Source organism: Gymnogyps californianus, chromosome 3, assembly GCF_018139145.2.
Source record: "Gymnogyps californianus isolate 813 chromosome 3, ASM1813914v2, whole genome shotgun sequence".
Taxonomy (NCBI): domain Eukaryota; kingdom Metazoa; phylum Chordata; class Aves; order Accipitriformes; family Cathartidae; genus Gymnogyps; species Gymnogyps californianus.
In genome coordinates, this window is record NC_059473.1 from 40941648 (window position 1) to 41230005 (window position 288358).

At 39.6% G+C, this 288358-nt stretch overlaps 2 protein-coding genes and 1 long non-coding RNA gene across 3 annotated transcripts; 2 read left to right on the top strand and 1 right to left on the bottom strand.

The window, feature by feature from the left end:
* Positions 1-10059: 10059 nt before the first annotated feature.
* Positions 10060-199642, top strand: PLD5 (phospholipase D family member 5). The gene is given in 12 exon segments (XM_050893661.1): positions 10060-10245; positions 50120-50173; positions 50175-50204; positions 86952-87088; positions 129181-129349; positions 137576-137690; positions 163688-163815; positions 184252-184449; positions 188452-188591; positions 190713-190878; positions 197098-197212; positions 199298-199642. Coding segments are annotated over 12 exon segments (1674 nt in total). The 3' UTR covers positions 199534-199642.
* Positions 199643-205977: 6335 nt separating this feature from the next.
* Positions 205978-222122, bottom strand: LOC127014344 (uncharacterized). The gene is made up of 9 exons (XR_007766175.1): positions 222055-222122; positions 221440-221501; positions 220892-221043; positions 216342-216489; positions 215107-215269; positions 213707-213888; positions 211038-211183; positions 206965-207135; positions 205978-206379 (listed from the first exon to the last, which is right to left on the bottom strand). It is a non-coding gene; the product is annotated as an uncharacterized LOC127014344 (long non-coding RNA).
* Positions 222123-270072: 47950 nt separating this feature from the next.
* Positions 270073-272084, top strand: MAP1LC3C (microtubule associated protein 1 light chain 3 gamma). The gene is made up of 4 exons (XM_050894309.1): positions 270073-270149; positions 270238-270293; positions 270437-270543; positions 271552-272084. Exons 1-4 carry the CDS (start codon positions 270092-270094, stop codon positions 271760-271762), a joined length of 432 nt encoding a protein of 143 aa, XP_050750266.1. The 5' UTR covers positions 270073-270091; the 3' UTR covers positions 271763-272084.
* Positions 272085-288358: the final 16274 nt, after the last annotated feature.

Sequence of the window (288358 nt, forward strand, 5' to 3'; positions counted from 1 at the left end):
CGGGTGGTGAGCAATTGCGTTGTGCATCACTGATTTTTTTTTTTTTTTTTCCTTTCCCCCCCCTTTTTTTGTTGCATTCCTTTTCATTACTATTATTATTATATTTCATTATTACTATTGTTAGTATTATATTTTACTTTAGTTATTAAACTGTTCTTATCTCAACCCACGAGTTTTACTTTTTTTTTCCTTTGCTTTCCTCCTCCTCACCCCACTGGGAGGGGAGGGGGAAGCGGCTGCGTGGTGCTGAGTTGCTGACTGGGGTTAAACCACGACAAAGGCAACGTGTCATTGAACTACTTGCTGCACATCTCAGGGATTAATCTAATCCTTCTTGTGCATTATAAAAAGGGATCATACGCACCACAACCAATTTTCAGGAAAGGGTAATGCAGCATATGTTGAACTTTCATAGTAATTTCTAGGCCTTGCAGATGATCAGTATTCCACTTTGAAAAAAGTTTTAAAAATTTTTTATTTTTCAGTCCTCCAAAGGAAGTTGGAATTTTTCCTTTCTACAGTAGAGTATGCAAAGTGTGTGATGACTGTAGTTCCTCCCTCGCTTGTTTACAGCAGTTCTGGTGATTTAATTGAAGAAATGAAGTTTTCCAATTTCACAGGGGTTTTAATTTTTCATTTCAAGAAGACTTAGTTTAAGCCATTGAGAGCATTCATAAAGAAAAATAACTCTTCCCTTAGAATACATTTCCTGTGGATTTTGTTAGAATGAAACACATTTTGTACAAGAATTCAGCAAAGTTCAACAGGAGCATGTCTCAGATGTGGCTGTGACAGGGTAGAGCTATGGCAATGCTGCCTGACACTGCATACAAGGGCCTAACCATACGATACAATGGAAGAAGCACAGCTTGCAGGGATATATATCCATGCTCCCTCATTTAGCCTTTGTCTACCACTATATCCTCCAAGTGAGGATACAGCTAAGTGGGGATGAGCTAAGATTATTTCTTTAAAGCTGTGGCTCCAAAGGCAAAAATGTATTGTCTTTAATTATGTTAATCTTATCCCAGAAGTTCAAAAAAAGTAAGACCATCCTATGTCCTGAGGAGCTCACAGGCAGATTCAGTCCTTCCAGATGATAGAGATCAATGATTCACCAAAGTATTGGTCACATAACTTTAACACAATTGCACATGAGTAAGCATATGCAAATGCGTAAAATTAAGTCTGAACCAACTGCTTTTCTGGCCAGCTCCAGCATGTCCCCTTTTGAATATATTAAATGCAACAGCAATATATGTCTTGAAAAAAAAATATTTACTTTTAGGACAGGGAAAAAGACTACATCATTCATTCTTCCCCATTCTTCTGAAATGTGAGACACTATATACATATATGTTTTAATCTTCAAAGCAGCTACTGCCGCTCTGGGTGGAAAACAGTCTGTCAGAGACAGAATGTTGGCGGCTTTGACTCTTGGCCCCTAACATAGCAAGCAACACAGTTGAGCCAGCTGAGGTGATCTACACCAATGAAAAACCTAACACTGAGTTTTGATATTTGCATTTTTTCCCTTCTTTGATCTAGTTTATCTTGGTAGAAAACTACCCTAGCCCTCTAACAGTAAATCTTTTCTGCTAGGAATGTGCTTCAGTTTTGTTGTTTTCAGATTGTTGTCAAGGTAGATGCACCTTCCTGGTATCTGAACACCATTTTTATTTTTGCCTTGTATTGTTAAAGCTCACAAACTGGTCCATGTTGCCTGCTTTTTATCACCATCTTATTATAAGGTGTTTTTTCCTGTTAGCATTTGGCACCAATAGTTATTCCTTCCCACCTCTTCCCCTCCTTACAAATAACACTTGACACATTCTGGATTCTTGTTTTTCTGTACCTTACTGCTCCTTCACTCTGTATGATTTTGTTTTCAGACTTCTTTGTGAAATAGCATCAGGGCTGTAAAGTAATCAAGAGTCTGAGGAAGTCTGCATTGCAGCTGTCAAAATCATGTAACGAACATCGCCAAGTCCAGTTAAGGACATACTAGTTTGACAGCATGTCTATAGTATTTTCAGCACCCTTACTGGTATGGTAGGAAAGCCCTAGTACAGAAACATAGTGAAATCCTTTACTACACAACCAGTGGGTCAAAATTTCACCTGTAGTGTTTAATGATCAACACAAAAGCATGGTACATCTTCTGGCTAAATAGTGGAATGAATTCCAGGAGATCTTATCTCAATCTTTAGGTCTGTTATAGGCTACTTAATAGCTTTTGGCATGTCACATTCTTTGTATCTCAAATTATATCCGCTAAATTGGAATAACATTGGTTCCTTTCTTTTTCCAACCTCTGTCTTGCTTATTTAGACAGAGAAATTGAGAGGCAGAGAGTATCACTTAGAATACATCTGTGAAAAACCTTGCACAAAGAGTCCCAAGATCTCTGTCACAGCAAAACTGAATGTGACAGTGTCTGTAATTTATTTATGTTGTACCTGTGCTATAATGTATGCTAGTCACTGATGAATACTAACCTTCAGAAAGCTTATCCTGAAATGTTAATCACGTATGTAATCCTTATAGGTCAGTCAAGCTTTACATAAGGTACACATATTTGTAAGGACATGGTTTCCCGTAAGTCAAACCACTCTAAATCCAGGCTGCTGCAGCCTGTCCTTCTTCCCTCCTGCACCATGTGTGAACATTGTTCTCCCATTCTGCTCTTCTATGCGTAGCTGGTCTGACTGAAAGACAATCACCCTAAATGCTGTTAGATCGGTTGGATCAGAGTACAAAGATAAGCATGAAGTTAAAGAACTCATGTCATATTGTCTCATGGGTCTTATTTAATCTTCTTTTAGGTGCTGTCACATCAATAAACATCTTTCTGGTCACACAAGTAAGTCTGATGTCTGATGTAACATGACGTATCTCTTTTAGGGGAAAAAAGCTATGACTTTTGTGACATAACTTTCTGCTTGCTCTCAGTGCGAAATATTTCAGTAAATAATGACCCTTTCACCTGTATTTCACTGGAAGCCAGCATCCAAATGCTTATAAACAATTCAGTGCAAAATGTTTTAAATCGACTGTATCTGTAGTACACAGGATGGCACAAATACAGATGAATCACTTTTAATTCTAAGTTTTATTGCAATTAGAAAACAGTTTGTGCTAAAGCTTCTGATACTGTAGCTTGCAGCTTGACATTATTGAGTAGGAAGTTTTGAGCTAATTTCCAAAGGGCAGTTATAATTTAGGGCATTTTTCTCTGGTTCAGAGAAATAGCTTCAAAAACATTTCTTTGCTATGAAATTAGGTAGAATATCTTCAAGAATAATTTGGAGGCACACGAATTTCTGCATTAAAAGATTTTGGATTATTTTAAAGTATACTCTTTTGTATGGTAGAAACAAGACTTTATAGGGAAAAAAAAAAGTCTTACATGTAAGAGAGCTCTTTGGACACTTCCTGATCTAATACTTTTTTTACTGAAAGTTTTCCTGAGTCAGTACAAATGTACACTACAGAGGTACTCTGTTATTTTAAAAAGAAAAAAAAAAGTCTCCATGATGTTTTATCCTTTTTGGAATGTATTTCTTCCTTTGTGCTATATTAATGCATCGAGAGAATATACTTGGGGGTAGTTTCAGAGTGCTAATCTTAGCGCCTGTTCTTTGGCTATATGGCCCTACCAATCTAGCCACAAAAAAGCATTCTCAAATGTTTTCTTCTCTTTGTTTTACTTTCCCCACCCTCTAACTGGATTTTCTTTTCTTTACATTCTTTGTTGTTTATGTAGTAACATTCACGAAAGGTCATTCAATTTTTCTCTCTCCTCCCTCCCTACACTTCATATTGTGCAGATACAGAGAACATATCCCTTGTTATCAACCATAATTTATGTATGTGTTGAAAATAAAAGTGAAAAAGCATTCCTCTGTCCCTGGAGATCCCTCCTTCTGCTGGTACAGATCCCTCACCTGCTGTGCTTTCAGTTCCAGTTCATTGGAAAAAAAATTGTCCCTTACAGTATTTTTCCTCTGCTGACTACCACTCCTCTGGAACAATTTTAACTACTCACTTGAGAGCAAGAGTACTCAAGAGATTAGATTTTGTGAGCAATCTGCCTCTTGCACTTAGCTGCACCAACCAGATAAATTCAGTGTGAAGAATCCACTCTGAGATAGATGTGAACCTACCCCATAAACAAAAAAAAAGCTGCGCCCTTCACACAAACACAAACGTAAAGGGTCTTGTTCTCAGGGGAGGTGGACAGGCATTACTTGCTGCAGATTTATTTTAAAGAAATGTAGGCCAAATTTTGCCCCCTGGTTATACCTTCATTATACAATTATTTTTGTCTCGTGACTCCAGTGGGGACTTAGAGGTGTAATGGAGGACAGAATTTGGTCCCATTAGTATGTGCCACTAATGAATGTTATTTTAAGGTGCAGGATGAAATCTTGTCTGGACAAGACTATTGAGGCCCAGAACTGAAAATGTTCTTCGGCAATGTGTGGATGGGTGTGGAGGGAGGGATGCAAGAGAGGAGAAAGAGAGAAGGCAGAGTTGGATTTGAGATGAAAGATATCGCATATTCTGTCACAACCCCTGGTGAAAGTGAGAGCATCCCAGTCCACACTGGTATGCATTCAGCACATGACGGACCCAAGGGGCCAGTTTAGCACCCTCTTAGATTATATGGAGGTGGAAAGGAGAAAAATTCTAGCCCTGGAGTTCTAGGTTAATTGGAAATTTTGATGATATTTACAGGATAATCTTTTATTTCAAATGGGAGATGGACTAGTTGATCTCTCAGATATTTTTATTTGGTTTCTAAAGGAAAGAAAGCTTATATAATTACACTATTTGTCTGTCAGTCCCAGACTGATATGTTCTGAAACACATGGCTGATTCCAACCAAATCTGACAGAGGGGAGATGTCTCAAGAGTAATAATGTTCCTAACAGGTGGTTGTTTTGTTTAAATCAGCAATTATGCAAAGAAGAAAGAGTTCAGGGTTAAAATTTGAGGCAAGAGACACAGAAGAGTTTGATTAATAGCTGAATCCAGAAAGACATGGGGACGCTGAAGCAGGGAACATTATCGGTATTAGACAATGTTTCCATGTTATTTCTGAGGTAGGTGTCTGATATGTTCATAACCTGAAATCTGAAGCACCTCCAACTCCAAACCTTCACTGTAACCTTAGCTTCGACCCTACCATTACATACCTGTGACTTCAATTCCTGTCCATAAACTGAAGATACAGATATTCTGTACAAAGGTTGCATGTTATGCTGCATAGGATTTGGGAAAGCAATGATGCAGAAATTATTTACAACTCTCCATGTAGCACTCTAGCTTTTTTCTTACTGTTACCCTACTTCGCATCTAGTGAGTTTTATTATTCTGCCCCTGTGCATGGTACTGTAGGAGATCACACTATAGGGAAAATGCTTCCCCCCCCCCCCCCCCCTTCTCCTCTCTGGTCCTTCCCTATGGCAAACCCATATTTCAGTGATTGGCAGCTGCTTCCAGAAAGCAGGAGCAGATAGGCTTGGAGACATGCATGGCAATCCTGCCAGCACAGAGGAAATAGACCGCTGCAATGCTTTTTTTCCTTTGTAGGCTGCTAGAATTTGGGTGGCTAGACAGGAGCTGGTGGTTTGGTAATTCTAAAATTGTTTGAAAGACTAGTAATTTAATCTGGGACATCACAAATATCTCCCTACCTGAGTCTTGCTGGCATTTCCTAGATAAGAAAGCAAGCTCAGCTGAGCTGGGTAGGAAGGTGGCTGTTACCTTCCTGCCTGGCTGCCAGGCACAGTACTGCTATTGAAGCTGGTGTCAGTCACAGCCCTCTGACCGGACACCAGCTGAAGCCTGTAGGCAATTGCTGCCTGCTGTTTTGGTCAGGTGTAGTAAATTCTAAAAAGTGGGCCAGGGCTTGTGTGCAGTCCAGCTCTGCAGCATAAATTAGTACTTTGTAAGGAGGCCTTGAATCTACTACAGGTGCATGCATGCATGCATGCATATTAGCTATCCAGCTGTAATAAAGTTTTGCTATAGGAGTTTTTATATTTCTAGGTATATGCCATTTGTTGATAAAAGGTCTAATGCTCTTGTATATGTGCTGTATTGCTAGAACCCCTTAATAAAAAAAAAATGTTTAGAAAGCTGGAGCATATGGAGCAACTCCTTTAAAACTTGTCTGGACAAGATTTTTGGAAGAAAAAGAAGCTATCTTTAAAAAAAATAAATATACTGTAGCCCTACCTACATGTTTCTACTTAGATCCTGATTATTTTCTTCGCGTTGGCCTGAGTTAACTCTGCCCTCTGCAGCATTCATCCTGTTGGTATAGAAAATGGAAAGTTCTGTAGATTGCCTAGAAGGATTTTCTCTAAGTCTTGATGTTAACATGGGCAGTGAATTAGAGAAAATTGTAGCATGAACCATGGTAAAGTAAAATCATGTTATGATATGCCTGACTTGCATCTATTGCTAATGATATAAGTATGATGTTTGTAGTTTCAGTCATCCTTGCTGCTGTAGTCATCTGGCTATGGAAGCAAAGGGCCTTGACAGGAGCAGGTGTTTGGGTAATTCTGAAAATTGCATGGAAGAGAAAGACAGCATTTTAATCCAGCTCGTACAGCCAATTGGAATTGCTGACCTACTACAGAACTGATCGAATTTTAATGAGTTGAATTATCTCTGAATTAAGCTGGTTGATATGCTTGTGGTTGTGGTTTGAACAAACTTGTTTTTTTGCATAGGTCCAAACTGGAAATAAACTGGAAGAGAAAATCTGAGAAACAGCTCTTTAACTCTTTTCAAATTAGATTAATAGCCATGTGTTCACTGGGGACTGACATCGTATTCTTAGCTTGTTACTTTGCCTGAGTAAAATTTTTATGAAAACACAAAAATCTATAGTCATTAGACTATGTTTTCCCACTCAAAATCTTTTTTCCTGCTAGGGGTTAGGAAGCAACAAAGGCTTTGTAAGCATAGCTTGCTCATGTGATTTTAATAGACTTGTTCCAAGCTTCTTTTTTTGCTTTTCTCTCTCATTCCTTATGAGAATAGGACTGGGGTAATACTAATGTTGGCGGCAGTAGTAGTAGAACGGCACGTGCAGCACACCTAGGTGCCAAACAAGAAAGTGTTTGGAAAGATAAGCAAGCCCACTTTATAACCTAGAGGTTAAAAGCAACTTCAGCACTCCATTTTGTGACTGTTCTGGATAGGCAGAAAGAAGTTCATCTGGCAGTTGAGAAGGCTGCTGGTAGTGCAGCTAGGGAAGGTAAGAAAAACTAACTCTGCAAAAAGCCTAAGTCTACATTTAAAAAAAATCCAAACACAACATATATGGAGGAATGGGACAATGTATTGTACTGAAGTACAGTGGCATAGTGATTCTGGTCTGTCATAGTATTAAGGGATGGGGAGGAAAGCAGGTGGCAACAGCAGAGTGGCAACTAAATACTTTTTTTTTAAATATTTGCAAGCAGCATAAACAAGAAAGCCAGGAGGAAGAAGGAAAAGGTTGAAGTGCTTTATATACTGCTACAGAAACAATGTGAAACTTCTTATGCAAAACCAGCATAAAGCAGGCTGTCCTTATTTACAGCACATGCAAACTGTTTCTAAGAACATCAGCCTGATGGTATATTTGAAGAAACTCAGAGGCTTTTTCTTTTTTTTTTTGGACTGAATGTTTGCATGTATTCCAGTCCTTTGGTAGTAGGTGCATCAATGAGCATATACAATTCACAAATGAGCATCTGTGGCTAAAGTTCAGTTCAGCAGGCTTTTAATCAAGTTATCCTGTGTAACCTTAAAACTACTGCAGGTGTGATATGCCATACATTAAATCTCAGTGCCTTCAGGTGTGTCCTGCATGCAGTAGAGTCACATGGGCCTAATTTTTGCTCCAGGTGTTATAAGAGTGTATTGATGATCTTAGAAATGCCCAGATTTACTCTACTAACTGAAGAAGTTACTAGAAAGCAAGCTACAAGTCCTTTATACAGGTGAGTAAAACTTATTTGCATATAACATTGATGGCTCTGGTTGTTGCTATTTTGTTACACTTTTTTTTGGTAGTATTTAGGTAAGTATTATGAAATTGCCTTTTTAGTTTTGGAGGAAAATGCTGTACTTCATGTTCCTACCAAACCCCTGCTACTGTTCAGTTTATTTTTCCAGTATTTCATGAAGAAACTAGTACTACCTATTAATAATAATCCTCAATTATGAGGTGTGATGTGAGTTTTGCCCTTATCCTTAGAATTTTGAAAGGAAAAACTTCATTATCTGTCTGGTTTCTGAATGATATTTTGCAGTAATACACCTTGAGCCCAACCATAAGGATATTTTAAATCTCCCTTTTGATCAGACAGAAGTAGAGTTCACTCCAGATCAAGTGGTTAGCAGAGAGCTCTTCTACCACGGTCTCAGCAACTAGTCTGAATGAACTGTTTGAATAGCCATTCAAAGGCTATTTTCAGTTAACTGGATTCAAGTGTAGATTTTTAGTTCAATATCCCTTTATCTGAATAGCTACATCAGTTTAGTTCTCTGGCAAACTACACATTGTCTGCCAGCAAATATTCACCAGAAACTGAAATGCTGTTCTGAGCTCCAATAATTATTTCTTGGTGTTATGTGAGAAAGTTTTCTTGTCTGTGCCCAATATAGCTTTGCAGAGTGTGTGGGCAATTAGCGAGGTGGCTTTCCATAGTGTGAAAAAGGAAAGTCCTTTTTTCTGCTGAAACAAGTTTGAGCTGAATAGCAACACATACCAACTTCTACTAAAAGAGATGGCAGTGGACTATAAAAACCACCCCAAAACGTCTTTTATTTTATAGGACAAATACTAGGGTGTCAGGTACGTACGGGTGTGGGCACTCCAGCAATATTGTCCAGCCGGGACCATAGAAACGATTTGATTTCTGAGGTCCGGCGCTGGCTGAGCTGTTGCCGAGGGTGAGGGCTTCCAGGCAGGACCTGGACCCGGAGCTCCTGCCCGGCTCCGGCGCGCTGGGCCGTGGCTTTCACCTCCTGGCCAGGCGAGGTACGCTCCTGGCTGCCCCGGGGAAAGGACCGGCAGCTCGGTCAGGTTACGCTTCAGAGCACCGGGAGCCCCTGCCCAGGGAGGGAGGTGACACGGGGATGGACAGGTGCTGCGGGGAGAGGCTGGCGCGGTGGCCCCAACGTCCGCAGCCCCGCACCTCCCGCTCACCGCGGCGGGGCCCGGGCGGCGGCGAGGGGGGCATCCCGCCCTGGGCAGGGCAGGGCAGGGAGGCGGCGCCCCAGGAGCTCCCGGGGTGGGGAGGTCGGACAAAGGCTTCCAGGAGAGGGAGTGGCAACCGGTCGCCGAACCCCGCGGTGGGGTCCGGGGGAAGCGGGTCGGTGTCCGCCGGGACAGGGGGAGAGGGGACGAATGAACTTCCCCACGGGCGCGGGGAGCCTCCTGCCCCCCCGGAGGCGGGGAGGGAGCAGGAGGCGGCAGCCGCTTTCCTAGAGGCGAAAGCGGGGCTCTTCCGTGCTGCTTTCTGCTTCCCCGAAGGTGGCTGCCGGGGAGGGGGAGGCGGGGGAGGAGCCGGCTTCATCCCCGGGCGGGCGGCGGCCCCTCCACTGCGCCAACCTGCAGGCGGGCTGGAGGCAGCAGCCCCGCCCGGCCTCCGTCTGCGCGGGGCCGCGCCTCCGCTCGCCTCCGTCCCGGGCAGAGCCGCAAGCAGCCGCTTCCCGCTGCGTCGGTCCTGGACTGCAGCTTGCTGGCGGCGAGGGCAACAAGCAGCGGCGTCGTGGAGCGTCTTCTTTCCCGAGTGCCCTTTCATCTCTCTCAGTCCGCTCCTCTCTCGTACCTGCAGCCTCTCCTTCTCCCTCCACTCCTCCTACCTTGTTATTTCTCCTTTTTTCCCCCTTCTCTTCCCGTTTTCTGTTTTTTGGGGTGTTTTTGCTTTCCTTCTCTTTCTTCTTCCCCCATCCTGTTCTTTTTTGGACCCTCTTTGTCTAGTGCCTCTTAATTTCTTGATTTCTTCTGATTTTTTTCCTTGGACTTTGCCTTGTCATGTCAAGATGGAAGTCAGGCATGACTGGCTCTCCTCATCCCCCCATGAGGGCTTCGAGCAGATGAGGCTGAAGAGCAGACCCAGGGAGCCTTCCCCAAGCCTCACCAGAGTAGGTGCGAACTTCTACAGCACTGTCAAGCAGCAGGACTACAGTGCCAGTGTCTGGCTGAGGAGGAAAGACAAACTGGAGCACGTAAGCCAGCTTCTATTTCCCCCCCCCCTTTTTTTTTCTTTCTAGACCTCTGTCTAGGTACTCTGTTAGGCTACCTCTCTACCAGCTTGGACTCTAGAAGAAAAGTGTTGCTCCACTAATTGGGCATGGCATTTCCCAAATGGTAGAGAAAGGAGCTACTTAGAGGTCCCAGCCTGGTCAAATCTGAGGTAAATAGGATGTCAGTACTGTTCCCAAACCACATGCAAGTCTCTTCCTAACTGGAAATATTTTTTAATGTTCTTGGCTTATTCATTCTTCTATTCCCGCAAATTCAGCACTGATGTGGGAGGAGAAAGATTGGGATGGTGCAGATGGAGGTTAGAGCTTTTATCTCACGGTGATTATAATGTAGTTCTAGAATTGCTAAAAGAAAATAGCTTTTTTTAATTTTAGCTGTGATTTCCCTCCCCCCCCTCCTCTTTTTCTTCTTCATGCACGGGACTTCGAAAATATTCAATCTATGTGGGGTAGAGGAGATTTCCTTCAAGACATCTATTCCTGCAGCAGTAGTACATGACTTAACTAAGTATGTTTGGGACCACAATAGAACTAATACTGTGGATAGCTCTAGTGCATATTTTATGAGAATTTAAGGTGCTTCTAAGTATTCCTGTCTCAGATGATGTTTGAAAGCATTTTTCATGTTACTTCTAACAGCAATGAAATGGGTTGAGATGACCTGCATACTGTGTAAGAGTTTTCTGAATAGCTTATTAGGTGAAACCCATTGTTACAGTGTACAGTACAATCAAAACAGGAAAGTAGCTGCATTTACAGGGATGGAAAAGAATGTGGATGGGTTTCCATAATGCAACAGTCTGCCATTCTTTACATTAGTGAGTAATTTGCAATCACAGTCACATTGACTTCACGATGCACAGAAAAATATTTCTTGTGGTACAGCCACCTGAAGTCTCTTTGGATAGAAATGGTCTCATTACAAGGATAAATTGCCTTTATTACATGAAAATCCTAGATGGCACAGTAGAGTTCTTTAAAGATGAAACCTGAAAAAAGCTGCTCTATCAACTAGTTCATGGAGTATTACCCTCCCTTCCCACTAACCTGCAGAGTATTTTATCCCTGTTAGTGAAATCTTAAACTTGAGTTTTTTACACTTCTGGGGAAATGACATGAACTGATGAACTACTGGAAATATCACATTTCAAATGTTGAGAAAGGTGTTGAATCCTATCTGCCTTCTTACACATGTTTTTGTGATTCTTCACAGTAACAACAAGGCATCACAGTAGTAAGCTTGTAAGCAGAGTATTCTCCCATTGAGAATCAAGAAGAAAGGTCAATGCCTTATCTCAGTACAGCTAAAACATAGAAAGCACAGAAGCTTTCTGAGCTCTGGCTTTTGTAACAGGTTTTTGCTGCATGTGCTTGCATGTTGATATGTGTCATCAAATGAATGATTATTAATTGGGGGAATAATCTGTCAGTAGTTTGATAGCTAACTACTGTTCTGGTAGCTGAATATCGGCATGTTCAGATATCTGTATTTTAAATCATACCACAATATTAGCATGGGCAAGGAAAATAGGCATTAACTTGTTTGAAGATCACAAGTGCAAAACCTTTATTTTGTGTGTGGTTTGGTTGGTTTTGGGTTTCTTTTTTTTTGGATGAAGTCAGTATTTTGTCACAATAGTAATCTTCAATAACCCTGCAGCATTGGTGTGAAAAGCTTTTTCTGTAATCAGTTTGGTATGAATGCATGTTCTTCCAGGGGTTTCCCTCTCATTTGATCCAGTTATTTTTATTCCCAGAGCCTATTTGAACAATGTAAAGAAAAAAATTGGAACATTGATATTTCTTGCTTGTCGTGAAGTATTTATTTCATTGACATATATTGTGAATACCCTGCAGTACATTAGATATGCCAACAGTATATATGTGAAAATACTTTGTTTTTATGATTTAAGGTAACTGCATTACTCACGAGTGTTGTAACAGACAGGCTATTGCATAGCTCCCCTTAATGAATGTAAATAAAATATGTGTTAATTTCTAGATTGTATTTTGCTTATACAGTTTTGGAGCAAGGTTGTTATTTTCTATTTTCAGATAAATCTTTGAGGGTTTGAGTGTTTTCTTGCCAAATAAGTTATTTCCTACACTCTGTTCTTCCACTCTAAAAAACAAACCAATTAATTTGAGATGCATCATTTTGGATGGTATAGTCATTGACATATGATAGCTTATGGCCAGTATTGGATAATGAAGATACGCAAACTTCTTGAGGTGGATGGAGGACATGAATAACATTTTGTTGCAGCTCCCTCTGAGGTAATCCTGTTACTTGATATCTACAAAGAAAATCAAAATACAAGGAGTGAGCATTCATGGAGGCACTGATTTTGAAAGTATGTCGTCATAAATTTGATGCTACATAATGACAGATATAGGCAGAAGAAGGGTATATAGTGAGTGTAAGTCAAGATATGCATGAACAAGTTTTGAAGTTTCGTATGTACTCTTTAGGCCTTGTGGAGCGGGTTGGTTTTTGCTTCATTGAAATTATTTCTTAAACTGATTTCAGTGTGGTTGTAATAGGGATAAAACTGGGCCAGTATATTTTGTATGCTACTTCCAGTAAATCCTTGTAGACCACAGCAGGTATATTATGTTGACTTTCGTTACAGTGAGTAGCATGACTTATTCTTGTGCAACACTTCTTATTAATCCAAATATAGTTTGAGGGACTAAAAAATATCTTCTGAAGCCAATTTTTATCAAATTGTTTCTATTAAAAAAAATCTCAAATACACAAAGAGTTTGTTTCTAGATTTCAAAACTAACAAAGTTGTGGGGTTTGGTGTTGTGTTTTTTGGTTTGTTTTTTTGTTTGTTTGTTTTTTTAAACAGATCTCAATTTGAAGAGTGTGGTAAAGAGGTTCAAAATTCAACTGTTACCATATCTCTTCTAAAAGCACAGAACAAGTTCAGATGCACAAATAGGATACAGTTTCTTTAAAATTGTTCAATACTCAATTATTGACTGACCATAGAGGAAGTCAAAATCTGGAATGTATTGCTGGCGTCTTGCTAATTGATTGTTCTTCAAATGGATCTTAATATAGCGTGTCTCCTCATTGGCTAATTGTTTATGTGGGTTATCTTTTCCAAGTGGCAGTAACACAATTTGTACCATATACGATCTGAACACAACTCATCCTTGTTTTCTTTTGTGAACTCAGATGCTGTATTTAAGATTAAATGGATCTGCTGTAGCATGTATGAAGATAGGCCAATGAGGAGTTTTTGCTGAAGTGAGGCCTCTGACACATTGGCTACAGCACACATGTACACTAAGAGCCATACTTTTAATGGAGGAAATTACTAGAGGTGTGAGGAACTCTGACATTGCAGATATGACCCCAGTGATGTTGCAAACCTCTGGCTGAAACTCCTGCAGAGATTGTTCAGATTCTATGTATCTGCTTCAGCTGGTTCCTCTTGCCTTTTTGTGAAGTTGTTTGCCTGGTACTGGAAGTGTTGGAGTGAAAACTGTTGTGTGAAATATTCTTAAAGTCTCCTTTGCATAGTGTTTGTTTGTTTGTCTTTGTCTGTTGTTGCATTTTTTAATGAAATGTGAATTGGTTAAGAGAAAAAGGAGGAGGAGGTGTAGGGATGGGAAGAAAGAGTAGCTAACTCGATAGGGTTTAGCTGGTGGGAGTTGCCTATGTCTGGTTTAATTTACAGCAGCTCTACATTATGTCTGCGTATCCTTCAGTAATGACAAGTACTGTATAGCTGCTTTCCTAGTACCTCAGCAAAGAGTTCTAGAGAACTTAATTTTAAGTAATCAAAACTTAAAACAAAAGCAGAACAGATTTCTTTTTAAGCTACAACAGATATGCTTCAAGGATATGTTCTTCTTTATGACAAATACAGATATTTCTTCTCAAAGATGTAGCGGTAGTCTTTCTCTAATAACTTTTAAATTTAATTATTTACTTAATTATGTTAAAACATTTTAAAAATTGTCTTTTAAGAAACTGCTTCAATACTATAACTTTTTGGGAGACCTGGTATCGGAACAGTTTTATTTCGTGGCAATCCTCAGTCTGTTACCTTTAGTATTATCACAATTAGGAGAAGTTATTGATAATTCCTGCATCATCTCTTGTTTTCACTTAGGTTCTGATCAGTAGCAAAGGCAACGTTGGGATTTTCAGATTCTAAGTACTCTTGCTGTTATGAGAATTGACTTGACCAGTTGATGTTATGCAGTTGATCAGCATACCGCTATCCCTTTGGCAGCATTGCTACCCAGAGAGAAAAGAGGCTATGAGGCAGAGGGAGGGCAGTGTCCTGTGGCAACAGAGGCAGATATCGAACATGCAAATGTTCAGTCTAAGACAATTTGCAATGCTGCCTGACAAGCATGGCTATGGTATTTCTCAGAGCCTCATGACCAAATCAGAAATAAAATGTAACTTTAATTCACTTGTCATAACATCTTTATAAAAGTTGAAATCCCACATCCAATTCTGCCAGTTCATTTTTATTATTCAAAAACTAGTAGTTCTCTTAGGCAGCTTTTTTTCCCCTTTTTTCTTTTCTTACGATACAGGAAATTCTTAACAAAAACATTGTTGGACAGTTTAAAATTGCATTTTTGCTCTTGCATGTAAATTAGGACAAGTGTTAAAAGTCAGAGGATAGATTTATAGGCTTCAGAATTTGACATCCTAAGGATGGCAGAAGACACTATGTGCATAGCTATAACCCGTAACACGTAAACAAAGAAGGTGGACATAGCTTGATGTAAAGCAAGTAACAGGAGTAGAACTCAGTCAAGCCAAATCAGTTGCTGGACAGAGCCAACAAATTTAACTTAAGGGAGAATAATAAAAGGATCTAAATCAGAATTCAAAAAGTCATTACACATATTCCCAAAGCAGCCCCTGTCTTGCAGTAAATGCAAACACATGGCTTTTTGAGTTAAATGAATTGACAGAGTCTTTTGCATTAAGCAGGTATAAATAATTTGTCATCTGGAATAATGTCGGATACCAAGAAGAGTGGAGTGCACCATGCCTGAAGGTACATAAGTGGGGACAATTTAGAGGGTTCTAAAGAGTTGGTTTCCAGCATTTGGAGCTTTTTGATGGCATGGTTGCAGATTATAATTCCAAATGTCTCTCTGGTCCTGGAGATAGATATCTATATTTAGATTTCATCATTAAAATCAAGGGAACAAACTCAATTAAGTAGAGGGACTTTGGCTTTTTCTCAACAGAAGACTGACATTTGGAATTGCCTGCCTGTAACAGTGGTACTAGCATGCGTTGAGGTTCTTGCTGAAGTAATAGCGTGCAGTTCGCTTCACTGCTGATAGAGTGTGTGTGGAGGAGCTCTTCTGTTGAAATGCTGCTTTCCTTGAAGGTGTCTTTCTCTAGTAATGTTTTGTAGACAAACACAATTAGAGAAAATAAATGTTCAGAGAAGTGGAAAAAGGGGACCAAAATCATTGAACAGTGTTGGGAAAATACTGAATAGCATTTTAGGGCAGAAAATGTAGAATGGTTTCTTTTGAAAATAGTGTGGGGAATTTGAAATCTTGACATTTGGAGGGGAAAGAATAACTTATTTCAGTGGTTACCACGCATAAAAGTAATTTTGTATTGCAAAGCAGTGAAAATATGATGCCTAATAGTTCGTTTTTCTCTTTCTAGTTGTGGTGGGTTAACCTTGGTTGTCTGCCAGCTGCCCACCAAGGCACTCTCTCCCTCTCCCTCCTCAACAGGACAGGGGGCGAAAATGAGATAAACATCTTGTAGCTTGAGATAAAGACAGAGAGATCGCACACCAATTACTATCACAGGCAAAACAGACTCAACTTGGGGAAAATTAATTTCATCTATTGCCAATTAAAAATAGGGTAGGATAGTGAGAAACAAGGACAAGACTAAAAACACCTTCCCCCCTCCTCCCTTCTTTCCAGGCTCAACTTCAGTCCTTCATTCCTGACTCTTCTACCTCCTTCCCCGCAATCCCCCAAGTGGCACAGGGTATTGCGGAACAGTTGCAGTCAGTCGTAACACTTTGTCTCTGCCACTCCTTCCTCCTCGCACTGTTGCCCTGCTGTGGTCTGGGGTCCCTCCCATGGGATACAGTCCCTGTCAAACTGTTCCAATGTGGGTCCTCCCCACAGGCTGCAGCTCTTCAAAAACTGCTCCAGCATGGGCCCTTTCCATGGGGTACAGTCCTTCAGGAATGGACTGCTCCAGCATGGGTCCCCCATAGGCTGCAGTTCCTGCCAGAAAACCTGCTCCTGCGTGGGCTCTCCACGGGGTGCAGCTTCTGTCAGGGCAGATCCACATGCTCCAGTGTGGGGTCCTCCATGGGCTGCAGTGTGGATATCTGCTGTGGTGTGGTCCTCTGTGGGCTGCAGGGGGACAACCTACTTCATCACGGTCTTCGTGGGCGGCAGGGGAATCTCTGCTCCAGCTCCTGGAACGCCTCCTTCCCCTTCTCCTTCACTGACCTTGGTGTCTGCAGGGCTGTTTATCTCACATTTTTCTTGCTCCTCTCACATAGCTGCTGCGCAGCGTTTTTTACCCTTTCTTACATATGTTATCAACAGAGGCACCACCAGCATTGTTGATGGGCCTAGCATTGGCAAGCGGCAGGTCTGTTGTGGAGCCAGCTGGAACTGGCTGTGTCCAGCATGGGGGCAGCCCCTGGTCTCACAGAGGCCATTTCTGCAATGCCCCCCCCCCCCCCGCCCCGCCAGCTACGTAAACCCAATACACTAGTCTTAGAAGCTACTCTTCTTTCTCTGACATATGAGAAAAACTTTCAACATTGCATTAATCTAATGCATCAGTTCTGATGATTTCCACATCAGTCACTTTGAAAATCCACATCTCTAAAGCTAAAATTAAAACATTTGAGAGGCATAGTTGCTGTAACAGGCTTAATTTATAGTGTCTGCCTTCATGTTGTTGCACAAGAGAACAAAACAACTTGAAGTTTCAAAGTTGCACTTAAAATTTATATATATATGCATGTATAAATTTAATTCAACCCATTCAAGACATTTTAGAAATGAAGTTTTCTAGTTTCTGAACAAAAGACCTAGATCTTAGGCTACGTTTGTTCCAGTTGCTAACTTCAGTGAAGATTTGAGAAAAGTGGTTTTCACTGCTATGCCTTTCCTAATGCTACCAGCATTAAGGAAAATGCAAATTAGTTTTTTGCTACTGTCATCCCTTCTTTTTATCAGTGTTGACCATCCTTGTTCAAGGATTTTGAAATACCAGCTTCAGAAACTTGCATCTTAATATCCTTGTTTGTTACACAAACAAATACTCTGCAGTCTTCAGTGGTTTGGTCTTGTAGCACACCATTGACAGTAACACTTTTAAAGATAGCAGGAGCACTTAAGACACTACGAAAATTATCCACTTAAGACACTACGAAAATTATCCTTAATGAATATCTCCTCACAAATGCAATCACTTCACTGTCTGTAGAGGATGCCCAAAGAAGCTAGTCTCTGTGGCTGAATGTACGTTTAGCTTAGGCCTTCTTCCATTCCAGAACAAGGAATGCTAAAATACTGCAGTGAAAATCTCTTTACCAGACTATCCAAAGATGAAAACAACCGACCAACTCATGCCAATGATTAATAAACCCCACTTCATTGTCATTCAAGATGGGAAGCCATATACTCTTAATCATTCCTAAAAAAGAAAGTCCTGTGCTGGCAATAGACTCCCTAGATCTGTCTCTGCTGATGGAGCCCTTTCCTGAGGGACATGCTTATGACTACCCACCTCTTGCCTTGCTCTTTTTGTAACATTATTTAAGGACTGATTCCCAGGCCTTTTATGTAGTTTCATTACTGAGAGGAAAAAAAACAGGTGCCCTGCTAATGTACTGGAAGGTCCATATATCCTCTTAAACTGAATATTCCCTCTGTCGTATTTCAGAATCTGAAAGGAGGTTTCTTAAAATGAGATTTGGATGCTTTTTTTGAATTTTTGCATTACTAGATGACAGCTGTTAGAGTGAAAAAGTATAACATTAATTTTCCAGTGCAGTGACAGTCCTCTAGTGTCTGTAACATTGTGTAGTCTGAGTAGACAATTGAGTTGCTTGCAATCTGTCCTTCGCAGTTCTTGGAAACTAGAGTAGCTTATTTGAGGATATATCTAGATTAGGCAATAGGTATGTGCTGGGATCCATATCCTCTAATCAGCCAAATCGGGGACCTGTGCTGCTGCTTGCTCATGACCTGTACGCCCACGTTTCTAGGATGGGGGAACAATGAAGTGAATGTGTACCTAGGTGTGTTATCTTATCTGGTGGGGATGCAGTGGAGCCATTTATTGAGAATTGAGGCACCCCCAGATTCACCAGTCTTTAGCGTTTTAAAGGAAGCCAGTTAGCCTACTGTTTCCCCAAAGTGACTTAAATACTGGGCTTCTTGTGATTGTGTGACTATCTGCTGTGCCTTAGTGGGCAGAAGGGCCACTCAGCTAAAAGTGAACAAATACGTGCAGGGAGTTAGGAGAACCTCAGAAGTTCAGGAGGAGGAAGAGAGGGAACGAATGACACATTGGTGTCAATGAAGTGAATTAATTTAATCAGAAATTAATTTTTATTAGATCACAAACTTATTCGTAGTTTTTTTTTTATGTTTATCCATCAAAACGTAGCCTGATTTTTTTAAAATTTTTTTTAAAGTTTTGCTCCTCAGAATTCTTTCACTTTTATAAAGGCTTTCCAAATATAACATAGGATTTGAGTATTTTTATAGGGATTTGGCTTCTTTTGAATAATGCATTGTGTAATTTGACTGTGTAGATAATATCTAGCCCTGGACAGAGAAATATCAGAGTGGTATTTTTAGCAATACTTCATTGGCTTGCTCTCTGAAGACAAGAGACAAATTTACCTATTTTTTCCACTTTTGCACAACCTGTAAACCCTCTTCTCTACGTGCAGTATTTGTAGGTGAATACAGTTGTGCGGTTTATTAATTTTTCTTATTAAAATCAAGAATTTAAAAAACGTAGTAAGTTCAATTTCTGACTGCATGATGTCAACATAATCAGCAGCTTGTTTTATAAATTATATAGTTGTTGCAACTCATAAATACTAATCATTCTATTCTATTTTTTGTTGCTATTTGTATTTCACTATTTACAGTTGTAATGAATGTTTAATGGAATAAAAAAGCTAATGTATTTGAGAATTGCTACTAATAAAACAAATAGTGATTCAGATAATTCCTACCATTCTGATACATTAAATAGGCTGGATTTCCCCAAGGCATTTTGAACTATTTGGAGCAGAACCAAATGTGGAGCAGTGCTGAGATAGCAATTGTGACCAGTTTAACTTTCATGATCCTGTTGTCACTGCAATAAAGGCATATTTACTTGGTGTTATACTCTAACTTGGTTCTCTAAAAGCTAGTGTATGCTGTAAAAAGCCTATCATAATGAGCAGATGTGTATTTGTTTTGAAACACGTGAATGAGTAAAAGTTAGTAATGTCTTCAGCACTTCCAGCCACAGTAAACATGGCATATCTCACTAGTGCTTTTCATGTTACAGAAATTGTGCTGCTGCCCATTAAGTTCCATGACTGATCCTTTCTAGGCAGGAGTTTTTTGATAAGGGAATATGCATTATGTGTGCTGAACAAACTTCAGGCATTACCTCAACTGAGGCTACCTACTTACTTATGGGAATGGTGTTAAAGGCGACAGTGATTTGAACCCTACTTCCTCAATGAAGTTTGTGCGCTTTTGTTTGATCTTGTTCCAAAGCCATGGTAAAGTCTCCATTGACTTCACTACTATGCATTTAAGTTGTATATGATGTCCTTGAGAGAAGACTGTGGATCAGCTCAGCTGTCATGGGTTTGGGGGGAAAAAAAGCAAGCTCAATATAACATGCTAAGCAGCTGGAGGAAAAATCTGTCTCAGACTCCTCACCTTTTCTTGAGCTTTAAGTCTCTGGATCATCAGGCTAGTTGCTGGATACATTATTTGAGAACACTTTGCAGTTAGCACAGGGGAAAATCCTTGACAGGCTATGAAAAGGATAGAAGGCATCATAATATAACGGATGCGATGTAAGAAACTATAAGGTCTATGTGAGCATGCAAAAAATTATATAGATCCAGTTGCCCACTGTTTAAGTCCACCTTAAGGTGTTTCAGAATGGAGAATACAGATGGAAGGAAGTCAGACAGGTGCATTTGAAACTTCAATTATTGCCAAGACTAATGAATGGATACCTAAAGAAAACTCAGAAAAACAAAGCTACCTGTGAAATTATTTCTTTGCTCCCAATTAGAATACTTCTGTTCCTCATTAGAAAGTGTAGGTGAAGAAAATGCCCATCATGCTAAAAAACAAATCAAACCTAAACTGGAATATGATCTCAGTTTAATGATAGCAGGTATCATCTGTTTTCATGTTTTGTGCTCATTTAAGTGGAAATGTGCACCTGCTTTAATGATAATAATTGAAAAAAAAAACAACCAAAACCTGTTGCCTCTTCTGGAAAATGAATTAGGTCAGCAAATAGAAGAATGTGCATGGATGTGACTGGTGGCCGCAATAAAGATGGAGACTCCTGTCAAGTTCTGTTATTTCCCCATAGTTGTTTATTGAGGAGGACCCATGAACATCTAGAAAGGCTCGTGTTCCTGGAACACTAAGACAAAACCCACGTGATTAGAGAACGTATAGAAAATCTGAAACAGCATCTTTCCTGTGGCTTTCTGGCAGCTGCTGACAGAAGTTGGCCTGTGTAGCCTCTTCATGGTCAGTCATAAAATAGCCAGCATAAATTAGGTTGGGAAGAGGAGTGGAATGGAATAAGTTAGGGCTAAAGCTCTGTCAGTTTGCTCTAGGACCTGAGCAGCTCTAAGAGTCTATGCAGTATGATGGGTGGGGATTTTCTGTCTTTATAGAAGTTGATGTGCATTTGTAACCCTGTGCTGCCCATTCACTGTTACCTTATGGAATAAAGTGGTTCAAAGGTTTTAAGCCAATGGATTGGCTAAGGTAGCGATCACACTTTTTCCTTTCTTCCCCTAAAGCAGTACATTCAATAAGTTCTTCCTGTTTATTAAAGAATTGTCTTATGGCCTGCAGCAGTGTGTTTAGTCCTGTAAACTCTAATAGTGAAGGTATGCTATCTACTGACCTTTGTGGTCTTTGATGGCTTATGGAAAAGTAGTTTCCATAAGTTTTCAACAGGATTCATAATGCTAAGTTCTGGTAGGATAGTGAGCCTATCCTTCACGTCATTTAGACATGGCTTCAGTCACAGTTTGAAGTGTTTGCTAAACCGTGCTATTTCTCCATGTATCTTTTCATGGAAAACCAGTATGTTTCGTGAAGAGTCAACTTTTGCTATTTGCTAGATAAAAAGTTATTTGGAGTCATGCATACAGTCCTGTGCATAAGTGCTGCTTAAAACAATATGGGATGAAGGATATTCAATGCTGCCTCTATTGGATCTGTGATTTTTAGGTCCCTGAGAAGGTGCATCTTTTGAGTAAGTCCTGGTTGGTGCAGCTGATGGGATGGTTCTAGGAAACACAGCTTGAAAATGAATGGCTTAAAACAAGCAAAAAAAAAAAAAAAAAGGAACACTGATGAATGAAAACCAAACAATTTTGAAATTATTTGCAATTTGAAACTATTTTTGGAGTGATTTGTTTGTAGAACGTGACTTACACCAAATCTGTGATGCTGAAGACTGATTGGTGCTTATTTGGGATGCTGTGAGCATCAAAAGATATCAGTACGCCAAATGCTGTTTCAGGCCGTTACAGTGAGCACGATTTATTGTTTGGATAACAACAACAATTCCTTTGGGTCTAGCATGAAACAAAGTCACTTAAGCGTTTTGGAAGATGTTACTCTTTTGAACAAAGCAATTTCCTTTGTCAATGTGAGCTGCTGTCCCTGCAGACTTTTCTTTCAATTCCCTATTGGGCATGTGGCAGGCAGATAGCACCTAACCATTTCTGTGTTACTTTATCCCATTTTATGCAGTATTGTTCTCTCTGAGCTTTGTTGTCATGGCTTAGTTGCATCAAATTCCTGCTGCAGAAAGCTGGAATGTGCCAGCCTGTATTCTCTGGTTGTGTGGTATATGGTCTTAATGCATATCAGCCTAAATCAATTTGTTTCTGGAACCATATGCCAGCTGAAACCTTAGAGTGCTGGAAATTTCAATTTTTAAAAAATATTTTTTCTTCAGTTTGTGCACTTTGTTCCCCTAGTCTGTCTGTGCTGGGGCTGTTCCAAGTATTCTGTTTGTCTTTAAATAACTGTTGCTTCATATGCAATTTTAAAAAGCTACTGTATTGCACAACTGTTTCCCTTTTTACTTCTCCAAGGTTGGATTTACCTACCCAGACCAAGGCCTTTGGTTTTTCCTTTTTTCTATAATTTCATCTCGTCAATTCTTTCATGACGCTTAATTTTTAAATTATTTTTCTTTATTCCCTTGTCCCCACCCTGCTGCCCTGTCCCCCTGAACTTCTCTGACAAATCCACAGCCCTATTTTGGTATTGCATGCCGCCCTCTGCGATGCATCTTGTATAGAACACTCAGGGAAAATATGGTGAGTGAAATACATGTAGGATTTGCAAAAATACAGTTCTCTTACAAGGTTTATACATAATTTTTGTACTTGCAAGGTAACACTTTCCGAAGTTCTTAAGTGATTTAAACTCATAAGTGCTGAGTATGCACTTTTGAAAACCCTGAAGTTAGAATGAAAATGGAAGGTTTCTGAGTTGCGTGACAGTTTGAGTTGGGCAACAGCCTTGCAAGTGCAGTCTAGAGATCTAGTAATATAAAAGGCAATGATTACACTAAGAACAACAAAAGTTTTTGCCACCAGTGTGACTTTGTTTTGTCAGCCAACAGTGTGTTCTTTCAGAATCTTCTCTCCTTGTAATTAAATGAGAGCTCAGTTGTTTTCGGTGCAGAGAAATGCAAGGAACTGTAGCAGTGTGCCTTGAAAGGGATGCGAAAACTGTTTCTCAGTTTTATGGAATCTGTTTTCCAAGAGATTGCACACTTATTTTTATTTTTCAGAAACAGACAACTGAGAGAGTGTATCTTTTGAAGTTAGTTTGTGCAGGTAGTAAGTAGGATTTTCTCTGATCTAGGGAGAAATTTGCAGCAGATGTAGAAATGCTTGTTTATTATAGGAGCACCACTGTATAGTAATGCTTTCTGATTTACAGGCCACAGTACATAAGACACACATGAAGTATTTGAAATTTATGTATGTTTTAGCTCTCAGGTTACTACTGTATGTTGTGTTCATGTTGTTTTGGGTTTTTAATTCATTGCTTAAATAAGAGGGGTGGTATTTTTGAAAGACTGTGAGATCCCTTCCTGTTTGGACTAATCTGGTGACTGTATTTGAGCTGTTGCTTTTTATGATTTCTTTTTTGATAAAAGTCTCTCCCCAACAGCTATTTGTGATATTTTTTTAAATTATTTTTTTTTTAATGCTTGTTTCTCCAGTATTTAGAAGATTAACTTTTTTTTATAAGAACCTTTGCAAATACTTGTTGCTTTGTTTATTTACTTTATGATTCTGTTTGGCATCAGATGTTCTCAGTTTATTTTTGGACATCATTAATTTTTGATAGCATATCTGGCTAATTTCTTCAGGCTCTGAGCATGGAAGTTTTGACTTGAGTAGACTAGCTTGATGAGAAACCAGCTACTGATGGGTGTTTGATTATTACCACCATGACAGAAACACCTTCCCAAAATACCATTCTAGATAATAATTGCCTAATTAGAGACATCATGATGATGTAATCTGAAAACAACATAACTGCTGGTAGTGGTCTCTCTTCTGTGAGTTATATTGGATTTATAGTAGCTTGTTTTAGCTCTACTTATATAGACAGGTAATTAAAGTTAATTATGTGTATGCTTTTAACTGTTGAGATTGATACCGTAACTGATAGGTTTGTTTAGTTGTATTTATTGCATGTTTACAACGCATTGTGCTGTTTTTTTCCCTTTTTGGTTAAAAAAAAAAAAAAAAAAAGGCTTCGCAGCAGAAAGGAAGGTTGTCTTATTATATTGTCCTGGCTGCTGTGCTTTGCAGGAAGGGGGAGATGAGTGATTTTTGAGAGCAACTGAGCCATGAGGCCTGGAGAAGCTTTTAGGGTGGAGCTGGGACAAGCAGAGAAGGAGAGGAACTGGGAAGCTTGAAGGAAACTGTAGGCTGGAAGATTCCTTGAAAGGAGCAGAGAACTTGCTTGTAGTAGGATGATGACAGAAAGATAGAAGCTCTTCTAGGGCTCTGGAGGTGAAAACATGAGGATTGTTCAACTCAGCCTTTGAAAGCTTTTGGATCGGGTAGCCAAATCAGGGGAAAAGACCTGCCCTGCGAAATGATAGGGCCAAAATTTATTTTTCAGATTTTTCCATGCAGCAAGTTTGAGTTCTGGGTTCTGTATTAGCTTAGTATTTTTGTGCTAGTAATTAGAAATAGAGAGGTGGGGGTTTTTATTTGGGTTTTTTTGTTGCTGTTTGGTTTTGTCTGTTCTTTTGGTATACTCACTTTGGTATACTCTGATTTCACCTGAAGGCTCCGGCTGAAATGAAGCTCCATCATGAATGTCTGCATACAAACTGGCCAAATGTTGTAGCAAGACGAAAACAGGAAAAACAACTTTTGTGGTTGACTCCTTGGAATAGTGGACTCTAAAAACATACATGAATGTTGATGCAGAGTTTTTTGGGTGGTTTTTTTTTTTGGTAGTGTAATAAATGAATGTATATTTGAACCACAGACTCCAGTGTCTGCCTGGGATATGTGGAGTCATTGGCTCATTTAACTAGCTTCTGTTACATAGCTTTAAGTGAGGAATGTGGAAGCTACACAGACCACCAAAAAGGGGACTATGAAGTATTTGGACTGAATAGGGGCCACTCTCGCTTTCCAAAAGCTGGAGGTATTCTAATTGTGAGTTAATTTTATTGAAGTCCCAATGCAGCTGACAAGTGCTTTGGTAGTTTTTATTGGTTTAAATTTTTTATTTACAATTCACTGTGTATGACTGGACACAAATAATGCTATGTTCAGCTTGCTTTTTCTTTTTTTTTAATGTTTGCTATCTGCAGAGAAGGCACATAAGTAATTTCTGGATGGCTATGCTAACACTTTTGACATAAGCCTTTGCAAATGTACGCTTGCACAAATATTTCTGAGGTGAGCTTTTTTCAACCCAAAAAAAGCCCACTCCAAAGGTATGGATGGATGTCACCTGGAAACAGAAGTAAAATAAAAATGGGGCTTTTTTTTTTTTTTTTTTTGGATGTTGATTTTCATACGTGATGGTCTCACCTGATTTGTTTAAATATACTTATTCTGAGATGCAGGGTTTTTAGTTTCTTTCTGCAGTCTTTATGTCAGGTAAATTGCCATTGATTTATGTAAAGATTCAAGCAGCTTTCATACCACTTTGCAAAGAAAAACTGCATTAAAAGTGGAATACCTTCCTGAGGATTCTAAACCAAGACTACAGAAATGAAATAATGTTTTTTTTCTTAGTTATTGGCTACCATATAATCTCTAAGGTTGTTATACTACTTGAAGCATGTAGGGAGGACAACGCAGTCACTTCAATCATATTTTTTTCCATGTGAATAACCCATTGCATGCTATGACTAGTCTCCATTTGTCATTTGAGAGACAGCATTGTCTTCCAGACAGTTGAAATTCTTTCCTTTCCATGGTGTTTCATGAACACTTTCACTTGATATGGGAAACACGAGTTGATGTAGATATTTCAGATAATCAGGAAGCTTTTATTTTTCTTCTTTTCTCTCCTTTATGTTGTGGGACAGGAAGACATAAAGAGTATGGATCATCAAGTCCAATGAGGACAAGTGTTTTATGATCTGGAGTTGCCTCCAAGTACAGTATTAATACCAGGTATAGCAATAGCAACAGTTTCAATTCTTAAATTACTTTCCCTAGGTTTTCCTTGTTGATAAATCTAATTTCCAGTTGCAGATAAAAAACATTGGACTGGTGGGCACTTGAAATAATACCGGTTCTTTCAATTTCTCAATCCTGAATTCATGACCCTGTATACATCCTAATGGAAAACCCAATATGGACTAATTTCAAGGGGAGGAGAAGGTGTTACTTAAAGCTCAAACTGCCTGCAGAAGGTTCTCGAACACTCTTAAGCAGCTGCTTTTTCCCTATGTATTCAGTTTTGAGGGGGTGGAGGTGTTGATTTTACACTTGCCTTTTCATTTTGTCTTATCTTTTGGGATCTCAAACATAGGACTAGTTTGTTTTCTTTCCTTTTCTAGAGGCAATGACAGATACCTTGTTCTCATAGACCTCAAGAGAAGTTATATACCACTTGGAAAACCTGTTTATGAGCTGTCTTTTTTTTTTTTAGTTAGTTGATTTGATTTGATGTGGTTTTAAGTATCTTTGTTTTTAACTTTTTTCACCACCTGTCGTGGTTTAGGCCCAGCAAGCAACAAAGCACCATGCAGCCGCTTGCTCACTCCTCCCCCCCTGAAGGGATGGGGAGGAGAAAATACAGCAAAAGGGCTTGTGAGTAGAGACAAGGACAGGGAAGGATCGCTCACCAATTACGGTCACAGGCAAAACAGACTCAACTTGGGGAAAAATAGATGAATTTAATTTGTTACGAATCAAATCAGAGTAGGATGATGAGAAATAGAACCATATCTTAAAAACACACCTTCCCCCCACCCTTCCCTTCTTCCCAGACTCAGCTTTGCTCCCCGTTCCTCTACCTCCTCCCCCACAGCGGCTCAGGGGGATGGGAATGGGGGTTGCGGTCAGTTCATCCCAGGCTGTTTCTGCCGTTCCTTCCTCCTCGGGGGGAGGACTCCTCACACTCTTCACCTGCTCCAGCATGGGTTCCTCTCATGGGGGTCAGCCTTCCATGAGTTTCTCCAACTCAAGTCCTTTCCACGCACTGCAGTCCTCCACGAACTGCTCCAGCGTGGGCTCTCCCACAGAGTCACGGCCTTCTCTGGGCCCAGCCACCTGCTCTGGTGTGGGGTCCTCCATGGGCTGCAGGGGAATCTCTGCTTCGCCGTTAACCTCCATGGGCTGCAGGGGGACAGCCTGCTGTCTCGCTACAGGCTGCAGGGGAATCTCTGCTCCGGTGCACCTCCTCCCTCGCCTTCTTCACGGACCTCGGTGTCTGCATGGCTGTTTCTCTCACATCCCAATCCTCTCTCCACTGCCCATTTTTCAGCAGTCTTTTCCCCGTTCTTAAATATGCTATCACAGAGGCACTACCACCATTGCTGATGGGCTCGGCCTTGGCTAGAGGTGGGTCTGAGTTGGAGCCGGGGAAGCTTCTAGCAGCTTCTCTGAGGAGCCACCCTGTAGCCCCTCCCCTGCTACACAAACCCGACACACCACCACACCCTTTTTTACTCTTAGAGGAAAAATGAAATCCCTATATTCTTTAGCTAAGTGTTTAGCTGAAAAGTTGTGAGATTTTTGTTGCTCTGGATTTCTAGACAAGATAACATCATCTTTTGCATGACTGTCTGTGTAACCCTTTATCAATACCAGCTAATTAATCCATTTGCTTTTGCTGTGGACTAATTTTGATTACTTATTCAAAAGGAAGCTCATTCTTCAGTAGTTATATTGGTCCCCTCCCCAGTGTGGAACTTTACATTTGCCTTTGACCTTCACAGGACTCCTGTGAGCCCATTTCTTTGGACTGTTGAAATCTGTCTGAATAGTAGCCTTGTGTTGTCCATGAATGTGCTGCAAGTCACTCTGTCCAATTGTCCAGGTCATTAATGAGACATTAAACAGTACTAACCCTGGTAGTGATCCCTGAGATACTCATGTAAGATCTGGCCACCAGCTGGATTCTGTATGCTGACGACAACCCTTTTAGCCCAATGGGTCACCCAGTTTCCAACCCGTTTTATGTGATTATCCAGTGCACATCTTGCCAATTTCTCTGTAAGGATTATATGGAAGCCTTGCTAATGTCAAGATATGCAATATGTTCTGCTTTCCTCTAGTCCACAGAGTCCACAGTCATCTCACACAGAAGGCATTCAGGTTAGTCGAGTACAATTTGCTCTTGGTAAATCGAAGTTATGTCCACTTCATCTTCCTCGCTTGTTGCCTTCCCTCTTGAAGTATGAAAAGTTTGACCATTTGGCCTCTCAGTGCCTGATTCCTGAGCTTGGTCTCATTTTGACTGTGGGAAATGTTTGCCATTTCCAACTCTAAGAAAGAAGTGGATGTAAATTCCTCCTCTGTACTTGCTCTTTAGTGCACCTGACTATTACCTTCACAGGATGACTCCCCCGACAAGCTGTCTGCAGTTAGACTGACTGTTACTCTGATTAAGAGATTTGAGACCATGTTTGTCACTAATTTTTTTTGTATTAGAGAAGGGAGTATCTAACAGTAGCAGTGCTACTTTGAGACTCAAAATGTTGACTGAGTTTCCTCATCTGCCAGAAGTTTCTTCTGTTGCAAAGTTAGCTTAGCTTAACTTCCTTGTAGTTTGCCTGCCTGCAGGAGGACGGCTACTCTTTGAAAGAGCAATGGAGCTGAGCTCAGCAGAGGAAATGTTGAATTTTCCCTTCATTATGAGTTTATATTCAGTTTCTAGATTGAGTCTCCTAAAGTTGGCCTAACCTAAGGAAATGTTTGGGGCATAGACAGGGAATAAGAACTTATGACAGTGTTTGACTTACTCTATCTTTAAAAGGAGTACTAAAAACAGGCTTTGTGTTTTCCATGTGACCTTGGGCAAGATACCATGCTCCCACTGCTACTCATTTCTCTGCATGTATACTGGGCTAATAGCATTACTCAGCTTTTTGTAAGGGTTGTGAGGATATATCCAGTGAAGACAATAAAATATACGTATGGGCAAGTTGTGAACCATAGGAATACTTTAAATAAATAATATAACATTTTTCATTTCCGCACTCCAGAATAGATGGTACGCTGGCAATTTTTTGTGCAATTCTATGCATGTCTCATCTGGTTCAGTGGCAGATTGATATTGAGAAATGATGCCCAGCTTCCTGAGTTGCAGGATCTGCCATCTTCCTGGTGTCGCTGCTAGTCTTCATGTGGCCAGAGGCTAAGCTTATCAGCTTGCTGATTTTTACAGAAAATTTTCTTACCTTTCTTCCCAAATGAAATTGCTAACTTTCTTTCAGATAGGTGAGCTGATCTAGCAATCATGTTGCTGCAGGGTAAGCCAAATTTGATGTAGAGGAAGGAGCAGAAATGTGAGAAGAGGAGGGGAGCTGATCAGAAGCCTCCCTTTTGATGGTTGATATAGTCAGGTTGGTTGAAATGCAAAGCAAAATAGCATCTTTAGGGATGTGTTTGACTTCAACGTGGCCTCCTACAAAGTATTCTTTGTAGGTCTCTGTCCCTTTCAGAGTAGGAACCTAGATGGCTGCAGCCCAAGGTTGCAGGCTATTGCAATATACAGTGATATTTGAGGACAGATTACTTCGATTACCTGTTTGTTCCATGTCAATATCAACATTAACCATTCTACAGGTAGCTTTCAGAAATTAAAATTCTGCTTGCCCAAATCCAAAGCATTAGAGAGAAAATACTTCCCATAATGACAAGACTAGGCTATTTCTGTAGACCTGCCTTCTTGCTTCCGAGGTAGGGCTTTGACTTGCTTGGAAGTTCTTAGATTTAGAAGATGTGTCCTCACTACCTTGCAGAACATGAGGCCAAGAGCAAACTGAAGCATATCATCGCCTTTTTGACAGGTGGAAGCTTAAATGCTATCATATTACATGTTAGCATTTTGCTAGGGCTACTTCTTAGACTTGTTTGTCTGAACAGGGCTTTTGTTTAGCTGCAAGGTGAATTTGAGCTCAAGGACAGTCTGGGTCCTGATTTTGAAAGGCAATATTAATATGAACAATTAAAATCTGCTTCAGAGAACCTTACTATGACGTTATGCAACTTCAGATTTTTTGTCTTCAGTCTTCTAGCATAATGATTTAGCTATGGTTTCCTCTCAGGAAGGGTGAAACTTTGAGGCATGTGTTACTGGACTTTTTTGATTAAACTTGTATTGCTAGTACAAATTCCTAATGTTACTTGCCAGTCACTTCATTTCCCACATAAAGTGCTTTTTATCTGGCTCCTTTAAGGAGTGCATTTATTAAAACATAGGCATACATGACATACACATTGCAATAACTCTTTTATAGCATTTATTACTATTTGCATACTCTGTGTGGCCATAGCTTCTCACAGCAAATTAGGAGGCTTATCCTCAAATATTTGGATAAACAGTGCAAGAAACACTGGAATAAAATTATGTCGAGAAATGTGGATCTGCAGACACAGTGGGTGTTCTAAAAATTGCTTCCATGGTGTATGGTCTTCACAATATTACATGGAAAAGATGATGTAAAAATGAAAAACTGTAAATTGAGCCAGCCTGATCTGCTTGCTCTAACTATTAAGAATAACTTCATGCAACTCCTGTTTTTAAAAGAAGTAGAATCCTCCACAGAGAAATCTAGAAGCATTGTAATTCTTGTTCTTTCTTATGCTTGAGGGGAAAAAACCCCAAACCTCTGAGCTGTTCTCTATTTTAATACCAGATCAGGAAAATACTGAACATAGTCAAGCTCTGTATGTGGGTTCTGCTCTCCGAATATACAGTGTAAAATATACTAGTTTTTGCTAGATATCTTTCACAGAAATACCTGAAGAAAAGCATAAGGAAAACCTAGAAAACTCGGATCAGGGAGGAAAGAAGCTCAAGGCAGGTTTGGGAAGAAAGCTCCTGCAGGTAAACTCACTGCTGTGCCTTCACAGAAGCACAGAATGGTTGAGGTTGGAGGGGACCTCTGGAGGTCATCTTGTCCAACCCTCATGCTCAGGCAGGACTGCCTAGAGGAGGCTGTTCAGGACCATGTCCAGATGGCTTTTGAATATCTCCAAGGATGGAGACTCCACAACCTCTCTGGGCACCCTGTGCCAGTGCTCAGTCACCCTCACAGTAAAAAAGTGTTTCCTGATGTTCAGATGGAACCTTCTGTGTTTCAGTTTGTGCCTGTTGCCTCTGGTCCTGTCACTGGACACCACTGAGAAGAGTCTGGCTTCATCTTCTTTACACCCTCCTTTCAGATATTTGTACACATTGATGAGCTCACTCCCCCCAAACCTTCTCTTCTCCAGGCTGAACAGTTCTAAGTCTCTCAGCCTTTCCTCATAGGAGAGGTGCTCCAGTCCCTTAACCATCTTCGTGGCCCTTTGCTTGACTCTCTCCAGTAGCTCCGTATTTCTCTTGTACTGGGGAGCCCAGAACTGGGCACAGTACTCCAGCTGTGGCCTCACCAGTGCGGAGTAGAGGGGAAAGATCACCTCCCTTGATCTGCTGGCAATGCTCCTTCTAATGTAGCCCGGGATACTGTTGGCCTTGTTTGCCACAAGGGCACATTGCTGGCTCATGTTCAACTTGGTGTCCATCAGGATCCCTAGGGCCTCTTCTGCAAAGCTGCTTTCCGGCTGGATGCCCCCAGCATGTACTGGTACATGTACTGGTGGGGTTGTTCCTCTCCAGTTGCAGGACTTTGCACTTCCCTTTGTTGAACTTCATGAGGTTCCTGTTAGCCCATTTCTCCAGGCTGTTGAGGTCCCTCTGGGCACAAAGACCTATTAACTAATAGCTGTTGCACTGGTGAAAGATCACTTAACAAAAATACATGTAATAGGTGTATTTTATACAATTTTTTCTCAGAATGTAGAGGTTGCTTTGCTGGGAAATATGAAAAATAAAAATGGTGTAGTAAGATAGCGTATATACTTGCTATCAACTCTTACAACAGTATGTGTTTCATAATTGGATCACTGGAAGCATGCCTATGAAATATGTCCTTCTCTTAAGTAAATCACAAAAAAGGCTGAAAGGAAGATTAAGAGTCACATAGTCCATGTTTATGCCTGCATGGACTGCATTAACTATAACTAAGTGTAATACTTAATTGTGGATGAAGTTATATTTTAAGCATCAGGATAAAGAACGAAAATAGTGGCTTCTGGTAAGAAAATATTTAGAACTTACTATTCTTGCATTTTTGCTGTCCACAATTATGACTGATGTATCCAGTCTTTTTCATTGCAGTTCATACAAAAATTGTGAAATAATGTTCTTTGCTTACAAATTTACCAAGTCCCTGTGGGTTATTAATACATTTATTATTCTTTTTAATGCTTGGTTTTACTGTTTTATCTTGAAATAAGCTTAAGAAGTTCAGTTCAAAGAAAGTGCTGCCTCTCGTACGCAAATGTAGCCTACAGTATAATTTTATTAGGATTTTGAAATAAAGCAGGTGTGCAAATTGTTTCTCAGAACATAAAATAAGCTCACCCTTACTGTTAATGTGTTTTTCTGCTAACTTGCCTTATCTTCCTGTCTGCTTGTGCCTGTTTATTTCTCTAGGACATAATCCAAAGCCATTGAAAACTCTCTGTTAATTGCAATGAACTTGTGATCAAGGCCTTAAAATTCTCAATTTTAAGCTCTGCAGGAAGAAATGTTGATGGCTTATGTAGTGCTGATTACTGTGAAGCCCTTGTTTTGAGGGCTTTAGGCTGTGCTTCATTTTTAAGAGTATATTCAGCACAGATACAGACTTGTTTTAAAGTCCTTTAGTCTGGCATAGTTTTAAATAGAGACCCTTTCTTTGTAAGTGTATTGTATTACAGCTGCTTCAGGGGTTGGGGTTTTGGGTGTTGTCGTGGTTTAACCCCAGCCAGCCACTAAGCACCATGCAGCTGCTTGCTTCCCCCTCCCCCCTCCCAGTGGGGTGGGGAGGAGGAAAAAAAAAAAGTAAAACTCGTGGGTTGAGATAAGAATGGTTTAATAACTAAAGTAAAATAAAATACACTATTAATTAAGAATAATAATAATAATTGTAATGAAAAGGAATATAGCAAAAAAAAAGAAATAACACCCAAGAAAAGACAAGTGATGCACAATGCAGTTGCTCACCACCTGCTGACCAATGCCAGAGCAGCGATCCGCCCCTCCCGGCCAACTCCCCCTGTTTATATACTGGGCATGACGTTCCATGGTATGGAATACCCCTTTGGCTAGTTCAGGTCAGCTGCCCCGGCTCTGCTCCCTCCCAGCTTCTTGTGCACCTGGTTGCTGGCAGAGCATGGGAAACTGAAACATCCTTGACAGGATAAGCGCTACTTAGCAACAACTAAAACATCAGCATGTTGTCAACATTATTCTCACACTAAATCCAAAACACAGCACTGTACCAGCTACTAAGAAGAAAATTAACTCTATCCCAGCCGAAACCAGGACAGGTGTGGAGTGGTTTGTTTTTTTCTTTCTAAACATGAATGGGTAACCCTATACTTATACCTTTTTTCCCCTTTAGTAAAAGGAAAAACTCTATAATAACAGAAAGCGATGTTTTACATAGGGCTGTAAACCAGAAACCTCACGAAACTACATGATGTTTTTGTAGAAAATGAACATTATCTTTTTTTCCATCAAAAATATAAATTATGATGCAAGTAGGGCATATAGTTTTAAGTACTTTTACACTTCTGTGAGTCTGCTGAAGCAAGCAAGTACTAGTTCATGATTTTAAAAATAAAATAACGAAAGTCACAAAGATTAACTGTCCTGCCTTCCTATAACCTCTTCCTAACACCTACCTTGAGCTAGTTGGGTGATTTAGAACCTGTTTAGGTTCTGCACTGCTTGCCATCTGGGGTCCCGATGTTTTCAGTGCCTATAGACTTGGAGTGCTGCAGAATAGGCAGTCGTTGCGCAGTAAGTGCAGGACAGTATAAATCAGACTATATTCAAAGAACCAATGTGATAGCTACACTCCTATTCTTCAGCCAGATAATTCTGTTGTTTATATTTTTCAGAAAATCAGTCATTGGGTCAACATTCTTCATAAGATAGATGCTGAAAATGCAACTTTGTTGGTAAAAATTTATTGTTATCCATCAGCAATTGTAGTTTTTGTCTAAGTAAGATGGAGACTAGGTAAAAATGTATGAATTCAGTAATTCATAGACTGACTGTCTTGGGTGATAAACTACAACAAGTATGCTTTGCTTACAAAATATATCAGACAACACCTATTTTATGTTCCTGCTCATCAAACTTCTATTATAGAAAGGTTTGTTTTTAACTTTGTTGCTGTTCCATTTTTGTTTTGATTTTTTTCCTTGAAGAATAACAATTTGATTTCCACCCGTGTGCAGGCACATATGCAAGTTAAAACAAAAACAACCATTCTTTTTTTGTTTAGTAATGCCTTCAGACTACTTAAGGTTACAGTCTTCCTCTCTGTTCCCCTTGTTTTAAGGATGCAATTATACCTTTTTTTTAAATGCATGTAAAATATATGTGTGTATAATATAGAGTTTAACAGTCTTTTACATAGTTACAGATTTGGCTATGCTATGACAGTTGTCCAAAGGATAATTTTACAAATATATGTAGAAAAGTATGAAAACCATGTCTTTACTTTGGATAGAAGGAGAATCCGAATGAACGGTTTCCAATGATTCACTTTATCGCCAACCTAAGAAAATCCCCTTGGCTCAGGAGACTGTAATAGCCACTTTATGTAATATTTAATATGTATTCAGTGGTTGGAAAATGTGAAGTATAACATTGGAGCATCTGCTTGTTCTGGTGAAGTTGTTTTGTTTTGTTTTTATCCAACTGAAAAAGTTGTTTTGGTTCAAAATGAGTAGTCAGCATGTGGTGAACTCACTCCACCTTTGAAGACATGTAGGCATCTATCATCAATTTTGCAGTTCTGGTAGCAGTGAAGATGCAGAGACTTGGCTGTGGGGTTACCTCGTGAATGAGTATTCGGAGACTTGGACTGACTTCACAGATTATAGGGACAAAGCTGGTCAGGTCCCAGGCTCGCTGTGTGACACAGTCGTACTTTATGAATGCAATATGGATGTATCCTAATCCCACAGAAATTAAATTATTTGTCTGAGAGCATATAGAGGAAGTTGGTGGTCACCTTTATATTTTTAACAGCATACTGTATGATAATAGGGATTAGTGTTCTCTACCGAGATTACGGCCTTTTGTGCAGTGCAGTGTAGTGTATAAATGCAGTGAGAGACAGGTCTTGTCATGAAGGCCAAGGAGATGAAATAAAGGCACAGAATGGCAATTTGTCTTGCTCAGTTTGTTGATTTTGGATTTAAATTAGTTCTCTGGCTCCTAGATTGGTGTCCTAGCCACTATATTTCATTTTCTGGCTTGTCTTTTTTAATTGAAAGGGTCTGTAAGATGAGACACCTTGGCCTCAGTTTTCATCTGTTCCTGGCACTTGCATAGACTATGTCTATAATAGCAAACAGTACAGAGCAATATAAGCAGATCTTTAAAGCAAAATATTTGTTGTTAAGGCTGAGTGTCCATGCTGTACACATTTGGGAGGTTTAAATAGGACTAGCTCTAGTCTAGTTCCATTGACTGAACACCTATTAGCAGTTTTTGAGTAGTAGTCGCACTCCTGAAATGCATCTGTGGGTTTAATCCGGGTAAATCCAGCTGCATATTCCTAGATCACTCTGTTAAACAAATTTAAGTGGGGATTATGGTGGCTGGGCCAGAAGATTATTGTAGAAGGAGTTAGTAATCTATATGGTAGCAAATCCAGGTGTATGCCTCCCTATCATGAATACAGTGTGACTCCTAGCTACTTAAGAGATGTGCATTTAATCAATATACAAATATTATATGTACCTGTTCCCAGGAACTGTTGGTTTATTAATGAGATAAGAATATTAGGGTCTACCACCAAGGTGCTCTTCAAAGCTAAGTCCATATTCCAGACTTGATTGCTATCAGTGATAAGTGAATCTGTGTTGTAAGCAAGACCCTATAAGAATGCAAGTGAACGTACAATTGGTCAGCCTCACCATGGAGAAGATCAGTGTGTTGTGCCATGCCCTGACCAGAGGTCCATCCAATGCTGTATCATCTCAGGGTTCCTAGCTTCAGAAGAGACATGAGTTTTTTTGTTGTTTTTTTTTTTTTTAAACTTACTGTCACTTTTTTCTGGAATATTAATAAATAGTTACCTGTCTTGAAAGGTTGTTGCCTGCTTGTTGGGATCCAGTACAAGACAGGGATAGTCAGGAGACTTGTACATTTACAAAAGTACACTCATGAAGCAAGCTAAAATGCTAATTTAGATATACCCATCAAATAGCCAAAAAATAAGCTTTTCAGGAAAACAAAGTATGGCTTACATTTGCATAGTAGATCTTACAATTTCACCTCATGGGGTTGAAGCTTTGGTCCTTGGGTTGGGGAGGGTCTGCTGTTTTTTTTCTACACAAATATATTCAATTTTCTTCCCAAATCAGGACTGAATTAGCTGGAGGTTCTCAAGTGTTCAGAGGGCTCAGTAAAGCTTTGAAAATTGCCTACTGAATAGTGGTCAGAAGAGATTTTCAAGGGGAGTATATCCAAGTACAACTTCCTTTTCTGAGAGACTGTTTTTCATGAAGGAATGAATTTCTTTGTTTTGAGACAAAGAGCAAACCCAGTCTGTAGGGGTTTTTTTTAACTACAGAGAAGGGAAATTTAGAGGTCCTTTTGGACAATATTGCATATACTGTGGAATGTGGCCCTGCGAAGAGAGACGAAAAGATGTGCTTCTCATAGTTGCAATCTGTTATCTGGAAAAGCATTAAGTTCCTGAAAGCCAGGATGATGTAGCCCTAAAGAAAGATAGAGACAGAATGTAAAAGAGGTGTCAACAACTACCTCCAAATATTAAGAGATCAGAATATAATCCAAATTTAATTTATTTAATTGTAATTACTAAATGAATAAATAAATAAAAATCAGAGATTTAGATCTGTGGAAAGAAATTTGCAACTCAGTCTAGGCTGATTCATGGTTTTTAATAGTTCCTGTAAACTGTGTCAACTATGTGGACATGCTGTGGCTTTGTCTCCAGTTAGTGGTCAAATTATTTATAGCAGATTCAAAGACTGCTGTTGTCTTAAGGAAATTTATATATTCAGGAAGCTTTGTTCTGTTGGCTACAGAAATGTTATGTGAATACAAAGGATTTTAATTGCTTTAACAACTAAATCAGAGCATTGGATCATTCAGATTCTTCATTCAAGAAGAGATGTGTGTCTGAGGACACAGTGATGCTTTTTGGGACAAGCTTCTCTGTGCTGTAAAGCAATGAGTGTGCAGCAACCAGCTGCAATGTGGAGGTGGCTCCAACTATGTTCTCACTGTTCAGATGTCTGACTTTTCGATTCTTGAACTGCTTGTGTGAGTTATTGGGGTCTGTTCCTACTGCAGCTTATCCAGATGAGGCTGGAAAGAAGATCACAGCACTCAACAAATGTAACATGGAGAGCACTGCTGGATACTACTCTCGCTGTTTGGTACACTCCTATGTTTAGTAGTCATAGTTTTTGCATGTTGTCAGGGCAGAATTTTCCAATGCTTTGCCTGGTTTTTGTTCCTGATGAATTTTCTGGTTTAGGGGTACTTTGACTCCTATTTTATATACAGGTGAAAATTGTTTACTTTTCCTAGCTCCAGTCAAGACTTTTAATCTGGCAAACATAAGCATTCAACATGGCTGATATATATTTTGTATGTAATATTTTGCAAGTCATTCTTCTTTGTGTTCAGATGTGGTTTTCCTTTCCCTGCATTTTGAAAACAATTCTTAACAGTAGAATTAAACTGCCTCTTCAGTACTAGATTTGTGAGTCAATAGTGGGAAGCAGTAACGCTGTGACTTACTTGTAAAATTTCAGAGAGAGGAGTTGGCCATTGCTCTGCACAGTTTTGTGCATCACCTGGGAAAGCATGTTCTTAGTGTGTTATGCAGGTAAGCAAACAGCATCAGGACTGCTTTAATTGGGGATATTGGTTTTGTCATCCAAAGAGCCGTTGCCCAAAGGAAGAAGGGGAGAGGCTTAGGACTTCATTCTACAATGTGTGGGTTTCTCTATATATATTCCTCAGCCCTTAGTTTTTCAAAAGTGGTTTTTTTTTTCCTGACAGGTCAAGCTGAGGTCACTCTTCAATCTCCTCAAGGCCATATTTTTCAGTTGTATGAACAAGTGGAACACAGCAACAAGTGAAACACAGCTGAAACTACTGAGGCCATATGTGTGCTACAGCAGCAAAGAATTTGGCCAGGAAGGGTACCCAGGCCTTAATTACCTCTTGGAACTAACTTGATGCCTTAAAATCGTTAGGTGATTAAATCATTAATGAACTTAAGCTATGCCTTCAGTTCAGCTTGACCGGTAATAAGTTCATTAAGTTACCCAACATTAAATTCTGAACAGTAGCTTTCAGCTACACTGCAAAAATGTGGGTATTAATCTAAATTACTATAAATGCATATTATTCCTTTCTTCCTCTGCCAGTGCAGTATAATGACTCTATGCACCAGGCACACAGTATATTCTTGTTCTGTCTCATGCTTCAGCATACAGTGTTTTTAAATTTGCTACTCAACCACTGTTCTACTGCTCAGTCACTTCCTGCTGGCCTGAAAAACACAGCCTTACAAGCAGATGACCATCTTTGATCTGGAAGATGTGTTCAGAGAAGTCAAGCTGCTTTGGGTTTGAGTTTTTTGCTACTTTATTGATCAGCTTTTTCTCACTCTTGTTTCCTAATTGTAGCTATTGATGTCATCTTACCAGCTGACTCCAGGCAACCATTAGAAACATTTCATTTCAAAAGCAAGCAATGTATTGGCTACAAAGAGCAAAGCTGAGAATATACATGTGTTAAGTTATATTGGATTTTAATAATTTACTTCTCCATAGTGTCTCTTGAGTTAACATCAACTCTATCTATGGTGACTTCAGGCAGGTAGCAACATTCTCTCTCATGTTGAGACCTTGCAAGTACATGAAGCTGTCCATGTTATCCAGGTTGCTGCCTTTTCCCTGTCTCCTGAAATGACAGTCAATTTTGTTGCAAAATAGTTGTACTGTGTCCAGCTGGGATGTAGTTAATTTTCTTCATGGCACTGCATGGTACTGTATTTTGGATGCATGGCTAAAACAGTGGTGATAATGCACTGGTGTGTTGGCTATTGCTGAACAGTGCTTGCACAGCACAAAGGCCGCCTCTGTTTCTTGCTTGCCCCTCACAATGAGTAGGCTGGGGTGGGAAAGAGGTTGGGAAGGTGTCGTGGTTTAACCCCAGCCAGCAACTAAGCACCACGCAGCTGCTTCCCCATCCCCCCCTCCCAGTGGGGTGGGGAGGAGGGAAAAAAGTAAAACTCGTGGGCTGAGATAAGAACAGTTTAATAACTAAAGTAAAATAAAATACACTACTAACTAAGAATAATAATAATATAATAATAATAATTGTAATGAAGAGGAATATAACAACAACAAAAAAGTAATAATACCCAAGAAAAGACAAATGAAGCACAATGCAATTGCTCACCACCTGCTGACCAATGCCAGAGCAGCGATCTGTGCCTGCCGGCCAACTCCCCCTTGTTTATATACTGGGCATGACGTTCCATGGTATGGAATACCCCTTTGGCTAGTTCAGGTCAGCTGCCCCGGCTCTGCTCCCTCCCAGCTTCTTGTACAGCTGCTTGATGGCAGAGCATGGGAAACTGAAAAATACTTAACTTAGGATAAGCGCTACTTAGCAACAACTAAAACATCAGCGTGTTGTCAACATTATTCTCACACTAAATCCAAAACACAGCACTGTACCAGCTACTAAGAAGAAAATTAACTCTATCCCAGCCAAAACCAGGACAAAAGGGATACAGCTGGGACGGCTTGGTCAAATTGACCAGAGGGGTATTTCACACCATATGACATTACACTTGCCAATAAAAAAACTGGAGGTAGAGGAAGAAGGGGGGTGCGTGTGTGTGAGTGACTTCCATGGTGGCCATTGCTCGAAGACTGACTGGGCATTGGTCTGCTGGTGGGGAGGTAGTGAGTGATTTCCTTTGAGTTACTTGCTGGTTTGGGGGTGAGTTGTCCCCTCTTTCCTTCACCTGTTAAGCTGTCTTTATTTGATCTACAAGTTTCCTTGCTTTGTTCTCCCTATTCTCTCCCATGTCCCACTGAGGGGAGGGAAGTGAGTGAGCGGGCTGTATGGGTGTTTGTCTTCTGACCAGGGTCATCCCACCACAATAGTGTATCTAAGTAGAAATCATTTGCAGACCTGTGGTGAGAAGCAATGTTACTGTCCAGACACCTGTTTTGTGTGCCTGTTAGGTCAAAATTAGCTGTATAACAGCAGATTGTCAATCTGATTTGCATGTGTATTTGCTTTGAAGCTTTTGGCCATTGGACTGGCAGTTCTGTCCATCAGTCTCCAGAGTGAGATAACCTATTTCTGAGCAACTTTTTTTTTTATTTTAAAACCATTGATTTGCAGAGTTATTGTGAGACTCTTGACTTCACTTTTTCATAGGTAGGAGCCTCATGCCACTCAGGACAAGGAACAGTCTATCTTGTGATCCTTTGTTAAAAGGACTTTTTTTTAAGGTTGGTAAAATGAGTGAAAGATTTTTTTCTATTGATCTCACTTTATTTGCCCACAATAAATTTAGGGCAAAGCCTCAGCTGCACTGTCCCTATGTCTTTTAAGGAAACAGCCTGTCCCTTAAATCAGTTTTCTCCTTTTTCCAACATGGATAGGATTTTGGTTAAAGAATTTAGTTCAGAAGCTTGTGCAGTTTTTTGAGAAGCCTTTCAAAGACCCTGTCACTAAAATCAACTCTTCCGTATTCTTCTTTCTTGTATGCTTAGCTGTAAGTGGGCCAGATTATCATCTGCTGCTATCATCAGTTTTTCAGATGTTCTGTCATTTCCAGAGATGGTTTCCGTTCACTTGCTGTGAGACACTTGCTGTGTCTCTTCACAAGATGCTATCAGGTCTTGCAGTCCATTGTTTTGGTAAAAGTTCTGATAATCCTCCAACCACTTTTTCAGAAAGTCATTTTCTCAGAGCATCAAGAAAGCCTTTGGAGTATGGGAGTGTTTGTCCCTGCAATCTTTACTATTTTGAGTGTCTTTGTTAATCTCTGCTCCAATACTGGTAAAATTTGGGGATTTTCTTTAGTTTGGGGGGGTGGTTTGGGGTTGGGTTTGGTTTTTTTTTGAGGCAGTTCTTTCTGTGTCTTACCCACTTTCTTGACTTTTTGCAGTGTCTATAGTATACCTGCATGATAGTATATGGCTACTTGATAGTATCTGTTTGCTGTTGCTCTTTTATTTTCACTTGGATGGATGGAGACTGGATGTGGTAGCTAGGGCTTCTTTGATAATTCCCTAGTGTACCTCAGATGACTGCCCTTTAAGATTCATTCCTGGGCCAAATCCCACAGCATTTTATTTCCATATTCTTCTAAGCCTATCACTGTCTCCACATTGTATCTTCAGAGTTCATCTTTCTCACAGAGCTTACAGGGGGCAGAACGGTAGCTCATGGATTGGGAGTCCAAGTATGTGTTGACATTAAGGTATTCCTTGCTGCTGCTGTTCATGGTAAAGGGAATCCTGATTTTGCATATATCTTTCAGTATGGTGCAGGTCCATTTCTTGCTTAGCGTGTGCTGGAGACGCATATTGTGTACACCTGCACTTCTCAAGTTTTCACAAATCTGTAGCAGTCATTTGCCTGCTTAATTCCTTGTTCATGGCTCTTTTCATTTGGAGGTGGGTTTCATCAGTGCTGCCTACTTCATTTGGCATTGCAGTGTCTTGTACCTGAACAAATGCTGGTGCTGTTCAGCTACTTTTCAGTTCTTTCTTAGGATCAGTCCCTTCCCCAAGAACCAGTTGGTGAGGCTCACGTGTTGGTTTTTAAAGTAGGTTGTATTTGTCACTGAGCTAGTTACACTGGAATAGTTTGGCACTCTCCTGGCCCTGTTGCTTGGGATTGTGCCATCTGTCCGTCAGGTACTGTGTCACCCAGGAATGCGAGCCTTGGCCATCCAATGCCTTTCCGAGCATTTTCTTGTCCATATGACCTTGCAATAGTAATCTGCTGTGCCTCTGTATTTTGTCTGGAGTTTTCCAGAGCCATCCCTCTCTAGCATGTATCTCTGTATCGGGCACTGGCTTTCTGAGGACAGCTTTGGAGGGCCATCATGATCAAGGAAGTCCAACAGATGTAGGCCACCCTTATCTATTGTAGTCCTGAGGTCACACCAAGCCCTGAAGATCTCCTTGGGTGCTGCTCCATTTCTCCACTTCTGTCTCAAACTATTCTCAATTTAGGGGCAGCAGCTTTGATCTTTCCGCCATTTCTTTCCTCTTCTAGCCAAGTTTGAGACTGGTGTTAGGCAGACTACTGTGGCAGAATTAAATGTCTTTTATAATCTAGGAAAATTATATTAAGTGTAATTTCACATGGAAACAAAACTGAATTACATCAACACAGCTAATGTTGTTATGTAGGAGGCCAAATACTAATGTATGTATAATGATGAGCTGTTTTTAAAATTGGCTGTTTTTCAGGGTATACATTACGTAGGCTTTTTGTATAAAAATCTGTTTTATTAAGTACTCAATAGCATATATTGTGATCATTCTTGCTTAGCTTAATTACGTTAATTCAAGTGGTTGTTATAAGATAATGATACACTTCTGCGTTTTATATTTCTTCCGTTCCTGGAGAATGGGGCCCGAGCAATGCTGTACCTCCCCCTCGTGGTGAAATGGAGAGGAAGGGAGAGCGCCTGGCAGGCGTCGCCTTGAAAGCAACGCGAAAACGAGAGATGCGCCGATTTATATCGACTCTTAAGGGTTTGCTTCCCATTTTGCATATGGGCAATATTTCTTTAGGAATGGAAGTTACTGGGGGAAATACTGTTCTCTTAACCATATTTTTCAGTGACAGAAACTGTTTGTTTGCTGATGAGGTATTATACTGATAGCAATTTCACTATTTAAAGGCTGTGTCCCATCTTCACTAACATATATAAAAAGAGGCAATCTTTTTTTTTTTTCTTTTTTTCTTTTGGCTAAAAAATTAGGATCATACTCTTCGTATTTGGCTTTTTTAGAGACATCTCTTGAGTTACTTTGTCATGGAAGGATGCTTGGCGTGGGTATTCTGTAAACTTGCAAAATAGTGATCTGTGATTAGTACTCAAAATACAGTAGACGAAACCTTAAACTTCTTTAAATGGGACTCCTTAAATATCTGCTTCTTACTTTAGAATATGATTACAGTTGTGTGCTGATTTCAGTGGTTAGATCAAGAAATGCTGTGCTGGTCTGAGTCGTTTGGCTGCAGCATGCGTAGAAACAGTGCCATTGTCTCTGTTGATCTTGATGACAGGAGGTGGAAGTTGCCCACTGTCTCAGTACAGCTCTGCACTGCACTCCGGTGCCTCTCCTTCCCCAGCCATCTCCACGGGGCACTGAAGAGGCTCTTAAAGCCCACCTGGCTGCTCCAAGTGGAGGAGTGGTGGGAGACATAGGCTCTGTGCAGCAGTCTTGGGGCCTGTGGGGACAGAGGGTCTATTAACTGTGTTTTCCTTTATAAGGTTGTGCAGGCAGGCATTCATGTGCATATGAGAGAGAGAGATGGATTCAGCTCCATTTTGAAGCTGTTACCTGGCTGTGCTGTTTGGGCAACATAGAGGCCTGGGTCTGTGCATAGCTTGAGCTGGGGTGGTCCAGTGTGACCCCCTCGGTACAATGGTTGGCAGAAACAGAGAATCTAGTTATTGCTTCACAGCCCTAGGAGATTCCTTCCTTGGATGCTGAATCAGTGTACCACAGCAAAATAGAAAGAATTGTTTCCAGGCAGCTGGACTCTGGGAGGCAGCACTCATATGTTTTTTCAGCTGTGTCTGATAGATAAGAAAGCTTTCTCTCTCTCTCTCTCTCTCTCTCTTTTTTTTTTTGAGAAAATGTTTTTAATGTGATGGCATTTCTTTTGCTACTGTTCTTACCTTTAACTCATGGTTTCAGCTCTTCACAAAATAATGGGAAAATATTTCTTTGAAAGTTGTAAGCAATGTTTGGTCTTGATGGCAGTGAAAACCCATCATCCTCTGTGTATTGATACTGCCCATTTAAATAGCAGGTACCTGCTGTGGGACAGGGTCATGCTCCAGTTATGATTTGTGAGCTGGCACATCAGTTTAGGGCTGGGTAATGCATGCAGTCTTTATGAGAGAGCTGAACATTCAGGGCCATGTTTCAACCTTTGGCTACTGCTGAGTAGAGTCTTAATTGGTCAGTAGCCTCTCCTATTCTATAGATGCTGTACCAGTTTCGTAACATCTCAATGTATTTCCACTGATTTGAAATTACATTCCTTCTGGTGTGAGGTCCTAATCTCTACAAGAAGAGTTTTCCATAAAAGTTTTATTTCCTGCAAGGCTAGTAGCCCTTCTTAATCCTCTATTTTTGCTTCAGAATGTCATTTGAACTATTTGAGGCTGTGCTTTTGTATTAGTCCTCTTAGAGAACAGGATTTTACCACTGGAAAGTCTCATTGACGTTAATGTATGAATTGTATGAGTGAGGGGGTTTCAGGATGTAGCTTATATGTGAAATTTTGGTAAAGCTTCTTGGAAGATGAAATACTGCTGTCTGTGTGGAAGAGTAACAGACTACATGGTGATGTCTTTGATTTTGGTGGTGTTGGTGGTTGCTTTTTGTGCTAGCTATTGATTTGTAGATCCAGCGAGCCTTGAAGAGAGACCGGATTGAGATACCTTGCTGCTCTGCCTCCCTCCCTCTCTCCCTCTCTTCCTCTCTTCTTTCTCCTCCTCCCCATCTCTTCTCCTCCTTCCCCTCTTTCTTCCTCTCTCTCTTTCGAACAACTTTTTTTTTTCCTGCAAATTCTATTGCTTTCCCATGTCACCAATGAAACTGATGAGCAGTGAAAAACTAATACTGACATTTATAGTGGTGTCATTTGGCTTTGGACTTCCTGTGCTAGTTAGATTTTTGAAGGAATGGAGAATTTTTGTGTTTCTCAGCGTGTGTTCAGTTGACTTTTTTAGCATGTAGAAGTACAGCACTTTACCAGTTTGCACTCAGAGTGCACTTTGGATATATTTCTTCATAGCTATGCTGGATAGGGACTTACTTTTTTGGGAAAAAACAACTTGATTCTGAAAAAAAAGTTGGGATAATGACAGCCAAAATATACAACAAGCTGACAGGATGTTAGAGAGAGGTTATCTTGAAATAATGGGCTTGATGAAAAGACCTAAGCAAACAGAGGAGGTGCTGTCTGAGGTGCAGTCTTGACATTTGTTGTATGAAAATAATGCCACAGTAAAATAAAACAGGAATACAGTTCTTGCTCCCACAGAGTAGTAGCTCTTGTGGCTCTGGTCATCTGCCAGATTTCTATACAAAAAGGTAGAAAGCACAGAGAGATCTGCTGCCATATCCATTCTCCTGTCTTGCATAGCCATCTGCCTATTATCACTGTACTTTTTAAGAGCATTTCTGTTTGCTCTAAGCCTTTAACAGTAAAATTCAGAATTCTGTTGTTCAAGTTCAGCTGGCCAAGACAGGCTAAACTCCATATTGAAAGTATTTGGGCTTGGATTTTAAGCTACTTGGGTGTCTTAAGATCTTGAAAAGTCTTATTGTGTTCTGCCCTGGTTTACTGCTTTCCCATTCCTGATGAAATGGAATATCCTTTGTGAAATTGCATGTTATTATTCTGTATAGATCCCAAATATCATGATGGATTTAGACCTTTTCTAAGAGTGAAGATTTTGGAGAAGGAATGGGAAAAAAATGTGTATTTTGTGAAATATCAAATTATTCAAAAATTCAAAGTCTTTTGTTGATAAATTTCCTATTTTGTGTAGGTATCTGAGGTTTTGTATCTGTTTTGGTTTGCTGACTTTTAGAATTCCTGCAGACGTATATAACCTAGTTTATCTTCATTCTGCGAATTCAAATAATATTGCATGCTTTTGTCTTATTACTCATTAGAGCTGTGATTTATTTTTAACTATTTATAGCAGGCTGTTCATAGATCTTTTCATTATTTATTACAACCTATGGGACAGATGGTGCTTCATAATGCTAGGGACAATTTGGACAGACTTATAGAGTGCGCCAAGAAAGCCATAACTGCATGTCCCTTAGGCTTTGTGGCATCTCAAGCAAATCCAGAATGACTCAACAGTTCTGCATTTAAATTTATTAGGACTTTTCATTTAATAAAAAATTGAAATACTTTGTTTTTCCATCCTGTCTTCAGACAGCAATCAAATGCCAAAATAAAAGAAATTCTACCAGGGCAAAAATTCAGTTCTTTTATCAGTTGCTTTATGTTTGGTTCCTCTTAATACAACTGTTCAGTTGTCACAGATTGAGGGCTCTAGTGTGAAGGTTTACATGCTGCAAAGAACATGCATGTGTGAAATAGAGTAGATCTGGCAACGCAAGTTATTTTCATCACAAAAATAGATTACTTTTAATACAACTTCAGTTTTTCAGCCTCATTGTGCATTCCTTGATCATTTAGAGCATTCAAGGACTTCCTTATGTCATTGCTTGAAACAGTTTAAGTGTTTAAACTATGTGGCCTGCTAGCTACGTTTCTGCAGGTACCTAAAGAATGTGATCAGATGCCTTTGAGAGCTGTCTTTTTATTTTTTAAATAGCCTCTGAGCATGGGGCTCCTGATGACAGTTAGTCTGCTGAGAGCGGTAAAGTCTGGCAATATATACCTGCCCCTGCATGAGAGGGTTGTAAGCAGTCAGCAAGGATTAAATTAAGGGTTTTAACTCAAACTTGGGAGGAAGATGGTTTCCTCTTATAAAGAGGAGAAGTTCTAGACCTGTCCAGAAAATTTAAGCTCCCTTTGCTTGTGGATCCTTTGAGAATTGAAGGCAAAGAAAAAAAAAAAAAGGATTTAATCTTTAAGGATTAGGTAGATGTAAAAGTTGAAGTTTACATTTAAACTATTGCAGTTATACAAGTACATAATTCTTTCCCTTGGTGGACACTTATTTTTCTCTCTGTGTGAGTGTGTGTTGGAAGGAGTTTAAAGTAAATGAAAAAGGTGGCCTTCTTTTGAAGCAAGAGTGCTAATGCTAAGTCAGTCAGTTAACTTGAATAATTTTTTTTTTCTGCCTGTATAGTTGTATTGATAGTGCTTGTTCTGTGTAGAAATGTCTCTTAGTTGAATTTAGGAGATGATATGTGCACTTGAATTTGGGAGGTGTGTGTTTTAAATATGAGAAGACTGTGCCAGAATTCACTCTGAAATTTGTATGCATTCAATTAATTCTTAACTGTTCAGTAAAAAATGGAAGCATCCTGGCTTCGTTGACTGAAAGACAGAGCTGAAAATTGTTTGCATGTATGCATAGGGCCATATCACCCTGTTCCATACACACTTTGTGTAGAGACATACAGGGGCAAGACTTGGCTGCATGCCTTCATATTCAGCATCTGATCACTATTCCAATAGATACCTTTTGTGAATATAAGGATTTCAGAAATTTCAAGGATTGCAGGAAAGGTTTACACAGACTAGCAAGACGGCTGAAAACATTCTAATGGAAAAGTTTTTATTTCTAAAGAGAGCAAGCCCTCCATAGCCTGATTCATTGCAATTGAATTGTCTTTTGGGTCTCGGTGATATTACAAGTGGAGCCTCTCTGATGGGAATCTGATTAGCAGTCTGACTAACACGGCTGTATGAGTTGTTTACTGTCACTGCCAAAGTTCTGGTGTGGCACTGAGCGCTTCCCAGTGCATCTCCTGCTCCCTCCATGCTGCTGAAACTGCTCAAGGCAAAGTCTCTGTAGACAGCTTTCTGGTCAAACAGTGAAACCAGTGCTCTATACTGATCTTTTTTATCCTGTAAGCTACCTTGTATGCTGTTGTCCATTTTCTTCCTGAAATTTTGTCTCTCTTGGTTTCATAGAACCTGTTTTGCTTAATTTTTCCCTCCTACCTTCTTAATCACTCTTTCAATGCCTCTTTCCACTCCATCTTGCTAAGTTTCTTAGGGGTTGAACCATGGTCTCTTTCTTTTATTTACATCAGATAATCTCATCTGTAAATACAAATCGAATTAATCTTTGTCATGACGGCTTGCAAATGAATTTCTTTATTCCAGATGTTTCTTCTTCAGCCAGAACTAAAGAGAGCTTCTTGTTCAGCAAGAAGCTAACAAGTAGTTATATAATAGTATAGTATATAATAATATATAGTAGATATATAATAGTATCTATTCAGCAAGATACACCTCAACATGGCTAAAACAGACCTCCTGTAGACTCCCTTACTGCTGCTTCCTTGTCACTCTAGAAAACAACCTAACCTTGCCATGATGTCCATAACATGTATGTCACTTATTACTTTTTTCTTTGCCTAAGTTCAGAAACAACATAGTCAGTGTTATTGATGACTAAATCTTATTTCTCTGTGTAGTTTCTTAAAATAGGTTTACTGCTGTTTCAACAAACAATCAAAACTTCTATCCAGCTCTTCACCTTTTAAACAAGCTTGCCAATTAGTCCAGCATCCTTTCCCTTGCTTTTTTCAGGTCAGTCCTGCACACTCATACCCATTCAAACAGATTCAGTGAAAACCATTATTGTATCCTGTTGCAAAGAGAAGCTAAGAAAGCTATGAGCATCTCTTCTTAATTTCTTTTCCTTCCTTGCACAGAGCAAAGGTCTTAGCTTTTCTAGACCTTTATAAACTCTCAGTCATTGCAAAAGCATCACTCTATCCTCTTTCATCCATTCATTAAAATTTCAGGCTCAGTCTTGTGGTCTTAGTACAATAATATGCTTTCTCCTTGAGAGCATGTCCAAGGTAGTCTCCATAGCCTCTTGATGACCCTTTCTTTAAAAGTCCTTTATTGTGATGCCCAAAAAGCTTGGAAATGGTCAGGTTGCTGGGATATTACTCTAAGTACCTATCAAACTAGCCAGTATTGTCTGATTTGGTTCCTTCTGCCTCCTTCTTTGTCATCTCTTACTGTGTTCTTTGATGGCAAGGTCCATGGAGTCAGGACTGTCTTTGTTCTTTTTTTTGTATCACACCCAGCACAGCAGCATCCTGGGTTTTCACTGAGAACATTAAGACAGTTATAATATTAACTAAGTAATTAATCATAGTTACAGCATTGCAGAGAGATTTTCGGTGGTGTCTATTCTTGAGAAGGGTGGGGATAGAAGCATGTAGTAGAAGTGCCAGTTGATCATTTCATCCCTTTGGAACTTACCACCTTGTCTTCACTAGGAAAGAACAAAGAGCAACCACATTGCAAATAAAAGATGCTCTTAGCTAATCTGAAGGGGCATTTGGCTGCCTCACAAAAACACTGTGTATTTTGGCAAAGTTAGGATCTTTGGCTTAGGAGGATCCATGTTTGGAATAACAGGGTGTGTTGCAAGTCAAAATTCAGGTATCTTGGCAGAGATGTATGTGTAATCTGGCATGATGCCTTTCTGCGCTGTGCCTAGCTGTAGCAAATGCTAAAGTCCCTTGTGAACAATATATATATGAATCTCATTTTGGGAAAAAAAAAAAAAAAGAGGAGGAGGGAAGAGGGAGCCAGGATTTATTTTAACATTTAGTGGATACAAAAAACAAGTATCAAGAAGCAAAACATTTCTGTGAAGCATTTACTGTGAAAATTCTGCAACTTCTTGTTGCAAACCTCTTTATCGCTTGGATTGGCTGATTTCCAGAGCATCAAGACTAGGAATTGAGGGACTGAAATATAATCAGTGGTGATACATTTTAACCACATAAAACATTCTCTGCTTCTAAAGCCTCCGGTGTCTCTAGTAAGCAGTGCAACAGCAACAGCTCCTTGCTGCTGGACTCCAGAGACGGGGAAAATATTGGATCAGAATGGTAAGAAGCTTTTTACTTTTCACCAGATCTAGATTATTACTTAGAAAAGAATGTTTAAAAGATGATGATGAAATTAGTAGGGATCAGTATTTAAACCAAGAAAACAGTGTATAAGATACAGTGTCATTATCAATGTTTTGCTGGAAGAGATCAGCAAAGCAAGTTGGTGACAAATATCTTTGGCACTGAACATGTTGTGCTTATATAAAATCTTTTAAAACTGGGAAACTGCTGACTAGAATTTGATGTAAAATATCTGTGTACTTGTTTCATTGCAGAAGGACAGCTACATGGGCTTTTAAAATAATTTTGCATTAATAACCACTGACAGACTTTATATATACAAATATAAATAAACCTATGCTGATCGCTTATGCAGGCTGTATATTTATATGTTTTCTTATGTTGGGTTTTGGGGGTTTTGTTTTTTACAAAGAAGCAGAGATGCTCGGTACATACCTTTGACTTTTAGGGAGCTATGAAGTTTTTTATTTTGCTGGGTTTTCAATCCATGAAGACCTGTTAGTCACATCGTGTTTCTCTAGTGTAATTGTTTGGTAGGAAAAATAACCAGGGAAAACTTTTTAGGATAGTGATTTTATTCTTTGTAACAATTTAAATATTATGATCTAAATATTAAAACAATAGAAGTAGAATATAAAACACATAAATATAAAATCTGAAATTATTGTAAATTTATACTAATGCTATTAGTAGTTTAAACAATGCCTGAACATACAATAAAAATATTCTTATTAGCAGTTTTCTAGGTATTAAAGAATTGGAGGGGGGGATGCAAATCTTGGGAGTGTTTACTCCCAAGTCTCATTGTCAAGACTTCCGTGCCCCCCCCCCCCCCCCCCCCCCCCCCCCCCCCCACCTTGAAATATACATCAAGCCCAATCTCCTGTGTGGGAACTCAGCCATTCATTTTAAGTGTATACTAAGTCCAGGAATACATTGATTATGAAATTACAGTACATCAGGGTGAAAGGAAAACAAATTACTAAATAAGTCTGAAGAGTACTGAAATATGCTTACTTGACAGCCCAGCTGATGTGTGGGAAATTATTCTCTTTGTGATTCAAATGGAAGAAGAGATTTTTGAAAGAGCAACTATGGGAGTTTGAAAAGTGTACAGCAGATGTGAAACTATGTCTGACTTGGTATTTTTTATCTTTCTTGTGTATTTGTTGTTGCTCAGCAGTATGAAAATTAGAATGCAAGAACTAAAACTATCACTGAATGCTTTCTGATATTTTCCTTTTCTAAGTGGTTTCACTGAGTGGGAAGAAATAAAATATTGAAGTACAGTAGATAGTAAATCATGTTATCTTGGCCTATATATTCCAGGTTATGACTGTAAACACACTTTGATGTGTTAAAGATTTATGTTTTCCTTCTCAACATGCAGCATAGATTACAAAATCAATAATTGAATGGCAACCAGGCTGTAAGGTTCTTGGAAAGATGTTTAGTATGAATCTAAGCATGGTTGGTGTTGTTGTTGTTATTATTATTATTACTATTTTCTTGACAAAAATGCCCAGTGTTGAGTGTCCATTAAACACTACTCTGGTACTGAAGAGACTTCAATGTTTCTTGTCAGAAAAGAATGTGCTCATAGTTAGTAGTATCCTGTATCTAAATTTTGGTACAGGAAAACATTGGAGCTAGGAGATCTGGCTGCTTTTCCCTATTGTAAACACAGATATGCTTAACTAATAACATGGAGGTTATATCTATTTCCAGGTGTGTGATTCCTTTAGTTCCTGTATAAGTCACAAATATGCTTCACTAACAGCAAATTAAGGAAAACATTTCCTTCTAGAAACATAACATTCATGTACTGCCACATACTTGCTCTTGATAAAGTTTAAGCCAAAGTAAACTTGCATTGTGTCCTGCTTGACATGGATTAGTTAGGTAACTAGTGCAGGCAGTTCACAAGGGATCTATTTCTTTCCATTTGGATTGCCTGGGCAAGGGTCTTGCATGTTGGAGGAAAAAAAAGGGGGGGGGGGGGGGGGGGAGAAAAAAAGAAACCCCACCCCAAAGATGAACCCTTAGTAGTAATCAGCTATGTGATAAATGGCACAGCTAGTCCAAAGGGAACAGTCTCTTACTCACAATTTTAAAATGATACGATTTCTTTCAGAATGTAAATACTAAATGGTCTTAAAGAGGTCAGAATTGCAAGCTGTCAAATGCTTTAGATATCCAGGTTTAATTATTCAAAGTGTTTTTTCTAATAAGTCTAAGGAACAAAAGTAAAATTATGAAAAATGTACCAGCCTTACCTGAAAAATTAAAAAGTTGTAAACATGACTATTGCAGTGCTAAATTCTAATAAAGTAACATCTAGGATTAGTGCAAGAGATGGTGGGTACGGCAAAGTTTGGTTTAAGTGTCTTTCTGGTGCAAAATTTAACAAAGCTTACTCAACAATTGGATGCATGATTTATCCAAATGAATTTAGGTTAAATACTTTTTTTTTAATCCCAGTGACTAAATAGAAGTCTGATAATGTGCCTGAAAATGTAATCTTGTATTTAAAGAGGTATACTATAAATATGTAAGCGATGTAGTTTATATGTAATATAAAGTATGTTTAGGGAAAGGAAAAATAGCTTTGTATCTGCTATGAAGTTGATTCAAGACTTAGTAATATTCTCAGGTTTTACTGTTTTAGTTTTTGCTTTGTTCTCCTGCCAATCTTTTGGCAAAAAATAGTTTGTTCATTCAGAAGTAGTCATGCTGGCTCTCATAATACTACTGCTGAAAAAGTATTGAAGGATTTAGTCAGAAGAAATCTGATGCAGTACAGCTTTGGTGAAATCACAGGTTTTGTGTGTGTGTTTAGTACTAACTTATATGCCTCAACTAACTTTTGGAACAGTTTGGTTCAGGTGATGTATCATAGCTGTGTGACAGGCTGTTTACCACACCAGTAAGCCTGTGCACCATTCTAGAGTGAAGTACACTCTTGCATGCTCCATAAATATTGTTTGTGAAGGACAAAGATAACCACTTTGACCTTTAATTGAAATGTAATGCTGAAATATCTCCATATATATATGAGAGTTTATTCATAATGAAATAAGCTTGTGTTTTGAAATCTCAGCATCCATGTTTATGGAGCCTGAATACATTCAGTGAACAAAATGTGACAGCAAGCAAGGATTATACAAGGATTCCTAAACTGCAATAGTTTTTTGGTGGTGGTGGATTATTTTTTTTAAGCCATTTTCCTTTTGATTCATTATCAAAATACTCTGTAGATCAGGTTTTGCTCAGTGAAATCCATTGTTTAAACTATGCCATTACACTGGCAGTACAACTTAAAATGAGTTGCTTTCAGGAAGTTATAAATTATTTGCTGTGGTTTACATAATCTGTTAGCATGTCTGCCACATCTGTGTTCAAGACAGGGTTTTATTCCTTCATCCATGTGATATACAAAGAAACTATTAAAAAGAGATGCTTTTAGCATTAGTCTGTCCTTCTGGCTTTTATCCTGTCATGACATCAAAAATGAAGGTTGGGGAAAATGAAGGCAGGGAAAATGAAGGCAGGGAAAAAGGTCAGTCTGGTTTCTAGGTGAAATAATCAATGGGAGCAGCTTCCTGAGAAATAGAGCTAAAGTGAGAAGGTGGCTGGATAATATATATTTTTCTGCATCTGGTTAATGTTTGTATTGCAGCATTTGCAATGTTTTGAAATATCGGGACAAAATTCTGTTGCCCATGTATCTTATGACTCTCATAGCAATGTCATGTTTTGCTGCACGTAATTGTTCTTATACTTCATGACCATATTGAGAATACTGAAAACAATTAAAGTTGAGACTTACCGTGGACCTTTTACATAAAAATATTTGGAGAAGACAAAAGGGTACTGACAACTTTATATCTGCTTGATAGTGTGCAGATGTAAGAAGAACCAGTTATGGAGTTGTGCCCTGAAGGATGTTTCCAGTGCTTATATAAAGAGTGTGCTCCAGTCAGAACTGAGGCTGCATAATAAGTGGTGGTGGGAGATATGATACACAGTTTGGCTGGATTTCCAGGCTTGCTCCACTACATAGAGTGGTGATTGGAAGCTACCATACCTAAAGAAATTCTCTAGATCTTGCACTTGAGTTTTCAGTCTATTGTAAATCTGTTGTTAAGAACATTTAATTAAAATACGTTTTCCAATGTTGCTGTGTTGCCTGGGGATACAGCTGCATAGTCAGCCCTATTGTATCGTCCAATAATGAAGTGGACAACTCAGAGGTGAGTGCTGTCTGGAACTGTGCCAGAGGCTCCACTTCCCCTCTGCTTACCAAGATACACCTCAGGTATATGACTAAAGCTTTTGGATCCATGAAGATTTTGGAATGAGATTCACAGCAGAAGGTTGGCAACCTCTGGTGTAGATCCTTATTCAGTTGAAGAGGTGAAACCAGGTGTTGCAGCCTTTTCTCCCCTTATGTGATGGGATGTGGCTTTCATCACTTGACTTATGTGATAATTCTCCCTGTCACAGGATAGGAGGTGGTGTATGTATGTCAGGCTACCAGGCTAGAGGCTGCTGACATGTTCTTTCCTATGACTGGACATACACATATCCAGTAACAGGGAGAACTCTGTTTTGGCCATGTAATGGGTATTTATTTGGCCAGGTGATGATTGAGACTGGACATTCATTTGGGAAAAATGCCAAGAAGGAGGATGCTGTAGTACTACGCCTCTGATTTAACTTTTTCCCTGTCAATACTTTTAATAGTTTTTGTTGTGGTCCTTCCTGTTCAGAAAGGAAACATCTGTATAATGTAGTATAGTTTTTATCAGCATTAGTTCTGGAGAGAAAGTTTTGGAAAAATATATACTTGATTTGGCCCAAACACGCTGTCTGAGCCATTGGGTCTTGAGTAACCAAAGAGCTACTACTCTGCAGACCTCTGACTCATTCAGGTAAGAATGAAGGATCTTCCCTTGGCTCAAACTGGCCTGCAAAATTTATGTCAGAAAAAGAAATGTTTCTCATCTTTTTTTTTTTTTTTTTCCCCTTTTCATTGGAGAAATAGAAGGGACTAATTTTAGAGAGTGCTGAAAAATTCCACGGTGAAAAGGTCCTGTAAGTCAATTAAACTTTGTTAGGTTCTTTTCTGACTCTACTAAACTTGTTGTATGTACTACTGTTAATTTTCTTATTTTTCTCTTTGTAGGATTGTCAAAAGTGATAGGCATGTTAAAAAGAAACCTTTTTTTTGTCCTACTCTTCATTCCACTATTACAGAGAATCAATCACAAAAGCAGCACTTGCATTTAATAATTCTTCCACTACAGCACAGGTAGAGAGAAAATTGGTTTCCTTGCACATTCAAAGCATGAGAAAATGAGTTCTATGTGAGGGATGAATACAACGCACTAGGAATGCTGTAGGCAGAATATATTAAGGTCTCTACTAGCATCTGTTTGCTGCAGAGGTTGTCATGAAATGATGCTTGTAGTTAGCTGCTTCCTCTTTGTGCACTTGGGCTGGTCATGGACTGTATTTCCTCTGTCCCTCAGTGCTGGTGTGGTCCTGTAGCCGGCGAGTGATGAGGAGTTCCCTCATCTTTGACTGCGCCTCATGTATACCTTCTGTTTCAAGGTCATTCATGTGTTCATCATCCAAAGCTAATTGCTCAATTTGGGCTCCTAGGAAGTTGCAGAAGAGCTTGAAAGATTGAGTCCTGAAAGAATCTTCTGTCTTAGTGGTCCTGGTGGCTTTGATGGTTTTGGAGTTGACAGGTAATTGCTGTATTGCTAGGTTCTGAGAAAGGAGGCAATCATAATTTTGGGTTAAAAGTTTGTTGGAAGGAAAAAAAAAATACTAGGAAACTGTTATTGTGGATGTAGTTTTGGATGGATTGAGAACATGTGCTCTAAGGTGACAGCAGTTCATTCCTCTGATGCTGGCAATAACAGCCTTTGTAGTGTGTGCCATTGCACAAACCCATTGTTTGTGCTTTCCTTTGAAGAAAAAAAAAACAAAACACCTCCACAGGGTTAATATTTATAACTTTTACCAAATGTGTATTTAGGTATTTTACTTCATATAGGGAGAAGTACTGCAATCTAATAGGACACATGCATGTATAGTTAAGTGCTTGGAAAAAATAAATGAATCTAAGAGTATACCAGGATAAACATGAATCTTTCTACTGTATCAATTTCAGAACTCCTTGAAGCCATGGTAAATGCAAACAATCTAACTGAAGAAATTAGTTTTGATGCTGTGCATCATGAGAGAGAGCATGCAATTTTTTAACTGTGTTATAGAAAGAAGTTTATTATACAATACTTTAGAATTTATATGACTTTGTGTTACATTAATGTCTGTAGTCGGTTTTGGTTTGTTAGCATATCACAAGTCCTCAAAATGCTATACCTCTTTCATAAATTTACTAATGAAGTTGGCTTCCCTGTTGATTAGAGTCCCTTTTTCATAAAAGGAAATGTGAAAATATTTGTAGAAGAATCTGAAGGGTGAATAATGGCTAAAAGACTGCTAATTCATGTTGATGTAGAATGACCTTAATAGTCTTACCAGTTGTAGCAGCCTTATGGATTCTCTAGTGCAAGCTTATGGAAGTAGTGCGTTTGCTGTGGATCTTTTTAATGGTCCAAAACCAGTGAAATACTCACTCTGATCTGTGTCAGTGGTGGTGGGGAAGCACATATAATATATGCTTCCAGTCAATGATGGAGAGGGAGTAGGAGGATTTTTCATGAACAATATAATTAAATGCATGTATGTAAAAGATACCTGCAAGATGCTGCTTGAGAAAGTACTTCATAGAAATAGATAATTATAGGGAAAAAATGACTTCTCTGGAATGATAGCTCGTGTTTTTAATTTACCAGTGGTGTAGAGGTTTTCTGAGTAGATTGTTTCCTATTTGTAACACAGTATTTTTTCTAATGATTTTTGTGTCTTCAGAAAGGAATTTTAGATCAAAATTTTTATTGGGCATATTACACTGGAATTTTAATATGGAACTAATACAGGCCACTGCTGTAAAGGTTTGTTTCATAGTTTAAAAATTATTTGCTCTTGCAGAAGTATGGGAACTATGAAAACTTTCTAATGATATAGGTTCTCTTGTCTATTTACTACAATTTAAATTGTGTGCATGGTTTCCACTGTTGTGGATCATACCCATGTTTCTTTAAAGGTGTCCAGGAGAGGTGACGATATTAATTCACCTGCTGCTAAATACTGTCCTACTTAGAAAGTAATTCAGAAGTGACTCAGACATCAGAAATGAAAACAGAGTGAGTTGCTTAGGGCTAAATCTTGCAAGCGCTTACTACTGGGTATGGTGTGTTGTGACTTTCCTGGGATTAATCACATCCTAAACAGATGAAAAAATATTCCAGTTCCCCCACCTCCTCCCCACTACTCCTCCATTTTCTGCAGAAAGAAAAAGGCTTCAGTGGATTTTGTTTTAACTGTCTCCAAAGCTGTAGGCAGTGTGTGTGATAACATTTGTTTGCAAGAATGGACAGCTTAGATGCATCTGGAAGCTCTTGGTCAAAAATACACGTTGTGGGCTATGCTCTTAGTGTTGCCCAAAGAAGCCTTCAGCAGGAGGAGCTCAAGTCTCCTGAGGATGCTCGGTGCATTGGCCCTCAGCTAGGAGCTCTGACGGGAGGGCCAGGGCCAAGGTTGGTGCTCACTGCCCTGCTCCTGCCTGTGCCCACTGCTGGTGAATATTTTGCTTCGCTAAGAGGCTGCTGTGTAACGTTTTGCTTCCAGGCCTGATTGAAGAAGTGCAGTGGAAAGTATATGGTGAAAATGAATTGGCACAGCAGTTTACCTTTGGGGAGGATTCACCGAAGCTATCAAATAACTTTCCTCAACTATTATTTAAAAAACAAAACTCAGTGCAATCCATGTCATTGTAACTGAAAAATGGGAGTTAACCGATTGTTCTCTGTTTTAAAGACAGGCTCTTTCCAGTTTGCTTTCCTGCAAACTTTGCTACTGAGTAAGAATTATGTCAGGGTATTGCAACTGTCTGCGCTATACTGAAATGTCATAGTAACTGGAGTTGAGTGTTCTTGCCAGTTCTGCTTTACCTTTTGGTATTAAGTGTTGCACAAAAAACAAAGCAGAGATTTTGACCTAGACTGCATCTTAGCAATAGGGGGAAGGATGGTGCATTCAGTCAGCGTTAATTTCAAAGAGAAATCCTGACCAAAACCATGAAGCTGAATTTCTGTCAGGTATACGAGGTTTCATAACCTAAACCTATATAACTGTCTGACTTTAAAAAAAGTAGGTGCTGTTGGTTTTAATGGTCAAAGTGAGACCCACAGCTGAATATGGTGAACTTGCAGAATCTAGATATGGAGATCCTATCCTGAGCTTACATAGGTCTCTTGTATTTTCAGTAGTGGCATGTGTATTTTCTGCTGAATCTCTGATCTCAGACTATGTTGTGTAAATGTGTATGTATTTTTTTTTTTTTTAAATCAAAAGCATAATTTCTGAATGGACAGTGTAGTCTAGCGAAATGGATGCAGAACATAGAAGAATGAGCTTAGTTTAAGATTTTTACTACCTTTAGGGCCTGACACTCACTAGGCTGCAGTGAGAAGCATATTATTTATTGTGTCATAAACACTCTTCTGTCTTAAATTCTAAAATAGTTGTTTCCTGGAGGAGGCTTGGAATATAAACCGGTGTACCTGACAGTTAATTAAAATTCAGTGTTGTTTGTTCTTGCTTAAATTAGTGAAGAAAAGCTTCTAGGAAACACCATAGAGAATAACATTCTGAAGATTTCAAATTATTTTGAAAGATGAGAATTCCCATGACTCAATTCCTTAAAGAGTTGAAACATAATTCAGATGCTTCTTTACCACCTGTCATGTTTTTTTTTTCATTTTTAGAGCGAGTATTTTCTCTCTCTCATAAATAAATAAAAGGAGTGTACTGCAGAGAGAACCTCTTATTTCCTTTTTTACCCAGCAGGTTGTTTTCTGAATCCTAGTTAGTGAACTACATGCACATACTACTTCTATTGTAACGTTGTAACCCACCTGGACAAATGCATACCTAGTGGGAGTCCAATCGTTTCATTAAGTTACACCAGGAATTGGCTGGTATTGTTGTATAAACCAGAGAAAAGCATGTGTAATTGGTTTTGTTTGTAATCTGAAATCACTGATTAGCCAGTTAATACCATTTTCTTTCCCACGCACACAGCCTCCCACACAGAAATATGCAAAAAAAATAGTATAAAAATAAGTTTCAAGCTATGACAATTAGGTCTCCAGATGTCTGATTCCTTGGTTTAGAAAAACGCACAAGAGCTTATCTATTCCTGAAATAAAAATGATTTAGATAGTCCAAAACCTCTTTCATGATTGCCCATCTGCCAGGGTGTGCATTTCATTTTTCATGTGGTAAATAAAATTTCTAAGTAATTCTTTGAATCATCGCTGCACAGCTCATTACAGAGATCTCATGCTTGCTGATACTGACAAACAGAAGGCAAAAGGACTGGCAAAGCATGCGGAGCACCCAGACGAGGCTTGCAAGACAGGAAGTCCATCGTGGAAAGGGGAATTTATGGATTTATGCAGGGTATTAACCACTTCACCTATGTTATTTCCCTGTTGCCCCTTTCAAGAAATGCAGATACAGACTGAGGGGGATGGGAAAGGCAATTTTCCAAGCTTTCTTGTTGGGTTTGTGCCATAATTTCCCTCTAAGTCAGGCACTTGGATTTTAAGCTGTCCTTTCATGGTATGTACTCTAGTACAGCAGACTGAATTCATACCTGGGTTTAGGTAGGCAGACATCTCTAGTCTTAATGCTTAAATTTAGAGTCTTACCTTGTTCAGATTTTTGAAAGGTCGCTTCTGTTTGAGTCTGACAGGTTGTGGGTGCTGACACATTGGCAAATCAAGCCCTTTCTATACTTTATACTGAAGTCACAACTGAAAAAGAGGAATCTTACTGACTTATGTTCCCAAAACTGTGGACTGACTCTTGCATCCTTTGCTAGAGGTACGGTTAATCAAAACAGCTGCAGCTCAGAACACCTGGAAGCTGTGCATCTCTTAAATGTCTAAACGTAAATTTAAGAATCTAATTTTAAGCAGGCAGATTTGATCATTTTGCCCTTGGTTACCCAGGAAACCAGTTAATTACTATGCATTTGCTTCAGCACTCTGCATGCAGCTTTTAAAACATTTTATTATAATTTTTCTTTTATTTTGTCTTAAGCTAGTGTTTGTAGAAAGGGCTGGCTTGACAGCTCTGGCAAATGAAATAGTCTGCCTGCCCACGGAATATGTGCTCCCTAGACAGTGGCAGTCCAAACTTCCTCATGCTGTTTTGTCAGTGTGCTACAACTTTTCTTGGGGGGTGTGGAGAGGGGAAGAGTTGGAGGAGGAGGTAGGTTCCTTGTACCATCAAGTCTTTGCTACCAAAACATGTAAGCATTGTCAGGAAAAATGACCTGTATTTTCCTTCCAGCATAGAAAACAGCGCAGCTAAAAGTTGGATGAACTCAAGCTCTGGAAACCTATATCCAGTCTGCAAACCATCGCCGAGATCACAACCTTGATCCTGCTGCTATGTTGCAGTTGGCACTGGTGACAGATGATCTCATGAACTAAGTAGAGTTTTCCTTGCTCAGTGCTGAGGCAAAGGCAAAAGGATTTTCAAAAAGTTCTGGTGCTGAAGTCTTCGGCAAAAAGTCCTGGGATGATATTTGCAAATTAGAGGTGGAAGTGGGAAATCTGGGAATTTACTCTAAAATTATAAAATTGCAGCCTGTTTTGCTTCACTTTCCACATGCTCATCAGAGTATGCACAGTTTATTACCTCAGTTTGTCTTGGTGATGGCTTTTGTTGAGATAGATGTATAATACGAATCCTGATAGCTACAAATCACCTAGCACTCGTAGAAAAATCATCCAGGAAGCAGTCAGTCTTTTCAACAAAGGATTGTGTATTTGCTTTCCAGGGGGTTTACAGGCCTTCTGGTTCAGTTAGTAGGCTAAAAATCATGGAAGATCACTGACAGAATCATACTGCTGTTCTTTAATGATCACTGTGAATTAACAAATATTTCAACAAAAATAACAAGGCAATAAGAATGGAGCATATCCATGACATCTTTTAATTTCACAAATCTTTGCTCTATTATGACTAAAATTGAGATATAGAAGGAACGTTCACATCCCCCAACTTCAAGCATCTGGCTTAAATAGCTACAATGCTTCATAATTACTGTTGTTCTGTGCAGCTTCTGCAGTTATGAGAGAGGTTATCCAGGAAGTTGTCAAGACCATCTCTATGCAAGCTGTGCTTCTAAGGCAGCTTAAATGATCCAGTCCAGGCTGCATATTGCTGCCCTGCCTCAGGCCATGCAGCCCCATCCTTTTCCTCCAGTCAGTGCCATCACTTGTAATGAATCGGTTCCAGGAGCTGCTTGCTTGAAAACTAACCAAGAGTTTTGGACCTTTGGGGTGGAAGACATTGTCTACCGCAGGGGAGAGTTTTGCAGACTTTGATTTGGCAAGGAATCTGTGATTTGGCTCGTAAAGGCAAGAGTATTGCTAAGCGTAAGCGAAAATGACAGTATGTTAAGACTGTGAGAGCACAAAAGAAAATACTGGAATTTACTCTCTGGTCATGAAAGTCACTCGAGGGACTCTTGTTCTTTGAATGCTGTTTTGAATTACCGAATCATTTTTCATAGCTTTTTCTATCAGGTTATACTTTCAAGCTCATCACTTAAGGTCTGAGAAAGAGATGTAAATTCTACTGGTTTTCCTCCTGCAGACTGTGTAATACAAAGATGCTTACATTACTGGTGCTCTAAACTTATGAACCTTTTCAGCATCTAAATTCAAGATTCATTGCTGCTTTTAATGTTACTCTAAGAAATTCATGGTGCATTAATGTAACTCTGATCGTGCTGTCAGCATTGGTCTCGTACATGTTGCATCTTCTTTAAATGAAGAGAAGCAGGGAGAGTGCATAGGAGAAAATGGAAAACATCTCACTCATCATCTGAATTAGAATATATTCTTCCTACCTGAAGAATCAATATTTTAGAAGGCAAGGAGCACTATGTTTTGCTGTCTTGATGCCTATTAGGGGTCCTTAAGTTTTAGAAGCCAGTAATCCAGAAGAGAATTCCGTAGTGGATTTGCATTTGTAGGTGTAAGGAACGTGGGTCTGTTACAGAGATGTTAGAATGTATTTATAAATTAGGATTGAGATCCTGCTTCATAACACTGTAAAAAATTTTCATTTTTGAAACCTAGTGAACCTTATTTTACTGGTGTCAACTGATTTTTAATTTTAAAAGATTTTTTTTTTTTTCTGTTTGAATAACTTAATTTTTTATGTAGCTGGTTCTGTGGTCCTAGGATCATGGCCTGGTAAACTCTGAATTATTCACAGAATTGATGTAGATCGTGTATTTTTACTGTTGGGTGGTTTGCCCACTGCAAATACCCCTCAAACCTGAATAAGGAAGAAAGAGACGAGATTTAGAGAATGTGAGTGCTGTCAAATTGCAGAAGAGACTAGATTCTTGTTTACTCTGTTGAGATTGGCCAAAGAAATAGCCAGAAATTGCCCAGCTGCAATGGATTGCCTGTATTTGTTTCTCCTCTGTGTTGGGCAACCACAGACAGACACATAAGATGGTGATGACAGTTATCTTCCTTATGTGTTTTGTTTGTTGCTAATTCTATTTAGTAGAAAACTTTATCAGTTACAGCCTTGTCAAGTTTCCAGTGGGACTAGCAGAACTTTTTTCATTCACTTTAATGATACCAACATAGTGAATTTTGTGCCAGTTCCATTAAATTCAGTGGATCTTGCTTCACTCACTGACACTGTGTATGATTTGTCCTATTTACTGAGAGTCATACAAATCTTTTGTAATTATACCAACTCAGCGAGCTTGAAACCTATTCTTTTTACTTTTTTTTTTCAGTGGTGATGAGTAGCTCTACCTTTTGTTATAATCAGAGTCTATTCAAAACAAGCAAAAACCAACTTAGTAAAATGTGTGTTAAAGTCAAAATAGAGATAATTCTAAGGACTAGACTTCTCAGGTGGCTGTGAGGTACTACCAGAATTAATTTATCTTCCATTATTATTTGGCAAAGAGGAGCAGGCTATATAGCCAAAGTGCACAGTACCTTTGTGTATGCAGTTATGGAGACTCATTTGCATTGCTGCTTGTGTTTATATGAAATATATACATATGAAATCACATAAATCCGTAGATATAAGAGCTGTTCTTATGCTAGACAAGCACTACTTTTTCTCGATAAGCTTGATTCTTAAGATAAAAAGCAAGTAGAAAAGCAAACTACGGTCTTCATGAATCTAATGTACTTGCTGTCTGGAAGCTGTGCTTTGACACAGAACATGTGGCAGTGTGTGGGACTGGGGAGCTGCGAGGTCTCGTATGATAATAAAGTGTATGCCTCTGAAGGCTAGGACTAATACATTACTAGATGGGTTTAGATTGATAGCATTACTTTTTTTTGATAGATTGAATCAGATGTTGTTTGCACCACAACAGACAGTGTTAATACTAGCTTTATTTTTTAACATTGGAGCCAGTTTTCTGAATTGATGTTAGTGCTGTTTATATGTAGCTATTGCTGTTGTTCTTACTGAGGTCATTAATTTTAATAAACCCAAGCAACACAAGTAGGTTATTACTGTCATAAATCCAAGTACAAATGGCCTTAAATTTTTAAAGATTTATGTAAAGGAGTGTCTCAGTCTTCCTCCTCTTCCTGTGCCATGAATAAAATTTACTAAACAGCCCAAAGGTTTAAATTTTTTCAAGTAATACATCTCCTTTGTAATGGTGACTAGATAAACCTGACACATGAATGTTAATCTTCACTCTACAGTGATGTGCAAGAAGAAAGAAACCTTGAAAAAGTCCTTCAGAATAGATACTCCAATGCAAGTCTCCTGGACGGTGACAGTTCAGGCTCTTAAAAAGCCTAACAGGTTACTACACATACACACTCTGAAATTATGGTAGATGTAAGGTAGATCAACAAAACATGCAATTTATTGCGATCTAAGGGCATACAAATAGCGTGACTTCATTGATGTGTTTTAAGTTAAATAGCTACAGAATCAAAGTATGGTCATTCTTTGCTTAAAATATTAGGACAGCTTATATGCAATCACTCAGAAGTGACAACTCTGGGTCCCTAAGCGGGAGCAGCTGAGACCCCTCTGTCACCGGTGACAGCCCGTGTGCAACGCAGTAACCGCCTTGTGTCTGCAAGGCATGCCCCTAAAAATTGCGATCAGTGAGGTTGTCCTTTGGTGCAGATTTTGAGGGATCAACAACTGCAATAAAATTCTTTTCCTCCTCCTTCTCCAGAAATGTATTTGCCTGGCTGTGGGAGGTGCAGGCTGCTTTGTGCAGTGGGCACCATTGGCCAGGCTGCCGTGTGGACCAGGGGCTCTCCTGGGGAACAGGGTCCAGTAGGAGTGGGGGCTCCCCCTGGGGACTGCCAGGGCAGGGCCTGGTGGCCAGGGCCTGTCCCACCACCCCAGCCAGGAAGGAGAGCAGCTGGGGGGCAGCCTTGGTGCTAGACATTGAGCCACAGGTGGCCCACGCTCAGCAGGCCCAGGGCAGGGCAGGGCTGTGGGGAGCTGGAGACCGGCCCTGCTGTGGCACCACTGGGGCAGGGACTGACGTCCCCAGGAGCTGACATGGTATCCTGAGCCATGGGCAGGCGCGGGGAGCCGCGGGGGCCCGACCAGGACCTGTAAGGCCTGTGGGTGCCCACAGGGCCCTGCTACCACCTGTGCTATATGGGTGTTTCCGTAGTGCTGTGTGTACTGTCATCTGTTATGTCCATTGAAGCTGTTGAACTCAAAAGAAAATACAAGTGATGGACATTCAATATTGGTATTTTGTCTTATAAGTGAATATGTTACTACTGTTGAGCAGGCAGTGTGTCTTACAACAATAATGCCCTGAAATACAGTCCTGGAGTGTTTAGCCAGAGTTGTTCTCCAAGAAAGGCGTACCAAGAACATGAGAGAAGCTGTACTGTTCAGGCTGAACATCCAGCCAGCCTGGTGTCCTGTCTCTGACAGGAGCCTGTCAAAGAGGGAAGAAAATAGACCCAATCATTGTCATCTCCAGTTACTGGAGTTGGTATCTTTGTCTTTACTAGCTCCCAGGGCTTTTCTCCATTCATGAAGAAAACCCAAAGAAGTCCATTTTCAAATCTAGGTAAACTTCTAGCATCTATGGTGCCCCATGGCAAGGGGTTCTACAGCTTAACAATGCCTTGTGTGGAAGAGTACCCTTCTCTGTTCATTTTGAACTTGCCAACATAATTAATTTAATGCCCTCTAATGTTTTTATTGGAAGAGACAGTGAATAACTGTTTCTTAGTCATCTTTTCCATGCCGCTAACAAATTTATAGTTCTGTCACATTCCTCCCTTAGTCATATCTTTTTCCAAGCTGAAGACTACCAGTTTATTTAATCTTTCTTTATACAGAAACATTCTAGACTTTGATTGTCCTTTTTCCCTTTTTCCATACCTCTTCCAGTTGTTCTGTGATTTTTGAAATGAGTGGACCAGAACTGCATGTGACTTTCAGGTTGTGGGTACACAAATGTATAAAAATTCACAATGTGAAGAAATTTTCTTTGGCGTTCTGTTCCCTTTCTAGAAACTCAGCTTGCCTCTTTGACCTCCAGACACTAAGTTGATGTTTCCATAAGGTTGCGTACTATAACTATGGTCTTGTTCATAGATGGTAATACTCAGTTTAAAAATAATTTTGAGGCAAATAAAGTCAGAAATGTCATATGCACTTTTGTGCACGATGTTATATGCAGCTATATAATTTTCTGGTACCATCCAGTCACTCAGCATCAGTAGGTCCTACTGCCATTTCTTGCCTTTGGCTGCCTTCTTTACTAATCTGTGACTAACTTTGTGTCATCAGCTAACTGTCTGCCCACTAGGATAAATTTTGTCACGTAACTAAGAAAATGAACAATGAAGGCAGTAATGAATGTTTATTGAAAGTGCACTTGCTAAGGTTGGGGGAGGAAATCTTAACTTTAGTAAATTGCTACTGTATTAGATTCTTCAATGATGCACTGATGTGATTTTACAGATTATTTCTGATATTTTTTTAAAAGATAAGAGGGATATAGAAATGGTTTTAGCTGAGTACCACTTTTTTAATGTTTAGCTTAACAGTGCTTTTGTTAGCTTACAATCTTCAGAACTCCCTGAATTAAAAAAAATTTTCTTCTTCTCTTAACAAACTCCCCAAATCTGTGTGCATTTTTTGACTGAGATTAAGAATAGAAATTATAACGTTTGGAGGGGTTGGGGCCAGGAGGCTAAAATGAAAGAGGGAATTCCTCCATGGTCCTGGTATGCTAAGTCTCTATGCTATCTACGTATATCTGCAATGCATTTATTAACTAAGTCTACCTGAAATACTAATTAATAAAATTCAAATGTGAGTGGTGGTTTAAGACAACTCTTACAGCAGAGGGAGGACTCAGTGTAGCATTCAAAGAGGAGGTAAAACTCTTTGTACCTTCATAAACAAAGCCAGGGAAAAATACTTCAAGTAGAAGAAGGGAGGGAGGTCTTCCTGGCAGTCAGCAAGTAGTGTTTTAATATTGGACTGGTATTTTGCAATGAAGTGTCACAGTTGCATAGATTTTTATATGGTATTATAGGTGGAATAAGTCATAATAAAAGCCATAGTAAGCTATTTGCTATGGTCATGGGCTGGGACAAGCTGAAACTATTGAAAGTTTCCAAGCGCGTATTGAAAATGAAGACAATTTAAAATGGTAGATGGAAATTGCTTCTGGTGCTCCTTCTGTTTTTGGCACCCTCCCATATTCTCAGGGGACTTTGATGTTGTTTTCTGACACTTCTGACAGCAGTCAAAAGATTATTTTTTTTTTTTTTTTTTAGAACATACTGAAGCCTCCCTGGCTTTTTGAGTGAAGGTGTTGGGGCATGCTACAAAGTCTAAATGCATCTTTGTTCTCCAGTGCAAAGACATCTTTTCAAAGATGAGACAGGGAACTTGCTGAAATTGAGGGAAAATCAGTGAGTGGTAGCAAAAAGATAATATTACTGCAGAAGAAAAAGCAAAATATACTGCTGTTGCTATATGAAAAGATTGTTTTTTATTCCTTGGGTATACCAGACACTTAGATGATAAAGGGGGGGAAAAAGATAAAAGGAATTTGAGCATGGCTTCATTATGGAAGGGGTTTCTGAATATCAGATGCACCATGACAGGATTTTTTTCTTCATTATGCTCTCTGTTCCAACATTAAGGCCACGGAGGGTGAGTGCAAGTACTGTAGTTACTGTGATAATGCTGGAGCACTCACCCTGGGTGGTGTTATGGATGCAAACCTGACTCTTCAGGTCTTTTGCTAGATTTGCCTGTGAGTCAGTGTATCATTTTCAGGATAATTCAGCATCAAATACCAGTAATATTTTTGTGGTATTTGTCTCTTCACATTTCTAAAACTAGTTCTTTAAATTCCTCTGTCTTATCACTCTATTTGGAGAGCTCTCTATTTGGAGAGCTCCAACTTTAGTCTTACTTTTCTGTCCTCCTTCATCTGATAGACCGGCCTCATTCTAGTCCATAGAGCTTTCTTCTGTCAGAGAGGCTGAAACGGGCAGTTTGGATCCTGTAATATTACATTAACAGAACCACATTCCTGATTTTTCTGGCTGTGCATGTACCTTGGAGAAATAATAAAGATTTTTAAAAAATTTTCTTAGCAGCACTGGCTGTTACAGACAGCCCACTGTCTGCCAACTCAGTTTTAATCACCTTGTACAATATGCCAAGATTGCTGTTGAGAAAAGTGGCCTTAAACAACTTCTGCAATCTCATTACCCTCAGCTGCATTTGGAATGCCATCTAGTGAGCATTAATTCATTTTGATGGCATTGGTGTTGCCCTGTAGCCATTCCAGCTCTTAGAATAACGATGGGGCAGGGCCATTCCCTTTCCCTGTCTTGCCACAGCAGAGCGGCCTCGTTTGCCTACACATTAGGTACCCTCCTTGAAGTAGCTCTGCTAGCTTTATGGCAGCCCAGCTGAAGGATGACAGCAAGGCTGGAGAGAAGAGGAGATAGGGCTTGCTTTTCAAAAAGGATACCATCCAAACCATTAGTTTACAACATTTTAAACAACTGTTAGATCACATGTTGTGTTCTGCCCTGTGCTTATCTAAGGTAAAATAAGTAGAAGATGACAGCAAAATTTTTCAAACTGTTTTTTGGGTTTGCCTTTTTTTTTTTTTTTTTTTAACCTTCAGATAATTAATTCTTTCTCTCAAACTTGTTGTAGATCTTCATTTCAGTCAAGAAGTTTGCCTGGGTACTTTCTTTCAGCTTTCTACAGCAAGAGTTGTGATTGTCTAGCAGAGAACAGAGCATTGGAAAATTCTTGCATTGAGCCAAAAAACTTGAGATGCTTTTTGTCAAATTTACAGCCTCTGAGCCCATTCTTATACAGTAAAGAGATAAATTGCTGAATTTGCCATCTACAAAGTAATCTGCACAGCTACAAAACATCAGAAAGGGAACATATTAATTTCTGCAGATACAGCAAATAGATTCAATGTCCTTGGAGGGGTCTCTGGATAAGCACAAGCATATTTATTGAATTTATAAATTGCTAGGTAATTTCCTTCAGTTTGAACTGTCATGGCATAGATGGAAACTAATAATTCTTTTCCTCTCATGTTTAAAACCATAGTTTTTATGCTTATCAGGCAAAACTGTTGAGATATTATAATAATTTTTTGCAAAGTATCTCAGTTTATTACAAAATTATTAGTATGTAGTTGAGATAGCAAGCTTAATTAGTTTCCAGTATACCCATTGTTTTTTTTACTATAAGAACTAAGCTGAAAGACATGCAAGAAACAGATATATCAGAATGACATGTATTTAAACATTTTCATCTTTACTAAATAATTTTGTAGAAATTGTTAGCCATGGGGGAGCTAAGAAGAACATGGGCCAAATTCTGTTTGTGTTTCTATTAGCGCAAATTTTGAAGAAAGTCAGTGAACTTAGGTTATTTTAGCAGTATGTATATGATAATAGAATACAGTTGCAAACAGAAAAAGAAGTTACTGTCATGCTTTATTGTTCAGGTTTTTCACTTTTTCTCAGTAAAAAGCTCAGCAGCTGAGCACAAAGCTAATTTTTAGAAACAAATCCAGCCTTGCGGTCCTAGCAGACAAAGTGAGATGTCTTGCCATTTGGTGTGTCTCCTAAAGGAGCATAATTTTCATAAGAGGGACAAAATCTAGTACTGTTGCATGTTGTGGAAGGGCCTTTAGAGAATGGCACAGAAGAAAGGGACAAAGAAAATTATAAATCTGTCAAAAAGCCTTAGCAACAAAGGAAAATCAAAATGCCATCTTTTCTTGGTAATATGTAATAGGGTAATATGTGAATATTTAATAAGGTGCCAGATGCTTTGAATAATCTATTAAATTTTGATCAAGACTTTTGTATTCAAAGTATAAATCAAGCTGGTAACTTTATACCATATCTGATAGTGTTTCTTTATATATTTAGCATAATCTCAAAATGAGATCAAGAGGTTTGTCTAGCAGAGAACATGTTAAACAGGAGAGTGCTTGAGCTATGAGGTTGCTACCTGGCTGTACCTCCTGAACATGGCAAAATGAATGTGGTAGGTTATAGCCACAGTTTTATGTGCTTGGCAAAATCTGAATTTGAGCTCAGTGAAGTGGATGAGTTTTGGTTTAAGCACGTATCTAATTATGCCTTTAGGTCCATAGGGAACTGGATTTTTCATAGCCAGACAGAATGAACTGAAGAAAAGGCAAAGGTTTTAAACAATGAAGTGCATATTGTCCCTGAAAAAGGTTGTTTTGAATGAGTGACTTTTATGTGATTATAGTCTGCATTTTAACACCCATTGAAAGAGAAAGTTTTATGATTTGAAAGAAATTTATCACATTTTTATTCAAAGTGGATTTTTGGCTTTTGCAATATAAAAACAATTATATATGCTTTTTGAACACTGAGTTAAGCCTTGTTCCTTTTAAAGACAGTGGCAAAATTGCTATTATACACAGCAGCTTGTTTGAAGCCAATAGCAAATTCAATACAAAAGAAAGGTGAGGAGTAGAGAAAGGCAGGAGCAGATGGGAAATTTGCCATCAGTATAAAAATGGGGAACATGAGAAATGGCATAGAAGATCATGGCTCGTACCATGACTTAAATCTGCTTTGGGAGTGTGCTAGCAAGCTTGGTGGCTCTTTAGTGGATAAGGATAGCATTTCAGAGCAACCCTCTCTCCAGTGACTCCTTACTAAACAGTAACAAGTGTGGCTCATTTGGTAAGCTTACTGCAAAGCATTTGTCATTTTTAGTGATATAACATCTTGGTGTGTTCATGGACATTTATGTCTATAATGCATGCATATGCACATCTTTAGCTCAAAGCTGCTACAAAATTTTGTCCTTTGCAATATATTGAGAATACATATTCCAAACATCTCTGCTGTACATTTGCAGACAGGTTTGAGTGGGGTCTGTGCATCTTCCCCATATCTCTCCACTATAGGAAAAGGTAACTTTGACCCCAGATCGTTAAGCTCTCTCTGTCTGTGAAATTTTGTAGGGTGTAGCCTGGACAGCACTGATGACCTACAAAAATTATGGTAGATGATCTGTAGCTGACCCACTGAACTGTATTAAATATTACTGTTTACTTCACTTTTATTGCAATTGTGATTTGTTGATAAATAGTTGTGGTTTTCTGTTACAGCTCTTGAGGTCTGGCAGTGTTTCTGTGACCCAGAAAGTTTGGGAACTGCTATTCTATATTTTTGATATACAATGGCATTTGCCCAGAAATAAGCTTTGTAGGACATATGTGTGTATGTGTGCATATTTCTTACAAATGCCAGCAAAGATATCCATTAATTTGTTTGGCTACTGTTAATTCATTCAGTGCATATCAATCAACAAAATTAAACTTTTTTTAGTTTGTGGAGCAATGCTTTCTGTAACTATTTTTGTAGAAATCTCTTAATAGATTAATATGGGAATAAATACCTGCAATTTAGAAATAAAATCTACGTAGACATGAACATGGAATATTAATCAGCTGATAGTATGAGAACATACACAGCCTTTCATATAGCCTCTGCAGTATGTCTATCTTGTCTTGTTCTGATATTGTATATTAACTCAGAAAGAATCAAAATAGTTTGTTTTGAATGTGCTCTGGAAGCAGCACATACATAGTGTATCTATACTACTGGACATTTTATTAATTTTCTTTATAAATGGCTAGGAAACTAAGAAAAGCAAGCCTGTTGCCATGAGGCTTACATTTCCTATACAGAGGGAATCTGTAAGTTTTGTGAGAACCACTGTTGTCTCAACAAGTATGTACAGGGACACATGTTGACGCAGTGTGATCTGGAAATGTTATCGACCTGTATCATCTGAGTTTGTTATTTGCGAGTAGTAGAGTATCCATGTGCATTGCCTAGAATTATACTTGTCAAAATGTTATACATTCAGAAAGCAAATGTGTACCTAATTTTACTTGAATTTCATTTATTATTTTACCAGAATACACAATAAACACTGTATTGGTTTTTATTCATGTCAAATACATTTCAGCCTTAAGCAGTGAATACAGAAATTATTTAGACTCTAAGCTTGTTTTCATAAGTGCAGTGTGCATGTGTTTTACAGCTGTTGCTTTCAGGAGAAAACTTAAAATGCAAATCAATATAATATGACAGTGTAAGATCTACATATCTCAAATTACTTCCCAAATGCTAGCAATTATTTATCATTTTGCTACTTTCTGAGAAATGAGCAAACTTCAGTACATTGAGACTCCTGGAACCTTATTATATGAAAATTCTGACAATGTGGCAGATGAAATGCGGATGTCTGTGTGAATTTTATAGAATTTAACAAAATGGCTACTTTTTTGAGAGAGCGCTTCTAATAAATTATTGTTATTTTTAGGTTGGGCGTGCTACTGTCATCCTGAGAGTCAGATTTCCCAGATAAATCTTTCTACCTTTCTCTAGATGCTTTTGCTGTGTTAGGGCCTTGGTATTTAACTGAAAACTTAAGCTGCCCTTTATTTTGCAGTTTAGAAAGGGCTTGTAAGATATTGTGAGCATAAACCTGTGCCTAAAACAGTTTTCCTCAGCTGATAGCCTGCCATAAGAGGCTTTTATTCCAAATAATTTAGTTTCTTTTCCTCCTAAGAGAGTATTCCCAATGAATTTTGTTGTCAAAAAAGAAAAGGGGGAAAAAAAAAAGCTCCAGAAAAATATTGGACTTCACAGTAGGATGAAAGGTGATAATGTTTAGTGACACTCCTTGGCATGCAGTTACTCTTTCCTGGAACTTTCTCTGATACATCATCACTTCTGTTGGTGAGGTGCAATACACCTCCTCTCCTTTCAGGAACATTGAAACATCAGTGAGGGATGTGTGCCTCCACCATGTCGAATTGCTCTGTGGCTATTTTGTATTCAAGGTTCATCTTCATCTCTCAGCTTTTTTACTTTATTGGGATTCTCTGCTACAGAACTGAGAATAAGAAGCCAGAACTTCACAGTAGCTTCATTCCATGTTTTATTTTACAGAATGATTAAAATTCCAAATTGGCAATGATTAAAAAAATCTGTAGTGATTCCTAATTTAAAACAATAATACAGCTAGACACAAACTCGGGTAGGCCAGAACATTTGACAGTTTTCATGGGAACAGCCATGTACCTGTATGGATATTTTTGGGTTTTTTAACCATAACAGTCATATATATTGGATATCATATTTAATCTTTAGGACTGTTTTCCTATTAAACTGAGACTTTTGCGGTCAAGGCTGTGTGTGTAAATATGTATATTCATATGCATGCATCTTTTTCCTTCTCAATAATTTTTAAATCCATTGGTTGACTTAAACGATACGTAACAGAAAGGTGGAGGTCTTCAAGAGATTGTCAAGTCAGGTGTCATGAAAATTGATGATAGGATGAGGGAAAGAGCAGATTCTCTGCCACCTAGTAAAGTGAAATATTTTACATAAGTAGGCTCTGTTTTATCTGGATTTTCAATGACTTAGATGCAAAAAACAATCAAAGACATAGTAGAAAATATAGGAAGCCAAGCTAACATTTTTTTTTAATGTATGTTCAGTCAGTTATGATGTTGATAGATTATCCTTATGTATAAAGTTGTGGAAATTATTATTTTAAAAAACTAATTTATTTCTCACATAAACAGAGTAAGAAAACCAAAATAAATATTTTGACTAGATCATAGACCAATAGGCAATGAGCCCAATTCAGTAGAATAATACTATAATATATTATTAGACTAAGAAAAGAGTAGGACAAAGCCTTTTCCACAAAGGTAATCAATGAGAAAAACAAGGCAGAGAAACAAAACCTGACAAAAGGCTGTAAATCAGGACACCTTCATATCCCAACATACCAGAAGGATTCTGACCTTATGAATATGGAGATAAGGCAGCACAGGAAGGGCTAACGGGGGGAGCATTGCTGCTGGTGGAAGAGGTATCCGGTAATTCCAGCGAGAGGTGAAAAGTTAATCAGAGTAGAGTAGTTCCGTACTCCGCTGGTGTAGGAACACGGTTGCAGCACTCTCTAGAAAATGAATTTCTTTGACCCTACCAAAACTAGATCCCACTGGTGCTGATTTTTTTGTCCTCCTCTCAAGATATCTGTTATCTTCTGCTGGTTTTGATACCTGGTGTCCTTTTTGTGAACTTGTCTCTGCACTGTATGAAGAGAGAAACATGTAAGATCGCAGAATACAGGCGGGGCTTGTTAGTGGGAGCGAGACTATGATAATGATGAATTATTTTGCTGTTTGGTGGAGCAGGGAAGGAGGAAAGGGTGAATATAGTTGGAACAGTGAAAGAAGAGGACATCCAGGAACAATTTACTTTGGCCAGTTTACTTGATTCTCTTGTCTTTATCTTCTCCACACATAATGGTGTGTGTCAACTCCACTAGGGGTAGGACAAAGACTCCTGCAACAAAGAGGTATACTTAAGAATACTCTTACAGATCTCATACAGAAAGAGATTACGGTAGAGGGAAGTAGAAGATTGGAGTTCCTAAAGACCTGTTGCTGTTTGTTTCTTGACTTTTTTTTCTCTTGGTGCTCTTTTTTTTTTGTTTGCTTGTTATATATTCATGTGTGCTTATAAATGTATTCTCATTGTAAATATTCAAATCTTTGTTCTTTTGCTGTGATTCAGGGAAAGCCTTTCTGACCAAATATTTTTGAATCAATAAGACTTATTATTAACAATTATTATAAATAGCTAGCACCAGACATTCCTGTAATTGAAAACTTTGAGGAATTGATTTTTTCCCTACCTAAATCATTCCTGCTGTGCTAGGAAGTGCTTTCATTTAAAAAACAAACCCACACAGACAAAACAAAAACCAGAAGTATTGGAATGTCCCTCTCAGAGAAAAGTGAGCAAAGCAGAGCCCCTGGGGGCCCCCTCCAAGGAGAGTCAGCTGCCTTTGTGGGATGCACGTGAAAGTAGATACTCCCAGCCTGGCTTTCTTCACGTTGGAGCTTTGCGTGCCAAGTAGGGGATGGTGCTGCTCTTGGTGACATCCCACTCTTCAGTCCTGTGTTCACTGTAAAAAGTGTCATTTGGAATCATAGACAAGTGTCAGATGCCAAGGAAGGAGATTTTTGTCTCCTGCTCCTTTTCTGCAGAAATTCAGGGATCTTGACACAGATAATTTCTTCAAAGCATTGGGCAGGCAAGGAATGATCTGGGCCAAATATCTTTGTTTCATATTTCCAAAAATGATAGTAGGGATCAGTTTTGTGTATATAATTTTGAGTTCCTAGAAGCCAAAGTCAATACAGCAATCCCATCTACTCATAATGTTACATATTTTCCAGCCAGTAAAGGAATTATCGATCAAGTAGAATTACTTAAGATATGAAAGTTAAGAATACTGTCATTTAATTCAAATACAGAATTTTATAGCATAAAAAAACATGGTAACTAAATTACCTCTCAAGTCTGTCATAAGAAAGCAAGCATAGATCAAATACACTTAATCACTGTAATTAACTAGTTTACCTTTATATCTCTGATTAGCTATGGATCATAAGCCTCTATTTTCCTTTATCTCCCTTTAAAGTAGAATATAATTCCTATTGTGAATGTCACATTGGTTGTGTTCTCTGTGACAATGGAATTAACTTGCTTAGCTGAATGGCAAATCTATTATTTCAACATGTACTCACAGTGTAGTTAGAAATTCAGAATGAGCTAAAAATAAGTGCTTCCCATATGAGATAATTTCATTTCATGAACTTGTGTCAATTCATAATAGTGTTAATAAAACTTTTTCCTTAAGTGTGTCTCATCAGAATGAGTAAAAGCATATTCTTTAAAAAAAAAAAAAAATCATTTGAAATCTTCTTAATTTCTTTTTTACACTTTATGAAAGGGAAACTGGCAATTTATGATTCATCTAACAAACTTAGTTAGTACCTCCGGGTTCAGTTGTACCACCTGCTTTTGATTGTAGAACGATTACTGTATCGGGACTTAATGTGATGTTGCTGTAATTGATGGCACATGCACTCTTAGCCTGTCCCAATCGTAGGATGAAATGCTTGAACCTCAGTGGAAAATGTTTAAGGTAATGTATTTTACCTTGTTAATTTGGATAAGAAAAAACATGCTCCAGGTAGAGTGGTGAGTTTGTTATGCTGCAGAACTGCACTTAAGTTCAAATTTGTGTCTAACAGCCTCCCTGATAGCGTTTATGTGCCAGTAGCCACAATTTCCTATTTTTAGTCTTTTTTTTGTTGTGTTGTCTCTTTTTGAAAGAATCTTAGAAAAACAATGAAAGGCTGTGTGCAAGAAGCTTGAGCTGACTGTACATACGATCATTTAATGTGCCAAAAATGACACATGCAAACACTGGGAAAAAAATTTCTTCACGACTTTTAAATTTCATTTAGTTTATCTTAAAGCCTTATTAGTAGCATTATTAGATAAAACACTTCCTTGAAAGAAATGTGATTTTTGTAGTTGATGCTGTGCTGTCACCAAGCTTCAGGTTACTTAACTGAGTATGTCACTAGTATTTTTTTTCCACAGTTACTAAAGTACTAGAATAAATTATAGTTACTTTTAAACATAACAGAGGCATTACCATTTGTAAATTAAGAGATCACAAGTGTGAAATCAGTGTATTCATCTGTGTATAGTCTGGTCTGCCTTCGGAAATAAACATATATAACTGAGTCTAACATACTACTAATTTTTCCTTGTGATTTAGAAACAGATTTGTGTTGGCTGTTAACAGTCATTATTATATATATGGGGTGTCTGTGTGTATAAATGTACATATTTAAGAATATATACACACACACAAAAATTATACATTTAATAACTGTCCTGGAACCAGAATCTACATTCCAAACGCTCGCTGATTTCAGGGAACATGGCACAGATTTGGGTAAGACCCACAAAGACATTTAGGTGCTTTTTGGATGCCAAAGTGATATGGAATGATCTGTCATGGACATACTTGTACTGACATTGTTAGGCTTACTGTATTTTCTCTTGAAAGGTCCTTTGCACATAGAAGTTTGTTTATTGTGTGCACACAAAATAGCTGCCCAACATTTTACTGATCCCCTCTGCCAGGTAGCCTCAAATTCTTTGATGTTGCAATGCTAAATACCATAGTTAGCTAGAGCACACCCCGTCCTGTCCTCTGTCCCCAAATGCTTCTTGTCCTGGATTCAGAGTGTTAAAGTGTTCTGAATTGCTGGATGTTACCATCTCAACAGATGGTCCTTAGGCTGGAACATGCCTTAATAGCACGACAGGGTTGATGTTAAAATTTAGAACCTTTAGAGCTGTTATATTTTGCTCCTTTAGGAGCCTCACCTGAAGAGCAAAAGCTGTCCTATAGTTACTGCAGTCCTGCCTAGTTTGGGGCAGAATTGTGCTGCCAGAGCAATGTGTATGAGGCTGATCCAGTGGAGTGGGATGGAATCACTCTGGACTCATTGTAGCCAAATTGACGCTTCAGTGCTCCAGCTCGTTTTGGTGTTCAAAGGTGACCAAATGGAAATAAAACCTGAAATATGTGTTAGGCCTGTTAAATGCATGACTTCAAGTACTTCAAATGTGGGATGTCCTTCCTTTTTTGGTGAGATGTTTAAAATGAGTCTGAAATGTCTAAGGGGAAAGGTTTTGAGCATGTTTCACCAGCAAATAAGAAGAAAAGTGTAATTTTCCCCTTCTTCATAATTTAAAATGTTCCATTTCACTTTAGTAGAAACATGATTAATCTTTAGATTAAAAGTTGAAAGTGTACGATGAACAGTTCATTCCAGAAGAGATTTAAGAAATTCATGGGTCAGGGTTAGTAGAAAAATGGGATTATGATGAATGCAAACAAAGTGTGGAAAAGATAGTAGTAATGTAAACTATTATTTTTTTTTCTGCTGATAATGAAAACAAGAGAATTGCTGGCTAGAGGCAGATGCAATATGGCAGGTTACTGCAGTTTCTTGTTCAGTGTCCACAGAAGATTCTGATTTGTAGAGATTCAGTCTAGTTTTCCATTAGGAGCTAAGACTATCAACATCAAATTTAAACTAAGTGTGGAGAGAAGTAGGGCTACTACCTGGAGCTTTCTAACTGCTTGGCCTGCTATGCTGTAGACTCCAGAGTTATATATAAAGGGTGTAAAATTGCAAAGAGCATTTTCTGCTAGCAATCAGACAACCACTGTGCCTGCTGATATCTGGACTTGTAGACTATACGCCAGTCTTTGTATCATCTGCTAGATCTCCCCAGCCAGCTGTCCTCCGATGATTATAACTGATTTTAAATGGACTGTTCTGCAATATAATAAATATCTTACATCTTGATGTATTTATTTATTTGATTCTTTCTCAAAATGCTGCCTTAGAGGATCCAGTTTTTGATGGGAAATAATAGACCTTTAAATGTTTGTTTGCTCAGTGATAATTTGCTGTGTTTCACCTGATTTCTGAAGAGGGCTGAGTTCAGTTTTTAATTATGTTTGTGAACTAAAGTTGTATATAGAAGGTCTCTTATCTGTACATAAAAGATCTAATATATAAAGTTAGGCACTGTATGTGTATACATGTTAGTAACGCTATTTTTAGCTTTAGTGTTCTAGTTTGTAGCCTCTCAAGTGCTAATCTGAATTTTTTTACCTTTTTTCTTATATCTTTTTGTATCTTTTTAATTTTATATTTATTTCCAGTTCTCTCAGTTTTTCTTTCTACCTCTTGCTTCTGTCTTTTTTATAATTTTTTTTTCCTTCATTCTTTCTTACCTTTCTGCTTCCTTCCTTTTTTTTTCCCAACTCTTCCTTTGTGAACCATGGACTTCTGTTGTTGGGGTTTTTTCCCCATATTGGACATAGTTTTTTTTTTTTCCCCTCTTCTTATTTATTTTCTTCTCTTCACCCTTCCTTTCAGTGTACTTTAAGACCTTTCTTTCTTGGGTCACCCCAAAATGTTAATATACTGTTGCCATCAGTTCTGGCATTTGGTTTTGGGTTTTTTTGTTTGGTTTGGTTTTTCTAAAGGTACTTTTTATTATATGGTGAAGTGCTGATCCAAAAAGAACTTGATTATAGCTTTCTCTAGCCCAGCAATTTTCACTTGTGAAATTCCTGGTGGAGTAATGGGTCTAATGCTAGCTGTGGTAAGAGTACTTACTTAGAGGGTCCAGGTTTAAAGATGTGTAAAGAGATATCGGGATATAGAAATCCTATTTACAGTGGTTTTTACTAATGAGGTATTAATAGTATTCTGAATTGGTTGTTCAGGCCAGGTTCAGATTGTTCACTACTTTATTTATTTATTTATTTTCTTTGCAGGATACACTGGATTTGAGTAGTGTTATTTTTAGGGTAGACAACAGCCTTTTTTTGGCATTGCCAAACTATAATACTGTCTTACATTATGCTGAAGACTGAGTCGATATATCACGTTGAGAAGTCAGGGCCTAATTTCGGGAAAATGGCACGTGAACACTTAAATGTATTCAGGCTTTTCACTCCTTCTTTTATGCCAATTCTGGTCAACAAAATGCATTAGAGGTTAGTTGGTCATGTGCTGGAAACCCTTTTTTCTTATAGAGCTCATATTCTGAATGTTAATAGCTTTCTGTAATATAGCACTTTGTGTGGAGGAGGTTCAGATAAGTAACACCTAAAGCCTTGGATTTCTTCCAAAGTAGTTTATTGGGTTTCTATTTATAGTAACGTGTCTGTCCATGTGTTATATGCCTGACCTGTTGGATCAAATGTTTGTTCAGTGAGCAGTGAAACCAACAGAGCTGCTTCGCTGCGGGTGCACGCTCAGGGCACGCACCCCTCTGTATACCACCATGGCAGTGATTCCTCCCATCTCTGTCTCCATGCTGCTGAGCTGTGTGTGTGCTGGAAGGCAAAACTTTGGACCATCTTTCCCTCAGTAGAGGCACTAATTTGGGTCTTTCTCAGCCAAGTCTACCTACATACTGGATTTTGTAAAATGTCTGAGATAATTACATTTCTATACATCTTTCTTTCAAGTACAGATTCAAAAGAAACTGGGCAGACAGGGACTGCTGGGCGGACAGTGTGACTTCATATGCCTTGTTTGCTTGGAAAACATTGAAATTAAAGAATGTTGTTTGGAGAATTAACTCTTGATTCTCTTCTTTCTGTGGGTAACTATAGGACTAAATACTTATTGTTGATTTTTCTCTAAACTGTCTCCATGCAGTCTTGAAAGGTGAACAAAATATGCCAACTTGAAGTAGAGGGTAAGGATTATTTTTGCCTTGTATGCAGTACAAACATTATACCAGGATGTAGAGATGTAAGTCAACACAACAGTGTGACATGATTCGTTCCTGTTCAGGTTGTACTCTCCTATAACTCGTGGGTCCTTCTGTGGAAAAAGGAAACTAGTTAAGAGTGTAGAAAATACATTCTACAGCTCAGACCCATGGCATATCTAGTCCTGTACTGTGTGTCTAACAGTGGCAACAGCATGTGCCCCATCATCTCTATTAGAGGGCACATCCATGCTTGTTTTCTCTAGCATCTGCTCTGGACATGTTTTCGAAGGCTTTGTCTAATCTCTTTTTAAACCTGCTGCTGCTGTTTGCTTTCACAGCCTCCCATGGCAACAAATTCCAGACGCTCAATATCCACTTCATTAAAAAGTACTTTATCTTGTTGAAACTTAACTCCTACAAGTTTCAATAAACATCCCCTATTTCTGGTATTGTGGTACTTGGTGAATAATAATTTTGCCTTCGCTATACCTGGTGCTCTTGTGATGATTTTGTACCCCTTGGTAATATTTCTTCTCTTCTCCAAACTATGGACTCCTACCCTTTTTTGGTCTGTCTTCCTAAAGCATCTGTTCCAGCCTCTTAATCATTTTGATTATCCTTTTTCCTAATGGTTTCTCAGTTCCTGTATCTGTGCAACTGATTGCTCCTACCTGCTGGTAGCTTCTTCTCTTCCTTAATTGAATTTTAACTTATTTTTCTCAACATACCCCCTAAATTGTAAAGAACATTTTGAAATTTTAATCTAGTCTTCCAGCATGTTTTCAGTTTGTGCTGCTTTGGTTTTGATTGAAAATTTAATAAGCACATTTGATTTCTAGTCCATAGTTTAGATTGTTAATGAAGACATGAACAAAAACAGATACACAGCAGAATCTTCTGAATCTTTTCTAAAACGTCCTCCCATTTTTAAAATGAGCGTGATATTCCAACCAGCTTTACACCTCTCCTATAATAATCTCGACACAGTTTCTGTGGTTTGTAAGAAAGTTTTTATTAAAGATCAAAGTATATGTTATTTTCAGCTTCTCCAGCAGGATAACAGGGCTCCTGACTAGGAAAGATGGAAATCAATTGATTGATGTGACTTTTTCTTGACAAAATTTCTTATCTTCTAGGTGTTTATGTATAATAGCTTCATTACTTGTTCAAGTATTTTCTAGAGATTGAAGTTAAAATAACTAGTTTATTACTTCCCAACTTCTATTGCCTGCCCACCTTTTTTTCTTAAATACGGGTAACATTTTTTGCTTTTTCCAGTCTTCTGATACTTCACTTATGCTCATGAGTTTTCAGAGGTAAGTGCTAGAAGTTCTCTGTTAGCCTCAGCCAGTACCTTAAATATCCAAGGACGAAGCTCACTCGGCCCAGCCAATTTGAAAATATTTAACTTATCTTAGCACTCTTGGATCAGTTCCTTCCTATTTTTGCTTAATAGGAACTTAAGTGTTGATTGGTATTAATCATACCAGCTGGGAGATTTAAGGCTGCAGTGAAGATGATTACTGTCTATGGATTCCAGATTAATGGAAAACAGTCTTTATAGTAATGTTTTTCTCTAATAAACACACATAAAGATTTTAAGAACCAAGGTTAATCCAAGAATGATTGCTAATTCTTGAAGTCCAGTTCTTTGCTATCTTTGGCAAATGTACTGTAGCATGCCATAAAACCCCACCCGTAAGCAGAATTTTAAGAGCTGTTGAACAGGTTACTAGTGTTGAAGATGAGTGCTTTTGTCCTCACACTGGTGTTCAGACATGTTGCAGGAAAGAGCAGACTACTGATATGACAGAAGATGTGAAAACCTACCCCTTAGAGCCTCTGTGGTTCTGACAAGCAGATATGAACTCCATATCAGTATGCTGTATAAATATTACCTCCTTTATTCTTTAAATAGGTATAAAAATGAAGCACTAGTTCAAAGCCATGACATGTTTTGTTGTTATGTGCTCAGTTTTCTCAGTAGATGCAGCATTGCAATTTCATGGCTCCTGTTTGGGGAGAGAAGGACATTTTTGTACTGTTTTGAGGGGAAAGTAAATTCCTGATTAAATTTAGCGTGTTACAGAGATGCCTATTGTTTGTGAAGACACTGAAAGCTTTATGGGCCATTGAAGTGTTCTTAACAGCTTTTGAGCAACGGGAGTGCAGTAAAGATGGAGGCCTTTTTCTTTCTTGCTCTCATTTTCAATTCTGCTTAGGTATCACAGGCTCTGATGCAACCTTAACTGACACAGACTATCCTTTTTCTTAATAATAAAAAAAGAGAGAGGGTCCTTCTCAGATTAAAATCTAGTCTGAATAGTACTGTACTGCACTGCATACCCATTGTATGACTTTTGGTCTTTTTCTCACTGTCTGCCTAGGGGTATAACAGCATGAAAAATACCATGCTTTGTTTTAGTAAATGCAGTGTTTTGGTGGATTTGTTTTAACGTAGGTATTGTTTAAGCTAGATGAGGCAGGTGAAAGAAACACATTTTGCTCATGAAATGGAAAATAGTAGCATTTTTTATAGTCCTTATTTCCTGCAGGAGTTTCTTTCCCATTCTTCCATAAGCTCTGAAGAAATCTTTCTCTCATACAACAGAATTTCTGGGCTTACAGTAGAGACATCTCCACACTGTTAAGAGTGAAATCTCAGCCATGGTTGTCCTCTGACAGGTCCAGTCAAGCTAGTAGATGCTCCGGGCCCAGGCCTCTTGGCATCTCTAGCAGTCTTCAAATATGGAAGAGACTGCAGCAGGAAAGAATGAAATACTCTGTTCTCCGTTTTCAGCAAGTATGGGAAGGAAAAAAAAATACATGGTAGTATAAGAGACTTAAGGTAGACATCAATAAGGTACTGACACGTGGGATGGGTTGCCTGAAGAGACTGTAGGATCTCTTTCAACTGGAGATTTTTAGGGACAGGTTAGTCAACTATCTGTTAGAAGTAATATTTGTATAAATTAACCATGTATATGGACAGATGGACTACATAAGCTTTAGAGATCCCTCCCGACCCTGTATTCCGTAATTAAGTGTTGAAGACTGAAAGCTTAAACACAGAGGGTTTTTAGGTATTTACTGAATGAAGCAGAAGGATAGGTTTGATAAGCTCTGAGGGATCCCGGTTGCCAAGGGGATACGCAACAACACAGCATCAAGCAGTCTGCCCAAGACCACTGACGCAAGAGTCTGAAGAGCAAATCTAACAGATTCCTTGTAGCCTGTCTATGGCGTGAGCTCTTCTGTTTTGAATTCTTTCAAGAAGCCTGCTATTACTCACACATGCACACACACATACACACAGGCATGCATGGATGGTACAATAGAACATTGACATGGTCTGTTCTAATCTATTTTAATTAGAAAAAGCCTATTAGAAATTGCCCGCAGTACGGCGTTAATGCATGAAAATTAAGATTTATTACCATTGTCAAAAGAAAGGCGCGGAAGACTTGTTTGGTGCCAGTAGCTATTTTTTATTCTTTGTTTTCTAATATAAACATCAATTTGAATCTAAGCAATATTCAAATATTCATTCCTAATGTAATATATAGATTTAAAAGCCATCAAAATATCACCACTCAGCACATGAATTTCAAGGTGAACTGTAAAACCATTCAAAATCCTCCTTACTAACTGTATAAATTTTTTTAAATGGTGTTTGCATGATCCTTCAGACCCGTGACTAAAAATGTAGGGTTAGGAGAATCGCAAACTTGGAATTTTTGCTTTGTTTTATTTAATATTTTGTGCTATCCTTAGTTCAAAGAAAAAATACTGTTGTCACAGTTTGATAAGGTTCTTTTTTTGTGTGTGGATTTAAATGGTCCCCTACACTATGTGTAACCGTACTGTTAAGCTGGTACTTAAGAAAAAGTAAAATAACTAATCCGTTATAATTGTCAAAGACAAATGCATAATGTAAAGGATCTGTGTAAATAAGAGCAGTTCTGTCTTTATTTTAGTGCTGGTAGAATAGCAGTGGCCTTACTAGTGATACTAACTTTGTGCTGCTCGTAGTGAGAAGCAGTCAGTCAAACTGCAGAGCTTGACAAGCTGTACACATGCAGAACTGAAAGAACAAGGATTTAAACTTTATACAAATTTCAACTACAACACAAAAGTCAAGAAGCCTTGAATATGTTCCCCAAATTTATGTGGAATGTGAATTAAAACTAGATTAGGAGGATCCATTCAGAATTATTTTGGCCTCCCCTTTCTGTATTCCTTGAACATAATCACCTAGAAATTGCTACCATAAAATTTCCTGATATTGAAGGAACTTAAGGCATCTGTTGCACCTGCTTTTCTCCCCGCCCCCCCCCCCTCCTTTTTGTGATACCATATCATTTTTGATGCACTGTAGATTTTATATAGCTTTTGGCCTTTAAGTTTTAAGCTGGTTAAAAGGTTTTTAGGGCTGTTTTATGACTTCTGACATGTGTGATAGAGGTACCGTGGACTCCTTTTAATGAAACATCTCTTGCTGCCTCCATGTGTGCTGGCCCAGCCTTGAAGGCTACTGTGGTCCCTGCTGGTCCAGCGACCCTGCAACTCTCTGTAGTTGTTCTGCTGCTTGCATGGCGACACAGCAAGAAGATGGGAGTTATTCACGCCATTCACACCTATTGTGTGGTAGCTGGGATGCTTGTTGCTACAAATTTGCCCAAAATACGGACTCGGGACTGTTCCCACTGAGTAGAATGGCTGCAGTTATCGTGGTTTGGGAGGAAAAAGAAAGCTAGTGTTGCGAGCTGTGCTGGGTCACATCCCCTGCTCTTAGGGGCTAGAGAACGAGCCCTGGCTCTGTTTGGCTCGCTGGTATGGGAGTAGCTTTGCTATCTTGCTGCCATGGTGATATGCTCAGCACTTGGAAGAACCTGCATCAAACAGTTTCTGCAAATACACTTGCAGAACTGTAAAACACTGCATGAGACAATGGTCATCTTAGCAAGAGTGTGAGCCATCCTGATGAAGAAGTGGCATAAAACAGTGTCCTGGATCTGAATACCTCTTTATCTTTAGCACTTCTTAGTTTTTCTTACCAGTAGTATGAGGCAATGTTTTAACATTTTTCTCTTAAGTCCTACTGTGCGTCTGACTGCAGCCTTAGTTCTGGACACCCAAATGCAGTCATTTCTAATTCTTTTCATATGTTGCTATGATTATACCTAGCAGCAGAAAAAAAAGGTCTGAATTTTATTTATTTCAGAAGTAGGTTTTGTAAAGGGCTGAAGAAGATTTTCTTATGCTGCATTCTTGTAAGATTTTAGCTAATATATTAGAAAACACAGATTTAAACATATATTTGAAATGTATAAAAGTGTCTAATATGCATTATATTTAAAATATGCGTATAACCTAAGCAGCATATTCAGTGTTACTGTTAGGTAAAAGGATACATTTCTCACTAAGTTTCAGAACAGTTGTTCCTGTTCGTCTGAAGAAATTGTTTGCTGTGTTTTAGATTTTCACAGACTGAAATAAAATGCTTATATCCGATTTGTTCTGAAACGCAGGAGCTTGTTTCTTCTGGGATGTGCAGTAGTTTGGAAGTTTTGGAAGCTTATTTAAAAAAAAAAAAAGTCGGGCCTTTTCTTTATGCGTACAGGAAAACGTTCTTATTACTCTGAAACTTACTACCTCTTAAACAAAATGTCAGGAACAATGGAAATAGTATGAAGTTGGTTTTCAGCTGCAAGGATGACGTTGCTTCCTTTCCCTTACACTTTTCCTGCTTTCCCATATACTTTCCCATTTTCCCATTCCTATATAAAGCTTTTTTTCTTTATGTGACATTTTAATTACAGGGCAATAATGAAAATTAAGAAAATAACTATGGCAACGGAAGTTAGATTTTTGTATTTTTATATATATGTGTACTTTTGTGCAAATTTTCTTCATTAGAAAAATACACATTATATTTGTTTGAACATTTGGTTTCTGAATAAAATATACTTTACATTCATGCAGTTATGTAAATTGCATGTCAGGAGATTGTCTTTAGGAGGTTTCACATTTATCTAGGGCTATACATGGTTGTATCTGATTTAGTACTGCAGGATTTCATATTCTAGAGTAAGGTAGTGCTATGCCATGTTTTAATATTTAATCTAAGATGCGGAGGGCATTGCCCATCATACTGAGCAACAGTCTCCCATTGTTTCCTTGAATCCCATCTATCATCTGTGAATTTGTTTTCCTTATAAGTACTGTGGGGCATGGACTTGCCAAAGTGTCTGAATTGCTGTGACAATCATAGTAACAATGTCAGTTATTTTGTGTAGCAATAAAAAAATACTTTGCTCTTCAGTCTTCTTGCAATGACATGTTTTATTTCAGCCAAACACAACAAAACTCTCAAGACTTTTGAGTGCCATCCTAAGTGTGTACTTTACCTGTGAGGCGCAATCAGAAAATACGTAGTTAATGTAAGAATCATTATTTTAATGCATAATGCTTTCCTTGTGGTAGAAACAGAAAATAGTTTAAATTATGAATATTATTTGTGACATGAATTATTTAACAATGTCTGAAAGATTTAAAATACATCTCAAGGTGATACCTGAAGGACAGTTTTGAGAGTGTTTTCATCCTGAGGTGTGTTTCATGTTGACAGCTATGGCAGTAAGATCTTCAAAGAATTTTAGATCTTATGTAAAAGTTGTAGAGTCTCAGGTCATTGACTGGAATGTGCTCACGCCATTAAAACTTTTTTAATCTTAATCTCTTTCAGTCCCAGCAAAGATGCATTGTGATCTTTGCACTGGTATGCTGCTTTGCAATTCTGGTTGCACTGATATTTTCGGCAGTGGATATTATGGGAGAAGATGAGGATGGACTCTCAGAAAAGAACTGTCAAAATAACTGTCGGTAAGAGGTAACAAACAAAACTTCTCTTTTGGGGTGGACAAGAACCTATATGTGTTATATAATGGCATGGAGTAATTACCATAGTCCTGTGGTGTAGTTGGGAAGAGTAGGTAACAGAGGAAGAAATCGTTTCTTGTTTTGAATTTCTGGTTGTGGAGGTTGGTTTGACTAAATAAAGCACACTTTTTGAAGTTATTTTTGGTGGTATGTTTTGAGCAAGACCCTTGTGCTAGTTCAGTTATTTTGTAAGCCTGGGTCAAAGCCCATTAAATTTCAGTAAGTAAGTACTGAGGTGGCTCACATAGTTTCCAATTCTGTCATGTCTGTCTTTCATCAAGAGCTTTTTTTGTTTCTCCAGGAAGGTCACTGATCACTTTTGACCTAAGACTGCTGTCCCTTTTATATAGCGAGACCTTATATATATTCCTGTTTGTTGCACTCCCCTAATAGACACAGTGGCTTGCCTAGGAACTGTGAAGAAAATTAGTGATACAGCCAGAAAGACTGGACTAGTGACTATGTTGGATTAAGGTTTACCTCAGACACCTGCCACGGTTGTGTATATCTTTTAACTTTAGATTTAAGTAGGTGATTAGAGTTTTTGGGCCTTTCATTTCCAGAGTATGAATTTCATTTTGCTGCTCCTCACTGTCAGGTTCCTCCACGAATCTGTTCATCAGTGACGACCAATGCTTTTCCTGCATGGTATTGTCCAAGGTTCTCTTCTGTCCACCAGTAGAGCTGATTTAACAAACATTTGTAAACTTCATTCACAATTGTATTCTGTTTTTTTTCAAGGCTTTAACTTGTATATAGAGCACCCACTCTGATTCATTTTGTGGAAAAACAGTCATCCTTAAATAACTTCTCAGAAATCCATTCTAATCTGATCAGGGAATTGCTGGAGTGGGAAGGGGCCTCTGGGCATCCTCCAGTCCATTCCCCTGCTCAGAGCAGGGTCAGCTACAGCAGGTTGCTCAGGGACGTGCAGAGTTGGGCTTTGCATAGCTCCAAGGATGGACTCCACAGCCTTCCTGGGCAACCGGTTCCACTGTTTGCACAGAATCTACCCAGCTACCAATGGCTGGGTATACAGTGAGTTGGAGATAATTGATATTTATTTTTTAGAATAATCTAATAAAAAATTAATGTTTCTTTGAGCCTTTTCTCCTTATTTCTGCTATTCTTTGTTGATTTTGTGTGAAAACTCTTTGGGGACAGTGCCTTTCTATGCTGCACCTGTCACAGTGCAGTCAGCAGCAATTCACAATCCAGCAAATTGGATTATGTTTTTGCAATTATACTGGATTTTTACAATATTTTTTACATGCTGCTTTAAAAAAAAGAAAAGGGGGGGTGGGGGGAAGGATATTCTTTAAATTTGTAGCTCCTTTCAAATAGGACATACCTGCAGCATCAGGTAGCTTTGTCCTGAAACCAACCATCCTTCTGGCACTTTATTTGCAACATTGTTTTGTTTTTGTAAAAAGGCTTGGCCCTAATCTGTTTGCTTTCTTGTACGCCTGCAGTTCTGGGCAGCCTTCTAATATCTTGTCTGAATTTTCTAGAGTTCAGGGAGCTTTCCTTTCCCCATCAGGGTATTAGGTATCCTTCACTGTGAGTTGTTGCCTTCCAAATTTTTAAAGATACTGCATGTGTCACCTCTACACCCACTATCTCCATGTGTGAATCTTTGACAGAACTAGGTCAGATGAGGGGAAGGTCTTTCTGCTTATTGGTGTCAATGTGCTGCACACAACTTCAACACATGCAACAACTACTGCACCATGTTTTCCTCTTAGTTGTATCAACTAATGGCTCCCATTCTGTTCTGGGTAACTGCATAGGCCTAGCCAAGGAAGAACTTAATCTTCTTCACTTTGTATTCTTCAAACGGAAAAAAATTCAGAGTGGGAGTGACGTACAGTGCAATGGAAAACCGGGATATTATTTTTTCCATGTGTAAAAGACTAATTGCTTTTGTCTCTTTGTATGGGTTACACCAATCTGCCTTTCCAAAGAATACTCACCTTTGCTCAGTTTTCTGTTGGTTGGCTTGTGTCACTCTTGTGTCTCCTTGACTGTGTTAGAAGAGCCTGGGAGTAAATCCAGCACATTGACTTTAAACATAAGAGTCAATGAAACTGCTCTGCATTTACAGTGATAAAAGTGATCTCAGACCCCAGCTCTACTTTAAAGTGCCTTTCACAGAGTGATTCAAGTGCGTGATCTACCTACTAATGCCTGAACTAGAAGGCACATCCATGCTGTGTGTATAAACTTCCTAAACCATTTCTAATAACAGTGTCCAAGTGCTGGCAGCTGCTACCTGCTAACATTGAATCCTTCTCTACATGATGAAACTGGGCTCCTTTATGTGTTAAATATATTGCGGACTTAACTGAAGCGCTGTAAGATCAATTGCTGCCTGTGGCATATAGTTAGTACTTGGGGTAAGCACTTTAATAAGTAAGACAAGAATTATTGAATTCTTATATTTCTGCTGTGTGAGTGCTTTCACTGAAATTCAGGAACAGGCACTTAGTTTGCAGGATGTGCTGAGACAGAATGGTAATAGATCGTCTTTTTTTTTTTTTTTAGGTGACGATTGTCAAATACATTTGTTTATACAAATACAAAGTTTACATATATGATTCTAGAATTCTTTTTTGTTTTTAATTGATCAAATTTCTGAAGAAGCTTGATGGGAAAGGATGCTATTGATTTGAGAAGAACTTCACTGATGCTTTGTTAAAGGCTTTTGTCTTCTGAAAATCAATTTCATTTCTGTCTTTATTTTAAAGGAAAATATGTCTGAAATAGAGCTGTGGTCTAGAATAGTTCTTTGGCTAGAAATTTTTGGCGCTTGTGCCAAAAAATAGCAAGTGAGAATTTTTTAAAAAGAGCGAGAGAAAGTAAAAGGAAGACATTTTTAGAAGTCTAGAGCTTTTTGTAGCCTGAGAGAGGAATCATTGAGGTATGTTGTAAGCAGTATTTTCCAGTAAAGCCTACATGGTTTTTTGTTGTTGTGACTGTATTGTTGTTCACAAATACAAATGCAGCCTTTCTGATCTGCTTGTTGTAATTCAACATGAGGTTCCTCTTCTGTTAACCGTTGCTTAAACTCTTATTACGTAAGGAATACTTACTGCATATGTTGCCAAAAAGACCTTCCTCTTTACTGATGTGTTTATTTCTCGTGGGGGCTTTGTAACAAAAACAAGTCAGGGAAGTGGAAAAGCAGGCTTTTTTTGCATGTCTTCACTGATTGCTGAAGGGATTGTTGCTACCCATCTAAAAGAGTATATAGGAAATAGCACTTTTTGAAGAAATGAAAATAGGTTTGAAACTAAAATTATGAATTATGATTTGTAATCTTTGAGCTTCTTGCTGAAAAACTCAGCCTATGGTTGAGAACTGAAATGCATCTTGCCTTGCAGGTCATTTGTGACTGCCACAGTGTAAAGTCAGATTGCTGTTGGCTGCAAACCATTTCCCATTTTGTTTGTTACACAGACAGAGGGACTTGATATTCAATAATATTGAGTGGAATATTCAAGAGGAACTTGAATATTTGAAATTTAACTATGAAATGACTGAAATTAATTTTTTTGTCTTTTGACGTTGCTTTTGACTGGGTGGGGAGAGTGAGCGAGCGGCTGCGTGGTGCTTAGTTGCTGGCTGAGGTTAAACCATGACAGTCTTGTAGATACAGAAATTTAGATTTTGTTTTGGCCTGTTTTGCATGTTGTAATCCAAAAATGCAAATAGATAATTTAAAAGAGTTTACAATTGACGACAAATACTAGGGCAAATAAATGTACTTATCAGATTAATTACCAAGCACCACTGTAAAAATTACTGTGTCTTCTACTGATACACACATTGCAATTCAAATAAAGAGCTGGGGGGAGAAGGTCTGTAAAATTTATCAGGCAGACAAATTCTGGCTTCAGAATTGAAATTAGAATCTGAACTCTACTGAGTGGAAAACTGTATTGGTTTAGATGAAATAATGCTGTTTGTACTTATTTACACTGTCCCATATAAATTTCATACTGTCAATTATATGTGGGGAGACTGGCTGACTGAAAGTAGACTTTTTATTTTTTCATAACTGGACCAGGTCTGCTAAGAGGCAGCTTTTCACTTCAGAGGGTGCTGTACACTCTTGGCTTTGTTCCACAGAATTTGATTTCAGAATGCTGGACTTAAAAAATACAAATGGCTTTTGACCCTTCCTATTAAAAGGAATGTCAACTGATTGACATTTAAGGAATAAAAAAAGTAGTAATGACTGTGAAAAGTTGAGTGTTTGCAGTTTGTGCTTGGTATGGGATACAAATAATTCTCCTGAGACATCCACATTAATGTTGTTAGGCAGCCCTGATGGATGAGACTGGTTAAGAGGATATGCTTAGCAGTCTGGGAATTTTGCCTGTGTTGCTGTGCGTCCATTAGACACTGTGTCTATAAAAGCAGATTATTGTAATTTGAAAATAGTACTTTTTAATGGCTGATCTATTGTGAATAAATCTTGGCTAGCCTCTGACGTAACGTCAGTCAAGACTTACTCGGCTTTGTTGAAACTGGCTGATAAACTCTAAAAATGGCAATCTGGGAAACAGAAGAAATTACAGCTATTAAGAGATGGTCTCTGTTATCCAAAGTGCTTGAACCAAGGTCATTTTGATTTATTACCACTAACTTCAGCTGTTCAATATGCATCTTCTCCTGCTTGTTGCTGCTGATAGACATGCTAGGGTTCCTGCAGAGCTTGCACATGCCCTTAATTATTCTCATCTCACCGGCTTTTCCAGTATGCATTGAAGCGGTAGTAGCAGCTGGCATAGCTCCTGCCTCTGGCTGTGGGTTTGGCCCTGTCTCTTGAGAAGGGGCTAAGCAACATCAAGGTGGAAAAGGAACCGATGGTAGCTACTTTCCATGGTTCCTGAGTTTAGGGTGTACTAAAACTGTTGTCATGATTTTTTTTTTTTTTTTGCAATTTTTGCCTTTCTCTGATGATAATTGGAAGATTTTCTTGGTTTGTGTGTGTTCAAGGTGGATTCTGTCTTGCATTCTGTTCCAGTGACACAATTTTGCTATTTTGATCATTTCTCTTGTCCTCAGAGTAATATATAATGAAGGCACTTGTTCTTTTGTGTTTGGATTTGTGTTGGAGGAATTTACTTTTCTGTATGACATGAGCGGCAAAGCTATTTAGTTCACTTGGTGATTGCAGGGAGGCTTTGACCAATTCTGCCCTATAGCAAGTAGGTGATGATACTTAGGCAGTGTTTATGTTTGCTTTGGAAATTGTTTGGATTGTTTTGGGTAAGGGTTTGTATCCTCTATAGTTTTGGTATCCTGGAGCGGAGCTGAATCTTCCTGTTGAAATGCTAAGCTTTAGATCTCAACAGTACCCTGCAGCACTGAGTTCCAGAGATTAAATCTAGTTGTATACAATAATTATTTATTTTGATCAGTTATTATGTGTTGCATGCGTTACTTTCAATTTCATTAGATGTTTCTTTATTCTTGCATTGCGAGAGAGGGCCCACAATTGGAGCCCACAATTGATTTTTTCTGTTGCTTTATAAATCTTCCCTTCAACTCATCTCTGCTATTTCACCAAGTAGGGTTTTGCAGCACTATTAAGTAAGCATACAGCAGCACATGCTTACGTTGGTTTACCTTGGAAGTGCTTTGCCCCAGCTGATTGTGGGGGAGATTTTCTCTGCGCTGCGTGGGTTCTGAACATAGCAAGGTTTATATTGACTGATTTCTATTTAATAAACAAACTATGACAGGCATAATAATGAAATGTCTAAACAGAACAAGATGCTCAGATTTTGAAAACAAGCCTGTTAAAGAGCAACTGAAGATTTCTATTTACAAAACACTTATGCCACTTGGCATAAAAATGCCTTCTGTCAACATGGTGGACGAGGGGATCGAGTGCACCCTCAGTAAGTTTGCAGACGACACCAAGTTGGGCGGGAGTGTTGATCTGCTTGAAGATAGAAAGGCTCTACAGAGGAATCTGGACAGGCTGGATCGATGGGCTGAGGCCAATTGTATGAGGTTCAACAAGGCTAAGTGCCGGGTCCTGCACTTGGGTCACAACAACCCCATGCAACGCTACAGGCTTGGGGAAGAGTGGCTGGAAAGCTGCCTGGCGGAAAAGGACCTGGGGGCGTTGGTCGAGAACCGGCTGAATATGAGCCAGCAGTGTACCTAGGTGGCCAAGAAGGCCAATAGCATCCTGGCTTGTATCAGAAATAGTGTGGCCAGCAGGACTAGGGAAGTGATTGTTCCCCTGTACTTGGCACTGGGGAGGCCGCACCTCGAATACTGTGTTCAGTTTTGGCCCCCTCACTGCAAGAAAGACACCGAGGTGCTGGAGGCTGTCCGAAGAAAAACAATGAAGCTGGTGAAGGGTCTAGAGCACAAGTCTTATGAGGAGTGGCTGAGGGAAGTGGGGTTGTTTAGTCTGGAGAAAAGGAGGCTGAGGGGAGACCTTATGGCTCTCTACAACTACCTGAAAGGAGGTTGTAGCAAGGTGGGTGTTGGTCTTTTCTCCCAAGTAACAAGCAATAGGACAAGAGGAAATGGCTGCAAGTTGTGCCGGGGGGGGCTTAGATTGGATGTTAGGAAAAATTTCTTCACCAAAAGGGTGGTCAAGCATTGGAACAGGCTGCCCAGGGAAGTGGTTGAGTCACCATCCCTGGAGGTATTTAAGAGACGTGTAGACGTGGTGCTTAGGGACATGGTTTAGTGGTGGACTTGGCAATGCTAGGTTAGCAGTTGGATTGATGATCTTAAAGGTCTTTTCTAACCTAAACAATTCTATGATTCTGTGATGACTGTTGTCCTCTTGTTTTGGAGTGATGGAGAAAATGAGCTATAAAACCACTTAATTTTTAAGATGATCCCTATTTGCAGTCATTTTTATTTTTGCATCAAAAGAAGGAATACCCTTACAATTGAAGTTTCCATGGCTGGACACTGCAAAGAGCTGGTGGACCTCCTGCAAAGGCATTCAACATCCTGAGCCAGGAAGGGAAATCAATAATTCAACAAACTTGCACAAGAGGAAGCTCTACCTTTTCCTACCTTTTATTTTTCATTTTTAAAAAAGTATTTCAATGGGAAAGATATCGTATTAACAGTTCCTCAGTATCTGTACAGAGTAAGATTTTTTTTCCTCTGTTCCTGCACTGATACAAAAAAAGGGTCAATTTGTTTGTTTTGCATTTACTTTCAGCTACAAAGAACATCTTCACAAATTAAAAAAGGAGTGCCAAAACTCATGATCTGTTTAGATCTTATTCTGTTTGCATTACCGCCAGTAAACAGTTCATCATTAATTACATCATATTGAATAGGTCTGGGCTTCAACTCATTTTGTCCAAATGCACAAACCATTCTTTTTGTCCTACTCTTTGTTCAGTTAAATCCAATGGTTTCCTCTGGAGTTTAGGGCAGAGTGCTTTAGAGTCTCCTTAAGGCAGCTTTTCCTGTCATGCTAAGCATTGTTTAGGATGTAATACAGAGATTGACATATTTTGTGTTCTTGGAAGCTATATATACAAGTATGTGTTTGTTTTTTCCTTTCATGACTTAGAATTTGTGAACTCACATCAGAGAAAATGTTCCAACCTTAATAGAAATCAAATTCCAATTACTTTAAGGTTCCCGAGTACTGTAGGTGGGATAAAGGAACAATTCATGCACTAGAGTAGCCTTTCTCCTGTGTAGTTTGCTGAGGTTTCTCTATGATCAAGTTATCTTTTTTTTTCTTTTCTTTTCTTTTCAACTTAATGTATTCCGAAAACTGAAATTACTTCATCCCAGCAGGACTCATAAGATTCCCAAGGTCATTTTCTTTACCAGATTGTAAGCCTGCTCTAAACAGAGTTATTAAATCTAAAATTACTGGTCATTCTTGTGATCTTCAAGACTGATTTGCGACATTTCAGAGAGGTTTTTATTCTGCCTGGTAAGAATAGCGATCCAACTTAATAAAGCTCCCTGATAAATCATTCTTCCTTTCCTCTGTGGGAAAGGCATTAAAAGTGGCTAAAATTTGTAGTAGAATGTGTCTGAATTCATGCTCCATTTCAGGGTGACTTGCTCGTTCAGCCAGGGCTGACTTTGCATCAGATCCTAGCAAGCACCTGTTCCAGTGACACCATTTATTTTTAATTGCTTCTCCATCCTCAGAGCAGTATATAAAAAAGGTACTTATTATCCTGTCAGCTTATGGTAGATGTGTTGAGTTCTGTGTCTAATCCTGCGATGGTACTGTGAGCATCCTCTCAGCTAGCGTGATTTGATACTCCTCAAGAATACAAGTGTAACATGCTCGACGCTGCCTTTGGTGACCTGCTGAGTACGTGGCTGGGTCTGCCTCCCAGAGCACCAGGGCAGTGCCACAGTTAAGAAAAAACAGTTGTGGTGCCCACTGAAGCCTAAGCATTGTGCCAGAGCTGTTGGTACTGTTTGGCTGGGTGAGCTGGAGCTGACTCTCTTTTTCAGCCACATGCAGCACACTTCTGCCAGTTGTAGCACTGAGGTCGTAGTCAAACAACAGCGGTTCTTGGTGTTAATGCCCCGCTGGGAGGCATGGAGGAGAACTGATGGTTGAGGTTTGTTAGGACTGTTTTTTTCAGATGCTCTGTACACGTTTCAGGAAGATATACTTGGGTGAAATGTTGGGGATTTTCTTTGTTATTCTGAAGATTTTCTTCCTGATTTGTTTTCCTCATATTAATACATGGGTTCTGATACAGGTGGAGCCAGAGGCTCCTCTGTATGGTCTCTCGTACGGTCTCCCTATGTCCATGCCTCTCTAGTTAGAGCATCACTGTCTGTAAGTAACGCTTTGGATACAAAGTACTGTTGTGTGGTGGGCAGCTGAACCTCTCTTTTTATGACCTTTGTTAATCAGGGAAGTATGAGTTTGCTTCCTTTATTCAACTTACCCACATCCAGTTGTCTTGACCAAGAGGAAAAAATGCATTGGAGGACTTGATAAATTTTATTACCATTACTATTTTTTCATGTTACGTTTTAGGTTTTTTCCGTAATGAATTTTCTTCCTGTCAACCTAACTGGAAACAGAAAAATAATGCACAAATACCAGCCTTGGCATCTGCCAGATGCAATTCCTTATCTGTTATTTATTCTCTATTTAATGACCAGTCCTTTCCAAATAAGACTATTGCAAAATTATCATACAGCTCAAAGGAAGTTTTCATGACTGACAGCATCATAATTTGGTACATTTATATCTGGTTTCTTCACATACTAAGTGTTGAAAAGAGCCATCAGTGATTTGCATGCCTTCTGAGGGGGAGCATTCATCTTGCCTCAGACTAAATTTCTGATGGATATTTAATGACATATTAAAAGTGTTGGCTTTGACTTTTTACTGGTTTTCTAGATCTCCTTGGAACTCTCAGCATAAGTATGTTGTACTCATACGCGTGACCATAGATGATAATGTGATATCTTTTGTCATTTTGGCAGGTATATAGCTAACTGATCTTCACTGATCTCCCAAAATATTTCTTTAAAAAACCTGTTGGGAAAACGAGTTTTTAGTTTTCTTTATTGTCATTTATGAAATACCTCCTCAAGTCAGCTGGACTTGAATCAGTCTCTAAAATAATAAATTTTAGAGCTCAGCTTCTACTGGCTGAGTATTGGAGAAAAATGCAGTTTTACCAATAGCTAGCAAAATATGAATATGCATAAGCTTCATAACTAATGACAGAACTTTAAAGACAGAATGAATGTGCCACCAGCATGAGGAGGGCAGCCACCATTTGATTTTTGTTCAAATGCTGTCAAAACTACTAGTCCTTTTTTCACCCATTTTTGGGTCACTTGTATCAGCTTGGCAGTGCATGTTTTGCAGTTCATTACAGGTGCTGGTGGAGAGTAGACAGACTTATGGTTCAGTAAAGGCACTAGAGGATGCTAGGGGTGACGTTTCTGGGCAATGGAGGCTGAAGTGCTGGACTAGTAGAAATGTCTTCTCAAGGATGCAGCCAGTGCTACTGGGATTGTGACAGTCTCCAAGAGCTGCCCCATCTGATGTGTTTTATAGATGTATGTGAGCCACCTTAAAGATATCCTAAACACCTTCCAGTTTTGGGCAAAGACAGGCTGCCACAACCTGGAGCCAGTCCATCACTGTAGCAGCTTTGGGGAATAGTATGGGAAAACAGTAGAGAAGTAACCTCTGCACAACATCAGAGAAACTATTCTTTTTCCTAGTCACTCGTCTATTTGCATGTGAAAAGAGTTGTTCAGGACTGACTAGAAAGGAGAAAACAGTGAGGTGGTCAAAGTTGCTCTTGAGAAGAGTCGCACAAATATCTGGGATGAGCAGCCAAGTGATTCTGTGTCAGAGGTACTGCTCTGGGCGTGTGCACGTGGCAGTGTTCCAGCTAGAAGCGTACTTCTAATACTTGAGGACATTTTGATGTTAACTCAGTTAATGACCTAGTTTAGTTTTTTCTACTAAAATCTGAAAGGGTGGGGGTTTTTTTGTTTTATTTTGTTCTTTTCCACCCCCCACCCCCCCCCATAAGTGCATCAGACTGAAACATTCTTTTAGTAGAAATATAAGTACTACTTTATCAAGCTGCGTAGCTTGTGTCTGTTTTGGAAAGAGGTCCCATCACTTTCTTCATCTTGGCCTGAAATTTATCCATCAGTTTTCCTTTTTTTTTTTTTTTTTTTCTCTTTTCTCCCAGGTTTTAACTTGGAGACAACAAATTTTAACAGATGCAATTTTAACCAGATGCAATTCTACATGGACTAAACTTAATTACCTTTTTAAAAAAACAAAACAAACCAACAAAACCCCAGAAATATGAATAGATACCTAAAAGCAACAGACAATAGTCAAACCTGTCTTAGTGCTCCTAAGGTGTCCTGGAACATGTCCATAGAATCTTGCCTCTAATTTCAGTTCTGGCAATGTCCTTTGGGAATGGATACTTTGAGTACTTTATTCTTTTCATCTGTGGATTTTAATTACCGTTTGTACCTTGACTATATCTGCTGAATTTGCATTGCTGATTTCAAATAGTTGCTGACTAAATGTTTTACCTTGAATTTTCCTTCATTGTTTTGCAAAGTAGTTTTGTTTGTTCTTGTTGGGCAGGAAGGGCATTAATTAAGCTTAAGGGATTGTTGGACTGTGTAAATGTCAACATCATAGAATATCCTTTTGTTCCTATTCTGGGGAAGAGCGCTCTTACTTAGAAGATTCTCATTAAATTATTAACACCATAAAATCATGTTTATTTATGAGGAAAAATAATATTTTGATTCTTGACTGGTTTCTACAACTGTGAGTGAACACATTTATCCATCCCAAGTTATACCAAGATAATCAAGACCTTTTAGAAAGACGCACAGGCCAAGCGAAAAGAAGGTAGCAATCATATTCTCCCTTATTGTGTATTGATATATGATTATCCAGTTCAAATTAATGTTGCTATTTACAGTTACAAAGTGTTCATGTAAGAAGACTGGGAGTTGTGTGAAAGGAAATAAAAAGACAACGTATATTTTGTCATTAAAAAAAAAGGTCTAAATGTCCCTGTAATATTTATTTGCGGTATTCGGGCCTTATAAAAAGGTTTTGTATGAACTTACATGGTCACAAGCCAAATGTAGAAATAAAATAAAAACATCTCACCGACTAATACATATGACAGTGGCTATTTATACAATATTTGTTGACCTTTTGAGAGGCTCAGTAAAATTGATATGTTAGGATATTTTGCTGTGTTTTACAGATGGGCGAACAATGAATGGGTTGCTGCTCAAAAGAGCTGAATAGTCATAACCCAGCTGATGAGGGGCTTGTGTGGCTGCTATGCAGCTTTGTACAGGACTCTGACTAAGTACTTCAGCTGTTAAATTTTAGATAATTTGAAAATCAAGGTAATGGTATTTACCCAAGACTTAAATATGGTGCAAACAAAGGAAAGAGGCTGAGATTCTTTTCAGTTGCTAAACAGGTACTGAGTCAGCACTTAATACTATGTTATGTTGGGAAGTCTCAGCTCCTGATTCCTGACTGATGGATATTCGGGGCCTTCCCTGCAGTATGCATAGCATAAAATATAAGAGGAAAAATTGCAGATTTAAATTTAAAAATACAGTGTTAACACCAAGAACAGCAGCTGGATTTCCTTATGCATGACAGGGGCAAGAATGGCTTCACCTAAGAAGGGCAGCATTGTCTGAGTCGTGTGCGCCTTACGGTCCTCATCTCTGTTAGAAAGGAAACTGCCTGCCACGGACTGGGGTGCAGAGCTTCTCCAGCTGCCATTTAGGTATATTGCCTGGAGTGACTGTCAGGAAACAGGCACTTGATATCAGGCACACTGTTGTGTGTTACTGTATTTGGAAGACTTTTTCTAACAACATTTATAGATAGTGAATCTTGAAAACATTAGCTCAGAATTAAGAATGTGTAAACAAATAAGCTGTTAAGAAAACAAACTCAGTAGGAAATTTTTTGTGCATAAATTGTGAGTATAGTAGTACTGTGGCATCAAACTGCAATGGAGATGTTTAGAAGAAGAGAAATAAAAACAAGCCCAACCTTTGCATCTTCCTGGTGAGGGGCAGAAATCTAATGGGCAAAAAGTGATTAAATAAAACCAAAATTGGCTGGTCCTTTCTCAAAACTAAGGAGAAAGTGGGAGGGGAAAAATAGTACTTTTGGTAACTAAAATTGGGTTTTAAAAGAAGTTTCTCTTCTGATGGCGTCCTTGTCCTTTCATGTCTAGAGATTGAGCATGAGCTTTTGAAATACGTAGACAAGGCAATTTGTGTGGGTTTTTCGATAAGCATATCCTGTAGATCTTCAATTACAGTATGATAGTGAACAGAGAAAACTAAATGATGTAGTGTCTCTTGGTTAATAGTATATATGGTATTCTAGATAATAAACAGCAATGCCAGATAAATTTCTTATTCTAAATTCAACAGAATTGGGTCACACTGTTTCTTTTTTCAGTAGGAGCCTCATATGTACTTCATCTTTCTTCATTTCAATTCACCTCAGATCCTCAGGATCCTCATTTTTTCATACTTTACCCTTCAACGTAGCGTCTAGCTGTCTACAGTATGATAATGTGAGCTACAGATCTGCTCTTTACAAGGGTGAGGTTTTAATTTTTTAAGGCACTGAGTGATGTAACACCTTGATGGCAGGAAAAGGACAGAGGCACTGTGGCTGTGTCGCATGGGCAGGACACTGGCAGGCACTAATGGGGGGAATACCATTCCTCTCATTAACTCCAAATCTGAGAAGCAAGACAGATTTCAAGAAGTTTCAGTGTGAGTGTGAATGCTTTGAATAATGAATGGTGGTGTGTTAAATTGTTAATACTTTATCTACAAACTTTGACATGAAGTAGTTGGTGTTACTGCTCATGTGGACTTAGTTTTCTCTTGGCTTACACTCTGATAAGATTTTGTCATGCAGTAAAGATGTTTCCTCATTGCTTTCTTATTTTTACAGCTTTTTTTATTTCCTTTCCTTCCCCTTGACAGACATCTGTAACTTTGTTTTCCTTCTCTCTTTCCTTACCTTGTCATTTAAGTTTGGCTTTGTGAGGTTCTGACAGTGTGCTTGCACTTCCCTTGGGCTTTTCCTTACAGGGCTTTTTGTGGTCTTCCCCTGTCCTCCAGTGGTTTAGGAAGTGGCATAAACTCCATTCCTTGGAACGTTTTCAGACTCCTTCCTACACACGTGTGTGTTCCCTGCCTAGAGGAACTATCTTGAGTCTGTATTCAGAGACAGAGTGTGTCTCGAGGATAAATCTGTGTTGGCCACAGTGCTGCAAAATATCAAACAAATCCACAGTTTTATGTATTAGTATAACTAAGAGAAGAATTTGGCTAATCAGTTAAGAAATGTTTTGGTGTAGTTATTAGAAGACTGTGTCATAAGATAGTTAATCCAGTGAATATGCTTATGTGATCTCAGTTTTATTAGACTTAAAATCAAAATACTTAAGCTGCTCTACTCCTGTGAAGGATCATTTTTTTCTGACTGCAATTAGTAGACTTTAATAAGGTGTACTGAAACAGCAAGGCAGGCTCTTCTTGGATTGGCCAAGGGATGTCTTTTCAGGGGGAAATATGTAGAGTTAGTGTTTAACCAAGAGACACTATGGAGAGGGAGTGCTATTCTGCTTTTAGCAGACAGGAAAGTGCATTTAACCCCTTACTTGGACTTGGATTCCTGGACTTAATTCACCCTTTGAAACTGGGTGTCCAAATGCTGGATGGCTCCCCTGAGGAACGGCAGCTCATGATATTGCAATCCTCTTATGCCAGCCACCTCAGCCTGAAGCTCTTACAGAGATTGCATGCGCTGGCTAGCTCCTGGCGTTACTGCTACCTCTCACCCCGCCCCTTACTTGTCCATTTAGGTAACGTCCTTTGAAGAAGCACCTTTAAGTCAGACATACTGCTGTCCCCACCTCCAAGTAGAAACCAGGGATGCCGTGGTTCTCTGATTTTGCTCTTGCTTGCTTTCTCAAGTGCATGCAGTAGTTACAGCGTAAAGATCTGTGACTTAACACCCAGATACTAGGTATAGCTTATGGGATTTGAAGTTGCAATTAGCTACACTTTTGCTCTTTAATGAGTTCTTACAGAAAGCTACTTCTTTTGTTAAGATCAACCAAAAAAATAAGGATTTTAATGTTCCTTGCTACACAGAGCCCATGGCTCACGAAGGGCCTTTGTTTTGGCATGCTCATTGGAGGTGAAATCTGCTGTTTGAATTTTCTGTGGCATGTAAAGACTGGTCAGGTCAGCTGGTTTCTCCTGCCTCAGCACCCTCAGGCACTTGGCTCCCAGCAGTCTGCCGTAAGAATCCATTGACCGTCTCTCAGTTCTCCCCACACAGCTGCAAAACCCATTAGAATGTTTTAGTGCTGACAGGCAGAAATGCTGTAAAAATGCAAATTTTCTTCTGCTGAAGGACAAGACACCAAGAAATGCTTTTTAAAACCTTTTACTGCTGAATAAGGGTTTAGGGTAGTTGATACAGCTGGAATGCAGAGTTTTAAGCAATGGGAGAGAAGCTTATACCGTCAATAAGATCACTAGTATTTTGGTTCTTTAGTCACTTCAGGACTTTGGCACAGAGTGTTTGCTTTCTGTACTTCTCTTTTTTAAACAGAAAATAATGGGCTAAGAGGTGATGTTCTGCTCTGTTGGTGCACAAAGGAAGGACTGCTTTGTAGGCTCCAAAATGACACTGTCGGTCTTCACCTGCCTAAATACTATACTTAGAAGCTCTATAGAAAAGCCCAGGATAGAAGGGTCAGCTTTCATTCAGCAGATATTTTAACCTCTTGTGCACACTGATGCTCTGTAGAGCTGTGGCCAAGTGAAATGCAGAGTTGCGCCCTTGACTCTGTCAGTGGAATACTGAGCTGGAGAGATTGTTTTGTTTTTTCTTTAAAAGCAAGAAGATTTAATGAAAATAATGGTGTTTTCTGTTGCAAAAGAAATAGATGATGAGTGCTTTGTCCAGATTTTGGAACAGTCTGTGACCTTTGATCAGAAAATGTAAAAATTATTTTTCTTTCGTCTCTCAGCTGAAATATAGTGGCTACATAACAGTTGGTATTCAAGACTGTTTCAAAGGATGTTATTTTCTTCCCTTAATCAGGGGCTGAAAAAAAGGGAGGAGTTGATTATATTTCTACTTTTTCCTGCTGTAATAATGTACTTCCTATATCAACAATGCAATAATTTCATCTTCTGTTAGTCCTCCTTTGCCCCATATGGGCTGTTCAGGCGTAATGTGCATGATACATTCTCTGAAGTGTGGTCACCTATATTGAACTACTGTATTTGTGTTGCTGTATTTCATCTTAGCTTTCAGTTTTACATCAGATGATACATAACAAGGACAGGTAGGATTAGCCCTTTGCAATTCAGCAAGTTGCTTTCTCTGAGGATTGTCACTACCATCTTCAGAATGCTTTACACAAGTATAAATAATAAGCCAAAATAATGTCTTTTCCAGGTACTTTCTCATAACACTACTGAAGTGTATACTGAGTATTTCATGAGCATTGCTTGATTCAGCAGTATCAAGAAACAGTAGCTCTTTACTATAAAGTTTCTGTAGTGATCTCAACAGTACACAAATGTGGAATTAATACATGTACTTCAATATTGCCTAATTTTAGTCTGAGCCAGGAAAAGGGCATACAAATGTATTTGAAGATTCTCACAACTTATTCTGAGAAAAATCTGGGTCACACAGAGCTGCCTACAGTGTTCAATGCAATGTGTGAAAGCCCCATTAATAGGAGCAAAATATAAAGAAGGCAGCAGACATTGTACCCTGCCACAGGGGAATGAAGCCTTAAAATTTCAGTGGGACATTTAACACTGTTCGAGAGGCTCAGCGGCATTGGCACAAATGTACCCTGAAGGTGTGTGCAAATTACGAAAGAGTAGGTTCGCATTTTGAGATCTCAGCAACCACAGACTCTGCTTTTTTGTAATCCTGTGGTAATCAAAGGCCTATCAGCTGGATAATCTGTCGCTGTACCAAACTTGTTCATCCTCAAGCTATATCTGAGAAACGATACTGCAAGATAAAGGGGTTATCAGTGGAGATGATTGAAGATTAGTTAGCTGTATTACAATATTAAAGTTGTATGTATTATCTTAATCATTGCCCTGATATATTTGTGGCATATTTGTGTGTTATAATCAGAAATACATGTCTCTAAGTTTTCCACTTGCCCTAATTATATTAACCTAGTATGCTATTAGATAACTAACCCATGTGTAGCAATTCTAAGAAAGAGTTAGTTGCAGATTCTTTACTGAAAACTTAGATTTTAGTTGCTTCTATTGTATCTTTCATCTGGAAATAAACTGGAGCTGTCATGTCTAGAGCCTTAACTCTCAAATTCTGACTTTGTTGTTTCTAGTTATAACCAAGATGAGTTTATTTGCAAAATCCACTAAAGATAATAAAAGCTTTGAATCAAGCTCATAAATTTATCCACAAACAATAAAAGGTTTGCTTTTAATTTCTTTGGGAGGTACATAGATGCGGTGTTTAATCAGTAACAAAGATCAAAGAGTAAACACCCATTTTCTAAATGCTACCTTTTATATAAAGGTATTTTTATAAAGGTATTTATATAAAGGTATATTTATATAAAAACTCGCTTATTTCATATTGGAAGTAGGTGGTCTTCATAACAATCAGTTCTCTGTTATATCTTTTCTCTCCCTCTCCTTTGCTCTCCAGCTGCAGCAATCCATCATGATGATGGTATGTAACTTTTTTCCCCTCTTCCAAGTTTCAGGTAATACGAATTCATTGAACTCATACTGTTACTAATAATGTGGCAATTAAGAGGGACATTTGTTTGACACATTGTTTCAAGCTTAATGGGCTCCCTATGCCTCTTGCCATCTAGCAAGGCAAGAATGCTGATTGGCCTTTTATTGGTAATGACTATAGTGTGGGACACTTCCTAGACATTAGTGACAGGTTAGGAGTAAAAGATAGCTGGAGGTATAGTGGAAAAACATCTAACCTTTGGTTATTGTTCCTCAGTCCCTAGGAAATATTCTGTGTTTGTCTTTGTTCAAGGTCAAAAGTAGTAGCAAAACTTTGAGCTCCCCTATCCATGACTTTTTTTTTTTCTTATGAGTGCTTGTTGTATATATTGTCCTATTGTTCAGTGCCAATGTTTTAGAAAGCTAATGCGTGCTAGAAGGTCATCACATTGCATGCACAGTGGCCAGCCTTGAAATTGTTTGTGCAGAATACCTGATTGCATGAGATGTAGCATAAATGAAAATTGCCCATCTCTACATCAGAAAGAGGAAAAGATAAAGAAAGGATCTTTGCTTATTTTCTGAGGAGCATATTTCCAGCAGGGTTTTTTTTATTATTATTTTTTAAAAATCAATGAAGGCTCTTTTCTGTTGGTTAAGTAGCTGCAAGTTAACAGTTTTAAAGGCAAAGCACTGCTCACCCCACTCTGGCTTGGTGTGATGTTGGCCCCATATTGGTATTGGATGTAAGTGGAAAGAATAGGAATCAACAAGAGCAGAGCATGGAGATAGAGTAACTGAATTTTCTATCACATTACTAAGTGAAACAATCGTCATTGTTTATTTAATTTTACTGTCAGGCATTTTGCTTATTTGTAAAACTGTTGTCATCTCTTTCTTAAAGTGCTTCTCAAAGCTCCCCTCTGTAGCGTGCCATATGCAGGAGGGGAGCGCAGCTGTAGCCGGGCAAATGAGCTGTGATCGCTGTTTGGACTAGCAAAGAGTTGGGGCACCCTGTCTCCATCTGCACCCTCTGGGTGCTTATTTCTTGTCTCTAAGTCTCTCTGTTGGAGTATTGCTACCTCTCTGAAGCAGGAATTACCATGTTTGAATGAGATTTAGTGCAGTAACTACTGAGTTCAAAGTTGAAAATACCGCTGCAAGACTATACTGGAACACAGTTTTTGCTTGGTCACCTGGTGACTGCTTGGTCTCTCTCATTTGGAGAGAGAGTCTACCTCACAAATTACTTCCAAATTAGTGTAAGACCCCTGCGTAACCAAGTGTTTTGATTGTTTGAGGAGTTAACATGTTAAATTTACTACTTTTTTTTTCCAAATTTACCTCATTTTAAATACTTAGCTGCTTTTTTCTTTTATAATATGACAGTGAAAAGAAGATTTTTAATAAAAACATTTATCTCATTAAGAACAAAGTTCAGTTTAATCTAAAATGTATTTCGTATGCAAAGCGTTTGTAACAAATTAAAGACTACTTGGAAGTTTGTATTTTGGCATGGTGCTAAAGGAGTGCGACAGTAACACAAATGATCCCATTTCATTAACCATTCACTGTGTTTTTAAAAAACATGTCCCATTTCCAGTGAAAAAGAACCAATTTGAGGCAATAGAAAGCATTTTCAAGCTGGTGAAATCTTACTATGAATTTGAAGACAACATTGGAAAAAATTATTTTCATTACAAATGCCATTATTTTGTGTATGGCTGCTAACTAGAAGCAAAATATTTCTGCTAATGCTTAGCAATATTTTGCTGAAAACTTACAGTAATTTTCTTTTCTTTGGGTTCATTCATGTTCTTCTTGCTCCTTGTAGCACAATAGAAAGCCGAAATTTCAAGTAGTGAGTAACTCAACTAGTCAGTTCTTGGGGTTTGTACAAGAAGGTGCTTTGTGTATGTGGTTTCTGGGTTTGGGGCCTTGATGGTTTTTGACAGAATAGTTGAAGTCTTCTACCTACAACAATTTGTTTATTTTTTAAAAAAATTATTTTCTTCTGGAATGCTTGGAAGGGAAGGCACTGAAAAAACCTAGGTCAGTCAGTCAACCATGCGCAGCCCAATACAGTCTTGACATCTCACCAACTACAGAATTAAACTGTGTGAAAACTGAAAAAAATCCCTATTCCTTAACTTGCACAGAGCTTGTTGTCTCGGGGAGGGGGGGGCGGCAGGTAGGGGAGTGTTCAGTATACAGTGATTATTATGTCACCAAAGCTTCTTAGTGTTTTTTAAAAATTATTTAAAAATTGAATATGTTATGATTTTTTTTTTACAGCAAGTGACTTTATTGTTCTAATCTTCATTTTAGCTGTTTGTTGTCTTTTAGTTATTTGACTTATAACAGAAAGCTTTCAATCACAGAAAGAGCTTGATTTTCATAAACTGTCCCACGCTTGTCAGGCAGTCTGTTTATGTGCTGAGGAGAAGACAGCAGTGCATTTTTTCAGCTTTCGTGTGCTTTAAAGCAGAAGTAATTTCTTTTTCATGAGATCATATTGTTATGGCTCACTGATGTATTTTATAACTATGCTATAATTATAAGTTACGTGGCTATTGCTTCTTGTTTTCAGTAACCGAAATGACAGAATATAATAATGGGTAAATTTTTCATGTTCCCGTATCTTAACAGAGATGGATTTACACTAGCAATGTGATTCTCTTGTATTCCAGTATTCCAGTTCACAGACTCTAGGGCTGGAAACTCGGCTAGAACTTACCTCTAAATTATAAGACGTGAAAGATACATTGTTATTTTAAATAAAAAATGTATGACTTCTTCCACCAAAGCTCTCAAAATTATAATTGCAATGTAATTATTAAATACTGAATTAAAATTCAGCAATAGTGAAGGAGATAAGGAAGAAGGACTCTCTAGAAGAATACATAAAGTGCATAAATGTAAAATAGTATTATGAACTTGCAGCTGATACTGAAAACGACTATTTTATATTGGGAACGGGGAAGAATTCATTAAAATGTAAAAACAAAATAAATGAAAAAAACCAATCCAAAACACTTTTTTTTTTTTTCCCTTCATTTTAATTGGCCACCAATGCTGCACCTCACTTCTGTTACTTAATTTCTTCTTGGTTGAGTGTCATGTATTTAAAAAAAAAAAAAAATCAAATAATACCCTAAACAATATTTGGAATTAATTTGATTAAATGATAAAAAATCCTGCTTTAGCTTTGTGCATGAGGCCTACAGAAAATCTTGCTAAGTGTACTACATTTTCTTTGCATCAAAGGGTAAAATTATTAGTATTTCTTTTAATATTGGCAAACTAGTAATGAATTATGTACATAGCAAAATTCATTTTAAATTCTCTAAACTGTTTTATTCTATTTATTCTGGGGTTGTGTAGTATTATGTTATGCTCTTAAGTTTTATGTTTGCTACAACAGAGATGTGCTGTTCCATTTTGGGGTGTCACTACGGGTTTACTTATTGAGAATTTGAGCAAGTTTAGGGATGTTCAGTGTCTGTGTGCCAGGCTGTTATGGTCCTGTCCTGTGATTGTCAGGCAGTTGTGTCTAGAAGACGCAAGATGACTTTCATGTTACTTAAGACCATCTCTATTTTTTTTTTTCCTGGAGTCTATTGGCCATTGAAAGACTGCTATTTATTTTTAAAAGCAGTTTTCAGACAAAATGTGCCCCACTGTATCAAGCTGTTCACAGTACATCTTGAGTCTGCATCTCATATTTCTCTGCTTTCAGCTTGTTTACATTGACGCTGCAGAGAACAGAATAGCAAGAATAAGCCAAATCCATACCCAAGTATGAGTACCTAAAAGGTCCATCCTAAACTTAAAAGCTTGAATGTACTATGGCAATTGGGAATGCACCTCTGGCTTCTTATGCTTTGCTTACATACCTTCTGCCTGTTTGGGTTGTGGGGTTTTTTGGGGGGGATGGAAGAGTGGTGATGTTGTTGGTCTTAGGTCTATCCTGCTTGCCCTGCTTTTTATTTTGGTAACCTCCATCAGAATTTATCATTCTGTAGTTTTGTTTTCATTGATGCTCTTGAATAGACATACTACTTGGTGAACCCTTTTGAATTTCATATTTACTTTCAGTTTGTTCTTCCAGGGATGAAACTAGTTTCCCAAAGATTTAGTTATTTTCCAGACATACAATTTGTAGATTGATATTTATTTTATTGTGTATGTTTGTAGGGTATAAAAAACCCCTTGCTGTTATAAATAGGCTTGTTTTAAAAATTGCATTTTTCTGATTGTATTTGAGCTAGTGGCAAATAAAATAGTGATTTTATTCATCTAGTTAGTATTTGAAAATGGACAGTAGGAAAAGAATATAGAGAGTATAAAATAAGAATGATTTAAATTGTTTACTTCTGTGTGCTCTAAATCACAGTAACGGCTGTGTTGTTATCCAAGTAAAGTGCATTTTTTGTCCAGGATAGATTTCCACAATGAACTTCCCAAAACCTGGATAATCAAATACAGCAGTGAGGATGTGCAAGCATAAACTCCTGAAGTTGGATCAGTGGCTTAATGTATATTTGGAGGACTGTCAGCCAAGACCTGAAGGATTAAGGCAAACTAGGAAAGGAAGTTATGTTGCAACATATTTGGGGAGGAAAGGCAAATCCATTAATTGGCAAAGAGATGCTAACTTCATATTGGAAGACTTCTTTTAGGAATGCATTGTAAGGTAAATAAGGTATTGACAAGTACTCATCAAAAAATTGTGATGAATTGGGTCAGAAAACAGCTTAATAAGGAGAGGGCTAATAGAATGGAAACTATCCAGTCAAGAGAGTATTGTAAATGATTTATTTCTCATCTGTGCAGTACTCAGAAGAACAGGGAAAACCCTACGTACCAAAGACTTGATCTTGATCCTTTAAAAGAAGTTAGTGGACTATTGTTATAAATTTCCTCAGACACAAGAGTAAGCCCTGTCCTAAACAACTATTTTAGCTAAACTAGAAGAAATTCTTTCAGTCTTGGTTTTGCACTTGGTTACTCCTGTGGCCAAGAAGTTCTTCACCATGTAATTATGCTAGAATTAGAACAGACCAGACAATATGCCTATGTTGTCATATTAGCATCATGTTGTTTTTAAAATTATTTTGAGAACTCTAAATTGCTTGTGATAGTTCTGTCCTCTCGCTTTGTCTTATTGTAACTTTTACTGGAAATGGCCTCCTTTGAAAAAATCATGTAGATAACCCAAACCACACCTTGTGTTCTGAAATGCAAATTAGGCAGAAATTGGGAGCTGAAGTGCAGAAAATAATCCATTAAAATGATTTTTTTTAAAAAAATATTAAAAATGAAAATTAAAAAAATCACCCAAATAAAAAAATCCACCCCAACCAGGCAAGGTTTCTGCTACTCTGCATTTCTAACACTGCTACCTATTTATCAGAGTTCCCCATCACATCCTTCAGCAAACGGGATTCACAATTAAAATGTTCCTTTGGGTAATTACAGATCTGGGAGATATGCTCAGACCGAACCAAGCAGAGCTCACACCACTGAGCTCATAACCATGACAGGTGAGGATGCTGGTGCCTGCCTTTATAGAGTGAGCAGTAGATGGAAAGCAGAAGAGCTGAGCTGTAAGCTTTTCTTTGCATTTTTCCTTTCAGAAGAGTATCTTAATCACCATATCAGGGACATGGCCAGGTACGTGTTTTGTGGTGTGTTTTGTGCTGTCTGTGAAAACTATGGGTAGGAAATAATACAAAGTTCATAGGGCCCATAGAACAAGCAACTGTGTAAAGAGAAAGCATGTGATTTTTTAAATTGTATGTGTGTGTGCGCCCACTGATGAGGGTACTCCCAGTGCATCCTGGCCCTTACAGCAGATATTAAACAGCCTTGAATGGCTTTTTTCTGCAATACTTTTGATCATGAATAACCATTTAAACTTGACTGTTAAAAACGTTCACTTGCAATTTTCATTTCTTGCAAATTAAAACATTTGTGATACTTCTACATACTAATTATTTATTCTTTTTTAATATGCATAAACTCATGAGGCACAAAAAATTGCTGGGCCAGAATTAACTAAAGTTGAGTATTAATGAGGTCAAACAGACTGTTAATGGGTTTGAGAAGTGAACTACTGTAGAATCCCTTATGTATAGGCTTTCTTTGGAGGTTATTTAAAATGATTAAATTAGAGCTAAGTTCTGTTCCAACTGAACTGTTAGGAATTTTGCTATTCACTTTAGGGAGGCCAGTTTTTAATTTGTTTTGCTTCACCACAATCCACCATCTGCCTCCTCAGGTGAGGGACACATGGGGATCCGTGGAAGTGTACAGTTTCCATAAACAGTTGGCTTGCACCTGGGAGGGCAAGAGGAAACCCATCAATTTTGTGAGAAGCCTTTGCTTGCCAGTGGACAAATAGGAGAGACAGAGAGTTGATATTTTGTTACTGCCTTTCCCTCTCCCATCACCATTAATATAAATCTTTTTAGTCTCTTGTTTTCTGTAGCTTTGTCCCCATTTCTGTCTTTGGAGCATCAGTAATGAGGGCTTTGTTTTGAAGATGCTGTGCAGCTCATCAGTTACTTGTGTTATTTATTGGGAATCACTGGGGCCAAGGGACAGAGACATACTTGAAGACTTTTGTTCTGCCATAGCATCTCCATTGATATGCATAGTTTGATTAAAGAGAAATAGGTCATAGGAATTCTTCTTTCAGGAGAGATTTTTTGAAAAAATTTATAATCAGTTATAACTAAAGTACTAGTTCACAGAAACAAACTCCACTCCTTCCCATCCCTGAGGTTTCTCTGGTGTTGGGAACAGAGGAGATGTGAAATCTTCAGATCAATATCCTCTTTTCAAAACATCTTCCTCCTCCTGTAATAGTAGACCAGAGGAGGGGTTTTGAAAGGTTGTGTGATAAGGTGGGAGGAATCTACTCTGAATTGTAGGTTATTTGTTGAGGGTCCAGGTGTTTCTGCTAGTAAGGGTTAGGAACAATAAATTAATCCAGTTGTAGCCTGTTGGTTTTATCTGTCCTTGCGTCTATCTTTACATAGTCCTGATATGGTCTGTAATATATTATTGTTCAGGATAAGTTAGATGTTGCACAAAACCATGAGATGACACAATCTGTACCCTAAAGAACTTAGTCTTGAACTTGTAAGAAAGTTAGATGTAATAACTTTTCATTATATCTCTAAAATAGCCACCAGAGGAATTATGCTAGAGTGGGTGGAACTCCTGAGAAGATTGGCATGGAGCAAAGCAATTCCTATCTCAAAATATTGCTGAGTTTTCATCAGATGTTTCTGTCCTGCAGTGGCAAAATAAAATTTCAGCAATGTAGACCTGTCAATCCTTATTCTTTTAGTAAGCCTGGGTAAATTATTTACCATAAGATGCTATAGGACATAGTTTATGATAAGTGTTAGAAACAGAATAAGAAAAGAATGAGTGGTAGTTTAGCCTATATGGGTACTGCAGGCAACGCCAATGAACTTGCCTTTAGTTATGTTAACTGAGAAAGTATAGGTCCAGAAAATACTGGAGATGGCAAAATGAAATATTTTTTAGGTTTTTCATAGGGAAAAGGAATAGCCTGAGTAATGAGTAACCAATAAACTATTTTTTTCCTTTTTTGGATGAAGATAAGATGGCTTCATATCCAATCACTTTGTATAAATCAAGATAATAGAACATTTTGTGTTTCTCTGTCCTTGAACCTATTTTTATGTAGAGATTTCTAGCCGCAGATGTTCAAACCCTTTTATAAGCACAGCTGCTGAACTGGAGCACATTAGGGAATATTTTTGCTTTACTAGTTAGTGTTCCTATTGAAGTTTCCTTGAAATAAGCTTTACTTTTGCTTTTATGTATCTACCTTTCTTGTCTTACAGTTGTTTTTGTTCTATAATAATTTAATTAATCATTTCCATATATCTCATTCACTATAGCAAGTCATTTTTCCACATCCCATCTGTATTGCTTTTTTTTTTTAATTTACTCATTATAATGTATGATTAAGTCAAGTAAAATTCTTTTCATCTGTTGTGATGAAAGCTTGGTCTCTTTGGGATAGGTTACTTGAAGTTTTATGCTTTCCCAGGTCGTGTTTGTAAGTTAACAGATCCTCTAAAAAAAAAAAAAATTATCCCAGCCTGTAAATTTGACTTCAGTGTTATACAGTGTTTTAGCACAGAGATGTTGGAAAGAGGGATAAAAATTTCCCTTGATTTTGTAAAAGATAGGTTGTATCAGACTAATATATTTCTGGTGATAGGTCATATTAGACTAATACGTTTCCAGTGATAAGGTAACTGACTACTTTAACAAGGTAAGGCAGTGGATCTGCTCTGTATCAGTCTGAGCAAACCATTTGGTGGATGAGAAATTGCCACAAGGGAAGGCAACAGTGGGTACTGTAAAATCATGAACAGGGAGGGTACAGCAGTGTTTTTCAAGAATCAGTGATCCTCAAGATCAATACCATTTAACATTTTAACTAGTGTATTTTGTGCTCAAAAACTAGTTTGAGAAATATTGTCAATGTTAGGAAGAACCTGGTAATTCTGCAAAAGAATTGGGTAATATCATAGAAGACAAGAGGTAAGCTTATGGTCTGGAGTTACAGAAAAGTTACTTAATACTGCAAAGCACAAAAATAATTCATTTGCAGATGAAAAGCAAGAATGAGTGCTACAAATGAAGAACTGGAGGAGACTGGGTACTAGGGTACACTTTATTATTAACATATGCTATTTGACTTTTAGTAGACTAGGATTAAATGAAAAGCTTTATCAGATTTCTCAGGTTGCTGTTCATTTGAAGTCGCTGTAAAATATCACTAACCTTTATTATAGAATCTTTATTCCTAAATTTATTTTTTTTTCCTTTACAACAGTGTTCTCGTTGCCTTTAAAGAACTTTCATGTTGTGTAGTAGTGACTTAAGGAAATGGCACTGTGCTTTTGTCACCTATTCAGAGTGTGCAACCAGCAAATCTCTTCAAGGATTGTACTTTGCAAATCCTACTGTTGTAAATGGCAAAATAATCTTGAAAAGTTGTTGGGATGGACCATGTTTGATGTTAAGTAGCAACAAGTAATCAGACAATGCTGATGTCCGTTATATAAAGACATGAAACCTTTTGCATTTGTAACTTACTGAGAAGTTGTTTCTTTGGTTTGCTTCAGCTCATGCTTTTGTTAGTGTCGTCGTTATTTCGTCAGGGAAGAGAATGAACTGGGTGGAATACCAGCTGTTCTGTTGGGCTGAGAGTTGTGATCATCAATACCAATTCAATGTGGGCAAATGTGAAGTCTCGCACCTGGGTTGGAATAACCCTGCGCAAGTGGTTAGAAGGGAGCTTTGCAGAAAAGGATCTGGGGTTCATGGCAGACAATGAACTTGAATATGACCAGAGGAGGGCAACTGCATGCTGGCTTTATCAGCAAGAGTGTAGCCAGCACGGCGAGAGAATTTATTCTTCCCATCTGTTCAGCACCTATGAGACTACATTTGGAGTAGTGTCTCCAGTTTTGGGTCCTCCAATACCAGAAAGATACTGACACACTAGAGCAGATCTAGTGAACGGTCACTAGAATGGTTAGGGGACTCGAGTGCACAAAGTACAGGCAGAGGCTGAGAGAACTGTTTAGCCTGGAGAAAAGAAGGAGAGATCTTAGTGCTGTCTACAACTACCTTATGGGTGGTTATAGAGACAACAGAACCTGGGTCTTCTTGAGGGTGCACAGTGATAGGAGAAGAGGCAACAGATACAAATTGCAGCACAGGAAATTCCAATAAAGTACATGGGTCAAGGGGTTTTTTTCTCCATTGTGAGAGTGGCCAAATATCAAAACAGGCACCCAGAGAGGATTGTGTAATCTCCATCCTTGGAGATATTCAGCACTTTACCAGACAAAGTGCTGAGCAACCTGATCTAAGTGGACCTGTTTGGAGCAGGAGTTTAGAATAGATGACCTCCAGGTGTATTTTCCAACCTGATGTTGTGTTTTAACCCCAGCCAGCAACTAAGCATCACATGGCCGCTCGCTCACTCCTCCCCTGCCCAGCCCTGTGGGATGGGGAGGAGAATGAAAAACAAGTAAAACTCATGGGTTGAGATAAGAACACTTTAATAATTGAAATGAAAAGTAAAAAATAATAATAATAGTAATAATAATAATAGTAATGAAAAGGAAGATAACAAAAAGAGAGTGAAATATAACCCAAGACAAGTGATGCACAAGGAAGAGAAAATAATAATGATGATAAAAGAATATACAAAACCAGTGATGCACAATGCAATTGCTCACCACCCGCTGACTGACGCTCAGCCAGTCCCCGAGCAGCGATCCACGCCTCCCGGCCAACTCCCCCCAGTTTATATAGTGGCCATGATGTCATATGGTATGGAATAGCTCTTTGGCCAGTTTTGGTCAGCTGTCCTGGCTGTGTCCCCTCCCAGCTTCTTGTGCCCCTCCAGCCTTCTTGCTGGCTGGGCATGAGAAGCTGAAAAGTCCTTGACTTAGTATAAACGCTACTTAGCAACAACTAAAAACATCAGTGTGTTATCAACATTATTCTCATACTAAATCCTAAACACAGCACTATACCAGCTACTAGGAAGAAAATTAACTCTATCCCAGCTGAAACCAGGACACCTGAATTATTTGATGATACTGTCTGCTGTTTTGTTTGCTGGAATGCTAATTGGAGCTCCTTATTCCCTTCTGCAGTAGTATTCTTCCTTACAGTTATGTGAGCTTTTTATGTCCATTTCTCAGAGGGGTGTCTGCCTTCCCTAGGATTCAGTATGACATATTAGAGATTGCCAGAATCACCTATCTTTGCTAAGAGTTAATTCTGTGTTTTTCAGTAGAATTTCTTCAAGTTTTTTTGCTGCAGATCCCAATCATTATACAATTTCTTATCAGGGACTGGGTTAACACTTCAAAATTGCTCTTTGCAGACTTTCTGTATTTTCGCCTTTTTTTTTTGTCCTCTCTGCTTCACAACATTTCTCGTGTTTCATATTTCATGGATTTTATCAATTCTCGGGTTCTGTGGTTAGTCTATTCTTGGATTAGTTGAAAATAATAATAAAACATCCTCAGAAGCAGCTCTGAGAGAAATAAAGCTACCTCAACTGTTGGCTGTTTTGTTGGAACCTGTCGCTTACAGTTTCAGAAAAGGGTTGTAAAAAGATTTTTTCTTATGTCTGTTACACAGTTCAGCAGTCATCTGGCTTTTAATTGGTCTGTTTCTTTAGTCTTGGTATCTTTTTACTTTGTGAAGTTCAAAGAGTAAAACAAATTACAACAGTCATGCAGAAGCAGGGAATGACAGAGGTCTGGTTTAGTAAGTTTTCTGACTTAAATATATGACTAAAGTAACAGCTGACTGTAGAGCCTCCTAAAGATACATTTCCCCACAGACATCATTACAATTAATTTTGAACAAGAAAATACATGATCTGAAGGCAGAAAATAAATGTAAGTGATCCAAAAATGCCCTTTCCTCAGACTGAGAATGGGAAAACCCTTTTTCAAATTTGTGAGGTTATAATAGATCTTAAATATGTCTTTTGGTTTCTCATGGGGATATATGTACCATTTTAGTTAACAGTTTGATTTTAGTCACTCCTAGGCAGTAGTCCAACTGTAATTTAACTAGATTTTCCATCTTTATACTGTTTGAGGGAAGCAATTCCTTAGGGAAACTGTAATAAAAGACAGAATTACTTAGAGATAAATGCAATACTATTTACATCAGGCAAGATGTGACCAGAAGTGCAAAGAAAGTATTAATGACATTTTGAAAGGCATTGATAAGTTTTAATCTGGAGTACTATGTGTAACTGACCATCAATAATCAAGAAGGTTGAATTCATGCTGAGTAGGAGGAGGTTCTAGGAATGAAGAGTCTATTTAATAAAAAAGACACTAAAGGCACTTAGCTGTGCATGGTGAAAGCTAAGAAGGGAGATGATTGTCATCCATAAAAATATCACAGGAGAGAGAAATTCCAGGGTGGGATCTAGGTTACTGAGGATAAAGGATAGAGCAGGTAAAAGGATATCAAGTGAAGCAGGTTTCTGCCTACAAAAGCAGCAAGATAAAAAATATTCCAGTATGACAAGTGGTGGTGAAAACCCTTCCTTGTTTTATTATCTTTTCCTCATCTGGATAATTTAAGAATGAAAGCATATGAAACATTGCCTGAAGTAGCAAGGACAGGGACTTGGTCACCCAGGAACCTTTTCCATTTGAGTTTGGAACTTCTACGTAAGTTCCTACACACTGTCCGTGTTTTACTGTGTTACCATGTAAGCTGCTTGTAGGTAGGGTAACCACGTATTTAAATCAATATATCTGTTTTTCTATTTACTGCAGCTAAAGGTAAGCTGCAGCAGACTTTCAAAGGATTATCATTGGAAATAGTGATTAGAAGTCTTAGTTGTTACTGCTGTGCTTCTTGTTATTGGGAAGCTGCCACAAAACCCATAAGCCCCCTTAAAACCAAAACAAAAAACCACACCAAAAAAAACCCAAAACAAAAAACTCCACCCAAAACAGTAAGCCAAATTAGACTTGCTTCGTGCCTCTGATGTAAAGAGTTTGAATGATGACAATTTAGGCAGTAGTACTTAAAAGTCTGTCCCTGAATATTGTATACTGTCAGTGGAGATTTTCAGAGGCCCATGCTGCTACTTCCTAATGCAGTAATTCCTAGGAATTTACTGAATATGGATCCCACTGTGTTTGTCACTACTGTTAGAGTAACAAGGAGTCCCACTAATGAAGAGCTTTCAGTCTACCTAGATAAACCAGATATGGTGGAGGAACAGGACAGAACACACAGAACTGTGTCTTGCAGATTTAATAACAATACTATGTCCTCTGCCAATGAAGTCATTTGGAAGAGATTTAATGAGTAGAAGGCTAACTAGAAGGAGCAAAACAAAAGCAAAAGAGGTCATCTAGGATGTAATACACAGAAGAGGGAGGCAAGGGGAGGAGGAGCCAGGGGAATGGAAGAGTTCAAATTAGAGAATAACTAGAGCAAATGATGGTGGAAAAAAAAAAAAAAAGATGGCACATGGTTGGAGCAAGCTGTTCTGCTGCAGAGAATGCCCAGGAAAAAATACAGGAGTCAGCCTATTGTCTTTAGAAAGCCTAATGATCCCCACAAAAGGACTGTGCTGACTCCACTGCCTGGCTTCTTCGTAGCATTTCTTTTCTCAAGAGCAAGGAGAAAGAAAATCTCCCAAGAATGAACAGTTCATTCAAAATGATGCATTTTGAGCACTTACCAGCAAAGTTTAAGTTTCATTGTATAAAACATCATCAAAATGAAGGGTAACTGTGAGAGAAATTATCTATCTTCCCTGTCACAAAGTGCTCAACAAGGAGCTGGAATGAATGTCTGAGCATCTGGGAAAAAAATGAGGGAGGGAAATGATGAGAAATAAGGGAAATAAAGGATGAAGTTGTGGTATTCATAGAGAAGCTTTGATGGGAGAAACTTGTTATGCTACCTGAAGTTTGGCAGAGCAGATGTGAGCTCTTGAAGTGCTGTTGTGACCCCAAATAAATTTCAGCCGTATGCAAACGTTGATATGGCATCCTTCTTCGTTGGTGTATTTTTTTTAAAAAAGATCACAATGCAATCTGTTTTGCCTCCGTTGTCTTTAAACACTATTGTGAAATCACAGTCTAAAAGGAAGTTATTCTGGCACGTGATAAGGTGCTGAAAAGTTCTGTAGTATGTTTTAGACATGACGAGGACAGAGGCATGTTACAGCCAAATTTTAGAGCTTCTTGTCATGGCTCGTCATACCCTAACAATAGCCTAATGGAAGTGTCTTAAAGAAAGCCCAAATATATACAAGGAACAGATGGCAATTTCCATTCTTAGTCTGTGTCCGTTAAATAGATTTCACACATATCCCCAAGGCTTATATCTGTTGTGCATAAAGAGAGACATGAGCAGAACACTGCAACGTTTGACCTCTGTATTCTTGTGCCGCCTTCTATGTGAAATTCAGATACAGTGTACTCTGAAGTGAATGATGATTAGTGTCTAGAGATACTGTTGCCTTCTTTGACATAAAAGTGCCTCAGTGTTTCATTTGAGAACAATTTTTGAGTATTGCAAACAAGTGATTGTTCAGTGAAATAAGATTTACTTGAACCTCAAGAAATTTGTTTCTGATCAAAATATAGGAATTATCCCATTAAAAAAGGGTGCAAATCAAAGTTCTGACAGCAAGCAAAGAATTGCAAGAATCTAGAAATGTGGAGTATGATGCTTTTTCTATTGATTATGAATTTTGAAATGTCAGCTCCCATCAGAACATGGGGAGAGTCAGATGACTGCTGTGCCGATTTGGTTCAAATAATGTCTTTTTGACATCTCTAGTGGCCTTATTAAACAATCCAGGCACATTTTTTAATTACGTTGAATAGTAAATGTATTTATCTGAGTGCTGAACTTTTAGGTTAGTATGAAAGTTGTGGTATGTTTCAGTTCTGATTACTATTTAGACAACATAGGGGGACTTCAAGAGCTGCTGACACAGGCTGGATTTAGATATTGATGATCCGGTGCTCATAAATTCTTGCAAGATTTCACCTGAAGTGAAATGATTAAATAAGACACTTGAATGTTTCCTAAAAAGAAACTTTGTTCTGTCTGTTGGAAACTCAGATGTAGATGTCACCATTGCAGCCCTTCCCTCTAGCAAATAATTCTTTCCTCATGGAATAAGGCAGTAGTTGTCATGGATGAAGATGGGAAAGCTGGGACCATAAAGCATAGGATTTTCATTGGGATAGCGTATTGGTTTTCTGGTCAAACCAGCCTTAATTAAGTCTGTAGTTAATCTACTGTTAATTTCTGGTATTAAGTTGGGTTCTTTTCTCTTCATGGGCCAAATTCATATACAAAATTGAAATTAGGAGTAGCACAAGGCCTCTATCATATAGATTTTAATTTTGTTACGTTTTTACACTTGCCTTTATTAAATGTAGGTATGCTCATTTCTGGTTTGATGGCTTGGTTGCTCAGCTTGATATTGTATTTTTCCTTAGCTGGTGTTGATATATTTCTTGTCCCAATCAGACACCATGAGATATTTATAATTATGCCTACAATTATTCAATAAAACATGTATTGTTCTGACATACTAGGTTTTTATCTGTTTGGTCTGTAGGTATATGAATGGTTGCAGAAGGTATAAAAAAGAGAAGAAATTGTTCTGAGAAATTAGGAATTGTGACTATACCGGGCTTTATCATAGGATTGTGAAAAGTTACAGTAAAATGTTTTCATTTTGTTTATGCTCAATGTTTACATTTAATTCTGGAAGAATTAGGTTTGTGTGTTCAGGACCTGTGAAATATCTTCTTTGCTGAATTGCTGAGAAATGCCAGATTGAAGTCTAGTGGACCAAACTCCACATCCTATCTATTCAGTAAATTAACAGTCAATTAAAGTCACTTCAGTACATTAAAGATTTCTTTGGTCCACTGCATTCTTATGATGTTAGTTCTACCTGGTAAAGAGAGATTTCAGGGTCTCAGCTGATGATACCTGTTAGCAATTGCTAGTTCTCAGCTTTATTTTGCTTACTTATGACTGGACTTTAATAATCAGTTATATTAATTTGCTTTTGAAATAATCTAAAAATATCTAAGTTATCTAGGTATTTTTTGACAGGTATGCTAATGTTGTGGTTCAGGCTTAAAATAACAGAGCTAGAAACCTAAAGCAAAGCACCTGAAGCAAAACCACATTATCTTTATTCCAGAAGGGTCTTTACACATATTTTGTCTGTCCCCTTCAATTGCATTCTAAATTTTTTTTTCTTCTTTTATGAGGGATTTGTTATTGAGTCTTAATGATGCTAAATGTTTTTATACAATGGAATCAACAACGTTCATTTCAGCATCCTATTTACGGAGCAAGGAGCAGTTGATAAAGATTATTTTGGTGTGAGCCTGGATGTGTAATAGTGGAGGGAAGAGGTCAGTATTGAGCTGGACTGACCTGCGTAATTCAAGAAAATGCCGAAGTCTGCATCAAACATATGAAAATCCTAAGAAAATCAATAAGGCTACTTAAAGGCTCAATGCGAAGTTGCACTTTATTTGTATGTTTTTTTGAACTGAGGCAAATGAGTCATGTCAGTACAAACAAATGAAGATCTTTAATGTTTGCTATTTATTCTTTCTTGTGTTTTTCTTTCCTCCCCATGTCTGCGCTCCTTTTTCATTTGATACTTTATGTGACTGCTATCTTAGTTCCAGTATTAAAATGGTCCTGGCAGGCTGGATTGAATTTCTGACTAAGGTTCAGACTTGCTTTGGTACAGGGGAAATACTGTCCCCAGTGACATTGTAAAACATCTGGTCAATTCTTTCCCTCTTTTGGATGCACTTTTGCCTTTAAGAACGGAAGGTTGCATCTGAAATACAACTGTGTATATTTCATTTTATCACCTAAAATATGTTTAATTAGAAATCATTCACAAGGTTTAAACCCTAGAGGACTTGTGTTTTTGTATAGCGGGTCCTTCTTTTGAAACTTATGTGTCTGTGGTGTGTTACAACACAAATATTGTGTTGCTCATCACTTGAGGGAAGTTGAAACAGTAGGGTTTTATTGTTGGTACGTTGTTTCTGAAGATGATGGTATGAGAGGGAGGGAATCATCTTTTTCTTACGTAACAATCCATTGGGCAGTCCAAAGAGAAGAGGTTTTCCTGGAGTGCTTCTAGTTATTTATTCTATAGGCCCAGAGAATTGAGTCTAATCTTCAACTGGTAAAACCCAATATTGTTCCACTGACATAGCTGCTGACTGAAATTCTTATTTTTTATATTGTACCAACCAAGAATGTGGCACGTAAAATCTGCCAAGCTTGATGGATGCATTGTGCATATCTGCACACTATATTTGGCTTATAGACATCGTGATGAGTGGGCACAAAAACAATTATGTGGGAATAGCAATAACAAAGTGATCTCCAAGTTGATCATGGAAAATATAAAAATGCCTAAGTGTTGAGGAGTTAAAATATGTGTTGGTATATGGTTAGCATACTTCAATCGCTTCTGTGGACTGATAAGAAAAATTGAAAGGAGACTAAGTGCAAAGAAGGGGCAGCCATAGAAGGGGAAAGCTGAAAGGCAACTTCTAATTTTAGGCGTTAACTGAAGTGCTTAAGGCTCGAGTTCAGTGAGCACTTGAAGTTGGCAGGGCTGTTTATTCCTACTCTTGTGCCACAGCCACCTCCTGCAGCTGCATGTGAAATAGGATCAGGCCACTCACTTGGCTGAAGGGGCCTGTGTCTTCTGAGTCTGGTCACTGATGGTACTCACAGAATTTAGGCCACTGGTTAGACGATCTGTCAAACTGTTGGCAGTAGGGGCAGGACGGCTTAACCGGCTCTAGCTACATGTTACTTAGCAAACTATCTGCATGTCTTGCATTTGTAATGTAAAATGCTGTGGCCCTTTCTTGTGTTAGGGTGCTCTGATGGCATCAACACTGGCCCAGGTGAGTAGCATGACTGAGGAGTCACTGACTGACTGCTGTGATGAAGAGCAGAAGCCCAGGACCAGTAAGTGCCTCCTTGGCTTAAGGCAGCATGGCTAGAAGGAATGTTGCTTTGCTGCACCCTGTAGCCATAGCTCTGTTTCATTATATGCTCCAATACAACAGTCTAGTAGTCCCATTTACATGCACACTATCCACCTTATTAAACCACTCCCCTTTTATCCCACTAGGTTGCAATTCACATGTCCAGGGACAGGGAAGTTAGGAAATCTAGTTTAGACCATCTAGTTGGACTTCCTATACAACAGGTTTTTACCTTTTTACCCTCATATCTCATGACTGGTTACCAGATTCTGAATATAAAGACAATCAAGAGATGAAGAATCTTCCTTCAAAACAGAGACTGGCGCTACGTGTCTCTCAAATTCCAGCACAGTTTGATTTTTTAATAAGTGTTAATACGCTCATTGCAGTGTTGTATCATTGAGTGCATGGAATCATGTTGAAAATAAATATTCATCAGGCAGGCACTGAGAGCAGCTTTTCAGTTTAAACATCACACTAGTCTGCTCTATCACATACTCAGAAATGTTCAGATAAAGCTCTGTACCTGGAGCCCAACACTTCATGTCCGCAGAAAAATATATTTAATAGCATAAATCTGAACTTATCTGCATTCACTGCAGATCTAATTCAAAGCATAGTCTTGAACCAAGCATTCAGCATCCCAAGATTTTGTCTCTGGACATCAAAGTCTTTGTGACTAAAATTCAAAAAGTAGACAAGTAAATGTCAGCAAAGAGCTTTTGCAGTGTACATATACTCAGGCGCATGCATCTGTACAAACACACATACATGTGCCTCACCAGTTGAGATTGTCAGCATTAGAGGACTGTTATAGAGCTTGTGATATTCTCAGTTAGATGCTAATAATCTTGGTGCTTTTGAGTACTTAGTTTGAGTTCACAGTCCATTTTAAATTCAGTCTTATCTGCTCTCCATTTCACTTTTAACTGGTGTGTTCTGTCATGAATTTACTTCAATGGGTCAAACAGATTTTATTTAAAATTGAAATCAACAGCATAAGTATCTGATAGCTAGCAGATTTTGTAACTTCTTATACTGGAAGAATTAGATGTAATTAATTACAGAGTAAATATTACATATAATGCACAGTTTAATTTTTCTTTACTGGATATACCATTTAATAATCCAAATACACCGCATACTTGTATGCTCTGGAGTCTGATCTCAAGTAGAATTGTAGCACTTTGTCGTGGTTTAACCCCAGCCGGCAGCCAAGCACCACGCAGCTGCTCGCTCACTCCCCCCCACCCCTGGGATGGGGGAGAGAATCAGGAAAAAAAACCTCGTGAGTTGAGATAAAGACAGTTTAACAGGACAGAAAGGAATGAAAAACAATGATAATGATAATAATAATATGGCAGTAGTAATACTAAAAGAATTAAACTATACAAAGCAAGTGGTGCACAATGCAATTGCTCACCACTCATTGACCGATGCCCAGTTAGTTCCCGAGCCACGATCCGCCCCTCCCAGCCAGCTCCCCCAGTTTATATACTGGGCATGATGTCATATGGTATGGAATAGCTCTTTGGCCAGTTTGGGTCAGCTGTCCTGGCTGTGTCCCCCTCCCAGCTTCTTGTGCCCCTCCAGCCTTCTTGCTGGCTGGGCATGAGAAGCTGAAAAGTCCTTGACTTACTATAAACACTACTTAGCTACAACTAAAAACATCAGTGTGTTACCAACATTATTTTCCTACTAAATCCAAAACACAGCACTATACCAGCTACTAGGAAGAAAATTAACTGTATCCCAGTTGAAACCAGGACAGGATCTTCCAAATCCTTACCACTGACTGTAAGGGGGATATCCAAGTATATTGATAAGTTGTGCTGTACTTTCTCTTTCTTTAGGACACTTCTTCTCTGAACTCAGAAAAGAGAGTTTGTTCTGCATGTTTTTGGAATAGTACTGATACCCTGTCTAGAAGGATATTTCTTAATCCCTTTCAGAAACAAGAGCTGGAGCTGTGGTTCTGTTGAGGAGCTAAAGAGAAGATGGTCTTGGCCAGCATGACAGCTAATGAGTAGATCTGAGGGAGAAGAGTGGTAGGAGTGATATGGTGTAGAAGGAAGTGGAGGGCTTGAAGGTGATATGGTGAAAGCCTCAATTGAAAGCACTGGTCTGAGAAAGATGGTAGGTTTTGAATGGATATTAAGACTCTGAGGTTATAACAAAGGAGGAGCTGGAACTCTGTGAGGAGCTGCGGTCCTTCAGGGCAGGGGCTGGTGGTTCCAGGGCTTCTGGATTAAGAAAGAGAGAGGGGTCACAAGAGGGTATCTTTAACTAGGACCCTGGTGTAGGGGCAGGACTCATGCACCTTTCCTATTCCTCTTTTTTTTTTTTTTTCTCTTTTTCTTTTTTTCTCTCCCTTGTCTGAAATATAGCAGCCTTATGACAAAGATAGCCTTTGCTCATCTTTCATTTCTTTATTGTCTCATACAAATCATTGCAGTGTTTTCTTATCATGTTTCTTCCCTTTAATGGTGAGTAAATTCAGATGTTGTAGAGACACTCAAGTGCATCTGACCTGGATTTTCTTTAGTGTATGACTGAATTGAGACAAACTGGAGTGAATAATGTTCTACAGTTTATCATTTTGATATGGTGTGAAGTTTGAACTATCAAAAGAACTTTCCTTTTATACTTGTGCAATTGTTGCAGTTAAACTTTTCAACAGAGCGAGCTATAAATTTTTGCCAATAACCTCAAGTTTATTGAAGAGACAGACATTATAGCCTCTGCCTATTTTCACTGCCCTAGCCCTCTTTCTACTCTAATTAACCCAGATACTAAATTACAAGTATCTCTGTTGCCTTCAGAGGAAAAAATTGGTGTGAGATCAGAAACAAAACTTCTCGCTTTCTGACCAAAGAACTGTCAAAGATGAAGAAGAATCCTTAGCTGGGGACAGAATTCACTTGGAATTGCTAAATGCAAGTCATATAGCTGAGCTCAGAAAAGTCTTATTATTGAGGTCAAGGTCTATTCTTTGGTAGGCATTAAATACCATTACACTGCTTACCACATTTCTGTTAGCGTAGAGGAGCTTGAATCTCAGCTCTGACCCTTGTCTCTCTCTCTAACTTCACAGAAATCATGTAACATTACTTTCAGGTTTCTCAGTCTGTGTGAAATAGGTTTGAGAATATTCAGCTATATAACTGAAGAGGCTAGCCTATGGTGGCATTAATCACATAAAATACTTAGAGCGCCAGGAGATTGGGGAAGGGAAGGACATCTCATCCAACAGGTATAAGGTTATCTGCTAATGATTTTGAGCATAGGAAAAATCTGTTTTAATCGCCATGCTACATTTGTTCTGTTTTGCTTTGTTAATATGACATTTTTGCAGAATAAATTATGTCACCATGTCTGATCTTTCTCAAGGTCTGTGAATGACCTTCTCTCCTGGAAGTTTGTGTTATACCATATTTTAAAAACCTCTTTGTGGGTCATATTGGAACAAAAATGAGAGCTAAGTTTAGGTTTTATTGATGGAATTGGGGCTTGCAAACTCAAACTTTTGCACAGAAGGTTTAACAAAACTCTTCTGACTAACCACTGGAACTTTGCTACTGTGCCACAGGAAAAGGGAAGATTATGAAGGCAAAATCACTTAGTTTAGACACTTGGTGATTGACTTTTTTTTAACTTCTGAGCTTCGTGTTGAGTTTTTGAGTGGGTAGGGGAATATATTAGGGGTTTTTGGCAGAATCAGCTCATTATTAAAGGGAAGTCTAAACTCTGAAAACAACATTTTAACTAGTGCCCTAGCTAGATGAAATGTCTTTGTCTGCTAAAGAACACGAAGTACTTACTATTTGGTTAAACAAAAGACTAGGAAATATATTAACAGATAATATCTGTTCTGAATAACAGTTTCGCTAACTGGAATGCATTTGGCTTCTATTACATAATCAAACCCAAATTATAAAATGGCAGGAGCTGTGTAGTCACATTCCTTATTTAGTGCTAGTGCTGTAGCCTGCTGAATGGTATGCAGATTGAAAAGATCTCCTAGTGAAAAGCAAGTTCAGCCCAACAGTCAGGACAAACTTCCTTACCAAGAGGCACCTTGTCCCTGACAAGGGCCCTTTTAAGAGGGAGATGAATTTCCTTTTGCCCAGCAAATTTGCCTTGCTACTTTCTTTGAATAAGTAAATGGTTTTAAGCTGTGAAACAGGAGGAAGAGCCCAACTTTTTTGCATATCTTGATGGTATCTGTACCCAAATGTATCTATAGAGCAATGACCTACATCCGCAGCTCTTCCTGCATTACTCTTTAAGGTATAGCTTCCAGTGATCTCTGAAATCTGGGTTTATGATATATAGATATAATATTTTCCCCTACTTTGGACCTAAACAACGTGAAGTGAATGCATCAGAAATAAGCTGTTTGGCTGAATCAGGGCCCTAGTTTCAAATATATGTTAAGCTTCTTGGACTTGGAGATGTTGAAGATATTCAAAACCTGACTGGACAATGTCCTGAGCAACCTGCTGTCATTGACCCTGCTTTGACAAGGGGGGTTGAGCTACATGATCTCCAGATCATCTCAGCTCTTCTGTGACTCTGTGACAGTGTTACCTTTTTGGCAGCTTTCAACTTGCCAAAGACAGAGATAGGAAGAATGGAAGTTAGCTAATGCTTTCCAGTGAGACAGCAGTTCAGTACAGCCCATGGGACACACCACTACAAGCCACTGGAAGTGACCGTGACAGATTCAATCCTGTCAGTTATTTTGTGGGCTCCTGCATATTCATTTACACAGGTTCAACCAGAAAACACTGTGTATGTCAGGCAATATTCTAATGTTGAGAAATTTTGGTCACATCTTGTGTTAAGGGAGTGATATGCACTTTTAAATTCTAGGTAAATCAGAACCACATTTGATAGATTTTTTTTTTTTTTGAATAATCATTTGATATGAACAAAGTCTTTGGAGAATATTCAGAATAACACTCTCCTGTATCTATGTGTGATTGAGTAGTGGATGGAAGAGGCCAGAAAGACACGGATTCATTTCTCGTCTTTGCCACTGAATTGTTGGGGGGTTTTTTTATGTCCTTGTAGAGATCACTTTATCTTCTGTGCTTTGATGTCTTGCTCTTTGAAGGTGGCCATCCTACAGCTCTCCATAAACCAGCTCTGGGAACATGGACATTGCTAAGAGCCGCAATATGATTAGTAACGTTAACTATTGAATAAGAACTAACCAGGCTTTCAAGGGATCTAACAAAAGTTTTATTAAGTTCTGTAACAGGATTAGGTGCAGCAGAAATAAGTCTAAAACCTTGAGTGTTAGAGTAAAATAGTTTATTTTAAAAAGTATGGCATTGCTAATAGACTAATAAGGGCACTAGTTATTTTGAAAAGTTTGTAAACAAGGTAGGTAGAATGGTTTAGAATAAAGTATACTTTGAAGACATTAAAAAAATCAAGTTGTGTTTTTAACCTTTTACAGTTAATTTACTGGTGTTACAATTCTGTTACTGTAATGCAGTTAAGTTTAATGTTAATCAATAGAATAGTGTGTTCAAAGTATGTTGCGGAGAACGTCATCGGTAATTGTAGCTTAGTGATATGTATGTTGTTTGACAGATTTTAGGGAATAAGAGAACATACTTGAATGTTTAATGAAAGGAGGAGCTGTGCCTGTTCTGGTTTGGGGGGGGATTTTTTGCCAGGCCAGGAGAGTAAGAATGTGATAATTACCACAGGTTTACTTTATCACAATTCTTGCTGGGTTTTCTTTACACTGTTAAAGAGTACTAATCTTCAGTCTTTTAATGGGTTAACTTCACAAACATGCTCGATATTCTGAAATAGCTGTAAAAGTTTCCATGTGACGCTGCAGGATAAACTGAATTAATAGAAGATACTGCGCTAATCTGTTTTTCTAACAGTCAAAAAGTGTACAGTTCTCATTTACACTAGAGGTTTGTATTAATGATTTACTTTTAAAAAGTTTACAAATTATATTCATATTGCTGCAGTTGATAATTAATGCTATTAATAAGTACAGAAACAGTCTGGAAATACTTGATGTACTTGGATACAATGAAAAGGAGTATTCTCCAAGTCCCTGCTACAGCTTTCCTAAATCTGGTTTGTATGATTCACAGTAAAAGTGGCAGATGTTGGGGGCACTTATAGAAGTGCTACTTGGATAAGTTGAAAATTTTGTCTGTTTACCTAAAGATAGAATTGGGAAACTTGTTTGATTTGCGTTTATTTTTAAGATTCCTCTATTGAGCGTAGAGAGGAGCTTTACCTGCTGCAATTTAAGGAAATCTAGCAGTGAGGCAGTATGCTGAATGAAACATATCATTTCCCTGAAGCAGAGGAGCATATTTTGAACTGTCAGTTTACTACAATGTTTGTTTAGCTTCTTGGATCCATGTGAATGTATGTAATGTAATTTGCAAGTGTTTTGAATAATGTAGACAGTAAGATCAAGGAGCCTTCCAAAAAGAACAGGAAATTAAAAGGGCATAATTCTTCTTTTCTTAACCACTGGATCCCAGATAGAGCCTTACACAGGTAAACAAAAGCAGAAAAATTAGGTAGCTTAGAGCAGTTGGAAAGGGAGAATTCATATATAGAGACTGCAATATAATAGAATGTCAGCCATAAAAGCAGACCTAAGAGAATGCCAGGGAGTATACGTCTTACCACATTGCTCAGAGAGAAGAAGAAATTAAATGCAAAGATGAGAGTGGCAAAGCAAGAAGAGATTGTTTCATTCTTCCCATCCTCACCTTAAGGACTGATTCCCACTTACTGTGTTATAAGAAGTAAGCTTTTCCATGTCTGAGCTAATTTTGCAGAGCTTCAAAAGCTTAATTGGCTTTGCTACATTAACAGTAGGTCATTTCCACATTTTATTGTTTTGGGAAGTGTGGAGCATGACAGTCAGCAACTTCAGAGTGAGTTGCGGGGTGGCACGCTGCTGAGAGCCTCTGGGAGCAGATGTTGAACCACAGGCCCAAAATCTGACATTCTTTACAATTTGGAACTTTTTAATAAAGAAAAGTGCTTTTGTTAAGTGGTTATTTTTTCCTTATCTATTCTCAGGGTTGCTCTTGTGGAAAATATTCCTGAAGGGATCAACTATTCAGACAGTGCACCATCCCATTTGTCTCTTTTCCAAGGCTGGATGAATTTGCTTAATATGGCTGAAAAGTCTGTTGACATAGTATCTTCCCAGTGGGACCTCAATCACAGTCATCCATCAGCATGCCAGGTATGTTCTAGCCTAACAAAAGGGTGGGACTTTAACAATCTGTTCTTGTTGCTTCACTATTAATTTTTTAGAACTATAGCCCTTTCCTGTAGCAGACCTATTTCTTTGGGTAGTTTAAAAAAAAATTCTCTTATGGGGATTTTCCTGCCAATACAATAGTTTTCTGAGAGTGGAGGCACGCTTGGACTAGATAATACATCCAACACATATTCATATCACTTCCATCTTAGGAAAGGATGTCGTTGTGTAATCTTAAGAAACTTACAAAATTGTACCTATATAAACACATCCATAATTTGGGAATATCCATAAATCTATACACTTATTTTCTGTTTGGTGCAACTGATGAAGTAAAACAGCAAGCATGTGGATTAATTCTGCAGCCAAATAGGTGGACAGAATTCCACTTGTAAAGAACAATGTAGTATCAGATGATTTCTCATACCTTTTCAAAATGAATCTTGGGAGGGAGCAGTGTTCAAGACTTCTCCAATTAAGAGCAATAGGAAAAATCATAAATCATAGTGAATGAGACAGACGTGCATTACAATGATGCTATGCCAACAAACACTTTATTCTTGAGAGCAATCCTCTTAGAAATATGGTAAGGGCAGGTTTCCACTCTAATATCACTTGTGAAACTAAGATATCAAAGAATTGATAGGCTGAGAGTATCTTCTCTTTTCCACCAAATGGATTCTTTGCTGAAAGAAGCCACTCAGCTGACATGAAATGGGGTTAAAATGACAGCCAGGCAACTGTAGGGAATCAACTATATTATACTATGTCATAAACTCTTCACTTTCCTGTCTAGTTCTGCTGATGCTGTGCATTAAAAAAATGCCTTTTGGTAGATGATAGACAAAGACTGGTATTCCAAGCAACTAAAGATAGTACTGGAAATAGCTTGTGTTTCCAAGTCATGAACTGGATTCTACTTCTTTTGAAAGAGGCTGTAGCCTAGTTGAACCGCATACATTAACTTTTCTTCAGAATAAATCTGCTGTGTGTCCATTTAAAAGAGTGAAAATCTGAGATGAGCAGCCAAATGGAAAATGTAGTGCAAACCCTTCCTTTTAGAATGCTTTATAAATATTGGAATATGTGGATAAATTTATTGAATATCAAAATATTGAGATTTTTCACAATGTAATTATGCAGCTAAGCTTTATTTAAATTTATTGCCTAAGAAACTTCAAACCCATGTACTGTCATTCAAGCAGATGAATTCAAAGAGATAGTGCCTTAGATGTTTTTAGGATGTGCATGAATTGGTATGTGCATGAATCTTTTACAAATGTTTTGTCTGAAAAAAATTCAACATGTCATTTGCTTCAAAACCAGCAGAGCCTAACAAATCCCAAACAGAGAACAAAAATAGCTAACTGGAAATTGGTATTTCAGTAGTTAAGCATCAAACCTGTTCACTGTTCCACATTCTCATGCAAAGTAAAAATTGTAAGATATTGCCGAATGTCAGAGTAGGGAAAGGAAGAAGAGACGTGTAAGAAGTGGATTTGCTCTTTCATCCTCAAATGTACTGTTAAAGCCAGAAAAATGAAACATTTTTCATACTATTCTATTCTAATTATGTATTTCTGCCTGCTAGTAGTCTTACAAAAGTGAGTAATTACTTCTGTTTAAAGGCAATTAATATTCCAGTCATTTCCTCATTTGTACAGCATTGTGGGCTGAACAGCTGATAGATCTTTCTGTCAAGCTTGTCTATTCATGCTAAAACACTATACTGTTATTGGCTAGTCTAATTGCTAAAGAAATTGCCAAGAGGCAGTGTTTCTTAGCAAATCGCTGCCCCAGAGAATGTACACAAAGCTTAGTGTGTGAAAGGGAAGGGAGAAAACTCGTATCATTACATCTGCTTTCTCCACTTGTAAAATGGAAGTGAAATTTCAGAGAGGCTTCAATAATTGTAATCTAGTAATTTTCTGAAGTATAAGTCAAATGTCCTCAAGTCTTTACAATTTGAGTTCAGGGAAATTTGCCCCAAAATAGCAGAAGCATTATGAAAGATAAGGGGGTGAGACGCAAAACTTCCAGGTAGTATGGTGCTTAGTGAGTAAGTTCTAGTCATTCCTTGAATTATTCTTGTTTTATCAGAAACTAAGGACATAACCATTTTCCATATGGACCCACATCCTGCTGTATAACTAGCAATTTCCATTTTATGAATATTCAAGGCATATTGCAAAGCAAGATTCTCTACAAGAGCACTTCAACAGATGTGGATTTTTGAAGGAGAAAAGCTGAGTAGGCTAGATTGCTTTTTCTTAATTAGTTAAATTAGTTACAAGGTTTAGCTACATTCTCTGTATGTGTTTGTGTAGTTACTTGCATGCATATATATACACACGTATGTCCAATACACATACTGAAGAAAAATACAGCAGGAAATTCTGCAATTTTATATACACACATACATATATATATGCCCAATATACATATCATCCATATGTATACGTAGTGTCCATTTTGTCCAAATGTGTATTGGACATACATATATATGTACACATGTGCATATATAAAATTGCAGAACTTCCTGCTGTATTTTTCTTCATTTTTGTTTGTGGGTATGTTGCCTAGTGTCCTTGACAGTTGCCTGTCCATGTTTTGTTGTTATAAATCTAAATAAACAGTCATTGCTGACTGAGCTGTCCAGGTCACAACTGCTGTGCTCAGCCATCTGAGTTCATGAGTCTTGCTAAATTGGAGTCTCCAAATGCAAACACATGATGCTCCAGTGTTTTGTGTGCTTCTACAGCTTAAGCAGTCAATAAACAAATATTTGTTTGGCAAAATACTGACTAGGCTTTCTACACCTGCTTTTCTCATTCAGAAGAAAACCCTGTGTTTTGGTGACTTTGTGTTGTCATCTGTGCATTTTCAAGATAGCAGGGTAGTTGGCATGTAGAGGCTTTGAGATTTTTGCAGAATGTGAACATGTGACTCCTCCTGTGGCAATGTGATGTTTATAGATATCAGAGAACAACGGAAACACAATTTTTGAGGATAACTTTTAATTCATTTGCAGTGAAGACAGCATAAGATCATGCCAATTTCATGATTTTCACAATTCATTTCCTCTGGCTCATGTCATGTTTAGAAACTTTAATTTAGAGTGACCTTTTATAGTTCCAGCAAGTCCTTCCTCACAAATTTCATTTTATGTTTCACAAATAAAAACTAATGCTATCATGGCTTATTGGTATTGCTGTGAGTATGGCACAGTTCTCCCTGGATGGCTATTTGGATGACAATAAGATGATCGAAGGGTAGATCCACGTCTGATTTTTACAATGATCACATAAAAAATAGATGGTTCTAGCTTTATCTCTATTTACCTACCTACTGTGCAGCTCCCAAATGGCTTGATGGGAGAAGTCTCCCACTCCATCTGATAATATGTCTCATATAAGCCAGCTGTCCAGCTTTGTAATGAATCTCTGATGATGAGTTGTGTGTCACTCAGACATGCATTGCCCAAGGATCTTAAGTGATTTGTTTGGTAGAACAAATGTTAGTGCCAGAGCTTAAGTACCCGTCCTTGACAATTATTAAAAAACGCAAATAAGTACAAAGAAGAGCACATCTCCAAACCGAACAGCTACCAGCAGAAATCGGCTACAATCAGCTATAGAGGTTGCAGCGTATTTTCTTTTCTGCAAGCTCATCTTTACACAAACATCTCTTCTCTTCAGGTGGTGGCATTTCCCCGATGCCGCTGGTACAGATGAGGCATAGAAAAGAAATTTAAAAAGGAGAGGTTTTAAAATGAAAGCACATTCCCTCCCTTTTCATTAGCTGTTTTGCTAGAAGAATTTGAGGAGAGCATTTGAGTTTCTCTGTTCTGTATTAAAAAGCAGAAGTTAAAGTTAGAATTTCTTGATTTATTTGCTCTGTTCATTTCTGCCAGTAAGCTGTGATTTTTAGTGATGTTTTATAGATATACCCAGAGGCTTGATCATAGGACAACTTTTAAAAATATTATTAGAATTATATAGCGTAAATCCAGAAGAAAATTCTGGAAGTAACCAGTTTTATTTCTGTGGAAAGAAAAAGCTAAGCATTGTCTAAACTGTAGGAATCTAAGTTACTGAAGAGCACAATAATTCAATTTTAGAGTAGTTCAATAAATACAGCATTTTTATGTTCATATCTCCCCTATTTTATTTTTAATGAGGAATGCATGCTGATAAAGACATGGAGGCAAGGGAAATCAAGCAGGCTAGAATCAGTCTGCCTAGTGACTGCTAAGAAATTGCTTTGGGAGCAATTTCAGCACCTTTTGGTAATGATAACTTTCTTTTTAAGTTCACCAGGTGACTGTGGCAGGTACAGTTGGGATTGATGTTTCAGATGTACGGTAGTTTAAAGCTACCATGAGAATGTCAGTTTGTTCATGCGATAAATACTTTTTACATCCTATTTTGTCACTTTCAGTGGGTTTTTTGAAACAGCCCAGTGAAAAGTGTAAGAGAATATTTTGTCAGGATAGGCAGATTTCTGGTGGTATTGTTTGTTAAAATGCAGATACGGTGTAAGGTAGCATGTTGCAGTTTCATAGCACTTGGCTGCTACTGTTTCTCAGTCCTCATAAGCTGGGTGTATAGAAATGATTCTGATCGCTGTCACGTAGTCACGCAGCAGCCTGGTATTGTCTCACAAAGGGAATGTGGTCTGAATGACAGCATGAGGGTTTGTATTCAACAGAAGCATTTCAAATGTGCTGACAGCAGTGACAAAACTCTTCAGACCTTCTATCCTGTCTTTTTTCCTTTTCATAGAACAAAACAGTAAAATTGCAAGTAAACATGTCAGAAAGTATAGAAACTAAGTTTCAGATTAATATTAATGGGGAAGAAGGCCAGGTTCTTCAACAATGAAGGAAGAATTTCTAGTACCCTACTTTACTATAATACATACAGATTTTTAAAAGCAAGTTGTGAATTTTTCATAGTTGTTTAGAGCATCTAGACTAAGCCTTGGTGAGCGTATGAATGCCTGCTGAGGGATGATGCAGCGAGAGATGAGACTGAAGGAATTATTTCCAGTTCTGGCACCGGGTGGTGTTTTTTGTATACCTGTATAAACACACATATTTGTGGTGAGTGCACTCCTAGTCTTAACCACCACTACTTAGATGCTTTAAGTGTTTTATCAATTTGAGGTTTTACCATTTATGAACATAATTGGACAAAAAAGGATATTATAAATGCATAGCCATAGCTTGTGGTGTCCCTGATGGGAAAAGAGATGCATTTTCAGAGAAGATGTCTTCATTGGAATGCAGGGCTGCACTCCAAGTGATCTGTTCACCCATAGGATGGGCCGTTCAGCTGGCAGAATGGCCTGTAAGAGACAGCCAGGTGGTCCATCAAGGATTCTGTGTTGGTCACATCAGGGCATACTAAGATCAGGTAAAACTCGGGAAACACTGCCATGTTCTTTTTTGTCCAAATTAAAATTAATACAGAAAGTCAAGGCTTGTTTATCAAAGCTTTTGTAAATCACATGTAAATAAAATCTTGTGCAGGTAGAAGTGGTAGTAGTGTCCAAAAATAATTACTGTGGGGAAAAAAAACGTAAAGAACCATCCCCTGAAACAATTAATTTTATCAGCTTTAGACATTAAGTTTCTAAGCGTTTCTTTAGCAGAACAGTTAATGCATTAATTCGTATTGATAATGCAAATCACTTTCCATCAAATTTATGAATGCTTTTTCCATGCTTATTTTTGTATACTAGAGCTTTCTACTATGCTTCTAGTCAAAATCAGTTTTTACTAGTCAAAATCAGTTTTTACAGATAACCCAAACAAAAACAGTGTGTCTCTGTCTTTCTACCTAGTAAATTAAATCCACACACAGAACCTTTCTGAGTAGCTGTTTCTACACATATAAATATATTTAATTAATTTACGTCATGCAAGCCTTTTAGTCTTTAATTTTCCCTGCTCACTTTTTGCAAAGTTATAACTAATGAAAGTCAAAACTGCTGGTGTCTCCAGCTGGTGGACCTGGAAGAAGTGGGTTCAAAGGCTGCCTGAGCTCTGGCATGTCAGGAGCCTGTCGCCCTGGAGGAGCTGGGGGACGGGGCAAGGCATGGGAACTCGGCAGGCAACAGCGCAGTGATTGCTGTTCCCAGATTCAGTTAGAGTCTAGCAGTGCCAGTCTGCAGCAATTGCAGGAGAGACCCTCCTGGGGGGAGCAGGGCACCCAGGACTACTGGTCAGTGCCCCTCTGCTCCCCCAGGATCACAGTGGAGCTGCTGCATAACTCTGTATGCAGCATCCATCCCCTCCACGCTATTATCTCATTGATTCTTACATCTGGTAACATCTGCCCCTCTTCTCCTTAAAACAACCCAACATAATCACTGATGTGAGACTTAAGGATCCTTTTAGCTTCATGAGGAATGTGAGGGAAAGCCACTCTTTGACTTGCACAGCAACTCAGTAAGGGCTTTTGGGTGTGTGAGTTAAATCATGGGTGTTATTTCTTACATATGGGACCACCCAGTCACCTCAAGAAATGCTGAATCTGAGTACAAGAAGCATTTGGAGCTTCATGCAAAACACGTTTTTGTTTTCCTGTTCCATTAGCTATTGTCTAATGCTTTCGTTATGGCAGTATCTTGTTGACTACTAGGTTCCTGTGAGCCCTGGGATGAGCAGGGAGCTATGCTGTGGATTTGAGCCAGCAAGCAGGCATATATTACAAAATTAAAACGTAAACAGTAGTTCTGTGTTTCCATTGCAGCCTCTGGCTGCTCTGTAATTTTGAGGAAGCTAGTTTTTAGGAGGCTGGGTATTCTTACTTTGCCATATATATTCAAAATAAGCAAATATTAAAAAATAGGTCTGTACTGTAGACAGGTGAAGAGCTACTTTCTTTGACTGCTTAATGCTTCAGGCCCAGCAAGGCTCAACATGTCAATCTGTGCAGGCAATTTACAGGGCAAAGGGTGGCTTTCCACTGTCAGCTGCTTCTGGGTTTGATGTAGGAGAAGGGCTTCTGTCTGAGGTTTTGCTAGTCCATGCTACGTCAGATTGCATCATCCCAAACTGCTTTTGCTTTGGCCATCTTTGTTGAATAGAAAGATCCTTTCAAGATTTTGAGAGTAACAGTTTGTACAGAGAATTATCTAACATGGTTCTGTGGAAAGTTTTATCTTCTACCTGCTTGTTTGAAAGTTGATATGACTGTTGCTTTTTTGTTTTAGCTTTAGCTTGGGGCCAGCATTATAGTGAATCTAAAGCGAACAGTGTAGGTACAGCAGGCACTTTGTCAGCTGCTTAAACCCAAAGCTTTTGTGTATTCAACTGCTAACTGTAACTGGTGTCTGCTGTAGTAAGCTAGAATGGCAGCAAGGAAATGGGCTCTAACTGTGGTTGTAGTAATACAGCACTGTAGTGATACACTGGATATTTTATTCTTGACATTGTGTAGTTAGATGCTTCAAACTAAGCATTCTTGTTTAAGTTAAAATATTGAAGCTAAAAATTAAACAATTACTATGCAATCAGAACGTCTGCTTTTTCTTTGTTTCTTGGATATGGAAAAATGTGGCAATATAAAATTTTATTTTTCATGTGAAACAAATGTCTTGATTTCAAATGCTTAGTATGAGATTCCCTTTTTTGTTCCTGTGTTAGAAATAGGGCTTAAATAGTAAAGTTATAACAGTGTAAAAACGAAAAGCATATGAAATACATGTAGATCATTGTTTTCGTTCCTGGTATAGGTCATCTAAAGATGAGCACACAACCACTTGAAAATCTATTGTACTATGGTTAGAACCGCTTACAAAAAAATCATTCAATACAGAACAAATGTAATAAACTCTTTTCCTTGCACTTTTTATCCTGATTTAACAGAACGTAATTATTTAGAAGAACGTTAATGTAAAAATATGTTTATGCAGCACAAAAAACCCGGACACTTCATTCTCTGCATGTCACCTGTCCTCAATAGTATTGCACAATCTGGGAAAAGGAAGAAGCAAGTTTGGCCTTCAAAACAGTATTTCTCCAAGAAAAAGTTGTTTGAGTTGCTAACCTTTAGGGTAGATTTAACCATATCTAGGAACATATTTACTCAGCTGCTGTACAATATGGGTTTTTTTTAACATGTATCTTTAATTTGTTGATATGCTGTTTGAACAATTCTATGTCTTACAACTTCTGCTTTCCTTTAATGTTCTTCCCAGGGTCAGCGTCTTTTTGAAAAATTGCTTGAACTGGCGTCCCGAAATATTGAGATAAAACTAGTGAGCGATATACTGCCTGTAGAATCAAAGGTATTAAACGACTTGAAAACAAAGGGTAAGACCAAGGTCTTTATGTTGTTATGCCATTGACTGCTACATAATGTTCCTTTTACTTAAAATGCAGACTCAGATGATGTATAAAATGCACACTATTGGTTTAGCACTGTTACTCTATAATCCTTCAGCTTTCTCTGGTTCATAGTTATCAAAAATCTGAAACTCTGTTACTGTAGTTGATGTTTGCAGTTTGTAAGTGGTTAAAAAGGCGGTGCAGTGATTACATAGGTGTTTGAACTCACTATAGCCATTCTAATGGTAGGCAACATAACCTGAGAGACTGCTGTCATACCTTGTGGGACAAGATAGTTTCCTCTTTTGAGCAATAGCAAAATAAATTAATAAAACAACATGTCTATGGTACTGATGATTCTGAAGCACTGGAAAATAGACCGTCTGTCAGATTTAGCCAACTGACAGGGTTTTCTGTGCTACGTGTATTTCTTAGGTGCCTGCTTTCCTAATCATTGTTTTGAGGCTTAAAATTCCTATCCAAAGAGGGATTACACACTGGAACTACATGTCTAAACTTGCTTTATATAAAACTGTGTGGAAAAATAGCAAAGAGAGTTTAAGAAATGCTGAAAGAAATTAAAATCTCTTTGGAGTTTTAGCAATCTCATACACACTTCTCCGAATAATAATACGTTAATTATCTATATAATATGATAAAAGTATTATTTTAAGGTAGGATACATTTTTCAAAGGAAAAAAGAACCTATATATGTTGATGGTGATAATTTTTGACACAGATTACTATACGGTTCACAAAGGGAATTCTAAAAAATTAATTAAGCAAAGCAGTTGCTATGTGTAGCGGCACCCTAACATAACATGTCTGTTTATGGTAAAGAATAAAGAACACCCTTTCCCAACAAAAAAAATCAATATTTGTTTAAATTCCTTGTAATCTCCTCACTGGGCAAGTAAAAGAACATTACTAATGCAAGTCCTGGTCCCTTAAAGAGATCATCTTTTGATCAAGACTGATGTGTTATTTAAATGTAATAAATAGAGAGACTTGTCATTTCACGACACTGCCTATTCCAGAGCTTTGATTATTTCTGTTACGTAACCAAAAGTAGTATCGATCCTTTGATAACCAGTAAGAATACATCAGCTTTGTCAGACATCTGTGAAGTAAGGAATTATCTTTTTCTGATGTGTTGAAAAAGAAGTAGGTATTTGTTGTGGTTTAACCCCAGAGAGTTAACTCTGTCCCAGCCGAAACCAGGACAGTATTTTAATATCAATGTCAGTGAAACTGTCTTTGAAAAAGTGGTTTCTTTTCCATGTGATTCTAATGTCCCCAGTTCCGATGAGTCAGAGGAGATGAGAGGTAGGGCCTGTACATTTATATTGATGTACCTGGCAATAGGTATTTTAGCTATCATTTATGGAGAATACCAAATATCAAAAACTATCCTCTTTCAAAAAAAGATGAGCAAAAATTTTAGCTAGAAAAGGGAGCGATGTTTGTCATTAACACTTCCTTCAGTTTATGTGGGAATTAATCAGACCTGTGAGCTTTTTGAACAAACAAACAGAACATAGGCTTTTACAATTTTACTAGCTTCAGTTTCCCTTATACCTTGTTCAGATTTCTAAGACAGGAAATTTTAGAGTATTCAAATGAAGCGATCAATATATTTGAGTCCTCTGAGCTACAAAGAATCGGAGAAAGTTGCTTTTATATAGTAATTCTTGTGAGTTTTGCTGTCATCGTCTTTGAACCCTGTAATTGTAGATATCATTGTGTACTGTTGACCTTTTTCAAAGATCAATATTATAACTTCTTGATTTTCTCACTATGAATGGTTTTTTTTCCTCATTCCATGTTTTGCTTTGCTCATTTCTACAAATTCTGATATTTTTGTTAGAATGTCTTGATTATGATATTGTGATTGCCAGCTCTGTTTCAAGTCTTTCACCTGCATTTAGGTTTGTTGTTTGGTTTTCATCTCCAGGATAGCTAGGTAAATCTTTATTTGGTTCTGCATTCCTGAAAAGAAATAAGTTAGTTTTAACATTCAATCAGATTTTGTCGTCTTAATTTTATGTTGAAATGAGCAGACCTTGTATGAACAGCAGATTCATGGTAAGTCCTGCTTGTGTCAAATAGAAGCTAACTGGTAGGCTGGCTTAAAAAAAAAAAAAAAAAAAAAAAAAAAGACTACCCCAATTTCCATTAGTTCAATAATATTAATAACACAGTAAATGGAAAACGTATCTATATTAGCCTTTTTCATGTCTGCTGGAGAAAAAAAATTACTGTTAGCTACTACCGTTGTCTTAGCTGAGGACAAACATATCATTAAGCTTTGCTATGCTATCCTGGAAGATATGTCTGCTAAAATTATTAATTTCTTTGCTCATGAGGCACTGGCCACCTGCATCCTCAGAAATCAGTCAGAATTGATACTTGAAAGGGAACTGTGCATCATCATTTGGACACGTATATTCATGAAGATAACTAATCCTTTTTTTCCCCTGCAACTGGTCAGATTTGTCTTAGAAAGTGTGCCATGCACCTTTTTTAATAGAAATGTTCCTCTTGTGGGAAAGAAAGCCGTAGATATATCAATAGCTCAGCCAAGTTTTGAAGCTCCTCAAGATGGAGAACCAGAATACGTTTGGCTGAACAGACGCAAACTCCCACTTGCGGTGACTGTCTGAATTAGGCATAGGAGGGTCCAAGCACTACTCTGTGGTTCACTAGCTAATAAACTGAGCTGATTGTTCCTAAACAGCAAATATGCTTGGAGCCTGAGCCATGGGCAGTAGCATGGAGAGAAAGCACACACATAGCCTGTGGGGCTCTGGGAGTTTCATGTGTTCCTGAGCCTGCCTTCACCTTGCTATGTAAGCATAGGCTGGCCTCTTCTTTCCAAGGCAGATTGTATGCGAGGGTCAGACTGTCTCCAGGTAGTGGGCTGTCCTACTGAACGTGAGAGACAGTTGCTATTGCACAGAGAAGGTGGAAGAGCCTTGCCTTTCTTTTCAGCAGACTGGGTGATCAGAACCACTGAGCTGTGCCCCCATGCTGTGTGGGCTCATTCCTGGGGTCAGGATGAGGGATGATTTGGGTGTCAGCCCCAGGATGTACCTGTTGATATACTGCCCAGGAACCTTTAAGGATGCTGCAGGTCCTCAGCTCATGGTTATCTACCTCACGCTGCATCTTCAGGTTGTGCGCCCTTTCTGACTTAAGTAGCCCAGGTGAAAGTCTTAGTCTCAACACGGTGGCATGGGTTTATATGTGGTTGCTTGAAGAACTATACTTGGTCATCCATATTGTCTCATGCGGTGGGGGTTTTTTGTACTAGGAACTATGATATGTTACAGCACTGCTGCATCTCAGCACAGGTGTTGAGACTATTTCTGCCAGCCAGATTATTCTAGCACATTTCTCATTTTTCTAGACAGGCATGCATGGAGCCCCCTTGCCTCTTCTCCCCATTTCTGAAGTACTGTAGAAAGCAGCTTTGATAGACCTTTTCCAACCCAGGGGTGCATCCTAGAGTCCTCCCTACACATCCTTCCTCTCCAGCAGCCGTCCCTACTGATTAACAGAGGAGAAAGTTGAAATCTGACTTCAGATTTGAGCTGATGGGGTAAGATAAAGCATAACTTGTGTGGACGGGAGAGCAGAACTGAACTGATGTAGAGTAAAATAAAACTAGTAATTTACAGTTGCAATGTTAGTACAGATTTCTGAGCTAGCTGTGAACCTGCAGGTTTGTCGCCACTGGTAAGCCTTTTTTTGTCATGTCTTTGCTATCCTGACTCACTTGAGCTAGCTGTAAAACAGGGTGCTTGATTACAGAAGCAGTCTAGCAGCTGCAGTGTGAAACATGGATTGATTTACTGTGCTAACGCATAACACACCTAGAACTGTGGTGACAGGAGCCTCTGAGTGCTGAGATAATGTACATTTGCTAGTAATTGCTGCACTGTGGGAGTGTTATTTAGTTGCAAAATTAAGCATTCAGAAATGAGGAAATACTAGTCCCAGAACATATATTTATGATAGACTTTAATTACATTATCAGATTCTATATTTTGCATAGAATACCTGGCTGGTACTTGCTATAATCTTACCACATTAATCAGAAGTTTTTCCCTTGTATTGAATGAGAATACATCAAACATTTAATGCCTAAGGCAAATGATGCTCATTCAGGGGATATTATTTCTGCTGGTAATGGCTAGAATCTTTTTTTATCTTCATATTTAATGTATGTCTCCAGGCTTTCTTTATTGCACGTCTGCCAGATCCTACACTGAATGCAAAATGATTAATTTCCTCATAGGCTTTTCCATGCTGCTTCTCACTGTGGTATCTGAGTGCTCCGCAAATACAGTATTAATGAATTTCTTTTTACAACATCACTGTTAGGTGAGGTGGCTTGCTGTTTCTGTCTCTCAGGGACAACTAGCAATTATTAATGGCAGCACAGGCACCAGAAGCCAGATCTGAGCATTTGTTTTCTATAGTCGTAATTAAAAAAAAATGTGTATTAGTAATTTAAAAAAATCAACCACATGTAAATTCTCCCAGCTCATGTTGTCAAAATTATTACTAAACAGGCTATAAACTATGATGTTATTTTTATAGGACCTTTTGTAACATGCAGTCCTAGGGTGTGAAGTCTTGCTTCTCTACAGTTAATGTTTAAAGCTATATTTCACTTTCACATATGTATACAAATACTATGCATATATCTATATGAGTTTCTTGTGAAAGGTGGGTCAGTCTGTAGGCAAAATTTGGCTCTCTGTGTAAACAAACATGTTCTTCTTTATCGTCCTTGTGCTGTGACAGTATCTTATTAATGCTTGTTCTCAAGGTTATTGTTTTAGCCTTTTCTCAGCTGTGGTTCAGTCTACTAGATTGAAACATTTCTTTAACCCTCCCACTCCTTGCACATAATTACGTACCAGTCTTTGTTCCTCAGTAACATTTGAATAGTATTGTCTCCAATTAGCAGGTTGTTGTATCATTTCTTACGTGTACAGAATCTAAATCCCTTACTAATTATGATCTTATTTTAGCTGACAGTGTTAATGCTTTTTAAGACATGCCAATGGATTTCCTTTCTTCAATTTGCATTGCTTTGTTCCTTTTCTATTTGTTTTTTTCCCAATACTCCCTTTTCATGAAACACTTTTCATATATTTGCAAGGAATGTTTTTTGTTTTGTCAGTGCTGGCTGAGGCAGATACAAAAAGAGGAGTCTGTCCGTGTCACAATGTGATTTAAAAAAAAAAAAATCAGCTAACTCAACTAATAGCTATTGAATGTTAGCAATGAAACTGGGGAATAATATAAAGTCATTGTGCTGGGGCAGGATCTAATCACTAGATCACATGTGCAGCTGTTACTTACTGAGCAGTTTGTGCACATTTGCCCAGGATTACACTCTCTCTTAACCAGATAAAACCAAAACAGAGAAACTAAAAAGTTCTATTATTGCAGGGAGACAAAGAAATGAGTAGAAAGTGGAGCTCTAGAAGCTTTTTGTGCTTTTATCTGTGTGCTTTAGATTGCAAACACTAACAAATACCATTTCATGACAAATTAAATCAGTTTATATCTGGGCAGCTGCATGATCCCAGCCTCTTCTTTGCCCTCCCACCATATGTTGTCCCTGCCTTCTTCCTTGCACCAGTGATCATGTGGTAAGACAGTTTAGGGGGTCTGATTTGGCTACAGACTGGGTTTTTTTGGCTGGCTTAATTGTCATTTGCATTAGATTTCTGCATTACTCAGTGTATGATCTCACAGGCATAAATGCTGGGTACATCACAGAGATAGGAAACACATAACTGGGGTTGGCAAGGGAGGTAGGACCACTGGAACCTGGTTAGATAGGCTTAATCTGCCATGGCACCAGAACGCTCAGAGTTCATGTAATGCCTAGGGACTTTCAGTGGTTTTGGTTTTTCCTGTACTCCTGTTTTAATGAAATTGTTGCACGATGGACAGCAATAGTGAATATGATTTATATATCAGATAAAATATGTTTAGTCCCATATTCTGTCTGCTTCTGTTGACACACTTAAGGTACTGCATAGTTTTAGAGCTGTGATGCTTGTGGGACATGAGTTCTTCTTACCTTTGGCCACAATCATGTTCCCTTTCCCTGTCTAGTTGTGGGGGAATGGGAAGGTAATGTCATATTTTTAACATATTATAGAAGAGCTGAAAAACTTGTGTTATGTCATAGAAAAGATGCAGATCACGTGGGAACATCAGTCCAGTTTCTCTTTATGAAACAAGCTGTGAGTTAAGCACTTTTTTTAACCTAGAGCCTTTGTGTACTGCAAACCCTAGGAATGTGGAGTTCACCATTTGGGAGCAAATGCCATTTTCTCTGGAAAAGTTGAAGCTATAGGAGTAAGAGAGGGCATTTTCTGATAAGTTTCTCTGGGCCTAAAAGATGTTTGGGTTGTGGGCGACTTGGGTTTTTGTGAAAGCCATTGGTAGGGTAAACCATGATGACATTGATTTACATTCAACCCAGAGTATTTGGTTTCAGTATTAGAGAAAATGTTCCAAATATGGGGACAGTGGACTGTGAGCAGATTATGAAAGAGCTATCACTGGCAATTTTAAGAAGGAAGTAGACAAGCCCCTATGAGGAGTGTCTTCATGATTATTTGGCTCTGGTGCATGGGAAAGGTCTAGGTTGGTTTCAAAGCTGGTTTTAATAGTTCTATAATGATTTGGAAGGAAAACATAAACTTATGTGTTTAAGTACATTCATCTCAACATAAGAAAGAAAGAATTTTTTTACAGTAAGAACAATCATTCACTGGAACAACCTACCCAGGGACATTGTAGAGTCCCCGTTGCTGGAGGTCTTCAAGATGTGACTGTACAGGGTGCTAGATAATCTCATATAGGCTCCCTTTCCCACAAAAGATTGGGCCAGATGATCTTCTGAGGACCCTTCTAACCTGGGCTTTTCTATGATTCTAAGTAAGCCTTTAATTCCTCTTCATGTGAAGATAATATTGAGAATCAATGTAAAAACACTGCAAAGACTAAAACGAAAATACACTCCATTCATACAATGGGAAGCTGGAATCCTAAAGCTGGGTCCTGAAGAGATTTCTGGCTGTCCAGATGGCCAGTTTTTGCACAATGTACCATAAAAATAATATTATCTGATGCATGCTCCATAGGAGTGTAAAGAGTGCTCTTGAGAGCTGAAGTTCAGTTGATGGTTTTATGTAAGGCATTGAACAGAGTTGTAGCTCCATTGCTTTCTTCATCAGTCTTTCCTAGGCTGGATTCTCCAAGACTGTGTGAGAGGGAAGGGTGTTGAAGATGGGATAAGCTCCTGCTCTTTTAAAATTCAACAGTACCAAAAATAGACTAGTTTTTCCCTATGATTTTTCAGGAACAAGTAAGCAGGATCCTGTGAGAGGACCAGTAGACTGGGGGTGAGTCCTCCTGAAGGAAGCAAGTAATTTGGATCTGAGTTTCATAAACAAAGGTGGATGTGAACAGAGGGGGAGAAATCCATTCTTCCATTCCTTTCAGATTTTAAATGTTGACATTTTCCTAAAACTCTGCCTAAGTCATACCTTAAAATATGAGAGTATTCAAAAGGCAGCTAATGAAAATTCTACTGGCAAGGCCTTTGACATCTGGTTTTAAATTCATTTTTATATTTTGATTTATTATGCATCAGGCCTTGTTCCTTTTTTATTATTATTTTATATTCCTTGGGTACCCACAACAGAGTAGATGCATGCTTTGATTTAGATTTTATTAGTTGCTTCTGGAGAGTGTTTCCTGATATTTTTCTCAACAACTTTCAGCCTGTGACAAGCAATCTTAAAGCCAATTCCAAGATGAAAGGTCTCATTATGTTCTTTACCTCTTAGAACTGCATAATAACTTTGACAGAGTTCTGCATAATGAGAAATACCGATCAGAATTTCCAAATCTAGTCACATCCCATCTTAAAAGAAAGAAGCAGGTACCAGTTTTGCATCAGAGATTCAAGCATTCAAGTGTCTACCTAACATCTAGGTAAGACTAACATGCAGAAACTCCTGCTTGGTTGGGTTTTGGGTAAACATTTTTCTGTTTAGACACCTAAACTCTCTTACCTCGGTTTATGTAGCTAAGTGTGCACACATCCACTAATGTCTTGATAGCAAGGAAGTGTTCAGCATTGGTTTGATGCCTAAATCCCACGAGAACTCGTATGCAATATTTCTCACTTGTTTCAGTTGGGGAGCTAGATCCTGCAATGTAAGGTAAGCCATGTCCAACCTTATGAAACGTGGCTGAAAAGAGCAGGTGGGTAGCATTTTTGTTACATCTTAGACACGCGTATAGATACACAGAAAGTCTGTGACACAGAACATCTGCCTGAGTCGCAGAAGATTAGGTTAAAAATATTGCTATGTCTGAAGGTTTCTAAATTGTCAACTTGAAGAAGAGCTGTCTACCTTACCAGGCACCTGACAGAAAGCAAATTGTTTAAGCTAGTATTGAAAATCTTAAACTTTGTAAAACAGAGTTTGCAATCACAAAGGCTTGGGAAGTGCAGAGGGTATTCTGTAGTGGCGCTCCCTTGGTGGCTCGTATTCGAGCTCTAACAGTTTGCAGAAAATCTTCTAATCTCTCTCTGCATTTAAAGATGACTGTAGTAGTCACACATTCATTTGGGATGGATGAAACCTGGCTTCCAGTCCCTGCTCTGCTTCTGCTCCTTCTACTGTCACCAGATATATTTTGAAAGAAATGTCTTGCCCTTATTTGTGAAAGAATTACTTTAAGCTTCTGATTGTAGGACAGGATTTTGAAACTTCATTGGAGAATCGATCCTTCTGTGCAATTCCAAATGAGGGGCTGGGGTAAACAACATACCTTCCATTGGCATTGCCTGCTACCTAGTTTAGATGTCTTTTAGCTCGAAAAAAATAAGCTGCTGATAGTTCAGTTTTTATTATAGGTTCTGTAGGAAACTAGATGCCTAATCTGGGAATAAAACTTCCACTGGACACACAAATATCCCCAAATTAGGCACCATAATAGATCACAATGTGAAAGAGCTTATTTTCTCTTATGAGTCTGAAGCGCACCAACTTTAAGAAGATTTAGGCATGGCCTGCCTTACAGAGCTCTCTAGCATGAGAGAATTAGCAGTATGAGGCTGTCACATCCACAACCAAGAGAGAAGGCAGGGGAGGGAAACCACCTCACTATAATTTAAATTCTGAAGGCAACCAGGGCCTTGGGTTGTACTGGCTTGTTTTGCAAAGAGGCAGAGGGGAAAAAGGTTCACTTAAGCCAAAAACTCTGTGCCCATCAGAGCCAGATATGCAAGCCATAAATTCTAATTCTAAGCTCTACAGAGTATATATCTGTAGACTTTACTTAGAAATGAATACCTTCACTGAGAGGAATGGCTGTGTTCCCAGGGACAGTACTCTCCCATTGGTAATGTGTACTTTTGCATTATAAAATATCAGTCACATGCTTTCCAATATCTGTAGTCATTGTTTCAAAGACCCATAGGTAAATAGTATTACATTTTTTCTTGATGAATTAAGGCTAGATGTACTGTAAGGCACTTTTAAGATGCTAGGTGTTTAGTAGAAACAATATCATAGTTCTGCTTTGAAATTTGTAATTGGAGAAAGTCTTTCACAGTAGATTGATCAGTATTTTAGTACATAATTTCAGTTTGCAAATGTCCTTGCACTTGAGTCTGTTACTAATGCGTGTGTATTCATGGATTTGGCAGAAATAGGCACTTTTGTGTTTCATAAGCTTCAGCACAACTATGAATGTCGGTAATCCAGCCATCTTGTGAACAGCCAAATTGCTTTTGCCTGGTAGTAACTAGTCAGGTCCAACATAGCAGGTTCATACCACAGGGATCATCTCCAAATCTTGCTTGATAGTTTACATGCTGGAATGGATTCTTCCTGTATGGCAGTAGTTGGTTTGAGTCACTGACACTTTTTAGTACAGAGGAACCAATAACGGATAGCATTAGCAGAAATTAGTTGTGACATTTTTAAAACATATGGATAGCATGCAAGTTCCTACCTACAGTTACTGGAAGAGCTGGTAAGATCTGCCAGGGCCATCTCAGCTCAGAAAACATTTGTTAGGTAGCTGTGCTCCCTTTGCAGCAATTTTGACACCCCATGCTTTCTCTTGTATGCGAAAGTACTAACGCTATCTCATCCTGAAAAGAGATGAAGGCTAATGGTCCTACAGAGGGGCCCAAAGAAAGCAGGTTAATTTCTTTTTGGTGAATTTTGTCTTGTTCAGTCATGTGGTTCCCACATGTTTCATATCCACTTGAAGCCTGACTGTCTTCCTAGAACTGTGCCTTGGTCAGTCACAGCAGTCTTGCTGGGATGACTTGGTATATTTTTGATGGCTACTGTTTGCGAGCAGGCTTCAGCCTTCCCAGTGATGGTGAGTCTTTGGTCTCTCACCTTGTTCAAGTTTTTTTTATGTCATCTAGACTGAAATGCAACTACAAACCTGGGCAGCTCTGAGAAGACCATCATCTGAAGTGACATGACACAGACACTTGGATCTCTAAAGTTGTGTACGTGTTTTTACATTCTTCTAGCTTCTTTGCCGCTTAGGTCCATCACTTCTGCTTCAACTCTACAATTAAAGTATTGTGTGCTCAAAGTTATGTAAGAAGTTGTCAAAAGCATCTAAGAGCATTAATAAATGTCCAAACCAAGCTGACACTGTTTGACTGACACCATTTGGTTTTCATTTGATGAACACTTTGGAAAGGCTACTCAACTGTGCCTACCCTTGGGTTGTTGCATACAGCATGGTTGTACCATAAGGTAAACCCATGTGACCAAATCTTGCGGGTTTATACAGCATTAGTTACCAAGCTTTATCTTTGTAACAAGGAGTTGCCGCTATCATGCTAATACTGATCTTTCTGGTAATCTCCTATATCAATTTTCAAATTAACCTTAGGCTTCTACAGCACTTTGGTGTGTTATGAATTTTTACACAGCCTAACAGTTGGAAAGTGAATTACATTAATCTTGTTCTAAAGTAATTCAACTGGAAGAAAAGTTCCCAGAATGATATCTCTACGTTCCTCTCCATCATTTCCATCTCTTATTGCACAAGAGTGATTGTCTCTAATGCTTACACTTGAGAACAGAGTGCATTCAGCATCTTTTCCTTCCTTCGGGCAGAATATTAACTATATATAGTGTGCAAATATTAGTAATTATGTAGTGCAGAAATTGACAGTCACTTCAGTGACTCAAAACAAAACAGATCCCTGCTCTTGATGCTTTTAATCTCAGTAGTCATGTTTGCATAAAGTGATGGGAAAAATACCAGCAGAGTTATAGGACTACATAATATCTATACTAAGCTTCAAAATCATGTCAAAAGAACATTATGATGGTTGCAATGTCAAGCTTTCAAAAATAACAGTTCCTAAGCAAAGGGTCACAGCAACTGTTCTCAGCTATAGGACAATGGAAACAGACTGAAGGTCGATCTTCTGCACTGCTGGGGTCAGCAGAACCGCACGCTTACGGAAGGAGTATAACAACTGAAATAAGTGGAGGATGATATTCCCCTTACTCTGTATATCCTTTTAGCAGTTGTAGGTCAGGAACTGCCTTGTCATGGAGTTCAGCAATTTGTTGTGGTGTTTGGATATTTTTTTCCTTTAATTTGTGCAATCACTTTTGAATCTATTTGTATTTTTGTCATCCACAAAACGCTATGCACAGTAGCAATGTGTTCTGCAACTTCAGTATCCATATTTCCTCAAAATCTTTTTTATTTGCTTTATAGAGTTCTACATTTAGCTTGCCTGAGTTTAATATTACTTTTCTCTCTTTCCTTTCCTCTCTTTCCTTTTCTCACTTGGACTCAAATCTACTTATTGAAGGATACCATTTTTATCTCTAACATTCTTCTTTAGCTTCTTGTTTAACTGTCCTTGCATCATCATCTTGGGAGAGGGGCATTTGGTTTTGCTAATCATATACATTTATGCTGAGTCTCTATTAAAATGTTTTCAAGTATTGCCAGGAAACCAGTAAAGATTTTTCTCTTTGGCCTTTGATTTTCTCTTAGCGTACATCCTTATGTTATGAAGGTCTTCTTTCTGAAATTAAATGTTACCAGAATGGGCTTGTGCGATGCAGATGATGATGTTACAAAGATGGTGAGCTGGAGTACAGTGTGGTCATCCTTACAGCGGCTTTTTGATAGTTGCAGCTTGAATCAGTACTATGCATTGCTCAAAATAAATCAAGAGTAGCTTCTCAGCTTGTGCGTTCTCTAATTGGTCCATGAAGCTATCATTTATGGTATGTAAAAATATATTCTCTGTATCATGTCTTTTTGTACCATCAAGCTGTTTGCAGTTATGATACAGGCTGTAGTTGAATATGACAATCTTCTTCCCACTGGACCCTATCAAATTCAATGCACAGGGATTCTTATGCTCATGTAAGCATGTGTAGAATATTTTATTTCACAATCATTTTCATTGTATTGTCTCTTCTTTCGCTTACTGAACACTGGTCAAGACCTCATCTGGGGACAAACTTGTTTCCTTTTTTTTTTTCCTGTGGTATTAACACTGAAATAAGAGTGCTCATGAATATTCAAGAATAAATGTTCATGATGCTCACAGGAAATGGAGGAATAGCTTGGTTTCCATTTTATAGATGAAGAAATAAGAGCCACAGGTAAGAGCCAAGATATCCACTTATTTTGATGTCAGTTTGTGGTACACATAATCTGTTGCTTGTTTTGGTTGTTTTTTTTAAAGACTATTTATCACTGTGTAGTACTTAATATGTATCAGTGACATTGTGAACAAGATCAGACCCCAAGGGCTCAAACGAAGTCCTCAGAAAATGAGATGTGCGCCAGCCCTGCCCTGCCCTCTCATGCAGAGCGACTTCATCAGCTGTGGGATCCAAATATTCTGGGTAGTTTCAAGCAACTTACAATATGAGACTATCCTTTTTCTCTTGAATCCTAGCCTTATTTGCTCCTTTCATTTTATCTTTTGTAATACACAAGAGAGAGGTCCTGCAGCAGCAGTCTTTATTCCAAGGACCTGATTCTCCCACCGCAGCAGAACTTCCTCCTGTGCTTCATATGATGTTGTTAATGTCTAGTACTGCTTTCAGTTTGATCTTTCATTGTTTTCATGCAGGAGTTGCCTGCTTGCCTGTGCATTCACTATACTTCATACCAATATTCAGCCATGTTCACCATCAAATCTTTATCATTTCCAGTTTACCTGTGTTTTGTTTTATAGTGCAAATCTAATTGATTTCCCTTTCTGTCTCTTGTCTTGCTGCCCCACACTCATCCCTCAGGCTTTCCTGGGTGTGCATCCAGCTAGCTACTTCAGATGGGCTTCTGAAGTAATGGCAGCACTTTCTCCTGAAGCTTAGAGTGAGTGCCTTGAAGGGATTGGCATCAAGTCCACGATGTGATTATTGGGACTAGAAGTGCACATGCTGCCTTCTGGCCTCACTTTTGTAGGGATCCCAGTGTGCAGCTGCAAGCAGTCCAGTTACGCAGCCCCTGTCCTGTACCCTGCTGCCATCCCAGATGGCTCTGAACTGGTCTGTCTCTTTCTCTTAGTGTCCTCGAGCTAATTCTGCCTGTCCTGTGTGATTTGGAGAAGAAAGAGAAGTCCTACAGATGTGGTTCTCCACCAGTTCAAAATGTCACAGGGGAGTAAAATAGCTATATTCTTGTCCTTCACAGACAGTTGCTGATATTTACACTGGAGAAATGAGATGATACTTGTGGTCTAGTCCCTCTGGGACACTAAAATCCTCCGTGATTTCAGTGTGCTGTCACTTTTATTGACTGTATATCATGTGTGTCCTTCACCCAGCTAATAACATAGAATCTGTGGAGTTGTGGCTTCCTTTTATTTTGCTTTCTACATTTCAAATAGGCTGTTTGGATGAAAGTCAATCTGTGTTAAAAAGCTGCTAACTGACAAGCTATTGATTTGTATCTCCTATGTATTTCCTCAAAGACAAAGCATTTTTTCCTCACGTGCTTTTTATTTTTCCTCAGCGCACTGTGTGGATTTTTCTGTTTTTGACATTGGGGCATGTCCATTTGTCTCTTTAAAATGTCTCCATTTTAATGTATGAAGTATCTGGGTGACCAAACCAGAATGCTGAAGCCCTCAAAAATGCATCTGACAGGCTGGTCAGAACAATAGTAAATCAAGCGTGAGACTCTTCAGTCTGCTATAGCAGAGCTTCAGTGTCTATTCTACATGCTTAATTTTATAAAAGAAGAGACTGTAAAAGTGCCTTGTTCTTTTAAGAACCTTAGACCCATGGTAAGAAACAAAAGCTCAGCTTCAGTTGTTGTTTGGACTAAGAAGGCAAGAAGAAATTCCCAGAGTCCCAATCTGCAACAACCATCAGGAATCTCTGTCTACCTTTGGCTTGTATATCATGTATATCCATGCAGGTTGTACAACTTGCAGGAGTTCTAGCACATGCTAAATAAAATAAAATTAGGACCAAAATGGGCACCCCAAAACTGTGGTTAGCCTTAAAACTCCTAAGAAAAAATATTTTTTCCTTTCCACAAATTTATTTGTAAAGGCTTGGAGAATATATCATGCTGCTTATGTAGGTAGAGAATAAAATATATTCCTTAAGTAACTGGAGAGTGGGGGAGTGAATGAATAACTGAATGAATATATGTGATAAATGAAACAATGAATGAGTGGGCAAGGGCAAGAGTGAAATGATGAACTGAGGATGAAGTGGAAGAGAGTGAAGGAGAGGGAGGAAAAATGACGTGGGGGGAAAGTAGTGGGGGAAAATGAAATAAAAGGGAGGAATGAATCAGATGAAAGAGAAGGGCAGAAACAGAAAACTGAGTAATTCATTTAGGAAAAGATCAGAAAAGAATGCTGGCAAAAGGAGAAGCACGTTCTTGGTGGGCTTGTGACAACATAGATGAAAGGAGAGAAAAATAATTGGAATTCAGATAGGAAAGATCGGAAAAAGAAATAGAAAAGTCAAAGGCTAACTTGGCAGGATAATAGGACAGGGTCAAAGGAAAGATGTAGGGAAAGATGCTGAGAGACAAGCGAGAAGTAGCAGTAAAAGGAAATGGCTGCGCTGCTGGCAGACCCAAGTTAGTTCTGGCTGTGCCTCTGCTTTCCTTGTGTGGCCGTGGCCAGGTCAGCTAGCCCTCTTGGCTTTGGTAGCCTGGAGATAATACTCTAGGGCTGCTCAGAGAATCAGTTAATGAAAGTGCAGGAAAAAAAATCGATTCTATTATGAAGTTATTGTAAAAATAAAAAGCAGTAGCTTAGAACCAAATAATACTGCCCTCTGAGGAGGCACACTCCGTCGTCAGCTCTTTGCCTGTCCTGCAGTATGCTTTCTCACCTTTCAGAATTGAGATTTCTCCTTCACGGGAAGGAAACAGACAGAACCCAAAGCAGAGCTACGAATGTCTGAGGACCACATTTTGGGAACGGTTGCACAAGTGTTGTTATTGCTAGTCAGCACATTTAGAAGTGACTGTTGCCAATATTGATGGTTTTAGAATATATAAATACCAGAATGAAATCATGTTGATAAGTTGAAAACAGAGATAGGGATAAATAATCCCTGCATTTTTTGGTAGGGATTTAGCCTTGTTCATTCATAGAAGGTTGTGATTCTAATTCCTCATGTGTTAAGATGAAAAAATGTCCCTGAATTCTTGGATGTTTGATCTAGGAAGTATATAAACAAATCTAGTGCTTCATAATGCTAATCCAAGTAAAGTCTTTGAAGGGGGGTAGGGTAAGCAGTGTGTGAGTTTACTAATCTCTCTATTATGTTTAAAATAGCTTTCTTTTATAGTAAAAAAGTATGCAATTATAATTAGGCAAAGAAAGAACGCCACAATCCAACTTTAGTAATGCTTTTACTGATAGTATTATAGTCTTCCTTTAAGCGGTAATATGCTTTGATGCCTGAATCAACTAAGAAAGAAAATTACTTTTCCCAATCTCTAAAGCAATCACTTTTATAGCTTCATCTAGTAAATGAGCAGCCTACTCTCCAATAATGAAGGGCAAAAAAAATGTGGAAATTTTTTTAAAATATTCTATCAAACTTTGTTGTACACTAGTTATCTTACAGACTCTACTGAATCATCAGACTCACAAAACAGATTTATACTCGGAAGATGCTATTTAGAGGAATGCTGAGTTCTGCTAAGGGGAAAGAATTGAAAGTGCTCTCATTATTCAAAGTTTTATTCAAAATAATCTATGACTATTGATATGCAATACCTTAAATAGCTCAAACAGAAGTAAAAATTTGATTGAAAAATACTGATGTCAGAGTCAAGTCAGTGCAAAATGAGGATTTCTCTCATGTTTGCTGCATCAGGCAGCAAAACCTGTTAAAAGAGGCATGAAATGTTTGCTACTGTCGATAAAATTATTAGAGGGAAAGGAAAAGCTGTTTGGATCTTTTTAAGTCACACTAAATTCTTGTGCACAGACTCAATTTAATTTTTTCATTTTTAAAGATAGTGTAAAATGGGAGTCCTAAGATTTATCCCAAACAGTAAGGCTTTCTATAGCAAATGTAGTACAGAAATCACTGACTTCAGAGGCCAAATCCAGGTGGGAAAGTGTGGAGTGAACTGTAGTGTTGGCTGCTTGCTTTTGTGGGGTACTTGCTTATCAAATATCTACTGGGTGGCAGTATGTGCCTCCCAAGGACGTGGTGACTGGATGTGTCTTTGTTAAACATAGAATAGACGTTTTCCGGTGGAAAATGTAGAATGTCAAATGCTAGAGTAACAATTAAAAATCTTAAATAAAAAGTCAAGTACACACCATAGGGTTTAAGAAAAAGAAGTGGGAAGAAAGGAAAGAACTATTATAGTGCAAATAATAAAAACCCATGGGGTTAACGAAGTTAATTTACTTTTAAAAATCATGTTGTTATATATTCTGCATTAGAGAAAGAGGTATCAGGCTTCAAATCCTGTTTCTTAAATACTGGGTTTTTTTAACATGGGCTGCACTGCATTTTGTGGTTTTACCTATGGAATCTCAGTGCTTTATGGATTTATGGAAGCCCGCTGTCTTGTGGATGAAAATGAGAAAGCCATGAGTTTGCTCTGGAAACTGGATTTCCATCTTTGGAAGGACCAGACGTCTGTAGTCATATGAGTTTCTTCCTTGTTTGCAGCCTAAAATTCTGTGCATAGGTTAATTAAACATGCCCACACGTGACTGATTAACTGAGCTACCTGCTATTCGCAGGGAAGCTCAAGTAGAGTGTGTCTGTGCTCTATCTATTCTGTGGGTAAAGAGGAGACCTTTTATCTCTATGTTGTCTTATTTGATGTGGTTTGCCCACCCTGCAATTAAGATGGACCATTGGCTTTTTGTCAGTGAATCAGAAATTATGTGTAGCTGAGTGGCTAAGTATTACAAAGAAATATTGTCAGGCCTCTCTTTCGTCTCTCCTGTGACGTGGGGTGGGAAGCATTTTGGTTATATGTTCGTTTTTTCTACTGAGTAAATCAAAAGGGCCCACCAGGCAGCGCACAATGCATTCATGTAGGTGAGAGCTGTAACACTCCTACACAGAACTCTGTCTACAGCAGGGTCCTTAGCTGAGAAAACGGTTTTTTGATTACGTGGACTAGCAACAAAGGCCAACATTTGACATCTTCAAAGCCACTGTAAGGGCATATTTAGATAAATGTTACCTTGGGAACTAACAAGCTCCCAAGATGTCATTGAAGTTAAACAAGCAATTGAAAGAAATTAATTCTGACCTTTTCTTTGTTCTCAAGAATCTGCCATCCTGCATCTAGTGAGCAAACTCTGCACACACGAGGGTCCCCTGATGGGTCTTTTCTGGATCTTCTGTGTCACTGTGGACCCCTGTGTAAGCACGTGGGAAATGTCATCCCAAGCAAATGCCGACATTGTCCTCCTATCTGCTTTGTTTGCACAAGGCAAATGGTTATGCAAGATAAAAGGCAAACAAATACTGGGTCTTGCCACCTGGAATTTCTGAGAGGCCTGATTTCAAGAGGAACAGAGGCTGCGATTACGTGGGCGTACCTTTAAATGGCAGCACTGGCATAAGCAGGTCCTGCATCTTGTTGCACCCAGCCACAAGCCACTCGTTCCCACACTTGGGCTGTGCCTTCAGCTGTGTCGGAAAAATTGTTTACTGCCAAGTGGTGAGCTGGACTAGTGAATTGCTCTACATTTGAAACAACCATTTTATTTTTATTTATTTTTAACCTGGATCCATTTCCTGATCCAGTTCATTCCTTGGACCCCGAAAAAGCTACTAGGGCACAGCTGAGGAGGTGGTGGAGGGAAGGAGAAGGGTTGCTGAAAATGAGATCTGTTCATGCCACAATTACTGGGGTTTTTTTTGTTGTTTTTTTCTAACCATGGAGTTGTAATTCCGTAATACTTTGTTTTCAGTCAGAGAGCTGGGTTCTGTAATACTCATTTTTCACTGTTGCTTTTTCTTCCTGCTCTCTTCTGTCCCCACACGCAGCTCTTGGCTTCCTCAGCTGTGTGGATAGAGCAGTTTCTGGGGCTGTGCTGGCTCACAGAAATTATTTTAATCCCCTGAATGGGTGAAAAACAAAGCAAAAATACAATGGTGAGTGTAGACAATATTGTTCTCCCTGATCGTGCAGGACAGAGCCCGACAGTGTGTTACAGTCTACTGAGGAGGGAAGGGAACCGGGTGAGAAGCTGGCTCAGTGCTGGAGAAGGGGGCTGGGAAGTCAGCGGGAAGTGAGGAGACCTCTCTCTTCTCACACCCGCAACTCCGCAGGGAGATCCTTGACTGCAGCCCGTCTGCTCAGGGAAGCTCTCTTGTTAGCAGCTTTTCTTCCAAGCTCCAGCCGGGCATGGACACGTGAGCCGGGTGGGGAGTGTGCCAGTGGAGATGAGCGGTGGCAGCATGCAGGGGGCAGAGAGTGTTTTCTGCGTTTTCCCTGAACCACCCATGCCACAGCCCCAAGCGTGTGAGTCCGTCCATTGCAATTCCGGTGGCTGCTGCAGGCACCTGTGTCTCTCCAGAGACAGAGCAGAGGGCCCTACGGAGCTACAGTCAGAGATTCCTCTCCTGTGCCCTGATTCCTCAAAATTATCTTTGTAGCAGTGACCTCAGATGGTGTAAAATAGAGCAATAAGCATTACAGTAATTTTTCATGAAAATATCTCCATCAGAAACAGCCTCATTTTACTACAGGAAGCATTAACTTTGGGGGCTGGTGTTGTTTTGAGAAGCTGCGTGTGCACATAGTTTATGGCTGATTGTACATTGGGAGTGAGCGGGAATTTCATTCAGAAAGAAGGTATGTTTGTCATGCAGATAGTTCGAGTGCTACAGTTTAAGGCAGGCCAAGGTGGTGTGAACAGAAGTTGTATTGAGAAGGCTTTCTGGGGATTGCTTGGGCTTGTACTAGAACATTTCTTTCTATGATTTCATTTTTTGTGTGGCAGTTGTATATGGAGCTGCTACAGAAAAGGCAGGAAGGTTTTTATTGTATGCTTTTGTTTTTTAAATTACTATGGGCTTGGACTGATGAATAGCACGTAATCCCAGAGGGGATCCCATTCAGTCCTGGTAGTTTTTAAAAAGTAGGGGGGAGGGGTGTGAGGAGCAGAGGGCAATGTAAACAAAAGAGCTGATTCAAAGTTAAGGTATTACCATCAGAGATTTCCCTAAAAGTCCTTGAGTGTTCTCTCTCTAAAATAAGTCTGAATCATTAATCCTTCTGGGGCCAGGCAGACTTTTAAATTGCATTTCAAATCCAATATTCCATAAAGAGCACAGAAATAGTAAATAGTCTAGTTTGTCTTTTAATCATTCAGAGACGTAGTAAAAATAACTTTGTTGTCAAGTTGTGCATTCCTCTGCTTTTGTACTTGTTCCCCTCTGAGTGCTGACAGGTCACGCTAATGAGGCTTCTGGAACAACTCCAGACTTTTTGCAATCAGTTGAGAAAAAAGCATCAAAATTCCTGGGGAGATGATCCTCTGCCTGGGTCACTTGTGTCTGCCCGATATGAGACAGCTACCTACTACTTGTGAGTAGGGTATGGAAAACTCTGGATTTTTGTCTCAGTGGAATAAAAATTACTTTTATTCATGGGGGTACTTTGTGCTAAGGCTTGTAATTGAAAGCAAATAAACAAAATGAAAGTGTCTATTGCAAAATGTAGGGAAGGAGACATTCACTTTATATATCTATATGTGTGCACATCCATATCCTAGTGAGCAAATTGTATTTTAAAAAATAAGTTTGGGACCTAGGGGTAATAAAGGATCTTTTGTTGATCTTTCTGAGTTAGCACATGATGATTAACTGCATCTATACTGATCTGAAAACTCAGTTTAGCTGAAAGAATGCAGCAGGTCTATGGCACCATGGCAAGTGCCGCGCGTGCTGCCTCCCACCTGTGTGGTAGCCCCCCAGAGAGGCCGTGCAAGGTGCTGCGCAGGCTGCTGGAGCACCAGCTGTGCTCAAGTGTGCATGCACTTGCAAGCTCTAGGGTTCATGGTGTGGACTAGTTGAGTCTGCTCTTGACTCTGGCTTGAGGCCACCCTCCAAAAGGTATAGATCAAAACGTGTATCTTTGTGTGCCAAGTGACTGTCAGCAGTGGGGTGAAACAAAGAGGCCACAGCTCACGTTCTCAGGCTCCTTTTTAAAGGTCTCATTGCTTGGAGTATTTGCTTGGGAATACACAGAATTAGGAGAGGGAAAAAGTGCTGTGAGCAAAGCATATGGACATGGTGATGAGGAGAGTGAAGGGACGACAAGAATGGGGTAAGCAGAGGAGGGCCGCTGTTCTTACTGTGGCCAGCTTGGTTGTGATGTGGGGAATGGTGGCTGGAAGATGCGCAGTGGACTGGATGTGGTGCAGGAGCATTTGTCGGGTTCAAACTGCAAATATACAGGAGAGCTGTGAGCAGTGTTGCTTTCACTGGCCAAACTTTTTGCATATACTAGCGCTTCCTTGTATCCTGTTGTCCCTTCTCCTTTGCAATCCCTCTACAGGCTCCCCATTCCCTCATCCTACCAACAGCCCTGTGTAGCTCCCCCTGCCCCAATATGCTCCCCCTTTCATCACCTGCTGTACCTCTGCAGCCTGCACTTGACAAGCTCTGTTTTCCCAGAATGGGGAAGGAGAGGCATTCATAAGCCCCTGTTCATCTCCTCCAGCTTTACAACTCTCCCGTTCCTAGCAGGGGGTAGCAGAGTCCAGCCTGGCTCCACGACCCTTTCTCCCAGGGCTCTGCACAATGCACAGTCCCAACACGTGCCATCAGATCATGTATGTCCATTTTTCTCCATCCTCTTTTCTGCTGCAGCACTGTTTCCTACTGTCAGGGCTAATGAGGTCAGGGCTTTTGGTGCTTTTCTCATCCTTGCTCTGCCTGTTGGGAATCACCCGTCACTGTTGCTGCAACTTCCCAGATACCTCTGTCTGGCTCTCCTCTCAATCCTTAAGTTCTTCGCCTTTCCCATTTTTCTTTCCTTCTGGTTTTAAAAACACTATAGTGAAAGTAAGAAAGTTGTGAAGACAGAAGGCCAATTTTAGCCGTGGTACAAGCAAATGCAGCTTCTGTTTCTTGGGCGTTATGTTTGCTAACTCCAGAGTGAGTTTAGCCTGTAACTGGCGCTGTTGAAAACTGTTGCACGCAGAATTTGCATGTTTGCTTTCAAGGCAGCTGTGATAATAGCAGCCTAAACAGTTGCTCTTTCTGAGTCTTCTTTATAAAAATGATTTACCGTATCCACCAGAGAGGTGATTTGGGTCAGTGACGTTGCCTCTGTACCAGGACAACCTGATAATATCCTAGACTGCTTGCAGGCGTTGGATCCAAAGCCTCCTGGTGCCCCTTCTCCAGACTGTTGCATAAACCTGGACCTGCAGGCTGAGTGGCAGCCCTGTGAGCCCCGGCCTCTTGCTATCTCCCATGAAGAAGAGTCTCCCAGTTTGTGTAGCTGCCTGGTGACCTTGCTTGAGCAGCAGTAAAATCCACAGCTAGCATATGCTGCAACGCAGGTGCACCAAGATGCGCTTCTCGATGACATACAGTTTTTCATGATAGAGCGTATATGTGATGAGCTCTTGATTCAAGTCTCCTGCCAACAGCTTAGTGTTTTGGCTCAAAATATATAGAAAAGGTGCTAGCCTTAAGCTCCTGTTCTTGAAGTCAAGCTTGCCCTGTAGCCTTCATGATGTTGTTAGTGGAGTATCTGAGAGCAGGCAGCTAGACCGAACAGGATGTGGCAAGGCTAGAAATGGTAAATGACACTTGCTTGTGCCATCCTTCTTCTTTGGGATTACTTTGGGAATTGGATTTCTTTTGGAAATGGATGAAAAGTCAGTCCTTTTGCAATATTACTTACGTCTTGTGTTTTCTTCCTCCATTATGAGACAAAGCAAGAGGCTAAGTGGCAGCCTGGCACCTCCCAGGGGCTGTGTTCCCATCATATGGAGAAGGTCCAGGCTCTCAACAACAGGGTCCCCTCTGTGCATCCCAGACTGCGTCAGTCATCTCCCTTATACAGAGTGCAAAACCTCCCCACCTAGAAGAAAAAGTACTCAGAGAAACGTCTGTTACTTAAAGCATGCTTTGAACCCTACAGTGGTCTTTTTTTCCTGCAGAAAGAGGGCAATCTGGCCCAACCTTTAGAATGCACAGTTTTATGGGACAGGCAAATCCACGTGAGTTTTAAGTGACAGTGCTGGTTTTCTCTAAGATCTCACCCTGCAGTTTAATCTTCAGTGAAACAAAACTGTTAGATTTATTTTTTAAGAATCTGGCATCTATATTAGCAATCAAGCCTACAAATTGTGCCTTCTGGTTGAACTCAGTAGACCCACAGCTTTGTGTAATTGAGACTGCAGCATGATAAAGAGTTCTGTTATGGCTTCACATATTGATCAGTCCAATTTAATTTCCTCATGGGACCTGGACCACGCTAGGGGTGATGGATTGTGTTGGAGGCCTGATAAGCCTATTTTAACAAAACATCTCAAGGGCTTCTGGAACAGAGGCAATTATCAATACTGATGCATGTTTCCTTTCATCAAATTTAAGGGCTTGTTAATAGGCTGCACAGCAGCTGCTGTTTGCAACCCATGACTTTTTTTTAATTAACTTGGAGATACTGTTTCCTCAGCCTTATGAGTTGGCTGTTTCCAGAAGGAAAAGAAATTGGGTTCCAGGTTTTTATTTTAATGATATGTGTGATAGCAGTATCTCCTGCACTGCTATATTCACTATTTTGGTAATTGAAGCCTAGATTATATTTTAGAGTAATCCCATCCCACTGCTTATGCCCATGTCTAAACTGCCCACGACCACAAATCCTGGTGTTTTACAACTTTTGAATTTTGTGTCAGGTTACTGACGATGTCTGCTATTTATAACATTAGTATTACTGGTTAAATAGTCTCCTGTTGTAACTTTGGCAATCATCATTTTTGTTCGGCATTGGGTATTTAAAAAATGTTTTTAAACTGTGTTTATTTTAGGCTTTCAGTTATGAGAAGGAAGCTTGTTGTTGCTTCCAACTGTTCTACCTTTCCTATACAAAAATCCTAACATTTCATTTATAACCTATTTGATTGTCATGATTTAACCCCAGCTGGCAACTAAGCACCATGCAGCCGCTCGCTCACTCCCCCCACCCAGTGGGATGGGGGAGAGAATAAAAAAAAAAAAAACCAACCCCAAACCCCGTGAGCTGAGATAAAGACAGTTTAATAGGACAGAAAGGAAGGAAAAATAATGATGATGATGATAATAATAAAATGACAATAATAATACTAAAAGAATTAGAATATGCAAAACAAGTGATGCACAATGCAATTGCTCACCACTCACCAACCCATGCCCAGTTAGTTCCCGAGCAGCGATCTGCCCCTCCCACCCAACTCCCCCCTGTTTATATACTGGGCATGATGTCATATGGTATGGAATATTCCTTTGGCCAGTTGGGGTCAGCTGTCCTGGCGGTGTCCCCTCCCAGCTTCTTGTGCCCCCTCCAGCCTTCTTGCTGGCTGGGCATGAGAAGCTGAAAAATCCTTGACTTAGCATAAACACTACTTAGCAACAACTAAAACATCAGTGTGTTATCAACATTATTCTGGTACTAAGTCCAAAACACAGCACTATACCAGCTACTAGGAAGAAAATTAACTCTATCCCAGCCGAAACCAGGACATTGATGTAGGTGTGTTGTGGGTGTTAAATTCATACTGCTATTTAATGCTGCAAATTGGATGTATGGAAAGAAAATATGAACAAGGCAAACTGCTGTTAAACTTGATTTTAAACACAGTTTTCAGATAAGCAGCTAGAAGTTTAGCACCTTATAGAATTGTTTTCCTTAGCTAGTAGTAATTGCTTTTGTTTTGTTTATTCATCAGAAAACAATTTAAACCATTTAACACCTGCTATAGCATTTTCTGATTTCTTTTCCATTTCAGACGCATTATCTCATTAGTTAGCACAGTTCTGCTCATTAATGCATGAGTTGAAAGTCAGCAGCAACACGTTCCAAGGAAAATACCTTTGTTTCTAAGCATAGATGAATGTGGATGAGTGATACCTAAAAAAAATCGGAAAGGTAACTGGGTTGCAGCAAATGTGATTGTATAACAAACCAAATTCTGTAACTTGCTCAAAATCCTATGTTGCATGTTTAGTGCTTCATGAAAAGTGGCACCTTACCTGATTTTTCTTATTTTCCTGATGTCTGAAATTCTAGAACAATTTGTTCAAGTGAGAATTACAGTTTTCGTAATAAAAAAGAAATATTTAGCACTGGTAACTGTCGCTTAAAATTGCGAGTCAAGTGTTTCTTAGGAAGTCAGAAATAGGAAGTTAGATGAAAAGAAATATATTTTAGTTCTCTAGGCATCCTGGAATTCTTTTGAAGTTGTGACTCATATCCAACCATTACTGGAATTCATGGTACTGAAGATCCCATGAATGTTTAATGGGAGATGGCTGGTACCATTACTGCCCTCCAGGCTGCTGTTTACTGTCACTTCTCTTCACCAGTTACTGTCATGACTAAAATGTGAAGATGAGTGGGTTACTTTAAATTACCTTCAGCAATGATTAATTCAGATTAATCACCTAATTTTACAAACACTGGAGCACTGAAAGAACAATAATGATGTGACAAATCCCCTAAACTCACCTAATATTAAGTATATCCTGGATTTAGTCCTGCAAACATACTGATGGGGCCAATTCAGACATTCCTACTGATGTGATGGAGCCAACGTGCTTCTACTCAACAAGTAGCTCCTTTGATTTCAGTGGCCTATAATTCATATTAAAACTGTGCAGTTCAAAGTGGCAGGCTGAATGTCACAGATTAGCAGGATTAAGAGCATACTGTAGGCTTTTGCTTACTTCCGCACTCCTTAATTCTCCACCCGTGTTCCTCTTGTCAGGGTCTGTTCCATGCGGCAGCCCATCGTAGGCTACCTGCTTGAACCATTGCACAGGGCAAAGGGGCAGAGTCTGCTTTTCAGGAAGGGGCTGTAATTCCGTTCATATTTTAAAGGTCACTATTATAATATGTAGCAGGTTTGAGTTACAGAATAAACCTGTAAAAATAAACTATTTTTAGGAACATACAGTGCTGGAAAAATATAGGAATTATTAAGTTAGCAGTATAATGCATGGGAATGTTCCCTATACCTGCTTTTCTGGAGTATATGTTAGTTAAGGTCTTAAATAGTGGGACAGTAACACTGTTTATCATTGATTTTAAACCTTAATGGTATGTTTAATTACATCCCTCACTAGTTTTGGAAGCTGAGGCCCTGAAACGTGAAGTTGTTTCTTTTTTTAATAATGTAAATTATGTTATTTTAAACAACACTATTTATTATTTTATCCTTAAATCTCTAGGTGCTGAAGTGTTGTATATGAACATGTCAGCATATAATGAAGGTCGGCTTCAATCATCTTTCTGGATTGTTGATAAACAGCACGTGTACATTGGAAGTGCCAGCCTAGACTGGAGGTCGTTGGGACAGGTAATTCAACTGAAAAATTGATCTTATACCCTTTGAGGATATAATGAGGAAAAAAAGTAATGTTTTGAGGCCAGCAAGTGGAGATGGATAGCTTTCTTCTTCTGTGCTGCCACAGTTTTGATGACTCTTCTGTGTTGGCAAAAGTATATTACTATAAATTTTACTTCTTTTCATTGGAATAGCTATCCTCAACAGTTATGCTTTGGATTAAATTTTAAAAATTGATTGCCTTTATTGATTTCCGTGATGATTTTGTTGTTTGAAGATTGTAAGTTCTAGTTTACTTATTTAAAAAAAAGTGAGCAAACCTGTTGGAAAACAAACCACTATGGAAACTCCATGGTAGTGTCATGAGCATGACCTAGTCCCTCTCATCTGCCACCTAAATAAGGAAAAGCAAAAATTGGAAAGACTTCCAAATGGATAGTGGGTATTACTTGAAATACCCACCACCTTTGGGGAGGGAGAGATTTACAGAAAGTCAAATAGCATAACGTTTTTGAAGGTTGTGCATATTAGAAAGAATTCTGTATTTTGATTCCTCATAAACATGAGAGTTGAAGGATGTACACTAAGGCCTCTGCCAACAACCAGTGCTGAGGACTCTTTACAGTCTATGACCATTTTGAAGAAGTAATTCATTAGTAATGCAGCTTATTTGCCTTCTTGTAGGTATCTGTAGCTTTTTTCTTTCTGCAACAGTCTCAGGATTATTAATGGATGTCATGTTCATTTTTGCTACATGCCACTGTGTGAGGCTGCTGTTGGTCATATTTAGGGAGTGGAACCTGTGCTTTTAGATCTCAGTAACTGAAATGCACAACAAAGGGGAAAAAGAAGCAGTCCTAGGTAGTTATTAGTTGCAGTAAAAAAGCTTACTTTCTAAATGTGAGCAGAATCTCAGAAACACATAATTTTGAATATAGGTTCTAATGATTTTGTAAAGAAGAAGGTGTGTCTTGCTTGTGTTGAAGTTTTTAAGGTTTGCTTTGAGCTAAGAGACTGAAGGTCCAAAGAAAAACAAATCAACTGTTTTAGTAAAGAAAGAGTGAATATATACATTTTTGCTGTTCCTATGTGTATTCATGTACTTAAAAGGTAACTTTTTGGATGTTTACAAAGGAATCTGGAAAACTGGTAGAAAAGAGGATTTTAGCAAACCAGAGAAAGTCTTGGCCAAGAGGATGTTGTATTTTTAGTCAATGTAAGAACATATAGTTCGGGCTTTTGGACAGTTTAGAAATTAAATATTTATACATTGTCTGTGCCTCATGAGCTAAACTGTTCATATGTCATAACAAAACAGCTCTTCACAGAACTATTTAGCTTATAAATAGTTTAGCTTTGAAGCCTCTTCTAATTGGGGTTTTGAGTGCCGGTGAAAATAATACATGTGGAGAAAAGAAGCACATTTACCACACAGATTATTATATTATTGTATTTAATGATTGTGTTTATGATCTTCATCACAGATGCTACAATTCCTTATAGGCTTGGTCTTCTCATACTGAAGTAAATCTTAACTCTTGTAACATACCTATGTTAAAATTCGATGCCAGTTTTTTGTGGGCTAGTGTTTCAAATGTGATTCCTCACTGTTAATTTTATCACTCTCTTTTCTGCATGCATTTGGACATTTTTTTTCATCTTATTGTCATGTAACAGTGCATTTTTGTATGTAGTGATAAGATGAAGCTCAGAAGAATATTTGTACAGAGCAAAAAGTAATCTCTCTGAATTGCAGTTAAAGAGAATCTGCTTTCAATTAGTTGAGAAATGTAGGCTGGGGTTTCAGAAGAGCCTGAGGAAATTAGATGCTTGGCTCCTGTTGACATCAGAATCTGAGTATCCAATTCCCTTACCCCAGAGTTACAGGTTAATAAATCAGGGCAACTGTCAAAGAGATCTGATACGCAGTCCTAAAATAATAATCTGTCTTGAACTTTTCACATAAGAGGCAAAATAAGCACAGAAATCTGTCATTTTATTCCGAGTGCTTTCCTCAAGGAAAATGTTTTGCACATACATGAGACCTAATCTTAAAACCCATGGTGAGCGGAGCCCTCACTGGGAAAGACATCTCCCATGGGTTCTCATTATCAGAGTCCCAGTGTAGCTGCAAATGAGGGATCAGGTCCTTCTTCTCTTCTCTCAAAGCAGCCTAAATGAGTAAGGACTGAGTTTAACTGGGAAATAGTGGAGTAGATAGTGCCAGGCGTGTCCAGACCCGTGCCCTTGCACTTGCGCTGCCTGCAGTAGCGGGGTAGGGCTTCTGCAGTTCTGCAGCGGGAGGCAGGGAACTCGCTGCAGATGCCACTGTGCGTTTCCTGTGACATCCTGGTTTACCTGCAGGGAAAGGACCGTGAAAAAGCAGACTGGGCTGTTGATTAGTCACATATGGTCTCTTTAAAAGCTCATCCGACTTTTAGTGTAACAGAACTTGTGGTTATTGAATCAGCAAACCACTTTGGCCAGTATTACTAGATCTTGACAGCAAATCACAGAATAAAGTAGGTCTCTGCTATTCTAGAAACATATGGTACTTTGGCCTATCAAGCACAGCAGTTGTCTTCTCACTCAAACAAACATCCAGTATGAGTCAGTCACCTTGTAGCTAACAATGTCTCATTATTCAGCAGCACAGTTCCAGTGTAAATTATGTGAGTGCATCCAGTTTCACATCTAATAGTATCTAAAATGCAATGAAAAGCTTAAGATTTTAACTGTGCGTCGTTGTCATATCTTTTCACCTGCCTTCCACTGTATTTTCTATGTGCCTGTTTATTGCTTCCTCTGTACTGAACCTTTGCATACATTCAGTATGCATATATTCAGTGCACTGCATAATTCATAAAGCAGCACCTACCTGCTTCGCTTATGTGACAGTTGCACTAGAAATGCAGCAGGTCTCTACAGTATTTCACCTGGGCTATAGTCCCACAACCTTCCTACCTCTTGCTTGCTATGGGCCTAAAGATGTAGAAACGCTTCTGTGACATAGCAGTATAGAGCATTTAATATATAGCAGCTCAGCATACTAGAGAATATTTATGCAAGGTTACTGTGGTAGATATAACTGGGTTTTATTGCTATTTTCTCCCTTTGCAGGGGGATTAAAAAAAAAAGTCTGTTAGCATCATTCTTCTCTTGGGAGCCTGAGTCTAAAGCTGAAATAGTAATTTAACTTTTAACGGCTCCTTGGAAAACAACATCAGGACTTATGTGTCCAAAGGTGTCAGCTTTGTTTTTACAATCTTTGTGGAGAATTCTTCTCTACTTTTATAAGCTGGACACTAGAAATCAATCTCATATGAGGCTTACTGAGTTTTGTTGACATTTTCTTGACTTGCCAGCACTGACAAGAAGCAATACTAGTATTTTCTTTAAAAGTAAATTTTCTGCATCAAGGAGAGATTTTCATATGCTGCATATATTACTTAGGGAATAACCTTTAAAGTTGTATATATCCTTGTGCCTTCACTGTCAAAGTTTTAATACTTGCCAGAGTTTCAGATTTGAAATTATGGGCAAGGCTGACAGCACATCGTTACTTTTCAAGTAAAACTATGTTTCAGTTAGGTTGCAAGTTTGCCAAAACTCTAATAATTTTGGCTGAAATCATCCATGCCAGCTATCTTCTTTAGTCTGAAATCAAACCCCACAGGAAAATGAAAAATACTGTTTAGAGTTCTAAAAACAGGATTTTACAAAAATTAGATGTTTTTTCATTCATAGTGAAATATTTTTGTATTTTCTTCGAACAGGTCTAGATTTTGTGTCAGGGACGCATCTTTTTCTGTTGTTATCGATATATGGCAAATATTGCCTAATTACATAACCCGTTGAAAATTCCGGGTTATGAACAGCCAGAGTTTTTACCACTTTCTTAGACAGATACCACTTTCTTAGATATAGTAAGCTGTGTAAGATTTTATCAGTGAAATAATCTTTCTACAGATCTAGTTTGAACTAATAACAATCAGGGTGGCCATGGTGCTGTATTCTAGTTTCTAGTTCCTTGACCAGGTAGCTTATCAATGTACTTAAATAAAAGAAATCGGTTTTATAAAAATTGTTATAATTCATAATATTAATGCAGAGCAAGAGCTAACAGTGTCATATATTTATTTTGTTCCATGACTCCCTCCAATAGTTCCAGCAAAGCTTGAAAATGCATTTAGCTCCTTAATTCTGTTAAGAAGCGTGAGGTTTGTAGTACAGACAGAACCTTTAATCAGCTCCAGAAACACTTCTGGAGCTCTTCATACTAACAACATTTTTGGAAAAGTTTTATTCACACATGAATAACTGAATCCAGTGGGCAAACAACTGTAATGGATTAGTTGAACCACTTCAGAAAAATACATTTATGTGCAACGAACAATCAGCCCTTGGAAAATTCTATTACTGAAAATTATTGAAACAAGTAAAATTAATCCGATTGTCTTCACTGGAAGCAGAATCAGGCTAATATTAAATACTCTTGTACACAAAAGAATAGTTTAAATCATGAATACTAACAGGTAGCAGGGTGTATGTGTGGGGATTAGTGTCCAAATTTGAACGTTCAAGGTCTCAAGCAGAAGCCTGCTGCTTGCTCCCTGTAATTGGTGGAGTCTGACTGTAAACACCTGGACTAAATGGAAGTGGCACATCTGGAGTCCTCCAGTTACTGAAGAGACATGAGACAGGACCACCAGTTAGGAGGCTGCTCACGCCTTGTGCTTATGGACAGAAACTGTTTAGATTGAGGGAAAAGTGAGTCTTGGCGTGCCAGAAAATAAGGGGTGCCAGAAAGAAGTGGTCTTGGAAAAAAGAAGGGGACCCAAACAGAAGAAGGTGACGTTCCTGGCTAGAGGAAAGATCCTGGAAGTGGGGGAGATCCTGGAGATCAGGGAGCTGTGAGGAGATGGAAGCCAGGGGATGCACCAAGGGCACTGGCTGATGATGCCTGAGACAGGTAACGGTGAGCAGCCACGCAGCAGGGACGGACCTGACTTTCTGCCCAAGCATCCCGGGCCAGCAGCCACCTCCCTGCAGGGATGGAAAGTATGGGTGGAAGGTGTGAAAGATAATCAAGTAGTTGCAAAGACTCTCATCTTGTCGGTTCTTCAACAAAGCCCAATATCCAGATCCACTGCAGGTGGTCATTTACTCTATCTTGCCTGTGACATCTTAAAAGCATTATCTCAAAAAGTCCTACTTAAATTTTGGCTCAGCTGATGTCAAGGAAAAGTTCCTAAGCAGACCCATGATTTTCTGTCTTAGTTAGCTGTGTAAAAACTGCTAGCAGAGGATTTTTTTTTTTTTTTTTTTTAAGATGCCTCTTAAGTCCGTATATTTTCTGGATTGTTCATTCTTCTGTGGTTTTGAATTCAGACCAGTTTAAGCTGAATGGCTGAAACATGTAATTTCTTAAGGACAAAAAAAACCAGCCAGGCTGTAAAACATAATTTTTTTTAAGGAGAAAAAACCAACCATGTGAACTTGCTCTTACTTTCCCATTTATTTTATATGTCTGTTGGATTCTTTGTGTGATTTGTTTCACCAATACAAAGTAAGACTTCAGAAAGGCATTTGATTTCTCTTCATCTTAAAAATCCATCAGGAGGAGGACTGGAAAAGTAATACTTGATGTCTTCATCTGTATTTATTTATGAAGACATATTAATTCTTGGTAAATTAGGCTTGGTATTACGAGTAGAATTTTTTGACGTTGCTTTTTTCATGAAATGAGTTTGGGCAGTGTTTTGAATAGCAGAAGTTTATCTAATCATCTCTTTTGCAAAGGATCAATGATTTGTTCTTGCTGACTCTCAGCAGTGCCTTGGAACACTTTCTGAAGTGTCCTGTGTGACAGCTGGGTATCTGACAGGACTACTAAACAACAGTATTTCCTTTTCAGGCAGTTTCCTTTCCATCCTCCTCTTGCTCTCTTGTTGTTGTAAATTAGAAACTGCTGATTGTATCCACATAATTTAAGGTAATTAGAAAATTAGATAAACTGTCCCAACACTGTTTATCAGGTTGGAAACAGTGACCTGCTTTATCTGAGGAGTTAGGTTTTTACTTGATGCACCTAAGATGATAAATAAATATACAAGAGGGCCAAAATACTGTAGAAGGTGAGACGTGACAGTGCATGAATGAGAAACTCTATGGACTACTTTTTCGTTATGATTATTATTATGTAAACCATACTTGTCTCTTTAGGATTGACTCCTACAGTACATGAAAGTTGTAGTAATTATGAATTATCAATTACATTTGAAGAATGAGAAATAAGTTGCTCAATTCATTTATTCTGTTAATAATTCAGTTGAATCAACAGTCAAATTAGCTATGTGAGATGTTGAGAGCTATGAGTATTAATTCAGAAAAGGTTTCTTAAGCATCTGTACATACAGTAGATAAAGTTATGCTTTTTATGATAAATATGAATAATCTGGTGCATACTTACAGTGAAAGTATATTGGGTTTTGAATTTTCTGAAATTAAGAACCTATAGTTATTAGAAAAAAAAGGAAAAAAGAAACCCCTCAACCAAAAAACCCAGTCGGTCAAAAGATATACTTTTTGTGTGTGTCAATTTTAAGTAAAAACTGATGAGCCAATATTTTGTTTGTTTTAGTATAAATTAGTTTTTTGGACTTAGCCTTAGGAAGGCTTGCAGCAGGACGGCTCCAGGAGTGCTTGGAATGTTGCTGCATGTCCTGCCTGTTTTCACCAGACAGGACAGAACTGGATTGAGAGATACTGGGCGTTTCAATTTAGTTGTTCAGGCTCTCCTCCTTATAACACAGAAAAAAGGAGACAAAAGCAGCAGCTAGAATTCTTCTCTACCACTTTCTCCTCCTCTTGTCTTCTGTGACAAAAAGACTGATAAAACCTAACCTCTTTTTCTTCCTACTCTGAGATGACAAAAGTTGGGAAATGAACACGGTATCTCAGGTATTGAGCTGCATCTAAAAGGGCAGTTTTGGAGCAATTTGGGATTGTAAGAATATTGGAGGAGCAACCCTTTGATTGCTTGGAGGGGGTAAAATCAATTGGAAGCAATCCATGTGGTTCTTTACTCAAAAGTCTCATCCCAATTATATTGAGGAGACTCATGCGGAGAAGTCACGGCTTGAAGGCCGCGCTTAGAGAGTGACAAAACTCATCCTGGGATTATTCCTTCTTCTCTTGGTCTCCATTTCTGGGGATAAAGAGCCAAATCAAAACTTTCCCAAAATTCAGGAAGCTCTGGAATGCTGCCAGGAGCAAATGCAACCCATGCTTCTTTTATGTATGTCTCTCAGGGAAAGGGGAATGATCATTTCCTCAAAGTATATCCTTGAACACTGTAATTTCTGTTTATTTGTGTGATCAAAATTGTCCTCCCATAAAAAAAATATGTAATAAATACTGGACTTCTATATACCACAAACTACATCATGATGATCTCATTTGTTTCCAGTTTCCCCAAAATCTTGCTATAGCGGAGCCGCCTCTCCAAACTGATCACTGAAACAGGATCCGCATGTTTGCAATTTCTGTTAATGACAGTTGCATCCTATCTTTACAGAACTGCATAGAGCAAAAAGCATGCTATAATCAGTCATTTTTTTTAACTTTTATCTAAATGAGTCTCTTGAAGTTATGTAATGGCACATCTGGTCCTTTTGAGATAAGATACTTTGACAGTTAGTGGAATTACATCTTTTCACTCAAGCAAAAGTTGTATTGAGAGTTTCCATTTGATATAATGTTGTTCTAATATGAACTACAGTTATGTCCCTAATGTGCATTTTAGACCATTGCCAATCCTTGCCATCTTCTTCTAATAATTTGCTTAATTTTCTTACTGTCCCAGTGGTGTTCAGTATCTTATCGCTATTAGCAAATTGAGCACAGTCTCAAGTGTCCTATAACATGAAACAAGGCTCTTTCAACTTTGTCATCCACCAAGGTTCAATCAAGCTCAGATGGGTAAATGTTAGACTGAAAGTACTCGAAACATAATACCAGTATATTCTATCTGAATTCATATTTCTGTGTTAAATAATATCTCTTATATACAACAGAGAATATCTGCTTCTAAAAAGCTTTGATATATTGTTAGCCAAGTGATCCAATCCTTAAAAAAAACTCATGCTGCTAATCTGATTTATTTCATTGGGATTATTTCCAGAACTAGCTAATATAAAGATAACATAAAAGTGCAACCCAGATCTTCAAGCATAGGTGAATGAGTCAAGATGTGAAGAAAACAGGTCTAAGTAGATATTACAGAACTGTATTGACAATTAAATACCTTTTTTGTGTTTTTATTTCGTGCTGCATAGAAAGCTAGTTGTATTGTCAAAACTCTGCTCTTGTAAGTGCTCATCTGTAGTGATGCTCTTACAGTTTGTCCTTCAAAAGAGAGGCTGAAAATATATTTATTATTTTCACTAAGAGCTTTTGGCTAGGGTCTCCATCTAGACCAAATCTAGAGCAGTTTGATGACTGTTACCTATCTCCAAAATAGCAGCTTTTCTCCCCCCCCCCCCCCCCTTTTTTTGGGGGGGGGGGGAAGGGGGAAGATATGTTGCTCTTGGAAATGTGCAGAACTTGCAGTATGTGCATTTATCATGGTGTAAAGTTTGTAATTTTGGAAGTCTGGTGTTTTGTTTTATTCTTTAACTGAGACAGGCCACTTACTCTCTGTTACATCCAGTAAATCAGGACAGTCGGTACTGCCCATTAGGTTTACTCTGCTTGAAATTCATTATCTGACCATCCAGTATTTACAAATGAATTTCAGTGAAGCAGATCGTCTGTTTGTCTCTTGCTAGCATTGCTGTGCACTGCTAACAGAGGGCTGGTTAAAGCCAGACAGGAACATGGGTAATGTGGCTGCCCTGCTTGCGTTCTGCATGTACTTCTGTTACTGCCTGGTAGTGCTCTTGGTTCCTCCTCATTCCTGTGGGCTTCTGTTTTTGTGATCTAGTGACTGAAAACAGCATGGGGCTGTATATTCACCCTGTACTTGGAGCCAAAAAGACTTCTCATGCCTCCCCAGCTTGGTTAGTATCTCTAGATGTAGAGCTGATTCCCAGCTCCGAGGCGCTAGGAAGCTATTCCTGTTTATCATACTTCTCCCACTGTTGTGCTCCATTCTCACATGCATCATCCGCATTATGTGTTTGTAATTAGTGTAAGAGAGGGCAAAATACAGCTTGCTGCATATTTTTATTTGATTTCTGTTGACTGTAGGAGTATGCTCGTTACTCTGTCTCTGGCCTCTGAAATTACAGATCTATTTTCTTCTCTTTTTTTTTTTCAATTGCTGTGAAAGTTCTGTAGAACAGGTTTACCTACCATTGGAGTAATCAATAATAAATTGTAAATCAGTAAATAGTAAACCTGCAGAGCACAATGATGGCATATCCAGTTTGAACAGATAAACTCACTTCTTTCCAAAGCAGCACGGGATATTCAGGTAGTTGGATCTCCACAATCCAAAGGAAAAGAGAGAGCTCTTCCTCCAATAAAACTAACCTCATAATCATTTGCTTGCTTTTTAATACTTGCCATGCCATCACTACATCTTAAAATAATTAAGAGTCATCGAAGATGTTGCAAAGAGAATGTGTCTGGTTCTGGTTTATGAGTGGTCCCTCAGATACTTGACAAATAATATCAGTGCATTAGGATTATCAGACTCAAGAGTTTTGGATGGGTTCTAGAAGTGTTTAGGGAACTGGAAGCATGCAGGAATTTGGTGGCAGAACACACACGGTACACCACCACACAGAGGATAGAAAATCATCCATACAAGTGTGTGCAAAACTAGAGACAGCTTTAAAGATTCCTACTGCTGTCTTGAAGCAAACAGGCAGGCAGTGTGGTGAATAGACAGCACTGGTGAGATGTGCTTGCGTGAGTCCATGGCCTAGAGATAAGACTCAGTAACCTAAGAGTTAAGCGATTGAAATTTGCAAAAACTGTTTGGGAGGATCTCCCAGAAACTGCATCACAAATAGTGATTAAAAAAATTTTAAAATAAATTTTAAAAAAGGCATTGGTCACAATGATGAGAATGGTCTCCAGGCACACTTCTGTAAGGCCTGTCTGCAGTGATCAGTAAAGCAGAAGGGCTCGATTTGAATTTATAGATCCTCCAACCAATTGCACTTAAGTCCTGTAGTTTCATTTGTGTTTTGTTCATTAAGAAACCCTGAAATAGTATGACGTGCTGAGACAGCAATGTGTATTAATGCAGGTGCTGCACTAGAATGGTTTTATGGTTTCTTCACCGGAGCTGGCTTGCAGACAGCCCGGGGCAGCAGAACTTGACCTGTTTGCACCTGTCTGTCCTGCCCACTGCTGTTCTCAAGTCCAAGCCAGATTGCATGGACGGGGCAAAAGTGTTTGTGCTGTACTTCTGTGCCAGACCTTACTGCTGGAGTTCAGCAGCTAAGCGGTAGGCATGCCTGTAGAGTCAGAGCCCTTAAGACCAGCGTGGCCTTTTACAATCATAGAATCATTTAAGTTGGAAGAGACCCTTAAGATCATCGAGTCCAACCGTTAATCATTTTGTTTGTCCTAGATAACAATACAGGCCATACAGTCTGATCCAGGGGTTCCAGCATCTGGCTGAACAGCTGGTGGTAGAGTCTCAAATAATCAGAAACTTACATGGATGTAAGAAAGGCAGTAAATCCACCACTTTCCCAAAAATGTGATTTATGTTGTGCTGAAAGAGAACTTGTTCATTAAAACCCAGCTGAATCTCTGAGGGGGAGCTAATGCACCACAGTCTGTTCTGTCATATCCCACAAGAACGGGCTGGCAACTAATCTTGGTCAGTGATGTTAATGAATGGAGGCAGATTCCTCTCAGAGGGATTTAGTTATTAGCACACACCATCAGATCAGTCTTGCTCAACTAAACAATTAAAATAACGTTAAAATAGTCATGAAAGTGTATTCCCAATATGTGGTTCCACCCACGCACACACACTTTGATATTGCACAGATGATAGTTCCCTTCTAGATAAATATCTTCATTCAGAACTACCTCAACTCCAGAAGGTTCCCAAATGCGGCAGCCCAGTCACCTCCCACTTCAACAGTTGAATCCTTTCATGGAAAACTGGATTTAGTATTGTCCTGTGAAAAAGACACACAGTAAATCAGGCTGAAATACCATGCTATAAATCTCCAAGAGTCAGGGCAAGGAAGGACAATCATTTCAGTCATTCTATGAAAAGAATAATGGTTCTGCAGTTCAGTATAAAATCTCATCTTTCTATATCCATAAGTCATCAAGCAGAACAAAACAGATTCTGACAAAGCATTCCTTCCATATGAATGTGCAGAATTAAGGGCATTGCTAAACTTTTTCAGATTTTGATATTGTCGTCATAAGCATCAAGGCCTAGTTTGGAAGTCATCTTGCAGTCACCTTTCTTAACTTCGCTAAGTAAATGGCAGTCGCCAAAACAGTGAAATCATTGATGTTTGCCTGGAACTGCTCAGTGGCAAACTATTAATCCTTGCTCGAGGGAGGTGCATTGGGCAGGCAGCGCACGCAAACAGAAATGTGAGGTGTATCTTCAAAAAATTGCAGAAGTCATGAGAATTCCTGTATTGGACAGTCACGTTTTTCTAATCAGTATAATTAGAAAATATAATTATTAGACATTTCTTTCAAATTTAATGGTATGGTAGATTTCTATGATTGAGTAGCAAATCATGTTTTAAGTAGATCTGCAGCATAGGTACAGAACCTACATATGCCATATATATATACACCATGAACATATACTAAAGTTTCATGATGTATGTTCTGCTTAAATGTATTGAAAACATCTTTTATCATCTTTGTGACTTACGTTTTATTACCTTCAACTCTGTATGTGCTGTAACAAAGAACTCAGTTTGAACAGAAATTGTGAGAAATATATTTGATCTTCTAGTTTTAAGACTGGAAGTTAGTGTTAATGCTGAATTGGAATAACATGTTTTCAGGTATCTTATCAGATATTTCTTTCCTTTTCCTATAAAGTGATTATTACCCAATATTGCAGATGGAAATGGCATCAAGCCTTAAAGTTGTCTCACACTTGTTTTATGTGGGTTTTTTCCTCTTCGTTCTGCTCAGTGTTAACTTACGTAAGAGCTATGCTGACTTTTATTAGTGTATTAAATCTCTGACATCTTTGGCACACAATACTTCTGGTTCTTGCACAAGGGGTGTTACACGTTATTTAGAAATAAACAATTTTTACATCCACAGGGGCAGCATCTGCCATGATTTGAGACAGGAGAAAACACCCAGGTCATGACCTTATGCAATAAACAGATTAATATTCCTCTTTCTCATGATGATACAGCCATAGCATGCATTATTACTATTTGTTCATGTAGTAGGAGCCAGCTGACACCTCAGCTGAATCCACTACTTCACCAAGTACAAAGAGGCTTTTCAGAGCACCCAAATGACCTTTACCTGTACATGCAACATAGTGCTTTAGCAGAAAGAGGGAATTAAGGAAGCATGAATCAATGTGTTCCCAATTTTACTGTTAGGGTCAGGAGGCACGAATATGATGTATTAATTTAATTTGAAGTTTTCTTCCTAGGAGCATATACCAGGACCACATCTTTACAGGAGACATTACTTCCATGTTGAAGCAGGCAGAAACCCTGCAAATATCTAAGGTGGCTACTCAGAAGAATAGGACAAAGAGCAAGTATGGATTTCTGAAACAGATTTTTGTATAGGCTAGCCATTGTCCTGGGGCTGCCTGTGTACTGTTCCGCTAAATTACCTTACCTATCTAAACTGCTTGGATTCCTAGCTTACCTCAAGGTCCTGTACGCTGAATTTAATCAAGGCTCAGTCAAAAATTAATTAGAGCCTTTGGCCCTCTGCTTACATCAAGAGAAGATGTTTCTAATTCTGATCAGGTAGCCTGGCAAGGCTCAAAAGTTGCAGCAGTAATTCATATGCAATCTCATTGTCCCAGTTTGTGTCCACAGCACGCCTGCCACCAATCCCTATTCGGTTTGCAAAAGGAAAACCCACTGTGTGTGTCAGTAATGTTATAAATAATGCGTCCAATTAGTCAGCTACATGCTGTTGCATTTCCCTGAAGCCCACGAATCTGGAAGCCCCAAAGAAACTGTGCACTTTGAGAGAAATGTTTAAACATAAATATTGCCCTTATTCTGAGGTCAGTCCTTTGCACTCTCCTCTCTGTGTTGTACAGCAGAAGACGTACGGAGGCTGCCCCTTGCAGCATTACATAGGACGAGAACAAATACTAAGAGCTCGTGCTGTGATTTCCAGCTGCATGAGGAGGATGCAAGATAAGGGCTGACAGGACAGGCTCCGATGCAGGAAAGATGGAAAGAGGCAGCGGGAGGTATGCGCGTGTGCGCGGTAAAGGAGAGTCCAGGCCTTTCCAGAAGCTAGCAAGATCTTTCACTTCACCTTTTAATTTTTTTATGGTTTCACTGAGGTAGTGAATTGTTTAATGTCATATGAATGACACCAGTACTGAAATGTGATGCAGCTTGCCAGCAGTGAGATGGAGGCCAGCACAACGTGGTCCTTTTCTTCCCAGCCTGCACTTTCTTTTGATACAAGGAACAAAAATTGTGTTTCAAAAGAGAAACAGAATCAAATTAGAATTCACATTAATTGGATTTCCTGCAGTAAAACAAGAAATAAATCAAACATGATCCTGGAAAAATAGTTTCTTGCAGTTGCAAGCTTGCTTTTCCCCTAAAGAGACACTTGTGTTTGCTTTGAGGGGTAACAAAACTATAAACTGAAAAGTCATTTGAAAATGATAAATTAGGCTGTGATTATGCCAAGTGATATTAACTATGCTGACAGACTATATAGCAAGGACTTTTTAACTGATTCAGTTCTGCCTTCTGGCTTGCTCTGACAAGTAGCAATGTGTCAGGCTTGGTTTGTTAGTGAGCTTCATCAACAGCAGTAAGAAAGCCCAAACTTGCACTCTCGGTTCTGTGTTAGGTTCTATATGAACATCATCACAGAGTGGTCCATGGTTTAAACAAATTGTATTTGTATTGTTTATACAAACAGATTTATTTTTGCTGAGTTTTCCGTATCAAGAGAGCAGATGGCTGAAAAAGAAAAATCGTGATGGGTTTTTTTTCTAATGTGACAAGGACACGGGGGATTTCTGGTTTTCTGCTTTGAAGATGCATTGCTACCTCTTCCTCACAAAGTTCTTTTTAAACCACACCATTTTAAAACAAGCCCCCCTTCTGCCTGGGTGTCTAGCTTGCTTTGCATCTCAGTGGCAGTACCTTTCAGCAGAACTGAAATGCTGAACCTAATTTTTTTTCAGCATGGTTTTCTTAAGATCAAGGTGCTATGCAAAATAATGGTGGGACTATATACTGAATGTAAAGTGAAGTGGAAATTAGTAGAGCATCACTGGGCAGTTTTGTGTTCTTGACCTGTGGACCAGCAGAAAAAGGAATGGGACACAAAAATTATCAGTTCCTAAAATATCTCCTCTGCCTTATTGTGGCAGCTTTTTGCCATTAGGTAATAAAAGTAAAAATAATGTATGAAGTTGTAACTTCCCTGAGACTTTTATTCTGCAAGAACCACAGACCCAAGTCTATCAAATGTACTTTCTAAAGGTGAGAATTAAAGACAGTGGACTGCTAATGGCTGACAGTTCAAATGTACTTTATCAGTTCCAATGGGGTACAGTCAGTCCACCTATCTCCCTTCCTTTCCTTTAGTGAGAGAATGTCACGGCTTTATACTGACATTCAGTGCCAATGCTGGGTGCACTCTCTATCGAATGCATCACCTCTTCTTGGTCACATGCTCAGATTTATTTCCAGCACAGTGGCTTGAGTGACAGTTTTCCATTTTCAGTGATGGGTTTTGAGTTCCCAGCTCAGGTTGAGACTGCATTCTTATGTCAAGTGGAAGGGACTTTTTTCCTAGTTCAGTAGAAATTCGGCCTGCCGATTATTTTCAAATCACTTAAAACCAAGATGATAGAAAATTAACCTTTGGCCTTAGATGACAGCAATGTAAAACCCACACAACTGTGGGACATAGGCCAGGCACAAGAGATATCCATGTGCAAGACTCACAAAGTGATTCACAGGAGAACTGTTAAGAGTTGAATCTAGGAATTTCAAAATACCATTTATTCAATAAAAGCGTCTGTAGAAAATAGGAACAATAGTTACAATGAAACAGTTAATCTCAAAATTTAATCTGTTTTAATTCTTCAAGTAATCTTCAAAAGCAGTTTACGGCTTTCAAAATAACAGGGAATTCAAGTAAGAACATTTATTGTGCCCTAGATGATTTCTGACATCCAAAGATGCTGTTAATTTAAATTTTGCATTTATTCACTCTCAGATAGTTTAAGCTAGACAGAGTTTTACTAACTTCCTGAGAATACAGTGCTTTACCATTTGTATTAATCTTTTCTATTTAGTATTTACCAACAGTAGTGTAGCTCCCACGTTCTTACCAACATGGAAGGAAAAAGTGGAACTCAGAGCAGAAGCAGGACTGTGTTGGATTCGGATTTCACTGAATTGCTTTTGATTTTAACGTAACAAAGCTGTGAATCCTCTGCACTGTATTACTAGCCAAGCACAGAGGGAGGATTTTTGGCTCAGGATGCACAAGGGTAGGTTGCAATTTCCAGTGAAGTGTTAGCTGCGGTACATGCTTTTGCTGTTTTGGTGGACTCTAATAGCTGCACAGGTTTTGTGAGAGAAGAGCCAGGCAGCGTTGCAGCCTTCTCAGCCTCTTCAGCATCAGGTTGCATTTTTGGTTTACATCAAAATGACGGCTATCTGAATGGGGTCTGTTACACTTAATGAATTTATGATGAGCGCTACTTCTGTAATCCTGTTATAGCAAAGTCTGCTGCAACAGTCACATCAAACAGTACTGCACAAAGAAACACTTTTACCTTTCTCAAATCTCTTTGTCTCTCTCTCTCCATTGGTGATGGTCGCTCCCATCAGAACGCCCTTCCCCTCCTGCACCGCGGCCACAGGCCGCTGCTCGGCTGTTACCTGTGTCTGGCATGGGACTGGCACACATATCAGCTCAGCAGGTTTTGGTGAGCAGTAAAGAATAGCTGCACAGAAGGCAGCCTTAAGATGATGCTAGGTATGACTGGAAAAGATTCACTGAGCGTTTTTCTAGCTAGGCCATATTTATTACTTTTTGTAGCTTAACTGATTTCTGTAGTTAGAGCATCATTGTACAGTGGGTTTAAGCCACCATTTCTTGAGTCTTGTGTAGCCATTCACTCCTCCGTTGCTTTAAGAAAGGCCTTACCGGCAAGACAGACAAACGGTGATTTTGGTAGCCTTTAATAGTTGCTCTGCACAAATGTGAAGGGCATGGGGAAGAACAAGGAAAACCAGCTCCCATGTTTTTCATTCTTTGAGGAGAGCACTCATGGTGGCTCTTAACAAAGAGGGAAAGAAACCTGCCCATGAGAGGACACAGAATTCTCTATCCAGAAAACCATTCCTGTCCCCAGCCCCCAGCACATGGCCTGAAAATGTCACTCACAAGCAACTCTGCGACTTCAGCATTGAAATATTTCAGTTCCATTTTGAGGTGATCAAATTTGGGACTCTTTCATTTCAGATTTATCTTCCTTAGTTTTATTAAGGTTTTGATTTTTTGAGATCTTCTTCACTTTAATTTTTCAGGGATGTTTTCATTACTGTGTGAGTTGCTTTTAAAACTCAGGATGAAGAAATACTTCCCTTGCCTTAAGAGCTCTTGCCCTGAAGGATTTTACCTTAACAGATACCTCAGATGATGCTTAGCTGCAGGTTTCAGTCACTACAAGCCAGGGAACAACACTCAGATTTTGATTCTTTCAATATAAATGTTTTTTTCTGCTTCTCCTCTGAGACTATTTAAAAAAAAAAACAGTCTGTAATAACAGCAGCTCTCAAACCGAGGAGAAAGTCTTTTCCCTTATCTAGATGACATACCACTTCATACTAATCCATCACTAGCACATCCTTGCTGCCCCCTCTCTGCAATGCCTCCAGGATGATAGGCTTTGTGATTAATTGGAAAAAGAGCAGTCTCTCCTGACCTCAGAGTATGGGAGTAAAAATAGGCTCAGTGTGGAAGACGCTTCCGAAACAGAGTATTTTTTTGTTCTCCAAACCTGTTGGGACTGTTCTACAAGGAGACGGCTGGGCTTTTACTGCCTACACGTGTGCAGTTTGTATTGTTTTCATTTCAAGGTGATGTATCATACGTAAACCAAGATCATCATGAGGTGACAGGCTGACATCTAACCTGGTGTCCTAAGGAAGTGAAGTCGCACAATAAGCATCGGAGTCACTGTCTGCCCTCTTCCAATAACTTTGAATCTAGGTTCAGGCAAATTTGAACTTAAAGTTCATAAAAGCTTAATGAAAACAGGCAGCTGGGTAAAGAGGATAACTGTGTTTTCCCAGAGAGGGAAAGGAGGAGCCCAGTCTGTATCATGTACCAGGGAATCCACGTGGGGGAGAGCTCTTATCACGGCTTCTGAAGCAGGAAAACCTTTGATCAGTGCTTGCCTCCAGAGAAGCCAACTACAAGATGCAACGCCGTGGGAAGGCAGGGTTCATTACTGCGCTGTAAATACATCTCTTGAAATGGCTTCCTTCCAGTCTGCGATGTGAGTGTAACCGCTGCGAGTGGGTGAGTGGCAGGGCCTCAGCCAGGGCACCACCTCGGCTCCGGCAGACGCCCGCTCCCACGGGAGGGTCAAGTTCCTGTGCAAAACAGGCTGGTCCTTGCGTGCTTCTGTTCATGGGGAGAGGCCGGTGGTAAGGTATGGCTAATGCTTCATTTTACAGTCAGGCTAGGTGGTGATCTGTAAAAATTGCACTTAAAAAAACCCATTAGTGCCCCCGGCTTCCTCCTTATCTCTGTACATGAAGAAGCACTTAGGCACAAGGGCAATCCTTTAATTCATAGGGAGAGGACACACTGCAAGCACTCCTGCTCTGAGGAGAGCTGCTCACACAGATGTAATCCTGGCAGCTTCTGGTGTGCTGTGAGGACACTATTTTATCTTTACTTTTAATGGAAGGGTTAAAGTGGAATAGTAATAATGGGACTGATAAATGAAAGGAAAACTGTAACCACATAATTATGTCAGAATCAACTAACAGCCATGAAAAGCCGATTAAACCACATTATGCAGATACATGTAACAGAATACTATTAGTAAGTCCTTTGCAATGGCATGCCTGGCAATTAAGAGAGCAGTATTGGCAGCACACAGTGAAAACAGTGATAATGTATAGTTAAAAATGTTTGGAGACAAACAGTGCATAAAGTACAGGGACAGCCTAGAACTGAAAACAGGAGCGTCCTCAAAGATACCAGCACCCAGGGGAAAAACCAAAGATGTTATTCCAAATAGACTGTTTGACTAGGATGTTGGGCATAGCTTGGCATAATTTATATTTATCATCAAAATGAATTTACTGGCTTATCCATAAGTGAAAGGCTGCAGTGCAGCAAGTAGTCTGTATTTTCCAACTATCCACAAATTTCAGGTTGTGCAGGCTAATGGAGGAATTCACTATTTTTTCTGAATTAAAGAAGCTTGCAGAAATATTCTGATTTAGGCAGTGAGAATATTAGGTAATGTTCCTGTGGTTGCAACTATACAGTAAATATTTGGGAATGAGATCGCTCAGTGTTGTATATTCGTACGTATGTGGTATTTCCAGGTCGGGGACTTGAAGAAGGTGTCACCCATCGAGTTTCTTTCTCATTGGAGTGTTGGGATTTGTTATTTCCTCACAGCCACCACAGAAAGAGAGTGGAGGTTCAATTCTATCCTTCGCTTTCCTTCTTCTGCCCAGTTTTGCAGAGTGGTTCTCATCTGCATTCAGGGAGAATTGCACAGGAACAAGCTCTGAGATTAACGTTAGTGTGGGGTTCAGAGTTCCCACAGGCTTTACAAAAAGCTATGCTCCTACCAGAAACTACTCCATGTGACTGCGGAGAACTCATCTAAGGGAATAAAACCAGCGGGGATGTTTTGGTGTCAAAGGATGAGCATGCTGGAGAGTTCGTATGCCCCTTATTTTCTTCATCATGCCAGGCGGACTTCTGAGACATGCTACCAAGAGAGTTTGCTTGCAGAAAACCAGCATGGATCCTTTAAATATTTATCCTACATCCTGTTTTCCAACAGATACATGCAGGTTTCCTTCCTGCTTCATTTTTGGAGATGGCTGAACTAGTGTGAAATGCAGATAATGAGAGGTCAATAGCATCTGTGCCCACAGCAGTGCTTTCCTGAGCTATTATAAAGCAAAGGAAGGGAGAGAGTGTGCGTGCAGTTACACTTTGATTACAGAAGCCAGGCAATATGTATATAAATGAAATTCTGTCAACAACTTAAGTACTAGGGATGTGCAATTAATGAAATCTCTGCGAAACCAAGATTTATCATGACCAGGAGACATGCCTTTACTTAAATGGAGAAGTGAGACTGTGTCCGTAGAAGGTTAAAGCATTTAATTGTACTATGATGTCTATATTTACTTGGGCTATTTTTCCTCATACTTTATATGTGAGAATGGTGATGCTTACAGACTACTTTCCATAAGAGAAGAGTATCATTATATCCATTTTTACATGTGAAGAAACTGACACCAGAAATTTGGAGTACCCTAGGTCAGGTACCATACCATAGCAATGGGGGAGTTAAGAGCCCAACCTTTTTGTGTCCTAATTGGGTATACTATATAATGGATCGTGCTGGATTTAGTCGCACAGTAAATTTAGCTACTGATAGTATTAAACACCTGGTTTTTTTCATCCTTTTATTTGAAGCTGGAGCATCATATTGCTTCTCCAGCAGAGAAATAACTTAAGTCCATTTCTTTCCCCTTTTCCAGAACTCACAGAAAACTAATTGTTTCAGAAGTAAGAAACACTCACTGGTAGCAGCGTGTGCTCCTACATCATCCAGAAAGGATGCTTTTCCTGTAAACAAAATAATATAAAAATAATAAATAAATAAAAACCACTCTAGTAGTAAACCTTGGGCAACACCTGTAACAAAAATTATGCCTATGACAAATGAGTATCACTCCCAAGTTGTGTCCGTCCATAAGGTGTGTTGTATTCTATCAGGACGTGCAGCTCTGACATACACTGAACATACAAACCCTGTTACAGCTTTTGCCCACTCTTGACTTTGAAGATTCAGCTTATGTGTTTGCCTTTAAAAGAGTATTGTTAGAATGTTCTCGTAGTTGACAGTACTACTGCTGAGCTCAAGGCACGCTTCTGGAAGATACCCCTCAGACACTCTTACGTTCTTTCTGCATACTTCCACAGATCCATCAGGCAAAATATCACTAATGTTACGAACTTCTAATTTCACAGATGAAGGAACTTGGTGTCATTGTATACAACTGTAGCTGCCTGGTCCTGGATTTACAAAGGATATTCGCCCTGTATAGCTCATTAAGATACAAGAATAAAATACCTCCGAGTTGGTCTAAGAGACTATATGGAGTGTACGATACTCAGAATAAACTGACGCTGCAGCTGAACGAGACAAAATCAGAAGCTTTTGTGTCGGTAAGTTCTAAAATGAGTTGCAGAGAGGGAGGGAAGGGAAGAAACTTATTTAACCCACCAGATTTTTGGAAGACCTGGAAATTTAACATCTGCTTACTCTCCCAATATTGTCCTTTACGAACTACAGAGTAGTGAGACCAGGTGTTACTAGCATCTATGAAAGAACCTCAAGTGTCTTTTCACTGATATAGAGATGTTCACAGTTCCCTGCAATAAGTCCATCATAATGCTGTGTCCTCCCTGACAGATGCTGTCAAGGAGAAATTACCATGGAAAGAAGTAATTTCCATGAATAGGAACATATATGGTGTAAATTAAGCCTATACTTAAGTATTTCTCTAAATTGGCCCTAACTGAAGAAGATGCACATTACTGCCATGTCCTTGACCAAAAGCAGCTACTAAAACTGAGATTCACGCAAGTGACTGGAAACTCAACTCTAGCGATAAGACCACTACCGCTGTCACCTACACAAGACAGAACTTGTTTGATGGTCTCATAATGCTGGAAAACCAAATCATTCTGGTTGGGAAAACGGTTATTCCAATAGGTATACTTTTGTGGGGAAGTCTGTAATTGAAAGATGTTTAAAAAGTTATTTGCCTCTTCCTGTGGTGCAGAACAGACAAATCACAATGTATTCTTTCTTCATTCTGATTTCTGTGACATTGTTCATACATGCAATTTGCCGGGACTGAAGACGCTGCAGGATTTCATTTGAGCATTATTCTTTTTCCCTTTCTCTGTAATGTTCACTGCTTTTCCTCTTGTGTTCAAAAAATGATAAGGAGGCCCTTCAAATTAGGTTAGTTATTTACACTAGTAGATAGAAGGTGAATGACTTGGGAGTAAACGAACTGTTAATCAGACATCTAAAATGATACAGAATAAGCTTGATATCAGAGCTTGCATTTTTATCAATGTAATTTATAAGGATTAATCCTCTTTACCCTGTTCCATTGAAAGCATTCATACTTCTGTAGAGCACTATCTACTTTAGCTTTATTTTTAAATGACATTTTAAAACTTCTAAAATTCAGGCAGCAATCCCCATGGAAGCACTGTCTGTGTGTATTTTTAATGGGAAGAAATGGAGCAGTCCTCCATCTCAGCAGTGATGTAGCAAAACTGGAAAAAAGTACACAGAGCGATAGAGATGATGAAAGATGTGGAGTGTGTTTCATTTTGGAGGTAATTACATGAGTAAAAACAACGCCTTCAAAATCAGGAATACAATGAAGTTGCTAAGAGTTATTTACCATTCTGTATAAAACAAGGGGCAAAACCCCATTGCTTTATAGCCAGTTATGTCTGGAACAACGCAAGGCATGTGACACGCTATTAAGTTGTACAGCCACTAGCATAGGATGTTGGTGCAGAGGAGTGGTTACACAGGGCAGGGTTTACCTTCACCTGCTGGGAGCCAGGCAACATTCAGGTGTCCAGGATTTTTCACAGTCCTACAATCAGTGGAGAGACAGAGAGCTATTCTGGAGTGAAAATCCGGAAGTGCCTAAGACAGCCAGAATAAATAGCCATCTGAAGAGACATACGCTTCCATTGATTCTGGAGAGTCTTAAGGACACCCTTAAATTAGAGACTGACTTTCAGACAGTTAGCAAAGGAGCTGTGAAATGAACTCCTACTCCCTTCTAAGCAATCTGTAAGAAATGGAGAAATCCTGCTGAAAGCCAGTCCTGGAGGAGTACACAGTAAGGAAAGCTGGGTAAGGCCAACTTTAAGGAATCTGGGATCCTAGACAAAGACAGGTGGAGAGAGGTGCTACAAAAACTGCTCTTCTGCAGTTTGCAGAATGTTCACTTCCTCCCTGCGATTTGTATTTTCCTTTTGTGTGGGCACCAAAAGCCTCTTCTCTTGAAATCCCACTTCAGAAAACAAAAGGAAGGAGTCACTGGTACTCAGAAGCTCAGATCAGTGAAGTCCAACTCCAAGAGCTACCTGAATTTGTAGCCACAGCCAGTTGGGCTGGTTCTTCCTTCCTGAAAACAGGCTCTTCAATAAATTTCTCACCTACTAGCAAATTCTCAAATGTTTGCCAGCATGCCCCTCTGAAAAGCAGTCCTGGAATTGCACTGGACTGGTTTGGTGGACCAAGTGTTAGCATCACTGTCTGTTCCTGAACTAATGATAAGAACGAAGTCCCCACAAGCCAGGCAGTTCACTTACTGCCATCGCTGCCCTGTCTGTGGGCAGGGGTGGTGGTGCGGCCCTTGCCCAGTGCTGCGCCGCTCCCTCCCCCAGCCCTGCATTGCTCTCTTTCGGGCTGGGACGGCACATCCCCCTGAGCGGGGGCACGGCAAGGTACTGTTGCCCAGTGAGAATAAAGGCCTGTTTCTGGTAGGTGACGAGAAACATCAAATGGGTATTTGATCAGAAACAGCAAGTACCATACAACTAATATGGAGAAAAGTATTAAAATATTCTGTGACCACGGGGGGGGGTCAGCTCTGCCACAGGGTAACAAGTGGAATGCCCAAACACACGTGCTACAGTGAGAGCTTTAACAGAAGTTTTTCTTGTAGTTATCTTCTACATGTCTTTCACTTTCTGGTCTTTATATTGAACACATCTGAAAAAGACAATGCATAAGAATTCCTTTCTTTAGCTGTTCTATAACTTAAAACTTCTATTCAAGAAAATAGTAAGAGTCTAAGCATAAAATCTCAGTGCAATAGCCTCCTAAAATTTCAGATAATAGACATAAATAATATTTAACAAAATCCCTTTACACTTTTTCTTGAGACGAAACTCATTCTTTGAAAACATATTTCACTTTCAATGTTTGTGCTGTATAAAACAACCACCATAACACACAGTCACTGAATTTTTTTGTTATACTCGGGAATTATGGCTTAGTGTTGTTTAGCAACAAAATCGTCTTCCAGACTGGCTGATAAAATGTAAGAGGTTTTGGTTGGTTTTCTTATTGTTCAGGAATGGATCTGCAATATTGGTCTATGAAATCTTGCTACAGTTAATTTTCTAGTACTTTCTGAACTTAGTTGTACTAAATCCTTAAGAACACCAGCCAATGATTAAGAAACCACTGTGATAGGCATTGTATTGAAAGAAAAAAAGACTAATCAAAACCCCGGGATCTGTCCCTAAAGAAAACATACTAATCTAGGTGTCATCTGCAACCCAAGCAGATAACAAAGGTGAGAAGGTGACACAGCAGCAGGAAGGCAGGGGTCTGGCAGGGCCAGCTGTTAAGAAAAGGCCAAGTGGCACCTGCTCTACCCCCATAAAGTGCCTTTCACAACCTCTACTCCCAGGCACCGTGGTGTTGCCTGCGAGCAACTTGGCAGGCGGCTCCGCTTCTCTCTCTGCTCGGGCAGAAGAGCAGAAAGTCCTGGGCCTCTCGGCCACAGACGGGTGATTCCTGCTGGCTTCACCTTGCTGACTGACACATTTGACAGCCCTAGATACGAGGCAGAAAAGCTGAAATCTGGGCTTATCACTTACCAGCTCAGAACCAGGTAAAGAGTTAATTTATACCTGAAGCTAGGTTTTAAAGATAATTTCCTTGCAAAACTGCAGTGACGGAGCAAATGGTGACTTTGTGTGGAACTTTGAACAGAACTGACAATAGACTTAATTCCTGGTCGCAAGTGATGGATCAGGCTCGTGTGGGAAGAATACAGACATTACTCCATCTGATAGTAACCAGCCCTGGGACTCTTGGAACAAAATTCTCTGAAATGTAACTTCAGCTAGAGCTTGTTTGAGGACAGTGGATGTTTTGAAGTTTGTGTCTTCTGCGTTTTACCCACAGTTACATCTAAATGGTGAGGCTTTCAAGGGGAAATTAAGCAAATGCCTCTCCTTTGTACCTTTGAATATTCTAGCAGGACAGCTGAAGGTATTAGTTAATATTCTCTACTAAAATAAAGGATACTACTTGCCATCTCAAGAAGAATGAGGGGAAGAGAAAATGAATCACATATTTTAAATGCCATATTTGAACTTTTCCTTTCACAGAATTCACCTAAACTCTTCTGCCCAAAGGACAGAGTCCTGGATATTGAAGCTATATACAGCGTTATCGATGATGCGAAACAGTTTGTATACATAGCTGTCATGGACTACTTGCCGATCGTCATTGACACCAATGCTAAACGGTGAGTGTCCATGTCCAGGACTAGCAGGTGATCGTAATGCCAATAAGGTCTGCTGGAGAAAATGCACCCACAGGAGATTAGTTACTACTGTGGACCAATTTCTTGGGGCCCAATTCTGCTCTTATTGAAATCAGTGAGAGTTCTGCCATTGACTTAAATGGGAGCAGAATTGGGACCCAAGACGACATTTCCAGTTCTGGGTCCTAAGCTTTGGATCTGCCTATCGAAGGAGATCAGAAATTGTCTAGTCTGACCATCTGCAAGTGACTGGGACCTAGGAATACAAGAACCTGCTTATACATGAATCCTATTTCTTACACTATTATATTCACTATCTTCATACCACAACTACTGGCATTTTATGATTATCATATGGATATTCAACATGAGAGAGAGACAGCGTGTGTGTGTGTGTGTGTTAAGAGAGAAATAACATGTTGTGAGTTCTCGTATACAACGTGGGAGATATCATTATTTTATTCAAATACACATATACATGAAAATTCCAAATTCAGCATTGATTACATTTGAATTATATCACATTTTGGTTAACTGAGAGTTGCTAAAAGCAAACAAAACCAAGTAATTTTTACACACCCTGTATGGACCATTAAAAAGCACTCATGACCCAAAACTGGAGCCACAGTGTAATAAAACCATCCAACTCAGAAGGCAAGGATCCAGTGGTCTCTCCAACTCTCGATAATACAATGAATTGAGCGTCTAGCAAAACTTGCCATTCTATCCACGCACTTTATTTGAACACAGTTAAGCCAAACTAAACATGTGGTTATGTGCTTTCTTCCAGTTTTGCATAACTAAAGACGTTTTGTTCAAATTTTTCAAAAAAGAACTATCATTTGACTGATATCAAGTATAAGCTGTTTCAAGTCTACAAGAGCGTTTTTCCAATAAACTCATTACGTACAGCCTCTATCACAGTGAAAGAATCATGGGTAGTGCTGTAGGAACCTCAGCTTCACAATACGCATCCCTCGCATTTCTCCTTTATATTGGAAAGGATCTTAGTATGTAGAACCATTACAGTGTTGCAGTTGATGTTATCTCCTATACTCCTCCTTACTTTGTTCTCACACCTGAAGAATTCAGATATCTACTGGATTAGGGAGATCCAGGGAAGCCACCTGTGTGAATTCTTCAACATTTTTCGTACAGCATGGCTTTGTGTTTGAGGCACTGCCACAGCTTCTCTACCTTGTCAGCTCCTCCTTCTCACTTGTAAGTTATTTTCTGGCATTGTAGAGCTCAGATGTCATTAGGCCGAATGCCTTGATGCTGCTGGAATAAAGAAAACACGCATTTTCTTTGTCTAATTTTCCCTGTCCTGACCTGCTCCCACCGAAGGTCAGGAACACAAACCTAACTAGCGATTGTGAGAATAGCACCATGGAAGCCACTATCCCATTCACGGCAGAATTTCTGCAATCCCCATCAGGAAAAAAGGTAGCATCCTCTTAAATGACCCATCTTCATCTGCTCCTGAAGGATGCAGGCACCCTGCATAGCAGCAGCTCTCCTTTTCCCAAGTAAGAAATTACAGAAGGGATTCCAGTCGCCCACCTGTATGGTCCCAGTACAGAGGAAAAAAAGGATGGCAGTCAGGGAGGGATCCAGTGCTCCCGTTCTGTTACTTGTGTAACCAACAGAAAATCCTTCTTGTCCCTCTGCCTGGGCTGGGTAAGCAGCACCCTCTAGCTGTAGCTCATTCTGCTGGTTCTCTGGCACTGCAAAAGCTCCGCTGCTCTCACCACAGGCAGCAACACAGGAGTAACTCTCCCAGCTATGGGCGGTCAAGGTACCTGTATTTTGTGCAAGTGTTTTGGCAGCTCTCTGTGCACCTACACAGATGGAAGAGGTGCTCAACCATCCACAACCTCACTGTCCCCACAGTCCCAGTTCTGGTGCGGGGCAGAATGACACAAAAAAGGACGCTGGCAGATCTGTTTGGCGAGAATCCCTTTAAATGAGAATGGCAATCCTTCAACAGATAGAAAACGAAATTCACATGTGTTTAGTTTTCTCTATGATGTCTAGACTTGGCTGCATAAAAATCAAAAATTGTTTTAAGTTCTCTGAATATACTGTATTCTTTCTCCACAGGTACTGGCCATATTTAGATGGGAAGATAAGAGAAGCATTAGTTTTACGAAGTATTAAAGTACGACTTCTCATAAGTTTCTCAAGAGACACAGATCCTCTTACTTTTAACTTTGTTTCATCTCTGAAAGCTATTTGCACTGAAGTTCCAAGCTGTAGTTTGAAAGTTGTAAGTATAATCCATATTGCTTTGAAATCTAAGATATTCCACCCCCCCCCCCAAAATATCAAGAAAACTTCACAACTGAGAAGTGTTTTCTGTTAGTATCAAAGCCTTTAAATTTCATTAAATAACATAGGAAATGTAACATAATGAACTTAATTTATTCCTAGTAGTAACAGACATAGAAATTAAGACAGAAAAATAGAACAATGCCAAAAGGCAATCTGTGTGGTGGACAGCCCGTGTAAAACACTACATCTGGTCTTCCACAGCAAAGCTAACGGAGTGAACCGTAGTCATATGTCTAGTTTATCCTGGCTGATAAAGAGTTAATGTGACAGCACAAAAATGTGTTTTAGTCTGGATTCGTGTAACCTTACTGTTTAGCTGCATAAGCATCTACTTTTCCTTTAGTCAAGTACAAAGTACAAGAAAAAATAATGAAGATTTTACATTCAATTCAGGCTACAAATTCAGAATTGTGAAGACTAGAACAACCATTATGTGACTACATTAGACACGCAATACAGGGAAGTGAGAAATACCATATATGTTACATTTGTATTAGAGAACAGAGTGTATGGTAAGTACTACTTTCAATTTGATACAGTTCATTTTTATGAAATTGAGGCACACTGGAAATCAGCCATCTTGGATCAATTCATCTCGGATCAATTTTTTTTTTTTTTGCGGGTAACTGTCTTAAATAATCTACTGAATTATTTTCAGTTCTTAAATTGATAATCCACTAAATCATTTTGGCTTTTTAAAATTGACAATTGTAAAAAACAAGTACTATTTGTGTTATACACACTAAGTGGTATTTATGCATATATAGAAATATGGATTTTTGTTATAATGTACATTTTTATTACAAGTTTCCTAGGTAAGAAGCAGCATAAAGTGTGTTTTTTAAGTCAAAAAGCCCATACATAGCTGAAACTACTTAAGCCACTTCAATTTCGAGTAACTTCCAGCTTGTTCCGTGTTTATCATCAAAATTCTATTTATGCATTCAAAATTATTTTTTATTTCAGTGGCACCTAATGCTCTAGATACTCATATCCATTTCCATCTATTTACAGCAGGTAAAATCTTTAGTACAGAATTTATCTTGTCAAGACCTAAATGCTAAAAGGAAAAAAAAAAAAATTATTTCTAGACATCTCTTCTAGCTAGAATATCTGCAGCTAGAAAATACAAATACAACTTCCAGTAAAAAAATGAGACCGCCCCAGATTTAAATAGTTGTAAAGGTACAACACACCTCAGTTACCTCTCTGCTGTGCATCACATGTTCCACACACTGGGTAAGTCACTGACTTAAATAAGCCTTGGTATGAGTAATAGCCCAAGGCTCAGTTTACTGGTATCTATTTGATTTTGGCTGAAACAGTGCCACAGGCTCCATCACGACACTCCTTTACTTCACAAAACATGTCAGATGAGCACTGGGTTTTTTTTTAAAACTCCATTTCTTTTGTAGTCATCTGTTCTAGCCAGGATCAAAGTGAAACAAAACTATGTGTGTATATGGGGGAGAAGGAATAGGCTAACAAGGTAAAAAGTAAACTTAAACCTTTTGAATTATTGGAAAATTCTGCTTTTCCCTTTTGGTTCTCCTTTGGGTATGAGAAAAACATAAAGTCAAATTAAACTCTGTACAGAAAATACTGTCATGCAGACATGTATTGTATGTGTTTATACACAAGAAGACTGAAATTTTAAGAGAACCTTAAGTTACAAATTCTGATTGAAATTATACTTAAAATTGCTAAGCTGTCCCAATATCTCAGTATTGTTCTGACAGAAATGGGACACACACACCCCACCCCCGCCTTCTTCTGTTCTCTTGGGGATAATATACCTGAGTCCTACGAAGCATATTCAGTAACTTTTTTCTTTCATTTAGCTTTTAATCCCCGTGATATGCCTAGTTGTGATTCTTTTTTTTTATGCCTATGGAAAGACCAGTTTGGCTAGGAAGTTTCCAGCGAGTGCCAATGGCTTGCTGCAGCTGCAGGATACGCTGTTTTGCCAATGGCAGCAGCCTGAGGTACACAGTCATCCTGGAGAAGGCTGTGCAGACGTAATTTCTCTGTTAGATGGGAATCTCTTCCTCATTTCCCCTGGTCTCTGACCAGGCTAATGGAAGTCTTGGTATTGCCTAACGGCAAATATATAGTTAGAAACAGGGCACTGCAAACCTGTTACGCCTAGCAGTGTCCCAATCAAAAACAGCCGCCAACCGCTGTGCCTGTAATTTTTCAGTCTGCTGTTGAGGTCAGGAAGGCAGGGACTGCAAGACACGATCTCCTGGCTGCGAACACTGAATTCTAACGGTGTGCTCTATCTAGAAGCAGAGTTTTTTTCTCTTTTGCCACAAAACCTTGATAATACTGGGCAATTAACATCATCAATGCAGTTAGAAAACGCTTAGTCCCTTGTTATGCATTCCTCAGCATCGCACTCAGAGTCCAGTTCACATAAGCATTAATAATTACTGGATTCAACTAAAACTGCTTTGAGAGTGCAAATTCAGTACAAGTACTCTGAAAAAATGATCACTGGGAGGAACTCATAAGGAAAAAGCTTTGAGGACTAAATAAACACTATAAGCACACAGCCAAATGTCAAGGAGTAAACTGCATACCAAACTGCTGCTCATTCAGGGAGCTCTGGCCTATGCACTGAACCACATGTGGTCACGAAATTAAAGCTCAAATCATAACGCATAAACTCAAGGTGAAGAGCTCACCATTGTACTGCTTGGGACCTTAATTCCATACTCCTTAAGTTTTGTGTGGTTGACCCTGGAAATAGACCTTATGTGCAAGAATGCTCAGTCTAACTCTCGAAGGAGCAGTAAAAAGGGGCCAGCTCTGTTGGGTGCAGTGCTGAACTGAGAAAGGAAGGTGCATGTTTTTGAAGGGCCCACAGAAAGCATGAACAAAGTGTCTTCAGACAACTGGAGACCAGGAAGGAGAGGCATGGAACAGACATGTATATCTACAGCACAGGTTGTTCTTGAGCCTCCGCATGAATCTATTTTTGAGTTGTGCAGGTGTATTCCTGCTAAGGTAAGAAGAAGGAAAAACTGAATCTTTCACTAATTCTCAGAAAGCCAGAAATGCCCTACAAGTAAACAAAGTGTTATGAATTACCTATGAAACCTTTGCTCCTAAGCACTGATTTAATTTTAAAGCCCTGAACTCCTGAAGTAAGGATGGAAAAGATTAATGGAATGTTAGCAGAAGGTGGTGTATTATTAACACAGTACTTCTGGTGAAGGCACGTGTTGGAGAACGTTCGGCTGGGCTACTTAATACCAGTGCTGGTTCACTTGCTCATCTCGGCTACATTTGTGTATTCTGTTTGTGAGGGCAGACGGGTTCCCCTACTGGTATCTGTATTGTCAAGGAGTTAATGGCTTCTCTGCTGTTGCTGGAGAACAGATTACATTTTCAAGCCTTGTCTTTTCCTGCCTGAATCCGAAATTTTCTCTCTTACAAAGTTAGCCATTATACAAACAGAACACTAACGTGTGATTTTTCAATTCGCACATCTGCTAAATCTACCTCAATTTGACAACTCTAAGCTTATATGATTATTGTGCTTGACTATTTTTACATCAAGGTATGTACCTTTTTGCTAAATCTCATAACGCTGGGAAGAAGACAGCTTGTTATGTTTTGTTTCCTAGCATTGAATATGTTACCCATTTGCCAGTTTTAGACTATTCCCTACAAAATTAGTATTAGTCACACAGTATCTTCCACATCCCTGTGAAGAGTTACTGTGAGTACCCTTGATGGACACCCTATGCCTGCTAACTGTCTCCGTTCCTGTTTTCTTGTGCCAGGAAAAACATGACCATTTTCTTCTGGCTTTAGCCAAAAATTCAAGACCCTTTCAAGAAAGATTCAGATCCATCTCTGGCTTGCTAAGTACAAACTTTCTGTGGTGGGTGCGTGTTTGTAGAGCCGTTCCTCAGGCACACAGTTGCAGTCTTGATGCTGTCGAAGAACTAACCCCTAAGACCTAGTAAACTTTCATTTACAGCTGCTAAGATGGTTTGTTCTAATTTTTTTAAAAGTGTAATGCTGTAATTGGTAGTGATGTTAAAAATCTGTAATTAAAGGTATGATTTGTCCATGCAGCTTAGTTAGATGTGAATATACAATATAAATCTCATTTAAAGGACAGATACTACAGTTTTACATAGAATAATCTTTTTTAATGTCCTTTATAAAGCAATCACTCAAACAGTTTGGGTTGTTGTTCTTGCTTTTAAATTCAAAAAACTATCTACCTTTGGAATGTTGCTAGTATTTGAATTCATTACAAAAATTAAGCTGTGGAAGGTAACAATGCTATGTACAGGTAAGTAAGCATGTGGTGACCTACGAAATTCAGAGACTGTTTAAGGAAACAACTTTGTGATAGTTATCGATCATAAAACTGCACTGCAGTACACAACACAAACTCTTTGAATTTTATTTCTAATGCACTAAAAACTTGCTTCAGCCCTAATAAACTTTCATCCTTGTGGGGTGGAGGGAGAGGGGTGGTGGTGTCAGTCCAAGAACAGAGCCTCTCTTCAATGCTGGAATCAGCACAAGCCTGAACTAGCCTTGGTATTTTACACAGAGTTCTTCCAAGCAGTTTTGGTACAACCTCTGACAACATAAAATTTACCCCAGTATATTTTCCAATAGAGAGGAGAGAGATTCTGACAGAGTCCAAAGCATAAAGTGTTAGATAAACAGCAGCCTCTGGCTACTCTTACCTTTTTGTCTGCAACTAAACCATTTTAATCAGGTTTGGTAGATTGCAGATAAGGAGGAGAGTTCTCCAAGGAAAACCAAACTATAATGATCAAGACTGATGCTTAAGAAGAGAGATTTTTTGAATGAGTATTTATATGCAGTTCTGAAGCAACCGGTGGTATAAAACCTAAAGCTGGTGTTCCTGGTAATCACTAACAACACATTTTGCAATAGTTGAGCAGTTTACTGCAAACCAGCTTGAAACCTACCTACACCATCAGCTGGGTAAAGAATGCGTTATAGAACCAACCGCCGATGTGCTATGCGTACACCCTTACTTGATTTAATCAAACTGATGATGTAGTCTACCAGAGAGACCACTACATTTCAATAATGAATTAAGTATTTTACAGTTGGATTTTCAAAGTAGTAAGATTATCCTGAAAGACATCTCCGTAACCTTAAAAGTATTCATTCAAGGTTTGCATCAAGAAGAGCATTGGTTCAAGAGATGAATTTTGCATTATGGAAAACAGACCCCCAAGAATGATCAAGCAGTTTTGGGGTGGGGTTTTTTTAATACTGTTTTTCAATGTATAGCCAGTTACTTCCATCAGTAACATATTGTGAATTAGGTTTGTTTTGAGGATCTACACCATCACCTCAATCAAAGTTTTCCAGTCATGCAGTAAATATTTCATTTCTCCTTCATCATGTTATTCTTTGCTTCTGGTTTTGGAATCTGTGCCTAGCTATTAGTTTCCTTGATGAAACTAACAATACTTAGATTTGTACTGGAAATCTCATTTTTGTCTGGCACTGCTGCAGACAAGGACTGCATATAGCTCCAAAATTAAAAAAAAAAAGAAAAAAAAATCTAACTCAGACTTCACCCTTTAGGGTAAAACAGATGCATTTTCCTCTTGTTGTCTGGTAAATTTGATCTCTCCGTATCAGATTCAATCCTGAGAAGTTTCTAAGTTTCTGAAATCAGCAAGTTTCCTGTTGCAAAATATGCAATGTCTAATATAAAGGTATTAATTCAGCTGTTGGTGTGCCTGCCCATCTGGATCCTGAAGCAGACTTCAAACCCCAGTGTCCCTTGATGAATGAGGAAATGCGCTAAAGAAAAGTTCCTGGCTCTTATCATGCAGAACACAAAGATGGAGGGGTTTGTTAATTTCATAGCCTTTACTACCTGGCACTGTATTGCTTTTAGTATGCGGCAGCCGTATACTTTGTATAGTTCAGAATGCCAAGCCATAGCGAGCATCACAAACTATGAGAATTTAGTAAGAAATACAATGTGCAGTGTTTTATTAAAATTAATGCTTGGCTATAAAAACTCAAGCTGTTCTGTAGCACTAACTCATTTTCAATAGAGAACAGACCATATTTTTTCTGTCCATTATAGAACAGGTCTCATTAACCTGCACTCCATTCTATTTTATGGCAGAAATTCTTTGACCTTGAGGAAGAGAGTGCATGCCTTCTTAAAGAACAGAAGAACACTTCCCTTCCCAAATTAAATCGTAACAAATATATGGTGACTGATGGAGCTGCATACATTGGTAAGTAACCACATCTCAAGAAATTCTAGTTTGTAGCCAAAAGCCTGAAATAACACCCATTTGTAAATGAGGAATCTACAGCTCATATGCTTGTTAAGTAATAGTTCATTTCTTTGGGAACCTGGATGAAGATGGCACTTTGAGCTTCTTCTCATTTAAAACCTCTTTTTTCCCCTATGAATCAGTTTCTCAAAAGCAACATTCTGCTTTCAGTATTTAAAAACAGACTGAAACCACAAATACAACACACTTTATGAAGCAGGAATAAATTGTATTATTAACATACTCTCTTGTTTCTGCAATCCAGTGAAGATGGACTGTTCTCCATTTCCCATGTTATTACTAAAGCTGTGGTCAATCCTGGTAAATACTGTACAAATGCCTTTCATCCTCATCTTCTGAAGTCTTATTCCATTTACTGTAATGACATTTCAGACACCCTCCTAACATTAGGTACATATCTAATTGGTATTTTGGGTTAAAGGTGTATTTAAGTAAAGTCGCTGTATGGCACCTAGCAAAAGTTCATTATCAGTCAAATGCTCACTGAATGCAGGCTAAAAACTACCTTTTAAAAATCTGACTGCTTGAGCTATGCAGGAGCTGCAGGATCAGAAAACTGCTACTGAATTAAAAGTAACTCCTGAGATTTTATACAGTCAAGAGAGAAAACATGCACTCTAAGATGCTGCAGCTTGATGCTTTAGTTGCTTACTTCCTCACTCTGACCTACTGCAAAGGGCTTAAAGGCAGTGATCGCAGAGGCAGTGAGGGAGGGCAAAGGCTGCAACCCAGAAGCGTGCCCATGCACACATGAAGAATGGAGAATCCCAAGTAGTACAGAGATACAACCAAGAGCTACTCTGAAAAGCTCACCTTGATGGGCTCTAAACACACACACACCTCTCAACCTATCCACATCTTATTTTTCACTTCAAGTAGTGCAGCTTATTCCTCTCTCATCTCCCAAATGTTTTATGAGCCCCCCCAAATAATTTTTTTTTTTACTCCATTTTAAATTCCTTCCAACAGCCAGCTCAAATTTCAGTAACTTACAACTTTTCTACACAGCATGGATTCTTAGCTGAATTAGGTTTTTTCTTTCCCATTGCCCTTACATCCTTAGATATATACAAATAAAAGAAAGAAATAATCAAAGCTGTGTGAAGGTAATACAAATGCATGTTAAGGACCTGATGTATCTTTTACTTGAAAGCATAGGAAGAAATGTCCCTTATGACAAGGCTTCAATTCACCATTCTTGACAATTTTAGAATTCTTAACATTTCCTGCTGAAGTACCAGAAATGACGCTGAAAGAAAGGGTGTAAATTTCTCAGATACCTTCATGTTTTATGTATGTTCAGATACTGTTTTTAAAAGATGACCTCTAGTAACAGCATTTTTTCTCCAAAATACTGCATTATAAATGTACAACTTAAATAGTTACAGTTCTAGTGAAATAGAAATAATTGAAACACTTGGTGTACCTGTTTTCCATTAATCCAATTATCCTCTTTGCCTTGCAATCACCAGGATTTGAAATGCTCATTCATTTCATTACCTTAGATTTCAACAAAGGTGGTAAAAACTGGTATAAAACAGTAAAACCTGTTTTTCTTTCCTGAAATAGTATCTATCAATGGGTAACTTGTAAAAGATCTATTGGTTTGGCTCAGCATTATGGAGCAACCACTCTCCATCCCATCTACTTTAAATTGTTTATACAGCGAAAAAAATTTTTTCATTCTGGGCACTGAAATGGCCAATGAGGAAAGTAAATGGAGTAATAATACAACATATGCAAAAGGAAGAGCAAGTTAGATTTGAATAAATAAAAAAGAACCTGTTTTCACCTATGAAGGATCAGAGCTGTTAAACTTCCAGAAACAATCTGCACTAGACACTGGTACGTAATGGAGTTTTTTCTTTCCCACTAGTATTGAAAACTTATTTCTGTCTCTGCCCAGGTAGGCACTGGGGAAAATGATACTGTACCATGCTGGATTGCCTTTAGGGAGATCGCTTTTTTTTTTTTTTTTTTAATTGTTAGAAACTCATTGTATATTCCTGCCTTTACTTGTAGGTAATTTTGATTGGGTAGGAAATGCTTTTACACAGAATGCTGGAGCTGGCCTTGTTATCAACCAAGCAGACGCGGGGAACAGCACAAGCATCATTAAGCAACTCAAGGCTGTTTTTGAAAGGGACTGGTATTCACATTATGCCAAAAGTTTACAACCAACAAAAATCCCAAACTGCTTTAATCACAAACTCAACAAAGCAACATCAAATAAGACTGCCATGAGCAATGTGAATTAGAAAGACTATTTTACTGTTTAGTATGGCAATGAAGAATTATGTTGGGGTGTAGCCCTCTTTCATATTTACAGACAAAAGACTTCAAGAAAAAGCAAAAAAACCGTTTGGGTGCGGGGGGGGGTGTTTTTAGGAAAAAGCACACTTATATAAAAACTGTCTAAACTATATTCTCTATATTGAATTATTTAAGACTTTGAAATTTGTTACTTCTGACACTGAATGTCATTTCTGCTTCCATGTTAATTTTCATGTTTCGCGTTTGAATTTAACAGCATGTGTCAATATTTGTTTCAGTTTTAGGACTCTCCCTAATTGCCATCCTGGCTAGAACAAACCTTGAGGCAAAACCAAGATTCAAGCTATGAAATGGCATTCTAAGATCAGTTATTATTGACATACAAGTAGATGGTAGGTTTATTGTATTAGAAAACATAAAGGAATAAGCAAACTTTCACCTATATAAATCATTCCCTTTACATAAATACCCAGTCATGCAAATACTACCTAGTTTTGAGCATTTAGTTTGAGTATCACTCTTCCATGTCTTCTAACTAGCCTTAAAATACATTAGAGTTACATGACTGGTAATTCATTCATCTCCTAAAAGTATGAGGTGGTTTTGGGGGATTGGGGTTGGCCTCATCAAATTTGTCATAATCCCTAAGGCCTCTCAGATAAATGCATTTTTTTATCAAAGTAATGTGGATTCCTTTCAACATAATAGTTATTTCCAATTATATTTTATCTAACAATGAAAATCTCTGGATTAATAGCGAAGACCTAGGACTGATTTTTTTTTTTTTTGTAATCTCAAGAAAATTTCTTCCCCAAGTTAAATATTTATTAAGTGTAAGGCAGCAGTTGTGTGACGACTCATTATCAAATCAATGCATATATAAAAATCAAATACTGCTTTTTAGGAAGGTCAAGGGTTATGCAAAATCATGCAATAATTGTTGCTAAATGATCATATAGTCATTTTGTTTGATTTTACACCTGGAAGTTTTTTCCTTCCTAACTTTTACTTAAAAAAAAGTAATTGTGAAATGGCATTTTTTGTTGAAATGTCATCTATATAGGTGAATACATCAGCACAAACAGAAATGTGATGCCTTCGTTTAGGCCACAGTTTCAGCTGGTGTAAATAGTGTGCCTCTACAAACACAACTCAGTTGCACCAGGAAGCAACTGTTCTGTAAAAGTGTGAATTTGCTCTTTAAAAAAATACATACGTTTGACAACAGGTTTTTCTCCAGTCAAGAGCTGTAATAGCTTAGCTTTGTAATAAAAATGTTTCATTACTATCCCTCTGCTTCTGTTGAAGAAACACGGCCTTGAAAGCAAACTGCATTCTGCATTTTGTTAAATATTCACAGGCCTTTTTCCAAAATGCAGACTTTTCTCACCTGGCTGTATGTTACTGAAGGCACACTTCAGAAGCAGTGGGCAAAGAGAGAAGGAAAGCCAACCACATCCCAATGTACTATTTTAATCTTAATAACAAGTTAAAAACCCACCTGAACTTTCAAAACACAGGTTTCATTTACAAGGTTAAAAAGAAGTTCAAGTTTATTTTAAAGTAAGCACAGCTTAGGAAATTCTAATAAGGTAACATATGCACAACTTCAAATTGCCAGACATGCTACAAAACTAGTTATGACCACAAAAGGCACACTTTTGACAAAGAATGTTTGGTTTTTTTGCAATTGCCAAGATTTACAGCATCTTACTGAAAATAATGACATAACAAAAAAATTTTTAAAGTTGTCAACTTTTACAGAAAAATTCTGCACAGCTCTAATGCTCAGTAACATTTTCTAATATCCTGATAGACACACGCCATTTATTAGGCTCCCCACACACACATAGAAAAGCATCTATTCTGACATTCATACAAGAAACAAGTACCTAAAAAGAAAAAAGTTTCCTGAGTTGCTATGAAGGAAAGATCTTTGTGAAGAGACATTTCTGTATTTTCTTCCTCTGTATATAATTTAGAATATGTATAGCAAGTATGGGATCCCCAGCACTTAATTTACTTGTTGGGGCTTTTTGTTTTGTTTAAGAAATAAATATTAGTCCAGATTAATTTCTGGTGAAAATTTCACCTGAGTTATACCACCAATGAATTCAGTCTTATGAGTCAAAGCTAAAAAAACCCCCAAACAAACAAACAAACAAAAAACCCACCACATCTTTAAAAGGCGGTTGAGATATCTGTAAAGCTTCTGAGGTCCCCACGGATGGGTGATCTTAAAGCTGGACATAAACTTAATACCAAGTCCTTACGTAAGATACAAAAAAACCCAAGCAAACAAAAAACCCCACTGTCCAGAGTTGTTAATTTTGGCACCTGATGGCAATAATATACAAGAATGAATCAATGTGATTTTTTTCCCTCTTGCATTATGGATACTAGAAATGTGTTAAGTTTTTTAAATGACATCTTTACAAATAATGGAGGATCTGAGTGGAACAGAAATTTGTCAGATGATAAAGCTAAGCTGTCTGTTTACAAAGCAGGATTTAGTGATGAAATCAGACTGTGGAGTTACCACTGACCTTCCATTTAGTATACCAAATGAATGATTCAGATGTAGTAGTTTTACTGGACACATCCTAGGGAAATACAATCACGAATATTAATGAGATCCATTAGTTACAAATACATTCTTATTGGCCTGATAAACAAATTCTGGTGCTTCAACGACCCCCAAAAGAGCTGATACATAAAAGTACATTTTAAAAGTGGCACTATGTTCTGTTTTTATGAATGGAAGTGTTTGGGGTTTGTTTTTTTTTTTAACAACTTTTAATGTGACACAGCAGTCAGCCATCCTACAAATGGACTGGCAAACTCAAGTTTCATTTGGTATGAAGTATGGATTGATATTTTAGTAACTGTTTAGAATGGCAGCAGCTCCAGAGTAGTACAGAAGTCTGTTACATTAGCCAAAAGACAAAGTGCATCCTTGGACTTCAGCAAGTAGGCAATTAAAAATACCAGATTCTTTTTTGAAGCTAAGGGGATTATAGCCAATTATTTCTTTTGGGTCAGCACTGTTACTGTTCAACTAGATTTGCCACAGCAGCCTTGATTCTGGCTTCAGATCCTTCTACCAATGTAAATAAATCTGGAGCAAATCCATTATAGTGGTTTCACATTGGTTTAGCAGGGATCAGAACCTAGACCAGTTTCCTCTTGCTTTAGCTCTCCGGCGTATCACCACTGCCCAGGCTATTTCCAAACTTAACAGGGATTTGCATTTGCAGGTTTCTCACAGACCTCACAGGCATAATCCAGAAGATGCACCTTCTCTAACCCCTTCTAACTGGCATTGATAACTCTGTCATATTAAAGGCAATTTCCTAAACAGAACAGCTTTATTCTTAAAGAATATAGACTGCAATTGTTGTTTGCTGCAAACATTTACTAGTGCCTTATTCATACAAGCTTTTGTTTAACTGTTCCTCACGTGACGTCCTGCTAAAGATCTTGTATCTAGTACTGAGGCATACAGCAAACTTCCTAAGTAAGACGACTCCATATTATGATGTTTACAGGTTAGTACCTAAAACTAGAGTCACAAAAAGACAAAAACTGAATGTGAGATGTTGGTCCAAACCACAAGCACATCTAAATCTGAGCATTTGTATCCAAGCCCAGTTCTAGAACTAAATTTCACAAATTACTCCTGTCTTCATTATCAACTAATCCACAACACAGTTGAATTACTCTGTCCTGCCAAGGTGTAGAAATAAATAAAATCTGAATTGCCCCAACACCTGGCTGATATCAAAAGCATAACCACACAAAATCCTGTAAGCACAGGGTGAAGTCCAAAAATCATGCAGTGGCTAATTTACAAATCTTGTATTTTAAGTCTCAAGTTGCTTTGGGCTGGCTACCACTTTTTTCTGCCTGAAGCATGAACTAGTACCCACAACTACTCTCACCTTTCCTTTGAAGACCAGAAAAGCATGGATTATGTGCCACAGCACAATGGCCATAGCTGTATCCTGACAGGAACAGATTTAAGTTTTTGTCCGATTTTTTTTTTCTCTTCACCTTTTTCTAAAAAAATACATCTTTGAACTGAATTTGAGGCTGTGCTGTACAAAGTTTTACACAATACAGTGCCAAGTGTTCCTTCCAGTAAATCCAGGCTCTGTGGGAGGTTCAGAGGAGAGCTTGAGAAACAAGTAAAAAAGCCTCAGAATGCTACTTTTAAGACCTACCCATTATTTGCTATACTACTAGCTACCTAAATTCTGCTACTTTGTTGAGTTTTGCATACATAAAAACTGAACAACTAAGCTCTGTGTGACTGTTACCTGCCATTTAACCCTGATCTAAGGAGAAATCCAGACAAAGACTTTACAGGGGTTTTTTTGTGACTTTAGTGTGTACTTACTGAAAAATAGCGCAGACTTTCTCATCAAGATGGTAAAGACATCAGCTGGCTATTCCAGTTCTTCAAACTGAAGTCATTTATAAATATCCCCATCTTGAATATCATGCACTTGACTCCTGAGAATGGCCTTATAGAGAGCGCTAAGTTATCTTAAAACCATTCTGGACTTCAAAATTAACTCTTCATTTTAATACAAAAATACTGACTACATGTATAGTATGTTTCCAGATGGTAATTTCTGGCACTGTGTTTTTCTTCCACTCTTATCCTTTCTCTACGTATATATTCATGGTTTTCTAATCACTGTTGATCCAATTCAATCTATGTAAAAAAACCAGAATGAATCCTTGGTATATTTAAAATTCACAACGATACCTCGTGAGTTGAAGGCACCAGTGAACATATTCCGCTTTTAACACTGCAGAGTATAGTAGCTCAACTGATACTGTAGGGCAATTCCTTTTCTTAGCTGTACTTTTTCACTTTAATTACTGCTGGATGTTATTTATGAATTTCTCAGTGTTGAATCAGGTTGCTCTTGCATCATCACTTTGCACAAATGCCTTAGAAGCTTGCCAAACTAGCATGTAAAAGAGACCTTGTTCAAAATAGTTTAGACAAGAAAAGAACTCACGTGCTTTACACTCTGTGGATGCTGAAGTCAGTAGATAAAACCCCAGTCTTATAATACAGTGGAGCTTTCTATTGCACCTCCTGTTTGGATTAGCCCTCCATGAGCTTCAAAGAAAAAGTCTGTGAGAATTGTGTGTTTGAATTATGTTGAGATCAGAAATTTACAGAGAATCTGAATGAAGAATCCAGCTGTATTCAGTGGTTCAACACAGTAACTTAAATTGGGTTTTCATGAAAACACACATTTCTATTCCATATCCATATCCTACAACTGCATTAACACACTAAGGTTAGGTTTTCCCTAAAATTCAAAATGCACGTAGGACAAAAATCAAGCTACTGTGGCCTATTTCTCAGAACCTTGTTAAAGTTAGATTTTAAGAGTGCAATTCAATTCTGGCTGCAAATTATGCTGTTATAGTCAATGGAGTCAGCTCTACTTTGTTAACAAATTCTACACCGCAATTTTACAGGAAGACTCAATAAATCTTTTTAATCCTGTAAAATGAACATGATTATTTTCCCTTTAAGAACAGAAATAAGGTTGATGGCTGATTCAGGCTACACAATAGAACAAAATGTAATAAAATGGCCGACAACTGTAGCATTCCAGAGAATTATTTTGTGTTCCTTTATGTTGCATGGCCACAAACGTGAATAATACAAATTATATGTATCACGATGGGTGTTGTGTGAACACATAGTGGGCATTGCATCTCACATAGCAATACCCGTCCCTCCTGCAACAGCATAAAATGTAATAAGGGTAGAGATGAAGGGGTGAAAATAGCTACAGAGGCAAACGAACTTGAATCAGACTGAGTTAAGGGACTGGGTGCTGGCCTAAAAGCTCTGGGCTACGTTCTCATTTTGTTCCTTTCCCTACAAAATCCTGTATTTCTTATGCATCCACCTTGCTCTTCTTTATATGAGTGAACTCCTATGATTGATTGTTTTCAGAACGAAGAGGGAATCTTTAACAATTAATTACAAACTTATGCTTAACAAAGAAATCAGCATGAATAAAAGCCCATCAATTTCTATGTAGCAGGTACTGAGAAGTAAAGCAGTATTTGAAATGGGGCTCTTCCTTGTACATTAGAAGTTTCTAGTGCTATAGAAGCAAGGATTTACAACATAGCACATGCCTGCAAATTTCACATCATATGCAACATTTGCATATGTTCTCACAATATACAAATATAGTCAAGTCAGACAGATACCATTCTGCACTCCTAATAAACAACTGGTGAAAACTAATAACAAGTATCAGGCAATCAAATTTGGCAAATTAATCACATGCAGATGAAAAAGAAATTCCCCCAGAAGTGCTAACTATATAAAGTTCATAAATGACTTAGAAGCTGGAATTATTTTCAAATGTAGCTTTCAGGGACTTAATGGGGATTTTAATGGGGAAGGAATCTTTATGTTAAAGATTAAAGGCATGCACCATTATATGTAGCATAGTCTAAGCAAGACAGCATGTAACAAAATCAGAAGCTCTTCAAACGGAAGTGTGTGGAACAACATTTTATTGACTGACTTGCTAACAAATGTTTTCAAGTGGATTTGCTCACTATTCAATTACTCCACATTATTCCTTATTTGTACGTCTTCAAATGACACCGTACCTGTATTCAGTGTTCTTCTTGAAACTTGACAGAAAAGCAGGATGCTTCCGGAAGTGACAGTTGTTTCTTTCTAAAGGTCAGAGGGCTGTTGTCGTAATCTCACTTGTCCTCTCACTGTCTCCTGCTTCTTCAGCAACGCAGTCCAGGTTTTCACTTGTCACTGCCTGAGGAGCAAAGAAAACAAAGTATTTTTAGTTACCTGCTGCTTCTGAAAACTGCTGGCTGCTCAACATGCTTTTGCCCTTTGAGAGATCCCTCACCTAATGTGATACTAGAGAAAGCATAATAAAGGAGGTCAAACATAATTCCAGATGCCTCACATAATTCTTCACCTGGAGAGACACATACGCAAAATCTGGAAGAAGAAGAGATTTGTGGGGGGAGAATGTATGGCAAACTTTAAATGAGGTAGAGGTTCTTCTGGTGATATAAATACCTCTTCTGGTGGCCTCATTTTATTCTAGTGTAAACGCTTCTTTACCATACAACCGGATTTGTAATGACTGAAATGTGCAGCTAACTTGAGCGTGAAAAGGTGAGAGGTCAAACACCCCTTGTATTTAGGAATTGAATTAATTCCTTCACTTTGTAAGAGGGCTGGAAAAAGCAGGTAAAAATGGAAAATGCACTGTCTCCTCTCCTCAAGGAATAGCCCAGGTTGCTACTAGAAATAGAGCTGATAAGGTTTCTAAAAAAAGCAAAGATCTTACGCATCCAACTTCTATTAATTCTCAAAAAGTGGTGCGTACCTGTGGGAACTTGGGGCTCACAGCTTAGTACCAACTTGTGGCAAACCGTCAGGCTTCTCAGGAGAGCTCCTTTTCCTCCTTCTCACTATACTCAAGACAGCTGTGACATCTGCTTTTAACAATCTTCAGATTGTTCAAAGACATTTCCAAACTAGATTAGAAGAATTTTCCCTGTGGAAAGAACAATGAATGGCAGATTCAGCGAGGAACCCAAAGAACCTAGTACAAGTATTAAAATGCATAAGAAATCAGGATCAAAACCAGAATGCATTCTCATTGTTGCCAACATTTAAAAAAAGAAATGAGAACTGGAAAAAGAATGAGAGGCTAGTGCAGTGCCTCAGATTAATGAAGTTAAAATTTATAAACCAAAACACTGTTACGTTTGTGGACAGTCCCCACATCTAAACTGCTGCTCTTAATATCACAGAGATGCAGTGAAGAATCTGTGAACCACTAGCTTTGGTATGTTGTACAAAGGTTTCAGCACTGAAAGTCTTACGGATGTATACAGCTCAAAAGGTAGGCAAAAAAAAAATGGGGTTCTGTGTGTGTTTATACAGACCCTACTGCCAAATAATCATTAAAAAATAGTCACTTCTCACAGCATTTGTGTCTTCAGATGTCACCACAGATCTGAGGGAACAAATCTGGAGAAAGGCAGAAAAGCAACATCTGTGGCAGCAAGCAAGCCAACTACAATAAACTGTAAGCCCATTTTCCAAGTGCCAGTTGATACAATAAAAGCACTCAGATGCCCCCATATCCATCCCAGATTCCGAATGTCCTTGTATCAGATTCCAAATACAGAGCTGAGGCTCCACACACACACACGCACAGAGACACATCCTCAAAGGAAAAATGAGTATCTGTGCCAGAAGAGCTTGGAACATCTCTAGTACAATGATCTGTTCCACTGCTGTCCTACTCTTAAATAAGACTGACAGGAAATAGTACAGCTCTTTCTGGAAAGGGCCACATAGCCTTTACTGGAAAACAGGAATATGCACACCTAAAGAGGCTCTGAATAATGAACTACAAAAGTAAACTCCTGGCCACAGCACAGAAGTACATTAATGTTACAGTTTCTGACAGCACATACCAAAGCCATCTACTCGCCTTTTCATTCCCATATTACATGTCTGCCAAAGCTCACTTTTTTTAAAAAACCAAAGGGCAATGTTTCTCTGTGAACTGAACATTCCAGAGAGGATTATACTTTTTAAAAAAAACAAAACAAAACAAAAACAAAAACAGAGATAACAGCAACCACTGCCCCAATTCTCTCTTCCCTTTCCTCACTCCCCCTTTTCATTGGCAAATGTTTCCCTTATCTCCCCCTCTGCCTCTTGTCTGTCTGCTTCCTTTTCAAGCTATTTCCTACATGCTGTTTCTGAATCCCTTGCTGCTTTGTACACAGGGATGAATCCCTGCAACTCGCATCATTGGTGCTGTAACATCCTACAAGCTTACTTCCACTAGCTTTCCCTGAAGTGCTCAGAAGGAAGTACATGCAAATGTTGTTTAAAAGACACACAAATTACTATGTACGAAGACAAAGGGAGTCAGGGCAAAAGCAGAATGCAGGCACTACTGGAAAAATACCTGGACGGGGAAAGGGTTTTAAGTCATGCTCCTCAATCCAATTTCACCTTGGCACGTCCGAAACCTGTATCAGGATCTAGAGCCCAATTTTGCAAACCTTGCACAACTAACACAAGCCTTGCCTCCAGGTATTTTGTTCGCTGTTGTCCTGGAGTCACACACCAGGTTAACCTGCCAAGCTAGGCAATAACAAGCAAGTCAAAACCACAGACTTCAAGCCACATGACCTCAACTTTACCCTCCAGGTGGCATTCAGCCACAGAGAGGGTCTAATCTGGGTACAGTCATCTTGTGAGAGTTGAGATGGTCCAAGCTCACCATCGTATATAATACCACCACCTTCAAAAGAGTAAACGAAGAAAGAAGACCTCTCTGCAAACATATTTTAAATCTCAGAGCGTGACTTTGGCACTGCATTGTATTTCCCTACACAATCTAAAAGTAGCAGGAATCCTTTGTAAAGTTTGCAGAGCAAAAAGGATATGTACTATAGAAGTTTACTACTATACCTCTTCCGATAGAATAAAATATCAAATAGAAAAATCTGTCTAAACTTATTTTGAAAACTGCATGGCCAGCTTATGCAGTAGCTAGGTATGTGGCAAGGTTGCAGTGTTACTCTCTAAGGAGAATACAATAAATATGCTTATATATTTTGTTCAATTCAAGCACTGCGTAGTCTCCAAGTTCTACTATGAGAAGTATGGATAACTTCTCATTATCCTTCCTATTTCAAAACACAGTATTTATTGATGTGTACAATACAGCGGCATAGCTTAGGCCTGTTATATAGGTCAGTATCTGCAATGCACACAAGAACATAGTTTGCCACTGCAAAGGAGAGTGGCTGCAAAATCTATTTTGAATAATCCAATTTATATTTGAGGAAATCAATGTGTGGTCATTTCTAGAACTGTGAATATAAGGCAACTGCTGCATGCTTGTATATTTGATGAGTTTTATTATACTATATCCTTATATGAATGCCTATGCAGTGTAAATGCTTTAATATAAGATACTGAATGGTTTTTTTACACATTATTTTCTAAACGATGCTACATTTTACTGCATGTTTATCCATTTTTTGTGTTGGTACAAAGTGTAAGCAGGAAGACACGTGATTTTAATAACTTACACAGCAGCTATTCATATCCATTATAAAACACGTTCTTATGTAAAGACTTTTAATTTGGCAAGAAATGTGCTTCCTTCTTTAGACAATGGGCTTGGTTCACAGCAATACCTGTGTAATTAATGTTTACTTATTTAAAAAAAAAACCAACCATCACTGAGTCTGTAAACAGGGCTATTGACTCTGCTGCAAACCATTATGTCAGTATGTTTTGATACCTTTGAAAACGTCACTCATCTACATTTACTAGGAAAACAGATAACTTGTCCTGATTCGAGTTGAAAAATAGTGCTCTAATTGAAAAAGTCCAAAACTGAGCAGCTATTGTGTTTGGTGCTGCAGGATGACAATGTAGCAATCTTTTTTTTTTTTCTTTAAACAATACTTTCTCATGACCGTAATACAATGAGTTCATGTTATTTGATTGTGAACTGGGCCCACTGTTTACAGTGTTACGATACGTAACCAAAGTTCAATGTAATTAACAGAATTGAGCAGATTCATTCTTTTGGAAGAAAAAAGAGGCTGACTTTGGTTTTGCTGAGGTTTTGGAGACGTGGCTTGGTACAGAGTATTGCTGCTGTACCAGTGCATTTTAAACGTAAGGAAATCACTGGCTGAAAGACTGATGGCTAAGACAGCGTTGTCAGTGGTAATATCTTACACTGCCGGAAACAAAGTTACCAATGATATAACACTAAATCAAGGAAGTAATGCATTAGTTTAAAGCTATGTAAATATTTATTTTAATGCTGCAGCATCATAGCTATCATTTTTCACTGCTTTGATATCCAAGGATTCCTAGTACTACACGAATGTATTTCATCTGCTTCATTTTTTAGTTTCAGTACTTTCGTTCAAAGCAAACTCCTATTTCTTTGTACTGCACTGAAATAAAAGAATCTTGTTTCAGTACGTAATGCTTTTCTTATTCTTTCTGGGCTGTCTGTCGGTGTTTGTTTCTATGAGCAATGAATCACAGATACTAGCCCCTAGCTCCCAGTCTTCTGTACATACACATACCGAAGGCATACCCTGCAACACAGACAACCTGGTGCCTCCAAGTAATGCTCTGCGAAGTCTGAGCAGCACTGGCACTGAGTGACTGTGAGCATCTAGTGAACTTCACAGCTATTGGAACACAGGTCTTCTGTATCCCTGTTTTAGGCTTCAGACACATTAAGCTTAAATCCCACTTTTAGGCACATCAGTCTCTACATCTCTCAGGCTACATCCATCCTGCATGTTCACATTAAACAGACTCTCAGTCTATAAAGCAGTCTTGCTGACTATATTCGTAAATAAAACAGGGGCATGGTACAAGCTTGAACAGTACCTAGTATCATCCAAATTATTTGTTAGCATAGTTGTCCTTCACGTTGGCATGTGCCACGTCCTCCACAACTAGCATAGTGCCCAGGTGCAGCTTTATAGGGCAAGATGTCTTAGTAACTGTCTTCAGTACAGTCTGGCACAGCTACCCTGTGGAAAAAGAGGAAAAGGACAGGTTAGGCACTTGGATGTCACTTAGCTGTGCAGCCAAGGAACTGCTCCTGCTTCTTTTGTTGTTTAGATGCAACTATTCACACCCCTAAAATTGTCACACTCCAGATCTGAACCTTAGCAGCAAGTCTCGGTGTCAGACAAAAGCACGACGTTTTCCAGGATACAGTTTACCTGTGAACAGTCGGACCCAGCAGGGAAATCCATCCATCTCCGCATTTCTAATTCTTCCCTGACTGAACAGGACCAATTGCTATTGGAAACACTGTCCTATTATTCAGACCAGAGGAAACAGTATTTATCAGAGTAGATCTTGTAACACTAGGAAAAAAGCTAAAAAAATAAAAGACAGAGAGCTTACCAGTGTCTGTTAAATTCTAGAAGAAATAATTAAAAACTGTCTAATCTGAGCTCTGCCAAAATCAAGGCCATAAAGCCTCACTCTGCACTTCGAGCCCCAACCTTTTCTTGGGGTTGTAGGCAGGAGGCAAAGTAGAAACGTGGAAGAAAAAAAGATTTTATGTACAGTAATAAAATTGAAGCACCTGAAGCCTGATTAATCCAGTGGCCTTCTACAATGGAGTGACTGCATCAGTGGACAGGGGAGGAACTATGGATGTCATCTACCTGGACTTCTGTAAGCCCTTGATACAGTCCTCCACAATATTCTTGCCACTAAGCTGGAAAGACATGGGTTTGATGAATGACTGTTAGATGGGTAAGGAATTGCTGGATGGTTGTGTCCAAAGAGTTACAGTCCATGTCCAAGTGGAAACTAGTAATGAGTGATGTCACTCAAGGGTCCGTACTGGGACCAGTACTATTTAATATCTTCATCAACAATGCAGACAGTGGGATTGAGTGCACCCTGAGCAAGTCTGCAGATGACACCAAGCTGACAGGTGCAGCTGATTTGCTAGAGGGAAGGAAGGCCACATCCAGAGGGACCTTGGCAGGCTTAAGGAGTGGGCCCATGCAAACCTCATGAAGTTCAACAAGGCCAAGTGCACGGCACTGCACCTGGGTTGGGGCAATCCCCAAGATCAAAGCAGACTAGAGGATGAATGGATTGAGAGTAGCCCTGCTGAGAAGGACTTGGGGATACTGGTGGATGAAAGAAAGCTAATTATGTCTTGGACTGCATAAAAAGAAACTTTTTATGATGAAGGTGGCGAGACACTGGAACAGGTTGCCCAGAGAAGCTGTGGATGCCAAGAAGTGTTCAAGCTCAGGCTGGACAAGGCTTTGAGCAACCTGATGTAGTTGGAAGATGTCCCTGCCCATGGCAAGGGGGTTGGTCTAAATGATCTTTAAAGGTCCCTTCCAAACCATTCTAGGATTCTGTGATTCTAAGATGCTGCAGCAAGTTACTTGAGTAGCTCAGCTTATCAGCTGATATCAATAAAGGAGACATTCACATGGCTCAGTGTCTTCTGATTTATTTCTTGTACACTATACAATTCACCTGAAAGTAGCTGCTTCTATAACACAGCAGTGATACAGTTTCTATGTTAACAAGTAATTATTCTTGTACAGAATGATTCCTAGCCTACAAAAACAAGTGTGCCTAGACTGACTTTTGACACAGGCAAGAAACATTAAGTGTAAAAATGTACAGAATATTTTCTTACTTGGACATTTGCATAGAATGATTTAAAAGGAAGAGCAGTTTCTTCTCCCCTCATGTTTATTACCTTCTCCGATTATTACAGAATACAGAGGCTTGTTGGCCTGTTCCACCTCAGTGGGTGTGTGTCTCTCTCTCTTCCCCTCTCTCTCGTGCTTTCAGTTCCAATGCCCCACCCCGGTTGTTTTCCTCTGTCCCCAAGTAGTTTGCTTCGGATACAGCCGTAAATGATAGCACAGCCTGAGTTAATGTGTGCAGTAGTATGCTATATGGCCCACAATTTTATTTGCTGTTCTAACTCAATATAAAGTAAGGTTTCCAACCTCCCACCAGATCTGAATTGCAGTACAGACTTTGAAAACTTAACGTACAAAAGGGAAAAGATCTGTAACGTGATAGCCCAGGTCCCCTCACACGTCCCAAGAACTGAGTTACAGAAATAACGACAATACTAACAAATCTCTGCCTAAAGACTCTGATGCTTAGGAGGGGAAACCCTTTTCCACAGAGAAGTGCTGTTGTGGCCAAAACAGTCCACCATGAAGGACAGAAGGAATATATGCAGAGGTGGAAAAATGCTGGCTATGGAAATGGGTGTTGTGTAACAGCCTAATCTGCTTTCCACCAAACTGCGGGCTACACAGACTATGGAAAAAACAAAATGGGGCCTGAAAAAAAACAGCAAGGAAGCTGACTCCAAACATTTAAATACTTCAGATAAGCATTATGCTACTTGGAGGATCCTGTAAATAAATTCTAAGATGTCCATAGCTTATTACACTTAACTCTATTTCCAGTAGGCATCCTTTTCACTAGCAGAAGCCTGCAACTCCCAGTTCTCCTAAGAAGAAGAATGATCAACAACCAATACTTACCCAGACCACTATGACCTGTGCAACATGGTTCTCTTTTCTAGTAGATTCAAATTAAGATCCTAGTTTGAATCTGGGAAAGCAGGCACTACCCTGGAATTCTCATTTCCCAGGCGACTGCCATTGTCACTGGGATTTTCCGTTGCAGGGACTGCTCTCGCATTCTCTTTAAGACTGCAGGAGTCCTAAACAAAAGAACACAAATCCCCCTCTGATTTCCATCCAGAAAACTTCTAACCAGGTCTACTGCTAAATAATTTGCTCTATGTAGAGAGACTCATGTTCCCTGTAGTTTGAAAATGAGAACAGTAAGCAGCAGATAGCATTTAAACAGAAGAGGTAAAGACTGACAGGAGATGAGAGAAGGCAGAAACTCCCAAGATAACCACTGCTCTCAGTAACGTGCTTTTGTAAGAGCTGATTTATGTTTTAGCAGAAAGGCAGCTTTTGACTGCACACGTCACAATGAGGCAGTCACGATGAGGCAAGCAATACCTGGCCGGACTTTGACCCACACTGTTTCACATACACTTGAACAGATTTCTTCACTAAATGCAACACAAGTGATGAGTTCAGAACAAGGAGAAAGAATCAATTCCCGTGCAGAGAAGCTTTACCTTAATTCCAAAGCTACTTATGCCCCCTTTTTAACAGTATCAGAGCACCTCACTTTCACATTTGTCATGTTTTTTGCAAGACAATTATTCTACTTGATTATTATTTTAGTGCCCATTTTCACAGAAAACGAAGTATACACTTAATACCAAAAATCTGCATCTAGGAACTCAATATTCTTTTCACATATGCAGCTTCATAACAATCGTATGAAGTAGGAAACAAAATCTTAGTCCTGTTTACAGACAATGAGCAACTTTAATTGCTTACTGTGCACTGTATCACGAAGAAGTATGTATTGCAAAATACATAAAATTTAAATTCAGCTGGTGACATCTACTTTCATCTTTAATTTCCTTTCCAAATACGCATTCTCTCTAGAGAGATATGCATGGAAATGCTCAGATGTATTCCATGAGAAGACCAAAAAAAATTTCAATCCCAGTAGCTGAAAAGAAACCAGCTGCAGCATCCCAGCTACAGTGCAGACCACTACCACTGGACCGATTCATTGAGCAGGAACGGATTTTATCCCATTCCCTGCCTTCGATAGCATCCAACTGGGTTTGTGCTCCACCAGAATGAGATGACACTGGTGACATGGATGGGTGCCCTCTACATTCAGAATCATATGCAACAGGATATAATGAACAACTGCTTTTTACGAGACTGCCTAGTCCTAAATAGGCCACATTTCAAGTATAACAGATGATGCTTACAATACTATAATGTTTTTAAAAGGATACATCCTTTTCAGACTTGATCTCCACCTCCAAAGCAGCACATACCTGTTATCAATTAAAGCAGGGCACTGATCCTCAAAGGCATTGACATCTCCAACTCAGAATTTTGCAGTTCCCTCCAGAAAGAGAGCCCTTTGCTGACCTCTGATTGATTTTTGAGTACCAATATTCATTTCTCACCAAGTACCACATGTGTTCAAGCAATAGACTGAAAAAAACCAGCAAGTGACAGCACATGTAACTGAATAAGAGCAACAGCAAACCAGCTATGGTATGCTCTTGGGACTTCGCTAACATTCAGAGAGTTGCAAACTTAACATAACTTTGGCATTACATAACGTAACAAAAAAAAGCCATTTTCTTTCACATACTGGTTTCTTAATAGCACACTCTTTAAAGCAGCTGAAAGGCATAACACACTAATAACATGCTGAGACAGTCTGTCCCTGGTTGAATGACTCCTGAACTGCGTACACCTGTTGCCCTAACACAAAACTCTGGTCCACTTAGAGAACTCTGCTAAATGCAACCCAGGTTTTAAGCTGCTTCTTCAGGCTAAAGTAATCCAGGTCAATGGAACTGTATTATAGACTTCCACATGACAGCCAGAAAAATACTCAGAACAGGTGTTTGGCTTATTACAATAAATCTTCCAAATGAATTCATTCCTACAGTCTCACAACCAATGGTGAAACAGTGCCCCCAATATGATGCATAGCAAGTCTGAAAGAGTGCAAAGAAATCACTGAACAGCAATAATCCACTTCGCAGGGCTCCTACGTCTCAACTTCTTCCTCTGAACAGAGTACTATTTGGAGACAGAGAGGGGATAGCCTTCTTCAGCTCTTGCATAGCCTTGTTCAGCCTGCAGTTTAAAATGCTTTCAAGATACATATGCTAGATAATGCAAAGATGAAACCACCAATCATGGTTCAGTACCAAAGAGTCACGTTCCAGTCACTACCCTGTATCCTTTTTATGGCTATAGCCAGTATCGAACCAGCATGGCAGTAAGTCCTTAGATGGATTTCACTGCTGGTGTAATATAATACTCCCAAAGACTACGTTCAGCCTGCCAACAGAATGCTAACGTAACATCTCCAAGGGGTTTATGAGCTACCAGAAAGGTCATGTCTTCTATAGCAGAACCAGCTTAATGAGCTCATTTTAAGGGCTTATAAATGCTTAAAGCATCTCAGCTCATGTAGAACTGTCATAACGGCACAGTCCAAGAATATCTGCAGGGTGATGCTTAAAAGTCATACAAAACTCATACATACCTGGTCATACAAACTCATTTCTAATCAAAAGTGCCATTTAAATCAACGGGATAATTCCAGGGAGGACCACAGGATCAGCACATTCAGTTCTGTTCATATTGATACAGTATTCAGAGAGTTGCAAATACTTGAAACTTCAGGGATGGCCCTTTCAAAATGGACAGTGGTTATATTAGCAGCACAGCAAATACTTTACAGACAAGTAAAGCAGCAAACTCTACATCCAGTGATTTTCAGTCCAAGAATACACTCCTGAACCCCCTCAGTTTTACGAAAATGTCTTTTGATCTACAAGTACAGAAAACTGAGATGGGTAAGGCTGTGGCACCAGCTTAAAAAAAAAAATTATATAGGCAATCAAAACAGCATTCCAAGCTGTGGCTACCATAACACCCTGTAAAATCGGGTCCCCAACTTTGTTTTTAAGTATCAAACTGTCAGCAGAATCATCTCTTAAAAACAATTTTCTTGATCACCTGACTTTGAGAAAAAGGTTGTTCTTAATCAATAGAATGTATTCAGTCATGTCATGGGACCTGCAAAACAGCCAGATGCTGCAACCTGACCTCTTTAGATCTGTATTTCAGTGCTTGCAAGGAAATGGCACAAAAGAGTAAAAGCCTGTACCCCATCACTGATCTTTACTCTGACCTAAGTCTGTACAGCAGAAGTCAGTTTTCACACTGAAGGGTGAAATTTATCTCCACATCTCACATTTTTTGCTGTTACAATGCCTTGTCAAAATTAATGTCTCCACAATGTTTTCTATACATATTATAGAGGGCGCTGCTTGACATCCATCCTTCTTTGTGGTGACTTGATGAAAGTCACTCACACAGGAAAAGTGAAAAACCTGTATGTTATAGGGCAACAAACATGTTACACTTTAGTGAGAGAGCAATCCAAGAAAATAAGCTGTATCCTAAGCTGCACCGTAAGTGCAAAGGGTATGGCAGGCTAGCATAAACAGGAAAGTGGAAAAGCTAACAAACTCAGCGGAAGAAGCTGAATCATTAAAATTCCTAGCCCCAGTCTGTCTCATCTCTGGCAAGTTTTAGAAAGACAGAGGTTTCTTCAAACCCTATTCTTGGTGAATTCCCATACTGGGACTGTGACAGCAGAAACAGCAGCACAGGACTAAACACTGCAAGATGAGGCCCCACAACCACAGAACAGAAGCAGTAACATCTTGCCTAATGAACTGACAGCAGCAACTCCAACCCTGGTAACGCTGCTTTGGCAGACTTCAGCAAACACTTCTAGGTATTTGCTCCGCCATTAGGTTTAAGGCCTGACATGCCTGGAGTCCCAAGCCTTCTCTAAGTTTCCTGAAAGCTCTTTAACTAAAACGTTTGATGGAGTAAGCCAAGTAAGAAACAGGCTACAAAAGGCAATTGCTTTTCTGTTCTGACTACAACCATATCTGCAATACAGCAAAAGATGAAGTAGAGACTTAAAATCTTGAAGATACTGGCTTATTTACCTTTAAATATTCAAATGAAAGGATCAGAACAGCCACTAAAAAGTATGCTTGACAAGAAAACATTTTTAAATGGCCTGTTTTTGCTGTGAACCTAAGGTAAAAAATATATAAATCTAAAAATAAAACATAACAAGGAACAAAATGGTAAAATTATGATCTTTCGTACTTAAAGTCCATATTGTCAGGAATACACATTGCTGCCTTTCGCACACTGTGGCCAGACACATCACATATTAGTAATAAATGCCAGGACTAGAAGTTCAAACAAGATGGAACTTGTTCCATTGCCATTTTTATAAGGAAGAAACAGAAAAGTCAGTTCTCTCAAGTTTTATTTATATACCCTATAAAACTGCTTATTTGCAATTCCACCAGGTTTTGTTAGCCTGTTTTGCACTTGGTTAGATGAATAATGTGGAAGAGGGGTTTACTATCATTATGGCTTCTGGAATGTGTACAGGAATAGAACAGGAAAGATATTAATAGCGAAGAAATTAATGAGAGAATCAGGAGTTCCCATCCGGAAGTGAAAAGCATTAATATAAAGATACCGCCCAAGTGACCCCTCTTGGTCTTCTCCCCGATATTGTGCACCTGTTGTACACAAAGACTCCTTCAGAATAAAGCAGATTCTCTAACAAAGCCAAGACCTGGAAGAGGAAGTGCACAGATTAGGCCCGACACTAATTAGTGTTTCCACAGGACTCATAAATGTTTACAAGCAACAAAGGAAATTCTCTACAAAGACCAGAAAGATTTCACTTGCTAGAGTCAGATATCACAGTGCAGTTCTGGATGGGCGCTTAAGAGTAACCACATATTGTGGCAAAGGGCCTCATGAGACATAAGCTGCAGTCTGGCCAATGGCCAAAAGATTAGTTTGTAGCATTAAGTGGCCAGAGACCCATGAGACGCATTTCCTCAGAAGCAGTGGCTGGATGACACGTGCAAGTCAGGAATGGCCCCCTCCAGAGGCAGAACCCTACCCTCCCGCAGTGAAGGTGCCTGATAACATAGTCTGAAACAAGTGGTATACTCCACATAAACTTAATATCCCTCTATTTGTGTCAATTAGTGACATTTTTCCTCAGACCTGCACACAGGCTTCCTGACTTCACATGTATCATGCCCGTAAGTAGGCCAGTCCGATGTCATGGCTCATAATTTATTACCAAAAATAACCATTTTAACATTTCAGCTCAGCTCTGAGGTCAAGCCAAAGACCTCTGGAGCATCAGTCAATCAAAAACAAGTCCCAGTTGCCCAAATGACCTAGGCAACGTGCACAGTAACTCCAAGTCCCAGTGAGACTGTATACCATCCTGCTAGATTAGGAATTGTTTGCTCTGAAGAGTAACACTTGAGAGACTGCCAAAGATCAGTACTGCCATAGCTCAAAGGAGCAACAGATCACATCAGGCATTTGTAGGTTGGTTTGCCATCACAAGAGTACTCAGTGACAGAAGTCTGAATAAATTCACAGCACATCCTTTAATTTATATATCTGTGCCAATTCTGGGCTACAGTAGGTCATAAAAAGCATGAGATCAGAACCCAAACAAAAATGACTAAATCTCATGGTACCAGTCATTAGAGATCTAACTGTAATTACAGACGGAAGCAGAGAGCAAGCTTTTACTGCTCGTTTCAGCTCCCTCAAGAATACTTCAAGAAGTCGTCTCTTCTTTCAAATAATAAAAAGAAATACTTGTACACTGAGAAAAAGGAATTGTAAAATGGTACCATCAGAAAAAGAAACAACTTTCGTTGTAGCAGTAGTGTATATAAGAATTACCAAGATGTCATGTCCAGCACAAATGGAACAGTCTAGCATGCTAAAGTATTCAGGTACTCCCAGGTGGCACAAAGATATTCTTACGTACTTTGCTTTACCCTGAAACTAGATGAAGGGGTTCATCTCATTTCAATCTCTCCTGATCTTCCCACAGCAAGAGGTACCAATTTTCTGCCAGCTGTTCTAGACTTATACATAGCTAGTAAAGCTCTTTTCCTCAAATTTGCTGCTGTTCCCAGCAGGAGCAAACCTACAGCTAACCAGAATTACTTTGTACCAGCAGCACCATGGGCGATTAGCAAAATGGTACAAAGCCAATAAATCCATGAAGTATAAATCACCTAATGTGTCACATAGCTTTTAACAGGTCTTTTGCTTTGCTCCGGGGGAGAGAATGACTACCTCCCTCCTCATCAGAGGTCCAATTCAAATCCCAGAAGATCTGCTAAGACACTTTTAGTTTCCAAACACATATTTTTGATTGTCCTGCTCCAACATGTTTCCCCCTCCCTGGAGCAACAGTGGGAAGTTATGGGGAATATGACATAAAGAAACCTGCCAATTTGAGAAGAGTGACATCACAACGAAGCCTAGCACCACGTATTTTCATATTGCTTCATCTTATGTGACGTCCAAGCTTAAGTGAAGGAAAAAAAAAACCTACTCGTCAGCATTGTGCAGTACTTGTCAGCTGCTACACTGAGCAGCTCGCCTGTAAGCACACGTCCCCAGGCCTGCCATAATGGCGAGGACCACTATCAAAAAGAAACAGTCGTCTTAAGTGCTCTCCCTCGAAGTTTTAACACCTGTTAGCTCCCAAGACAAGGGGAGGTAGCCATAAGACAACAAAGACCTGTTCTGACTCAAGACGTTTTCTGATCACACATTTACCAGGTTACAGAAGGCTACCAGGCGGAATATGCCTACAAAAGAAAAAAGGCTGGAAGGCAGTCCACACGGCATCAGTCTCTGGGCTTTTGCCTGTCTCCATGAAAGGGCTTTATCATTTCATTTGATTTCAAACCCATTTCAAAAAAAATCTCTAGAGGAGGAGCCACTCTCACAAAGTAACAGCCTGAAATAATGGAATTATGACCCTGTTCTAAACAAAGGCTAATATCCAGGTCTCACAGTTCCTCAACAAGTTCTCTAAACGTTGTGCAAAACATGGCAACTTTCAATTTGCACTGTAGCCTGTCCTTGTACAGATTAATTAAGGTTCTCCCTTATTTTCTAACGTGTAACAATCAATAAAGGTAGCAGAGAACTAACCTGGAATCAGGGGTGTAAGACTCCAGAAGTAAAGCAATAAAGCCAAATGAGAAAAAAATGGGATTTTTCAATTTTCCACCACCTGACAGTATCTCCACTGGATGGCAGCCCCATTCTGATCACAAGGTGAGCTTCCAGGAAGGTATCTTGTGCTATTAAAAAGGCAACCACATTGGTATTTTTGCAGGAAACATAACTGATATTCACAACTGTTTACTCTAGATTCACAAAGACACCTGGTTCTCCTACATAATTTGACAAATATTATGCAGAAACTGGGGGGTAGAGGGGAAACAGGACAGGACACATACTACTATTTTGTTTTCATTTGAAATGCACTGCTTCCTGGACATCAGCAATACATTCCTAATTCTTCTGAAACAACCAGAAGGCAAAAGGCCAGGTGATGTTGCTTCTGGACAATGACAAAAGATATCAAATCACTTGCAATATTACCAAGCTAGGACCAAAGCCTACAGTTTAGGCACTGACCAGATCAGTACCACTGGATCCCAGTACTGCCTCTGCAGAGAACCACAAGTTCCTACCTGGAGACGCCTCTCAAACTTGCACATTTTTCAGCACTGCTGCTCCACTCAGTCCATAATCACTGTGAACAGAGGAAATAATCACAAGCACCAAGCTGAAGTTCGGCAATAGAGGCCTAGACTTATTCTTGTGCAGAGGTCAGTTACTGGTTCAAATACAAAGACCAATCCAGTTTCTTGCCTCTAAAACAGAAGTGCTGAGTTGGTTGGTTATACTCAGTTGAAAGCCACTGCACTGGCAAAACAAGGAAGCAAAGTCAGCGACATCAGAAGTCAACTTAGCTACAGGACCTTAGTATTAGAAGCCTGCACAGTCCAATTCAAGGGATTGAATATTTTTAGTTAAAGCAACACTCATTTTTTGCACAGATTATTGCAAATTAGACTCATCAAAATCTGCAATGCCCTGAAAGTATCTTCCACCCTGAATGATCTTCCAGTGCATCAGCTCTACTACAACAAACGCACTCAGAATATTAAACCCACAGATTTAGGAGGCAAACAACGTCTCTCCTAGGATATGCCTGATTACCCACAACTCTGCGAAATGAGCACAAACCACCAGCGCCCCAAGCGAGCAATTAGAAGCCCCAGCCCCACTAGCCCCCCCCTCACCCGCACGCAGTGCCGCCGAAGACAGCCAGGAGTCCTCCCGAGGCGTCTGCTCCTGCCCGCTCCCCCTGCCACACAGCTCAGACGAAAACCGCCGGCAGAAGCCAGGCCCTGCCAGGCTCCGCTCCCCGTTACCGACACACGCAGCAAACCAGCTCACCACTGCCCCCCTCCCACCGCGCCAGCCCACACCGGGCTCTGGAAGATTCTGCGGCCGCGCCGGGGTGAGGCGCGGCGGGGGCGGGTCCGGGGGACGGACTCCGCCTCCCCGCCGCCATGTTGTGTGGCCCACCCCGGCGTTCGCCCTGGTACGGGCGCCGAAATGGCGGCAGGCGAGTCTAGTGGCTGTGTCCTTGTACGCTGGTGTTTTTCGGTCACGGTTACAGAGCTTCAGAAGGGAGAGGGGGGATGCTTTGTTTGGCTTCTCAGTTATTTCCTGTCAAAAAATGCAGGTCTTCTGAGAGGTAGCTCTCAAGCCAGAGGAAAACATGGGCTGGTCTTGCACTTCTGCTGTCCCTTTCCTTCCCCTGCCAAGCTGCTGAAAAATGGCTTTTCTAGCAGAAATGTTCTGTGGAAAATGAACGGTTCTCACAGCATGGTTGTTTGCCACGCAGAAGAGTGGCCTGTGCAGTCCACCAGCCTGGGTACGCTGTAATAAAGAAATCCATGCTATGGAAAAGCTTGGGATCTGAATTAGAAATTTAAAGAAAGGAGAAACCGAAATAAATCTGAGCTTCAAACTGGCAGTGGTGCTTTCTGCTTGATGTCTTGAGGATAAGGGTAATGGCCACTTGGCTCTCGTGCTCCCTTCAGTGCCCAGCGAGGAAGCAGAGAGCAAGGCACAGTCACTTTGCTTTTTGTACCAGGGTCTCTCGCAGTCTGGAGCAGCATTCAGTCTTCTCGTGTCCCCTTGGCGAGGGACAGCAGCAATGTCATTTGTCTGTAGGACAGGTTCCTTTGTTCCTGGCAAGGATATACTCGTATTTCATTTCTCTGGGAAAGAACAAAGGCAGTTTCTCTGCAGGGATTTAATTTTAGATCTTTTTTCAGTCCCCAGACTTGCTCAGGCTATTGCTCTGGGCAACAGATTAGTCTATGGGAAAGAGCGTAATGAAAAGCTGGCATTGGTGAGGGCTGTTACAACAAGCAGGAGGCTCTGGAGGAACACCGCGAAAGGCGAACAAAGCACAGGAAAAACATGGAAGGGAAAAATCCTTTGTTGGCCAAGATAATACCATATGTCATGTGCACCTATAAATCTGTGGCCTGTATTCAGTCCCGATGCCATGGAGGATAACATCATAGTAAGTCTGGAAGGAACTCAACAGGTTATCTAGGGCGTCCTTCTTATCCTTTGCAGGATTAAAAGTAAGCCCCTGTAATTCACATGTGCAGGGTCAGAGCTCACTATCCCTTCTTTTACCACAACAGTGACCAAGCTAATCCCTGCTTATGCACACCCCTCTGAGTCTTGATTGAGGCAACCTGAAAGATTTAATAGAAACTGGAGTAAATTTGCTTCATTAAGTAATTGCAGAAAGTTCAGCCTGAGTTTGTAAACCTCTTTAATGATGCTAATCACCTCCTTATTGCTGTCTGTGTTGACTTGCAATCCTGGCTTTGCTTATCATTTAAATGCACACAGTGCCTTGCCTCTAGGTGAAGTTAAAGTCTTCACAGTGCATGCCTCAAACCAAAGAATGAGGGCTGCAAAAATTATGAATCCTCACACATCACTACTGACCAGGTACAACCTTTCTGTCATGTTCACCCCAGCTGTCTGGGGACAGTTACAGGATAAGCAGTCTCGATGGCAGCTCTGCCCTATGCAAGAATCTACACTGAGCTGAATGCCCTCTTTGCTACCCTAAGAGGAAGCCCAGAAGCCCTGAATGTTTTTCTTTCTCTGTATATGCCTTGTCCTGCCTTGAAAATAGCTACGTGTTAGGGTATTTGGAGAATTAAACTTAAGATTGTGTCATTTTTGAATTTCAGAGCAAAACTCTCTCCGACTCGCCCAGCAGACTTGTATTTCATCCTCCTCAAGCATCTGAAATGGCTTTTCTATTTGGGATGTATGTATGCATGTCCTATAAGGGGCAAAACAAAGGCTCCTAACGTTATGCAATCTTGAGTTGGAGTTAACGCATTAAAAAGAAGAAAACTGCTCACAAGAAATAAGAGGTTTCTCTTGGCAGTAGATCTTTTCATTTAACCTTTTCGGTTTTATACAGGCTTCTGTTCACACAGATGCAGGGAGATCCACAGATGGTCATGGTGCTGCTGTGATACAGACCATCGCCAGCAGAAAAATGAGCTTTCAGAGAGGGTTCACTGCAAACCTGTGCTGTGTTATGTGTAACACTCTGTAAATGATCCTAATAGTCATGGAAATGAGTTCCATTTGGCATGAATCACAAGAGCTGCTAAGTGAGGGCCTCTAAAATGGGCCTGTTAGGGAAGACAGAAATAATGAGCTGTTGTACTTTTTTTTTAAAGCTCATTAAAGTGGGACAGCTGTTGTTTAACAGTTAACTGCAGGAAATAAATGCCAAGAGTAACAGATACTGCAGTTAAGTAAGGCTAACTACCTGCCCTTTATCTGAGCAATTTGCATATCATACCTAAAGTATCACACAATTGAAGGTTGGTATTTTTTGGAAACTCTCTCCTAATGACAGGTATGGCTGTTACTAAGAAGGTAGTAAATGCATCACACTAAGGACCCCAGAAGATCTCATGGAGAATTTCCAGCACAGGCAGGCCCAGTACAACTAAGGTAGCATGCCATGTGTCGTTTCAGACCCAATATAATCACTATGGCTGGAACCTCTAGAGCGACAGTCCCTAAACCACATGCAACATGCTGCCCATAATCCCTTCCCACATTTCCCATGGCCACAGGAAGCTTCTGCTGCAGGTGGAAAAACATTGCACCTTCTTGCTTTTGTTGCAAGTCAAGTCTGTGGGCTGTTGGGAGTTGCCTCCTTTCCCGTCTTGGTGAAGAATGAACATAAAGCTGATTTATCTTCATAATATATCAGCCTGGAAGTCCAGCTATAGCTGGGAGGCAGGAGCTGTGATTTGAATCCTTGCAAGCAAGGGCAAGAACCGTAGCCAGATCTTCTCTGCTGCTAGTGCTCTGTACAGCAGGCTATTGAATTACAGTGTGAGGAGGAAGGCAGCATTACCCTTCTAGCAGTTGTTAACAGAAGCAGCAGGAGCTGTGTTCTGCATGAAGCCATGCGTGCTTGGTGCGATCTGAGCATCCTTTCTAGGTCAGACCTCTGAGGAGGAAAAGCACCTAGTTGGAGATTTTTTGCAGGTGTGCAGTAATGACTAAACTATTCCTCTCTAACAAAACTCAGGCAGCTTGAGGCAACAAAAAGCATGAGTTTATAATCCAAGAAAACTTCATAGGTGTTTTCAGAGTGGGCATGCCAGACATTCTGAGGATCATATTCTTGGAGCAAAGTGTTCCTACAACCAAAAAATTATATGGTTTTTAAAATTGCTGTGCCTTCAGCCCTCAACAGTGCCCTGCTGGCTGTATGCGAACTGTTTCAGGGCATGTAAAACAGCTCAGCTTAATCCCTGCTCATTTAATAGTTGAGGGACAGTAAGAAGTAGCTCAGGGGTATGACTTACTCCTAAGCTTTTGCAATTACTTCTGACCACAGACAATTTGTACGAGAAGTCAACTTTTTGCCACCTGTGTCCTTTGGTACATATTATCCCACCACTTGCTAGTATTGCCTAAATGAAGTGGGGAAGAGGTGCCTTTCATAAGGACCTAAGGAAAATAATAATGATCCCAAATACCGGAGAAATGTGTTTGTTTGGAGGGGAACACCTGTATATTAGGCCCTGCTCTTTGCTGCTACCTGCCATACTTGACAGCAGGATTAAAACAGCATTGTTCAAAGAAAAATCTTTGAGATTCTTTGCTAGGACTGAGAAACCTTACCTAGAGCTTGGAAATCTTAAACAAATTGGCACGCTAATGAATGCAGTCTCACACACTGTCATATGTTAACATTGACTGTTAGCTGTTAGGCCAAGTAAATGTCATTTATTAATTGCTTAAAAAATCTCAGTTTAATTCACTAAAATACATTAAGTTTTCACTCATGAGCCAGATGTAGTCATGCCTCCAATAATATTCTTACACTGAATGCCGTTATGGGTTAAACATCATTTTGGATCAGTTCAATATCAGATCTCCATAAAATTCAGCAAGTCTCTTAATTTAACATTTGTGAGGATGGAGGAATTCAAACGCACACCTGTAGGGACACTGTAACCATGCCACAGAAATGTCAATAGTCCAGACAAGATACTATAGGAGTATTTTCTTAATGATTTCAACCTCAACGAGGCTGTCATCAAGCAACCTGTTAGCCATCCTGAAACAACAAATCTAATCAACCTGAAGCATTCAGCATGACAAGTCACTAAAGTGTATGCTTCCCATGGGATTTGCAGGATACAAAGATATTTCAAAACAAGAAAGATGTACAGTCATCCTGAGTTTCTTTTTAAAGAACTGTCATCTTCACAATCAATATTAACACATCCATTACAGGACTGAAACAAATTTTTTCTAGCACATACTGCCTGTAAATGTTATGTGTATCTCAATATGGTAGGCATCACATGGCAGGAATAGCATTCAAAGCCCTATTTTTGAAGGAGACTGAAACCCCTACAGAGCATATTAGACTATTCAGTCACCGTCTTGCAATCAAGTTAATGCCTCTGAGGCACTCAGCATCACTCTGGTCACCACTGATGTGAATCTCATGGGGCACACCAAAGTGAAAGGATATTCCAAAATAGGAAAAAGAACATATTGCATAGGTATTCAGAGCAAGACAATTCCTTCCCCAAGGACCATTGTCAAAAAACATTTATCTCAGCATGTCCATTACAGTTTCAATCCAGATTTGTATATCTCAGTACAGCAGGTACTGAAAAGGGAGAACTAGGACTCAAATGTGTATTTGCAAAGGTGCCTGCTACCTCAACACATGAAACAGAATTTAAGTCTACAGCCAACACACATGCATTCAAAAGCAGGAAAGAGGCTGGTGAGATAGTTAAGGCTCATCTTCCCAAAGGGCTGTTATCAAACAAGATCCAGCATAATGTACCCATTGCAGAGAGATTTCCAGCCCATACATCACTGTGTAAGTACTACACAGGAGGAATGGGGCACAAACCAAGCCTCAGCAGCAACCTACACAGTGGTATAAACCAGTCAGCCAACCTGAAACAGTTGGACACTCAAAAAAACCCCTAAAACCCCAAACAGCCGGGTTGCCTAAAACCATGCCTCCCCAGGGACCAAAAGAACTAAAAACAGAAAAAGACCACAACACCTACATTCAGGGTAGTTTCTTCCCAGTTTGTTGCCATCAAACACAATCTATATGAACAAACCTCTCACAGGAACAGCTCAGGGAAATTCCCAGCTCCACATCTGTCCTCATGCTACATGGCAGTCGCATGTTAGGATAGGATTTGAACTCAGACACTAAGACTGGCACCAGCATCTTACACTCCCAATCATATAAGTGATCTCAACTCAACCAGCAAACCCAGATCACAAACAAACATGCCTCCAGGATCATGCCTTTGGGAATCACAGTGAGTAGGAAGTCCTACTTGCTAGTCAGAACATCGATTTCATGGGCAAGTCTATCCTCACTACTCTCTATCCACTGCAGGGATGACACAGGAATGACAAATACACAGTTCAATGTGTCCTTGACTTACAAGTGACACAGCAGTGAACCCAGCATCTGACTCATACTTAAGGTCTCTGGAGCCTTGCAGTTCCTTGTTTACATAACCTAATACAGCCACACTCACAGCATACATTGTATTCCTTTTCTTTAATACTTTGACTATATTTGGTCAGGTGCCAAACACAAGGAGAAGTGACAGCACAATAAACGACTAGGCAAATGCCACTTCCAACCTGTGAGACAAGAATGGAGCTACACTTTTCTCCCAGGTATGCTAATTTGTATGAAACAGTGTAGGGATTCCCCAGTTAAGTCAAAATCTTACACTGGTCCCTACTGTTACAACACACAAGCTAACCCAAAGATGGCTTGAGCTAGCTCCTTTGTAGTGGGTGCTCTCTCTGATACTGCCTAGCTTCTTTTGAGCATCTCGGGTGCTCTGACAAGGTAGACAGCCAGCTTTGAAGAGCCTGTGCTGCTCTCCCCACATCAGTAGGAATGTGGAGGAACCAAAGCAGTGTCAGTGTCCCTGTTCTAGGACAGCACCAGCAATGATACAGCCATGTGCCCATTCATGTCCCTGTGCGACAGGCAGCCTTTGCACTCAAGAAACAATCTTGAATGCAGGTGCTGTGGTCTCTATTTTTGCTTCTGTTAGTCCTTGGGGAAGCATGTTGTTAGGCAACCTGTAGTACTTCATGCAGCATCACCATGCAAGTTTCATTTGCCCTGCCACGACACAACATCTTCAGTTTTTCACTCCAGAGGGAAAAGCTTACAGCAGTAATAGCCAGTCTGAACATAGCATAGGATGTATATACACTGTCATACTCCATGGCAATGTATTAGGCAGTAAGGAATGAAAAATCTCTAAAAACTGCTTCTATTAAACCATACATTGTTGCTAACTGAAAATGTGATTGCGCTCAGTCTGTGCTAACATGGCTGTGAGGCAGCATGTGTTTTCTAGCCCTGTTGGACTCATTTATCCCAAGTTCATTTGAACTACCTCATCTGCTAATAGCAAGTCCCAGCAGATGGCATTATGTTACAAGGAAACATTACCCCGGTGCCAGTTGCCTTCCTCTCAGCTCTACAAGTTCAGAGGGGAGTCTCGAACTTCTCTATACTTGGGCATAACCTTACCACCTTCTTGCTCCTGTGGTTTTTCCAAGCCTAGCATACAGTCATTACATTTCAGCTGGGTGGAAGTATGGAGGAACAAAGCCAGGAAGAGATAGCAAAGCTTTATGTGACTTTTATTTTCATTCTTGTAGCCCTGTTTCAAAATCCCTTACCTTCCTGTTCTCCCTGAGGCCAGAATAATCTTGATGTCAGCACTGGCACTGTATAGAACAGGCTGATAATGACTGTTGTCTCTCCTGGTACGCTGTAGTCAGTCTTTTCTAGGAGCCAGACGCTAAGGCAAGAGTAAATTCAGTGCTGAAATACTTCTGAATTCATATGCCAGTGAGACATAAAAGGTTTAAGCACAAGTATGTGAATGCAGTTGTCTATAGCTCAGTGAGAAATAATCCAGAACAGCAGACCCGGACCCTGAGGGTTTCCAGACCTGTTAAATAATGAGAGCTGGGGGTGCAGGTACAGCAGCCCTACAGCACTGTCACAACTGCTAGCGCTAGCACTAGTACTCAGTCCGTCCTCAGCTGCTCTTCCCTCCCTTTTCCCAGTTCCCTGCCGTTCCAGCTCTTCTTTGTCTTCAGGACTTCTGCATGGCTGGCTTTGTTCCTAAGATTAGAAATCATATCATGCAGATGGAGCAATGCCCTGCTGTGTCCCAGGCTACAGAGGAGGTTACAACAGCAGTCCTTAGCTCAGTCTGTGCTGTTGTATGCTACTGAGTCATGCTGTACTGTTGTGCCCAAGCACAAGAAGCTGGACTTACTACTATGAAAAGCTGGTGATAACTCCTGTGAACCAGTAGTTCAGGGCCATACACAGACCCAAGGGTCTGCCAGTGTGAGATGTAATTCCCTCATCTTTATTACAGAGCTGCTGACCATGAAGCATCTATCTCCCTAGTGACTGTAGCCAGGTAAAATCAATGAGGAGCAGGCATCAGCAAAGAACTGGAATAAGCAGAACCACTTAAAAAGGAAGATATTTGAGTGTAATCAATCCCTTCAAATGTGGAAGATGCATAAAAGCAATGAGATCAAGTTAATTCTGGTTCAGTAGATAGAGCTTCTTCAGCCTCTGCTTTGCTTGGTACCCTGCTAGGTTGTATGCACAGCTGTATTAATGCATTTATAGGTTTAAGAGCCCTTATTCGATAAGTCACTAACTGTTCCCTGTTGAATTGATGCCCTTTCTGTGCATGAGATCCTGGCTTTTGATAATTACTCTTTCTGACACGAGCAGAAGTTCCTCTATCACTATTGCTTTCAGAAGAGCTGGCATTTCAATACCTTTTTCTTTGCACCTTCTATTACCCAGACACAATCTGATCCATATGTAATCATTTTTTTTGTGTGTGCGTAAAGAAGCGTTACTACTGTGCCATAAGAAATCTGGAGGACCTTCGATCATTGTGCAATATACACTTGACGGTGATACTAGGAACTAAGCAGAAGCTAGTCAGACATTTTAAGAAAGAAGTCCATTTTATGCTAGGCAGTACGGGCAGACCATTAAGTCTCTTGTGCCACCTGCTGACACATACCGCAAATTACAGCTTCCCAAGAACAGGGACAGTGCCAGCTCTTAGCTGGAACGTGGAGCTCGGGTGCTCAGGGTGATGGAAAAATCCTGACAGCAGAGGTGCGGAAGGATGTGCTGACGCACCGAGCTGTGCAGGGCAGCTTGCATCCAGCAGAGCTCACATCCGACAGAGCTTATGCACTCCAGTGTCTGCACTGTGCTCTGCAGTGCGCTGGCAGGATTTAGTTGCTCATACGAAACACTACAAAACCCATATTTTTCTGGGGCCTGTGCAGACTTCGGCTGATTCCTTGCAGTCCCACGATCATGTCCGTGTGGTGTTCTTTGTTCTGGTGCTGCAAGGGGTCAGGGCTTACTCTCTTGGGCTGTGCAGGCTGTGGAGCGGTGCTTGCCTTTTCCCATTTCTCAAGTTTCCCCTTTGAGGCTATGCATCGCTCCCAGCCAGGATTTATCACAAGCTGAAGGAGGCCACCTCTTTTCAAAATCTGTGCAGTATATCATATTTATATGTCACAGATCAGCATCTGAAACAGATAAATAAACATGGGTGTATTATTAGCAAGTGCTTGATATGCTAGGACTTGGTCCAGAACCAACTGAAATTGGAATTTTTCCCTAGGCTTTTAAAGAAAACAGTTGTGCAGACCAAAAAAAAAAATCATCAAGATTAAGTCTAACATCTACTCAGTGTCTGTGACATGCTCTATCACCGAACTTTTTCCTAACTGATTACCAAGTTCCCAAATCAATGTGAAAAAGGCAGATAGAGGATTGCTATTGAAACCTTCTCCCCCCTCTCCAAGCTGTGAAGAGGTAAGGAACACAGCCTTCTGGTTTGCAGCCCTCTTACCAGAAGGACCAGCGTGATAGGAACTCATCAGAGAAAACTCTGACGTTTCTTTGCCTCTTCCTTCTTCTTAAAGTAATTTTTTGGCAAAGACATAAGGTCATGAGTGATTACAAGGGGATAGGTACCAAGTGCTGTGGGTGAGGAGAGAGGATCCATGAGCCAGGACTGCACCCAGTAGGGTTTCCAAGGGTTATAGCAAAATGGTTTTCAAAAATCCTCAGACAACCTCCTGCCATGTCTCGCTTTCCAATTTGTGACTGACTGGACTGAGCTTTGAGTAGCACCAGAAGACAAAATTCAGCTTTGCGGGATATAAGAAAAGGCAATGCCAGAGGAAGGGTACCAGGTTTCTACTTAAATTAAAGGGATATGCACCAGCAGAGACGTAGCAGAAGCTCTGGTACAGTGAAGGGCCAAGATACTCTTTTTTTTTAAGAAGGAATTATGTACAGATAATTTTGCCCCACATTACATTCTTCCCTCCTACACACAGACAGACAGACAGACAGAGTCTGAACACCCAGTGCCCTTTTGGTCCCCAATTAGATGTCACGAGCTAGGGTTAACATCTGTGCATCCTTCTCTCCCCTGTGGGGCTGCACCACAGCTCCCATCTTCCCTAAAATACTTCTTAGCCTTTGAAAGCTGTAGGTGGGCAGATCACAGTCAGCCAGAGTGTTTCTCCTTCTTTACTTTCACTGTCTCTCAGCTCATACAAAAAAGCTGGTGGCAAAGAGGAGATGAGAGGGAAGAGCAAAACTGTCAGCAATTCACTTTCTTCTTTACCTTGTTCTTCAGCTCATCTCTTGCCTTCCTTTCCATCTTCTGTTTCTCACCCCCATCTGCTGATAGGCACATAAGTGGCTAATGTTGAATGTCCTGTCACACTCAGAGACAAGTGCTGAAGGTCAGGGTCATTCCTGGGGTTGCCCACAATAAAGCAGTTATCTGTGCTGGAGCCACATATGTTGCTTTATGCTCCTTGCTCCTGCCTGTATCACAGCAGGATATCATTTCAGCAAAACTCTGTAGATCAGCAGGAACAGAGAAAAAAGTCCTTATTCTCTCTCTGAAGTTTCTGTTCATAAGCTCTCTGGGGCAAGGACTATTTTTTTTATTACCTGACTGGGAGGAAGCGGCCTTGATTTCTCAGGCATCCTCAGACACTAAGAAAGAGCAAATACTGAACATCGGTGACCTTGCAGGTAAGGGCAGCCAGAGGCAGCAGGTGTTCACCTCACATGACAGGTATGAAACATGTCCTCTGACTAAATGTAGAAATCCTTGGCAGGAGGTGGCTGACACTGAACAATCCCAGGAGATTCATGTTTCAGGTTGAATTTAACCTAATGACTGCTGGAGAAATTCAGTGAAGGTGGTAAAACTTTCAAACGTGGAGCACTAGGTGGTTATCTTCATGATGCATCTCACCAGCCACTTTATATCTCTGTTTTATATCTCTCTAGCTTTATTTTAGTCATTAGAGCAAAATATAATGTCTGACTCTGCTCTGAGCAGTTTTCTAAGAGGAGATGCTAACTGGATGGGAACAATAAAGCAGCTTCTGATTTCTAGCACTTTCTGAAACTGTAGGCCATTTCAAAGCCCATCATGCTGGGAGTGAACCAGGCCACAACTCATTGCATAAACTTTTGTGCTGTAGCAGAGTGGGACAAGATGATGGCAAGAGGCCCCTATTAACCCGAACGATTCTGTGAGTCTGTGAATACGTGATTAAAGCATTTCAGATTAAATTGGCTGCTTACTTAAATGCTTTGTGGTGCTGTTCCCAGCGTGGCAGAGCAGCGGAGAGCACGGACCCCTCTCCCTGGTGGGTTGGGGGAGTTGCCCCATGGCAATGCCTGGCCGGCCCTCAGGGGAGGCCCTGGTGCATGGCTGTCATATGTCGTAGCCCCTCTGTGGGAGTGGCTCCTCGCCCAGGGCCTGGCAGCTGAGGAAAAATGGCTGGGGCTCGGGCAAGCAGCGCCCGTGGCATTGAGCCCTTCCTCGACGCAGGGAGGGTTGGCTTGGGTTGGGGTGGTGGTGGGCTGCTGGCTGCCCCTTTGCAGCCTGGGCGTGCCCAGGATGGAGGGAGGGCCAGCTGCAGGCCTCAGCACTCGCCTCTGCCGCAGCAGGGTAAGTTTGCTTTTGCTCTGCCTCCCGAACATGGCCTGGCAATGGGGGGAAAACAGTACTGAGGAAAGGTCAGGAAGGAGGTTTGGGCTGGGTAATGTCTCCCCTCCACACCCGGCGAGGGCCTGGCTGCAGAATGAGGGCCTCAGAAGGGGGTAGTGAGGTGCCCTGGGCCTGAGGGGAAACGCAGCCTGGCTGTGCAGTGGGATGCGGTGGAGGAGGGCCCCTGGGGGGCCAGGGGAGCCCTCCTCCCACAGGCAGGGTAGGGACCTGGTGTGTGAGTCCCGTGAGCCACAGGGGAAGCTGCCAGCCCCGGACGGTGGGGATCCCTATGCTGCGGCCCTGCGGAGGCCGAATGGACCCGGGTACCAGCACACAAGCGTTTGTGCCACAGTGCAGGTCACACAAAAGGCCCTGCCCCACGGCGGGGAGGCATGGTGGGCACAGAAGGAAAGCCGGTCAGGTTGGTGGGGCAGGTACAGCCGTGCGGGGCACGGTCCGAGTGCCTGCGGGCAGTGTCAGCGTCGGTTGGGGCCAAGAGAAGCCGGTGTGGGAGTGGCCGTTGAAACTCCATGGTGCCCAGCGGCAGTTGGCATCCGGCACTGGTGCTCGTGGCCCCCCGAGTCTGGAAGTTTCTCCGCAGTTGGCAGTTGTTGCAGCCGTCAACAGTTACTCCTCTAGCATGGCACCTGCACTCCGACTGTAATGGTAACTGAAACCGCACGCCCTCCTACCATTCCTGGCCTGGCCCAGCCCACACCAGCCTTACTGGGAAGGCCAGAGTTTATCCCCAAACTGTGGGCTTGAGGAAGTTTTGCAGCTCTATGTGACCCAGCTGGGCACTGCTGTGGGGTAGAAGCTGCCGTCAGTGTGGGTGGTGTTACGCAGCAGGGCATGGTGCTAGCAGAAAACCCACAGAGAAATCATCGCTGGCTCAGGAAGGCCCTGCGCCTCCAACTATTGGAGGCTGGAGGGTATTCAAGAAAGTATCACCATGTGCATGGCCTCTTACCGAATTATTGCTAGGCCTCCACTTTTGGCCACTGTCAGAGACAGGGACTGGGCTAGAAGGACCCTTAGCACATGTTGTACATAATTAGTCCTCTACAGCATGACTGGTGCAAGGCAGTGAACTGCATGCAGTAGAATGGTGCATTTGATGAGGTGATTATTCAGCTCTCGTAAACATTCACAAGGTCCACTGAGCTGTAAGTAAATCAAGTTTGATGCCCCCCCTCCTCCACCACACACAATTCTGCCATGAAGATTAATACAAATTTCTGTGCCAGAGTCATAGCCCTGCTTAAAGAGCCAGCGAGAGGAACCTCAGCTACAAGAGGGCAGCAGGGTTGTGGGAGATATAAAAACTATGAAAGAGAGTCCTCATAGCCTTCGGAGGTAGGGCAGGCAGCCAACTCAGGCTTTGACTCACAGGGTGTTTTCCATTATGATTTACATACACTGTTCATGTTCAGTTCCTGGAGGAAGGATTGCTATCAGCAAAACATGGTCCCTTTAGAGGATGCTAAACTGAATACTAACACTTGCTTCTCAGAAAACAGCACTTCACCCGAACAGTTTGCCCATAATTTGAGAAACTAAGTGAGAGAACTGTTACAACAGTGTACTAACACCAAAATATTTTTCCATTTTAGTAGCTCTCCAAACTGCTCTCTCCGTGAACATTACAGCATTTTTGATGGCCTAAGTGCAGGCCACCTGTTGCAAGAGGGAAGGAACTATGTATGTTAAACCATATAGCAGATCTAGTGACCTGTGTCATACCTGTATTTTGTAAAATACACCACAAAGTCCTAGACGCTTAGTAGACCTGTGTGACCCATCCATGTAGAACTAGTGTTGAAATAAGGGTACTTAACCAAGCAGATGCTGTGTCTTAAGAGACTTCTGATGTAACAGCTGAAAGGCACCTTGGCTATACATTAGATCGAGTCCAGGAAAAAATAGTCTATGCCACGCTAGCAGCAGTCGTGCCTGTATTTCAGGAAATCCAAGTTTTCTCGGGAATAGCCTTGGAATCCCCTCTGAATTGTTGCTATATGATAAGAAACATTATAACCAAACTAAGATGCCAAGCCAAAGTCTTAGAAGTGAAAAATGAATTAGAACATAAATGTTCCTATAAATTCATGGTTGCAATATTCATATGCACATTTTTATCAAAAATAAGGAAAAATATTTGTATTTTAGTATTTTTGTAAGTTCTCTTAAGACTCTTTGCTGTCTTCATCTCTGATGAAGCCAGGGCAATGGTGAGTCACAATCATAACATTTAGATTTTAAGATCACTTCAGATGGAAAAGATTTGTATACGTAAACTAGAAGTAATAAGGGAATCTGTGCTGCTTATTTCCTAAGTCTGAGGCTCTGCTTTGCAGTCAGTTAGTTTTAAGGTGGAAGAAGAAAGGAGGATTTTTTATAGATTTTTTTTGTGTACAAACAAGACATTTTAAGGTATTTGAATATAGTCCATGACATGAGTGGTTATCTCTTAAAGTCAAGGACTAACAAAATTACACAACTGCAGTCACTGCTGTACAATAAGATGTGCACTGCCAGAACCGTAAGGTACAATACATTTTTCATCAGTGTGATTTGCTGCTATTTACAGTCAATAAAATGCTGGAATTGAGACTCCTTGCTTCTTCCAGTGCTGATAGCTAAGGTCAGTCTACTGGTTGCTGTGCATGGCAAAGAGTAAGGACTGAAGACATTATTAATTTATGTAATACTTGCATTAACACGGTCCTCAGTCATGCGTGGGATTGTTAGAGTGATTGTATTTTAGATTCACCACAGTCAAGCACCTAAGCTTTTGCTTTTTTAATGCTGAGGGACAGCATAGACAACTGATGCCCAAATTTTCTGGCCAAACAAGAAACAGAATGTCTTCCAAAGGCAAAGGAGGAGATGAATGTGCCCAAGATGACTGAAAAATTGGTGCATGCAGACATGCCTGGATCAGAGTCCTAGGACTAGCAGACTTAATTCACGTGCAGTGTGTGCTGCATATAGGTACACACATGTCCTGGAGTGCTCCTGAATTGCCCTGGGAAGATGGTGGCTGGGAGCGTGCTGCCACGAACAAATACTTTACTAGACCTGCCACTGGCTCCTTCATGGTTCCCAGGAATGAAGGTACCAGGAGCAGGTTATAGGCCAAAAGAATTGTTCCGGTGAGTCATACCACGCTCACAGGCCACAAGTTTAGCACCATCAGTACAGTGAAAATTTGTCAGAGATCTAGGTTACATTCCTGCTCTCCCAGTTGCAGTCCGTAAAGGGGTCTTGGCGCCTCTGTGATGAACATAGCAAAAGATATATCCTCTGCACTATTCCGTGGTAGTGGCACAAAGTGTGCTCGTCTGTGTCTGCTGGCAAGAGAAATTAAACTGCTTTAACAGTGCTGATACTCACAAAGCTTTTGGGCACCTGCAAGAAGAATGGGGCACCTTGCACGTCTCTGAGCCACCTTGACAGTCTGTGAACTCAGGAAACTTGCCTACAACAGTGACACGAGTTCAAATTTGTAAAGCAAATTTTATTTGCTTTTTTGTGCTTTTGGTGGGATTTGTTTGGCAATGACAGCTAGCTAGAAAGTCTTAAAATGGCACATAGGACTCTAGAGAGCAAAATTTGAGACTATGGCAATGAGCCCTATCACTACATCAATCAATTCAGAGCCTTCACAGTAGAGAGTTAGGGCTTCTGCGAATCAAGGAGTCTTTCTTTTCTGTAGCCATATTTGTCTCTTTTTCAGCTGGTTTCACAGTTAGCCAGGATTTCTCTGCCTCAAAACCACAAACCTTTCTTCTTCCCTTTTTTATTTCTGTTTAATTCTGTGTCTCTGGGTTTCTGAGGCTTTCTGTTTTTTAAGATATGTGTCAACAATTCATGTCCTTAGGATTCTTTTTTTGTTTTTGTTTAGGGATATTGTGGAAACTTTCCCATTGCTGGAAGGATAATAGTAAATTCCTTATTGCTCAGCAATCACTCCGGAGGAACCATTCCTTTGGTTGCACAGCAGAAGATGAATATTTAATGGACCAGTACTAAGGGCTAATGAAAAGAGTGTAAAGGCTAGTGCGGAGGCCAGTAAGAGACTTTCTGGGGCAGCAGACCTGTCCTAGCTTTATCACATCACAATGCTGGATGTAGATAGAATCCCTAAAACCTAAAGTAAAAATAAAAAAAAACACTCATGAGAGAAAGCAAGGGAAAAAATTGGATTTACATTCTGCTTTTACAAAAGGTCTTACTCATCCTATATGTGCAATCAATTATTCAAATAATTTGTTGACAATTGATATAATTATTTCTAATTATCCTTGATTAGACTCGTGGAATTATGTGATTACATCTAGACGTATGCATCATAAATGCAGAAGGTACAGCCTAAATGAGGAGGAAATGTCATCTTATTTTTCAATTTATTCATTTTTACTAGTTAAAAGGACTCAGGAAGGTTAATCTACATGATCCTAAACAGAGGCTGAATGAACTCATCTTTATTACATTTCTTTTTTTAAGTTAAGTAGTAGAACCTCTTCAGTTATGGAGGCAAGAATTCGCTGTGGTTTTTGATATTCAGGAAGGCTAAGAAACACCTTAGAGTTGTGTGATTGACATGCAAGTAATGTGAGTGTTTATGTTTAGTTTCTACAAAATCAAGTCTGTAGTGCTAAGATAAGTAGGTTATTCCTAGGAGAACATAACCATTGGAATAGGATCAGTTAATTCAAAATTAATTTGTTTTTAATCCATCTCAGAGTCTTTGCCTTTCTCATAATATAAATTTAAATTTCATGTTTCCTTCTACTGTAAGTTCAACTATGTACTTATAGTTGTTTAGCATTTTACAATTACACTTGTGCTTAGAAGGCCTTGATATGTATCGGATAAGCATCTGAACTTGATTTTTCGTACATCTTTATTAAAAGCCATGACAAAGCTACTGAGTCTGATTCTGCTGCAGCTGAGAGTAGCGTAAGGAGTGATTGCTGAAGTCAAATAATTCTGCAAGCAAAGTACAAAATTGATTCTAAAGGTCTTTGATCAAGCCCATTTTTATTAGAAATGTGCATTGATTTTAATGGCATTGTATCTAAGATTGCATCTTCTTACATGAGGGAATACTACATCTAAACAAAATAGATCCTGTCCACCAGCAGTTTGCACTGTTGGGCAAATTCCTACTGAAGTGAGCAATTTAATAAGCACTGCCAATTTAATTCAAGATTGGAAGTATCTCACAACAAATTATTATTGCAGAAAAATTGTACTGGCTAGATGAGCTTTAGTTAATACTTAAATCGCAAATGTATTTCTGTTTTTTAATTTATTTATTTTGAGTTAACTAGAAAAAAATCACTCTGTGCATTTACAAATGTATAATCATGTTTTAATTTATATCAACTTTTATTTTAAGTGTGTCAGGCTGCATAAATGAAGCCCTTCGGGAAAGAGATGAAAATAGATGAGACCTACTGAAACTCCTTCTGCATTCTCTTTCTTCTGGAAGCCTTGCCAATGTATACAACTGCCTGATCACAGTAGCTCATCTGTCTAAACAGAATACATTAAGTCAAACCGTAATGCTTTTCTGAAGACAGAAGCCAGAACTACATCTGCTCTGATGCTAGAGTATCAGCAATTGAACAGCGAAGAAGATTTTTCTATCAGAAGTTTTGACACGCTAGAAAATGTTGGCATGACCTCTGCTGAGAGAGGAAAGTTCTCAACAGTTTTTAATGCTCAGAGTAATGAAACCTCAGGTGAAAAGCACTCTCTGCAAAGACGCCTCTCACTAACTCATGCTGACCAAGAAGACACAGCATCAGTTTCAGGAATCTCTGAACTTCTTAAGGTTACTGAAGAACCTCAAGCAGAGATTTTAAAACATGATCTAGAGATACCACCTCAAGCCAAAATCACATCAATACCACTTTCTGCTTTCCCACCTAAATTGCAGCAACTAATGTCAGCCAGAGCTAAAAATGTCTCTGAAGTAAGGCAAGCTACAGAAATACCAACTGTAACTTATGTATGGCCAGTAATAAAGGTGGAAGAGGCTTCCAGCCCCATTTGGGACAATCTTCCAAAGTCTTTAATACCAACCAGCCCAAACTTAACAAGAAACTATTCTAGTCCTGATGTAGTAATTGAAGATCTGCAATGTTCCCAAATATCCCCAGTGAAACAGCTTGCGCAAGAAGAGCTAGACAGAAAGACAGCAAGATCATATCCTCTTATTGTAAAGTCATCTAACAGTGTTGTTTCAGGAATTTTAAAATCACTGACCAATATCAAGAATAAGGATTATAAGACTATGTTACCACTTTCATCTGTCAGTCCTGGAGAGCAACTGGAAATTCCTTTCTTTAAGGGAAATGCTGTAGTGATATATAATGGGCAAGTCTACCTTCTGTATGTAATGAGGCATGAAGCTCTGTCACCAGAAATGGACATACATGGCCGCGATATGTTGCTTAGGAAGTCCACAGTTTGGCTCATTACATGTAGTGCTATCCATGATGTAACGACCAAAGTTCCACATCCACTGCTGTCAAGACAGTATGTTGTAAAACAGAACATAAAATGTCTTACAACCCTTGCTACCCCCCCACACCAAGATAAAACTTCAAATGCAACACATTTCTCTTCACACAGGATGACTACCATCTCTCAGCCCAAGCAGTGCTCCCCTTCTACTGGGAAAAGACAAAAGGTAGCAACCTATGATGATCAGTTGAATGTCTATGTACGAACAGTAAATTACTTTCCTCTTAGGTATAGCCAAATGCAAAGTGCATTATTCAGCATATTTATAACAGGATAAGTGCTGTGAAAGATGAGTGACCTGGTTTTGATTTCACTTTTGTGGAGAAGCCACACAACTCCAGGGGACACAATCACTGTAGAGTAAATCAAAGTAAGGCTTGCAGATCTTTAAGACTTTACTGTTTAAAAAGAAAATATAATTAAATAATGCTGAGAAAAAATCCATCTTGAGGTATATCAAGATTTTTTTAGTATTTGAACAGGACAAAAGCACTGCACTTAATGGGAGCAGCCTGTTGCTATTTAGAGAATAGTGGGGCTGAACTTAGTATAATGGCAAGATATTTCCCAAGGGAGAAGGTGGGATTTCTGAAAACAGGTGATGAGTGCCATCATGATCACATTTTAAAGTAACAGTGAAAGAAGAGAGAAGGGCTGGCTTGCAAGGTCCCTCCTGAATTAAATTCTTCTTGCAAAGCCACATCCCTGAAGTAGGGGAGACTGTAGAAATAAGCTGTGAAGATAAACTGGAGTGGGAGGAAAAGGCTATCCAACACTCACTTTCAGATAGTCAAGTTCTACTCTTTCTTGTTTCAGTTCCTCAGCAAGACTGCATTCCCATCCAAAGAAGGCTTGCAAAAAAGGAATGAGAAAGAAGCACATTGGGAAAAAGACAATGAACTAAGAAAGAAATTTGGGATTGTTAAAGATGTAAGAGTCCACCTCAACAGGATAAGTCTCCCTGAACTTACAGAGGATTCTGGCAAAGCTTCTGCACTTAAATGGAAGGTAAACCACTAGGAGAAAGAAATGGGGAAAAGTGCCAAAGGTACTTAACTGTCCATATACAAATATGAAGCATGCCTCACTTTGAAGTGTTCATTACACATCATTGGTACACTTTTCAGAATTTTTGAGTGTTTAAGCCCCCATCATAAAACATTTTCTATTTGAGAACCTTGCAACGTTTATAAAGAATTACAGTGCTGATATTTTTTATATCGGGGCTATTGATAGAGTCAGGAAACTGACTATATTATATATATGCAGTCTATGTTTGCTCTGTTACATTCTGTTATTTTCTCCAGGCTTTAACTAAACCCTCTGACAAGAATAGCAGATCTCGCTAAAGGTAGTTTTTACCATAATAAGTAAGATTTCAAGTGGGACAGCACTTCTTCATACAGGGAGAGGGAGATCTCTGCTCTCTTCATCTATAAATCACATCTCTCCAGTTGCACCATGCCCTAATGAAGTGCATCTTTTTAATATGTATGTTTAAAATTACTTCTGATAACTGTTTACTGAAATTGTATTAAATTATGCCTAAATGCTCTGAAATAACACACATTTAATTCATGGCATCCTAAATAAATCTAATGGCACATCAGAATCACTGTGTATCTCTTAGATACAGTTGTGTCCTTTTCAACAGCACACAGAGTCATCACAATTGAAGTGGGGGTAAGAAATGAAACTAATATATGCATTCAGATTTTCCCCAGATGTGAAAGTACTCAAACCACAGGATGCCAGCCCAGACCTGTTTTAAATAATGTTATATTAAGTTAATCTACTGGTTTGGCAAAGACCCTAATTTTGGAGTTTATCTTAAAAACTCCAATTCAGTAATGTAATGCGCTTGTGTTTGTATTGATATCAAGCATGATGGGTCCTTTTTAAGGTCTTAGTACTATTTGCTGCAATATATTTGCCTGCCAACTGGCAGATGTGAGTCCATTGCATGAAGAGCGCTAGAATCTCCTTGTGGACAGGAGCAACAGAGTCTTGATCTAAAGCAGATTTTTGTTTTTCTCCTACACTGTCCAACCTAGATAATGCTTTTGGAAAGCAAATAAATTATGGATTAAGTGAATGTTGGCTGAGAGTGTAGGCATTAATTGTCACCCATTGGATCCTTTTTGTTTAACAGCAAACTCTGCCACTTAAACCAGTTTTGCCAAAGAGAAGAAAAGTAACTAGAGCCATGGGAGTAATCTCAAAGGAGAGGAAGAAGGAAGTGCCTTCAAACCAGAGATGCAGCACTGCAGAGACCATGAAAAAGGGGGAAAAAATTATTCTATGCAGTCAGTGTGAAAGTCTAAAGAACACTACACGTGCTGCCAGACCTTCTTTTGGGAAGAGCACTGAACAAACCCTGTGCCTTCAAGATGACCCAGATGAATTTTCCGAGAGTAAAACTTTACTTTCTGGTTAGTGAAAGGATACTTTCTCTGCAAATACACCAGTTGTAAATGAAACATCAAGAGGAAAAAGGAATGTAAACAAGCTTTTAAAATCCTTAAAGGATGAGAAACAGCAGTATAAGCAATATATAAAAACAACAGCAGAAGTGAAAAATGGTTCTCACTGCTCTTAAATTACAAAACTTCAACTCAGTATTCGGGGGGTGGGTTGTTTGTTGTGCCTTCTATTATGCTTCTGTTCATTTAATTAAAAAAAATTGTCTCAGTCTTTAGTTTTGCATTTAATATCTTGAAAACACTGAGCATTTCTTCTCTCAGAATCTCTTCTATTGAGTGGGTTCATTATTACAGCCTGAATGTGTTCTCTCCTCCACTAGTGGAAAGTGATGGAATTAACAGGCTTCCAGAGTTGTGGGAGGAGCATCACATGATAAATACAGAGAAACAGGACCCCGGTACTCACAGCTGTTTGATGTTTAAAGAAGACCAGTAACCAGAAGTCTTTACGTAGATGCCTCTGGATTACTTATTGAATTCAGTGACACTATAGCTTGTTACGTGCGATATTGTAATTTCAGAACGTTGATGTTTAAATGGCACTCATTTTACAAAGCTAAACTTTCTTTTTTATTTTTACTGCAGCTAATAAAATCCCAATATAATAAAGACCTAAGCCTACTAGTTTATTCTTCATCAAGGGCTTTGCCTCCAATATTCAATCTTGTGGCACAATGAAGAAATTGGCAACAATCTTTCTAACATAAATCTTTAAATGTTATGTCATTAAAATCTGACATACAGACAGTTGCCTAAGAGACTGTGCCGTCAACGGTAAAAGGAACAGCCCTCCTTTGGTGGGAGTTTGCCCGTGTGGAGGCTGTGAGGACCACCTCAGGAGGAAAATAACAGCAGAGATTGAAGACAGAGCTCTTCTCTCTCTTGGGTACAGCTTGCCATCTGACTGGACAGTCTCAATCTGGAATTGAAATAGGTTTCAACTAACAACCATCTACCTACAAAAGACTGCCAAGAGCACTGAGTCAGGGGTACTCACTAAAAATAAATTATTTTGCTTGAATGCCTGGGTTGCAAAATAGACAGTTGCTAGTGCATTATTCTGAGTTTCTTTCCTACTTGGCTACTGCCCCAGATTGTTTGCTGCTAGTAATATGTTACATGTCTTTAGAGACAGAGACGTCCTAACATTTGCTTTAAGGCTCAAATAATTATTGTTATATAAATAACATAATATGGAAGAGTCCCAATCTTGTGTCCCTTTAAAGAGTGAGGGGACCTTAACTGCATCCAACATCAATTTAAGCCAACAGAAATCCTCAAAGAGCAACAATATCATATGGAAGCATACAATGCATAAATCCAGACAGACCATTTCAGAGTTTCAGGACATACTACTGACGCTAGTTTTATAGCATCCGCCTGGCCTGTCTGTCTACCCCATACTGTGCTAGTTTCTTGACGCTGATGTTCTTGGTACACTGAACCCTGGCAGTTCAAGATTATTTCACACTCCTTCTTTGATAAAGGAGGAGATGTCTGTTCTCTTATGAAATATGCTCCACCATTTCTACCTGAATTCCTTCATAAGACACTGAACTTAAATACATACTCTGGTTTGAGAGGTGTTCCTGGACAAGCAGCCAGCAGGCAGACAGGCCCAGAGGTGGGCTGAGTAGCCTTCAGAGGAGCTGGAAAAGGAGGTTTCCTCTTGACACCACCTGACAAAATGCAACAAGGCAGGATATGGTATTCATAAGAACTGTATGGATCTTTTTACTCAGTAATCCAACAACACAACTCAAATTAGTTCAGTCCTTAATTTTACTTTAAACAGCCTAATATTGTAAAAGTCAATGGAAGCTTGTTGACCTATGGCCCAAGCATAAAATAGAAATCTTAGGATTTATACCTTTTGCACTTAACCTGGAATGTTGTTTGTAATGTTTTTTGGTTGCCTTATGGAACTACAGTACAAGAATACGACATGCTCTATGTTCGGTATGTGTCTACTGAAAGCCAAGGGCTACACAGCTGCTAGCTGTGCACAGATGTAGATACATCCCATCAGTATGTTCTCATTTCCTGCAAGCAAAAAAATGGGAAGATTGGATGTGACATGAACTGAGTAGAGTACTAGGGTATTCTATCCAGTGAGTAAAAGTTGTTCCATTGCTTGATGTATGTTATTTCTTATTCTACTCATTATCTCTTTTGCATAGTATAATAAAGTTGACAAGCTGTCCTGTTTTTATTAGCTAATTTACCAGCATATTTTGGAAAAGGTCTTGAAGGTTTTGAGTTGCTGTTCTTTATTTAAAGGCAAAAAGCAAATATTTTAATCGAAGGAAAGAAAACCAGATACCATTTACCACCTCACAGCTTCTTCTGCCAATCAGGTCATTTTTATCTTTCCTGACAGCAAATGCCCTGTAGTGAAGGTGTGGCCTCCTGCTCACACATAAAACAAACCCGTCACATTTTTAATGTACAGTGCAAACTAAAGTAACATGTAAAGTACGAGCCATATCCCACTGCCTTTCCAACAGCTTTTTGTGTATTGCTTTCTTCCCCGGGTAGCCCTCGTTGCGACCTTGTTCCAGGCAAGGCTCTGCACAAAAGGGCCTCACAGCCCCGATTCATCTTTGCAAAACTGAGTTCCCATCTGTAATTTTCCCACAAACACTCCACTGTTTTAATTCTGGCAAATATCATACAAGCTATGTAGTACAAACAAAACAGCCATTTCTCTGCCATTATTCATTTCTAGAAACATCCCTCAAATGTAAGGTTTCCAGCACTGTGCCAAAACCAACACAACATAAATAATCACATCTTTTAAAAAGTTAGGCCTAACCCTGTTTTCACTCTTCCTTCTAGTTAGCAACATTTTTATAAATTTGTTTCGAGTCTAGTTCAAATCCATCTGAAATTGCCAAAACAGCCACAAATAACAATGACCTATCTGGAAAGAATGGCAAGGTTTTAATATTTGACAACTTTCAGTTAAATAATCCTGCTTTGCTTTATTATTTCCGTAATTTCTTGCCATTTTATTGCAATAATCTGTGATACAAACACTTTCCCCAATCAATTCTTGAGGTAGAAATCCTGATCTTTATTTTTAAGCCCTTGAAGAGGCAGGACGAACTCTGAATTATGCTTCAGTGTTCAAATTTCAGATGGTTCTTGAAATTTTATTCTTTGCAGTTAGAATTATTCAAGAATTAAACCAATTCTATAACTTCATTAAATTCTTGTTCCTTATTTCTGTCTTTCTCCAGTTCAAGTTCCTTGCATTGAAAATAAAGTTTATGTAGAGGCTACAATCTTTTTGAAGCACCCTTCACATGCACATATCCCTTGCTAAAGAGAACACCTTGCAAAATGTCTTCTTTTCATATGCAAGACAAGATTTATAAGCAGGGATAATAGCTGTCACCAGAGTAACAAGAATATTTAGAAAAATTCCTTCTTGCAAAGCCACATCCCTGAAGTAGGGGAGACTGTAGAATCAAGCTGTGAAGATAAACTGGAGTGGGAGGAAAAGGCTATCCAACACTCACTTTCAGATAGTCAAGTTCTACTCTTTCTTGTTTCAGTTCCTCAGCAAGACTGCATTCCCATCCAAAGAAGGCTTGCAAAAAAGGAATGAGAAAGAAGCACGTTGGGAAAAAGACAATGAACTAAGAAAGAAATTTGGGATTGTTAAAGATGTAAGAGTCCACCTCAACAGGATAAGTCTCCCTGAACTTACAGAGGATTCTGGCAAAGCTTCTGCGCTTAAATGGAAGGTAAACCACTAGGAGAAAGAAATGGGGAAAAGTGCCAAAGGTACTTAACTGTCCATATACAAATATGAAGCATGCCTCACTTTGAAGTGTTCATTACACATCATTGGTACACTTTTCAGAATTTTTGAGTGTTTAAGCCCCCGTCGTAAAACATTTTCTATTTGAGAACCTTGCAATGTTTATAAGGATTTATAGTGCTGGTATTTTTTATATCGGGGCTATTGGTAGAGTCAGGAAACTCTGACTCTGTTGATAGTGCTGTGTTATCAATATTTCTGCACATGACAGCTAAAAGTTGAAGAGTGTGGTGTCGTGGTTTAACCCCAGTCAGCAACTCAGCACCACGCAGCCATTTCCCCCTCCCCCCTCCCAGTGGGGTGAGGAGGAGGAAAGGAAAAAAAAAAAGTAAAACTCATGGGTTGAGATAAGAACAGTTTAATAACTAAAGTAAAATATAATACTAACGATAGTAATAATGGAATATAATAATAATAATAGTAATGAAAAGGAATATAACAAAAAAAGGGGGGGGGGGGGCGGGAACCAGTGATGCACAATGCAATTGCTCACCACCCGCTGACTGATGCCCAGTTAGTTCCCGAACCGCGATCCGCACCGCCCGGCCAACTCCCCCCTGTTTATATACTGGGCATGACATTCCATGGTATGGAATACCCCTTTGGCTAGTTCGGGTCAGCTGCCCCGGCTCTGCTCCCTCCCAGCTTCTTGCACACCTGCTTGCTGGCAGAGCATGGGAGACTGAAAAGTCCTTAACTTAGGATAAGCGCTACTTAGCAACAACTAAAACATCAGAGTGTAATCAACATCATTCTCACACTAAATCCAAAACACAGTGCTATACCAGCTACTAAAAAGAAAGTTAACTCTGTCCCAGCTGAAACCAGGACATGTGGTCACATAAATCACTACAACCAACTAAGGACTTGAGTTTGATTTTTCAGCTTTTAAAGCATTCTTTTCACAACTCCAATTTTATTTCCTACAAAACTGCTAGACACAGGATATGGAGTAAAAGAGGACATCCTGTCAATGAGAAGTTCCTCTCCACTCAAGTTCAGAGAGAGGCTGCGCCAAAGGCCAGTTCAAAATGGGAGCCTTGCATAAGATACTCTGAAACCTCTTCACTCTATCAGTATGGGCTCACTACATAGCATAGTGACCCATGCCTCTCAAGACCAGTAAAGTTTTCCTCACCACAAGTACTTCTAAAATGTCAGGATCTGTCTTTTCTTTCAGTTCTGGCGAACACTGCAGACAGAATGCCAGCTACTGCTGAAGTCTTCCAGGTCTGTATTCTGGTTGCCACTCATACAACTGCAACTGAAAGCAGAGAAAGTGCCTGCTGACCTCTTACTGCTAGTAATGGTTTGCAATCTGTCTGCGCCAATGTGTGTCTCATGGGCAGAAACAGGATGCTCTTCATACCTGTGCTAGGCTCTTTTTGGTTTGGGCATATTGCCATTCACTTTTAGTTAAGGTGCTAGGAGCACAAGCTACATATTTTTAGTCATTGGCCTACTTTTGAAAAAGTCTTGCCCTATGGCCTTGCTTAGAAGTATCATTTGGCAGTTTTGCCTGGTGTTATCAGAGGCTCTCAGAACAGGTGTCTGCTTTCTCTGATCCCTGAGATTTTCAAACTCCCAGCTGCGATTGGCCTCGTGTCCATTTGGTATTTTTCTATGATAAAGCTCTTAAGATTGTTTCAGCAGCCAGACTGGACATAGGATTTCGAAAAACCTATATCATTTCAATATACCTTTGTTCAAGTTCTTATTCTGCAGATAAATTAGTAATCAATAATAAATTAGTATTTCTCCTAGAACTGTCTATTATCTCTTGTTCAGCCTGTAGCATTAAACTTCCATTTCTGTCAACTGACTTTTAAACCAACATCACCCAACCTTTCCAAGATCTCTGAGAATGGTCTACTTTTGTTGTCCCTGAATAGGAACATCATTGGGGTACCCTCAGCATTCATGAAAATATACTATATGTTTTGTGAAATATTTCAAGGCCAGGTAAAGCAAAACTTTCGAAAGAATATGTTGAAAGAGCACAGGTACAAACTACTTTTTTTTCTCTTTCTGCCAGTACCCAAATGAAACACCCATTGTAAGAAAATTAGCGTTGGCTGTCATTTTTCCTAGAATTTCTTCCCCAGTATACACACCAAGGCAGATTCTCAGGATAGTCAAATTTTGACAGTGTTTCTCCATCTATCCACATTATCATTTCTCAACATGTGTCCCAAAAATCAAATAGGATCAAATACCTAATGAAACATTTCACGTTTGGGTTTATTCTACAGCTGTTTTACACAGATGCTTCCACTTGCTAGACTGCTGTTGAAAACTTTCAGTTACCAACAGCGTTATTATTAGTAGTTCTCATTAACCTTAATTGTTATTGTGACTGCCTTTTCAATGTTTTCTGCTGCCATGTCTTTTTCTTTGCAGATTACATTCACTTTGTTACATTCTGTCATTTTCTGCAGACTTTGTGTTCTTTGCAGTTAGAGTTATTCAACTAATAAAAAGATGCTGTATCTTCTTTAAACTGTTGTTCCTTATTTCTGTCTTTCTCTGGTTTGTGTTCCTTTCATGAAAATTAAGTTTCTGTAGAGGTTATGACAGTGGCATTAAGCTACAATTTCTGAGTCTTGCTGAGGGATCCTTCAAATGCAAGTGCCCCTCGCTAAAGGGAACACCTGTGCAAAACATTTTGTTTTATATGCAAGACAAGATTTACAAGAAGGGTAATAGCTGTTATCAGAGTAACTAGAATATCTAGAAAAATGGACAAGCATCACATTCCAAAGTTGAATGCAAAGTAAGAACAATTGGTAAGGACATAATTAAATACATATTACCCAGACAATCCAATATATAAAAAATAGTTAGTTTGCAAAGAGCAAAGGGGTTGCTGGTGCAAGAAAAACATGGTAAGTAGGTTATTTCCAGAGGGAAAGAGAATGACAGATATTGGAAGACTGTGGAAGGTGGAGATGGGGGAGTAAGAATTAGAATGTATCATGAATGGCACATGCAAATGATGATCCAGAAATTATAATGTAACACAAAACCAATACCAAAATTGTTTACCTGATTTTGGTATCCAGTACGATTATTAATTTTAGTGGCTGGTCATGTGTTTCATCAAAATCCGTAGGCTCAGCCCCATTTCCAAAATACAAGGTAGCTGATGGCAAATGTAGTCATGTACCTTATGTTGGGAGCTCTAACAAGCATCCTGGTGGTAAGAGTCCTTCATTTTCATTCACAAGATGATAAAGCTGAAAATACTGACAGAAAAAATAACTGGAAAAAAGAAGCGTTTTAAGACCGTGAAGTATTTTTTTCTGTTAGAGAAGTCTGAAATATTGTGCTGATTACCTCGACACCACAAGTCTGAGATAATTTGTAGCCAGAGAAGTGCTAGGAGCTTGCCAACTTGGGAAAACAAGAGAGTTCAAAGCCTAATGAGTAATATGAGGGGGGGCGGGAAAAGTAGTATGGGAAAAAAAAAATCACATACATGCAGAGGAAGGTGAATCACTGACATCTTATGTACTGTGCTCAGTATTTGGCCTTTTACATTTTCAAAGGAAATGTGTACTCTGCTAAGAACTATTCTTCTGGCTTCCAGGAGTGACAGAACAGTGGCAGGGGGAACGTCACCAGGGTTTTATTTGCTTCCAGTAGACAAAGACCAACACCCATCCTTCTGTTACTCTCTTCTGCCTCTCAGAAGCCTCTAAAGAGCCTTTTCGACTATGCTGTCTCTGTTGTTAAGCTTCCAAATAAGATGGTGTATACATCAGTGGAAGGCTTTATAAATAAAAAATAGAATTACAAGAGCAGGAGGAACAAAAGTGAAAGGAAGCTTTCTAGAATTTTTATGTTGACAACTTATGTTTCCAGGAAAGTACATAATGAATGAAGAATTTACACTGCACAAAATCAAGATTAACTCTGTGGGTTTCTTAAATCAAAATGTCATTAAATCAAAAATTTGTAATGTGCCACAGTAATGTCTCATGTATCTGCTTTCATTTGTTCACCTGTGTTTATGAATCCAGTCACAAATATCCCCAAGGCAAAAAGCATGTGAATCACTCCCAAGACCTCCACATTCGGGGAGTTACCGATGGTTCAAAATGAGACATTAAGTAAGTTCTTCCACGTAAACAGTTACCTCTGATTAGCCAGCCAGCTACTAGAGCTGATGATTACCACCTCTTGGTGCTAACTTGCTCACATTTTGTTGTTTTATGCCGCAACAGCTCAGTACCCTGCAGCCTGCCTCTCCTCCAGCACAGTGCAGGAACTCTGCATCTGCATGTGCCTGGGTGTCATTCCCACTGCGACTACTTTGCCCAAGGGCAATGGGTGGCCTTGGCTGCAGGAGATGAGCTTGGATTTGAACTACCACATTGCCATCAGGAGCTGTCATGAACAGCATTGGATGCAAATTTTTCAGATGTGAAGGGACACCATTACCGCCTTCTGCCATGCGCTGTTGTCAGGACTTTGCCATTGTTACAGTCAGACAGCGTCTCTCACCTTGAGGTGCCATGTGAAGCCCAACTGGTTACTAACCAGTTTGGGGTGGACAAATCTCTCATAAGCAGAGTAGTATTTTAGGTGTCCATGGCCATTCTCCAAACTGTTTTCATTCAAACACCACATGGGAGTCATTCACAAAGTCATCCAAGCCTTTGAGTTCTATGGACACCCAAACTGCAGTGGAGTCAGTGATGGTTGGTATGCACATGCCCAGTGCCTGTCTCTGGGCAGCTGTGACAAGAAGGGCTATTTCTCCACTGCCATGCTTGTTTTAGCACATGGTTTATTTATCATTATTGATCTTATTATTGTTATTGATCTTAGCAAGCTTCACCAGAAGGATACTTGATGCCTGTGGCTCCTGCAGCTGTAGCCTCAGACTTGATGAGGATGCTAATATCTTCTTTCAATACAGAAACACAACCATTCTTGGGGTTTTCATGTCTGTTTGCACTGTGAAAACTGCCATTTACCCCCATACAAGTGTCCGGGATGGTACGTGTGTCTGAGATGCTATGTCTCCTCACAAATGGAGGTTCAAACATGCTGTGCAGTCAGATCCAGAAGTGGACTGAAAAAGAATGTGCTTAAATAGCAATGCCTTTTCCATTGGTTGAATGTAAGGGCTTCACTAAAGGGGAACAGATTTCCAAAATTTCTCTGTGTCAGCTCTCCCTTACTTTAGAATATGGGTTGAGGAATGCCCTCCTGCACTCTTAATGCTTGTCTGCTTCACTCACTCCCCATATGTGTCATTCAGCCTATTGTCCTTTAAACGAGCATGGTTATTCTGAATCTCTTCTCTGGCCCTCTGTGCCCTTTTTGGCCTTCATGTATACTGCTGTGTGCCCATGATGATGACCTCCTTCAGGAAACCCAGGAAATCTTGGCCGTGCTTGGGAGGATGCCAAAGGTGAGGAGTGCAGCTCAGCAGGGGGAGAGGGAAGAGCCCTTGCCTTGGAAGCTGACAGCATCCACACTGGTGGTGGGAAGTTTGACAAGGGCTAGGAAAAGGCTGATTTGGCCATGGAAGATTGGAAGGTGCCTTCCTCTCTCTTTAAGTGAGATGAGAGCTTCTGTACCCTCCCCCTCACACCTCTTTTCAGCTCTGGCTGAAACTATTCGGTGAGATCTGCCAAATTCCTGCCTCATGATGGGCCATCAGCACCCCATAGCCCATGCCCCCTTTACCAGATAGTCCTTGCAGCTAGACCTTTTCTGTCCCAGAAGGTATCTTTGCTCTCCATGTGCAAAGCACTTAAAAGCCAAGTTCTCTACATGGCTATCACCTATGGGAAGACTAAAAACAATTCAGAGTGACTGGTGCCCTTCCCACTTTCCTGATGGGCCATCAACCCCGCAACACACCAATGCTTTTCTTCCCCATAAAAAGACACACTCGAGGGGGTGTGTAGCTTTAAGTAAAGGCTTTGAGTCTGAATGGCAGGAATGCCTTCAGCTGAACAGCACATCATGGATCAGCAGAAGTGTTGAGACAACGCAATTTTATTACTTGTTGAGGACAAGTGGCTGATAATTTGTAACAACATAAACAGGGATAGGATCTGAGGGGCTGGTAAAAACTTTTCAAATCAGGAACAGTGGAATAGAAATATGTTAGGAATGGGGAGGATTCAATATAACCAACATGCTGAACTTTGTCCTATGGGGCAAAAATGCCACCTGAGGATTAAAATGCAGAAGATCTGGTCGACATGACTTGCAAGCACAATGTCTGCCAGCCTGGACACTGATAACTGGTGCTAGCTGCCCCACCTTTTCCTCCCAGCCTGTCCTGGGCATAGCAGCCATTGCAGCTTCTGAGTTCCCCTCCTGGCTTGGGGCCAAGCTGCTTCTTCCTCCTCCAATTCCTCCTGCCCTGCTATGTGGAAGCCCTCTGTCCTCTCCCACAGGAGCTACCACCCTCGCCATTTTGCAGGAGCCTCCTGCTCTAATAATTGCTGATGTGGCATCAAGGAGAGCCAAGATCTGCTATCTGACCCACTGAGCGTCTTGAAGGAGCCAAGGAGCATCTTTGGACCACAACTTTAGTCATGGGTTTATGTGCATTGAAGGGGGGACTGGGAGGACCGTTTCTGATGCAACTAGATATTCTGAGGAAGATTTCTTCTGTAACTCATAGCTCAAAGGCAGTTCCCTTTAGAGCCTTGTCATACCTTGCAGTCAGACTGGTGGTATAAAGAATCTTAATTCCACCAGAAGGCTCACTCATCCCTCTCAGATCCCACCCCAAAGACAAGTATGAAAATGCAGAACGCTTACCTGAGCTGGGGATCAGGAGTGCTGGCACAGGGAGCCATTGACACTGCCCACAGTAGCCAGTGGGCTTAAGAAGTGTCCCTGGATAAAACCCTGTCTGGGGTCTTCTGCATGGTGCAGGGTGGGTACTGGGGGGACAGCTCTCCTCTGGATTTTCCTACGTGATGATCCTGGGACTTAGGGCACAATAGTGCAAGTGAGTGAGAATTAGTAGCATCCAGGCAGTTAAAAGCTACATAACAAATATTATTGATACCAATTTACCAATTTTGTTCTCAAATTTATATGTGCTAAATGTTAATGGGAAAGTATACTAAAGACACCACTTCATCACTTGTTTAATAGGCCCAACAGAACAGAGTTGTAAGCTACAGTTACAGAAATTTAACTCAATTACTTTTTCAAACCAAACTAAGCACAGTACAACAGCTGACAGCCAGTCTGAAGTTCAGAAGTAGAAGAGAAACTCCTTTAATACCCTCATTAGCAGTGCTGGGAAGAGCACTGAAGAGCTGGGAAGAGAATGAGTGAGTTATTTCCTTGAAACTTGCACTATCTAATATTATACCGCATTTTCTATGGTGATGACATTTGAAACATGCACAGTCTATAATAAACAAGAAGACCCGAAAGTTTGGCGAGGAAGAAGACAGACCTGAAGAGCTACCTGCTAATGTGGTAGCATCTGCTGTCATGTAAGAAGAGGCTTAAGACAGGAGAAACCAGGAGAAAATCTATTGCCTGTGTTACATGTGATGTGAGAGTGAAAGTCCTAACATTTGCTTCTGGCCTACACATTGTATAAATCTATGAAATTGCCACATACATTTTGTTGACTTAAAAAACTGTGTAGGCTTTGACAGAGCAAATTCCCTTCCAGCCACAGTGGTCAGATTATTTGTTTCTGAAACTATATAACACCATCTGTTAAAATCTAGTCTCACTTCCCCAGTGATTTAGAGAGAAACAGTGTTAGGAGACACATTAGTAATTTAAATGCAGATAATTCCTTTCTGCACTTCCCATTAACATCAATCATTATAATCAACTGTCTTTATACATCTCCTTTCTGTGCTGAAACTACAGAAGTCAAGAAGCACAAGCATCCTGAGTTCAGATGAGAAGATCCAAGGATCCAAGTTAGAACTGAGGACAGCCAGGAAAGGGGGTTTCCTGCTAACAGGAAACTTCATCTTTTTCAGAATTGGGTTTCAGTTTGAATCAGATGAAATCTTTTTTTCTTCCCAGTCCTCCAGTCAGCAGGAAGCTGCTCAGACGCTGGAACAGCTCAGCTAAGCTGCCTCCATCCTAATAACAACAGCAAAGCCAGGTATCAGTGTCACTGAAGGCTGGGGCTTCCCAGACTCCCTGACTCCCTGGCCAGTCTCCCAGGGGACGGCTGTGGGCAGACATCTGTGGAGAGGGAGACAGGGTTACCTCAGGACTCTGGACATTCAGCAAAAGTTCACTGAGTGCAAGAAATTTTAGTCTCTAAAATGTGGAATCTATCAAATAAAATTTGTTCCATGAGAAAACTTTAAACCTAATCTCTTCATCTGGAAGCTCTGTCTAAGGCACCAGTTTTCACAACACGAAGGAGAAAGACGGTGGATACAGGACCACGTGTTGTGCAGCCACAATAGCACTAACAACAATGGGAACTGAAGTTTCAATTTACGGAAACTCCCGTAACATACCTGAGTGTCAGGAACCTTTTTCTGGTCTGTCTTCAAGTGTGATGTCTAGAGAGAGTGGCTGAGCTTCAGCTGGCTGCACTCCAAAACCACTGTCCCCCATAGTGCCCAGAGACATCTTACTGTTTCTTTTGCCCCCTTACAAACACAAGTGTCTTCTCCACTGCTCAGGCTGGAAGCTATGGCAAGATGCTCCTTTTGTACAGTGTGTGTATAGCACCCAGCACACGAGGGCTCTCTAGCACTCACCTGACGTAAACAAGAAGAAAATACAAATAATATCCGCCCCCATTAAAACCAATATAAAAATATATCATTCTCTAACAGGTGATTATTCAGCTATATTATTTTTGGAGATGTAAAGGATTTTTTGTTTAATTAGCAGTCCAGCTGCTCTGTGGTAAGAATATTACCCTTTAGTATCAGAATGAAGTCCTGCAGATTGCTGACTTCTAACACAGAAATGAAGCCAGAGAAAATTGAAGGTATTCGTTATCTTGATAGAGGTACTCAGAAATATTGCAAGATGATACTTCTAGTGCTTTTGGACTTTCCAGTGTGCTCTGGAAAGGGACAACTACCCTGCTGGGCAATTATCCTAACTAAACCATGCCTGAACCTTAGGCTGCAGCACATTCATCCTGGATTGTTTCAACTTGCATCTGACATGCTGTATTGTGCAAAAATTGTTTTGTGCTATGTCTCTTAAAGACCTTCATATAATCCTCTGCTAGGCAGACCTTTTACGGCCCTACTTTCTACTGTCAGCTGGCAGAAAAAAAGTATTACTCATTGCATGTTTGGAGCCCAAATCAGTCTGGAGCACATTTGCATTTTGTTCATATCTTTCTGGAGGTGCAATGACCACAGGGAGTAAACTCCCAGCATCTAAATGGTCTTCTGCCTATCAGGCAAACAAACAAATGTCCCCTGTAGGTTTGACAGGGCAAGACTTTCTACACAGAGCCAAAGGCTGACTGAAGTTTTTGGAGTTTTCATTCTGATCTGTCACAGTGTGGTTACAGTGAGAAAACAGATTATATGAAAAACTACACCTTCTCCCTCTGCAGACATGCTCCTTGCATGTCTGAGTCAGTGCTGCTAATGTTATGGAAAACCCAACTCCCCTTTTTTTTTTTAAATAACCCTGAAAGGCCAATCAAAAACTGCACAAAACTATTTTAACTTGGGCACTCAAATTTAGAAAACAGAGGCAATACTTTGTACCTAAATCAACAGTCTTATCTGGAAGCTGCAGAATAGCAGGGCATGCTGTGAAAAGGCAGGCCACTTCTTGTTGCTCAGTTTGATCATCCGAGGTAGAAAATATTGGTTCTAATCTGTTATACCTAAAAATAAAATCAGTGTTTTGTTTTCACACTGCAGGAGCATTTATACAGATAAGTGGTATGTCAGACTGGGTGAACAGGGAATGATTGTCCTTTCCTTCAGTACCAGAATGGAGGATCATTAGATGAAACTACTAACAGCCAGAATGTTCAGAATAAACAAATGGAGGTGGTTCCTCACACCCCATGTAGCTAAGCTGTAGGAATCATTGCTAGCATATTGTTGCAGTTACTTAAGTTTATACCAGCATGAATTCAAAAGGCTACTGGACAGATTCATGGAAGAAAGTACATCTGAGGGTATTAAGTACTATTCCCAGCTTGGGAAATTATTGCACTTCGAATGGCAGAGGATGGACAAGTATCATTTCATGTTCTCACATTCTTCCTTAGACATTTTAGTAATTTTAGGACAAAAAAGGTTGGGTCAGACCAAAGGTCCATTTAACCCCATAGTCTGTTCTCAATTTTGGTCGGTAGTGGATGCATAATTTAACTACAGTGCATTTATACTAGCTACATATGGCCACTTATACTGGCCACAACTAGAAACAGAATAGGGGGGGCTGGACTGAGACTCAGGCCTTGCTGCATGAAGGCTACTGCTGCCACCGGCAACACACCTGAGGGAGAGGAAGGAGAGAGACATGAACCTGCCATCTGCACTGAATTGACTGTAGGTCAGCCAGGAGCATCACTGATGTGTGTGATTCACACAGTTCTCATATCAGAGTGGAAGACCCTCTGACCACCAGGGATGTGAATGAAACATTGGGTTGAAACACAAAAAGCAATGCATTGTAAACCTTTAACTTGATGAATTTTGCTCTTGCATCTTTAATACGTGTCTGAACAGATTTCAGTCCCTTGAATTTATTCATTATTCAAAGCAATTCGACAAAAATTACCTAGTCCATAATGTAAAAGTACATGCACAAGTCACAGTGTGCAATTTTGATTTTTAATGGAGAAAAAGCCTTCTCAAAATCAGTTTTCTATAGAGAATATTCACGGGATAGCCCCAATTATAAGGATAGTAAGTAATAGTATCTACTTCTTTCTCTCTGGATTTCAAGATATCAAGCATATTCCAAATGAGGACAAAGTAGTACTGTGCTAATCACTGCACAAAGTACAAATGAGGAATTTGGCACGTCTTTCCTGTAGATAGGTTGAAAATCCCACCAGAAGAGAAAGGGGCTCCAAAGGCACCCAGGAAGGCTGTGGCACAGCTAGGAAATTAATCCGGAGTCTCAGAGCTGAGCCTTCACACAAGGCAAACCTTTCTTGGAGTAATTCTCCATTGGTAGAAAAAGTATGATTTTATAATGATCACTGCATGGTGCCAGAACGCTATAGCCAGCTCACAGACAGCAGGCTGGGACTGGCCCAGGTTAGTTACCTGTACTTTCGGTTATGGGAAACCAAAAAAAAGGAGCCACACAACAGTGGCAAGATGCCCAGCTCCATAGGGTTTAATGGTAAGAATATTTTCACTGGGAGTTAGCAAACTGCACAGCATTGGAGGTTGTGTTGGCATGAGAGAGGAAAGGAGATTTCACGTATCTGTATCCTGATGAGTGGGACTTAACTATGCACAGGACACTGGGGCTCTGAAAAAGAGACACTGAAAATAATAAAGGATGAAAACCTTCTGCTTTTGTTCCTCTGGGCAGAGGCTTGCTCCAGCACCTTCTACATCCTAGACCAAGTGTCCCACCACCACACTGACAATCTACCTCACTCTGACCCACCCTGACATTTTGATTTTCTCAACACACGTCTGTTTTCATCAAACCTTTCAACACATTTTGATTCTGCTCCTGTTCAGGAAAAAAAATCTCAAAGGTTGTTCTGCTTGATTGAGATCTCTTCTCAGAAGAGATTTAAGTCTTCATGGAAGAAGAGGATCCAGACTGGGCAGTTGGCTCCCTAGCTCTTCTTCTGTGAGTCCAGCTGAAGTAATTTTTGATTAGTGACTCTCTCACCCCACTTCCTTTACTTTGTGACATTAACATGATGCTAGACACTAACTCACCACTCTGGAGACATATGTTAGAGAGGCAGAATATCTAGTCATCTTTAGGCGGTTTGCCACCATCCATTACCAAGCCCATTTCAGAGACAACTGCAGAAAGTTGGATCAGAAAGTAGATTTCAAACCACATTACACATGGGAAACAAATGCTATCCAGGAAAGCTTTTTACAGGTCTAAATTATAAATCGTTCCTTGGAAGAATTTTTATTTTGGAGAAGCGTTTGGTGAGATGCTGTATTTGACCACAGACAGCTGGGCTGTTTAATCATTTAATATCATTTACATCCATAGCAACTTATTTAATCCCCTGTGTATAGGGGGATTAAAGTGAAGGTGACTACAAACCTTCAGTGAAAAAGAAGAAATAACATACATATATATATGTCTCTGTGTGTATAAGTATATACTTAGAATTATATATACTAATATATGTATACACTAGTATACACACAAAAAACTGCAGTGTCTGATGTGATTACAGCATCTCATCTTACAATAAAGAAAATACAAGAACAGAATTTTTTAACTCAGTTCACTGAGGACACTGAAATTTCAAAGGCAAGAAGAGTTCTTATGTTAATAAAACATTTCTTTTCAGCTTCTGCACTTAAGAGTTGCATGGAGCTAATGCTACATAAGGGACAGGGACAATTAGCAAGAGTGAGTCTGACTGGTGTTTTGATTGTCCACAGTAAAAAGATGATGCAAATGAATGCCTCAGCTGTTACAAAGCTAACTTGGTTTCCCAATAAGCTCTTAGTGATATGTGTAAATACACTTCAGTATTTGTATTTCAGGAATGTAATATTCAACATAATTCAGCGTAGCATGATACTGCTCACACAAATAAATGTAAGCAAGCCAGTACATGAAGAACTAAAGGAAAAGGTAAAGCTATTTGCAGGAGAGAATACTATAATGTACAAAAGCACCTGATGAAATATTTAAGGTTATATTGAAACAGAATAAGGAGGACAACTCTTGCTTTTTCTTTCTAAAAGTTCAATGTGTCCTTCTACAGTCTGATCACAGCCTTCTTGGAGCTGTTTGTTTTGAAGGAAAAATCACAGCCTGCAAGCAGAGCCAGTTTTAAAGATGAACACCTCTGGCTACTGAGTCCAAGAGACTACGAGTCTTTTAGGTAGCAGCATAAAACATCCATCATGCTGGTGCAAACAGCCAAGTGTGCATGTGAGGGGAGAGGATTTACATTTGCCAGAAGGCTCCATGGATCTAATGCTTGTTCACAACCACTAGCGGGCAACTCCAGCAGTCCCTTCTTGAAATTTAGCATAACATTGTCTCCTGTGAAGGACCACTATTTTCTAAGTGTGGTTCAACCTTGTGTTTGAGAGATTCTCTTTAAAACTAGAGGAAAATTTACACTTGGTGCTTGCCCTCTCTGTCAAAAATGATGCTACTCAGGGGAAACTGTACAGTAGAAACTAAAGTGGCACTATCCTATGCTTTTGTTCCAATAGTCTTCATCACAGACAAATTGATATGAGATATTGGCAATAAGCAAGCTCCATCTCAGGAACCTAGTACTGAACAGCCCAGATACCAATTCTGTGAGTCATTTGATCCTTAAGTATGGCCTCCCTGAGGTTACCAACAGGACCCATTCAATACTCCATAAGTGCCGTCTATCATCTATCCTGTTTATCTATGTGTTTATATAGGGTGGGACTTTCACCAGGTCTTAGATCTGCTTTACTTAATCTTTCATTTAAAACATGGAAAAAACTCTCTTGATTAGTATTTCCTATGCAGGATTCTTATTCTTCTGAGAGTCTCCCCTTACAGTCTCAGGGGTGTCTGGGCAAAGGCCATTCTCTGTTGCTGGTGACCACTGTATGGCCACAGTCACCACCAGTAACAATTGTAGATCTATTCCTGCCTTCAGCTCTTGTCCGCTACACTGTGAAACTAGCATTGCATTGCTTTTCAAGATACTGTTTGAAAGAGGATAGGGAACCTGAAAGCAAATAGGTAATGAGAGCCGCCTGCTTTCCAAAGCAGCTAGGTCTGGTCAAGAAGACAAAAGGCAAGACAGTGGCACATGTTTTGCACAGTTAACAGCCCCCTCATGCAATATATTCCATTTGTGGTTTAAGAACAATTCATCCCTTTGTAAAGATTGTCCACTGCAACCACGTCCTGATTTCGGCTGGGATAGAGTTAATTCTTTTCTTAGCAGCTGGTACAGTGCTGTGGTTTGGATTTAGTGTGAGAATGATGTTGATAACACGCTGATGTTTTAGTTGTTGCTAAGTAGCGCTTATCCTAAGTTAAGGATTTTTCAGCTTCCCATGCTCTGCCAGCAAGCGGGTGTGCAAGAAGCTGGGAGGGAGCAGAGCCGGGGCAGCTGACCCGAACTAGCTAAAGGGGTATTCCATACCATGGAACGTCATGCCCAGTATATAAACTGGGGGAGTTGGCCGGGAGGGGTGGATCACTGCTGGGGCATCGGTCAGTGGGTGGTGAGCAATTGCATTGTGCATCACTTGTCTTTTCTTGGGGTTTATTTATCTTTTTTTTGTTATATTCCTTTTCATTACAATTATTATTATTATTATTATATTTTTATTATTATTAGTTAGTATTATATTTTATTTTACTTTAGTTATTAAACTGTTCTTATCTCAACCCATGAGTTTTACTTTTTTTTTTTCCTGATCCTCCTCCCCATCCCACTGGGAGGTGGGAGGGGTGAGCGGGTGCGTGCTGCTTAGTTGCCGGCTGGGGTCAAACCACGACACCACCCTACTGCAAAGATCGGGAAGAATTGGCTTATCTACTGCATACATGTTAGTCACACAAACTAAAGCCTACGAATTGTGCAACAAGCCAGTGTTCTGCACTTTCGGGTTTGCCAGTCTGACCTCTGTTAAGTGTCTCCCATCCCACCTGTATCTTACACATACTATTCCTCAATGCTTCATTATAAATCCATTTCCCATAGATAGTTAGCAGTACAAGGCTATATTTTTTTTTTCTCTAAGCTATACAGGCACATTCTGTATAGCAGTTTTAACCAAAACTCAGGTTAAAGACGCAAAATAGATAGGCTGGATTACATTGGTATAACCTATTGTGACAATTTCACTTGATAGCACTAAGGAACTGAGCAAACCTACGTGTTATTGGGCAAAGGAAATTCGGCTGAAAGAGAACTAGAGCAGAACTCAAGCCCACTCCTATGAGGCTGAGCTCTTTGGAGAGTATTCACAGTACCTACTTCAGGTACTCAAATCAAGCACTCAGTGTGGCCAACGAAAAGGGAAGGACTCATGCAGAAGACAGTTCAGAGCACTGACACTGAATGGACCCTCTCTAAGGGTTTCTCTCTCTCTCCGTTGACCAGACACAGAACCCAAGAAGACTGGACTCTGGACTTGGTCATCTCCAGTTAGATTCCTGAAATAGATGATTTTGAATATCTGCTAATGTACATGTTGGGGCTATGATTTGCAGTAATCCTGTATCAGTCCAAAGCACTTGTCAGCATTTTCATATTCAATAAATGGTCACCATTTCTATAGAACTTTGTTCATAGCATAAGAGTATTAACTGAGCTCCGCAACACATTTGTTATGCAGCTAAGTATATGATATGGCTCAGCAGCTTGGCCATGGTTCCAGGACTTGTTGAAGATCACACAATTCAGTAGAGATACTGGGAATAGTTATCTAGGGGTCCTCCTTCTAAAATAGCTAAGCAACATCCATCTCTCTTACATCCATTAATTTTGGCATTTTTCCTAACATCTCACAAAATTCCATAAAAAAGGATTTCTAAGACAAAGCGACAGTCTTGAATTTGTAGAGCAGGAACTCAATCTTTCGTTTATACTTAGACCTTTTTTTCTATAGTTTCGGGGTTTGGACCTGTCTAAGCCTTAGACATTTCTGCTGAAAGCATTTAAAAGGGACTTCAAGTCCTGAGAGCCACAGTTTCTGAGTACCTAATGTGGGGACCTTAAGAGTCCAGATTTTCATTAAGTGCAGAGCAATTTCCCAGTAGTGATCAGGCCTCTTTAGCATGCAGCTGAAAAGGGAGGTATCCAAGGGTCCCAGCCACTCTTGGAAACTCTGTGCATTGCTCTCCTGGTGAGGCATGCTTTCAACCCCGAAAGAGAGCTCAACTCTCTTGACCCTTCTGTCAGGCATACCAGCAAGATGACAACAAAGCTGCCAGCTTCATAGGGACATGCTAAAGCTATTTTTAAAATCCTCTGCTCTCTGTCAGTTATAACACCCTTTCTGAAGGTTAAAATAGAAACCAGTTTCCAGCATCTACAAACCAAAACCCAATAGTTACTTTTGGCACCGTCTGACACATTCTTGGCAGTCTCAACAAGGAGGCCAGGAACAGGCTGGACATAAAGCCACTGACATCCTATCTGAAAACAACTCAGCCATACTGGAGAAAATGCTTTAAAACCCTGTATGAAAGGAAAACCTCTTCAAAGAAGATTATCATCATATATGGACAAAGCGCAACTTTAAAATCCATTTTTTGCAGAGCATGGGATGCTGTTCCCTCTCACCAAGGCACAAGCGCTGAGATCCGTACTCATAGTAGGAGCACGACTAAAACCAGCAAGACAGAATGCAAATGTGCTACCAAGTCAAACAGCAGACACATTAACAGAAAAGGGAAATTGTGTTCCCAGAATTCCAGCCCATAATAGACGCCCAAAAAATCAGATTTATTCAAACAGATGCTCAGTAAATTCTAATCACAGTTAAATTTGGAGCTTTTCCCTTTTTATCATGCCTTTGCATTAACTGTTGCTCTATGCACGTGAAGTACCAGCAGTCCCTTATAACGAACAAATATGCACACTCTCCTAAAAATGCCAATGATTCAGCAACAGCACTCATTAACCAGGCCCAATCCCACAGAAGGGCCTTGTTATCAAGAAACTCTGAACAGCATTATTCAATTATTGCTAGCTGTAAAGCAGCCATGACTACAGAAGGTTGTGATATTTTACAAAGGGAAATCCATTAACTGAAGCACTATACCTCAAGGAAAAACTAAGTGTCTTGTCCACGCAGAGGAATATTTCTTCGGTTTCTCAAAAAGATGACCAAGGAAATTTGCTAGCAAGAGCAACATCAATTCTGTTTCTTCTGTAGATAGAAAATATAATACATGGCATCTTAGCAATGATAAGAACAGAGCAGATGATGGGAAACGAGGATCCAATGATGTTTTTCCCTTTTTAGCATCTTTCTAGACTTTGAGCTCAGCCTCTGTGGGACAGAAAGCTGGTGAACTGCTGGTATAGCAGGAAACAGAAAATGAAAGATGTACTTGCAGGGACCTTGACCAACAGGTTGCCAGCTTATGCCAGCTTTCCTCAAAAAGAGTCACTGATTTTTTTTTACATCTAGTTAGAATCTCCAATTTGAGCAACACTTGCAGAAAATTACTGAGAATCTAGGTCTCAAATTCTTCTCAAATTTAAAATGCTAAAACAAAAGCACTTACTGTGTGGAACAACTTAAAAACTACTGAGGATACCTCACTATACCTCAGCCTACTCAGTGCCCTCAATATGGTTGGAAATTTAATGAATTAATGTTGAGAGAGGTCTTAAAATCTTTAAAAGGAAGATAGAGCACTCAAGAAAAGCATGATTAGTGCACTTGAAACCAAAAACTAGCATAAAGAAACTACTCCATGACGATGAGCTGAACACCAGCAGGACAGTTAAAGGTAAGAAAGAGAGAAGAGATGAAATGAGTCTAACTGAAGTTTCTTTCACAGAAGAGACATTTTAAGCTCAGAATCCCAAGCTCTGGTGCAAAACAGTCATGTAGTCTCTCATTTAAAAGTAACAGAACTAATTCTAATCCTTGTGGCTACACCAAAAAGCCATCAGAGATATGATCTAGGTTCAATATAAGGGTTAAAAAATCAGGAGACAAAGAAAAAGAACCAAAAGTACATATAGACACTAGCCAATCAACCCAGAAATACCACTGGTGACTTTTAAACTTATCTCAGCATTTTGAGAGGGGCTCAGTTTGTGATCTGAGTCTTATTAGCAGATGAGTTTGGACCATAAATCTGAGATACAGGACTAAGCATCCCCTAAAACATAAGAATACTCCAGCTAGCTTTTTGGTATAAAGACTTATGAATTCAGAAAGTTAGTTACTGGCACACAATTACTTCAAGCTTACCCACAAGTGTGGGTTTGCTTCTGTGTCACAGGAGGAGAAATAAGACAGGTTCAGAGTTGCAGAAGGGAAGAAGGAGGCAAGATTCCCTATCTGTAACTAGCCATGTTCAGGGAGCGTGCAAATATTCAGGATAGCTCCTTTAACACCCATTAAATTGGCTGGCTGAGTCTGACTGCTTGAGGGCTTTTCAAACCCTTCTTGACTCGACTATTTTATTTTCACTTATAGACAACTCTCATGAAAGCACGTATTTAAGATAACTATGCATAATACTGTAGAACTTCATAGGCTTTCTCAGTGCAACAAATAAGACTTCATTTTGCCAAGTCACATTTTTTCCCTAGAGCATCATGCTGCAGTTTCTCTTCCTATTCAGTTAGGCTGCTTAAATAAATAAATCTCGGTCCCTCTAGTGCTGTATCATTCATATTTAAATTGTTAGTCTACACATAACTGTTTTGTGCCTTCTGCACTTAATCCCTCAGCCTCTTTTGCTTACATATCCGCTTGTGTTCAGGATTATTAAGAGCTGGATTGAATTTATAGCCAGAGCAAAGCCCTGTTTGTCATCCAAGTTTTGCTACTCAGTAGCACCTGCATACTGACTTACGAAGAAAGTCAATCTCAGTTTATGGCATACTAGAATGCTTTTCACCGTGCAACAGTGGAGCAAATCTCTTCCACTGGAACACGAATCACTTCTAATGCTGTCCACATTTTTACATTTATTGAGTTTTTCTCTTGACTAAGTCTGGCCCTTGGGTTTGCCTACATTAGGTGTCACAGTGTTCAGCTAGCTTGGCAGAACAGACTAACGAGCTTCAGTCCGGCTTCAGGCTGGGACCCCTGCCTCCTGAGCTCTGCCAGATAAAGCTTTGGCAATTTAAAACATCGCTGCCCCCACCCTACCGATGTGCTGGATGTTACTGCCTTGGTGGCAGGAGTGGCATGCATGGACGGGCGCTGATGCCTTGCCTGCCCTTGGCCACTGTACTGCGCATTAATCAAGCAGGGGATCAGCTCTCGGGCGCTGGCACAAGCTGCGCCTGCTGGAGAGGCAGCCTCCAGCTATGAGGAGGGGTAGGTAGCCAGGTGGTTAGTTTTAAACTACCATGGCTTAAATTCCCCAAGCTCAGGAGTCGGAGCCCTCTGATCACCTTAAACCTCACAGGGCTTTTAACCATGAGGGTACGGGAGCACCAGAAAGCACCGGGGAGGCTTCTGAAAGCAGAATGCAGTGCAGTTACCAGATTTAGCTGTATGCTTCCTACGACAGGCAAAATCTTGGCTAGAGCCTCACAGCACTCACACATGCTACTTGAGCAGTCTGATCAGAGCATCTCGGTTCTCTGGTTAACGTAGGCAGCTCTTGATCCTCAGCTCCACAATAGCTCACAGATCCACCTAAAAGCAGCGCTGTTTGTCTCACAGCACTTGGAGAAAAGTAGATGCCTGCTTTTGGGTATGTCGTTGTGCCTCTGTGACACGTCTGAGTGTTCAGAAGCACTTGTGGAGGGGAGGAAGAGACTCCCATACACTGATGCAAAAACCTCAGCATCTTTTACACCTTATTGTTGTTGTTACAGAGCTTATTATAACCAACCCAACCCATAGCAGATCACAGATAATGTCATTCAAACTTTCATACACGCTACAGTAATGTAATTCAAACCTTCTGCTTCAGAGCAGGAAAGAACAGAGGAGAATTCACAAAGCTCAAGGAGAATTCACCATTCAAAGAAGTGTTCAGCATTTCTAAGTTACAGATCCACTAGATGGCAACTGGACGTATATACACAGCCACACCAGACAGGTTAACATCATGGTGTTATCCTGTCTTTGTGATGTGTCGGGGCTAGACCCTGTTGGAAGCAACTTGTCCCTCTCTGCTCAAGCACTCCACTCTGTACTTCATATCTCATTTTTCTGCTTGAAGCTGTTACTGGAAATCTTTGGAAGTGTGATCTGAGCATGCAGCATTCAGCTGTGTAAAGGCAGCTGGTCAGGGATTCTCTAGTTTTTAAATACAATCACATATAAAATATTGATGTTTATTTGTCTGCTTTTTTTTAATTCTGTAAGAGGCAGGGTGGTCCTGTGATCAACTCAATGCGTTTATGCTCCAAAAATGTGGAACCAGTTACCATTTGTACCATAGCCTTCCTCATGAAATTGTGTTCAAAATGTTGCACGCAGTTTTTGCATCTTGCATTTTTGCAGCTGCCGTAATTATTTCCACCTTATTTTATCTTGTCTGGGAAATTCAGATTTCAAGTTCTTCAGAGCAGGCTTGTTTTTTTTCTGAGCTGCTTATATTTTGCTTAGCACAGGGAGACTTGCATATCCATACAGACCTATATGATTTGAATGATGAGTAACTACCAAACAAGAACAATTCGAGGAAATGTACTTTTTCTAACTCTTCAGGCCTTTTCTCTAACACCCATAAAGACCTTTTCCTGAGCAACATGAGCGTGAATGAAACAGAACAGTCTTAAGAAAAAGGCCTTACATTAGAACCCATTCATCACTCTCCCCCTGCTTCCCTACGCAACTTCCAAAAATGCAGGAATTTGGGATGAAAAAGTGCAAGAAACAGGGTAAGCAGTGAAAACTCCTGAAAGCGTAAAATGAATTGTCAGGCAACGGAGTCAAATTTTAGGATGGACAACTCACATATGCTAGAAAGTCTATGAAAGAAGCACCCCCTCACTTGGTCAGGAAGCAAAGCCCTCAGTCATTTGCTCAGTCATTAGCTGACTCACTTCTCCCCTGCGGCAGTATTGCACATTCAGACTTCAGCAATACTTCTGGGACAAACTAAATTGTCCTTTCCCAAAAAGTTCCTACCAGCTTATTTCAGACTCTCTTCATATACTGTAATTCTGTCTTTCACAGGAACTCCCTCCTTCCTACGGAAAATAAAACTCTACAGAATCCTCAAATTTTGGATACCTGTACCCACCTGCACAGGGAAAATAATTCCCTTACTAAAACACCTTGAGGCTATGAAACAAGTTTTTTAATGTCTTCAGGTGGAATGGGACAATGTGAAGGACATGCTGTTTCTTTGCTGCTTTTAGGCTAACTTCTTTTGAGTCAGACTCTATATGATTAGGTCCATGAAGCTGGGATCACTTCAGTGTAGAGACAACGGATATATCAGAATTCAGTTGCACAGCTGCAGACCTGGGACTTTGGAAGAGGCTATGAATGTGGCAATGAAACTGGACTGGGTAAGATATGCAACTCCAAGCTTGTGCTTTAATGTTCAGGGACTTAAGGACTCCTACGAGTGTAGTCTTTAGACATTCAAGGAGGTAAAAATAGAATAACAATTCCCTTTGGTCCTTCCATTTCTGTTTCAGTAGGGTCCCCCAAGTACTCCATTCTCTACACAAAATTGCTCTACCAGTTCATTAATTATGTGCATCCGAGAAAAACTTCCAAGCGAAAGGAGAGAAGAAGGAATAAATTCCACATTTAGGTCTGAAACTGGGTATTTCAATGCAAGAGCGAGTGCAGGTGCCATGCAGACACACTTTACACATCCCATTCTCTCTGCCTCTAGAAAATGTAACACATTTACATTATTAGTTAGCACAAGCTAACTAAAGCCTGGATTTGTGCTCACTCTTAGCTCTCACAGACATTAGAGCTGTAACTGATCACCAGGTTTGCTGGGAATTCTTCTTCTTTGGCTCACCCTTTTATCAGGTATTCATTTTTCTCTCTAGCAGCTGCTGTAGGAGCTTATGGTTATGAAAAGAAACCACTTCTCTCTGGAAGCGGGGCTGCTGATGGCTGTATGGAGCCATGCTTCTGTACTTCATGTGCAGTGAGATCGACACAGAAAGCAGAGCACTGGTGTGGCAGGTTCCCTCTTCTCTACACACAGTGGATCACAGATCTTTCTACTGGATCTACTGGGCAGAAACCAGCAGGGGTGTGTGGAAGAACTGGTCCACTTCCTGAACAGCTTTGGGAAGCCCCACGCTGACCACAACTCCAAAGACACACTCTGTGATCTCTGCACATCCTTCTGCCTCCTGCAGGCTTTGTTCCTGTGCTGTATGTAAGTCTATGCCGTTTCTTTACCCTTCAAGTTACTCTTCTGTTTCTCCATCTTCTTAAATACATGTCTCACCAGACTGAGTTATGGCATCGTGTCAGTTCTGTGGCACACGTCCTCCTCCACTCACGCTTCCCCAGTCATGCTTCCCCAGTCTATCACCCCACCTCTACTCAAAAGAACTTACGGTAGACCCAGCTTCGTAAGCAAACCCCTGGGCTTACCTGCCCTGATGCAGAGGTCTGCTCATGAGGAGGAGCTGTATCCAAACTATTCCAGCGTAGGCTCAAGTCCTCTCTTCAATTTCAGAGCTCTTGCTCATGAACCCCTCAAAGCAAAGATCTTGTCTTCCCTATGCAATTAAAGTCGTAGTGCCACATGGGGGAGCTTGTGCTGTGACCAAAGCTCTGTCACTTCCAGATCAAGGGACAAGGACAGCTCAGCAGCACGAACGACTTCAGCCACTGGAAACCCTGTTCTGGAAAGGCTGGTTGAAACTCATGACGTATGCGTACGTAGTGCACACGTACTATAATAAAGATGTTCCTTTTCAAAATGATCTTAGGTGACAGTCATTGATTTTGCCTTGAAAAAGCAGCCAAACCCATAACTCATAAACCATAACTCATAAACCTTAAAAACTTCCAGTTGCTCTTAGCCTGGTAGATCAAATAAAATGAAAACAACTATATTTTAAAGGCATAAGCAAAGCAAATGAGTAATGGGGATCAATTCCAGCCGTCCACTAAGATAACTTATATACACAACAACCAGCCTTGAGTTAACTGTACTCCTTGCTGAGCCATGTCTGGCTGCGAAGCCATCTTGATAGCTGAAGTAAAAGCATGTGAACAAGCAATCCAGAAGGCAGGGAATCTGTCTCATCATATTTGGCAAATAGATGGACCTGAAGTCTGCTTGGAAACCCTTAAAATCACGATGATGCCTTAGAGACAAAAACCGAGTTAAAGTTCACCTCCCAAGTCACTCAGAAAATAAGCAATCTGGTAGCCTGAGGATATGAAAAATGTCAGGGTTTTTTTTCTAAAACCAAAGAAATAGTTTGAAAGTGGTTTGTAAGTACGAAGAAGGTAACTGACCTTCTGGACTGGCCACCTGGAAGGGGAAGACAGATGGAGACAGTCCAGCCTTGAGCTGCACCCTTCAACCACCCCGTAGGGTAGCCCAAGACCTCTCACAAAGCATTATATTGTCTCGTATGCGAAATATCTCGCAGTTTGGGTAATTTATGTCAAAGAAAGCGAAGAACTGGCAGGATGCTGCTCGGACAGACTGGAGAGGCAGCCTCACCAGCAGCACATTTCGCGTTCCCTTTGCGCCCCGTTGGCGCTGGGGCGGGGAGAAGAAAGCGTGCGAGGGGAGACCGGGCCGCCCGGGAGCGCCGCGGGGGCCGCCCTCGGCCACCAGCTGCCGAGCGGGGCGGGCGCTGCCCGCCGCACCGGGCACGGCACGCCGGGGCGGGGCGGGGCGGGGCGGGGCGGGGCCTGCGCCGGTCCCCATAAGAATCGCGGGGCGGGGGCGGAGGCGGCAGCGGCGGGAGCAGTGTGAGGAGTGTCGCGGAGGGAGGATGCAGGCGATGCCCGGGGCGCAGGCGGCCAGGCCGTTCAAGCTGAGGAAGAGTTTCGGTAGGGGTCGGCGGGTGCGCGTGAGGGGCTGCGCGGCGGCGGCGGCGGGCTGCGCGCGCGCGTAACGCTTCTCCTCTCTCCCGCGCAGCCACCCGGCTGGAAGAAGTAGCGGGGATCCGGGCGAAGTTTCCTACAAAAATCCCGGTAAATCTCTGTTTTGTTATCGGAGGTTACTGCTGCTGTTTAAAAAAGAAACGCTGGGAGCCTCTCTCTAAAGTGTGGGAGGGGAGGGGGGGGAGAGACCTGGATGTTTTAGGTCTTGCTAAGTGTGACTCTAATTGAAACAGGTAATTGTTGAAAGATACCATAAAGAGAAATACCTTCCTCTCTTGGACAAAACCAAGTTTCTTGTTCCTGAGGAGCTGACCATGACACAGTTCATAACCATCATCAGGTAGGTAGCAAGCACCTGTGGGTCTGTGCTGCGGCTGGGGCTTGCTGCTGCTCTCTAAGCAGGCATTTTCTAGCGCTGTGCTGGAACAGCTTACTTTCTTTGGTGGGGAGGAGGATAAAGGTGTAAGCAATGGCTTCCCTCTCTTGCAAGTGTTTAAAGAAAATCAACAGATGTTTTCACAGGTGCATTTGGGGAAAAAAATGTGGTCTACACTTTTTGGATTCATAAAGTCTTCTCTCTTCCCCCTAACTGTAGTCAGTAAAGACTATATCAGACTCCTGTTCTGCTTTCATCCTGCTTGATGAACTTGGTACTGGGGCCCTATGGTTCTGTTCTGCTCATAGCTGTTACTGCCTTGCTCTTACTGTGCCTTGCTGAATTTGCTCAAGTTCAAAGCAACTCTTAGGTGTCAGTGGCATGAAATGTGCTTCTAAATTATTCTTTGTAAAAACACTACAGGGAAGAAGTCTCCCGAAGTATTTCATGTTCTCTGACAAAGTATGAAAGCTATGTGCTTTCCAGCATGCTTCTTAAAGTATGGAAAAGATCCTTCTAGATGATAACTTCTGTAAAAGATGCTTTTGGCTCTTGGACAACTTAGGTCCTGGTCCTTGTATGTAATGTCTCCAAAAAGGACTCTTCTTTTGAAGGTAGACTTTATAATAAGTGTAACAGACTATCCTGGCATCCTTTAGTACAGCTGTACTGCAGAAGCTTTTGGTTTCCACTCAGCACTTCTTCCTAGTAACTGGGAACTCGGAGCCCAGGCTCAGTAGCACTCATGGTCTAACAATGTAAGCCTTTCCTCAGAGCACAAGCCTTTCAGCTTCCAAACATACAGTTAACTTCCTGCTGATGAAGACGTTAAACCACATAATGACTTTACACAGCATTTCTTGTACGTAGTTCATGCAACTGCTCTGCTTAATGTATTTCATAGACTGAAGTTGAAACTTTCTTAAATTTGCTAATGCTTAATCCTCTATTTCTCCTCCCTTCTTCAATTAGAAGCAGGATGGCTCTAACTGCTACACAAGCTTTTTACCTGCTGGTGAACAACAAAAGCCTAGCCAGTATGTCCTTGACAATGGCAGAAGTGTACAGGGACTACAAAGATGAAGATGGCTTTGTGTATATGACATATGCTTCCCAGGAGATGTTTGGATGCCTTTTACCCACTGCTCAAGGGAAAACTATGGAATGCCTTCAAAAAACTTAAGGTTGGGTCCATGTACTGCAGCAAAGCAGTTTGCTATGAATCATGCCTGTGATGTGAACCTCGGAGACGCTCCTTCCAACATGAGCTCTTGAGCTCTGTAGTGGGGAGTTATGACCCAAAAGCTGGCAGGACCAGCTTAAGGCAGAAATGGCGGTACACTCTTCCTAGACAATAACTTGGATATATATTTTTATATTTGAAGACACTATGGGTTTTTTGGAACTGCACCTCCACTTTTTTGCAATATCACTCTTTATGTAACTGATTTTTAAGGTGTCCTTAAAACCTAAGTCTAAGAGTAAAATAAAGAAGCTTTTAAGTATTGAGTTGAATGTTAGTTTTAATCTGGGGAAAGACTGTAAAAGTCTGTCTAGGAGAAGGTCCTAGAATAATTCTGGGAATTTGAGCTCAGTGCCTCTTAAATGAAACATTGCTTGCACAGCCACTCTGAATTTTTGAATGGAATAACTAAGCTTAAGTTGGGTCATACAGGAGCATAAACCATACCTATAAATGCTTCATTAAGCTAGATATCTGAGCTGCAAGATTAAGCAGACTGTACTAGTGCTAGAGCAGGGTTCAAATGCAGTGTTAAGTTTAACACCTGGATAAACTACTCTCAGCTGTTACAGAAGACACTGAGTATCTGATATAGATAACTACTTATTTAAATAAGCAAAACTGATTGCTAGTCAGCATAACCTAAATGCATATAGCATGGCTCAAACTGTAGTTTAATCAAGTGTTCAAGAGTCTGTTCTTACTACTGAATTGTGCTAGTCTGGTCTCTGTAGATAGACTGTCATATCCATCCCCTACAGGCACCTGCTTGTCAGGTACCCTGAAGGACTTCAGTGAGCCTTCTTTCAAGGATGGATAGAGCTATGTCATGTACCTTGTGATTAAGAGGTATACCAGTGTCCCTAGAAAATGTCAAAACTATCATGTAGTGAGATGCTGATTCATCTTAACATACAGACTTGGTTCCTAAACATGTATTAAAGGAACACTTGACATGAGGCTTAGTCTGAAGTATAGCTCAGGCTATCTTTCCTGGTCTTCTCATATGTGAGGAATGTATTGGAAAGCTGTAAATGTTCTGATCATGCATGATCAACTTAAAATACTAGATCATTTAAAAATCTGTCAGTGTGCAATTAATTAATCAACCTCTGGCAGCCTCAGCTTAGGATGGTCAAATTGTTAGAATATGATGCAATTCTTCTGTTCAGGACCAGGCTAATTTGCAGAATGATTAATGTAGGAATTACTAGACTGCAAAGAAAGAAGTGTTGACAGTATTTAAATTATGCATAAGGAAGGAATGTGTGTGTAAGCTTTTTGCAGTGGTTCTCTTGCACTAGTAATCTCTTGAACTTAAAGCTCTGAGCAGACCTGTGTTCAAGCCTCTAAACCAGGGGGTTTAGAGGGGTATCTGCCTTAGTGAAGGTGGTGTTTGCCAACTCATGTTTCATGAGCTAAGGAACAAAGAAATCATTGACCTGACCGACTCAGTAGAAAGGCTAAGGCTATGTCAGTATAGGTTATGAAAACATGTGGGCTTTGGGATCCAAGAATCAGTTGTTTGGATAGATTTCACTTATGCTTGTAATGGAAACAGTTTCCATTGCACAAATTGAACTCAAATAGTCATTTGTTACCAGCCCTCAGGGAGGCAAAGACACCTGTTTGGCAGGAGCACCACACAGCAATGTTGAACAGCTGTGGGAACCTTGGGGTGGGGGGAGCAAGGGGAAGTCTTGCTATGTTCAAGCTCTCTTGCCAGTCTAAGAGCTGGGCTAATATTTTGCTTCATTGGCTCCTCTGTCTTGTGTGATACTTGGTACATAAAGAGAAAAGCACTACAGATTCTTGGCTGGAGCAATTTTATGTCTGACAGCCAACTTTCTTTGGTTTGTAATATAGTAGCTGAGGTGTAAGTGTTGATCCCTCCACCATTTATTGACACTAGACTATGGTGTCTAACAGGCTGAGTCACAGATCCAGCCAAAAAAGTTACACAAGGAGAAGGTCAGTTGCAGGTAAAGAGCATCATTATAAACCTGTTTAAACTGGCCTGCTGAACCTACAGAGAAGTCCAATGAACTGAGAAAGCTTCATCATTGGGCAATAGTAATAGACTTGCCCTTCTACCAGGTGTTAAAGCAGGTAGGGTTAGCCATCAAAGACAGTTTTCAAAAAGTCTTAAAATAATAAACTAGAGTTAGATGCCCAAATAAATCAGTTATCCTGCTCATGGAGTTGCTTTGGTGTGACTAGAAGCTTTGTATTTAACCTATTGTCTCTTGAAGTGCAACGAACAAGGATTAGAAAAGAAGCAAAGAGAAAAACTTTGCTCTGACTGACATAAGCAACTGAGATAACTGCAGCTACTTCCAATGTAGCTGCTGTTTGAAGAGCTAATATTTGCTTGAGCAAATATCTGTTGATTAGAGACAGGTACATATTTTTTGCAATGAAAGACACTATGCTGTAGTAAGTAAATTTTATAGTTCTTTCCAATGTACCCCCAATGTAAAAAGGAAAGGCAGAGATGCCACTTGTTTGTAAAAGTGTCTTCATTTCTGAATTATGATATGGACTTGTGTTCTTTAATATCAAAAATATCCACCAGAGAAAAGAAAACATTCTGAGTATACTTCTGTGTCTGCCATAGACTACCAACTAAATCATGGAAGGTGCTCTGGCTTCAAAGCACTTATGTACATATATGCTCTGCCGAAGTAACTTGTTAGATTGGGTCTACAGCACTCAGTCCCTTCTGAGACCAGGCACTGTGTCCCATCTTCAAATATAAAACCAATCAAACTGAGAGGACACTGAATGTAAGTGTGGGATGAGGGCTGAAATTGCCCTTGCTGTTGAGGTTTGGGTTTTTTTTTTTTGAGTATTGTACAAAATAGAGTACTGGGGGAGTTGTGACTTTAACATAGCCAAGTGGAAACATACAGGAAAAAAACATTAAGCTCTGGTTTTTTATAACTTCACCAAGGCACTAGAAAAGTTCTAATGTTAATACCCAGAGATACTGCTGGAATTATTGAAAGGGAAATACAGAAGCAGCTAAAATCTGAGGCTGCCACCTTGCTGCACAAAAATGATATTTTGATGAAACATGCCATTCATCTCTGTAATGTATGCCTGCACAGTGACTGCCCTGGGAACAGGATCGTTTTCTTGTTTTCAAGACCTGAGCAAACTTTACTCCTGAGGCACATGCTGTGGGCTGTGTGCACTCTGAATGCTCATAAGGGCAACTGGAGAAGAACACAGTAGCAATTAAAAAAAACTACCCATAAGCTCTTGGGTTTGGTCAAAAAAAAAAAAAAAGTCGTCTTACCAATGCATTTGAATTTCAAGTGGGTAGAAATCAATTTTTTTCTGTGCATGCTAAGACTAGAGATTCAGCTGTCTGTACTTTCCTTGCTACAGCTGATGTCCTACAGCCATCTACAAACACAGCTACAAACTGTGTACAATGCTTTATGGAGTGCAAATTGACGTTTGTTGCTGCAAAGCAAACATGATAACCTCAGCTTGGGCTTTAGCACATAAGCAACAGCAGGAGCTTTCCAAACTGTTTGGATTTAAAAATGACTTAACATTGTGTGTGGGTAGAATAAATAAATGAATGAATGGGGATACTAATCTTCTTGCTCAAGTACTGCAGGCAGCAAGTCTTGTGAACTTAGATGGGCTTTTTATTGTTTTCCCATGCTAAGTACTTCCAGATGGTGGTAGCTTCAGGGTAAAAATATTTTAAAAGATACACTGTTAAACACACTAAGTGACAGACTGTATCCTCCTCTTCAAATGATGTTTTTTGTTTTGTTTATGTAAGATACAGTAAATTAAGAAGGTCAAATGAAATAATAGGACAGAATATAACCTTTGGCATCAAATTGCACTGCTATATTCCCCTTCCAAGAAAGCCCCTATAGAAACTATGGGGAGAAAACCAAAAGACCTAACCAGGAGAGAAACTGCTTTTAGAATGCTGGTTTTTAACTTATGGACTATGAAGTGGAGGAGGAGGAGAGAGGGAAGGAGCGTTTCTGTGGAAAACTTCCAAGAGATCCCTGAAAGGTGATTGAGAAATGCAAATTCATGTGTCTTACAGTACAACCTATGTATAAAACTTCTAATGGCACACACACTTCCCTTAAGGATCACTGTTCCAGAAAGATTTCTAGACAACTCTCCTGAATTTTAAAATATCCCATTCTTTTCATACAGTTTTGAATCACCCTGTCAAATTTCAGAAAAAAGAAAAAAAAAGTTCTGCCTATAGATATGTGCTTGGTTTCTTTAGCTTTCCTAAGATGCTTTGTAATGGTAGCTTTTTTCCCTGATGTTTTTAGCTTGCTTCTTAAGAGCACAAGTTTCTTAGTTATCTGGTACTTGTTCCTATACAGTCCACAGCATGCAAAGGCAGTTAGGTCCTGTAATAAATAACAGTCTGACCCTAGTTTAGAGGAACATGAATATAATTTTAATGAAGGTGGCTAATGTCCTTAAGGCTCCCCTCCAGAAAGTCATAATCATATCACTCCCTGCCTTTTGTTTTCCACCTGATGCCTCTCTTGTGACCGTAATGTTCTTATGGCACACAACTGTAGCAGCAGAGTCCAGGTGGGTTTTGAAGAACGTATAGGAAGTATTGATGCCAGAGTTTGAAAAGCAGCACTGTCCTTTCCCCCGCAGTGGCAGGCCCTCAGGAGGGAGGGAAGGAGTGTGCCTGACCGGGTGCATGTGCAGTTTCCAGAGCAGGCAGGCAGGGACTGAGGAGGGGCTGCTGAGGCCACTCAACACTTACATCATGTCCGGCAGGGACTGTAAAGGGTCTTTATGAGGCTGCTTATGATTTGTTGCAGGGTGGGCTTGGCCGATGATGTTTATTTTTGCAAATATTCCAAGACCCTGGCTTCACTTTCTTTCTGTGTATAACAGCATGGTCTGGATCTTAATCAGACCTCCAGCCCAAGCCTGTTATATGTCAGAAAGGTGAGACGGCTATTGATTGCATGGTCCTTGAGATGATGCAAAAACAACCAGGTTCATCTGCTGTTGATCAAGACATCCCTGGTAGACTTAAAGCTTATTTCGCATTCTCAAGGACAGAGCCAAGACTTTACAGCCTGCCAGATGGATTTGGAGGGAAATCTTTAGGTCAGCTAACCAGTGGGTGAGGAGAGGGGAAGGAGTGGGCCAGGGGGTTAAGCATGCGTATCAGTGCTTCCACCCAAAGCAGCTGCAGCCACGTATTCTTCACAAGGCTGCCTGTGACTGCCTGGAAAGCCTGAGCCTCAGTGTGACCTCACTAAGGCAACTATTACACCCATTAGCTCACAAAGAGAAGTTATGAGAAAGAAAACACGCACACACATGCTCACAGATGGAGGGTGGATATAGCCTTTTCCGGAATAAAAAGCAAACTCTGTCAATGGAAAAAAACACAGGAGGGTGCTGAAAGGAAGACATGGTGAGTAAAGAAATTCTATTCTTGGTGCTGGCACTACTTCACAAGGTGACTTGGCCCTTACTCTGAGAACTTAAAAACTTAATGTCAAGTGATGGTTATGAGTATGGTCTCTGTCTGACCCTCCTCCCCTAAAATACTGGATCTGTGGTCAAAAATTAAAAGTCAGATAGTGATATGAGATGCATATTTGAATGCTGACTGGCTGAGGAAGAGTAACTCCTTTCCAGCAGCCTGATGCATTAGTCATCAACAAAATAAAAGAGCCATCAATAGGAAAAACAGCTGCTGTGCTACAGGTGAGGGCAGGATCACCAGCTTAGTGCAGACACATCTGTGCTGTCTAGACTGTCAGGGTAACCCAAGCATTGCAGGGGTTATGAAGATAATTTTGCTATTCAAAACTATATTGGCTCTGTTATAAACCTGTCAAAACTGTCAAGAGAGGCCTCAGGAGAAATACTGCATTTTCCTAGGAGGCAGCTGGATTTGGTTTAACCCTCAGCTCTTCCCAGCCGTCCTCATGCTCACTGACTTTTGTTCCCATTCTTTTTTTGGAAAGAGACCAGGCCTTCTGTGTTTGCAGAATCTGGGTACAGATTCCAAGATTGCTGAAAACTATAAATAATATGCCCTTAGTTGCCATGTAACAAACTTGTATGAGAATTCACAGCTGTTCTGTTATTGTAATTCAGCCTATGTTGGAGCCACAAAATTTGGCTATGCCTCAGTCTCTCTCAGGCTTCTAAGCCTCCGTCAGGTCTGGAGCAGCCATTTAAATGGGATGGCTGAGGCTGTTACTGCTATTTAGGCAGCTCCCCCCTTTCAGCAAATTTGGTTGAGACAGAAAAGGTGTCACATCCCTTCTTGAATCAGCTGAAGAACAGCTGTGTGTTTTAGCCTTGCTCATCAGTGTGAACTAGTTTTGCTACAGGCACAACAAGGTAGGTTAATGTAGCAGCTTAATTTTGTACCCCAGCTCAGCCAGCTGATTTTGCCACGGAAGAAGGAGGATGCCTCACATGAGCTCATCCAGTGGCAGGCTGGTAAGAGGTGACAATCTCCAGGAAGGGGTTGGTGCAGAGGGGGGTTGTTACAAGAAACTGAAGGGGGGAACTGCTACCTGTATAGGTAGATCTTGAAGATTATATGGGTGTGCAGGCTAGACCATGTCAGGACCTTAAAGGAAGGTTTCCTTTGGCTCTGACATCCAAGGCAGCTGGCCCATTAGGCAAGTGTTGAGTAAGATTACTGTCATGTGCTTCACAGAGGAGCATCCTTTATAACTCAATAGATAAAGAGCAGGGGAGACCCTGCTATGATTCCCTTTTCTCCCTGAAGAGGCTGAGCCACACACTCCACACTGTGCACCCCCAGTAGCTCCCATCTCCCTGGACCCAGCAAAGAAAAATTAACTTTCTGCTGCTAGAAGCTAGGGCCTTTATAGGTAAAGCCCAGCGTGACAGCAGAGGTGCGTGGCTAAGGGGCTTGAACCCAGCTCCCAAACTAGCCTCCCAGCCTCCCTTTCCTTTCCGAAAATAACTATGCAACTGCAAGATCTGTGAGAGGCTTCAGTTTTACTAGTGGAAAATGTAGGCAAAACCCTGTAAAGTAAATGAAGCAATTCCAGTAGAGGCTGGAGCATGCACTGAAATTACTGCCTGGGGCCATAAAGGCTGCAGAGCTAAAGCTACCATGTTACAATTCATGGGAGGAAGCACTTATCCACAGGAGGTGGAGAGAAGAAGGAAAGGTCAAGCACTGTAGCAGACATGAAAGGTTTTATGTTTAATTTTCTGGAAAGTTTTTCTTCAAAATATGGTTTTGCCAAGTATCTTGGTTCCCAATTCAAACTTCTGTATTTTTTTCCCATCAAATTAATTTTACTTATGCTGGTTTGTCAGGAGGGAAAATCCAAATCTCAACTTATTTTTATATGAGGGAAAAGATGAATTCAAGAAAATGCTTGTTGACTATACAGTTACACCTGTGTGACTGCCATAAAAATTTGCAATATGTATGGGAACAGGCACTCGGGTGACACTGAAAAGCCAAAACGGGTTATTCTATTCTAGACATGTCTCCTCATTTTAAAATGAGGTGAAGCTTTCTCCTAATTCTCAGCATAGGAAGTTTTGTGTTTTGTGGGTTTTTTGGATGTGTTTTGGTTATGTATAAATTGGGTCCACACACTTTTGGTCAGGCTATGTTTTATGACCTTTTACTAGTGAATGATTTGTTAACTGCAGTACTGCATAACAAGCTATAGTGGAGTACCTGTACGTCATGTTACAAAAAACAGAGCATGGAGGTGCAGCAGGGAGCAGTTTGCCAGCACGTGGAGGAAATAAATCTATAATAATTCGTAATATTTTGCCTGCGTAAGATCCAGAGCTGGCCAACAGTAATTTGCAGAGTGGACACCCTACGTGTATTTTCATCAAAGAGAACAAGAAATGAGAAACTGAAGAAGGTGAGTAGTTAGAAAAGATGTACTTTATCAAAATGTCTCTCCAAAAGGGATGTAAACAAGTCAGCAGAGTTCCTGCAGGCTGAGGCTGTGATGCCTTTTTCAGAGCTTTCTCTACCCATAAAGCATGTCTTGAAACAGTAGTGGCTTTAGGATTGTGGCTTAGTACTCACACAGAGCTGAAGAAATATGTTTGGGTTCTCATTTGGAGGAATAAGCCCGTCTTAAAGTTAGTCTTGACTTCCCGCATTTCCTGTCTAACTTGTCTATTGAGTGATTAGATGACTACCTCTTTTGGTGATTCAGGAAAAACTCTGGAAGGAGATTCTAGTGGTAAGCTCCCCTGCTTCTTCCACAACTGTTTCCAAAGCACTTCGTTTATGAAACACACAAAACCTACACGCACACTATGTACTGCTGAAACACATCCTCAGGTAAGGAGGGGAATAGCCGAAAGTGCACAGTTTCTAAAACAAAGGGAGAAAAAGGGAAGAAAGTTATACATGGCAATGGAGTGAGGCTCTTGTTATCGCAAGTGCCACGAGACTGTGCTTCAAGGTATCCTTGAACACTTATCACGAGGTGGGACAGAGGAGAATGAGGATGAATGGCTGAAACACAGTTACAGGAAAAATCCATCCCAACGTGTGTGTGCAGCAGAAACCACACATCCTGACTGCTTGATAATTATTTTCTTGATGCAGCAGTCCACTGTTTGGTAGCTAAATCAAATACTTCTTTAATAAGTGATTACCTCTTAGATCTCCTTGTACTTATACGGAGATACAGAAACTGTGTCCTGCTCCATCTTTTCTACGTAACTACAGCCAAAGCTTAAATTGCAGTATTAGGGAAGGTCTGTATTGTTTCTTTGAAAGCACTCTGGCAAACGCAAATTAGGAAAAGGCACAGTACCAAGCAATTAGCCGATTTTGTAGATTCACAAAAAAGAGTTTTGAGAATTACTTTGCCCATCAGCAGATCTGTCTATGAATCTCAGCAGAATTTTACTGAAGTAAGAAAATACTAAATCAAGGTTGCCTTCAGTATGTTTGTAAACAGGGGAGCAAGAGTACAACATAACTTGTCTATGCATGGACTGTGAAGCTCAGTAGGTTATTGTTGGTAAACTCTGGAGGATGTTACAGTCAAATTAAAGTTGAGAAAGACAGTCATGCTGCAAACTGAATCTTTTAGGCTGTATGTGTATATCTTCTCATTTTGATGTAGGGCTTACCCTTCCAGAAATCTGTTAACAAACCTTTGGGTTTTGTGAGATTAATACTATAAAGAGTACAGATAGCAGGGACAGCACCTATGTTTAGGACATTTGAAAATTAAATTCATTGAACAGGCCAGGATTCTTCTTTACACTTGTATTTTCTGACCCTTTGACTAGGCCCATGTGTAGTGTTTGTTGTATTTATGTAGTTATCAAAGTTAATGCCACGCTGAAGTCTGCAACACAACCTTAATCAATAACTGTTTGAGACTTTTTAAGAAATGCTAGATTATGCAAACAATAAAAATAGGTGCTTCAAAGTTATTCTTGGTCTAGTTCTGGGACACTAGAGGAAATAAATCAGATGATTAACAAAAAAACATCTACAGCAGGCCAGAATTCAAGGCTCAGACAGATCTCAGTGCTCAAAATATGTGTCTTTCCAATTAATGAATCTGGCCCAGTTTCTGTTTTACTAATTTTGAACAGAGAATAGTTGAACAGTGATTCCAAAACTGGATAAGTGAGGTCAGAACAAATCCTGGTGCTTTGTGGGGTTTGAAGGAAACATGCTAAATTTAATCAGCCTAGCATCTTATATCATAGTCGCTACCTCACCTGAGTACTTATGTCTACCAGTCAAAGAATTAGTGATATAAAAAATATGCTCATAATCACGCTTAATGATAGTTTTTTTAATACAGATTTTCTTATTTCTGTCATATTCTCAGGAGTGTTCTGCACCAGTTTTGGCTCCAGAATAAATTGCTGAAGATCTGTTTATTTAATTTGGTTATTAAGTGTGAGCTAAGCACTTTATAAAGACCTATTTTTACAAAATATTAGAAAGAGATGTTTTCTTCGTAACTAACTCCTTGATTACTTTGTACCAGAAGTCATGATTGCATTGCAAGAGAACATAAAGGAAATCTATACATGCTGGAGATCTTTCTCCTGACTAAAATTTTAATCATCTGCTTGACGTCATGGAACTTTACAAAGGTTTAATCAATGTCAGCTCCTGCCTTTTTCTTCTTAATGCTGTTTGCTTCACATCTGGGTTTAATCTCTGGTTAAACAAATCAGAATTTATGGAGTTTACCACACAAATTGAGAAGTTTCTTCTCTTATCTCCTTGTCCGCATACGAAGTATTTGCTAATAGAGTTGGTGCTCATCTAACACCCTTATTCCCTATGCCTTCTAAACAAATAAAGACATAAATCCAAAGGCAAAAAAATTCCATGTAATAGCTAGTCCTGTGTATCTTGTGGGTTTTGCAATAGGAAACATAAAAAATGTTGGCAAAGATTTTACAGGAAGAGTGAAGAGGGCTCTCATCACTGCCTGGGCACTATTCAAGAAGGATAAACGCAGAATACTACATTTGGACAGGAATAATTGGCTGCACAAATACAGGATGGAAAACAAGTGGCTGGTGGCATTTCTTCTTAAAAGAGTCCATGTGATACACTGAATCACAAGCTAAGCATGAGTCAACACTATCATGCTGTTGTGAAAAAAGCAAACACCACACTGGGATTTCTAAACAGGAGTAGAGCCTGCAAGATGTGTGAAGTAAGCCTTCTGTTGTACTCAACAATGGTAGGGCTTTAGCTGAAATATTGTGTGTAGTTTAGGCACTGCACTCCAAGAAGAATATGAACTATCTGAGAATTCAGAGAGTAATGATGATGAACAAAGATTCAGACTGTGTCCTATGACAAAAGATGCAAGAACTGAGGTGGTTTAGCCTCAAGAAGAAAAGGCTGGAAAAGGGACATGATATTCCTCACAAACAAAAGGACCTTTGAAAAGGAGGGGGAAGAATCTTTTTCTCTTGTGTACATTGGCTATTACGAGAGGTAATGGGCTTAAATTGCAGCAAGAAAAAGCTAGGAAAGCTTCCTAATGAGAAAGGTGGTGAAATGCTGTGATGACTTGCCTGGAAAGTTGTGGAGTGTCCATCTCTGGAAGATGAGTCTACATTAATCCTGCCATGAGGCAAGGGGAAGATTTCTGGAGGCCCTTTCCCAATCCTTGTTTCCTTCAATTCTATGTTTTCTATTAAAACATCTTTGTTCCTTAGACATGAAAACATTTTTCTTGGTAGTGAAAGTTCTTAGATTCTACTGCAGAACTGCACACACTTGTGTAATTACAATGAAGGGGATGCAGAACTGTGGAGGGCGTATGAGATCTTCTTATATTGTTTTTTTCTCTGAAGAAGAAGAAAAGCTCAACAGATCACTGTAGCACAAAGGAAGATTTGTTCCAGGAAAGCTTCTTGAATACTGACAGGCATCAATCAAGCCCCACCACACTGAGACTTCAAAGTTGGGGGCAGAGGGGCTTAGCTGCTCTAGCCCCACTGCTTTTCCCTTGCTGCCTCTGTGTTATGCTTTCTATTTCACTGGCAATACCATGCGCAGCTATACCATATTTTTCATTTGCAACAGTGCCCCAATCAAGGTTGTGACTCAAATGCTTCTGCATGTGTGTATGAGTGAAGCAAAACTTCAGAAGGGTGCCTGAGAAAAGGTTTGTGACACCATGAACTCAACTCCTACTGTCATGTCCAGCCCCTTTATGCCAAACTGACAAAACATCTTTAAAACAGAATGTTAACGCCCATGTGCCCCAGATATTACTTAGGTATTAGAAAGGGGCTTTCTGGACCCTGCCCACCTCCCCATACTGTGCTTCATCTGAAATATGGAACCTCTTTATCTGGATTCTAAAAATATTTAGAAAGAAACACAACACCATAACTACAATCAGAGTAACAATGGCTGAGATGTACCAGACTGTTAATATTTTACAGGGCCACAGACAGGCAGTAAATTCATGAACAGTGCAAATTATCTAAATGGTTTTCAGCAGTTCCATCAAAAAATCAACCTCCTCCACTGTTGCCCCAGACCTCCACAACTCTCTGTCTGGTCTCTGGTTTGGTATCTGCCTAGTACCTAGACTACATTATATATCATAACATTTTTTCCCCACTTTTCTATTTCTATTTCTAAGAGGAATTTCATCCTCTGTTACCTGTCATAAAGTAGAGACACTGTGGGTCAAGTTTTATTGCCATGTGTGTTTGCCTGTGTGTGCATCTCTCTGAATGCCTAAAATCTCTTTACAATCACTAGGCTGAAAATACACAGGTTAACCAAAACCAGTTTTTCTTTACGTGTCTTTACTTACCACACACAGAAGATGTACAGGCTACCTTACATTCAAGCAGTTACTTTCATAGGTCTGCTTTCAAAAAGTTTACACTGATGCAAGTGTATGGGTGTGGTTTCAAAACAGCATGAGGTGATTTAAATCCGTGCTGCTGCTGAAAGTGTTAATGCTTGAAACTAACCTGACAAACTCCAGGTCCATGATCCAGCTGTCCCCATGAGGTCAGCAGAGTCCCTATAACTGGGGAAACGTCTTTGATCACTTGGCCACTCATGCAAGTGAATCCTATGATTAAGGCAAGTTTTATATCCTTTTTAAAGAAGTAAAGTTGAAGAACGAAGTTATGCTCTGACTTTGAAGAGTCAAATGGCAATTACAATTGCTGGACTGTGAAAGAGTCATTGTTGATATCACTTAAGACACTTGAAAACTCAGAAAGGACTAACTGAAAGCTAATATTGTGACAGTATTTTGAAAGAGTAAATGAATTAGCAAAGGTATTAGCAAAGCATACCTTCCAGCCTGACATCAGTAATGGTAGGGCATATCAAGGACTTGATTAACTGAGAGTTTAAAAGGAGTTGAATATTGATGCTAACGTGGTTACTGAAAATATATCTTGTCCATTGGAATATTCAATAAGATTACAGTTTAGGATTAAACAGGTATTGGTATTAACATGTTAAAACTTCCACTTAATCTGTCAGATATCTGCCTCGGTATTATACAGCATTTTGACTACAGGAGCTAGAAAAATGCACTAGCTTATAAGCAGATCTCAAAAAACTCTTGAAAATTGGGAAATCATTCTAATTCAGTACTTCTAATTCAGTTCTGTATAGCCATGTTCCTAGGCCTGTGCTATTTTTAGCACAGCATTTTAACCAATAATCTAGAAGAAAAACAAATCAATCTTTCCCACCATAAATTTATCACTGATAAAGCCTGCAGATGTCTCAAAGAACAGTAATAAAAAGTGAAGGGCAGGTCACTGCTACTGGGTGATGTGAAGGTGAGCACATACAGTGGTAACAGAACAGCCACATATAAAGTCCAACTAGAGCTATAATTACAGGAGATGATACTGGGCCTTGTCTTGTAGAAGAACACGAGAATAATCATATTATGGTAGCCACCATGTATTCAACTACAACTGTAATTCCTCACATGTTCACCTTAACATCTGTTTTGTTCCTACTTACTGATTTCTCTTTATAATACTCTTGCTACTTTCAAACACATATCCCTCCCTGATGGCACTGGATTCCCTAAAGTGGAGTGAGGGACACAAAAACTTGGAGTAGCTAGAGTGGAACAAACACAAGTCTCACCTGCTCTGAACGTCCAGCCTAAGCGCCAGCAATGAATCCACAGAATACACCCCAGCCCCTGTTCTGAGTCCTGAAGCTGATCTGCTATCACACACCTCAGCACCTCCCTGCCAGCTTTTCTTTTTTCTGAATCTTTCGGATAACTCCCAGCTGTCTCTGCCTGCCTACACATGGAAAATTTGCCCTACTTACAAAGCAAAGTATTTTAATGGAGCCGTGGTAGAAAAGACAAGTCAGTTTTAACCTAAAAGTAGTATATGCTTTGTAGCCCTGTATTTTTTAACTAGTCTGTAAACTCAAAGATTCTTGGAGATTAAAGTTTGCTTTGGTTTGCCCTCTGTGAGACATCAAATCTCACTATACTGTATTAGCGACAGCTGCTATTCCTGGCCTTATTCCACTCTCAAAATGTTTTCTGTCTTGAACCATATGTTTCACATATAGTTATTTAAAGAGTTTCACTAGCTAAGCCTGTTGAGATGAATCATTCCTCCTGCAAAGGTGTCGTGGGATATGCAGCAGAGTAATAAGAACATTAACTTGGTTACATAGCATAAATAAAATCATACGTGTCAGTTATGCGTTGCTGTGATAGAAGAAGTGACTCAGATGAAAAGAAATCCTAACTGATGTGGAATGAGCTTTCCCAGTCTAGATTACCTAAGAGGCAGGGAAGACATATCTTTAAACTATAATAGAATTCGGCTGGGTTTGTGCATATTAATTACAGGGGCAGTGTCAAACACATCTTTGGACTTAACTGCTGATGTCTACATGATTTTGACTTATTGTTGTTTCTGTGCCTGCTCCAATGCCAATTTTGCTGGCATAGAGGGGAATAATCATAAAAACTTTATCTCAGTCCCTCATTCAAGATGGCTGTCTGGTTTTCCTTAAGATATCTTATTGAGTTTAAATGTTATCTACAAAGGATTTTAGAATGTCTCAGGTACAGTTTGCAGTAAGGAAGCTTTTATGCACACTTGGCCTTTGGCAGTATGAACTTAAATAGGTTTCTATTTTCTTCACATCTACTGTTTATTCTTGCTCTCACCACATCCTATTTACTATGAAACAAGTAAACTTTATGCCAGAGCAGAACTCCAGCCTCTCTTCCCAGGTAAGCATCCAAATCAGCTGACAAGAGCATCATGCTCCTTCTCACACCCAGGTCTCTCCCAGGCAATCTGGAATGCCTTCATTCATGGGCTTATTGCACCTTCAGCGACAACGGAAGGAATTCCCTAGATCAGCTCCAGGACGGTCTCTGGGCTGGTGGCAAAAGCACTTTCAACAAAGGTGGCAGATGTGTATCCTGATTTTTTTTGTGGGCTCTGATTGCTGATGTACCATATATGATAGGTATCCATCTCCACCTTTAACTGTGGAATGTTGAAAGAGAGATCATGAGTGATCTTCTTGCAGAATTTGGGATTTATGATAGCTCCTCCCATTTCCTGATAAGCTGGTCTCTCTTCAGCTCTAGGTGCTGTTTTCTCTGAATCCCTGAGAGCATGGTTATGTGGTCACTTCAGTTCAGTATAAATCTACAATGCTCCATAAAGGGGCAATCCTACCCACCTTTGCATCCTTGGACATTCCTACTTCCTTGTAAGAGCACTGACTTTTTTTTGTTTCCTTGAGATTCGTTTTCAGACAGATAATGTTCTTTGGCCTGATTCAAAGGCTTGCTATGTGCACACTAGAAGTAGGACATGGAAAGCATCAGGGAAAAGGCAGTGGGTTACTGGAGAGGAGGAGAAAAAACAAGACCAATCTTTTCTGGCAGCAGTGCAGACATCTGCTTGATTAAAGTAACCACATAACAATGACCTAGGATACCTTCTTATGCAGTGTAGTGAGTTTAGAACAAAGGCTAACCTAGCATTCTGGATTAATGAGGCCAGACATTTACATCTGGTCAAGCTGAGGCAAAAGGTCCTTTTCTAGATCTCTCCTTCATATGTCATGAGTGCTAGATAAAAGTGCTAGAATGCATTGGTTTGAGCATTTACCTGCCTTGTTATCCAAGAGATGTTACCTTTCCTAAACATTTTTGAAAGGTCCAGCTTTAATGCTACTTGTTCAAAGCAAAATTTCTTGTGAATTTCAAACATGGAACAATTAAAAATAATAAGGTTTTGTTTGAAAAAATGTAGTCAATAAGGGAAAAAAAAAAGAAAATAAGATATATTTCTGACTGAAAACAAATCTGACAGATTTAACCGTTTTCCAGCAAAATGAGTCCACTTTCAGTGGGCCGCATGCAAACAAAAAAGACCCCCCCAATAATCTATCATTCTTACAATGCTTTTCAGGGATTATTTTGCCTCACACTAGCTGCAACAGACACTTTGTGAGCCAGAATCTCTGGTCCAGTCAAGCCAGGTTCTAGGCAAGCCTGATGGGTAGAGCTAAGGTAGGTTTGAACAACATTTGAAGTCCCCAGGTGCTGCAACTGCTCAGGATACAGGCCAATACCTGGATTAAAGAACAGCTGGCCGTTCTAGCTGATGCCTGGTTTCCCACAGTCCTGAAGTCCAAACATTTAATCTGTCCTGGGGGGGGGGGGGGGGGGGGGGAAGCGTGTTTTTTCAGAAGAGACCTATGATAAGTAATGGATTCTCCTGCAGCACAACTGGAATAGACCTCTCAATGCACAATGCCATATCTATTTTTGGAAAAGCACAAATGGAGCCAATTGAGTGATCTCACTGGCTAGTAATTTCTTTGAAATAGTTTATCACATACATGAAAATACACTGCACTACATCACTTCAGAAGTCATCTTTGTTTTCTTTTTAATTAAATTATAGTATTTTTCTTGATGTTTAAACTTCAGTATGCGTGACTTCAGTGGCATTATAGAAACCATTGGAAATCAACTC

Excerpts from the sequence above, each read along its gene's own strand:
- MAP1LC3C (XM_050894309.1), top strand. The coding sequence starts at position 270,092 with ATGCAGGCGATGCCCGGGGCGCAGGCGGCCAGGCCGTTCAAGCTGAGG. Across the intron at positions 270,150-270,237 it reads CAAGCTGAGGAAGAGTTTCG|CCACCCGGCTGGAAGAAGTA; the intron begins GTAGGGGTCGGC and ends TCTCCCGCGCAG. Across the intron at positions 270,544-271,551 it reads CAGTTCATAACCATCATCAG|AAGCAGGATGGCTCTAACTG; the intron begins GTAGGTAGCAAG and ends TTCTTCAATTAG.